The 256,673-nt window shown below is 37.5% G+C and overlaps 13 protein-coding genes and 1 non-coding gene across 28 annotated transcripts; 6 read left to right on the forward strand and 8 right to left on the reverse strand.

The window, feature by feature from the left end:
* Positions 1–21,530: 21,530 nt before the first annotated feature.
* Positions 21,531–23,684, reverse strand: LOC106658505 (luciferin 4-monooxygenase-like). Its single transcript, XM_014380506.1, has 8 exons — positions 23,658–23,684; positions 23,440–23,568; positions 23,159–23,366; positions 22,610–23,088; positions 22,361–22,538; positions 22,055–22,279; positions 21,763–21,992; positions 21,531–21,698 (listed from the first exon to the last, which is right to left on the reverse strand). Exons 1-8 carry the CDS (start codon positions 23,682–23,684, stop codon positions 21,531–21,533), a joined length of 1,644 nt encoding a protein of 547 aa, XP_014235992.1.
* Positions 23,685–48,441: 24,757 nt separating this feature from the next.
* Positions 48,442–49,134, forward strand: LOC106658506 (hemolymph lipopolysaccharide-binding protein-like). The gene is made up of 2 exons (XM_014380507.2): positions 48,442–48,798; positions 48,861–49,134. The coding sequence occupies exons 1-2, from the start codon at positions 48,445–48,447 to the stop codon at positions 49,131–49,133; spliced, it is 627 nt and encodes a 208-aa protein (XP_014235993.1). The 5' UTR covers positions 48,442–48,444; the 3' UTR covers position 49,134.
* Positions 49,135–87,201: 38,067 nt separating this feature from the next.
* LOC106658899 lies at positions 87,202–91,415 on the reverse strand. The gene is made up of 4 exons (XM_014381055.1): positions 91,242–91,415; positions 91,148–91,171; positions 90,909–91,073; positions 87,202–87,275 (listed from the first exon to the last, which is right to left on the reverse strand). Exons 1-4 carry the CDS (start codon positions 91,413–91,415, stop codon positions 87,267–87,269), a joined length of 372 nt encoding a protein of 123 aa, XP_014236541.1. The 3' UTR covers positions 87,202–87,266.
* A 7,163-nt stretch (positions 91,416–98,578) lies between these two features.
* On the forward strand, positions 98,579–100,929 carry LOC106658784 (soluble calcium-activated nucleotidase 1-like). The gene is made up of 5 exons (XM_014380902.2): positions 98,579–98,763; positions 98,994–99,748; positions 99,822–100,025; positions 100,103–100,260; positions 100,340–100,929. The coding sequence occupies exons 1-5, from the start codon at positions 98,753–98,755 to the stop codon at positions 100,550–100,552; spliced, it is 1,341 nt and encodes a 446-aa protein (XP_014236388.1). The 5' UTR covers positions 98,579–98,752; the 3' UTR covers positions 100,553–100,929.
* Positions 100,930–101,600: 671 nt separating this feature from the next.
* On the forward strand, positions 101,601–112,313 carry LOC106658683 (tetratricopeptide repeat protein 39C-like). The gene is made up of 20 exons (XM_023459990.1): positions 101,601–102,484; positions 103,132–103,298; positions 103,846–103,989; positions 105,949–106,150; positions 106,976–107,231; positions 107,983–108,183; positions 108,461–108,629; positions 108,704–108,902; positions 109,052–109,303; positions 109,380–109,588; positions 109,661–109,780; positions 110,620–110,633; positions 110,720–110,844; positions 110,917–111,020; positions 111,083–111,203; positions 111,269–111,388; positions 111,453–111,568; positions 111,644–111,811; positions 111,898–111,990; positions 112,071–112,313. The coding sequence occupies exons 2-20, from the start codon at positions 103,152–103,154 to the stop codon at positions 112,200–112,202; spliced, it is 2,892 nt and encodes a 963-aa protein (XP_023315758.1). The 5' UTR covers positions 101,601–102,484; positions 103,132–103,151; the 3' UTR covers positions 112,203–112,313.
* A 982-nt stretch (positions 112,314–113,295) lies between these two features.
* Positions 113,296–173,681, reverse strand: LOC106658966 (voltage-dependent T-type calcium channel subunit alpha-1G). Of its 12 annotated transcripts, none has more exons than XM_023460054.1 (38): positions 172,921–173,681; positions 153,843–153,954; positions 150,338–150,471; positions 149,928–150,025; positions 149,141–149,312; positions 147,230–147,268; positions 141,479–141,526; positions 138,593–138,696; positions 137,932–138,107; positions 137,544–137,636; positions 136,467–136,645; positions 135,586–135,737; positions 135,159–135,502; positions 134,291–134,509; positions 133,467–133,590; positions 132,849–133,180; positions 132,534–132,685; positions 132,249–132,452; positions 127,069–127,225; positions 125,179–125,334; positions 124,946–125,080; positions 124,467–124,781; positions 124,216–124,346; positions 123,865–124,005; positions 123,377–123,554; positions 122,917–123,293; positions 122,645–122,837; positions 122,078–122,227; positions 121,604–121,984; positions 120,816–121,008; positions 120,485–120,746; positions 120,281–120,411; positions 120,064–120,213; positions 119,516–119,808; positions 118,426–118,714; positions 118,141–118,230; positions 117,017–117,530; positions 113,296–116,936 (listed from the first exon to the last, which is right to left on the reverse strand). In XM_023460054.1, exons 1-38 carry the CDS (start codon positions 173,250–173,252, stop codon positions 116,444–116,446), a joined length of 7,743 nt encoding a protein of 2,580 aa, XP_023315822.1. In that variant the 5' UTR covers positions 173,253–173,681; the 3' UTR covers positions 113,296–116,443. The 12 variants fall into 12 exon arrangements, with proteins under 12 accessions (XP_023315822.1, XP_023315821.1, XP_023315823.1 ...); XM_023460053.1 differs by having other exon boundaries at positions 124,467–124,790; XM_023460055.1 differs by lacking the exon at positions 127,069–127,225 and adding an exon at positions 130,283–130,397 and having other exon boundaries at positions 124,467–124,790.
* Positions 173,682–176,968: 3,287 nt separating this feature from the next.
* LOC106658752 (spermatogenesis-associated protein 20) lies at positions 176,969–180,743 on the reverse strand. Of its 2 annotated transcripts, XM_014380855.2 has the most exons (12): positions 180,701–180,743; positions 180,483–180,634; positions 179,971–180,343; positions 179,753–179,896; positions 179,570–179,659; positions 179,260–179,499; positions 178,997–179,176; positions 178,720–178,929; positions 178,471–178,663; positions 178,036–178,413; positions 177,771–177,970; positions 176,969–177,692 (listed from the first exon to the last, which is right to left on the reverse strand). In XM_014380855.2, the coding sequence occupies exons 2-12, from the start codon at positions 180,584–180,586 to the stop codon at positions 177,417–177,419; spliced, it is 2,388 nt and encodes a 795-aa protein (XP_014236341.1). In that variant the 5' UTR covers positions 180,587–180,634; positions 180,701–180,743; the 3' UTR covers positions 176,969–177,416. The 2 variants fall into 2 exon arrangements, with proteins under 2 accessions (XP_014236341.1, XP_014236342.1); XM_014380856.2 differs by having other exon boundaries at positions 179,971–180,307; positions 180,483–180,718.
* Positions 180,744–180,938: 195 nt separating this feature from the next.
* Positions 180,939–182,590, forward strand: LOC106658785 (delta(3,5)-Delta(2,4)-dienoyl-CoA isomerase, mitochondrial). The gene is made up of 7 exons (XM_014380903.2): positions 180,939–181,063; positions 181,169–181,325; positions 181,391–181,479; positions 181,569–181,696; positions 181,754–182,034; positions 182,111–182,237; positions 182,331–182,590. Exons 1-7 carry the CDS (start codon positions 181,021–181,023, stop codon positions 182,427–182,429), a joined length of 924 nt encoding a protein of 307 aa, XP_014236389.1. The 5' UTR covers positions 180,939–181,020; the 3' UTR covers positions 182,430–182,590.
* Positions 182,432–183,453, reverse strand: LOC106658508 (EF-hand calcium-binding domain-containing protein 2-like). Its single transcript, XM_014380508.2, has 5 exons — positions 183,288–183,453; positions 183,088–183,208; positions 182,798–183,008; positions 182,623–182,720; positions 182,432–182,506 (listed from the first exon to the last, which is right to left on the reverse strand). Exons 1-4 carry the CDS (start codon positions 183,451–183,453, stop codon positions 182,640–182,642), a joined length of 579 nt encoding a protein of 192 aa, XP_014235994.1. The 3' UTR covers positions 182,432–182,506; positions 182,623–182,639.
* Positions 183,454–183,891: 438 nt separating this feature from the next.
* LOC106658635 (cleavage and polyadenylation specificity factor subunit 1) lies at positions 183,892–190,125 on the reverse strand. Of its 2 annotated transcripts, none has more exons than XM_014380657.1 (21): positions 189,504–190,125; positions 189,211–189,425; positions 188,831–189,132; positions 188,506–188,756; positions 188,197–188,378; positions 187,840–188,121; positions 187,577–187,750; positions 187,368–187,505; positions 187,138–187,290; positions 186,908–187,069; positions 186,604–186,833; positions 186,318–186,525; positions 186,079–186,245; positions 185,765–186,008; positions 185,509–185,694; positions 185,193–185,441; positions 184,969–185,121; positions 184,719–184,895; positions 184,372–184,645; positions 184,153–184,282; positions 183,892–184,081 (listed from the first exon to the last, which is right to left on the reverse strand). In XM_014380657.1, the coding sequence occupies exons 1-21, from the start codon at positions 189,673–189,675 to the stop codon at positions 183,892–183,894; spliced, it is 4,239 nt and encodes a 1,412-aa protein (XP_014236143.1). In that variant the 5' UTR covers positions 189,676–190,125. The 2 variants fall into 2 exon arrangements, with proteins under 2 accessions (XP_014236143.1, XP_014236142.1); XM_014380656.1 differs by having other exon boundaries at positions 185,765–186,011.
* A 146-nt stretch (positions 190,126–190,271) lies between these two features.
* Positions 190,272–194,536, forward strand: LOC106658721 (WD repeat and HMG-box DNA-binding protein 1). Its single transcript, XM_014380804.2, has 13 exons — positions 190,272–190,618; positions 190,687–190,801; positions 190,899–191,050; positions 191,122–191,230; positions 191,306–191,548; positions 191,631–191,846; positions 191,922–192,242; positions 192,306–192,534; positions 192,614–192,838; positions 192,913–193,136; positions 193,215–193,457; positions 193,525–193,879; positions 193,954–194,536. Exons 1-13 carry the CDS (start codon positions 190,542–190,544, stop codon positions 194,322–194,324), a joined length of 2,880 nt encoding a protein of 959 aa, XP_014236290.1. The 5' UTR covers positions 190,272–190,541; the 3' UTR covers positions 194,325–194,536.
* Positions 194,537–194,889: 353 nt separating this feature from the next.
* Positions 194,890–200,310, forward strand: LOC106658677 (organic cation transporter protein-like). 2 transcript variants are annotated; one of them, XM_014380737.2, is made up of 9 exons: positions 194,890–195,039; positions 197,153–197,439; positions 197,505–197,608; positions 197,688–197,842; positions 197,914–198,082; positions 198,847–199,169; positions 199,475–199,779; positions 199,870–200,006; positions 200,076–200,310. In XM_014380737.2, exons 1-9 carry the CDS (start codon positions 194,952–194,954, stop codon positions 200,101–200,103), a joined length of 1,596 nt encoding a protein of 531 aa, XP_014236223.1. In that variant the 5' UTR covers positions 194,890–194,951; the 3' UTR covers positions 200,104–200,310. The 2 variants fall into 2 exon arrangements, with proteins under 2 accessions (XP_014236223.1, XP_023315794.1); XM_023460026.1 differs by lacking the exon at positions 194,890–195,039 and adding an exon at positions 196,951–197,053.
* Positions 200,311–200,367: 57 nt separating this feature from the next.
* LOC106658678 (epoxide hydrolase 4-like) lies at positions 200,368–203,851 on the reverse strand. Its single transcript, XM_023460027.1, has 6 exons — positions 203,112–203,851; positions 202,550–202,674; positions 202,204–202,479; positions 201,975–202,138; positions 201,662–201,916; positions 200,368–200,946 (listed from the first exon to the last, which is right to left on the reverse strand). Exons 1-6 carry the CDS (start codon positions 203,310–203,312, stop codon positions 200,774–200,776), a joined length of 1,194 nt encoding a protein of 397 aa, XP_023315795.1. The 5' UTR covers positions 203,313–203,851; the 3' UTR covers positions 200,368–200,773.
* Positions 203,852–204,456: 605 nt separating this feature from the next.
* Trnal-aag lies at positions 204,457–204,538 on the reverse strand. Its single transcript has one exon. It is a non-coding gene; the product is annotated as a tRNA-Leu (tRNA).
* Between the last annotated feature and the right edge of the window lie 52,135 nt (positions 204,539–256,673).

Below are 256,673 nucleotides of genomic sequence, written 5' to 3' on the forward strand. Positions count from 1 at the left end.
GCACGAGCGTGTGGAGCATCAATTTTGCAGCAGGTAAATGCATCGCAGCTCGGGCGGTATCTTTACGCGCCGGCTGCCTCGGCGTGTGCATCGGAGCGCGGCCAAAACGCGAAACTGCCGCGCGACACTTTAATATACTTCTTCCTTCTCGAAAGCTGTGCCGCTTGCTAGCCTGCCTACAACGCTCAAGGACTCCCTGCAAATCCTTCGCATTAATTTTTCACCAAAAGCTGCAGCGCGTTTCCGAGCTCGCGAACCAATGTTTTTACGTAGAATACAGCATAAAGCACGCCTAAACTATCAGAAATAAAAGGGCAAAAGTCCCTAATGAATTTCTATCTTGACGCCTGATGAGAGAGCAGTTACGTAAAGCGAGTAAGTGGCAATGGACCCTATACAGCACTGGCACTAGCATGCGCTATATGCGCTGCGTAGCGACACTCCAGATGATAAACTGAGAGGAGATCGTCGCGGCGGGCATGAAAAGGGACATTTTCATTTGTCATTCGGGGCTGATGGGATAGGGCAGGGAATACCCGCGACAGCATTGAGACTAGCTCTACAGCCCGAGCCACTTGACGTTCGAGTTATAATAAAACGAAAGTGCGTCACTGCTGTCGGACAAAAGATAAGGCGCTAAGGGAAAAAAGCTATTTTATCCAAAACTCCTGTCCGCGTTACTTTTTTCTACATAACTAGCCATCTTTTTTTATTATATACTCGACCAAAGCGTCAAATTGTAAATAATTAAGATTAAACTCGTGATAGGCATCCCAGCGCTGCACGATAGCAGCTTTGTATACAGCGCGAGGGCTTTTGAATTTTTTCATACACTCCGTATTCGCGTTTGCTGGCCCTGCACCTACAGATATTGTGTCTTTGTTTACTTATTTTTCTTATCAAAGAATCTTTCAATGAAATGTTTTTTTTCGCGCAAAAGAAAACTTTCATATCGAGTACAACGATACAGCCATTATACGTGTTTTTTTTCGTGTGTACGCGTACTCTGATATGACGAGAGATTTTCTTGCCGCCTAGAAAAAGAAGAGAGCTTTCAAAACTCTTCTTTGAAATAAAGCTCCAGCAAGAGATTTTTAACGGAGATTAGAGTTGACCCATTTTATCTGCGACACATGGCAGCAAAAGCAGTTGCAGTGTCAAAGTTACATATATCAAGAGCTTTCGCGCGCAGCCTAAGTGATCTAAGTTCTAATCGTCTTCGCTCGCTTGGTATATGTGCATAATAACGCCAGCTTTTGACAACGATTACACGTGCAAGCGAGGAACGCACGAGTGTCCGCTTCATCTATGTACCTATAATAAGTAAGCTCTCGGATCGCTCGACAAGATTACACGTGCAGTCTCTCGTCGCCTTTATCAAGCTTCAAACTGTTTGCTGCAAGTTCTCGGGGGCCGATAGCAAATTGCACGCTTGATATTTTCCTCCTACGATACTCGATGCCGTGAAAGTAGAAATTAAGGTAAAAATTATCTTTACCAATATATAATACTCGAGCAATGCATCAAGAGTATAGTACATCGTCGTAGTGTCTCGAAGCTCGACTTAATTAAAAAGTTTGTCGAGCGCGATTTTTTTCAGTTCTTTTGAAACATTTGAACAAGCAAAAATACGAACACGAAACAAAGCGGAAAAACTAAACATAACGCATCCACGATGAATGTATATCACTTGAAGTTGCGTCGCAAGCAATTTATTAATAAAATGGGAGCTTTGGCACGACAACAATGACGAGGAAAAAAAGTATGCGTCTGAACTCGTTTATTCTTGTACTTTTTGTAAACTCGTTGCGTGTTCTTGTACGCGCCTCGGCACTGGACCATCCGACTATGATAAATACGCATACGCGTACGCGCGCGCGCCTGTACATGAAAGGACTGCTCGAGCTGCGGCTGAAAAAATATATAAAGAGAGCTTCTTTCGCCGCTATGAATATTGCCAGAAGCAGGAGTGCCTTGCCTACTGCATATTCATTCAGCGTATGCGTATAGTAGTTGCCTGCTGCAAATTCGTGCAGATCTTGTCTTCTCGTTATCACGAATGCGCGCGCGCGTTTCGCTACGCCTCGTTATTATTATTACATTCGCGTACATATTCTACGAGACGAGAAATAAATACAAGCTCATATTTTCAACCTTCTCCACTGTGTCCGAGATCGCGGCTACAAAGGTATCGGTTGCTTTCTTTTTTCCCCCCTTTTTTTTTGCTTTCCTTCCATATATACTATAATACGCGTGCTCCCTGGGGGCTTTGATGTTTCGCATTCGCACGCGCTTTTTTACACACACGCATTCGCGTACGAACGCTGTATCATTGCGCATACATGGCAAAAGAGGCCCGTGTGCGGTCCGAAAACTCACTACCGCGAAAAAAGATTGCACTACCCGAATGAGAGGAAAAAATGCCGAGGAGGTAGACAGTTTGTATGTATTCTATATAGATGCGGCTGAGAGTTTCATGCCAACTGCACTGGCGCCTCGCTCTTACTCTCAAAATATACGTTTGAGATATGTAAGTAGGAAAAAGTGTGCTGCTGCTGTTGCTGCTGCTGCTGCTGCTACTACTCGCTGCTTCGTTCTGGAACTCGTCTTGTATTTCAAAAGCTTTCACGCTCTCTTCTTTTGTTCAAACTGCGTACATACAACGTGTATGTAATACCCTTTTTTCCTCGGCCCTTTATATGTCTCGCTGAACAATTTTCGAGAGGAGCTAAAACAGATGCCTAAAAGCTTCGCAAGCCTGATATTTGAAACCGAGACGTTTGATCCAACGGAACTTTCACACTACAACTCCTCCATAATTTACGAGTTTGTTTATAAAGAACTAGCAATTAAAGTTGCAATTTTTCGCAATCAATTATTAGCGCATGGCGCAGCTATTTTTTGAAAAAAGAAAACTTTCTCATTGACATTGTTTAAATTATTATGCTGCATCTTATCAGGTGCTTAAGTAAAGAATCGATTTTTCATAGCTATTTCGAGCGGGGTTTTTCTTATTTATTTTTCAAAAAACACAACGATCTGCATCTCAAATATTTTTCTAGAAAGTCCGTAAAAATAAACCAAAATTGTGGCAATATAAATATTTTTCAATTGTGAAATTAAACTGCAAATAATAAAAATTTGTTTCTCAAAATAATAATAAAAAGAACCTTTTTAAAAATACATTTAAGCCTTTAAGGGCCCATAGGTGCTTGAAAAATCGAAAAAATTTTAATCAATTATTGCAAAGTATTTTTCTTCCTCTATCCATAGTATATCTTTTACAATTTCAAGATATTTATTTTTTACTATTGGATTAGTCATAGATTTTAAATTATCAACCCTTACCTTACCCTTGTATTGATAAATATGGTACCTTTCTGCATCAACAATATTGCTACAGCACCTCGTTCAAAATTAATTACGTATCATTTATTACCAACATGGCCTTTTATTTTAAATAAAGTTGGCTGGAGCTTAATTAACTTTATAAGACTAGAAGTGTGCCTTGTAAAATTAAGTATTCATTTTTAATATTATAGAGAAAAGACAGGAAAGTTAAATTTTTGAAGAAATTTTAACGTAGCATGAATAATTGGAGTATTAATTTAAAAGGCGATTATGTAATTATTTAAAAATTTTCCAAGGTTATAACAAATAACGTTAACTTCATGGAGAAAGTTTTTAACAAACAAAATTAACTTTTTAGCATAATGATAAATTAATAGAACTTGGAAGAGTCTGTGGCTAATACGAGTATTTTTTTACATCAGACAGTTTTACATCGAAGATCAAACTCCCGCTTCACTGTATAAATAAACTCAGTAATTGCTATTATTAAAATGTTACGCATTCTTATTTACCCGTCTTATACGATATGCGGTTCGCTATTTACGCACGAATAAATGCAGTGGCTAGCAAGAGGTATACCCTTTTGCAGTTAACTATATTTAAAAAATTGAAGGAGCACTTTGAATTATGCGAAATAGGGTAAACATGTTTGATTTTTCGTTCTACATTTTGAAAAATATTCAACTTCGAAAAAATCGCTTAACATAACAACATTGTGCGTCTGTTATTTTTCGGTCACTTATACGGCACAAAGGAACACGAAAAAAAGTTGCTGACTGACATGTATTTGTTATTTTTCCAAGGAAAACTTACGTACGTACATACGATGTCACGAAGAAGCAACTGAATCTCTTTATACTTTGCGAACTTTCATCTTTTTTCCATAAGCGTTGCGCAACTCATGCGTTACTTTTCTACATATGAACTGAGCTGCACATATGCAATGTATAAATTCATTTTCCAGAGCTTTCCAAGTTTTCTCTCTCTTATGTCTTTAATTTTTTCTTATATAAAGATGCGATAGCGTTTCAACATTTTAGTTTGATTTATGATTGTGTTTTTCAAAGAAGCAATAGATCTTTAAAGTCTGAAGAATTTTGAGCATACGTTTCAACACAGACACGAAGTTTTAAGTTAAAAACTAGTTAGGAATGTTTTAGCGATTCAAATTTTTTATGTTTACATATAAATTTATCTGCAAACTTGATGTTTTTAATTTTAACTTCCGAATAAAGAAAATAAATTGCTTACCTATAATTCATTGAAATATATTATGAAAACTATGTAATCAGAATATCAACCAAAACTCACCTGAAACAAATAAACAACATTTCAACATTTAATTGTAAAATAAATAACACTTTATATTTTATTTAATTTTGATAATGAAACATTTTATTTGACTTATAGATGAAAACGGAGACATAATTTTTTCGAAAGTTGGTACAATAAGTTGGGACCCTTTACCTTATAATAAGAGGTGAACAAATGCGTGATTTGTCGGAAAACAGGAAGGATGAAAAAGCTCTCAGAAAGAGCTGCTATAAATAAAATAGCAAAATTTTGAAGTTGTTAAAAATGAAATTGAAAGAGGTAGTTAAGTCCTCTCCAAAATTGTAATAGAAATGATTGCATTATCTTAGAATCATTATCTCAAATTCTTATTTTAAATACTTGTATATACAAGCATAATAATATTTTCATAAACATCAAGAGGGATTCACTTATATGCATATCATTCAAAGTGCAGTTGTAGCGCAATATCCGTATCACATCATAAATGCCCATTTCACGAGACAAAACGGCTGTTCCAGTGTGGATAGTGATAAGTAATGCATGACATTTAACCCCGTTACACGCCCACGGTATGCTGATACTGCTGAACTTTTACGAGTCACTTCTTTGCGTTGGTTTTTTTAATGTTCCCTGTTGTTGCTGCCTGCGCAGTCGTTTTTAGAAAAGTATTTGTTACAATTGAAGTGCAGCCGAATGAATAGTGTACCTCGAGAAGCTTCATTATTCATTTGAAACTGGATTTATATCCGGAAAGACAATTTTGGCAAACAAGTCAGAAAAATTCGTTAACGGAAAAGGTTTTCGTAATTTGCATCCGAGTTGAAGATTGATCATTATTGTTTGTGCATCAATTTTATCAGTGTCTGAATTTTACCAGTTATAACTCAATCCCGACTTGAAACCTATCTTTATCCATGACATTGAAGTAGTTAACGGACTCTGGTCATTTTCTTGAAAAAAAAATTTATCAATAAATTATCGAGGAGATTCCTATCAATTTGTAATAAAATTTCATTAAAATTCCTTCATTGAAGGCAGTAACGGGCTGGCAATCGAGCACGCACGATATCCAATCCAGTAATCTAATGAAGCAGCCGCACCACCGCATGGCTTTATATCGCCAACCATAAAAGAGCTATCTAGCGGCAGCTAAAAGTTTATACAAAGTTTGCGCCGCAGCGGCGGCGGTCCACCGCTGCCCGTAAATCGACGCGCGAATGAGTTTGTTTTAAAAGTCCGCGTGCGCGCGGAAAATCATAAAACCTCGAGTTACGGCGACGATATCGTATAGGCTGGTAGGGCAGGTTTGATGCCGTTCAATATGTAGGATCGCGCGATATATGGACCTGAGACTTTTTACATCGGCCGACGAGGTAAATTTTCGAAAAAGACTTTCGGATATTGGTCCGAGCGTAAGCGAATTAACGACGCACTACACGCACACATTCGCGACAAAGTAACGCGTCAACCGAGTGTAGTTTTTGTAGCTATTTTATTGCTATCCGGCAAACTTTATACTCGTGCGTTTTTAAATAAAAACATTTTACAGCTGTATTATTATAAAAATTTCAGCCAGTCGAACGAGCCCGATAATTAAATGGCACGGAGATTTTGAAGAATTTTATCGCGAACGTTGCGCGCACTTGTAATACCATGCCGATACCGTTGGCGATCGCGTAAATAACAAATTTTTTCGTTCCGCGATGAATGACTGCATGGACTAGCAAATTCAAAACCACTATGACGCTGGCCGAATTCACAACGCTTGATCTATTATCGTTTACTTCACTTTTACAAAGAAACCTTCTGAAGCGTATTCTTTTGAAACAGCGCATAGCGCTACACCGTTCGCCCAATTAGACCGAATGCATTCTTGCAAATCAGCATCGTGAAATTGTGAAAAAGCGAAAAAAAGGGGGAAAAAAAAGAACGGTCGCGCTGCAAAAAAGCCTACATCGAGCTCCTCGGAGCAATTTGTGACCCAGTACACAGTCGAGCGAGAGCAAAAAATTTCAAGTCCAAAAGCATTCGGGCGCGAAGACATTCACTGCCGAGTTTAATATACGCGACACTCGCCTGTGTGTGTGTGTGTGTGTGTGCGAGTATACGCGCGCAGCGCAGATCGTTTCCCATTGCCAGGTAAGCTATTGTACAAATGGTTTTAGGGCAACTTTTTGTCCCATTGTCGCGCGTGGGTGGTGGAATCGTACCACCGTTGCAGCTGTCAGTCGTCGCACGCTATATACTGTGGGAAGACTATATACACGAACAATGAATGGATGCTCGACAAATAGAACCACGACTTTTGCTGCAAAAAATCTTCAAGTTATTCTACCTTTGCCTTAATTACTTTCAACAGTGCATTTTAATATCCGCTTATTTAAAACATATACAAATTATGCTCCAACGAATTTGTTTCTCTATAATTTTATTTTGCCACGAGAGTGTAGAGTGTGATTGAACCTCTTTTTTCGATGCATTCTGGATTAAAAAAAGATTATTCGTTATAAGTTTAACAGGTTTTTCGTTGCAAAGCGTCTTCGATCTATTCTGTGCCTTACTCTGTCGTTTTTTCATCTCTATACCAAAAGACTTATAACTAAGTTTGATTGCCAATAATTTCTCACCCAGGTTGAAAAGGTTATTACTAGACTGAGGCACTTATCGAGATAGAAATGTATGGCCTAGCATACAAAAGCAAGGTAACCGCAAAAGCTTTTCATCTCAACTCTCGCTGTGCATGATCGTTCCATCCAACACTTTTCTCATCAGCGGCTGAAAACTTTTGCGATTCCACCTTCTTTTGAAAAGACCTCTCTTTAGTTAAATTGCAGCCATATTTATACACACCTATATCCGAGTGTACATGAAATAAAAATTACATAAGGCTTGTCCCTCTATCCAGCACGTTGTCTATGAAATTTTCTTTTGATCCCTCCATTTTTATAATTTTAAGGTACAAATATTGTCTGTTTCGAAAACAGAAGTATGATAAATAAAAATCAATTTCCAAGCTCTTTTTAAAAAAGCAATTGGCATAATTATAAATTGAAATGTTTCTGGTATGTGGGTATAAACATCTTAAAATGTTGAAAAATGTACATAAAAATTAAAAGACAACATAAGAGTAAAAAGAAAGTTTTAATTTAAAAAAAATTAAAACAAACTGTTGCTAACAGATCGATTTAAAAATTGAACTCTTTCTGAGCCTTCAAATTTTTGATCAAATGACCTGACAATTTTCATCGTATTATATAAAAAAAACTTTCAACATGAAGATTATAGTTTGGATAACATCAAATCGATAAGTCTTGAGAAAGAAAAGAAGAAAAAAGCAAATTATTATAGTTTAAGCACTGCCGCCTCCGTCATTGCTGCAGTTCTCAGGCGAATCGTTAAACCGTATCCTTTGTTTGCTCAAATGGATCGTAATCCGTGGGATAGCTATCCATGGCACTGAATTATTACCAGAGTATTGCATTAATTTTTATCTCGGTCGGAAATTAGGAAGTTAAAAAAAATTGAAATGAGAAAATTGAATTGTTTTGTAAAAACTTCCATATCGAAGGGGGTTGGTATTGTCGAAATGTATATTCATCAATTTTTTCAGATTATATAAGTGCTTTAGACCTTCATAATAAATATAGATAAAAAATAGACCTTTTTTAGGGGGTGGGGTAGGAGGCTTGAGAGCAATGGGGGATCTAAACTTTTGGCTTCAGGACTCTTTCGTACGTGCAATAATATAACGAAAGCCCGCGTCAAAATCAGTGAAATACGGGCACACGATTCTTTAAAAAATTCTGAGCATTTACCACGTAAGATGATATCCACGTTCATATTATAGACTTGATTGTAATATTGTCATTTTTACAAGTTTATAGAAATGTTATTAGTAAAAATTTTAATTTCTTTTCAATGCGTTATTCAATCTCAGTCCAAATACTCGTTCTTAAACTTGGTAATTAATATATAATCCAAATATTTTCAACAATTCACTTTTTTTAACCCTGTTTTATAGTGATCATTAGCGTGATTTTTTCAGCTCGGGTTGTGTCTGTAAACATTAATATCTTAAAGATGTTTGTACGAACTAAGAATTATAGATCATATGATGATATGATTACCTTTGATTATTATGGGAAGTGAAAAAATTCGGGTAAAACCAAAATAACCAAAAATCTAGACGAAGATAAAAATTTTAATTCAAGGTATAAAATTATGTCGAACGAAAATTGTTGTACATTTTTGAAAAATATCAATTTTCGAATTTTAAAAATTGAAAGTTTGAAAGGTAGATGAAATCTTGAAAAAGAATGAACATAAAAAATATAGATTTCAGGAGCATCTGAACCCTTAATTCGTAATTTTGTAAAGCAATAGGCAAAAGTAGCAATCTTTGTGACTTGTTGGGTCTGTGTACGAAATTGATTGTTCCTTAATCATTGTGCTCGAAGTAGATTATACATATATGTGCACAACAGATGTACGCTAGGTTCCTTTCGAAGATATAACAGCTCGAGAATTATTCTACTCCGGCATAAAGGATTAATCGCGTTGAGTGCATCGTACATGCCTGATCTACGTCGACGGTTTAATCCATAATAGCTGTGCCACGTATATTATACTCACAAGCTGTCATAGTCGTAGGCTTTCAGCTAATGCATACACCACCCCGTGTGTGAAGCATGCAGAGTCTACTTTTGTTCTCCAAGTTATTGTAAAAATTATAATCATATGACATTGAAAACTGTAGTTAATTAGAATCGCATTAATTGAACAACATGCAGCACATTCGGACCTTGAGAAATGGGAAAGAACATAAATGAGTTTGTCACTAAACTGTAAGTGGAAACTTTTGTACTTCACGTGGATTCCATAAACTCCATGATATCATTATTAATATTTTGCAATACTAAATTCATTTTGAGGAATATGCAAAATTCTAATACATCCAAATTGTGATATGAGTAACTTCCAGAGGGGATTATTTTGCAAAGGATTATGAAGAAATCTCAAAGGTCATTTTCATATAAAATTGTAATGTTGAAATTATCATTAGAACATGTGACGATGTCATGTAAATGCCACGTTAAGATCATATTTTCTGCCACAATTTGAGCAATTTCCATTTAATGGCAAATAATTGTCTGTTTAAAGCAAATAAGCAAACAAACGACTAAAGACACAAAAATCAAGGACTCATGTGAAAGTATCGAGAGGTAAAAAGCTTAGAATCCATTATATTTCAGTAAAATTTGGCTAGGCAAGAACAAAAGATGCAAAAAAACAGCCAGGCTATGGAAAAAAAGAAGAGAAACGAGTAATGCACAATAAACACGTTATACGAGAGCGATGTAGCAAGTGCTTACCATGGCAAACTAGCTATACACTGTAACATGCAACACACTAATGGTAGCCATTTCCATTAAAACTTACAAGATGCATTTCTCCCAATTAAAATAACCTCGCACTGGTCCAAGGCACACGTGAACAAAAAAGGCCCCAGAAGAGAATAAGCGGTCTATATACATGCATGTATGCCGGGCTGTAATTAAATTCCTTCGCGCTACAGAAGTACCCGGCTTACATACACGCACACACTCTCGCGCGGACACACGTGCGCGCTCATAGATAGAAAAGACCAAAAAGAAAAGTCATTCACGCAGCGAATAAATATATTCCAGGCGTGCGCGAGCGTAGAAGGAGTGCGAAATTTGCTGCTGCGACCAGTGGCGGCCGCAGCATCATCATCATCGTCACCTCTGTGAGCGCTCGTTTTCTCTCATTCTCTCTCACTCCCCCTCTCTCTCTCTGCAGGGTCATTCTAATGCAAATCACACTGGTGCAGATACTTATTTTACTCGCGAATGAGAAAGAGAAGTGGACTTACATTATATTCACCGAATATATACATTCTCGGCCACTTGCATATGGGAGCTTTTGCGCGCCGAGGTTGGAAAAGAAAAGAAGCCAGACGCGTTCACATAATCGCTACGGCTGCCTTTCCATCGTATATCTGTCTCTTGTGCGTATGCCTGCATTTTCTCTCTTTTGCTTGCCAGGCCTTTTAAATGTATTGTATATGTATGTGATATTGTCACACTCATTATTATCACTGCGGGCTTTTGTATAAGCATGAGTAAGAGTATATGTACACCTTGTAGAGCACCTGAGACCAACTACTGAACTCAAACGCTATGATACATTCAATTTTTCTTTTCGTCCGCCTTTTGTGCGCAGCGATATACGTTTTTTCATGCAGAATATTATAATACCTATGATCGTGTCATTTTCCAAGGTATCTAATGATGTTAAAATTTTCACTACTCCAATGTTTCGGTTTGAATTGTTATGTTAATGTTTCATGTTTTTTATTATAATAAATTTTAATTTTCAATCTAGGTTTGCCAATTTTTTCATTCTGCTAAATTTTCTCACCGTTAATAAATTAATCTTCCAGCCTCTTCGAACTACTTATGCCGTGCCCTGCCGGGAAGTCATCATTATTCGTTTTGGTGCATTAGTGCAAGGGCGAGTATGTTGTCGCTTATAAAACTATAGGAGTTTTAAGTGAAAGCTCGCCGCCGCGCTTTGACATTTGCACAATTTGGATGTCTTCGAAAGGGATTAATATTCGCAAACTTCTGCGAAGGTAGAGCGTACGCATTATTTTAGCTTGGCCAACTCGGCAAGTAAAATAATGCAGCCGTATGCATGAAAATAAGTCTAAAAGGGGCATATGGTACGCAGTTGCATCAGGGATAATTTCGGTCAATGATGCGACAAAGAGAGCTCGAAGATTGAATATTTAAATATGTTATGTTCGAATTAATGCAAAAGAAAAGAAGAATCGAGCGACGAAAATCTCCATGGCAACGAGAGGCGAGAGCGGTGCTGGTGACTAGGCCGGGCCAGACTTGATCGGTTGGAGCTTCACGAAAGACGCTTGAATAATAAAATAAAAAATCTCTTCACGAAACTATTGAGTTTTTGGTTTCATTTGATACATCCAATGAGATGCTGGTGATTTTTATTCGCCTTCGGCGCTTAAGGGTGATAAAGCACATGCTATTATTATGAATACTTCAAAGAGCAAAAATATAGAATTTTATCAAGTTTATGATAACTATGTAAAAACGTTAATTTAAATAATGAAATTGGGCAACTTCAAAATAGTAGCTTACCATAATAATCAAGTTTTATATGGTATAGAGTAAATATAAAGTGATACTTTTGTTTAAGAACACTTTATTGAACACGTGAATGTTTAAAGTTATTTGATGAGAAATATTAAAATAGGATCAAGTAAGATACAAGACAAGGCAGATTTGATCTGTGTCTTGGTTAGCACTCTACTACTCACAAGGACTCCTCGCACACGCACATACAGTTCAGAAGGAGCCACGTTTCACACGGACGCATACATACATGTCGCTGTGAGTATTCGATCTACTTCAAAAAAGTTAATCAATGCTATTTATTTTGAATTTTTTATTCAGAGTCAAAGTTGAAAGAAAATATTGAAGTGTATAAAAAAATGTTTTTTGGGTCATAATTTTTTAGACTTCCATACACACCCTCCGATAATTTTCCTGAACAAATGACTACATGATCCACAAAACCATTTAATTCAGCGAAACAAGCGCCCCAGGAAGAGGTAAACATGTAGAGTATGAACAGAATTGCACCACTGCATAATGTTACAGGTTAATATCTAAATATGTATTGATCATAATTTGTCACGAGAACAAGCGCCATAGCCCGAAGCTTAAAACCGCCGAGGGCAAATTGGCTGAAATTCATTTCGGTAAAAATCGATCGGTCTCTTAATGCACATTCGGAGCTTGGACAAATAATGCTTGCGCATGTATGACATCATAAGAAGAAAATTATGCGCTAACGAATCTCGTTTGTTTCCGTTTGCTACCTATTATTTATATTTCCTGATCGGCGAATTCCCCTTTTTATACTGGAAACGGCATCGGAAAGGTGAGACAAAAAACTATCAGATATTGCATTGACATTTTTTCAATGTGCGATTTTACTTAGCCGTTTTCTCCCAGAAACAAATATAATATTCTCGAATTACGCAAAAACGACGTTTTTCGATACAAAATTGCTTATAACATGCTCAATAATGCATTAATCTCAAGTTTGAAGCCTGATTCTGAAAGATAATGAAATTTTGCATTGAAATACGCGTTCTCATAATGTTCAAATATTTTTGAAGTATGTTCAGAAATTTATGTTCAGAAATGTTTGTTTTTCAGCTTCATTTTCTGGCTGGATTGTATGTGATTCGATTTAAATAAATCCGAAAAATTAATCCGTAATTGAAAAATTGAAATTTGTCGAAAGAATTATGCTGTTAAATTGTCATGATTTTAAATTTTTATGATTTTTAAAAACGATTGCCATTGTTTATCACACGACCAACATTATGCGACCCCTTATCATGATCATTTTAATTTTGTCAATTTTTTTTGAATTTTTTTACTCCTTAACAGTGGATCAAGGATTTAATATTTGTCAAAGTAATAAAGCTGATTATTGGAATGAATTGTAAACGAGTATTAGATTTAAAAATTCAATTATTTTGTACATCAGCTTGTGAAAATTCTCATCTCAGTTGGCAATGCATGCAATAATGCACAAGTTTATAATGTACCAGCTGCGCTTGTACGGCTTGCGTATTATGTAGGTATATATTGTTCTGAAACAGGTGCAGCAAAAGATGAAAAGAAAAATGCGCTTATGCTCTTTAGTTGCCTGTACACAATGTTATATGTCCATCATCAAAGTGGTAGGTTAATGATGCACAATTACGGCTGATCGCCGACAGCTATAGCTTACTTGGTATATTATAATGTCATTGGCTTTGGGGAATAGGCTATGTCGATATGTATCGTAAAGCTTCGTTGTACAATGTTAATACAAGTGTGCAGAAAAATAAGCAGTTCATCATCTTCGTCATCACCGCGCCAAAAGACTTCTTCTTGCCAAAAGGCAATTTTAGATTCATCCCAAACAGTAATGGTAGTATCGTGAAGGAACTTGATGACATTTAAAAATGTATTGTTGTTGATGCAATGAAAACAGTTGCCAATACATTAGCAAAAAGCTCCCTCTTAAAAATATAATTTTTACTCGATTTATTTATAAATACTAATTAGACAATTTCATCTTTTAAAATGATACATTTTAGTGCAAAAATGCCCCCCCCCCCCTTTTTTTTACCACAAACACGAGGAATCGGAGAAAAGTTTAAAAGGTAAATCCTGAAAATTAAATATTCGTTTTTTTAAATTTTTAAGTCAGTTAAGAATAAAACAAGACAAAACATTTACTCTAAATTGTATATAGGCTAAGACATGATCAGCGTGGTGGGTAAAAAATTAAAATTGAAACTAATTGTAAGTAAAAATTGTTATAGAGCAGATTGACACGAAAACAGGAAAATCCTCTAAATTCGAGGCAGAAGTACAAAGTTGACATTTTAATATTATATTTGACCACCTATATCTCAAGGCACGTTTTTTTGATTGTGTGATTGAATAAATAAGTGCACGTAGGAATAAAATTAAGTTCTTGACAAAAAAACGATTAGGCACGTATGGTATCATCAAGCTGAGTACAATTGGATATATGTATAGTGCAATATTACATGGTTATTAACTATGATGTGAAACAATAAAAACCGAAGAACATAAAGTAGGTAATGAGCAGTTATTATATTACGTGCTTTCGGCTCGATCAATGAAAAATACATTTTTTTTTGTAAAAAATCTCTTTTACGTTCTTTTTGAACAAGTAAAGTTTCCATCGAGCAATCAATTAACCACTGCTGGTTTCTTCTGCTGAGAGAATAAGTCATGAACTCGTATTAAATTACAATAATCGTACTGTAGGGCTCATTGCGTTAATCTTGGTTGCACGCGCTTGGGTCCAAAACATCGTAAAAATTTAATTTCGTCCTGATCCAACGTAAGCGATGAACGAAATGATTATCCGTATGCTTTAGTCGATGCGCGCACAATAGTATAGTAGCGGCACTGCCCGATGATCGAGCGAAACGATTTATACAGTTAAAAAGCGAACGATCGTCGGGTAATGTAAATTTCGCAAGTTGAACGAGCGGAGTCGAATGGCTGCATTATATACGGGCCGATAGAATTGAGCAAGCGAAAAAAATCAGCTTGAATAAAAAGTTAAGTGGAGCTGTAGCCTGGAGAATCGCTCACGCTAGTAGTAGTACTAGTAGTCGCAGTAGTAGCAGCAGCAGCAGCCATCGTAGAGTGAAAAAAAGCCTAAAAGATAATCCCGTCGATATACAGAAGGTAAGGTTCATAATGTCGACCAACCAATTTTCGGTGTACATTCTATGCGTCGTTGCACCCGCGTGCAGATCCTTCGCGTATATAGAAGGATGAAAAATAAAAATAAAATGATGTCTCGTTCACTGTGGAGTGAATATGAAGGAGAGAAAAAAAGACAACAGCGAGCTCTTATAAATGGATACAACATACGGCTAAATACAGTGGAATTTCTTATTACAAAAAGGCCAATTATGCTATTACGATGCTATAATACAGGTAGTATCGACAGAGAATGATCGCTGCTATCTGACTAGGAGAGGACAAGCTGTAAAAGAAATTCTTGTCTTTTGTTCGAGTACACTTTAGGCAGTGGACTAGGAATTTTGTTACTTATCATGAAATGGGTAATAGGGGATGTGGCATCTGGTGTTTGTATGCATGCTTTTATGCAGTTGACCCTAATTAGATAGTGGCGTCCTACCACTAGATACAAGAATGAGATACTTTAATTAGATAAATACCACTATGAGATAAAATTAAGGATAATTTTACCTTTATCAACTTATTACGATACGGAATACTGGCAGTGCTTGCCAATGGTTATTTTTTGATCGTTGTAGCATTTGCTTAGCTTATTTTCAATGGCACCGCGTACACTTTTTAACTAATATATATAAGATTCAGCCAACAGCTCGATAGTATTTAATAATAACACTTGATACAGCAACCGGCCAAATTTTATTGCTTTTTTTGAGCCTGCCCTCGCGATTTAAAAAAAAAAAGAGTGGAGAAAGAAAGAAGCATCAGCGAAGAAATGGAATATATGCGCAGGCAGCAGAACATAAACAACCAGTGACTTTTAGGCTGCTGCTGCAGGCCAAAAGTTTGCGCGCAGTCAGGTCTCAAAAGAGAGCGGCGATGTAACGCTATATGGATGATAAATTCATCGCAAACGAGACGAAAGTCCGAGGGAGCTATGCACTCCACGTGAGTGTATTATATATATATAAAAATATGTGTGTAAGTGTGCACGCGTATACGTAAGTGTATTTACACACATACACACACACATGTATAAAAGTGTATATTATTTAGTGTAAAGCAGGGCATCGACCATCAGCGCCTTGTACGTATACATACACACGCAGAGCGAGAGAGGCCGAGAGGTAATAAAGTTGCGATCATTGTAACGAGGCCCGGGGTTAAATTGCGTGGCTGTCGCGAAAAAAGAAAAGAGCGGACCGAGTAGTGCTCCTCGAGAGCGCGCAAAGGCTCGTTAAAAAAAACAGAGAGAGAGAGAGAGAAAGAAAAGGAGGGCGAGCGAACGCAAGTTTCGACCACCCGCTTCGCTAACGCCTTCTCCTTGCGCAGCCCGACCATTCCCATACGAATTTACTGTACACACACACACACACACACACACACACACACACACACATAACACATACACACACCGCACACGCTTGTACGCTCATCTCGCGGAGTGCGCGTGTGAACAACTTGTCTCATCGTTATCTTCTCATTTGATCCTCGTTTTCAGTCACTTGCGTAACTTTTGGCCTTTCCTAATAATTGACGTACACGGACTTTAGACTGAAATATTTTGAAATCGTTTCGCGAATCTGCAGCTTTTGCACAGCTCATAAGATTCCATATATACATTGTATAAATACTCGACGAGCTTAAATCAAATAGAGTGAATTACTTGTACTTACCTTAACTTTACGCGTATTGCGTGTCAAGTACGAAAAAAAAGAACAAATATAATGTGTTTTCGGCCGACTCAAAGCACGAGCCGTACATTATGCTATGCATACACAGGCTGATGTAGCTGTATGTGCGGGTGGCGGCTGGCAGTTAGGTAGCAGGTGAAACGGAACGCGAGTGCACGCTTCATACCACCAGGCCTGGCCGTGCTCACTTCGTATTTTCAACGAGGCATCGACGTTAGAATAGTATAGCAATCGCTCCTTGGCGCTTCGAGTCGATGCAGGTCGCTGACGCGCGAGCAGTGCATTAACCTCGCTGCGCAAAATATGTCGTTCCTTGACAATTAGATTTGGGCTAAAATCAAGAGGGCCAAGAGAGAGAGAGAGACGTTGCGTCGACGTCCAAGAGCGTCGAGCGGCTCGGCGGCATTTCCTCTTTGCATACTTGGAGATCCAGCGACGCAGCGAGGATATCCCCCAGTGTGCAGGACTCGCAGTACGCTCCGCAGCGTATAAGGGCCGCACGAGGACGTGCGCGCGTGGCATTATTACAGCCGACGTACCTACTCTCTTGCAGTTGGGACGATGGATGGCGAGCGGCAGGACAGCGTGAATCCGCGTAATTATACGGAGGATTGCATGTGTGCGCGCGTCTGCCCGAGTCTTGCCCCCCCGATGCATAAGCGTGCAGTTCCTACTTCGGAGCAGTTCCAACTCGTGTAAGCTGCGTATGCGTGCTCGGTTAACTTATATATAACTATGTGCAAGCTACAATGACGCATGCAACTATGCACGCGCGCCGCAATATTGCGTGAGCGCGGCTACCGTTTCTACCAATGTTTTCGCAATAATCCGAGAAAGTCGAGCCAAGTTCAACTTTACGATCGAAATACGAAAAATTGATGAAAAATTCCTATTGTAGCTTGTCTCGAGCGACGTTCAAAAATTGACTGAAGGACAATGGACTAGAGCGTAATGGTGGAAAATGCAGCCTCGGAGCTTTGCGACATGATAATTGCTTAACTCCGCTCAGAAATGCTTCCAACTTTTCCTTCTTTCGAAACAATTTTCTACTGTGTATAATGATCATAGCCCAGCATAGACAAGTAACTTTGACTTTCAGGCGTGCATAGTACCGAAAATAGTTGCCGAGAGCTTTATCGAATTATGGTGGGTTATTAAACGTATAATTATCAAGTTTTTTCTACCTTGAAATAGCAATTTTACGTCACTTTACGTCAATTTCATCGATCGACGTCTTCCACTTCTGACGTTGAATCGGAAGATAAAAATCATCGTGTATCGCTCAAGACGAGTGAACGTCAAATTCTTGACTTCGGAATATAGAAGATCGCGTCGCTTGCTCTTGAGCACGCCCCCTAACGAATCCATTGTTCAGTACTGTCATATATGTGCCACGAAGTTACATGGAGCCAGAACCTATTCTCCTGCAGTTCTCCGATTCAAAATCCAATTTCGTATTGCCATAGAGATCAAACTAAAAAACACGCACTTTTGACATTCGCAAAGCAGACTTGGGATAAGAAAGGTTGCATTTTTTATCTCGTATGATATTGAAAATAAATTTGTCGATAGGTTTTGCATAATAAATGATGGATATATTTTTACAATTAAGAGAAGTTGAAAGCAGTTACATTCAATTTATCAAATGGGCTCGTGTGAACATGCATACGTACAAAACGTTTGCTTATGGGTACTTGTGCATACGGTCGTTGCCGCTCTCTGTGCTGGAATAAAACAAGAAAATCCAAAAATTATAAAATCCGTTCGAGCTTTATCGACTCAAGAGCAAATGCAGCGAAGCGTGATTAACTTTATTGAAAATTAATGGTGCCCAAGCATAGTTTTTTTACAAGGACAACTCTACCCCAAGCTTATACAAAAAATATCTGAATTAGGTACTTAACTACTTAGGTATTTAAATCCTCAAGATGATATTACGCCTTACAACGAGAAAATGCTGTCAATTTTCTATGATAAATGACTAGCTCGGATGATACCCCAGTGAGGCATTTTTACGCTTGAATAGAGAAATATAAGTATACCGTAACAGATTTCTTTTAGGAAAAATGGTGGAAGTGCCATTAAAATAAGCATAATGTGAATATATGAGCATGCTTGCTTTATATAAGCAAAAACAACTAAGTTTGGTTAAATTTTACCATTTGAAGTACATTTATATTTTTATACAAAAGTCTGTTGTCTTTGAAGTACCCATCATTATTCAAGTCGAGCTTTTATAAATCTTTTTCAATTGGTGCATTTGAAATTACTGGAAATATAAGGCGAAAAAGAATTAATCAAGAAACAATATGATAAAACACAAAAGGATGGAGTGAAACGTGTCACGAGATTTGAATTTTTGCACAATTTTGACATGCATGAGCCAGATTACATGTGCGCGTGACAATCATATACTTAATTAGCTGCTTGCAAGAGAAAAAATGCGAGCTGAGAGACAAAGAATGCAGACATGGAAAAAGAAAAAAATTACAGTAAAATGTTGAGAACGTAATTAAGAATAGCTCGAGAAGTGTAGTTGTGCAGTAATGGTTTCCATTGCGCGTGCAGCTGCGTGATCGGCACGCAAACCTGAGAGATTTTCATAATTGATAAGAAAACGTTCGCCTTGTCGTTGCATTATATACAACCTATCTGTATATACAGCCTATCTGCAGCTTTAAGTAGACTCTGCATTACACTTGAAAACACATGCAGCCACACATACACTTATCTACGGATCCTATTATATAGTAAAAAAAATTATTCACCCTTCGTATGTTTTTTGCTCTTTCTCTTCAAATAAAGCCGGGCGGTTATGCGTATCTACGCAACATTGGCTGTGTATATTCTACTGCTTATATCATGAAATTAATTCAATTCTTTTTAGAAAATCTTAATAAGCAATGAATACTTTTTGAATTGTTTAAATATTCTAAATATGTTAGAATTTTAGAGGTTGGAAATTTAGTAATTATAATTTTTGAAGTGATTTTGGTTCAAGCTTTACAGTTTCTTCTTGCGCTTTGGTGATTCATGCTTTCAGTCTTTTAACTCCAATGGATAGATCATCAATTGAAAATTTGGGTCATATAGTTTTTAATGCAGTCCTTTTAGTACAACCATGTCACATCTTCCATTTAATCATATATAATTAAGATTTGTTTTTAAACGACGATTATTTAATGTTATTTTCGATTTACTATTTGCATTGTTAGCGCTTGGTAAGATAACAATGATTATTTCGTCGAGAAAATTCATATATTGTCAAATAAGTTACATGCTGGTTGGTATTTTTTTACCTAAATTGCTAAAGAAGTTTGCCCTGTTACAGTTTCCGAACATAGAATCTGTACCATACTGATGTTGATATTACGATTTATCATAAAGACGTTCGTGGTTCTCATAAAAAAGGCAAACAAATTTTAAAAACCAATTATTTGCTTTAAAACTTTGTATTATAGAGCTTCAATAGTTCGATTCTATTCCCTCTTTATTATGTAATAATCAGAAATTTTGGAGGTTGATCCAGATACTTTTTTCAACTTCACTGCTTATGCACAACATTTTATCAGTAAATTTGCTTCACGAGTTCAAAATAACACTCACAAATTTATAATTTTCAATAAATAACAGCTTTTAAACGAAGGAAGAAAAAATATCAGTTGGATTAATGTACATGTATATGGTGGAGTATGTTCAATCCGAAAACCCAGACAAAAATAGTTTCATACAATAGAAAGGGACGCGCAGAACAAAGAGTGGAAGAATTATATAGTGAAGCCACAAAAATTAAAATGACTCAATTCGGGAGGGATGTTTTAATTACGAGTGCGTACACCCAGTGGCTTTAAGCTTACAAGCCTCGTGCGGTTTGTATGTTCATACGTGTAAGTGCTAGCTTACTTCGTGAATGCATTAATTTCATTAGCGTTGAAGGGTTGTATGGAACTCCGATCGTTCTTTTTATCTAGAAATTTCAAATTATACTTGCTTTTTTACTTGATTCATTAAATTATATTTTTCCACACGAACAACCATAATTTGAGAGTCAATTAATTATTATAATAAGTTAAAAATACCTCGTATCGTTTATGCATCGATAGATTATGTACAAAGTAGAAGCGCTCGAGATCGTGTAAAAGCCCTAGTTGGGTGGCATACGTAGGAACATAGAAAATTCGACCCGAAATACTAAATTAATGGGCCATAACTTCAAGTTAGCGTAGGTATCTTATCTAAAACATCGAGCGTGTGTGTGTGTGTGTGTGTGTGTATCGAGCAACAGAAATAAGTGTTCAGATAGTGCACCAGCAGGGTTATGGCTTTTGGTGATAAACAAGTGCGGGTATTGTACATATATATATTGTTTGGGAAAAGTTATTAACTCCCCGTTGTGATAAAACATGCGCTGGAGTATATAGGTTTGTACTATTACTCGACTTTGTAAAATAGCTCAAAAACGCGCCCTCCCACGTGACTCAGGAGCTATTAAGTTTGTACTTTCGAAGTTTATAATAATTTTGTCATTCAATTTAATTTTTTTCTGCAGCAGTAAGTGATTTATTGAAGAAGTAGAGGAAATTTTTTATCATTAATGATTATATTGAACTTTCAACTGTATGAATGATTGTGTGTACGGGAATGGGTTGGAAAAAAAGAGAACCAATTAGTACAAATTTGTTTAATAAGTTAGTACACTAATACAAGCTAAAAAACTAAAATATTCAGTTTCTTTGGCTTCTTTTATTATCTCTTATTATAATATGCTTACTTACAACATTTTCCTTAGTTTTGTTTTGGATTTTCCGTTGGATTAATGACTACTAGATATTCAAATGCTGGTATCACTCATAGCTCTAGCTAGCTCCTTAACAATGTTTCTATGGATTTTTCCCGAGCCAGTGTATGGAAGACTTTTTACAAATTTAACGCCCCCAGAAAGTTTTTTGTGATTGCCTAGTGATTTGGCGCTCATTTCAACAAGCTCTTCTTCTGATATCTATAGAAAGTAAAAAATTAACATACTGATGTATTTCCCCACGTTATTAATAATATAAAATTACCTGAAAACCAGGGGTTCTTTTAACGATAGCTACTGGTCGCTCATTGTCGCTATCGTGTGGGATAGAAACAACTGCTACTTCCATAACTCCAGGGTGTCGCATCAATACATGCTCAATTTCACAAGGCGCAATTTGATGTCCTCGACACTTAATTATTTCTTTTAATCTTTCGACTATCATGACTTCTCCATTTTCTTTGTAATACGCAATATCACCCGAATGCAACCACCCTAGAAATGTCAAAAGCTTGGATGAAAAATCTTTTAGTGTCAATTTAAATCCCGATAGTTACCGTAAGGGTCTATGACTTTTTTAGTAGCTTCTGGATTTCCATAGTATCCGGACATCATTGTCAAGGACTTAATACACAGTTCACCTGGTTGATTTGGTCCCAGTGTTTGACCGTTCCGTCGGTCTATAATTTTAATTTGAACATTTGGTAAAACGAAACCAACGGAATCAATTTCCCTACATTTTGGAGTTTGGAAAGAAGCTCCGCCACCAATTTCTGTTAATCCTAAAATTGTTTCGGAAGAGTTTAGTGCGAAATTTATTGATTTAGAATAAAAAACTAGTATAATATAAAAAAATATATTACCATAAGTTTGATATACTCCAGTATGTGGTAGCATTTTTGAAAATTCACTTAAAGTGTCAAGACTTAATTTTGTTCCACCAGTCATAATGATTTTTAGCGACTCAAGATTATATTTTGCAATAATTTTATTTTTACAAAATTGACTTATCATTGAAGATGACATGAAAAACCAATTTACCTGTAAGTTCAAAAACACGATAAACCGAATGAATTTTTAAAATATAATAAAAAATAAACAAATAAACTCACTTTATATTTTTCTATGAGCTCACAAGTCTCAATTGGGGTGAATTTTCGGTGAACTATTCTAGTATCTTTATTAATTATCGAACTAATCATATAATACAATCCTGTAATCCAATATAAGGAAGAATACCATAGGCAAGTACTTGGTGCCATGGCATTTCTGATGCAGTTATTCAGTATGTGATTCAGAGATCCATATGAAAATGCAACGGCTTTGGGAAATCCCGTTGTACCCGAAGAAAACAAAATAACAGCCTTATTTTGTAGGTTTTTTAATCTTGGGGGTACAAATTGTAGCACAGTTTTGTTATCTTCGGCATTCATTATGTGACTCAATGATTGATAACCTATGATATTTCCAAAAACTACCACTTTTATCTTGTAGTTTTTGGCAGATAAAACTTTCTCTACTACCTGAACCGTCTCCTCACTACAGAACATTATTTTTGGATTTGTCAGCTCAATTAAGTTTTTTACAGATTCTGAAAAAAATTCCACTGATGCAATCACAATTACGACTCGTTACATTAATAATTCAAATATTCTTCAAACCTTCTGTTATGTCATTAGGCCAAGGATTTAGAGTCGCGCCAATAATGAATGTAGCCATGCATGGAACGTACACGTCAAACTGATTATGCGTACAAATAGCAATAACATCGTTAGGAGTTACACATTGTTTTTGTAGCCATTTAGCACATCTGATTATGTTATCTTTCATTTCTTCAAATCGGATGCTTTGTCCAGTTTCAGCGTCAATCTATTTTGAAATTTTCAACTCATTTCTAATTTCTAATTTTAATTTATTCATATAAAAAAATGTTTATCGTTACCTGTGCCACATGATTTGGAGCCGAGTCAAATAGATTAATCATAAAACTTCCAAACTGGTCAATTATATTATTACTATCTCTTTTCACACCCACGAGAACATTATTTTCAATGGTGAAATTTGGTAAAAACTATTTTCAAAAAATAATCATAAAAAATTAAATTTTAGAAGTTTTGAGTGTAAGATGGATGTTAAAAGCAATCGTCGAACTAAACTTACGCTATTGCTTAAATTTCTGGTACCCATGTTTCTTACTCTAAGCACCTTTTGATACTGGTGTTAAACGAAGTGTCACGAATACTTCAAGCTCACTCTTTAAGTACTCAAGATGTACAGTGATATTTTTAAAAAGACGCTCTTATCTCTCTAAATAAATGTTCCTGTGAATGATTTGAATTTATACGCTGGTGTATATGGTCTTATAATGTATTTTTAATCCAATATATTTCGATAGTGATCTATAATACAAGTTATTTTTATTTGCCGATTAAATCATTCATGAACTTCTCAAATAATAATCAACAAGTATTTGCCGACAGTATATTTACATGCTGACAATCGAAGGAATTTTGATAATTAGCGGTGAATTGTTTGTCATTTTGTGGATCTTTTTATTGAACGGTTTGAGAGTATTTAGAAATATGTTAATTTTTTTGCGTACGATGGCCGCGTAACAAAATATTATTATCAGAAATGTGATTTTTTGTCACGAACAAAAATAAGGTTACAAACATCAGTATAATACCATCGCATTTGAACCGAATTCAGATGGAATTCCATGAAAATCTGATCGATTGCCAGGGAATTTCGTATTCCAATAGAAAAAAAGTGTACGCAATACGCATACAATGGATTGATTTTAAAATAATCTCAAATCGGAGGGACAAGATAAAGTACGGAACGAGTTGTTGAAGATTTCATTTGTGGGAGTCTTAATTTTTTCTCGATTCCAAGTAAGAGCAAAAAAATCAAAGAGCAAGGGCTGCGTGCGAGCACAGAATCGGAAATATAAATGCTTGGAGGGTTATTAGATGCTGTACGATGTGACGACAGTTGTGTAGAAATAAAAGAGACAAAAATATAGAGAGAAAAGACTTTCGCGTCGGGTGGCATTACTTTTGATGTAGGTACTTTTTCCGGCGATGCTGAAACTGCATCGAAAGTGTTTTTCTTGGTTCGACACTGGCGCGGAAATATGCAATTGCTCACCAAATATGCTCCTAAATTTTTCATATCTCGCAGAAACTAGGAACTTTATATATATTTTTGATGTTAATATCTTGTTGTTGCAAAGTTGCATTTATAACAAAATTCCACGTGTGAAGCAGAACGTCTGCCGTCGATTGTATACAAAATCAGCCGCGAAAATCGATAAACAAATATGAGAAGGCTCGTCGTGAGAAATCACATACCACGTAATTTTGTCAAGATCGGAATTTGACAGAATCATTGATTTTTTTGATTCGCATTACAGCACGAGGCAGCTAATTCATTAAGTGGTTTGTTTAAAAGAAGATAAAGACATGTACAAGGTATGTGTTCAAAAATGTGCAAGATTATGTAATGTACATTTTATGCCGGCTAGGTGCTACCGCACCTCTTGATATCAGAGCTGCACATTTTTGAAAATGTATGTTTCCTAGAGATGAGATGCTGATTTTTACGTTTCCTCAGTTAGAAAAGACAAAGTCAATAAAAAAAGTCAGTATATGAAAAGTATTGAATGTACCGAGTAAAAAAAGTTCGATTACGAAGAGAGCATAAGGAGGAGCTGTGCTTAGAGAGGAGAAAGAAAGTTTAAGAAAGGGAAAGGCCGAGGTAGTTATACGGAGAGAAAACCGGTGATTTACTCCTGGCATAAAGTCCGACTTTGTTTTTTCTTCTTCTTTTTTTTATCATCCTCAATCAGAAGGCCGCGCGTGCGGACCCGAAAAGAAGGAAACGAGCTGGAACGATCTAATAACTCTCAAAAAAGCCCCCTCAAGAACGAAGAAGCGTACGCGCGCGCGCCCGAGAGAGAGAGAGAGAAAGAAAGAAAGAGAGAAAGAGCGAGTGTGGCTTTAGCTGCTGCCGACCGAGCCAATGTGTGGTCTAACGGGCGCACGCCGCGCGCATGTGACTCTCGAGCTTCTCATCTCCCGCGGAATAAGACCGCCTTTATAAGTACAAAGGGATATTTTTTCGAGAGGGCTAACATCGAACGACTTAATAAGGCCTCCGAACGAGATCGGACCGCTCGATCGCCTCGGGTCCCTCGAAGCCATCCCGGGCCAAATTTGAATATTATACGTAAATGCGCGCACAGTCCCTTACGATCGATGCAACTATACTTTCGCGGACGTGGCTGCACGTCGCATAATTCGCCCGATGAGTTTGCTTTCTTCGGGGCAATTAGCGAGCGGCCCCGGAGGAATTTTCCGATCATCGTTTATCCAATCCAGTGCCTGCGCGTTTCTTCGTGCAATGTGTTTTTTTTTTGGCGTTATAATTTATAAACATTTACTCGGAATTGCGCGAACTCGTGTGTATTTGGCTGGAGCGGCGGCCGAGCTAACGAGCAATTTCACACGCAGGAATTTCTGCTTCACTCATCATTGATTTAAAAAGCTGCAAAATTCAAATTATCTCGGCCTGAGAGGAGCACGCATGAAAACGAAAACAAGGATCTGCAGTCGAGGGCTAGGCTTCGGAATAAAGTAATTAGTTTCCTACCACAGTGGCCGGGCTGCTGCAGTTGAGGATTTTTTGCGCGCTCCTCTAGCCGCATTCCTGCGGTTCTAAATTCGGCAATTAAAGCACGATCACGCCCATTGATCGGGCGAACGGCCGACATTCGTTAGACGTCGCGCTCCGCCCGCGTCGTGAATCATGCAGCCATCAACCTCTTAACCCTTGAATTAATATTCTTCGTAGCTGCTCTCGATGCGCAGTGCGCGCGACTAACTGCACGCGTATCAGTTATATTGTGAATATATCATCGGACTTTTTATGCTACAGACTGTTTCTCTTTCTCTCTCTCTCTCTCTCTCTCTCTCTCTTAATCTCTCTTCTTACCTAATTTAGAATGGAATTTTGGATGGGTGTGCATTATCGGAATACTGTCTCGAACTACAAGCGAGCATGTGTGTATATAATTAAGAAACGGCCCAATCCGAAACTTTATACGAGTATGAGAGAAGCTTGACTAAGAGAAACCTGAACAAATACATTTTATCGTTGCGGCGCGAGTCTTATCGTCGAAGCTTGTCCGAGGCTCGAGATCGGCTGGATCGGTTTCTCTAGCAAGTTATACATTACAAAAGCCACCATGAAAGAAGGCACGATAAGAGGCAACGAACGCGAGCAGCTATTCACACGTGTATACATACATGTTTTTTTATCTGCGGTGGCAAGAAGAGGTAATTTTCCATCACTCTGCTGCTCTTTGTGATCAGCTCGCGGCGATGCCGAGAGATCTAATAACAATTAAACTTTACAACGGTGAGCTCTAGGCCATTATCAGGAAGTTTTTAAGCGACTCTGATATATAGGCGGAGCTTACCCGTGTATACTTAACGCGTAAACCTATCTGCATTGTGTAACGATAAACTTATAATGAAGCTCGCTAAGGACCTCGATGATTATTTTATGGAAGCCGCGATTGGAAGCTAGCACGTGTGTGCGCTGGCATTAGGCCCTATCTCAAACAATAATGTTAAAAACTTTTATTCGCTTATATATTTGTGTATCTTTAACAGAGTAATGGCGGGTCCGATCCACCATTAGAAAAGTTTTAATAGACGAGCTAGCTAAGGCTCGCCTATGCATACATCTGAAATGCAAATGTTAACTCGTTGCGTTTTTGCCTCGAAAAAATACATTCGCAGCTCTTGCGACTAAATGCTCTGTAACTGCACAGGCGCTGCAGTGCACGATGACTCACTCTGGCCGAGTAAAGGAAGAGAGCCTCTTGGCAAGTACGTAGGCATTACCTGTTTACTTACATAGACGCGCGCGCGCGTATAGTATACACGGATGCATACACACACACTCGCATAGATGGGTAATATGCATGAGCAGGCGATGTGTGCTGACTACACGCACGCGAATGACCCGTGGGAGCCACGCGCCAGGCCGCACGCCCTTACCGACTTCTCTCCTCTCTCCGTCTATCCTCTCTTTTACTTTATATGTTTATATCCATACATGTGTATATACCTACCTACCATTTTACCTACCTACCTACCTACCTACCTACCTACCTACCTCGAGATCTCTCTCTCGTTCTGTCGTCCGCCCACGAACGTCGCGCACGTATATAGGTGTAGTCCACACTTTCTTTATCCTACTCTTTTTCTTCTCTCTCTCTCTCTCTCTCTCAGACCTTTCATGCGTGTACCTATTATCTAAATCGAGCATGAGTAAACGCTAAATAAGTTATTTTTTCTTTTACTATTCACTCGTCGTGGAAACGTCTAGCAGTGTTCCGGATGGAGAACGAGTTTAAGATGGAATAGGTGACAGGCAACAAAATTGATATTTAAGCGATGAATCGTCTGTACATCGTGAAACTGCGAAGCAAAAAATAAGAGAAATTAAGCATGTACACACAGATGAAAATTAAGTCGTTCCTAGCTCTTATCGCAAATCCAAACTAAAGCTCTTTTAACGTAACGAGCCTTGTACTTATACATTTAAGAAATCGCCTTTACAAACGTACTTGGTCGATGCAATTTTGTACAAGATTTTCATCGATCCATCGTCTTTTCAGATGAAAGGCACAGAGCGTAATTCAATAAGAAGATTCGATTGCATTGCGTAATCCTAATACCAAAGCGATCGAGTGGCCAGGTGGCTGCATAGCACAACAACATAACTCTTTCAATTTCCTACGAGTCAGCCAGAGACAAGCATGGTTTTTATTATTTTCGACTATGCATGCGTGTATATATGTACCTGCGCTGGTAGAAAATGAAAATGGACAAGGTGTCCGAGAGCGAAAGCGTCGATAGGTCGAATAAATTGGATCCATTTCCGCGCGGCTGCGGATCTTATATTACACATCCAGTCGCGTGCGAGCTATTCCTAAGTCCATTCGATTTTATATCACTCTTTTTCCTTCGTCCTCGCGTGTATTTCGATATCTTGTATAATAGCTACTTCTTCGAAGCAGCTTTGTGTACACGTATATGAGCACACAGTCGATACACATGCGGCAAAGTCGTTGCAACGCCGAGTATAACAAAATAAAGAAATCACATTCAGAATGAAGTTGTATGTAGCATCTCGGGGATATGGAACGATGCACCTGCAAATAGTCTCCAGGTCTGTATAGCGAGGCACACAGAGTAAGAGAGAGAGAGAGAGAGAAAGAGAGATTTGACAGTAACAACAACAAACGAGGAGAAGAGTCATTCGTCCCTTGAGGCAAAGCACAAGCGAGCAAGAGAAAAAGAGAGGGAATATAGAGAAAGAGAGTAAAATCCAGTGCTATTTCAGGGCTGACTGCTCGCGTAAAGTGAAAAACTTTCTGAGCCGCTCGCGCGCGTGCGAGAAAGAGAGAGAGAGAGAGAGCGACGGCATTTATTCCCATTACCGGTTAGAAATGCACCATGGGAATTTCTAACTATCCTATATATAGAGCCGGCGCAGTATACTTCGAAAAGCTCTTTTTTTGTTGCACTCTTAGTTTTTTTCGCTCAGCTGATGCACTCCACGGCAGACTCTATATATTTGGATTTGGACAATTCTCCGATGAGCTGACCCGATTTTTCCCATGAAATTGCTTAACCTGCGTGCCTCTGCTCGATTGCATTTGATTTTTGCCAATTTACTAACGAAAAGAAAAATAATTTTGTTACCTTCGAATGGAAATCTCGTTTTTTCGAAAGCTTTTTCGTCCCTTCGAGATAAACAACGGCCAATCGATATGAATATCAAAGTTGGATGAAGTTCGCCACGCACTCTCAATCATGCTAAAAGCGATCGCAGATAAACGAGTGACGCATGAGTTTGATCTTTCAAAGGCTGCGACGGCAATTTGGAATATCATTTTCAAGCCCTATCAACTATTTATATATCCACTCGAAGCAGCCTGTGCTCGGCCTGCGAGCGAGTTTTATAGCCCAACGCGGTAGCGTTAAATATTATACATGGCCAGGCACGAGCTGCGCTCTATATACACAGGAACAAGCCAGAGCGCAATTTTCCATCGAGGGGGTTAACCTCCGAGTGTCTATGGACTAGCAATCGTTGAAAGCCCAACGCTCCGAAAGCTCCGCTTGTTTCGCTCTGCATCATCTTATCTCGAGCACTCTCATCTTTTTCCTTTTCTTTCGACTCAACGTTGTGTGTTACCCGTTAGAGCGTCGAAGAGCTAGTGAGCCAAGTCATTTAGAAAGGAGGAGCTCGGAGATAAGAGTAATCACTCGCGGAGCTTCTCTGTCTCTCTCTCTCTCTCTCTCTTTTTCGGTCCAGGCGTACGCACTCACAGAAGCTACAAGCCATACACACCAGCTCTTCATCGCCTTTTAAAATTGAAAAAGGAAACCAAGGGCAAGTAGCGTGATAAAAATTGCTTCTCACTGCACCTTAAAAGTTCTTGCTGCAGTAAATGTTGCACTTGTCGCTTTCTCATAGAACCTTCATTCATGACGTGATACTAAATTAATTTGCTCGTGTACTTTGAGACGTATTTTTAACTTCATTACCGATCGTAGAATTATTATACATTTATTTTATCGAAACAATGCCAAGCTTTGGCTGGCAGTATTACATATATGTAGGCATGCGGCACCAAAGCTAAAACAGCATACCCAGAGGCTTGCACGCGCCGCAAGGGTAAGAGTTTAATTTTGGAATTCATTTGCATCGAGTAGGTGAATTACCTGAGCGAAAGAGAAAAGTATGAAGAGAAAGAGGGAGAGAGAGAGAGGGAGGGAGAAAAGGGAGGCAACTGCTACCACAGTGGGCACGATAAAATAAGGTTTGGTTGGCGTCAACTTTGCATTTGTGCTCGCACGCTAGAGAGTTCGCATACACAAACGAGCATGGACGGATTATTAAGTTTTGAAACAACATGTGAGCGTGTGTGCGTGTACGTAGTTGTGCATGTGTGTGTTCTATCACATACACGCGTATACGCAAACACACAGTCGACGTTGCGAATGGCGAAATGAGTGCGTATACAAACCTGCGCATGCATGTGTATTTTTATATGCAAGAGAACAAGGCTCGGAAGTAATTTCATTTGGCGACTATTAGTCTCGGAAAGAGAGAAAGAGAGAGAGAAAGCTGGAAATTGCAGGAGACTCTGGTGTTTATTCCTATAATTACACTTTGAAGAACGGAATCATCACGAGGATACGTGCGACGCGGTTTTTTCGACTGCTTTTTTTGTTAATAAGCAAAAAATGTTTCCAAAGCAACTTTTTTCTCATGTCATTATGATATTAATTCAACGTCGTTCCTTAACTTTTCTGTTTGCTTGTAGTCACTCGAGAGTTTACAACTCGTTGCTCGATACTAGTAAACTCGAGGATTTCACTTTTTCATATATATGTTCAAATTTTCTTTCGGATTCTTGCAAAAGAACAGCGGCAAAAAACAACGGCAAAAACAACAACAAGACTGCAGCAGAAGCAGCGATGGCGGTTGCCGCCGCCGATCGGCAAGTTTTGCGTTCGCGGTAAATAAACGGCTTAAGTAGCCCCAGGGGCTGAATTTATAACCACGTCAGATGCATGTCGTCGTCGTTCGCGGGCCGGTTCGAGAATTGACTTGTTGCATCTTTTTACTTATACGCGCGCGCACACATACACAGGCGCATAGTTGCATTCGAGTATGAGTGTGCTGCGTGTGTGTATCGGTGAAGTCAAGGCTCTTATTTCGCATTTGATTTCACACCGCGTGGCTGGTCTGCGACGACGACTTGGCTTGCGCGCGCCTTGATTCATATTCATTGAAAGCGCGTTTGTTTTGCTCTTTCTAGCCGGTCTTGTTCTGTATATATTTGCTCATATACACTCTGCAAACTCGTCGAAGTCGACCAGTTTCTTCGTCTTCTTCTTCTTCTTCTTCTGCTTCTTCCTTCATTTCTCTCTCTTACTCCTCTTTTTTTTTTATTTCAACTCAACGACGTCATTTTTTATTGTTATTCTCGTCTTGGCCCGGCTTCCCTTCTCTTATCTTTCTACTTTGGCGGCTGCAGCTATTATGCAGGCGAAAATTTTTTTGTTGTTTTTCTTTTTTACGCCTTGCACCGCGACGCAATCGCGTGAGAATCGCATCTATATACACGCGCCTTCTTTTGCGTACGCTATGAATTTCTATGTAAATGCAGACCAAAGTGCATGTGGCTGTGGCTATGAAGAAGTTACCCGTGGAAAATGCGCTCCAGATCTCCAAACGTGTTTATATACTTTCATTATATTCTTGTGAGAACTCGTGTACAAAATACACCATTATACACGAAACAAAAAAAAGTTTCAAATAGAAAGTGATTCTTTAAACGATAACTTTACAAAATTTTAAATTTACCGACTCTAGTAATGAATAAACCAATACGCTAAGCAAGGGTTACTAATTAAAAAACTATGGAAAGCAATGGCAGCATCCACGTAGACAGGCAAATAATTGGCATTTAATTAACCACCCAGTGTAGAATCAGTTAAAAATGCAGACAATCTCTTTAATTCAACGTTTTTCTGTTTTAGTGACAATTTAGGTACGTCAGTGTGACACGGCAGGTAAAAGCATCCGCGAGGAATAAGTAATAGAATGTCAGAAACATGCGACCACTTGTCGCACCGAGTCTCTCCAACTGATCGGTTTTTTCTCCCCATTCGAAGCAAGCAACTACGCTTTACCATGAAAATTGATTCTCAATTAAAACTAGCTTTTTCAATTTTGTCAATGGGAAGTGTAAATAGTGTTTGTTCGAATAATTAAATATAATTATAACAAAATGGTTTATTTACCAATCAAATAAGCGAAAATCTGTCGATCATATTCAAAACTTGAACACCTATTCAAGATAAAAGTATCATTTTCTTATCAACGAATGTAATCTATATCGTGTAGCCAAAGAAAGACGGGTGCATTAACGCTGATCCTTGGTGTCTTAATCAGCAATGTTATCTTTTGTACTGCTTGAAACGCCAAGCATGGGTCTTTGTTTGTCTTTCTAGATGAAAGGTCTCTTTAAAGTTATTTGGGTAACAATTAAATAGTTTGATTTAAATTTGTTTCCATTATATGTGTCTGATTATAAAATCCGTCGTGAAGGCTATTGGCATTGTTATTTAGGAATTTCCAAAAATTTATCAAATCAACTGAACGCTACACAATCGCAAACGCATGTGATGTAGTCGTAAAAAGAATTGTAGCGTATGCGCGTGTTATTATCTTTGTTGTCAGATGAAAAAAATACACACACGCGCCAAGTTCGGAGATGGAGTACTCATACGCGAATACACAGATATTATAATAATACAGGAGAGGAGAGTAGGGGAGGATGAGGAGGAGGGGTGAGGGGGGATAGGGGGATGGGAGGGGGGGGGCGAGAATCGGAGATAGCGACAAAGACATAAGCGCAGAGAGATGAGCGTGGGCGCGGTTTCTCATGCGATCGCAGCTATATGTATTTATACGTGTGTGCGCTATATAGACGGAGAGGACGCGCGAGAGGAGAGCACGAGCACAGCATCTCATGAGCCACGAAAGGGACTTTTTTATCGTCTCCATCGAGATCCTGGGTGGTATCAGAACGATACACTATGTACTTGCGTCGTGGCGCCTTCTCGCTCTCTCCCTCTCTCTTTCTCTTCGATTCCAATGAAGGTGTTACGTGGTTAGCACGCGAGCGCGCGCGCGCCTGCTCAACACGGGCAAACTTGAATCGTGAGAAGAACCAGGCTTAAAAGGCTCTCTCTCTCTCTCTCTCTCCGCGCACGGTATGCGAATGCGTGGGCGGTTGGCTTTCTCTCTCTCTCTCTCTCACTCTTTCTGCTGGCTCTGTTTGCTTTCTCATTTCTGCGTCTGCGGATTCTTCTTTGTCCTTCTTTATTGTTCGCGTGCCCTTTTCTCGCGCGCAACCATATGCATGCATGTTGTATTATGTACGGCCAAGCTATATGTGCGTATGAGTGTATTCGTTATTTCATATTCTTTGCGTTTATCTTGATTATATTTTTCTCGCACTAACACCGAAGCTTAGCTCTGTGACTGCGTGTACAGCACGCATATATGAAACCGAGCTTCTCTCTATGTTTCGTCACGCTTGCCTTTTTCTTCATATTGCAGTTTGAAATCATTTTTGTACCCGCTTCGTTTTTGACTTATGGCGCGTCGCGAGCCACCATTGAAATTATTATTTAACACTCGCGTATCCATCTAATATAGAATGTTGCCTTTTTGTTCACATACTTTTTATGCGCAGACTACATTTTTCATTTAATCATTTAAAAATTTATAGGCTACAGGGAAATAAGATGAAAGGATAATTCGTGAAAATTTAAAAAAATATACTTGTAAACGAGAAACAAGTGCGTATATCTACAGAGGCACAGATGCCGCACACGAGTAATAAGGAACAAATGCTTCTCTGATTCCGAGCGGCGCTTCTCGCATGTATATACCGCGACACGAGCAATATATTCGCAATGTACAAGACAAGCCGGTGTATATTTCGACCCTGGAGCCAGAAATTTTATTTTCTAAAACGTCATCGATACAGCAAAGGCTCTCAAAGGAATTTCTTATTTTTTTAATCAGACACGGCACGCCACACGGGGTCGAATTTTGGCTCTGTTCTGCATACAACTTGACAATTTATGAGTGGCGCTTCTCTCTTTTTTCAACAGCTCCAAGAAGGATTTGCTGCTACTCATAAAGAGCAGAGAGGTGTTATTTCGTTACAACTTGCAGCGCGTATTATGAAAAGCGACCACGCATCGTAATCTTGCACAGGTTGTCGATTTTTTCTTCGCCTTTCTGCAGTGTTTCTCTAGCCTATAAGATTTACGCGGTAAGCCGCGCGAAAAAAAAATACAAAAGAGAATCGAAGAAAAAGAAACTTTGAACAGGATTCGATGCGTGTTTCTTTTTGTTTTTATAAAGCTTGAATAAATTTTTACATTTTAAAATTAAATTTCTTCACCTTTTACAGTAGAAACGTTAAATTGCAATACTTTGGAGCTAAACACTGTTCGTAGGTTGGAAATGGTATCTGGCGCGAGAATTTACGCCAGAGAAGAGCCGTATTTTCAATTCGCGTCACGCGCGCGCGTCAACAATAGTTTTGTTTGCGCCTGCGCGTAAATGTATTGAAATACATTCGCACATGCTTTGATCTTTTATCGCCGGCACTAAAATTAAATCTCAATTAATTTAATTTGAAATGATCAACGTGCGCCTTAGCCTTCCAAATGGCCATGTTATATAGACATTGAATGTAAAATGAGTTAGAGCGCGAAAAATAAAGTATATGGTATATAAGCGCACAGTCGCACACACGTACGCTCATGTGCTCAGCAACGGCTTAATGAATTCGCCTCGTGGTATAATCGCGTCTGGAATACATAAGCAATTTATATATGAAGACTTGGATGTACAATGTAAGAAATAAAATGATTGCAACGTCGTGGCGAGCCGAAAGCGTCATTTGATGTGCTTATATTAGCATATTGATCGTATCGTAATATCTCAAGCAAGTATCGTAATTATGCACATTTCCTGGATGCATTTCGATCGCGAGCTCAAATATGACATCGGAAACAATTTTTGACAAAACAAGATGTCAAAGTTGAGTTTTTTGGCCAGTGTGGCGATCCAGCCGCAGTAGCAATGAGACGAGCAAAACTACCTGCATCACCGCATAACTTTCATTCCAGGGCGAGAAGAAGAGCTTCCCTTCGCAGTTCGATTAATGCGCTGCACTGGTGTATATAGTGGGCCACCGTGCTCGAAAGCATTCTCAAATGGAATGTCTGATGAATCCCAATCCTCCGAAGCTTATAAAAACTAACGTTAGCGCTTCGCCGAGGGAAAGAACGAGGCTGCTCGGCTGGCCGCCAATTTGACGCTTTTACCACAGCCTGATTAAATGACAAAAGCGCGCCTGTCGAGCATTACTTCATTTTTCCAACCCAATGTTATATTTTTAACTTTAAATTGAAAAGAAGCAACATTTTATTAATAGAAAACCATGAAAAAAAAATGCGAGTCCATTTGGAAAGCTCACAAGGATTTTGGTCTTGTAAAAGCGCATCTCTTATTCTTAACAAGCGAAGCGAGTATAAAGTTGCAAAATTGAAGGAAAATTTACTCAAGATCAGCAAGTTGTTCTAGCAGAGCTCTCGACAATTATCTGGCGGAAGCTCTTGCAGGTTTATACACGTACATACATAGACTTGTTCGATGCTGTTTTGCATTCCAACGGTAGCTGCGGCTTGACGTCAACGTCATCCCCTCCCCCACCTCGACGCAGCGAGATACATGACAGATAGGCCCAGGACTGAAAATTCTTGTGCCGTCTCTACTCTCTCTCAGTTCGCGCCTGCAAATACAGCTCTGAATTGAATTTCGGCTGGCACGCCAGGCTCTGGCTTCTTCGCAACGCATCAGGATGAAAGACACTCTGTGCGCTGCAGTGCCAGGATCTCACTGTCATAGCGCTCCGAGACTTTTCTCGAGGATTGCTCAAGATTTGATTTGCCCATTCCGTATACATATATACATGCTATGCGAGAGAGCTCGTTGACGTATACTTTGTATGTGCGAGGAAAGGTGTGCGCGCGAGGCAAAGCTCGACGCGCCATGAATTCCTATTTTATAGACGCAAACGTGAGCCGCGCAAAATCCCCCGACGCTTTGTATACGCGTTTTCGTTGTTTGCCTCCTTTAACTCATTTATTTTCATCGAACTGTACGAATTTGCGGCGAGGCCATATGCCGATCTCTGTCACGTACGGGGGTGCGAACGCAATAACGCAAACGACCTGGAATTAGGGAAAAGAGAGAGAGAGAGAGAGACGAATTCGACGCTCGAAGCTTATGTCGGTTAGCTTAGACGCGGACGACGAATATTTACCGCTAATCCGCTTAAAGCCGCGCACGCTACCGCATGAAAATCGCCCGTGACAGTTGCCGCGCTACACGCGCTTTTACCCGATTTTAACTTTTGCTCCGGCCGAGCTCTCGGATTTGCCTGTCTTTTGACCCATTATGTATTCCTATACGCTCTTCAAAACATCTCCGCTCAACAATCCCCGCGTATTTACTTTTCGGAAAATCCTCCTAATAATATGCCAAAAGAGTAAATGTTACAATGAAGGATAGGATGGATCCCCAGCGATACAAAGTATAAATTGCGAAAATCTCTCTTTCTCTCTTGCAGCTCCCTCGAAGCGGACTGGGCGGCCAAAGGATTTTCGCTATGGGCAACGTAGTTATTGCTCGCAAGGGACTCGCTGCACAGAGAAAAGCGCACACCTCGCCTACACACGGACCTAACGAGGCAACTCGCTCGCTCGCAGTCTATGTAAAATATAAGAATCGAGTTGGGGCGGGCAAGAATCCACAAAACGGACCGTTGGGGCTATGGATCGCATCGAGCCGCGTAGCACATGAATGTACATAAATGCAGCGTACGAGTGTCGATCTTGCATTTTCAAAGATCAAGGATATTCCGGAGGCATCTCGGCGAGGCAGCGAGCGATCGTCGTGAAAGTACAAAACGCAAGTATATCACCTTTGGGAGTCGTTTTCGGGGCATAAAAAAGGATAGATGGATTCGCCAGGGACCTAAGCAAGGCACTTTTCCGTAGCGTCTTACAGGCATCGCTCTTAATGCTTATTCCGCTCCGATGGCCTTTTTCCTTTTCTTTCCGAGCGCTCGAATGCAGATATTCGTTTCATTACCACTATTACTTCTATTTGCACTCGTGAGTTCTCCCCCTTTTTATTTAAGATCGGCATGGCTTCCTATCGCACACGGAGAATATCGGGGAAAAAGATGTAAGGTGTGGCAGCATCGCTGCAAATATCTCGCTTTTATTCATGAACGCGCGAATCGACTCGTTCACCGATACCGATGTAAAGTATAAGTTATGCGATTTGCCGTAATCGTTTGATTTTCCCATTTATAATGTACTTCAACTGGTTACTGTTTTTAATTCAGCAGGAATTCGGTGATGAGCAATTTTCTTTTTAAACTAGCTACTCTCAGTTTTTGTACAATTACACTTGGTATTTATTATATTATTTCGTTAAGCCAATGCGTATGTATAGGTGCAGTGCAGAATGAAGATTCGAGAAGCAATCCGGGACGATGATTTGAAAACACAAATTGAAAACTGTCGAGTGATTTATATAGAACCAGGGTACGATTGTAAATTTACTTGGCGACCGTGTTATTACGGCGAAGAGAGCAGCTCATTTTATAAATTGCCACCCGGCAAGCGTTGCGCCGCGCATAGTCCATCGCCCATTGTCCGTCGATATATAATTGCGCAGAAACGCGTCTTCGGTGCGCTCGCGCGTTTCTTCAATATTAATATCGTTTGCGCTGTTGCGGTCGCGCGGCATTATAGCTGCGGGACTTTTTCTCGCGGTGGCCTTGCCGGCTCCCAACGCGTATCTTATTTTCGTATTGATAAATTATTTCATCGAAAAACTTTGCTTGTTGTTTTATTTGCCCGTGTGCAATCGAGAGTTATAATTAGGAATATTCATTGGACGCCCGTGTTAAAAATGTTTAAAATTCTTCTCGTCTAAATACCTGATTTTTACGCTACTATCAATTCCGAGTTGACTAATAAAGCCGTTTACGAAACGATAAAATTCAACCTTTTTCAGATTTAATGACAAAACTGTGTTAAGATAATCAAGAGCATCAATCAAGTTTTTTATTTGCAGCGGTCCTCGTGAGCCTTTACAAAGAAAGCTATATAGACGCGCGAGCGCGCGCGTACGGTCCCCGAAATGGCATGACAAAAAAAAGAGTTAAAAAGAAAAAAAAGACAATTAATCGTTATACGAGGGAGCTGCGATGGGAATTTCGGTATATAGTAGGCGTAAAAAAAACGATCACGGAGTTGCAGCAGCGAACTGGTTCTCCGATTGGAAAAAGTGTCGGTGACAGTCGTCGTCGTCGTCATCGTCGTCGTCTTCGGTGGCGGTTGTATGAGTGAAAAAAAGAAAAAAAAAAAAAAAGAACCGATATGCTGAATCGTCAAAAAAAGCCGTCGCAGGCTTTCTTTTTTTGACATGCGCGTCAGATTATTCAATCCCCGCGAAATTTGTAGGTGTGTGAGAATTTTTCAACAAACCATATACATAACGCATTAAGATAATACACATCCAGTCGCGAAGTATGCTGAATGAAAGAGAGAGAAAGAGAGAATGTCTTTTTTCTCTTGTCCGGCCTTTTAAAAGTCCGAGACTCCATGATCACTTGTGAAACTGCTAATGTTTATTTCGAAGAATCGGCTACTCCTCGGGGCAATATCTTCTTGTTAGCGAATTAAGATAACGAAAAACTTTGTGTATAGTTTTGAAGAATGTTTCAATAAATTAAGTCTCCTAAGCGCGAGCTGCGGGTATTTATAGAAATGTTTCATTTGCTTTTATTGTTATAGCCAAAGTCGCTGAAATGGTTTTTCGTCGACAAGATAAAATCCTCGGTACGAGCGGATTTTGAAGAAAAACAGTGTATCGACGAGGATGCGCGCGTTTCACACGAGCACAGGCACGAATGAAAAATGGGGCCTTTTGAACATTAGTTCGCACCTGCAAACAGCTGAGTCGAATACCTCGCTCGACACGTCATCCGAGCGCGCAAAGTGCCTGCTAATATACATAAGCTCGAAGCGAGTGTGCCGGGACCATTATCCGCTTACATAAATTCTAATCGGTCGGAAGCCGAGGTAGGTATCCCGTTTCTTCGATTCCGAGCGCGTGTGTACGCTACGCGAGCGCGAACCAATGAATCAATGTTTAAAGACCGACGGCTGCACACGGCGGCGCGCATTAACGATCGAGTGCAGTTTGTGCTCGCGTTTATGCCTGTGCGTGTCTCCTTGCCAAGCCGTGAGAAAATCAAGCATACTCACTTGCATGCGTCGCATGCGTAAATCTATAACGCGAGCTTGTTTTACGCTCGTGCAAAGTAACCGATTGATCGGCTTCTTTCGACCGATTTCTCCTGGTGCCGTGCTCGTGACTCCGTTCTAGTCATCGCAAATTCATGCGTATCGTATAGAAATATATTTTTTCGAGATATTGAACATTGTGCTTTTTTGCCCATATGTGTAAACAGTAAAAATATTGTCAGCATCAGGGCACAAAATTAGTCGCGAGCAGCAGAGTGGCGTAGAGACGATAGCTTTATTAGGGAAAAACATGAGCAACTCGTGCGTACAAAAAGTCGTTGGTCTTACTGCCAATCGTACATGCGCAACTATGCTCGTAGACTACTTACGATAGCTTTATTAGGGAATTGGCCAATCAAACGTTTCGTACAGTTGTATAATAAAGAATGCGTAAATTTTCGCCATTAAATTCTTGATAGGAGACGCTTTTTATCGTCACATCATTTAATCAATTCTTTCGAATTCCACCTTTTGATTCGTTCTTCATTTTATTACGATTCAAATTTTCTTATAACTTGATAACTGGGTCGAACTTGTTCGAGTATGCATAAACCAGATGACATGTATGATTTGGTATTTAGACCTATTTTTCACTGGAATTCGGAAGGTTAAAATGTTGCTCGGACTAGTTAAATATGTGCGTGATGTCGTGCATGTGAGCACGTGACAGGTTTAATAACCGCAATACAGACCTGAGTTCAAAAGCAGTCATCTGTGTAATTCATTGAGAAATTTTCAAAGGTATCGCGTACACATAGCTCTACGACTTTGGTTATATTTTGGTATAAGCGCGCGTGTCTGTTTGTTAACAGCGGATCAATAGGCGTGAATGTGAAGATTTACCAGATTTTAAAAGTAATAATTTTTTGTAATGAATTGTGTGACTGGGTGCTGTCTATCTTTATTGAGTAAATGATTGTATGTGTTATTTAATAAAATCGAATATCTTCGTAAAAAATTGTATTAGTTAATTTTTATTCGACCCTACACGTATTCATTTGCTCTACCAAACTTATTCTTTTCTTAAAACCATTTTAAGCCTTTGCATTAGTATAAATAAATGCACCCTGTCAATCTCACGTGGATGAAGAAATCTCAGCTTGGAAGCTGAGCCTAGGTTTGTGAAAAAAAGCTTTGCAGCTTTCAGATTGAATACCTAGTACATCGATACAATTTAATTGGATTGCGGTTCAGCTGCATCCTTTCTGTGCTCAAAATTTTTTGCCTCTCCATTTATCCTGGTATATATGAAGAGTGAATATTAGAAGGTGAAACGAGAATAATAAAAAAGACCGATTTGTTTCAAAGAAAGTTAGAACAGTTGAAATTTAATTATCTGGCTGAAGTCGGATCAAAAGTTTATACAATCGAAATATTGAACTAGTTATACATGGAAAATACAGGTTTTGGAGAGACACACGTGGGACTCGTCTCTTATAAAAACGAAAGTAATATCTTAGATAATCTTAAATGTGCGTGCCCTTTTTTTCGATGCTCTCATTATGCTAGACTCAACAGATTTTCATAGATGTAATATATGAATAGATAACTGAAATAATGAACATCATAATATGATTGTTTGAACTCAACTTTAATTGAGCACCTCAGTTGCACATGGAGTCAAAAATAATCACAGCAAAAACTTAAATATGAAAAAGCAAGACAACGTTATAAGTAGCCGTTGCAATTGAATATGCGCTATGGATCATCGATCGTTTAGGTATAAGCAAACTTGAAAAATATTTTCTATAAAGCCGCACTTTTTCATTAATGCATGTATAAATAAACGCGTGTATATATTTACTTGAAGATTCTAGATAGAGCACACACCTCGGAGTTGCAAAAATCCATTATCGCCGAGGCTCCAATATAATATGTATCGCGAGAGAGAGAGCTGGGAGCAAACTCTTTAGTGGGCTATCTATATAGGCCATCTGTTAAAGAATAAAATAGACGACCTGACTGCAATCAAAGGCTTTTTTAACTTGCCTTTTTTCTTCATCGTATACTATGCATTAGAAGGGCCGCGTATCTCGAAGGAAATTTAATACTTTTGTTCCGTCGGTAAAAAAGAAGGAGAAGAAAATATTGATGGCACGATTTTTTGTTTAGAAGACGGAATTGTATGAAGGCGTGATCGGTCGCCTATGCCCATGGAAATAAAATTGCTGCGTCAAGGGACTTTGCGGGTACTTGAACTATGCGAAAATCGCTCGACATCTGAAATTGAAATTTTCGTAAGTCACATTACTCGATGTATCGAACACATTATATATAATGCATATACTCCTACGATGTTATGGAAATGTGGCATAAATATAAATCGATGGAGTCCAAACGTATACTCGACCGTGATATACTCGTGTATATACTTTCACATCACGTCGGTTGTAAATCGGATTATAGCTATATGCATATCGGTGCACATGCGACTATTGCGACTGCGCACCTTATATCAAATTCAAATCTGCAATAAAGCTGATTTTTCTCCCGATCTACATGCACATAGGTATATGTATTTATATACTTTACGCCTTATTTATCACGGTAAGTCACATTTGCCGCGCACAGCAGGATGAGTCACAGTACCGCACACGCATGGACGTAGACACACACAGACATAGACACACGTATAGCAGTATAATAAACTTTTCCGGTCCAACCCACGCCACTTTTGCCGAGGCTTGCGCGCGCGCGAGAAGTCGCGACCTACACACAGCTGCTACCTATATCTTCGTAGGTAGCGGAAGTGCCCCGCACACGCCTTTGTGGATGTAAATATAGGTAAATAGATACAGAGAGCTGTGCCAGACACTTGGCTAAGTTGGCCGATAAGCGCGACTCGAGTCGCGACGAGGAACGCGCGCTAAAGCAGTCGAGCCTCGGGCCAGTCTATACTCGATTATTTTGCATTTATCAGCTGCCGCACGTGGGGTGTGATTTCGCTGTTTTTATTACAATATCCAACTCACGAGCTTCCTTTTGTTCTTGCCGGCTTGACGTCATCGCGCTAACACGTCTTTCTCTTTGAATAATAATCGCTCGGAGGATGCAATTTGGACACGAGCATCTTACTGCGTAGTGTACCATATTTTTCGTGCGTTGATAAATCAAGAATAAAGCACGATGGTGATTTTTTTCTCCCGTGTACGGAACATGCTATATAGTCGATCAAATGCTCGACATCGTTTTTCACGGCTCCACGAGTCGAGTCACGATGCATTAATTTCTGCCGCGCGCGCGCCTACAACTGACCAGCAGGCAGCGCAGTTCTGTCATCGTCACGATGCGCGCTTTATCCGATTTTTCAGCTTTTTCGTATATCTATGTTTGAATTTCACTGTTTTCTTGGTGAGAGGAAAAAAAACCACAGTGCGTTAGGTCGCTATTTCGTACGCACATGTATGAATATTTATAATGATTTTTCGGGGGACTGTCATATCGCCATCGACGGCGACACGTCCGTCGAAATAACGCGAATGAACGCGATCGAGTTTCTCTCACGTCGCTGAACGGTGTGGATAATTTAATTCAATCATCCCTCTTGAATATAAATACGCGTATCATTCGTGGCGCGAGTAATCGACCGATTTAATAAATGTGTTATGAATAAGCACATTCTTTTATTGTCGTCATTAACTTACGTACTCGTGTCGTGAGCAATATTTATGAGCTATTTACTCGAAACGATCACGTGAATATGGCAATTGAATTGTCGCCATTTAAACTCGTTAATAAATAAGAAATCGTGTATGACGCAGTGCGCCACCGGCAAAAATACACCAACCCCTAAGTAAATATTATAAAGCTCTGCTGGATTCGCTCGAAAATTATAAAATAAACATACGGCTTAGAGGCTTGAAAGAGTCGGCTGGGCTGAAGCTTCGTGGCTTTTATTTGGAGCAGAGCAGCCAAATTTTTAATCTGCAAAAGTAAGTCTCAATAGTTTTCTCGTGAACCTGGTGTGCTCACAATATTACTCGCGTCCACAGTATAAAATGTGCAAGCATAAAAACAGCACGTACAAAAACTACCTAGATACAACTGACGCACGTATTTTCTCATCAGTAGCAAAAAAAGTGAAGAGAGAGAGTGGAATATAAATAAATGCTATACACCGAGTACTTATGGCAAGTAGAGAAAATTCGTAAATTCATCAGATTAAACTACAAACTCGTGCATAGCAGCACGTATAAACAATATGATATTCTAAGAATGACTGAATGAACAATCGCGTGCTGTATATGCTTGAAAAAGTTCCTGGGCGCGAGCTTTTACAACCCTATGCGACCAGCGAGCTGCAAAAGAGAGTGCTACTATTTGCATGTAGAGATTCAGATTTATAGCCGAGTTATCTGTTGGTGTTGTTTTTTTTAACTCTCAAATGCATCACTTTTAACGGGGTCAGTTTTAGCATGTCACGCACATTAATTACATCTGAGCTTTTAGAGCATGAATTTATAGGGTGGGACAAGAAAAAGTACGCTCAACTGTGGTTTCAAATTTTTGTAATTTTTGCTTCGCTAATTGGCGGCTTGATTAGCAATTGAATTTTGCAGCTTCGTCCTTTGACGCGAGCCGCCTCGATTTTGAATAATTCAAGCAATCGGATAATCCAAGTCTAAAGTCTATAAATTTGATGTAAATTCAACTGCAGCGCTACGTGCGATGTATTACAAATTTTATTACTTACTCAGTACCAACTTTTTTCCACGACAATTCAATGAATCATCGATTCTTTCAGCGAGAGATTTCAGTAATTTACGTCTATCTCGAGCTTCCGAACGACTGTACTCTACTGTCCGGAAATTGCACAGAGCTTCCTACTTACTCTGTACTTGGGTTTACGCTTTTCTTTGAAAGTGTCTATGGACGACCATAACTTTTGCGATTTTTCTGACTTTTTCTTTTGTGTTAAACGATAGAAGAAATCTTCAAGACCAATGTGGACATGAATTAAAGCTGCTCATAATTCACATATATACCCGTACGGATCAAGATTATCGTTTTCCAATCTTTATTCGTCGAAGAATGAAAAATTAATTAATCCATCATTGATTGAAAATAATAAATCAAATTTTTATCTACGCAAAGAATTTTTCATCTCAAATAATCGATTTTCTGCATTGCCGTAATTTTCAACTTGGGCTAAAAGCATGTCTAATACACATCGAAAACTTTTGCTTCCGTGCAGTTCTTCATAATATGTGTATCGACGGTTTCTCCGTCGTACGTCAACGCGACAACTTGGAAAGTTGTTCGCAAAAGGCGCCGATAGTTCATCGTAGGAAATCCAATATTTTCTCGTTACAACTTTTCAACGTGCCATCTTTTAATTGTTCTTTGGTTTTTACGGTGCGAAAACCTACATCTCTATATAAAACCAGCTCTGATGAGGTCTTTCTTAATTTTCTTTGAGAGCAAACTCCTCTCGAGTACTTTGGCCGTGCAACATCAGTCTTTATTTCCTTGCACTTAGATATATATCACAAAATTACCACCACGCACTTCGATCTTTGCTCCAAAATTATGTTCTACCACACAGTATTTTTTAAGAAATTTTGTTCAAACGAAACTAACCAAACTATATTGTTATTAGTAAAAAAAAGTTTCATGAAATAAATAATTATTAAAACTTTGATATATACACTGGACCTTTGTCATCATTTTTATATCTGTTTTGTTATTTTTAACGAGATTTTTTCAAAATAAATAAGTATCAAAGCCAAGAGTAAATAAACCGTCGTATCAGTGGCTCGGACTCGAGCGAATCATCAACACTATGACGATGCGACAGAGCGTAAAGACGAGATAAGCGAGCTGAGGTTTTGTGACCGCGCGTGCAGTTCTATACAATATATATCAAGGAAAAAATCGAGAAAAGAGCGCACAAAGATAGCGAATTGGTGAGGTTGGGCTGCGATAAGAAACTCTGCTTCCCGTACACCAGATCCTGTGGATTTGTCAAATCCAGCAGTATCTTTTACGCTTCATTTCGTTTTTCTGCAACTTTATGCAAAGGCTATGTTTGCATAAAGTATAGAATTCATTTCGATTCAAGTTGAGCTGTCAAAATTGGAAATAAGAGCCTCTTTGATTGTGCTTTATTCAGTTTTAAATGTGTCGTGATATATTATATTAATTTAATCTTAATTAAACATAACCCAAAGAAAATAGAGAGATTATTTTTTTTACTTCTGCTCTTACACGACACTTTTCTCACTTTAGTTACATCCAAGCCGTCTGAATGTATACCCGCACGATAGCTAGCCTCGTAAATACGTTATACGAGATAAAATGTCCTTCCTGAAAGCTTCTTTCGCCTCCATCTCATACGTACCTATCTTATACGCGTTTTATATATATACTTATTTTTCTTTGAAACGGGGTGACGAGATCTCGGACTTGGCTTGAAATGGACGCGGTAAACTTTCATGACCCTTTACGATTTTACAGTCTTGATCTAGAGAAGGAGAAAAAACAAAATCTCGCTGGACCTACAGGAATAGTCGCAAATATTTTCTCTACGCATATTTACTTTGTCGAGACAATAATCGAGGAAACATTTAAAAGTTATTGATTTTTTCATCATACTTTCTCCATTATAATCATACTGAAATGTAATTTTCATGCATACTCGATATTTCACCTAAATTGAAGCTTCTCTTGCGAAGCAAAATTATTTAGTTTGAGGAAAATTTGTTGCGATATACGTGTACAATTACGTACTATACTTATTATACTAGCTCATCGTATCTGCTAGCCATGTTCCAGTGGCTACTAGCGATTAATGTACGAGCAGCTTTTGACACCCCCGTTGTCATTATTACGTTAGTCTTTGTCGACGAAGCACAAATACCGCGGTACTATACGAATGCTCAAGAGGTTAAATTTAATAAATTGATGCCGCGATCTCCGGGGTTAATTATAATTCTAGTTTATAACTGGTATGATACATAAGCTCGAGTTTCATAATTCATTGTGCTTTTGACCCAAGGGAAAATTTCACGTATTTAAAAAAAAGAGAGAAAAGGATAGAAATGAACCCCTACATATAAAAGGTTTCTAAGAAAGTACAGCAGGGTTGCTCGCGTGCGCATCTTCTCATTTCGTCACTTGAGCTTCGTCATGCGGTGGACAAAAGTGAAAAGTACAACGTCTGGTGCGAGCTTCCTGCCCGTGAAGTTCGCATGTAGCATTCAAACGAATGATTAGTCTGGCCTTTCATCGAGCCGCAAGAGCGGATATTATACTTTATCGCGTAAAGCACCTAACTCTAATGAAATGAGCCTTCTTTTAAAATACTTTTATTCATTTCACACTTTTGTTTTCAAGTTAGTGATTTTTAAGCAGTGAAGCCACCGGAATTCTTTAAGAATTTTGATTGAAATATTTCGGTTATATAAGATATAAGATATATATCAATCAAGTTTTTTTTATACAATAACAGTTAGTACCGACACTCAAGAAGTAATCAAATGCACTTGAATGCTCAGCATTAAAAGGGTAAAAACAGGGCAACCATTAAGAAGGTGTTGATAAAATTGTGCCCATCTTCATTCGCATACTCAGACAGCATTTGTTATTCTCATAGTGCCACTTCACCGGATTTCCGGTCTGTTGGACGAGCGAAAATCCTTCGAACACTAAACGTTTATATTTCGCTAGTGTATAAATACTAAGTATAGCACGTCATGGATCATTTTTGATTGTTCACATAATGATTTTATGGTGCATAAAAATTGACGTGATATGAATTTAAATTTTAATGCAACCGAATTTACACTGGAAATCATTGCAAGTTATTTGACGCTTTGAATAAATTTAGTATCGATGTTGTACTGAATATTGAGCTTCGTGCAAGGAAAAGATCTATCAAATGATATATTTGAAATTTAATATTTTACAGAATGTGATCACGTAAAATGAATCAATGAATTATCTTAACACTGATAAAAAATGTCACAGTTTCAAAAAGTCAAGCTTGTAGAATTATTTTTTGAACATATAAATGACACAATATTAGCAACATATTCTCATGAATGGTGTTCCAGATCATCGCCTTTACAGAAAGGTCACTTTTGATAACGAAATGTGAGTTTTTTCTCTATTATAATGTATAAAAAATTTAATTAATGACGTTAAAATCAGATGTACCGCGTCGAAGATTGAAATTAACTATCCAACTTGAAAATAGACATCAAGTGATTGATTATTATGATATTTCATGATTTTAAATTAATACAAATTGCACATGTCTTAGACCTCTCTGAAATTTCAGCTTTATTGCAGGTTCTTAAAAAAATTTGCTGCTTGAAAATTGCCAGTTTAGCGCGCTCTTGCACATCGGGGTATATTCGATGATCAATTTAAAGAAGATGAATGGTTGACTGTATTTGAAGATCCCCTCGCTGAAACGGGGTATAATCGATGGAGCGCGCGCAGGACCACCGAAAATTTCCGTGCCGGGGTGTGTTATACGAGCTGGCGATGGCAAATTACTCGGAATTCCTTGCAAAGTTGAACGGTTCTACTTTTCGCGTAATTCCCGGAATGCCGAAATGCTAGATAATAAATTAAAATCGATAAATTATAAAGAGCGCATTTTGTATAAAAAAAATCCTTAGCGATTACAAGTACTGGATAATCAATTTTTTTACGAATCTGCGTTCAAATGTTTTCGACGCACTGATGAGATAACGAGGCGTATTTGCATCTGTTGAGAAGCACACGGTGACACAGAAGCGCAATATGAAATATCGAGCTGGAAAATACGAGCTGGCTATCAGAGGCTGACTAATTTCAGATAAATTTCATCTTTATATGCTCGTAAGAAGAACGTAGGGGGCAACAAACAGTCAGTCGGTCTCACGAAGATGAACGTAAAAGTACTAAGTTTCGCGCTCGTTACGGCTGCCTCGGTGTTGTTGGTCAGCGCCGACGATGCGCCACAAAAGCCAACGGACCCACTTCTAAGCTCGTTGGACAACATAACAAAGAAAGTTCAAATGATCAAAGCTCGATTGGACAAGACTCTCAACGAGACCAAGAGCTCGGGTTTGTTGGAGAAGGGTCGTCATGACACTCTCATCGAGACGGGCTACCGTCTGACGCCTGGAGCAGGTTACCACAAGCTGTACTTGAACGAGATGAGCTGGCACGACGCCCTGAACTTTTGCCGGCGGAAAAATGCCCATCTCGCCGTCGTCAACTCGACCGCCGAATTAGACGTAAGTGTATTTTCGCTTCTGCCACTCGAAGCGCGAGTAAATTAATTTTCATTCTTCTATAGGTACTGGGTAACGCGGTTAAAGAGAGATTGGCGCCGCTGACCGGAGAAAAGAGCATGGCTTACATTGGTATGCACGACTACAATTCTCCTAACGTTTGGTTGGATGTGTTCTTTCAAATTATTGAAAAACAAAATTATCTGCGTTGGTCGAAGCCGACGCACCCAAGAACGGAGACCGAGGCAGGAAACTGCGTTGCCGTTGACGAGGATGGCGACATGCATGTCGTAGCCTGCAAACGTAAACTACCTTTCATATGCGAGGCCGAAATCTAAACTCGACGTTGTACTTGTAAAAGTTATAATAAAGATCTCGTACGATTCTTGACTCAGCGCGTATTTAATGCTTCGAGCTGTCGAACCTCTTGAATGATTTGAGCCGCTGTCTGCGAATAATTGCTATACATTGTGCACGGCGGAATGGGTCGAGAAAGGGCAAAAAGTCGATAGTCGATAATCCGGCAAATATTCAATCGCGCAGCGCTCACTGTCTATACACGAGTCGCACTCGCTCGTACAGTGTAATGCTTTTATCTATCTCTCGCTCGGGAGAACATTCATCGGTATCGGCTGTTAGGCGAGAGCCACTGCCTGTATACTGTGTAATATATATATTATACATATATCGGTCAGCAGTGCATCAGCCTACGGTGGTTATCGTGGTGGCGCGCGAATATTATTACGGCTCGATTCCAGAGAAAATCGATGTGCTGGCCAACGAAAGTCGGTGTAGCAGTAAACGCGCGCGAGGCTATGGCGATTAAATCAAGGCCGATCGAATGCAAATCGACTCGTATATCATACGCGCACAACACGTATTAGTTCGAATTTCCTAGCGGGACCCAGCATGCTCCAACACCAGTTTACGCGGATCAGCCGATATGCTGTGAAAGCTTGTATAGCCGCGCCTGAATCGCAGCCATCAGGAAATATCCCAAATATTCATGCGCTTGTTGTTCCTTGCTAACGCGACTATAATCTAATATTATCTATGTATTGCTAAATCATATAAACATCTCAGCCGCCTGATTATTTATTTTCCTGTAACATCTCGATGTTTTTTCATTATTTGCTCGAGGCTCCAACTAAACATAATATTTCATGGGTACATACCATGACTGACAATATGTCAGTTATATTTCTTGAATGCAAAACAAAGTTACATGCAAAGTTACATCAAGCAACAGCTTCGGGTATGACGATGATTTGACGGATTCGAAAGCTCGACAATAACCACGCCCTACGTATTTGTACGAAAGTACGCATTAGTTCGAGCCTTGCCTCGGTAGTAATTGTCCTCAGCTTGAAATTTCAGTAAGATAAGTATAATTAAATCGAGTGGAATACTTATGCTGAATTGTAAAATTAAATTTTTGGTCGTATATTCTTGAATTAATTGGTAGGCGAGGTGAGTGCTTTTTTGAAACAGCTACTAAGCTGAGCTTTTATTTACTGTTTTTCACAGCAAACGGAATCATGCCTAAGAAGTTGGCACGAAGCGTAAAGTTATCTGGCATTAGTCGACAGGAATTAGAAATACAATTAGAGGGCTTATGAGTGTATCATCGATGCTTATTCGTTGGCCTGGCATACGAGCGCACGCGATCGAGCAGTATCGTGGCTTCGCGCATGGATGCGATATCATGCACAAGGCAGGCATGTGCGAGTCTAACGAATTGATGAATCATCCGAGGGTTGGCTTTCAACTTGTCGCGCCCATAGAGAGCCCGTGTCATCGAGACGACGATTTGGCATATTCAGGCGCTCGTCTCGATTTTCGGACATTACAAGGCTGCGCTCGAATCATTTGTCTTTTCAAAAGCGGCTACGGCAATTATTCAAAGTGTGCGCTGAGAAAAAAAGCATAAAACAAGGTAAACGTTAACGAGCAAGGTGACACTTTATGACGCAGTAGAAGCCACGCAGAGAGCAGAGCGAGCGAGCTGCTCTATACACAATATAACCACCTAATCAAATAACTGTGGTAACCATTTATCACGGAGCAACAGCAGCGGCACTACACGTCGTCGTGGCTCGCTCGTTTATGCAACGACGCGAGAACGACGACGACAATATACAGCCACCTCTATTTACTATACACAATATACAACGCTGCTGCCGCTGTTGCTGCTGCTGCTGCTGCTGCAGTGAGGTCCTTTACGCGCTTCTACATGTATGCATATGAGTATGTGAGCAAGAGAGAGAGAGAGAGAGAGAGAGAGCATACTCATGTATGTATACGATATATATTAGCGTCGACACTCGTCGGCCGCTTGTATGTGTACGCAACGCGTTTTCAACGTCATCACGCGCTCACAGGTCCAAGTTTCCTCTTTCGCTCTGCCTCTTTCCCATCGACGCTGCTCAACACGTATATACATAGAAGCAGACTCAAAACTAATTGCCAATTAAGCCAAGCTAAACAGCGAAAGGGTATCACGCGTGTGCGTGTACGTGCAGAGATAATACATAAGTGACCTGCAAGGGTGTATATCGCGCGCGTAACTCGCGGCCTCTGCATAGATTATGAGCAGCCAACTTTGTGTTTCGTTCGGTAGCGGCGAACATGCCTCGCGCCAGCGACGCTCGTTTAATGATAGGCTTTTACCGACAACTTTGATCGCTTCGTGAAACGCCTGATCGCAACTCGAGAGCCCGTAGCAGCAGCTCTCGTAAATGGACCCGTCAACGAACAACATTATCTCCATTGTAAGTGATCGGTAGCTAAAAAAATATCATTCACTCTGACAAAATACCTGCAGCTCGCCAAGCGCACGCTGATGCAGCAATTTTTTCCCAACGCGATCAGGCCCTGTCTGAACGAATATCGTATTTGGCCAGCACTTCTCACTTTGCTATTGTGCCGCGTATTAGAATGAGCACCACGAATGAACTTTCAAAAAATGACATTGCCAGTCATTTATATACCACACGTAAAGTATCTGTCCGAGAAGCCTCGATCGATTTCCTTAATTATTACGCACCTTTTAGTTGGACCAAAAAATTCGGCTATTGAATTTTAAAAGAATCTGAGCTTTTTTCTAAAACCAATTATTAAGTGCTTTGAATGCATGTTCGTGTGTCATTTTTTGACAAAAACGAGCCTCTTTTCAACGACATCCTTTGAACTGAAAATCATACTTGAGGTGAGAATACATAATGTATGCACGAGTTCATTCATTGTCAACTTATTGTAAGTTCATTAGAATCGATGATTTTGAATGTATTCATTCGTGTCGATGAAAAAATTATTTTTTTGTGAATAACATGAAAGGCTGTATGAGTCTATGATTCACCAAGCTACGTACTTTCAAAAAACATATTGTAAAACCAAAAATGAAACAATTTTTCATTAATTTTAAATGATGACATTTGTAATAATCATTTAAAATATTTTAAGTTTGCTCTATGAAAATTTTGCTCGTATTTATTTTTCACATAAAAAAGTTGGTGATTTAAAGGACTCGTCATGGAGCTCTAATCTTGGTTCGTACAAATGAAACAAATGTAGGAGAATTGCATCGAACGCTTTTTTACTACTATACATACAACTGAACAAGAAGAAGACCATACCAGAAAAAGCAGCAACATTCATTATCTCGTGGTTTCAATTCTCAATAGAGAATATAGTTGCGGTCTTAAACGATACTCGTTCAAGCGCGAGTCATCGAATCGAATGTGTGAAGATAAAAAGCTAACTTGATCATCAAATATTAGTTTTTGCAGCGAAAATTTCATGGGAACAGGATGACTATTGCATTCACAAATTTAAGTCTCTTGTATTATACATTTCTAGATACAAGTTCATCAATAAATTTTACTTTTGAGTTAGTTAAATAATCCTTACTTCGTTAGTAAAATTTTATTGTAAAGGACTCTCAAATTGAATCATACATATACCAGAAAATAAACAACTTTATATTAATGTTTTTGAATATCAGGTGAAAAAAAAAGTTAACTGGAAATGTTGTGAAACTTAAGTACTATGGAGCAAATTTACCAATCGATGTTTTGGTTATTTGACACCCACAAGATACTGATACTACACCAAATTTATGTTCAATCATATATTTTTTTGACAATTAACGTAGAAGCAATAACAACAAAGCACAATTATTCAATATGAATATATGGAGTGCAATAAGTCTAGATCTAAATAAAGATGCACAAGAAAAATGAATTGTCTCTGCAAATTTTTTGAGCATTAAAGTAGCGTATGCCTTTTTTTCAGGTAAATACTTGCCCGACACTTCTTAACTCTAATCTGTTACTAACGATAGTCATTTCCAAATAATAGCACTTGACAAAGGTAGAAATTTTACCTGAAATGCGATTGAAAGAATAATTCGAGCTATAAAAATGAAGCGTCGAAACGCGCTGCTTCTTTTATGTGCGAGTCGATCAACGATATTTCGTGTCTATCATTGCTGACGCGTGCGCGTCTCTATAGTAGTCTATACGTGACTGGAACATTAAATGAGTGCAATCATCGCCGTACATCCATTGATTTTTCTTGGCGCATTACCTCTCGGTCAAGTCTCATTGTTGGAACGCGAGCGCATTGTTAAGCGCGCTCCACACGCGCTTCAAAATTATAGGGGCTATTGCGCTTTCGTTGCGCTACTCCCGTGTGCATATAATATACTCTCATTCTGTACATTTGGTCTCTCGAAAAAAAGGAATAATCTAATGCAGCCTGAGGCCAGACAGACGCACGCGCGAATCTTTCTTTCGCTTTGGCCTTTCTTGCAGGCCCAATCGATCGAGCTGCAGGCAGGGAGAAAGAGAACTGGCACCTGTGTATTGTAATCTACAAAAAACTGATGAAGGATTCTTCATGTTTTTTATTTTCTCTCTGTTTCGCTCTTTCTCTCTTTCTATGGCTACAAGTAGACTGATGAATAATATTTTTATTCGACACTTTCGTTTGATATGAAAAGCGACAATAGTCGTACAAATGTCCAAACATACGAGTACAATTTTTGTACGCAGTTCATATTCGAATTTATTAAACAAAGCTCTCCGCATTAAAAGTAACAAAGTTATGAGTAGCAATTAGTATCTAATACGTCCTTTCCAAAGCTGCGATTTCGATTATTATTATTATTATTATTTTTATGATAGCCGATCGTGCCAAACTACATCTTTGCACGTGTAATAGGCTAATCCCGAAAGACGAAACTCATTTCAACGTAGCCAAGACTGGCTTGGTATGAAAATAAGAAAATAAAATAAAATAAAATTTGAAACAACCTATCGCAAAAGCCTTTAATATGAATTATCTAGAGCATAAAGGAGCTGCAGCAGCAGCAGCGCATTTCGGCGCCGCATAGCTCGCAGTTATACTTTGCACCTCATGCGAAATGAACTCGACTTTGCGGCAGCGGCGGCGGCTATGTTATACACAGCCGCAGGCTTTCTTTTCGCCAGCAGCAGCAACAGCAGCAGCAGCAGCAGCTTGAGATAAATTAGATCCACCATGAAGAAGGAGCAAGAGAGAAAGAAAGAGAGGGAGAGAGAGGGAGAGAGGAGAATTGGCGTGTCTGGCGCTCGCCACCTGTCGAGAGTCAGCAGCACGCGCCTACGCACCTGGACCTTGTCTCTCTTTCTTTCTTTCAGGTGCATATGTGTATAAGTATATATGCAACAGACTGTCTTTTTTCGCGTTATGTATGCGCGCAAAGGACTGCTGTCGCGTGCGAGTAACACACACGTGCACACACAGACACATACACACGCACGTGTGCGCCCACTGCTAATGAGGCTTCATCGATCTCTCGCTCGGGCGCGAGAGCATTCGGATAATGAGATGACGGATCGAGCGAAAAATAAGACGAGAGAGGACTTTTAATGCCCCGCAGCTTGCTGGATTAATTAGACCTGTGCGCATCTCGTAGCGCCGATTGCTCCGAGTCGATCGTTAAAGTCTCAACGCCCTTGTTGATACGCTGCTGCTGCGCTTTTGTTGATTTTTCTCTCTTTCATCAGTTTGGATCTTTTTCAGATGGTGTCTGTGTCGCTCGATGCATCAGTGTCTAACAAAAACTAGAGCAAACTATTAGCCTTTATTAAACATCAATTGAGCCATTTTTCTGTTAACCCTCGGAGCCGTGTGTGTATTTTAGTGAAAAATACACTCCTATTTTCATGCTCCTTTAGCACTGGCTCATTGAAAAATAACAAAGATTCGTCTTATAACTCGTATAAATACAATCGCAAGTATTTTGTTCCTCGCTATCATAACACACAAAGTGGCAACTCATGCTTAAACAGTAAAAAACGTATATTGTCGAATCAGTTCTTAAATCCCTTAGGTGGAGCTGACGGAAAGTGCAAGTCGATACCAGGAACCTGCAGTTTGTAAACTATCTGTAAGTACACATACACACAGATACATGGATATATAAACTAAAGTATAGTATTTCGCACATCGCGGCTCGAGACAAAAGAAAGTCTTTTTTTTTCTTCCGACTTCGAAAATCTCTCGATTAGGACCACCAACAGTTTCTCTCCAAAGTTTTTTTACCTTCCTAGCTACACAGATTTAATTCATTTTTCATGCGCGCCAAATTGTTTTCTCGCTCCCGTAGAAGTGTTCGAAAAACACCTATGAGCTGTTGTACGCAGCGAACAAATACCGCGACTAGTTTTAGAGGAGAGAAGAGAGAGAGAGAGGAATGATGACGCACAAACATGCATTGATACACGCGTCGCATATGTACCTCCGGCGCCAAGCCATGTATATTGCCGTATCATATTGACGCTACCGAAGTCATTGTAGACGCAAATATAATAGCTCGGCTACAGCCGAGAGAAAGAGAGATGAACTATAATTGCATCCGATAGAATAAATGCGGCCTGTGCGCCGACTGAAGTCTGCTTGTAATGTGCTTCTAAGAAATGCAATGACAATTTTCTATTCTATTCTATTCATTTTGCTCTTATTTTTTTCCTGCCATTATCATGACCATTCACTGAGATGGAATATTTTGATTAAATTATTCTCATATAGCTTCGGCACTAAGACACAGCAGCTAGCACGATTGAGTTATTTATATGTTTACACGATGTACTGTTTTAGAAGATAGATACTCTAAATCAATATAAGTTTAATAATTTATCTAAAATAATTTAATGAAAGCAAAACATTGTCACATTTACAGTTCATTTTTATGGGTTTAATATCAGTATAAGAAGATTTTTATCCATTTTCATTGTTTTAAAAAACGATAGTAAGATGTTTTCTTCACCTACTTGGACAAGTTAATATTTTAGCAAGTGACCTTAACGTAAATAAATAAAACAAGTGTTTCTCTCTTTTAATGTGTCCATGGCGGTAGCATCGAAATAATATGCATATATAGCTAACAACTACTATCTACTATTAAATAAAAAACAGTCATCCCTCATCCATAAGACCAGGATAGACTTGTAAAAGCACAAACGCATAGATTTATATGCAGAAATTTGTCAGAAATTCGACATAGTTTTCAAAAACGTAAAAGAAAATGATCCACGAGACCTGGTTGTAAAATTCACTTTCAAGCCTACCATAGAACTTCCTCTAGGAAGGTGCAAAAATAGAATGTTTGAGATGCACTCTGTTGATGATTATAGCTTTCATACTATCAAAATGTAAATTATTAAATTAACCAGCATGTAGTAAATGTCATAATAAATCATTTTCACAATTCACGTTTCTACAAAATTTATTGATTTTTGCATTAAGCAGCTAAACTTTTGAAATGTTTCAATTAAATGGTACAGCGACATTTCTCTAAAAATAATCTTGCTTAACTTTCAACATTTTTATGATAACTATAAAAGACTGAACTCAACTAAATAGCGTAATTTTTATAAATCGAGAAATAGAAGCTTTACATCTTAACGATAAATTATTATACATAATTTAACAAATGCTTTTGCAAATTGGACTGCAATAATTTATTAACGGTCGGTATCGTAAAGCTCACGTGAGGATTCTATTCGGTGCATATAGAACGTATTTGCATAATCAAGATTTCCATACGCTACAGAGATTCGAATCGATATAATTTAAAATACTGCAAATAAAGTTATGTTGAAAAAAATCTCTTATCTTCATGTGTTAATTAAACGGAATAGTAATTATTCGTTACGTATTTATAGATGCAACACCGTATACTGCAATATTATAGATCAAAAGTAGGAATGGATCATTCAATCTTATCTGAAAATCTACTCGCACGTATGAAGCTAAAAACTCGTGCTTTTGATGCAAAGCCTTTCGTTAAAAAATGATTGACCAAATGAATTTGTCTCTAGAGATTTTGCGCACATGTGTATAGCGCAGACAAATAGACGGGTGTAACTCTGCGAAAATTCCAAGTACAATATTCAGCTCGTGCACCATTACATCGAGCAATGATCGTATCAGTTGACATAAACGATTTCACGAGGAAATCGGAGTCACCATCGTAATTCCAGGACAACTGTCTTTCCCTCTTTCTACACACGTGTGTGCGATCTCCGGCGGCGGCAGCAGCTTCTGCCATCTCATTTTTTTGCTTCTGCACTCTCCTTTTTTTTGCTCTACCTGCGTAATATAGCCTTCTTTTTTTCGTTCGCGCGATATGTTTTATTTCTTATTCGTTCATCGCGATCTTCCATCAGAATCTGCTGCTGCTTCTTCCATTTACTTTTTCTTTGCTCCTCTGCACTGAATTGCCTGAATGCTTATCTGAATTCCTTTGATCGCGCTTTGTTTTTACGCTCGCCTAGATCTTTTTGAAGACTTTATTTTTTTCCATATATAAATTTCTGACACTCCCACCTCGTTTCGGTTTGACTGCATACGTACATTATATATTTCTTTCGCTTCATTCTACTCATATATTTTCTTCTAGTATTTTTTCCTACATCAACCAAATTCATTTTCTCGTATTCATTATAATGATTGTACACAAACAATTATTGATGAAATAATAAATTAAAAAAATATCAAGAATGGATGCCTTATAAGAACATAATTGGCAGCGCTAGCAAAGCTTTAAGATTATATCAAAATGCAATAAAAATAGTACTTTTTTAGAAATCGAAATCCGCAAGTTTGGGGATCCAAGCACTTTTTTTAGCTTCACCGTGTAATAGATACTCAGATTTCTCGCGCTCGTAAAATCCATAAATTTAATTTAAAAATCCGTTATTTTTAATTTAAGACGATTTAAAGGAAAATTTTTTATTTCAGATATGACATTTAGTAATTTCAACTTTGACAATTGAAAAAAATTAAAAATAGAATGAACTATTGAATGTTTATTAATTAAACATAGTAATAGATACAATGTTGACATTTATAAATAATTTTGTTAACTCAAAACCACACTTTGAATTGTCTATGCGTATGTGCATGAGAATCTCTTGCACGAAGAAGAAGCTAGTACGGCCTTTTGCATAGCATTTTGAGAATTTTTCAAACTGCTGCAAGAACTACCTTACAGACGTGGTGTCCCACTACATGGTTCATCTTAATCTTGACACACTTTCGGTGTAATTCAACACACTCGCTACTGCGCTATCACAAAAAATAAGCCACTGTTGCATTCTAATTTGTCGGCAACCACAAAAAGGGCTAAATATGACTATTGATGTTGAAGATTACTTTGTAGTACAGTCGAAAAATTTAACTTTTCCCCGTAAATATTAAAACGAGCGGCTTCATTAAGAATTTACTTGGGTGTTTGTGTTATTTGGGTGGGAGTTACTGCTTTTGTGCTTATGCATGTAGAAACTTTTTGCTAGATAAAAGTGCATAATTTTTCCCAAAAAAATTTACATACGTGTAAACGAATAATTTTTCAAATTTTGCTGCAGCGCTATTTTGTAATTTTTCAAATTGCATGAATCGTAAATAGATTTCATTATCATGATAATTGAAATAAACAATACGTTTTACAATTAATACTTAATTCTTTTAGATTTTCGCAAAAAATGTTTTTATCATTTTGATAATAGCTCGTTTTTCATCGGATTGGCTACGCTACGTAATGAAAAGAATTCTTTGAAAACGCATTGAAAAACATTACGGAAATATAAGCCAATATATACATTTTGAATTCTTTCAAATCAATATTTAATTGTCTGTAATCTCGAAACTAAGGGGATTGTCATATTTAAAAATTTGAAATAAATAGTTGAGCCATATAGAAAATTTGTCCAAGCTCAAATTTGTGCAGGTCGTTAAAAGCCACGTGCGCTTTGGACGGGAGCAAAAGAGACGGATCAACGCAAAGGCGAAAACGTAGTCGCTGACGCGAATATAATGAGGTACGAGAGCAGTGGCAATTTCGAAGTCTTTTCGCGATATATACTGCGATGCCTGCGCGCAACGACGACGATGACGATGTGCCGCAGGGAATACGTGAGCTGCTGCAAGGTCTGCGCAAGCTACCGAAGCATCGGCAGCAACATTGGACCACCACGTCGTCGATTAACTCTCATAAGGATCCTTTCTTTCTCTCTCGTCTTGTCTTTGTTTTGCTTCGTTTTTATGCTCGTTTTGTTTCTCGATTCATTGCTGTCGATTTTTTCACCCTCGCGTGAGCGTGTGCGGCGAGAATATACATTAGAGCCTGGCTAATTTTGATTTATTTGAATAACAACAATAAATAGACTCGTGCACAATTAAGATTTTGATCGAGGTGAGCTTAGATATTCCGATTTTAACGTTCACTATACTCTTAGATTGCGATCGTGGCGTTACATAGAACATTTTCTAAGTATTTTTATTTTTCCATGTCACGTTGCTTAATACCGGTTTGCCCAATTCGGCGTGATAAATCATCGACTCTATCAGGCAATCTGCATCTTAGTAGTAATGCAGCAACACGGAGTAAGGAAAAAAAGAAGTCGAAAGGAGACTCGAAACCTCGAACATTGAGCCATCATCAATGAAGCGCAGTAAATCCGAAGCTTTGTTATATACTTGATATGAGGCCATGATCGCTTCGGTGTAACGGCTGCTGATGCTTCTGCACGCCATGCAACTCGATCTTTCTCGTTGGCTCGCGTATTATCGAGAAATCGCGCGCCCATGAAGCCCAGAGAATGGGGATCAATTTTTCAATCGAATTGCTCGAGCTACATAGGGAAGCGCACTGCCTACCAGCATGATCTTTACAATAATAAGCGGGTGTGCGAGAGCGCTGCACGCAGGTGGTCGTACCTTAACACCTCGCTCGACGCTCGCGTGCCCCCCTGTAGAGTCGTGCGCGCATTACGCATAGATGATCGGACTCGATTACGCCTCCAGATCGCTACTACCCTCGCCCAGTCCTCCGCGAGAGATTCTTTTTGTCAGATACAATTCGTCCTAGCCTGCAGCTACTATGTCCCGGCTATCGTGTGAATATTGGATAGGATCGCGCGTGCTTCTGCGGCCGGACGAGCACCGCAGCGGCACGGGACAGCCAGTCGCTCGTTCCATGTTACCTGTGTCTATGCAGCTCGCTCTGGATACGTCTTGGCTGCGGGCTTGAAACCCATGTGTGGCTGTAAAGAAGGCTCCGCGAGGATTGCGATTTACATAATCGGGACTCAGGGGTGCTAGCGCGCTTGCTTAAGACGTGGATTTTCTTCCCGAAGAAAGAGCTTGACTTGTGCATGCGAGGGAGATTTGCCTTCGTCTCCTAGCGTCAAAATCTCCTTTACATCCCCTCGTACAGCTCCGCTATAAGTAGCAACACTGCAACTTTTTCACGTGTGGTTTACCCTACAGCTCGGCTTCGCTAACTTCCATCTGCGCCGTGGAGCGTATTTTCGATGTATAAGCCGAGCGTAGCGCGCCCGAGACAAAAATATTACAATTGAAAAATACTCTACACTCTACTATTTTTTGACTATTACTTGGTTTGTTTTCACACGCAACATGAAATATCCCGCTTGTATTCGAGTTTATAAATTTATTCATGCCGAATAATCATTTCTCGACGAAATCGAACCGTATCAAAGAAGAAATCTTCAAGCAACTCATACATGATCGCAAAAAAATCATCGGCACCACGTGTACACGGGTAAAATCTTGGAAGACAAAAAATTGTTTAGGTAAAACTCAGTCTACAGTCTGCCACGAAGGTTTTGTATACTTTTATAGATATTTTACTGCGCACATATGGTAATGGGTTAAATGCATCGACTTGGAAAATGCATATACAGTTTTAATATTTTCCAGCATTTTTCTCTTACGATTTAAGCTAAATGTTGAAGCAAAGTAAATAAGTTCCTTGCAAATTTTGATCGTCGAAGAGTGTTAAAAAATAATTGAGAGTGCACTTAAAACATATAACTTACATCGTGAATGAAACAGTCATTTTTTGATGTAGTTGTGCGTGAAGTGAATCCTTGAAAATATACATGAAAAATGATTCTAACGGTAAATTGATAACTCATCAAGTATACGTAGATATATTTGAAAGTTCTATCGGTGAAACTTTCCTATCTTTTTCTTACTTAAAAAGAACGAAACCCTTCATCGTAATGACCGAAACGGGAGCGAATCGGGAAACTACACTTGAGTGTACAACATCGGGCACTCGTCCATCAATAGCCGATTGATACAGTTCCCAAGCAAAACGAAAAATCCGTGATTCGAGTCAATCTATGAACATTACGAGTTCGATCTCGAATTAGGCGATACTCGAGATACAGGTATAGTGCGGAGTTTTAGTCCGACAGAATCAATGAGCCCCCTGCACATCTCTACGTGGAAATTCCGAAATCTAGATGAAAGAGAGGCACACGCATGCGTGTATATGTATGTGGAAAGGCGGTCGACATGCAAATATCAGCTAGAGAACTTGGTTTGTATGCGTGCAGCAAAGGTAACTCGGCGTTGCTGGTAGTCCATCATTATCTGCACGATCGGCACTTGTAGAGCTTGTGTGCTGTTGATCAGACATTTGCAAGCAAAACGAACATGAGAGAGATTCTGAATTGAGGTAGATCTATATATATGTATATGTACATGCATTGAAGCATCATTGTTTTGTTTTACGGTCATCAGTCGACTACAACGTAAGTCGACCAGTAGTTTAGCCTATCAGACGACCGTTCGGTGATTACGTCCTTTGTCCAAGCCAGAGCTCGTTGACTCGTTACGCTTGCCTAGTCTGACTGACTCTCTTCTCCTTCACTCTATACATCTTTATCTGCACTCAATCTTTCGCAATATTCTACTGCTGTTTTGCTGATTTTTTGCATGAAACGCTTTCGATTTGCTTCGATTTTTTGAACGAGCACGATTATTGATCTCTTAAATGTTAAACTTTATGCTATTTGGAAACATGTCAGAATTATTCATTTTATCATAAATTTTCATAATTTATAAAATTATTAAATAAACTCAAATTTAAATAATTATATTAATGTCATCGTCACGGCGAGTCATGACAATCGTACCTTAGAAAAAAAGAGAAAATAATACATTTTTGTAAGTTGGAAGTTCACATTTTATATGAAAATATAATAGATGGACTTAATAAAACTGCATAATATCATTTATACTAAACCCCCTCGTTAATTCTTTAACGAAACTTATTCCAATTGAAGAAGTAACTTTCTAATTAGCGAAATCTTATTATAAATTATTTTTTTTTTTTGTAATCTCGATATTTTTATGTTTTTCATAAAAAAAAGTAAAAATAATCGAGTTAACTTTCCTCGACCCAAAATTATGATTTTGATTATGAAACTAAAAATTATGTCTTTTGAAATTTGCTAAATTAGTATGAATTGTATACTTTATTACAATTCCTATAACGTATACGCAAATGTAAGCTTCCGCCTAAAAAAACGTGGGTGAAATTAAGATGTTCGTTGTTTTTTTCAAGTGCGAAGATTGTCGGAAAGGAAGTGGTACAAGAAATTTTCTTTATTTTAGACTTATCATAAAAGTTTCGTCTAGAATATACCAAAAATTACGGTTACAAATTTGTCAAAATATTTTATAAACCTAATTGTTCATTCGTTTTTTATATCACAGAGATAAGTTTGTCTTGTACTTAGACGTACTTCAGGTTTATACTTTAATTTGAAATTTTCTAAAGTATGAACACCGTCTGCCAGCTTCATAATGATGTAATATCTTATAGATAAAAAAGATTGAGTTAACAATAAGAGACTTTTCAGATTATTAATATTTGCAGAGTTCTAGGCCTGTTATGAAATTAAGTCTGCCGAGGACTACGCAGAAAAAAGTTGCATGAATATAGATGGGAGTATATTTACACGTGTACACAAAAGTAACTCCTCTGCGAAACTGACAGAAACACAATATGAGGCAGTGAAAAAATGTACAGTATATGGTGCACAAAATAGAATTGCACAGGACGCCAACAGCATCTCGTGCACGCAAAGATGCTTCTGTTATTTTCATAATACTTTCTATCCGTACACTTTTCAGCGGGCGAACAAGATATTGATGTAATGTACTTGACATTTCTTTTCTATAATTCGAAAACTTTATTCATTAATTTTTTTATACATTTAAATGGTTTGTTGATGGAACTTTTACATCAAAATGATGAAATATTTTATAATGAAAATAACGAAATGCTCCTTGAAAAAAAGTAAACGAGCATTTTTGATTCATAAAATTATGATAGATTTTTCTTTCTATTTTTGCCACACAAAGTACTCAGATGAATTAATATTTTATTTTTAAATGTGCATACATTATGAAGCATGCGTATTCAACAAAAAAGTAGATGTCTAAACATAATTTATAACCTATACAGAGATGCAGTAGAACGTGAGAAAAGATTTAAGCCACACGCCCCCAAATTATTAGCTTCGTGCATTCATTTGATCTCTGACTTATGCGGTCTTCAGCTCATAAGCGGCGAAGGGGCTGGATGAAATTATCTTTTTTTATTCATTTTTTTTCAAATACTATACGCATTTGCTCAAGTCACTTATGGATGCAAATAGCGTATCAGTTAAAGAGAATGATATTAGCTGTCAAGTAAGCATGAATCATTCAGCGATTGTTGAACAATATTTTCAGAGAGCGACAAATTGATTAAATTATAAAATTTAGCGAAAAACAGAAAGTATTGTACAGAAATATATTAATATACAAAAGCATTACTTTATGGTGAATGTTTTAAAAGAGGAGTAATTGTGGAAATAATGAAAACTGTAAAAATACTCTATTTTTACATAGTAAAGGTGATTCTAAATAATACTCATTTCCATATGAAAATGATGCTTGAAATCCTTCGCAAATTTCCATTGGAAGTTAAACTATGTAACACATGCATGCCATTGATTTCAAAGTTTTAAGAGAGTATTTTCCGTATAGATGGGAAATTCTCGATCCTATAATACATTTGAAATCCATAGTACAATTGGAGATACAGATTTTAGAATAGTTTTGCGCAGCTATTCGAACGAAACCTTCAAATGGAATGTAACTTAGCGTTAAAAATGTTTTAAATGTAATACTTACTAAGAATGAATAATAAAAAGGAAATTGTTAATGTTATCAGAATTATTCATTTAAAAAATATCAATTTGGAAATTATTACAAAACAAATGGTTTGAAATCACTTTTTACTTTATTTATGGGACATGGAACTTTATTTTTGATTAACGTGAAGTGAAACAAATGTTCAAATATCAAATTCACGTATTTTCTTAAAGATTTTAAGCGTTTTTTTTTGCTGCAATGGCATAGAAAAATATAGTATCCTAAAAAACTCTGCACATCTTCTACGATGTCTTCTTCATAGTTGTCAACTAAAAGACAAAAATAGAAGAGAAAACATTGAAGAAGAAAAGTTTACATTTTATTTCTGAGATGAGAAACTAAAAAATCTAATATCCTTCGAGCTTTAATATTGGTTCGACGCATTTTCTAGTGTATGTACAAATAAAGAACAAAAGCGGAAGTAAAAACGAACGAAAATTACATCTAGAAAAACATATTAAGAACAAAAGTATTAGTCACGTATAACTGTGCCAAACAAATATTATCTGAAAAAAATTCAAAGAAAATATAAATAACATTCATTTGTGAGTCTCGATCGAAAAGTAAAATAACAATTGTCAACGTTAATTTAAGGTAAAGGGTGAAAGTTTCATTAAAATGCAAATACCATCAATAACAAATTACGAAATTAACTTGCAATTGAGAGGCCCAGCACTTGATATTATTGCATGTCATCGAATTAACATCGAAGGGAGCAAGTACTTCTCATGCGCGTGACTTTTGGACTTCGCGCCATATTGTTGATGTAAACGTCATCGGGACATATGAGCCCTTATGTTCTTACGACCATTCAATGAACTTAATTGATGGGTTATAGCTGCTACACTTTGTCTGTGTGGTACTATTAATTAATATGCACGTCTGTCTACGGCTGCATTGGACTTATGCCGAAAAAACAAAAATATGGCGCAACATGCATATGATTATTCGATGCATAATGCAACCACCTGTTGTCATTATTTTATTGACTGCTGTTATATGCAGTGTTGTTGAAAAAATGCAAATCGATTTAATATTGACTATTATGAAGTTGGGGTCTCGTAGGTTTTTTTATTGGTTAGGCCATATGTTTCGAATGCTACTTTTCACCTCAACCGTTTTCAAAAATGGGATCTTTACAAAAAATTATATTGTCTGTTCAGGGTAAACTATTTCTTTTCATTTTTTTCGCGCTGATCGCTCTAATTTTCGATTGGTGGGAAATAAAGAAAGAAAACGAGAAATTACTCCTAAATTCACTCGAGCATCAGTGGAGCATGAAAAAATTGTCGGTATACCTACAAACGAAGATGTAATTCGATCCACAATGACCCAATTTACCAAAAGAATTCTTTAGGCAAGTGCATATATGTAAGCATACGACAATAGTTTTGAAAAGAATGAAAAATTGAATGATATATTATAAATAGTAGAAGTATCATAAATGCTTCTGGAATTCATTTAAAAACCAATTGCTATCGCAAAACTATGTATGTGCAATACCTTTTCAACTTTAGAACTTTAGTGTTCTTTTTTCTATAAAGCCGATGATATGGTACGATTAAATTATTATTTTATTTTCGTCAGTTTCAAAGTATAGTAGATTTTCTTACAAGGGTGTTTCATTTTTCACCCGTGTAAGAAATAGTATTTTTTTCCATCCCCGCGCAAAAGTTTTCATAAAATTATCCAAATAAATTCAAAATAAAAAAATAAATTCAAGATTTCAATGCACATAAGGACTTGCATTTGTTTTTTCTAGGGCTGTGCGAGTACTCGAAAAAACTCGACTCGTCGAGTTCGAGTTTTTTCCTCGAGTTCGAGTCGAGTACTCGACTTTTTGAGTACTCGAGTTTTTTCGGGTACTCGCGTTTTTGTCGAGTACTCAAATTTTCTCGAGTAATCGAGTTTTTTCGAATACTCGCAATATATTTAAGTTTTAAGTAAATAAATGATGAATCAACAGTCTCTAGACCCCTCTCTTTGTGTGGACATGCTTATAAGTGTGATGAGGTGTGGTACTATTATAGTACTTTACGATACTAGTGGCATAAGTAACACTTTTTGTCACGGCGTAGTTTAGGGCCCGAGCGCAGCGAGGGTATAACTCTACCCGTATACACTATAACCGTATAAGTATAGCACTGTGCTAAGTTCACATTTATGCCCCCTTTTCCGATGCATAAGTCGCACTTTCTGGTAACGCGAAGTGAGGTTAGCGCACGAGCGTATGCGAGTGTGATGCGAACGTAGCGGTGCCAGAATGTGCGACTTATGCCACCGAAAAGCGTGCCATAAATGTGAACTTATGCCACGCAGTGCTATAATAGTACTTTATGAAACGGGTACGGATATACTTTTTCAGCGAAACGAGGGGTTGCAGCACGAGCCGAAGGCGAGGGCTGTAACGAGTTTCGTTGGAAAAGCATATCCGTATCAGTTGCATACAATATTTTATGGTACAAAAGCCTAAAAGTAGCGGCGAAGTTGCGATTTTTAGGTTAGCGTGCCATAAAGTACTAATTTTGCTACTCGAAATTTCTCATAGAGAGTCTAATAATTCGAATAGTCAATTAGTCAAATCATTTTAATGAATCAGAAAACTTTAGGTACATTTATATAAATTATACATACATTTATACACATAAATAAAATACAACATTTTTATAAGATGAAATATTTATGTACATTGTAAATTATTACACTAAAATTGAAAGACCATTAGAAAATGTTCTTTTCTTAAATGAAAATAAATGTAATTCTTTTTAAAATGTTAGCGTTCATTTACATTAAGAAGAATTTCTTTTTACTACTAATACATTCGAAAATCACATCCTAAAATTCGAAATCAATGAGTAAGTTGGCACGTGTTGTTAAGATCGAAAGTATCCACATTTTTCTTGAACAAATCGTTCATGATCGGTCAAATTAATTTTTATATTGTATATCTTTTCGCACATTCGCATGCAGTGAATTTTTTAAACTGTTTTTTGATATATAATTAGCGGCAAATATAACCGAGATTAACATGTATAAAAGTATAATGTGGCCTCAAACTAGCATCTTGCCGAATAGATTCTGAACTGACATAATGCCGCTCTGCTCTGTAAACTGGAATCTTGATGCTAGAATATTTATATCACTGATTTATACTTTACTCAACTACATCAACCATTTCAACATTTTATTGGAACCGTCATTGAGTATTAGATATTTTACACTATTCTTTATTCTGTAATAAGCTTCTCAATCTTATCAGAGTATCAAATTTCAACAAAAAAAGTAGAAGGTGAAAGTCTCTCCCTGAGTCACATTGTCATTGCCTACTGCATAAAGGTAAAGACGCGAATGAAGTGTGCACAAGGAGGAAACGAAGGACACGTGCCTAGTCAACTAAACACTATTGAAATAAGAGACCGGAAGCATATGGAGAAGCCGCATTGTTTACTAGGGTTTTATGTTCAATTCCTTAAGAGTGACATGCGATCTTTATAATGTATATTTTAGTTTTTTATTTTTTGTTTTACACTTGAGGATTAATCATTTAAAAGAACATAACATGTTTGAGGAGAAATAATAATATTAAAAAATTGACCGTATTTGGCATCGAATATTTTAATGAGTTAAAACTTTGAAACAAAATAAATGATTTGACAATCAAAATATGATAGCCAGCACGTGAGAAATATAGAAAGCAAAATTCAATTTATCACTATGAAAATAATCTAGCGAACGAAGCGATCCAAGCTCGGGATCTTTAAACTCTATACCAGCCACGAATCACTTTGAAAAAATCTGAATATTTGCGCATTATCTTCTCACCAACATGTTTTTAGCTGTGCTCTACTATTAACTGCCATCAGTTTGAGAAATTCGCAGTGAAAAACAGAAATGATGTTTATGATTCTTCATTTTTTTGCACGAGCGTTCATTTTCAACTAAATAAATTTATAAAAGGTATAATGTGCCACAATAGGCTACAGGGCAAAATGCAATGTAATCGATTTTAGACCGTTTCGATAGGCACCGACGCATCGATGTAGCACAGTCTCTTTTGTGCGCTCGCACTTCATGAATATCGACAGCTGCATTTAATACGTGGGCGGTTGCACTGGCACGCGCCTTTGTCAATCTCGCTCCGAAGCGCGTCAGAATGTCCCTATAGTATAGAAAAGATATACGCATGTTTCCTTCAGTTTTATCGATCACTCAAGGCATGATTTTCTCGTTTCATGCTAGAGTAGAAAAAGAAGAATATTATTTGGCTCGCGAGCGCTCAACTTTGGACTTTGTTTTTTTCTGAGCCTCTTCGACACTCGATAAATTGTCAATTCAATATATTGATTCACGAATTTCGTGATACTTTGATCAGTGAAATTAGTTAAAAATACCCTTTACTTTTATGACGCACAAAATCTTTGCTCTGCAGCGTTAAAGGAGTAAAAATATATTTTCATTTCGAAATATTTTGATGTATACAGCATGCGTTTACGCCTCGTCTCTCCCGAAACTTATATTATTGTTAGGTATATGTACGCACACCCGCTCTTACATATCTCGTTTCAGTAACTCTCTTGAGAGTCCCCGTATTATACGTATACGTGGGCAAGTTCACCTGGGCCAGAAGTGCACATCCGCTCTGTTGCGCGCGGGCGTTCAAGCGGGGGGTAAAGAATACCAGCAGCGTCAGAGAAACAAAAATTGAAAGGATACTTGCAGATGAAGCGCCAAATATACTTACGCGTACAGACCATGAGTCTAATGCAAAAGCGATCCGGAAACGACATAATGATCGCTATTTTCTGTGTCGAGACTACGAGCCGATAAATTTGATTCATGCGTTATTGTGCGACTTTCAAAAATAGTTTTCTACCATTTGGCTTTTTCAAAAAATATTGTCGATGGGCCACACGTATAACGACGCGACCTCACGTACGGACAAAGATCAGGGGTAAGTGCACAATTTTCCCCGTCCCGAATACGTATACATAGGCGAAGATTATGTTATTTGTCCGCTCAGGAAAGCCATCAAGAAATAATCGAGTAACCGAAGAGTATGCGTACGTATCGATTGCTTTAACTGCGTCGACTAGTTTTGTCGAGTCGATAATGTTGTCGTTGCCGATGCCACAGAGCTGTTGTCGCAAACTTTGTCGACAAGCTCTCCCTCTCTCCCTCTCTTTCCTTGTTGCAGGTGCATTTGCAGATATATTATTGTTGCTCATGAGATAGAAACGAAGCGCGTCGATCGATGCAAATGGCCGGTTGAAATTGGAAACCATCGGGAAAAACGCCTCTCCTGTTCTCTCTCTCTCGCTTTAGTACGCGCATCATCGCTTTGCGAGGTAGCGGTCATTCGCGCGGTAGCCAACTGGTGCTTGCGCGCGCGAGACTTAATCGTCCGGAAATTCATAAAGGAGATTGATCTTTGTGCGCATTGCATTGCTGCTGGCCACAGAGAGATATAAAGGCAAAGAGAGAGAGGGAGAGGAAACCGGATCTGTTTGCCTTTACCCCATGCATTATTATACAATATAAACGCTCGATACATACACCTATAATATAATATACGTGCATCTCGGCTCGCGCGCACAAAGCTGTGTATGATATAATGTACGGAAGGAACAAAACCATGAGCTTCCGTGTGTGCGCGCGTTTATCGATAAAGAGCGCGCGTCAAATCGCCTGTGCGTATTACAACAGTCGACAACGCTCGAGCCGTATAATAATCGATCGGACTTGCGACGCTTCGAGGGATACATCGATTAGATGAACACACTGGACGCCATAGCCGCCTCCTATATTTCATGCAACATCCCAACTTTTTACATTTGAACCCCATGTATTTTCATATCTTCTTGCAAAGATAGACATTTGTTATGCCAATTTCAAGTAAAAGTAAACCCTGTTAATGGAGGACCAGAGGAAAAAGGAAAATCCAACTATCGGCTGGATGCACCAGATATAGAAGTCATTTCGTTTCTTTGAACGGAAAATAAATTATGTACTTATATATATATACTATATAGAAGTAAGGGAAGAGAAAGGCAATACTTTTTGCATCGGCTCTCTGTGCTTGCGCGTCGAGCTGTTAACACACTTCATTTAATCGAGTTTCGCGAAAAAGAACGCCTCCGGACATTCTTCCATTCGTTTCTCTTTTCTCGCGTTTTCGCGCGCATTCAATTTCAGAGTCTGATAAAGAAAACTTTGTTTCGCCATTCGGGTGCAAAGGGCATTCAGAAGAAAGAGAGAGGCTCTGAAATAGCAAAGATTCTCTCTCTCTCTCTCTCTCTCTCTCTTTCTCTGCGCACTAGCCATCGTATGAATAAGAAAAAAGAGAAGGTTAGGGCGAGAAGGGAGAGTGAGAGAAAAAGTGAAGTTTTAGAGTGGAAAGCACAATATACTCGGCACGATTCTTTTTTTTCGATAGAGTGAAAATTCCTTCTCCGTAGACAAACCCAGCAAGTTTTTCTTCTATTTTGCCTTTTTCCGAAGGAGGGATGCATGCGCATGGGTCAAGTCGCGAAAAGAATAATATCCCTGGGGAAGCTCGTAATTCTGACTTCTGTAGCGTGCACGCGTCAGTCGTGTACAAAGTTTCGGGAGTATGGAACCTTACAGCTTGAAAGACTTTTTCCATCTCGACGCCTATTGCCCCTATTGTATGTGTAAGCGCGTAACGTCTTGCCGTAGTGAACGAGCAAGAGCCCTCGCTATATCGTAAATTATTCTCACCTACGTATAAAGTACAAGTAAAAAACAACGAGAATTATCGTGTTCAACAAATTGCAATTCAATCGAAATTCAATGGCGAATAGCGTTTCAAACTAATTTCGCCTGATATGCAAAGTCAACTTGTGCTTTCGAGCAAAGGTGATTTTTGCTTCCAAGAGTAATTCTCAATAAAAAACTGTCTCCAACGTTGAAAGGTATATAAAAAGGATCCAAGACCCAATATGCCGATCTCACGTAGAGTCGTCGCTGCCATCGCCGTCACAACGTAAGTGGCACTACCACATAGCTTTTCTGGCTTGCAGAAGTACGCCAGATGCGGTAACCTCCCACTTCCTTTTATCTTTTTGTGTTTGACCTCTCGACGACGACAGTGACGGCTGCTCTTGTTGCACACACGTACGAAAGAGCAGACATTTCGCGGTTTTTCTCGAGAGACAGAGGCCAGAACATATTTATGCAAAAAAGTCATTGTGCCAAGTTTTGTCATATGTACTCTTCAGAAAACCAATGTCTGCCAAAAATTGAGCTCGGCTCCTTTATATAAATAAAGTGAATGACTTCCCATTGATACAATACTCCAGTTTAGTATTATGAGTTCCAAATTGTGTCAGGTATTATCCTAGGGTTTTATACGGCTAGAAAGTAATTTCACCGTCCAAGAGCACCTGATCAAAGTGCCTATCCAATAAAGGTGACCATTTTACGACGCCGTTTGATCACTTTTCTTCCTTCGCCTTCAGCTCGAGTGTTTGCTCTACGTATATAGAAAGATATATATACCGAGACTGAACTGGCTCTGAGAATATTAGCAATTTCTAGCACACATTATCGCTCACTATAATAGACATTTATACCAGCTTTATGTAGTACAATAATCCTAAGTACAATAAGTTTATTTTTACTTTCCTCCGATGTTATAGCTAAAGTTTCGTTTTATTTTATTTTTCGTTCACTTCGTGATTCAACCCTTTTCCCAAAACACGAAAACGTAATGAAGTATATTGGACATCAAAATTGTGGATGGGAAGTACAAAATTAACTAGATCATCTCTGTATGAGGCATCGAAGCTGCAACATGGTTATCGACTTTATTGTTTCTATAGCACAAAAGATTATAGCGTTATGTACGCTCCGTAGATGCCATATTAATTAGAAACTGATGAAGCATTAATGGACCTATTTTCTACGCACCTTTGCCAAATTTTATGGTACATATATGGCAACAATTTACCATGAATGAAACTCTAATCCAGCCGGTGTATTACGTTGCTGAAATTTTGCTCGATTCGTAGAGTGCACTCACCAGATCTGGGATCATTTTACGATAACTCTCGATGCTGCAGCTTGTGGAGATAAGACTCGGGCCTCGATAATGAAAGTTTAGCAGAAACTACATGCTTAAATTCCAAAATGCTAGACGTAGGATGTAGTTGAATAAAAAGTTCGAACCATCGTCCGAATGAAACGAAAATATTCAAAAGATTCGAAGCTTCCCTTTTTTTCGAGAACATTTGCGAGGAAAAGAAAAGACTGCGCGTTTACGTATACGCATACATGTACGTGTACGTTCATACACCACTCGCAGATAAAGTAGTCGCTGCATGCGCGCGAGAAATCGCCCCAGCAATCGTCGAGAGAATTGAATTCCATCGCGTATACGCATAGGACGTCGGGGATCAAAGAGCTAGGCAGACGCGTATTTTAGCCGAAAATCCGATCCTCGAGTCATACGTCGTGTTTGGCGTGCACAGCTGTTTTCAGTCTCTACATTCTGCCTTTTTTCTTGGCCACAAAGGGGTTTGAGTACCATTTCAATTTCCTTCCAGAAGCATTTGTGTACACGTATGCAAAAAAAAGCGAAGAAGAGGATGAAAAAAATCCTGTTTTTAAATATGTGTTTATACAAAACATGCCGTTTGTTGCGCCGGCTGCACACGCGCATGCGGGCACGTACGCGCGGACTTACTTTATAGAGTCGCCAAAGCTATTTCCGTGTTACAAATGCATAAAGGCGGCTCATGTTGAAGAAATCGAAATACGTCGGAGCGAAAGATTGCCGTTTGCATTTTGACGATTTTTACCCTTTTATGTTTCAACTTTGACTGTAAAATTATTTTAAAAACGTGAAAATTTTCAATTATACATTCTCATCAACCACTAATGTAGTTGCACGCGAATAGCACATATTTTGTGTTGTGCAATACTAGAGAGAAAAAAGAGTCGTAGGGGGGAGAAAAAGGTAGTATAAAGTGAAAATGCGATTGCGAATGGTACGCGGACTGCATACTGAGAAATCAAATTGCGTCCGAATCTCGTGCTGTTTACATTTTTTTCTTGCAGATGCGGTAACTGGGACTGTTTTCGTTTCACCCCCGTCATGGCTGAATTTTCATGCCCTATACGTGCTTCGGAGTCTATCGGTTTGAGCGTGCACGCAACGGATACATTACTGAGACTATGCATACATTGTAATTTTCAAAAAGACCAACAGTGAAAAGTGAATAGAGAAATGTATATTTTTGAACTATAAAAATGAGGGAAAAAATTAGACAAGTGACTGACGGAAGTAAAGTACTTTGTTTTAATTAAAATTACGTTTTCATATGCATTATTTTTTTATTTTTTGGACGCATCTGTAAATATATATGCGAGCATTTTGCACAAGAAATGCAATTTTTTTAATGAACATTTAAAAATCCATTTCACTGAAAAACCATGCATTACGAAAAACCTTTGATAAAATACTTTAGATATTCAAAAATTCAACAAATAAAATTCTTCTTGCTACAACATCAAAAAAATGCATTGACGCAAAATTCGGATTTTTGAGAGAAGAAGTAGCATTATTAAGACGCTATGCCGGACTGGCTTTTATCAGGAGGTCCTCTGACACATTAAAAACTCACAACTTGCAATTTTTCAACGAATTGGAAGATTTTCTGACAAAAACGGCGTTTTGTAGTCACTGTAATAAGATCAGATCAATCTGTTAAAAGAATCTTCAATTACATATTTATGTTCTAGTCGATGATTAATCAGTGAATCGATATTTTGTAGTAATCGATTCTCAATAATCGATTTTTATGTAAACATAACAAATGAAGCAAGCAAACAATTCAAGATTTATCGTGGTTTTAGAATGTATCAATTAACATCAAAACTAGAGGTTTCCGATGATTTCTTCGAGCAAGATCGCTTGAAAACAAAAAATAGTCAAATTGTTTGTAAAAAAATAACTTGAAATCCATTTATTCATATTTTGATTGCTTCTCACCTTTCATTTTTGTATGCAGAAAAATAAGTTTATAATATGCAAATAATAATCGTTTATGAACAATGCTACACGCTGACTATGTTTATTCAATTAATGTATTTCATTTAATGAATTATTTATTTACATTAAAATTACAGATGCAGAAACTATTGTAACTGGTCGTTGGATTGTATTAGACTTTTTCAAGGACCAGAACATGGAAAAATTCGCATTTTTCATTGCACATCAACAAAGCGAAATTTCGTCATTCTGAGCGGATGTATACCAATAATGATTATAATATGTTAATTCTGTTCAATGAAATGTTATTAGTTAAAAAAATAGAAGGCGTACATTAATTAAAATTCAGAGATAACATTTTTTTTAAATCGGCCTATTTTAAAAATTTTAAATTTTATTTAAAAAAGCTAATAAAAAGATGATCTATGTCTTTGATAAGAAAGTGTCAAATTGACACTTCGCGGCGTAACAAGACACCATTATGAAGCGCGTGCCATCTGTAAATTTATCTCCCCTTAAGTTTACATTGCTTTAATACGATATATAAATCAAGTACAAAGATGTGTTACACGCATACTGCGGGTGTGTTTTTTCTCCTTTAAAGCTGAAGACGCGTTAAAAAACAGCAGATGCCTTCTCTCAAGAGTGTGGGCGGCCAGAGCGCGTGGCACACGACCGGAAAAAGAGTTTATAATAGCTATCCTCTGTACTTGGTCCATCAAAATAATAATACACGCAGCTGTTTTGCCATTCTCTTTTTTCTTTTTGGAGCTCTAAAAGGCTAAAACTTTTTCCATCTAGCCGCAAAAGTCACGAGATTATATTCTCGTGAAGAGAAATCGCAAAAGCAAATACAACCGCCATTTCGTGACGCGTAAAACATTCATGAAATAAATATGATTTTTAATAATATTTTGTAAATACTTGATATTTAAATGACTCCAATGTGTTTTAATCTGAAAAATCAGTAAGCAAGTCATTACTCCAGAGCTTGGTAAGACTGAAAGGAGTGAGGAAAGAGGAATATGCATAAGTCGTAAAAAATAATGAAAATAATTTAACATCCAAATCTATGGAGTGTTATATTTTGTGAAGGAAAAAACACTTTTATCCATGCGATTATTATGATAAATTGAATCAAAATAAGATCTCAAATTGATTATTCAACTCGACTAGAATATGATTGAAAGGTTATTGGTTCGCAGGCGTTCGTTGCTGTATGGATACGATCAATATAAGAGATAGAAAAATCGACCATTATTTAATTAACTTTGCGACACGTCTTTTATTGGCATCTCATTAATCATAGCTTCTTTTGAGAATGTTAATTGACGTATCAATAATTCAATTACGGGCGTTTCAAGAAGATTTCTGCTCAACTTAATTTAGCACTCTCGCTTACTCTACAATTGAGCCTCTCAAGGCAGAAGAAATATTTTCGACAATTTCTCATTGAAAAATAAGTGCATAAAATAAGAAGAAGCCGATATGGCCCTCCAGTAGCATATAACTGCAGATGATGTAAGGAAGCAACCACCTGCTGCAATTTGTTAAGAGAAAACATTTAAGGCTCGTCGGGTATAGCTATTATATGCGGCAGGACGTAACAAACAGTCGGCCTATTGTTTCGCGTTCAGAGACAGCTCGCCGGAACACACCACGTCGGCTTGGAATAAAGTCAACAGAAGACAAGGTGCGCTGAGAGCGTTTTCCGACCTCTGCCGTCAGATAAGCCTTAAAGTTTATAAATGAAATGGCATTTTAATGTTCGAGTATTTTTTTCCCATCTTATTATTTTGTGTTATATGAATAATTTCAAAATTAGCATTTATAGTTATTCAAGTGAAATGCTGTACCCAATTCGGTAAAAAATTCGCCCTTTTTTATTGATTATATTTCTATATCATGTCAGAATTCATTTATCAAAGATAGATCGCCAAACATTTTTTTTCAATATTAACTCGCTCAAACGCACGGATTTATAAGTTTCTTTAAACTCTCATTTTTAAAAAGCGTTGACAGTCGCTGCTAATGTTTTTAAACTAATTATGGTTATTGGTTACAATAAAATTTGGTGAAAATAAATAAAAATTTAAGATTGTATCTGTGACAGATTTACATGACTTAGTTGCTACGATTGCAAGTTGTCGGAGGGCGCATTTAACCATCTTTAAAATCAATGACTGGAACAAAAACAAAGATTGAAAATAAACCTTTAATTCTTGTAATAGTCATAATTAGAGTTTAACAGGTGCAAAAATAAGCAAATGTAGAAGGTAAAAAGATAAAAAAGAAAACGTGAATCTTCTGAAAGAATGTAAGTATAGGTGTTGAAGCTCGCGCACGCTTATGCACTGGGCACTTACACACATTAAACCCGCAGCAGAGCGTAAATTCTATTAAACTTTAAACGCCAGTTCTTTAAAATACGGGCGGGCTTTGTATAGGTGCAAGTTTGCTCATGTCCTTCCAAATGCATTTAAAAATCTCGCATTCATCCGAATTTCGATGGCACATGTACATTAGACCTTTATTAACTAATTTGCATGGAACTTTGCAGTTATACTTGCAAATATTTACTTGAATTTAAAAATGAATAGATATAACTCCCCGCTAGAAATGCTTAACTTTGTCGCGATTAAAGGCTCGTCGCTCGAGCTCACCACCGCGATAAGTGACAATTCGGCGAACGGCACGTGGATGCCTTAAAAACTTTAATCACGCTTAATGTGGAATAGCCCACATTGATTTAAAGAAGAAAACATTTACAAGAAATCAAAAAAATTCGTCTCGATATGGTCGAAATAAACAAAGAGCAGAAGAGGGAAGCATTTGAAAATTGGAAAATTTGGATGAAACGTTTTGTTGCGATAATTTTATTGCACATGAACAAAAAATTTACATTGTAACAAAATTGTAATAGAAAAAATTTTTGCCTGACATTAAAAGCGATCTGAACTTAAACTTATTCCTTATAACTAGGGTTTCTACATGGGCTGAATCTCAATGTAATGTCAGATTTAAGGAAATCATAACGTCTCATTCAAAATGACTTCCGCATTGGGGGTAACATTTTGGTATTTTTACAGTGAGTTAGAAATTGAGCAATTCGACAAAATCTTGTGCTGGTGGCCGCGCTAGAAGTTTTGACATGAAATAACAATAGTATATTATAGCTCTTCAGGGCATAAGTTCACATTTATGAAACGCTTTTCTGTGACGTAAGTCGCACTTTTTGGCACCGTGTCGTTCGCATGGTAGGCATCAGAAAGGGGGTATGAATGTGATCTTAGCTCAGTATAGATACTCGTGCCATTAGGGACACTTTTTGGTCAAGCTATTAGGACTTTCGCTGCGCTCGGGACCTAAACTATGTCGAGCCGAAAAGTATTACTCAAGGCATTTGTATCGTAAATTATTAATTATAACACAACAACCAAAAACTAGAGTCTATAAAGTACTGCAATTATTGTACTGAATGACATAAATTCATATCGTGCCCTTTTTCGTATCATAAGTTGCACGTGTGGACAATACGCTGTAACTATCGCCCTTAATGCATAGCGTTAAATAATATTATTAGAAATTATTAAGTTGAAAAAATCATCAAGTTGTAAAAAAAGTTGACAACTTTGATCTAATCGAAACTTAAATTCTATACAGTTTAAACTAGCACGTTTTAAATAAAATATATACAGCAAAAGATTCAAGTTTCGTAAGCGTGCAACATTCTGCGAGGTACCTCAAGTGCACATTTTCTCAGGACATTTTATATATGGAAAGTCGTAAAAAGCATCGCACTGAAACCTCGCGCAGACACACCCACAATGTGACAAAATTGTCTCTTCTCTCTTTCAGTCGTGCGGGCTGCAGGGTGCGAACCTGCACGTATGTCGGAAGTGTGATAAAAAAAGAAAGACGTGCAATGCAGTGCATACGCGCGCGTGCGAGAATCGAGTTACGAGACCAGAGAATTTTCGTGCGCGACCGAAAAGGAAAATGTGGAAACGGCGCCGCGAAAATAATGACGCCACGAGACTAGCGAACACAAAAAAAGAACTCCGCAAGGAGCGAGAAAGAAATATATATATACGTACGGTGCGCAAAGTTCGCTAGGAAGAAAGGAAGAACAGTAGCGCAGCAGAGAGGTAAAATGTATACGTGAGCGGGAATCCGGATAAAAGGAGAGCCTAGAGGAGAAAATCGGAAAATTTTCGAGAAGTCGTAGAAAAATATCGCTCGAACGTCTTAATTTAGAAACTGAAATTAAAAGTAAGTTAGTGAAATAAGGTGCAAAGCTTTTCGTGGATTGGTAAGGATTTTTTGTCCCCCGGTCATGTTCACAAAAGGCTTTAATAGCAATTAATAATCTCGAAAGTACAAACAATCGCATTTTCCGGCTAGAACACGAGCAAATGCTCGCTGCGTCGTTGCACGGATCTGCACACAGAAGCACGCGTCAGATGAGTTACCTAGAGTAAACAGCAGCGGCAGCAGCGGCTTGCACACACGCGGGTAGTAAGAGCATTACGGACGACATTGATCGAGCGAAAGGAGGGAAAAAAGAAAGAAACACGTTTGCCGTAATGGAGAAGAAAGGAAGCATTCTAAAGACATATATACGTAGTAGTAGGCGTGGGGCCCGCAACAAAGCAGCATCCACAAAAATCGACGGGGGCCTTTTATTCTTATCCTACTGTGCCGCGCTCCAAATTATGTCGCGCGCGCGCGTCCGTTGCGGCATGTCTCAGATGCACGGAACTCTAATGCTCTCTCTCTCTCTTTCTGTACACTATACCATCATGATAATTGGGCTTGGTCAGAAGAGCTGCTGTTTCTTTCTCGCTTGTGCAGTCTATATCGTTTCTGTGTATGTGTGTTTATGGAATTGACGTAGACTCGGAGCAGTAGTCGACACAGCAGATGGCCAATGTTCGTAACTCCGTTGTGTATCAACAACCTCGGCTTAAATCATCTACCCTTCCGATAAATGAGATGGTCGAAAAATTGATTGCAATGTAATGCTTATACGCACCGATACCTTCTTGCTTTCTTTTCTCTCTTCTTGGTACGTAGTTCTATTATTTCTTATTTGTTCAATTTCTCTAATTGCTCGAAATGTCGTTTCAACTCGATTAAAACAGTATAAGTCTAGAAAATACGAATTAATATGGTTTTTAAAAAAAGTACCGACTTAGATACGAAAAGTTTTTTGAAAATTATTTGGAACATTGCTTAAATGTTATATTCAATTTTGTAGAAATGGAAGGAAATCGTGCAAAATAGATGAATTCTATTTTTATAATTTATAAGTATAATTTATTCATCAAATATAAATTATATCGTAGTCTAATATAACTGTTTGAGTGTACGAAAACATGCTTTTGCCTTTTTTTTCATTAAATAATCGTTTGATTCACGATATGTTTGGATTGTAACGATCAAAGAGAGAAATTTTGTTTGAAATTAAAAGATTACCCACAAACGTTCCAAAATATTTACTCACAAAAGACTGCACCGGACAGTTTATTGGAGCACGTAAACTAAACTATAATAGTTAGATCGAAGAAGTAGATAATTCCTGGTCTTTGTATACAAGCATCTCTAATTTTATTGGCTTGTACAAAAAAAAATGCTTTTTGCTTCCAGCTATTGATACATGTATCGCATTAAAGAGGTTTAAAGAAAAAAGTTGAAGAAGGTGTAACAAATCGATCTATACAGAAAAAAACGATGACACACGAGTGGATTTTATAATTCAAGATTCTTTGTCATTAGTTGCGGAAAAAATATACAAATATAAAAAGTGAATCGCCCATAAAGAGATTTTAAATCCTTATTTCTGGTTGAAGATTTTCTTAAATATTCATTGCCCCTGCGAAATGATATTCGTCCACAAATTGGGAAAATATAATCCTACCACGTCGTAAAATACCATTTCACCCCGGTTCTGCGCTATTATGCATTGTAGTCGTATATATAATATACTTGTACACACACTGTATCTCGAGGGTTTAAGCCCAAATAGCTTAATATACCGACTCGCTTACGGTGGCTTTTATACGCTTGGATCATAATAATAGAATATCCTGGGAATCTCTTATTAGCTCTGCGGACACGATACTCTCTTCCAGCGCAGGAAAAAACAAAAATACGAGTCGTAGTCACACAAAATTTTCGTCTATTTTTTGAGTTATACCGGGTTGCAGTATTAAGGTATACTACTATAATGGGTCTAGTATACTTTACTTACAATGGATCTGTCCCCATTTTCGTTTTAGTCTGTACATGTGCTGAATCGATAATAACAACGAATACATAATACTTAAAAATTGAAAAAATTTTGTAATTTAACTAAACATTTTTAACCGAAATATATCTTTTTTAATTATCAATATTACCTTTTGATGTAAGAAATCACATATTAAAATCGAGCTAAAACTGTAACAGATATCTTAACTTTGGGTCAAATTTGAGATCCACACTGACAATTTATGATAGAAATATATATATATGGTGAGTACGTATCTATCTTAGAGCATACATTATAACACAATGCACTTGAGGAAAAAACATTCGTTTTTTATGGTTTTTTCTTGATCGTATATAAAGTTTATACTCTTAATTTCATTTTACACGGTAATAGTATTAGAAAATTGATAGTACGGCAAATAGCTGTACAACTTTTAACTTTATTCTCTTTGAACACAAAATAAGTAGTAAATGATTGCACTTTTGTTTGGACAAAATTGACTGTCAATGAATTTCATACAAGTCACGCATTATACACCTTTTAAATTTGACTTATGTTAACGGATTCATCTTTCATGAAAATATGCCAATTTTCAAGCTTTCCTCTTTTTTTATTCCTCGCGAATAAGAATATTTAATCATCAGTTCCTGAAACAAAAGGTAAACTCTAACGCAGGCGAAATGTACGTAAACGCTATCAGCCGCGTAACATAGCAGGTCAGACTTCAAAGAAAGCAGCAGCGGCATTGCGGAAGATTTATACAGGCGCAGTCGATACACATAAGCGGTCACTACAGCGTGTATGTGTTGTTTGCCGTCGCTGGCGTAAACATCGGTGGTCGATAAACTTCATCGAAACAGCAGCACGTGTCCATAGTGGTAGCTATGCAACCTCAAATCACAGCTCTGTGTGTATAAAGTTCCAAAGTGTCGAATTGCGAAAATTCACACGACTGTACGCAGGAACTACGCGCCACCACCTTCGTATGCGCAATCCGTGAAACTATCACGAGTTCCCTCGAAAGCTTCGATTTTCACTGCGCTCTTTCTTTTTTTGTACACCATCGTTTCATCAAACGTATCATTGTTCGTTCTTTATTTCTGTCTTCCAATGTGGATACACATAAAATGCACCGAAATTGAGAAATCTTTGCTTGGTGTTTTTCAAAGTTCGATGCAATGAAACTAAATATGAAAAAGCGCCGCAAAGAATTTTTCAATCATAAGTGAGGCAGTCACTGCTAAAATTGCAAAAAGGGTCGCTGCCTCGTCAATACACCGCTGCTACTGCTGTTTCTTGAATTAGCGATTCGTCGCTGCAGGTGCACGCGCACCTGCTACGATCATCCACTCGCATATGGGTAACGCGTGCACATAGATTACATACCCGAGTGATTCATGCAATCTTACAACTTACATATATTAATACGCTTACTTATTAATATCAGATGAGTGTACACAGAATCACATTTTTTCAATGTACTATAACTGTTAGTTGCTTTCAGTTATTTAGACGAGTCAACAAAATAATAAAATTGCCGTTCATAGAAGAATTTAAAGATCAGAAAGTATAGCAAAGCCTAATTTAAGTATGATAATCAAATATTTCTACATTTTTATTTTGTTTTTTTCCATATTTTAATAATAAGATTAAAAAACATTAAAAAATGTTTTCATTCGTATGTAATTTTTATATGTTTCTGGAAACTTTATTCAGTTTATAGTTTGCGCTATAACTAATTCAATAGATTCGATTGTCATTTTCAGATACGTAACAAGTTCATCATTGACAGCCAGTAATTTTATGAACCAATCTATATTTGTACACGTAAAATGATGATAGCTACGAATCTAAGATTGTAGAGGGCAGCTGTATGCAGTTACTTTTCGAAAACCTCTGATGGCTCCTGATAAGATCGGCGCCGGTTCGTGCACTTACCGACTTTCCGACGAATGTGGGTAATTCAGGTAGTTTTCAGCGGTGTATACCTTGACGGGTTTATCGATTTTAAACCGAATAGCAAAATTTTCACAGCTATAAGTATAGTATAAATTTTTTGACAAAGAATGAATCCTATTCTGTTTTTATTATCATTAAAAATTTTACCCTCAAAATGTACAAAAAGTCATTGCTTCATAAGAGTGCTTTGAAATAAGATTGAGACACTCTATTGATTGTAATTTAAGTTGTATTTCTTCGGTTAGTTATAATTAAATTTTTTTTAATAAAGAATCTGCTCTAGGCATAAATACGAGTTTAGTTGAATAGGCCCTTATTTGCAAACACTCCTTCTGGATAGTTCATTAAAATTAGTCTAGAGGTGTCCAAAGAAATTAACGATCAATAATAGTACTTTAAAACTGCCTAGGCTAAAAACCTCATGACTTTTGTAAGAGAGGATAGTAGTAGATTATAAAATAACGAACAGGAATTATAATAGTATGCTTGTTAAAAAGGGTTCTTATCTATTTCAGTTATTGATGAATGTTTTGATGTCGTAAAAATTAATTAGAACTTTACAGTACGTTATCCCAAAAACTCCACCTGTAAAATTTCTTACACTGCTACGCAGTCGTTTCGGTTACAGACACAAATGTTTTTCCCGTAGTCCTTTATATTTACATAAATGCCTGAAATGTTAATACGAAGGCTTAGTAGCTTATATCGTATTTTTCATTTTCTTATCTCAAGCAGTCGAAGATTGGTGGGACTACATGATTTTAATTCTATTGTCCCTAATTAAATGCCGTTTAAAAGGCGCACGTGAGCTACTAATGAATCGGCCCTGCTTTGGTAAATAAATTCAAGACCAATTTTACAACAGTAAAAAAACAGAACAAGACTATACGTGACCCGTGCATGAAAAAAATTGAAAGTTTTAAGATAAAACTAAAAAGGGGGCAGAGTTGATTCACTTTGCATAATGAATAGCTAATAATTACTTAAAATTAAAAACTAATTAAATTATTTCAAACTTGTGCATGAAATTAAATTATCGTTGTCAAAGTTAAATAATAACTACCCCAGCATGAGCTTTACATTATTTTTTATTATTCTGTAAGCTTAACTTATATTAATAATCGATTAATGCTTTATCCTCACTCGCTAACGCTCGTTCAGTATTTTAGACTTTTTTTTGAAAAATATTTGATTTCGATTTAAAAAAAATAATAGTACTATAATAGTACTATAGTATTATAGTACTATTACTATACTTACTAGGAATCGAAATTAGAAATTTTGGAAATTCAAGAATTTATTTTATCTTCACCGCGTAATACATAAGATTATTATTATCAATTCATTTTTATTCCATCATTGGCATAATAGAAATAAAAATGCTACACTAATGCGAGAGTCATAATTAATAAATGAAAGAAAAATTTTTCGACAAAAAGGAAGATAATTGCGTTTACAAATAATTGAATTCATTCTTTTTTTCAAGCATATGTCATAGTTCAACGCACATCTAGCACGTAAATTAACTAGGTAAATTTTTCAAGCAGATATAATATGTGTGTTTGAATAATTAATTGAATTCACGCAAAAATTTCAGATCATCACATATGAATTTGTTTTGATATTTATCTTTTGAATAACACATACAGTCAAAAAACACAGTCCGAGTGAAAGTCGCCTCGAGCATCAGGCTACTACAGTGGCGTCTCGTTACGATCGATCGGATATTCGGATAAGAGCTGAAGATATTTAAGAATGCTTTTAGACGAATTCAAAGCCCGTGTGTCCTTTTTTCGATCAGACTAATAGACACTCCGTGTTCGACTTGTTTCTTTTCAATGGTTTTCCCCTTTTTATCGTATGTATCGCCTGCGCTTCTATATTGCTTTAAATGTTTACATTTGCTTTTTTTAATTAGTTATATATGTTGAATGTCGGGCTTATTTTCATAAAAATTAAAAGTATTTGTAAATCTGCAGAGTCTAGATAAAATAAATTAACCTCTTATATTTTATTACAAAGCAGCAATGTCCTTTCTTACAATTTGCGAAAGACGAAAATTTGAATTTATAAGATATCAAAATGAACATTTATCTATAAATTATCATGACTCGCATCGTGTTAAACGAGCGATGGCCAAAATCAAAAACACCACTGTTGCAGTGATAAGAACAAATTCTTTCAGAAGCTCGCTGTGGGAACGTGGTATCAAAAACACGAATGAGAACCTGTGCTTCGAATTGATAAATGAAATTAACCTGCTTGTTTTTCTCACAGATAACGTAAACGATGCATACAATTTATTGTTTTGGGTTAAATAATGGATTTGTGTTTGATATACTATAATACATAATTTTTATATTTAATAAATTATTTCCTGTAATATCTTACATTAGAATCATTTTTCCTAATGGAAAGACCAAAATCAATTTCAGCTCCAAATCAAAAAAGGTTTATCGAATTTTAGAGAAGATTTTTTAATTTTTTTTAATTAAATTTTTTAAATTCCAAATTTTTCCATTTATCCTGCAGATACAATTATTTTCATGAGCTAACCACGTTTTTGTTTATCTGTAATGAACTGTTTAAACTACAGTACCTAGATGGTGTACACTTCTTCAGAGCATAAATGCTTATAGTCGCCACCTCAGGCAAAATCGGTCGGATTTCTCAAGGTTAGGATGGTAACCTTTGATGTTTCTGAGAAGCGCACATTACCTGGGTTGAACCTCAGACTGTTAGTTCTAAATATTACACAAGGATAAGAAAAACTTAATATGCTAGAAAACGCAGGAACGATAAAAAATGTAATACTTAAAGTATATAAGAAGAAGGCTGCTGGAAACGTCACTAACTCGGTGAAAAATTAATATTTTAGAAGTTTAAAAAGTTCAAAAGGAAAAAAAAGAAAAGGGAAGAAAAATCTTTTCCAACAATCTAATAGGATTTTTTTTATAAGCCCTTTATAGGCTCTTAAACGCCAATTAAAATATTTTTTCGAATTGGTGAGCCATAAATTAAAGCCGCAAATAAACTAAGATTCTAAAGAAAGATCGAGACCACTTTAAACATTCTCAACACAGAGCGGCTACGACAGTATAATGTAAGCCAGCGATGGCAAAGAAAGAAGTTGAAACGACAACACAGCGCATCACAGTTGGATCGTCCTCTCGGCGCGGTGTTATTTGAACGTATAAATTCAAGTATATACATATCCACGCGTACTGCGACGAAAAGGACGCGTGTATGGCCTCATATAAGGTAGAATAAGCGAGCGCGTGTCGTGCTTCTCGGCTGCAAGGCGCCACCCTGACGCCCTGCGTGTATACAGGCCACGACGTTTAATGGGCGTCGCAAGCGCGCGCAGAGAAGAGTGAGAATTCGAAATCAGATTTTATCACCGATAAGAAGTCAAGCTGAAAATAAAGGGTGTGAGTTTATACATACGCACATACACTCACTCCCCGTATGTGTGTATTTTTAAGGAAAAAAAAACATTACAGCCCAAATGTAAGATGCTGCTTCTTTTGCTTCTTTAGGTGGATCGGTATTTAGCTTATTCATTGCCAAAAGTTGCCAAAGTAGTTATTGTCGTGCCGCAAATATTTCTGAAGAATTATTTGAAGTTTGTTTTTCATTTTATTATTTTAAGTAACATTGAATTCAATTTTTTAAATATTAACTTATTTTAGAGAATAAAAAATTTAATATATTTTCAAAGTTAGTAAGCGATGCAATAATAATTTTGAAAAACTAAAAATAATAAATTATAAGGGCTCAGGGTGTAGCGGCTAAAAACAAAGGATCATCTGTTTCGCGTATTTCAGTTATTTGTGTTATAATTTCCTCTAGTCTCAAGCATGCTCTGACTTATTTAAACGTGTACAAATTATCGAAAGCCAAAAATGATCAAACTTCCAGCATCTTCGTGTTGTAGTAGAGGCTTCTACTTTTCACTGCCGCAAGTAATGGGGCGCTAGATATAATTAAAGAGAGTAAACAAGCTGAAAACGTGCCGAAATGTTTGTAGACCTTTTTGTCAAGACGGCCACCCGTAAATAAACTGTAACAATGTCCATTCGGGAATCAAAACTTTTGGAGCTGCATGACATTCATTTTAAGATTGGAGGCGGAGTTCTCAAATTTTTTCATTTTTGAGTTAAACGTACTAGAGGATTTTTTCACCGCTGCGTGTGTCATTTGACTTACAACTGCTATTTTTTATTTATTTGCTTCTTGTTGAGAATTTATTAATTAGATCAAGATTAATGTTAAATTATTAAAAAAAGGTACAAGTATTTGATTTAAAATCTGTAAGTGTCGACGAACAATAGAGTATTTCGATCGAATTGAAATTTTCTATAATTTAGCATATCTGCTTAAAATAGAGAAAAATTATTTTACGCATTAGATGATATATTAAGGTCAGCTGACCGATTACTAATCATCAAGCGAGTTCCAACCTTCTTCAATTATATATGACGCCCTTGAGACGACCGACAGTGCTAAATGATATCCTTCGGCTTCATTGATCTTCTTTGATGATTTTTTATACTGCACCATTTCGCTCTCAAGCGCCAGTTTTTACCCTGCAATAATCTTCTTTGCAGCTCGATGACTAGATAATTATTGGTTGCAGAAATTTGACTCAATTCCTGGATCCAATAATACAATGTAAAGTCAACAATACTGAAATGTATTTTATGCTACATCAAGTTCATTTGATAGTAGTACAAAAAAAATGTAGAATAGAATATCAATGTCGTCTTATTACTAGATAAAAGCTTCAGATTTTCATCGAATTATGAGAAATCTTTTATGATGACTGTCATATAAAGGTGTAAATTTATAAAGAGTATTTATTAGTCAGAATTTAAAGAAACTAACAAAGCACTGCTCAAGTATTTTCAACAATCGAGATGTTAACAGTATGAGTTAGTGAAAATTAGTCTGTGAAATTAAAAAAATTAATCCTCTCTTTTACGAACTTTTTCGCGAACTATACGATAAAAATATTAGATCTCAGTGAATGAAAAAGCTAAAATTTAAAAAATATATCTTTACTTAAGAGAGCAATAGCTGGTAGCGAAGCAATGGCTTTAAAGTAAAATCTGAATAAATATTCGACAATGCAAAGAAAATTACAGATACAAAGGTGTCGAAAAATATTATTTGTAAAAATTAATTAAGAAAAAAATTCAATAAATCTAGCTATATAGTAGATAAAAATAATTGGTAGTGATGGTATTTAGTAATTCTTAAAGACATCATATACATTGCTTTCTGTCACTTAACTGTTAATGAATTAGTAGTAAGATAACTAACTGATTATGAATCAGTAATATGTTTATATCCTACACAAAATTAAAGTATTTTTATTTAATTTTACAGAAAAAGTTATTTATAAAATTTTCGAGAAAATCGCTGTTTTTTTAGTTAACTTGCATTATTACAACAATTATTATACTTACACTATAGATGTGTATGAATAAAATAACTCTAAACTTTAATGAGTCATTAATGCAGTAACAATAATGTGATTGAAAAATATTTGGCTGGATTGAAATGTAATCGCTCAATTATTTGTCATAATAAATCAGAATTAATTAAAGTAGTTATCAGATCTTGGCAAGCCTCTCGATTTTCTCATTCACTCAAACTAGAAATCTATTTCTGACCGGTTATTGATTATCCTACTTATGTTAGTCCAGATTTTTGCCTGAATTGCTTTGTTACCAAGTCTCGAAGGCGGACCTTTTGCCATGCTAATTCACGCGATCAAAAATGACTATTTTTTGTCGCACGCTCGCGCCTTATAAGATGTCACCTCGGATTAATAAATCAACGCCTCGGAAGTGGAATGATAACTCGCATTTTATGTATCGGCCACCTAGTCGTGTTATTTTTCGTATTCTTTTTTTTTCGGGTCTTTCATTAGCAAGCAGGTACGATATTTTAATAACGCTGTGGCACTCAATCTTATCCACATACGTGCATTTTTATTAATCCTACTCGAATGAGCTACTAAGAATTTTAGACTTGATTCAATATCGCGCGAATTCGTATAACCTGTCAAAATAGCTGGAAAAAATGAATTTGCGTAGGAGTAATTGAATTAAAACTCAAATATTTTAATTTTTATCTGATACATCTCTTGTTTAAATATTTTGTGGCATAATTCCACTACAAAGTCAAAAATTAGACAACTATGTCGGTTTTCTCTTTCTATCTAAAAGAATAAAGTTTCAAAGTAAATAATCCTCTTTTATCCGTTTCATCTTTTAAAAAGTGCTAATATTTTCAATTATGTTCCGAACAATAGAATATATTTACTGAACTTATTGAAATGTTACTAAATTAATAAAATTGAACATCATTCCTTGCTCGCTAACGCTCACTCGTAAAATTGTATTAGAACTTTCAATGAAATTCTAAATACAAATTATAGAGAATAGGCCATTGGTTTTTAATAAATTTTAATTGTTTAATTAAATACACGTTTCTCTGATAATTCTGTTACGTTTTAAACCAACGTCCACTGGAATTTATCAGATTTTTGTACAATTCTTATAATCGCTACGTTTTTTATTCAAACAATTTTATTGTTTTCACGGTCATAAATATGAAGGTAGTTTGAAAAAATAAAATGAAACGTCAAAACGGTGTCTTTAATGCTCACAAAATAGTCGTCATTTAATCATCTACAATATATCGAGATTAAAAGCAAAGCATCAATTACCATAAAAATAATCATAAACATCTTGAATAATTTACGTATGAAACGAGTCTGGTAAGCAATATCAGCTCCTTTTTCAGAAGGATAGAGTCATCAACATTTACATAATTATAAGAGCTGCGTGTTGTCTGACTTTACGCGCATAATTATAATAACTCCATGGTGCGGCTTATCCCTTTGTCCAGGCTTTCGATATGTGTGGATACGTACGCGTTTATTTTCGCAGGTTTATTCCTTGCATGGTGCGATATTTCGATCAGGGTATTGGAAGAATTTGCAATCGTAAGCAATAAAAAGGTAAAAAAGAGAAAAGACCACCGTGACGAAGCTTGTAAATCAATTTATCGTTTTTCTTTCTCTTACTGATCGAACCACAGCTCAATACTTGCGCCAGGTAGGTAACAAGCCAAAATGGTTGAACTATCCTTCTGCGGTAGGTGCTTATTCCGACACGACTTTTTTCTCTTCCTCGAATTGATTTCACGTGAGATATGCTTTACTTTGCAAGCGCTTGCATGAACTGCTTGGACAGATGCAATATTCCCACAGAAATTATTTAAGGAAGATATAACGACGATTTGTATGTTTTAATCGATTTATCTGGGTACACATTTTTGGGTTTAGTTAATAAATATAATTATTTAACTGTAAAGAGATAATCCATGAATCCTAATTTTCTTTACATATCGGAAAATAATGGCGCGCTAAATAAAAAAAAAGCGAACCTTAAAGTGTTTAATTCTATTGTAAAATGTATACTATTAAGTATTGAAAAACTTTACGATACTAGTATCATTTTTTGAACTGTATGCCAACTTTTTGGAAAAACTAGTTTATTTTGTAGTAAATATTTGACTAACATATTATATTTATGTAAGCTAGCGGAATGTTTTTAATCTATTACACTTTCATAAAATAACAATTTAGCTATAGAGGTAAACTTTTTATAAGATTTGGACACCACTGTATTAAATCAGCCGTGAAAGCCTCTTTAAATTTTTTTCAAAAATCTACCATTATAGCGTCTTTGTCGAACGACAAAAAGAAGAGAACGTACAATGAAACTGGGAGAAGTAATCGTAAACTTGGAAACTCTTTGCTCTCAACGATGTTTCGTATTGTTAAAAATAAATTCAAAATTTGAATCTTTAGAAATATAAGGAGTAAAAATGTAAACAGTAAAATTATGTCGAGTAGAGATCATCGTGTCAAACACATGATAATCTCATTGCCGCCGAATGAATAGTGCTTATATTACTTAAAGCGAGCTTAGCTAGAAAAATGTATTGATGCAAATATTTTTGTCAAATTCGAAGGGATTAAAGCATGTAATACCCTATAATAGCGTCAAAAAACTTTTGAACAAAAATGAAAAGAATCAAGAAACTGCGAAAAAAGTATCTTTCACTCAAAATGTTGTTTTAGAAATCAAGCTATTAAGTTTTCTTATATTATCGAGAACATCTTTTTAAAAATTTTTTTAATTATTACGATTCTAAAATATAAAATTTGTATCAACGTGACTATGGAATAAAAAAACGGACGCAAATAAAATGATACCCAGACGAGCTTAAAAAAGTACTTACCACATTCACGAAGTCCTGAAATGTTACAGCATTGACGTGAAACTCTTTTGCTCTCGCGTACAAAAGGTCCAATTTATTGATAGGTATTTTTTTTTGCCATTCAGAACTTTTCAATGCCACTAGAAAATCTTCGATTGGAATTTCTCCAAAACCCTCAGGATCATACTGAAAATAAAAAATTTTTTGAAGTCATCAATTTATTACTTTAATTAATTGGATTTGAGAAAAACTATTATTACCTTATCGAAAAGTAATCTCCATTTCTGTAGAAAAAAACAATATTAATTTAAATACATTTTAATTTATGTGAGTGAATTAATAAGCAAAGTTTACATCGGTAAGAAGTTCTCGGCGCAGCTCAGACTCATCGATGTCGGACACAAGATCTGTATGGTCGGTAATGTACCCATCGCAGCTCACGCTGTTGGCTTCGCTAAGATCGTACTCAGTGAGCGTATCAATAGTACCACTAATGGTCAATATCGAGTCGCTACTTGCCATCAACATCATTTTTTATGGTCGCATTTAAGCATTCAAAAGAAGTTTCTGAACAAAAAAAATATAATGATAATATATTAATCATGATATGACAATTGTTCAAAGTTAAAAAATAATAAGAGTAAAAATTAAAATTTTCAATTATCAGTATTGGATTTTATTAAGAATACAAACTACGATAGCCCGTGATTTTTCCGTACCAATGTAATGCACCAATTTCACACGATACTTGAAACAAGAACACGTTTGATATCAACAAATACAGTAAGAAGTCAATATGAAATAGCTAAAGAACAAAAACCGTTTCATTTTTTTCCAAGTGCCACAAATGTAATCTTTTTAAGATTTGTTTATCATTAGATATATGTCTAAACACTGAAAATGTTGTAGTTTTATGAGCTTGCTTAACTTTACTAACTTTTCGAAAAGGGAAGAAGTGGAAAAATGATTTAATCAAAATTAAAAATCAATTATCAAAAAAAGTAACTTTCAAAGATAAATCAAAGTAATTTATTAAACTTCTGAAACAAAGCTTGAACATTAAAAGTAGTTGTTTTTGCTAAATTTGTATAATTACACACGCAATTACTAGAAAACAAAGGGGCTAAAGTATCTTCATTGCATGGCTGAGAATTCAAAGATGATATTTATAAATAAGCATGGCATAAAGTTTGAGATCTCAATAATATCGTATTTAAGAGCATGATTGCCAAGACAAAAATGATTTTCTGAAAATAGAGAATAACAAATAGGGAGCAAAGCAGAAATAGAGTCTATACGCCGGCTTATATAAGATGTGTTCGATTTGTGCACGATATAGATTACACGTGTGCATACGTCGTTGCCATAGAAATGACGCTTAGACCTATTCAATTCATGCAATATCATCCTGTATTTCGATTAGTTTTTGTGGAAACTCTTTTTATATGCACAGTTGAAAAAAAAACTTGAACCGTGACGATGGTGCACATAACGAGGAGAAAGGGTGGAAAGCATGTGGAAAGCGAAACGTGAGCATCTATAATGTATGAGCTTGACATTTTTTCAGATTTTTCAGGGTCGTCGACCTTAACGTACACATACCGGCCGGCCGTCAAGACGCGCCGTAAGAAGTAACCGCGTACGCATAAACCGATGCTTTCATGCGCCAAGCTTTTTCCTTTAAATATAGACTACGTCCGCCGTCTTGGGTACAGGTACCTTGGCTAGCTACTCAAGAGTGTTTGCACTGTCGCGCTCTATCTGTCTACGTGAGTACACGTGTACGAGCTTTATTAAAGAGGGTGTGCTCACATGAAAAAAAATCACGAAGCTGAAAAGGAATTGCAGAAGGGTGCAAGACTCTGGGTTACCACTAGCGAGGATACGAGGTTTCTAGTGTTCGTTTCTCCAGTAGGATGTTTATAATTCAGAGTCGAGGATTGGCACTAGTGCTCTAGATTTACACACATGACGAGGAACTTTCTGCTGACACTTGTTTTTCAGGCCAAAAGATAAAGCCCCTACGGATAATAAACACTGCCTGGTGTGAGTGTGAAAATAAATGCGAATCGCCTCGTTAAAAGAGGTCAAAATTCGATTGACTAATGATTATAAGCGCGTGTCAGGTACGCGATGTAGCCTGGCTACTGTTGTGCAGAAATGCAAATGCTTCGATGTAAAAATTGATCAACGCGTGAAATTGACTTGTGGAGAATGAAATATGCATGCTACCGCGCACTAATGCTCGGAGGTTTTCAGTAATTGCTAGCACCTCTAAGCACTAATTATAAAGCTTATATGATTGAGCTTTTTGCTCTTGGATCGATTAGGGATTATAGCTCGCTGCTACGTGTACGTACACGCTGAGATGCTCTTTACTACAAATTTATACTAGTTCGATTGAATTTTGCCATATGGAAAGTATTCGCTCTAGCCTGGGATATGCCAAGACTGGGAATGTCAACGATTCGGCTGTAGGTAGGAAAATTGCTACCGATTTCGTATGCGATTCGATCGAACTTTTACCGGAAATGTATTCTTGATGAATGTTTTGAATGGTCGTTAACTTGGCTCATTCGAATTAATAAATTAGCAGCGGTACCCGAACAATTTTTCTGGTTGATTCGAAAATCGATGCAAGTAGATCGGAAATTATCCACTGTACGACGTTAACATGCGTTGGACAAACTTATTTTTGCCTGGTGTCAAGCAAAAAAGGACCCTCGCATACTCGTGTCAATGTAACAACCTGAATTCAAACGATAGGCCTGTATCGCATAATGACCAACATTCACATATACATGTATAGTCGGCATGCATACACGAAAGTTGGCTCTTTCTCTCGCGCGCGTTTCGCTTCAGTCACGCGAACATGCCGCGGCTAGCCCTTGCTTCTGTTGATAAGCTGGCCTGCGGGTCTCTACCTCTGCGTACCTTGGGCCGAGAGTGTAATATCGACTACATGTTCGGTGCATGCACATGTATATAGAATATATATCTGTAGGTATTGGTTGCTGCATCAACCGAATCGTTTTAGATACTGCGGCACCCCCACAATTTTCCATCATTCTAATAATGGGCAAAAAAGAGCTAGACTAGCGGCTCACTCATAGAAGCGTTCGATATTCGGGGTAAAAATCCACCATCTTAAACGTGAATAATTGATTCATTTTATAGATTAGCCAAATACTATATTATTTGATTTTAATGCAAATGATAGATAGATTAATATTTCGTATTGAGAAATAGCGACAATAACACATTTTTACAAATGAAAAATGAATTCAAAAGGAATAAAATATTATAGATTTTTGAAATGTTGCAAAATATTATAAAGAGAATTAAATATTATAAAGAATATCGTCGCACTTTTCTAAAAATAACGAATAATCGTTGAATTCTCCGAAGTAATATTCTGAACTGAGAATCGATACCGTTAAACGTTATTATTTCTAGCACCTCGGTTCAATAACTTGGCTCCGTGAAAACTTTCAAATAAATTTCAATCAATTTGTGCAGTGCATGCTATTTTGAAACTGATGAAACTAAAAAATGTTCACTCCGGTTTTGTTTTCGAATTTCAAAGAAGTACTTATACATTACGACCTACAAAACATCAAACATACATGCAAGCACTCAAGGACGATAGAAGAGGCATGTGGTCGCATACTGTAGTTAATAGTCAATGCAGAGATATAACTCTACTTACATAGGTACGTGTTTATCTGGTTCTGAGGGGGAAACTATCCGCACGTATGCTGAGCTGTCGCGCATATAATCCTCTTTACGCACTCCGCTGATTCGAAAATTTTCGACGACGATGTTAGCTATTCGCTAGCCAAATGCAATTGAAAGTGAAGTGGTGTTTTTTCTTCAATGAAAATAGACCACCATTTGCAAAAAAAAATTCTTATGGGATGTGATTCACAATGAAAACGATCGTAAAAAAAAGTTTTTACGATCTGTAAAACTATTTGAATTAACGAGTTTGCCGATCAATGAAGTTTATTATTTTAGAGGTATTATACTTGGTCAATGAACTCCATTTAGTTTTCATTTAATTCAACTCACTCGTAAATTATTATAAAATAATAGCACTTTGACATAGTTGCTCAAGTCTTGTTTCGAAATTAGATTATTTTATACTTAAGAAAATTCAATCGAAAGATGCGAAATTGAAGTGAAACTCGATGCTCATAAGGTAAAGAGCTACTTGGAGCATGAAAATTCGTGCATCCAGTGTAGGCTAAAAATTCATCGAAAAAATTCACTCACTCACGTGGACAATCTATACACAAGTTTTAGCTCGCAACAACAACAACGGGTTATCAACGCGCGCGCGTTTCGTAGAGGCAACTGCGATGCCGGCTTTAGTCGCGCGCGCCTCGAGCTTTCCACCCTCGACGTTTTACCACGACTCCCCAACGCTTCTATATGGGTGTACATGTATGCGTGCGTGTGTGTGTAATATGTGCATGCACGAGGAGTCTACCCCCGCCCTTTCCCCCTCGCAGCCGATATGGAGAGTTTGGCCTGCACAGAGAGCGCTTAGATTATACACGTTAGCTGCGATGATGCACGTCCATAAGAATCGAGGGTTATCTCTTGTCTGCTTTTCATTAATCGAATAATCGAATACACTTTTTATCTTAAAAAACATATTCAACTTTAAAGTACAATAATTTTGAAATTATTCGATGTATCAATCACGATAAGTCACATTAAAATGAGTTGACAACCAATTGTAGTTCTCGATGCATTTTATACGAACGAAAAATGTAGTAAATGTTGTTTTGACAGTTTTTTTGATGCGAGTAAATGAACACGCAAGGCACGTGAAACCCCGAGATTTGCATGCCAAGTTAAGGGCTCGTTATGTACTTACAAACTTTCTTACTCCTTTTACTACTCAGAAGTATGGCTTAGATTGGGGTAAATTAATACTCCAAGATTTAATCGGAGATAACAGTACCCATGCCATTAACAACACCTTGAAATTTCGTACGTTAACTTAAACTCAATCTATGGTACAATGACCACATCGATTGCTTATTTTTTCAAATTTCGATATATTTACTTCTGAAACGTCTTAAGGGGAGGTTTTCTTCAAGCTCAACTAAAATATCTTTTTTTTTGTATTTCCAAATTGCTTATGCTTTCAATCCATTACTAAAATTTCGTATGTGAATTCGAATTCTTAGTCAGTCAAAGTCAGGATTGCGAGTAAGCATTTACACGGCGATCAAAGGCAGTTGACAATTCTAAACGTGTTTTTCTCGAAAACATGTTTTCTGAGAAGGGCAGCAAGATATCTGAAAAACTACTTTAGATATCGATAAGAATTTTGTTTTCATTCTAAAGATAATTAAATTTTCTGGATCTTGAGTACTTCATCAACTTCCTTCTATGAGAAAAAAATCACAAAAATCACGTAATTTTAAGGATTCTAGATGAGAACCTCCCTTAAAATAAAATATTTCAAATTGACTCTCGTCATTTGACCCTTACATCAGCCGTATCTCTCAAAATTTTAAGAATGGTAATTAAGCAAGATATTATGCGTAAGCCGAAGAATTTTAACTCATATAGCTCTTGTCTTGTTGTACGCACAAATCGTGCAAACGTTTGCAAAACTTATTGACTTTTTAGTGTAAGATTCTATGCTCAAGATATGGCATGCAGACATTGCATAAAACATCGAGATGATCCTTATCGTATCTTTTACCCAGACGAAGAGTGAAGAGTTGTATAAGGATGTGTACAACTAAGCAAATTGGTATAGACGACGTCAATGTGGTATAATTAGACGTATATTTATTTCATCGTCGACAGCTTCCGATTGCACCAAAATATTTGAAGTAATCAAATAGAAGAGTCAAACTGTGAAAATGAAATGAAGAAAAAAATCAATTAGAAGACTAGAGAAAATATGCGTCAAAATACAGAAGAAAAAGTATAATGCGATTAGAAGAATATTTAACTCAAAGAAATTTGGTTTACTCTCAACGGATTCATCCGATCCCCTTGCGAGCGAGCTTATCAAACACACACTCGCGAATGCTGCATGAAATCCATACGTTGTACATATAGAAGTCCGACGCACTTTCTTCGCGTTCGAATTTCCCCTTCAGGATCGACCGCGTACCCCAGTGAGCTGAATATCATCAAGAAAACGCATAAGCGGTATGCCACCCTCCGTCTTCATATCCCCTCGATGTTACATTCGCACACTCGTGTATGTATGCGCATACGTGTGTTTTTCTTCCCAACTGACCCGCTCGATGAAGCGATCGTATTTTTTTCGATAACCCCAATTGCAAATGTATAGCCCTCCAAGCCAACTTATTATTTTAGGCAGCTGCTATTTTTTGTATTTTATCATAAAGTAACAGCGACCGTCTTAAATAATCAAACAAATTAATTAATAAAGAAAGTTTATTATAAGACTTACTTTGCTTGTTCAAATTGCAAATATTACCGAATTAAAGTTTTAAATTCAATGAAACATTACAGATAGGGCGAGTCCGAATAAAACTCAACAATTCCACCATAAAATACGCTATTAAAAACAAGAACAAAAAAAGTATGTGAAGAAATTGAATTAACATTAAAAATTGATAAATAGCTGTTTAAGAACAGCAGTTAGAAGTCAAACTTTAACAAAATCGCTTAAAAAATTAAAATCCAACCAAGTTAAATATTTAATTCCCAAATTAAAACTCAAATAAATTCAAACAATTTTACGAAGAAATGAAAGTTCAAGAAAGTAAAGCATTCACAAAGAAAATTCAATCAAGGTAAAGATCTGAAGGTTCATTTCTGGTCGTTTGATTGTCTAGAATCCATTGAACATTATATTAAAATATAAGGTACAAAGAAATTTTTCGTAAAATTTCAGCCAATAATATATCAATTAGGAAAAAATGGCAAGATTTTTATTATGATTTATTATGAATCGCACACGAGTGATTTCGGCAGCTAGTCCGTATTAGTTTAACGGTTCAAGTCGGTGAAGTCTACACGCACTTAAAACCCATTTTCTTCCGTTAGTTTAAGCCAAGTCATGTCTCCATTTTTGCCTATCGTAGTTGAGAATGATCATGCGATAGCATCTAAATTTTCGTAAGTGAATTAACATTTTCTTGTTTCAACTTAAGATTGAACTGTACAAGTTGCTGCCGGTTTCTAATCGTCAGCATAAACCTATGATACGTATCTCTTGATTCTTGAATTTAGCGTTAGTTTTTTTTAAAAATTCAATCGCTTTTCACAGGTCCTATCACCCATAGAAAAATGGTATAAAAGTTAAATCATTGATCGATCATAGGCTAAGTGTCGATCAGGGGGTGAGCCCATATACAATTGGCTTTCCGGCCTTTCTAAAGGTTAATATTGAAAAGTCGCTTGACCTTGGTGCGTACTTCATAGTTTATTGTTATTTTTAATATAAAAATTGCGAGTAAAACTTGAAACCGTTGATACGTTCATTCGTAATTTCAAACGCATTATCAGTCACAGATCGTGGACCTATCGAATTGACAACGACGAATTATCGATGCGCTCGATTCGGTATCATCGACTGTCGTCGTTATGTAACTTTCAATACTCGAGTATAAGCAATGTAGATTGGTAACTTATTAGGTAATAAATGAAGTAGCTATTTTGAAAATAGACACTTCGCGCAAGACGTAGATCGCGCCAATCGCCACACTGGGAGGCGGCTACACTGAACGAATGTTAGTAAGCCTGGCAAGGCGGTAACGTGACGAACGAGGCATTCATCTGCTCCCGAGAATTCCAGCCGCAGACGCCAAAGATACGCAGGTGCACATACTTCCAGTGCAATATAGAACCAGCTTATCGCCATGAGACCGAGGTTAGTTCGCTTTGTCCCCCACCCGCGTAGTCTAGCAGAAAACTTACACGTACAAGTTCACATGCCAAGCCGCAACACATCATCATCATGTTTCATTGTTGAACTCAAAGAGGAAACATCCACGACAACAGATCGCTGTCGATATTTTCAATTATAAACATCTTATACTGAGTAGTAAGCCACTCGTGTCTAGATGAAGATCCAGCAGTGTCAATAACAAATCGTTACAGAAAAAAGCAACAGCCAAGTCAACGACGAGATCGCCCTCAACGACTACCTAAAGAACATCTGTTGCAAGCGACAAATACTGCAGAAGAAGATGATGAGATGACAACGGCTAATTACGCTTACACACCATTGCAAAATCAAAATAATAATAGACAAATAGGCAGCATGTTATCCAGAGACTGGCGACAGGCCCTTCGAACTCCTCACGTCTATAGAGTTGGAAACAGTACTCTACGCATACAGAGTCAATTTATCGTTTTCCTTCTATTCATATTTTTTATCGCTTTATATTACTATGGATACTCCTTACTTACTAGTCTTATTTGTACTGCTCCGCAGCCCCATAGTACAATGTCACCTAGTCACTTCTACTTTTATAATAGAACTTATCCTTTAACGCCACCAGTTAAACAATATACTGGTATCTCGTATGCCATTGCCATTGTTAGTGATTTGGATACCAATTCAAAAGTTGAAGGTAAACAGAAGCACGATACATGGCAAAGCTATTTTAAAAAAGGCACTTTGACATGGATGCCATCTAGAAATGTTGTATCCGTTGAATGGGAAGCTAGCATGACTTCATTGAACTCTCAACTAGGTCTTAGTGGCAGAGGAATGGAGCTTTCAGAGCTTATTACATTTGATGGTAGATTGCTAACTTTTGATGATAGAACAGGAATGGTTTATGCTTTTGAAGGAGACAAAGTTTATCCTTGGGTCATACTAATGGATGGCAATGGAAAAAATCTCAAAGGTTCATTTTCATTTTTATTGCCTTGAAGTAATTAAAAACTTTTAGACATAAGATTTGCTTAATTTTTTCACAGGTTTTAAATCTGAATGGGCAGCTGTGAAAGATGATCAATTGTATGTTGGCAGTATGGGCAAAGAATGGACTACACCTACTGGTGAATTTGTAAATAACAATCCCCAATGGATCAAAATCATTTCACCTAGAGGAGAAATACACTCTACTAATTGGGTATCCAATTATAATCGGTTGCGAGAAGTATTAGATATCCACTTTCCTGGTATAATTTATCTTTAATTTTAACTAAAAAATGGTCAAACAAAACATAAAATTGGTCTTCAAACCTTTATTCTGTAGGGTACATGATTCATGAATCTGGAGCATGGAGTAATATACACCGTAAATGGTTCTTTTTACCTCGAAGATGTTCTAAAGAGCAATACAATGAAACAAAAGATGAATCCATGAGCTGTAATGTATTGATAAGTGCAGATGAAACTTTTGTGAATGTTCAGGTCTGAATTGAATTTTCATTACTATTCTATAACATATTTTACAATTGTTTAAATAATCTTAATATATTTCTTGTATTAGGTAACTTACATTGGATCTGTAGTACCAATTAGAGGATATTCAAGTTTCAAATTCCTACCTGGTTCAAAAGATACAATTATAGTTGCTCTGAAGACTGAAGAATACAAAGGAAATACTGCTACTTATATTACAGCATTTACGATCGAAGGTCAAATACTGATGCCTGATGAGAAAATTACAGATAAAAAATTTGAAGGCTTGGAATTTGTATGACATTCCTTGTTGAATTTTATAAAGACTTATCAATATTGTATAAAGTGTAAATAATGCAAGTCAAATAATGTCTGTGAATTACATAGAGTTTTAAATTTCATAAACATTCATTAAGAGATCAATTCAATTGAATTGATACTTCAATCAATGAAATGTGATCAAGAAGTAGACATTTTTAATACTTCTGTTGACCAGAGGGATATATTTTATTTATATTCATTATTGTGAGTACCATTGACGACCTTGTCAAACTTAGGGAAAAATGTTTGAATTATGATAGACTCATATAAATTAAAAGCTAATTTGTTACTGTTAAAATGTTTGTGAAATCAGACAAATGCTTATAAATAATTGTAAATAATAATTTTAGTAAAAAATTATTTTCATGATTTTTGAAAAGTTTTCTATTTTTGTAAGTAGACTAACTGTACGATAATGTAGAAAACTGTCAAAAGGGAAATTCAATTCAAGAACTTTTACAAATTCAGTTGATAAAGTAGAGATTTTGTGATACAACTGCTTATTCATTGGGGCAAAAGTATCTTTAATTATGTTTATTTAAAAGTGATAAAGTAGAGCTTTCCTTAAAAATTTGGCCTCATACTGAAACTCCAGACAACATTTTAATTTTTTTTTTAAACTTAATTTTATATGCAAAAATGAAAGGTATTTTTTGTCCACGTTAGAAGTCATAATTTTTCAGACCCAAATCAAAAATAAATCATTTAGTTTAAGTATCACAATTCTGTACGCTCTAAGAATGAAAATTTTGAGCAGCAAGAAATCGGTCTATCTATGCATATAAGTAGTGTACTATGCGTCGAGTGCATCGCGCCCGCTTTTATATCCACTCGCCTTCGACCAGTGGAGAGTAGAGCAGCCGTACGTCGCGGCGCTGGTGTATCTCAGGGTCACGGGTGGCATTTCCAGGCAAAAATCAATAATATTCGCGAAATATAGAATACTCGCTCATGCACGTAATAAGAGCAAGAGCGCCGGGCTCTCGCGTAGTCTGCGGCGCCTAAAAGGGTTAGTCGACCCTGCGCACTTCGCTCGGTGCGATCTGCTCTTCAGTTTATCTTCATTTTTTATTGCATATTAACCTTTTCTATTCCCTGTTTTTAAACGTGATTAGTGTTTTTTTTTATTACAATGAAAAGTTCAACAAAGTCGTGGTATTTAAATTTAACAATAGGTGAGTAGATCATCTATAAATCGAATAGTGCAGGGCTTCCTTGGTTCTGTTCTTACTTTACTTTTCGCTTAAACTGTTTAATTAAAGACGTGACACGATTTGTGCACTCAAAAAATTTTAAACGCAATTTTAATAGTCCCGCCATTCCTTTGTATTTACCATTCTTTAAAAAATAATATTTATTTTAGTCTTAACTTTAGTCTGCAGAATATAATGATGCATTTAAGTATAATAATTAAAAAATGATTCATTCAAATTTGAGATTTAAACGTTTAAATCACCGTTCAGTGGAAAAAACATCTCAATCGTCATAACAAGAAATAATTGAAAGAGTAATGAAGATTATATCTCTTCAAAAATATGAAAAAAATAACATGAAAAAACTTAATTGAAGAAAAGGAAAGATTTCAAGCTTGCGTATAATTGAGCTTTTTCCTGGCGGGTTCCGTACTTTTTTGTCCTTAACAACTTCGCAATCGCCGGAGCGCGACAGACTTTGCATTCTACTCGACGGTGCAGTATTCGATCGCAGTGCACGTGCAGCTGTCGGCTGGGCAGTACCGTGTTTTAGTGCGTCGTCGCACATCGCATGTCATTTACGATGCTCTTCGACGTTTTCTTCGAAAAACCAACGGGGAAAAGGCGAAGGTGCAAATTGCCATTGTTAAAAACAATATATAGCCGCTCAGAAGGCGATCGCATGTCACCAACTATGCATCGTGATCATCTTCGATCTGGTAAGCATACTTTTAATCTACTTACATACATTATACTCACCTCGTGACGTAGTTGCAGTCTTGAAACGATCAATTGTCCTATACATACTTTTGTACCTACATTGCCCCGGCTAATTTCGCATTAAAAATGAAAATGGTCTTTTTATTAATGAAACAAATGCTTTTTCCTATGAGTTGTATATTGACACTCTCTACGAAAAGTAACACGTTTCCATTTAAATTAACATACAAACGTGTTACGCTTCGTGAGGATCATCGTTATATATTATATAATCAATGGTAATTTTTTAAATAAGTGTTTATATTTGTTTACAAGATGATTCATCAATAAAAATAGACTAAAATGAATTACACATATGAAACAAAACAAAATTATATTGGATGATATGCTGTTAATCGGTTAAGCATAAAAACTAAATTGTTGACTGATAAACAAGTTCCAAAACCCATATCAAGTGTGTTAAAATATGTTTTTCATTACTTTATTTGGATCGTATGTGTTAAAGATCAGTAACTTAAACCACTCAACGAGACGAAAAGTTAATTTTATTTCAATTAATACTCAATCATTATTATCTATAGTTTTTACGGAAGATTTACAAACAATAAAAAGTCTTGATTTATAATACGTATAATATATGGTGTAGAATAAAAGAAAATCAAGGAAATGGTTTCCACGGAAGCTGATTGGGATATTGCCAGAAAAGGAATTGCTCTTCTGTTGAATAATCAAACCGACGAAGCCGAAAGATTGTTCTCTCAACATCCTCGCAGTTTTCAAATAAAAGCTGGGCGATGTTTCGTATTATTCATGGTAATATGCTTAACTCAAGCTGAATTCTTATTTCTTGGCACCATGTGACTTTTAATCTTTATGACTTGTTCGACCCTTGCACAATGTTTTTTTATTGCCATGGTATGCTTGGAAAATTATGATACGCAAATATTTGTGCAATGAAAGTACGAGCAAATAAAACATACTATAAATTTCTATTTGAAATTCGTTGATAGAGTAAATGGCTCAATATTTATATACATGGATAGGCTTCCAGTAGATTGGTTATTTTGATGATTATTACAATTATTCTACAATATTCAATGATATTAAGTATTTTATTTACTCAAGATACTTTATGGATATTTAAAAATATAGCTACAATCATTGAATATTACAAAATAATTATCATAATTATGAAAGTAACGAATCATCTATGCAGCCCATCCATTAATATATTGGTCAAGTCACTCTTACGAGGTTCGTAAAATATCAGACATTGTGTACGAGTTGAATCTTCTTGCACTTTTTCGCAAGTGCACATTGATATGCCACACGTAGCACGTGAGCCTTGTTATCGTTGCAGAACGCCTTGATGACGTTCGAGGAGGACAAGGTGCGCCAGGCAGTCGAGCTTTTACGAGACATGGAACGAGATTGTCAAGCCAACGACGACGGTTGGCTCAGATCCATGAAAAATCGAGTTTTCGGCCCTGCTGACCTAACGGCCGTAAGTTTTCTTTCTCATTGCAATGATTCAATCGAATTTTTTAATTTACAAATAACTTGCCAATGATTGAAGAAAACAATGGCCAAATTTACGTAAAATAAAATAAAAATAAAGAGGGTCAAAAGAGGCAAAAGTACTGGAGGGCACGTAGGAATTAGGTTGCAGCGCTTGGGTGTTTCTGGTGAATTTTACGTGTATATGAGCAATTCTCTAAATGAAACGCATTTTTGGAGGTAGAATCGCGGCAAATTTTTTTTTCAACCTACGCGGATACGGACCCCCGGGAAATGTTTTTGGGGGTCCTAGGAACATGTAACCACGTAGGAACCATTGAAATTTCAATTGTGCTTACTTTTATAGCTACTTTTGTGATTTAGAGGACGAAAAATCATGTTTTCTCGCAAATTCGGCTAATTACTTAATTTCTAAGTCGCTGAAAAAGTATCAAAACTCATTTTAAAAAAGTGACTGACTACTCCATTCAATAGGAAATTTTCTCAGCTTTTCAATGGTGTTATCAGATTTTCCGATAAGTCGCACATTCACCGAGAAAATCGCCATCAAACATGCCAAGCTAAATATCTCGAAAAACTCGGTACGGAAAAAGTGATCTTAGAGGTTTAATTTCGATTTTTCCTCGTGAAAATGAAATTTATCGAAAAATCTGACTGCACCATGAGAAAGCTGAGGAAATTTTCTATCGAAAGCATATCTTCATTTATTTTTTCAGTGGAATTACGAGCTAGTTTTGATTGTAGTGAGCCGAAAACCTCGCGACCGCGCTGAATCAACTCGGAAACAGAAAACAGCGAACAACGTAAAAGAAATTCCCATGTATAACATTGTAATTCCACTGAAAAAATAAATGAAGATATGCTTTCGATAGAAAATTTCCTCAGCTTTCTCATGGTGCAGTCAGATTTTTCGATAAATTTCATTTTCACGAGGAAAAATCGAAATTAAACCTCAAAGATCACTTTTTCTGTACCGAGTTTTTCGAGATATTTAGCTTGGCATGTTTGATGGCGATTTTCTCGGTGAATATGCGATTTGTCGGAAAATCTGATAACACCATTGAAAAGCTGAGAAAATTTCCTATCGAATGGAGTAGTCAGTCACTTTTTTAAAATGAGTTTTGATACTTTTTCAGCGACTTAGAAATTAAGTAATTAGCCGAATTTGCGAGAAAACATGATTTTTCGTCCTCTAAATCACAAAAGTAGCTATAAAAGTAAGCACTATTGAAATTTCAATGGTTCCTACGTGGTTACATGTTCCTAGGACCCCCAAAAACATTTCCCGGGGGTCCGTATCCGCGTAGGTTGAAAAAAAAATTTGCCGCGATTCTACCTCCAAAAATGCGTTTCATTTAGAGAATTGCTCATATATACGACTAACGTGGAGTACTTTTTTTATTTTTTAATTGGTCTTTCGTGAATAAATTCTTTAGTAAAAATGTTGTAAATATTGTTACTGTGATATTTGTTAAGGATTTTTCGATACATTACCGTCTCGAGTCTCGATTAGAATTTGGCGAACGATCGATAGTCTTTATCTTGGAAATCAACCTCTTTTAACTCGCGATCACGTCGATAAATCTACTTCCATTTCGCATGAGTGAAATAGAAGCACGCCGAGCTTCGTAGTAATTTGCGCCAGCTGCACAATCGCTTTATAAACAAACTCTGCGGCCTCAATCGTCGCGCGTCCTTGCAGTCTACACGGCGTCGCATAAGCGCGGCTCCCATGCGATCGTGCCGTGCACTGACATCGTCTTGTGCATCAACACTTGGACGGGCTTTTTACTTTGCTGAAGGGCATGAAATATTTAGGCTAGTTAGCATAGGCTCCGAGACGAGCTCCAGGTAGTCATGGCAAGGGAGCCGAGAATGTGCGAGCACATGTTCTTGCCTAATTGACGAGTGTATGATATTTTTTTCTGTGTAACTTTTCGAGCAGAAGGAGTACGTGCAGAGATTGGAACGACAGGTCGTGTTGGCGGACTCGCAAGTGTGCGCGGCACTTTTGACACTTCTGCAACAGGAGCTGAGCGGCTACGTGCGCGCCGGCTGGATGCTGCGTAAAGCTTGGCGGATCTATCAAAGCACCTATAATCAGATACTGCAGCTGCATAGACGTACTTTTGGCACCTGTCCATCTGGTTCGTACACGTTTCAACTTCCCTACTTTTTTTCACTGCTATTTCATTTCCTACGAATCACCTCATATCGTCCCACCGAAAAATTTACTTTGGTTGAAAATCAATATGCGATGATTCTGACTGTAGGTTTCAATTCGAATCAATCGTAGATGTTTCAGGACTGATTTTTTATAAACATTTTTGGCTACTAATCTGTGGCATGAATTTTAAACACACGAAAAATGTTTTCTACAGTAACACCGACAAAAATGAAATTGTAATTGACATATTAATAAAGAAACATCGTCAATCAACTGTTGGTTTTCAATATTTGATTAATTGCAATTAACAAGGAAACTACCTGACATCTGAGTCATGGATTCGCTCTAAATATTTTGGGGATTTCTTGATTCCTAAGAATGAAGCTCCCTGTATTTAGTTTAATCTCATATGCCTTAAAGACCATTTTTTAAAAGACTTTCCATATTATAAAAAAATTGTTGTTATTTTTCATTTCGAGATAGAAGGACTTAAATGAAAAAATGCACAAAATTTTATCATAATTTTTGAAACTGTCTGTCCCTTATATTGATAGGCCCAAATTTCACGTTTTTCTTAGGGATTTTAGAGACCTCTGAAAAAGGGTAATGAGTAATTTTAAAAATTCTTAAAAAGTTCTGACAGATTCTTTGAAAAATGTTGAGATTTTTTTGTGTACTTCTATTTCGAGAGCTTCTATCTCGAGATAGAAAATAGCAACGATATTTTAATATTATAGGAATTTCTCTCAGGCCTTTAGAGCAAAAGAATTAAAAAATATTTGACTCATGATATCGAAATCGATAGGTTTTGCATCACTGCGAGGTAGTATCAGCGGCAGCGGAAATCCACCGTCGCAGCTGACCAGTCCCTCAAGTCCCAATCAGCCCGACTGGTCACCCGCCTCATCGTACAACGGCAGCGCGAGGAGCTCGTTAAACGATGGTGGACCTGGGCCCTACGTCACGCCCACTTCGCCGTTCGAAACACCGTCGTCAGGTCTGCGCAGCTCACTATCAATGCTCTTCTCGTTCGCCGGCATCTCCTCAGAACAACCGACACCGTAATTCTTTATTTTTAACAACAAAAACGACAAACAAATATAGAATCATAGAGTTTACGTAGTAATTTTTCAACACTTTTACATTAATCTTTGATTAATTAAAAAAAAAAATATGTCGGTAGATTTTTTCTAGTATGGTGCTTGTTGCGTAGAAAGTCACACGAACGAAGAAGTGGTAATTCTCTAATTCACCATTATGAGATATAAAAGTCACATATTTACAAGTTAGCGCTCGCGATAAAGTTTAGTTATTTTAGAAATTAGATAAATTGCTCTTTTTAAAATAATTAAAGCTAGGGAAAACCTACCAATAATTGACCAGCACCCACTTAATAATTGCTTTTAAAAATGTGTTAGATAAAACAACTAGAAATACATTTGCATGGATATTATTCAATTCTTTTCACAAATGGTGCATCTTATTTCCCGTGTCCAATTATTATATAACAAGGAAAGAGTATACTTGCTGTACATTCTAAACGGGACATTTACTGGTTGAAAACCTCCAATCACTGGTTAAAATACCTTATTACACGTAAATTCTTTATTTTTATTTCAATATAATTTATTTCATGGTATTATTAGCTTAAAAGTATTTTTCATCAGAAACCTTTTTTAGAACATACATTTGTTTACTACTTGTTCATAGACTAAAATTATTTTATTATGTGAAATTGTTATTTAAATAATTCATTCATATTAAAAAAAAGCGATGAAGTTGTAGTTATCATAAAGTTGAACGTTCATACAGGTTCGTGGAACCGACAGAAGTCACTCGTTTAATGACGGCCGTTAGCTTCGGTTACGGAGTATTTCAACTATTCGTGAGCTTGATGCCACCCACCATGCTAAAATACATCCACTTGCTGGGTTTTGAAGGTGACAGGCAAGCAGGCCTCACGGCTCTCATGTACTCGAGATCCAGCCAAGACATGCGAGCTCCACTCGCTACGTACGTTACTTTATATATTTGTATGTATGTACTACACATTTCTGACGTGCACTAGGCATACAGACGAGCACTTACGTATTTATATACCTCTTTGGAGTCATACCTTTTGCCCTCCAAAGCTTTTCATGCAAAGAAAGCTCGTTATTTGCCCACGTTTTCTTTCCGACTAAGTGAGATAAGAGCGACCTTTCATCTTTCACCAACTCAAATGAGACAGAATTATATTTTTTCTTTTTTTTTAATACATTTGACGAATAAAGAAATGTTGAAATTACAGGCTAGCCTTGCTTTGGTTCCATACAATCGTCAGACCATTTTTCGGACTGGATGGAGCGAACGTAGAGGCTGGCGTCGAAGCTGCCAAAGAACTTCTCATAGAGAGCCAGCCAGAATTCGGAGACTCGGCTGTTTTTCTTTTTTTCCACGGCAGAATTGAACGTTTGCAGGTAACATTTTTGATTAACGTAAGAACTTGATAAAATTTTCGGGGGCAATAATTATTTTCTTATCGTATTACAAGTCGAACGTCAATGGAGCATTGCGTGCCTACCAGAGAGCTGTGCAATTATCCTCGCAGAGAGAAGTGAAGCTACTATGTTTGCACGAGGTTGCCTGGTGCCATTTGATTCACCTTAATTACGAAGAAGCTCACGGCTCCTTGACCAAATTACAGGAAGACTCTCGTTGGTCTAAGAGCTTTTACGCTTATCTAGCCGCCGGTAAGTGTTCTTAATTTGATCCTTGCATGCTGACGTCGAGAACGTCACATGCTATACCGCGATTAACTCGAGCGATTAAAAGCCAATATTCGAAATTAATTTTTATTACTCAATGAGTAATACTCGTATCGAATTCTTTGGCATTTTAGTGTCTTCTGGATCCGATGGACACTTTGATCGAGTAATTTCAATCAATCGGAAGTTGATATTTCTGTTGACCGGCACCGCAAGAGAATCCCAAATTGGCATTTTCATTGCAAGGCGAGCTCCAAAACTCATAAATCCTGATAATGGCGAAGTTTACACCGTCCCGCACTATAGAATGCTGGTTTACGAGCTGCTGTATTTGTGGAATGCCATGCCCTCGTGCTCCAAAGAATCACTTCGCGTTATTGTATTTGGTGAGACTTACAATTTTATCTAAATCCAAAAATTCTTAACTTTTATAATTTTATCGTTAATAATTCGCTTGCTCAGATTGTAGAAACAGTCGGTCAGAAGAACCCATGACTGGCCTGGCTGACCTTCTCGAAGGTGCAGCTTATGCTTTCCTCGGAGACCAAGATGCTTCAGTGAGGTGCTATCGAAATTGCTTAGCACGCCGTACACCGTCCAAAGATGTCATAGATCAGCATATTAGTGCATTTGCTCTTTATGAGTTGGGCAGTGCATTGTGTGATATGAAAGTATGTTATTGGTCAAACATTTTATTCACGTATTTGAACAAATATTTCAATATTTGTATTTAAATCTTGCAGAATTATGAAGAAGGAAGATTTTGTTTTCACAAAGCGCTAACGATGTACAAAAATTATGATTTCGATGGTCGCCTTAGCGTTCGAATTCATTCTGCGCTCAAGAAAGTTTTGACTATCGACGTTAGATAAAAAAATTTAAATGCTTTCAACGCATTGTATTTTGTATCAGCAAATTTTAAATGATGAAACATAAACATAGAAAAAGATGACTTAATACGATGAATAGCATACCGTGATATTAATTTAGCGCTTTTATGATAAAACATAAAAAATGAAAAAATATTACCATCTATGATGGTCACTCAATAAAACACAGAGTATATTACACATAATAATATTGTGTATATTGCAATAATGTACAAAATAATCAAAAAGTTTAGCGTGTATCATTGCGTTATCGATGTAATAAATTGTTTGAATTAACCTTGCTTAGTCGCGAATTTAGTATTGACCATGTATCTACTTAAAAAATCAAATTGACGCAATGTATTTATGTTATAAAATATATATGTCTAATACTTATTTAAAACGTTGAATTTTTTTTCTGAAATAAACATTTTAACTCGGAAGTTTAATGGAAATTATTAAAAGTGATGGTCCTCGATTTGCTTGATGAGTTAAGTTTTTTAATGCAAATTTTAATTAATAACACGAGGATCTTATGTTAGAGAAATATTTACATTGTAAGTGCGGGTTTAATAAAATTTACATACATGCAAACATTCCGACCACATATGATAATTATGTAATCATATATTACCAGCAAGATGTTTATAAAATTTTTAAATCAAAATAAAATTGTTTATTTCTTTTTGATTCCTGGAATCGATTATATATTTCTCTAAGTAACTTGGATGAATTTATATTTTCTACTTTTTTTATAGTTTAGTGCTTAAAACTATGATAAGAATATTCTGTTTATAATTATACATTAACCATGCAAAATAATCTGAAGATAGTTCACATTAAAAATGTTGGTCATAACCTACAGAAACGCTGTATTGTCAACTCGGAATTATTTTTTCATTACAAATAATACTATGTTAATAATCCAATGAGTTACCAAAATGGTTGCAGTTTTGAACCGGGAAATTGTGTTGTTCAAGATCATTCTTGCAGAAAAGGCTCTTGGTTTTGTAAATTTCTCAAACCATTGTTTTCTTTTGTAGTGTCTGTTGCTCTCGGTGAGGGTTAAGAACTTTTGTAAATCCAGCGCAATATTTCATCTTTAAACTTAAAATTTTTTTTTTTTTTAGTATTATCCATATCTCATGTATGTGAAAAATATTCGTCCAATAACTCTTTTCGAGAAATTAAGGCAGATTTGAGTTCATTAAGGAATAATTTGAACATACTCTCGGTAAGTAAGTAAATATACGTTCATTGTAGTTAAAGAAAAAAAAATTATCGATAACTTTATAGGATGACGTGAAAACTTTGATGGAAGCAAAAGAATTGCATACGAGTAAATGGAAAGATGTAGCATGTAAGGTTCCTAAAATAACTGAGGCCATTTCTAACTTAAGAACGGAATTGACTGAAGGTATATCATCCAACAACTTGATGATTTTTTTATAGTTAAATATCATTCATTACTTGATTTGGTAGAAGCGGAAAGATTACAAGAATTGTCATCTCCGGATAATATTAAAAAAATAACAAATCAACAACTCGAAATATATAATGCAGATAAAACTGGGCAAGCAGATTATGCTTTAGAAACATCAGGTACTACTTTCATTAATTGAATAAAGGGCATTTCATGGCTTGTTTAACTATTTTCGGATGATAGGTGGAGCAATTATTTCTATTAGGAAAACAGAAACATACACAGGTGGCGCAGTGGCTTGGAAATTATTAGGAATGCCTATTTGTAAACAAGATAATAATCCAAGATCTATTATTCAGGTTAAAAAATAATGACACTGATTTTCAATAACAATGTTTTTTGGTAACCAGATTAAAAAAATAAATTTCCATCAGAAAGGGGTATTACCTGGGGAATGTTGGGCTATCAGAGGAAACACTGGAGAAGTAGTAATTCAACTAATGGGTAGCGTTCGTGTGTCTGGTTTTAGTCTTGAACATATATCTCCTGCTATCTCTCCTACCGGTGAAAATAGTTCAGCTCCGAAAGAATTTTCAATTTGGGTTAGATTCGAAATCTTAAAAAAAATTAGTATTCTTAGGGTTTATGAAATTGATAGAATATATTTTACTAAAGTTTTTTAATTTAGGGTCTTGACGATGAGCACGATAAAAATCCATTTATGTTTGGTAAATATACTTATGATATTAAGGGTCCAGCTGTACAGTTTTTCTCCATACAGGTAGTCACTGAGTCATTTGAAATTTAATTTCTAAGTAACAAAGTAATATCTCTTTTCAAGTTATAATTATGATTTTAAAGAAGGATCCAAAGAGGGCATATGAATTTGTTGAATTGAAGATTCATTCCAATGGTGGCAATAGCAAATATACATGTATCTACAGAATCAGAGTGCACGGCATTCTTGAATCGTATCAAGAGATTAGAGTTTAGATTTAACAGATGTGCATACAACTTTTACATGAATAAGTTTGAAACAAGATGTAAGGGAATTTTATGTTTCAAGTAACTGAGAAAATTCTGAACCCCCATTTTCTATATTTGTATAATTTTAATTTTATAGGCAGGTATATTTAGTAAACTATACAACAATGTGTCTAATAAAAATATGATACTATTAAAAAATGTATGGTTTTAAAAATAAGTTGTATTGTTTTAAAATGTTAAGTAAAAGTAATAATTTTTAAAACATTCGAAATAATATAGTTATTTAATATATTTTCTTTGTACAGATCTTAAATTCTATAAATTATTTTTTCCTATGTTTCATTACTTTTGCTAATTTGCTGACATACATATTAATCTCGCTCATACATTTTATTTTGATAATCACTCCTTACAATAGAATATAACTATATCAATTCAACAAGATCCACTCACACTTTGTGTTCTCAATTTGCTCAAGCCAATTACGTTATAGATAGCTCAGCGCAGATTTTCTTTATATCATATATATATATAATTTTTAATGCTGCCAAACCAAAACTACAGCATAAAATTGTTTTTTTTTCACTAAATTTATAAATAAAATAGTTCAAAACTGCACAAGAAAAGCAGTTTTTTGACAAAAAATTTCATTCGCGTATCATGTATCTTTTTATTACACTTCGAAGCTTCTATTCATTATTATTTCTTAATCTTTAAATCAATTTCATTGGTATTTCATACGTTCAAATTAATGCTCTTATATACTTCATAAAATTGAAACCACTCTCTAATCGAAGAATGAAGTGTTATATTTTCTTACATTTCTTTAATAAACATTTTTATTTTTCTTAATGTATATTTCATTAATGTAATGCGATGCATGGCAATTCAACGAAGTTGATTAATTTCGCAGGTTTTTTTCGTATTTTGATAATTATGTTTCGTTACCGTAAAAAATCTGCGAATAATTTAATGCGACACAATAGCTTATATGTTACATTTAAAAAGATGTGTACACCACTCGTTGCTAATTATAAACGTTTTTTTCTCCGCTAATAGTTCTTTAATTTTTTATTGGATTCTTTTAAAAGTTTTTTTTAAACATTTTTGAATAATTTATATCCTTTAGAATCAATGAAATTAAAATGAAATGGTGAAGAAAATTATATACGTGTGAAAAGAGAGGCACGTTTATATTATTCAGTAAACATTTGATAGAAACGTTTATTATTTTGTTCAATTTTTGCAGTGTAATTGATTGGCGATGGGTAAGATTCGCTATAGAATCAGCTAATTGCATTCGAATCACTTGATCAATAATTAGAGATCAGTCGTCTAAATCTAATTTGACTGAACGATTTTACACGGACGTGGTGCCAAGATATAAATTTTAGTCCGATAAATTTCGTTGAAAAATGAAAAAAGTTGAAGATGAAAACTTGAAGGCCAATTTCGTGATTGAAACAATGTTGTTACAAAGTATTAACTACGTAGAGTTAAATTGATTGTCAGAAGAGTTATCGAGCTCTATTCAAACTGTTAGCTAAAAAAGTTTTTCCTCGTTAATTGGTCGTCGAATAACGTTTATACTTAAAAATGATGAAAAAATTATGCGATTATCTTTCGATTTATTAAAAAGTTTTTTCAATAGTATTATTAAATTGTTTTCTTTAATTGAGATCCAGAAATTCTTGTCACTACTCACATATGATTAACTTGAAAAGTTTTTTTCCAAAAAATATATAAGTATGTACACATTATATACATTTTTTCATGAGACATTTAACTACTAGAGCTGCTTGCAGCACACATTTTTAAACATACCCTTAAAGCATATTATAAGAGTATATATAATTTTTCATGTTATATAGCTGGCTGAATACATGTTTGAGCCAGATTAGTTTCTTTATTTTGATGTCACTCAAGAGTTGCCTTTATGTAGTAATTTAATTCAACATTATTTTCATCCAATAATCTCATAAAATTCTTAAAACATATACATATAAAAGTTTCCGGCCCGATAATTCCAACAGATAATGTCGGAAAACGCCCAAGTTGTCTCGAAGAATAAAATTTATTGATTTTGAGGTACTGCAGTGATTGTAATAAAAAAATTTACTATTTTGGATAACATTTCATAGTCATTTACAGTATTTTAGGAATAATTATCTACCATATAAATCCTCCCGAATGAGATGGATGATGGCATCATTATATACGCGAGAATAAGGTTCATCAACGTTTTGTGAAGGCAAATAGTTATCTTTTTCATTAAACTTGACAGTGATTGAGTATACAGTAGCTATAAGTAGTATCAAAATAAATAACATTGAGTGTATAAAGAAGAATATAATAATTATAGTACATTTATGTACAGAACTTTCGATTCAATCGTTAGTTTTTCATGTTAGCTTTTTCACAATTTCATTCACTCAAGTAAATTATGCTAAACCCTCAACAGTTTGATACTGTTATCGTTTTTACTTCGCTTTAATTTTCGCAATAGTGCTTCCCATACATTCAATAATTAAAGTATATCACAGAGGTTAATGAGAAAAATCGCACTATGACGCTGAAGAGCAGAGTATAAGTACGTAAAACATATACGTAGCGAAGAAAAAGGATTTAATTACACTCAAATAACAAATGTGATGAATGAAACGATGATAGAGTTGAGCACATTCACAAAAGCCCTTTCATGCAAAGTTGTAAAATCTCGAAAAGTTTGGAAAATTTTGTAGAAAAGTGAAGATGTGATACAATGATCGAGTTGAGATTATATTATCTCAGTGCATAGAGGATATATTAATATTATAATGTCGATGAAAAAGTTCACTAACTACAATTCACGTTCCTTCAATGTTTTTTCGTACACAATCAAGTTTATTATTGCTTTTAAATAGAATTACTGCGTTGCACGTGCAAATCACTAGCCGTTTCAAAAATAACATATTATTTACTATTCTACTATTTTATATTACAGTAAGAAGAGTTTTTCAAACGAAGTCTTTATAGATTTAATAATTCCATTTGCTTCTGCAACTTGATTGATGATTACATGTACAAAGAAAAACTCGATGACTGCAAGTTTTGCGATGTACAATCTCGATGATACGACGTATGACTTTATTTGTTAGATTTTTGTAATATTTTTAGAAAATATTTATTTTATACTATTTGTATATTTGAGACATTAAAGTGTTTCTCTGGGTAATTGAAGGATTTTTATATATTCAGTTTCATTTGAAATACTTCATCAGCACAAAATCCACGAATTTCCTATAAATACGCTAAATTTGACCTATGAACAACTCGTCACTTTTAGTGCCATTACTTGTTACAAGTTGTAGTATTTTGATTATACGGAGACACCGACAATTTTTTCATTTTTAATTCATTTATGATAATCTAGCAAACACTCATTGATTAATTGTAATCTATGAACACGCGTAACTCATGGAAGTGACTATGAAGTGCATGATTTTGTTGTATAAAAGCTTTTTTAATCAACAACTACTTAAGTTAGCTCATCTCAATGACATGTGAATTGCTTGATTTGTTATTGTAACAGCTAGTTTTGTTCATAAAATGTGTTTCTGCGTAACATCTATTGGAAGGTTCGTTTGTCCATAATACAACTTATGTAACGTAATAACCACTCGCAAAAAGTCTACATTGTGTCACCCGAAAAAACATAACATCAGTTTCAGCGATAACACTACACAGTGTAACATACGTGATGCTCTTCTTTGTAAATGCAAGGAAGTGAGGCGTCCGTTCGTGGCACTGAGTTCGTAACACAATACGCGTACACGCACTTTACATATCGTATAATAGTTTTGTTCTTTATAAAAGGTGTATCGAAGGCAATAGAAGGTATGAGATTTCTATATGTGATTATTCACCTATATTGTCATACACTACAGTCTTTCAGAATAATTCACACGAAAAAAATTATCTTTTTTGTCGTAACGAGTGGCTGCGCGTGCAGCCGTGAATCAAAGAGATTATGTAGCACTCTTCGATCTGATTATAGTATGATAATGATATCGCGTCTTGAATATAAAATCAAGGCTCGAAATGCAACCGAAACGACAAAAGGAATTCGTTACCAATGTCAATACGGAAATGCGACGTAATATCGAAGTATGCACACGCGACGACTCGGCTTTATTATTGCTCGAAGCTGCCGCTCTCAGCATGCTCGGGTTCAGTCAGTCTGCTGCAGTCGAAAAAGATCAGCTCTTCTACGTCGCGCCGTTGTCCTCGCGACTAGGGCTGCGCCTCCTGCTGCTCTTGTCGCTCGAGGCGCTTCGCTCTTCGCCACCGTCGCCGACTTGAGTTTCTTGCTCTCGCTGCTCCGGGCTCGCCGCGCTCCCGTCGACGAAGATGCACAGCTCTACGCCGCTGCCACTGCTGCGACTACTGTTGGTGGGCTGGCCGATCGCGGCGCTTCCTCGAGCCGACTGCTCGTTTTTCTCTTCCTCCTCCTCGTCTTCCTCTTTCACGTACAAACCATAGCCGGCCAAGGGCGAGGCGGCGACGGGCTTGAGGCGAGACGGCCGCCGCTCGTTGATGATGGACTGCACGTCGACGGGTTCCTCGAGCAGCATCGATATGGGTGACGAAGTCGCGTACGGCTCGGTCCTCGAATCGCTTTCTCGGCCGTCTCTTCGGGCATTTGGAACGACGAGCCCTCCACCAGCTCCGTGACTCGACATACTCGACGAACGAGATGCACTGTGAAAATAGTCGATCAAATACACGTCCAGAAAATCGACCAGTTGATTTAAATTACGTATTTAAGTGGGAAAACTCACCCAGTCAAGACGAGGCTCGTGCTCGAAGAGGCAAGTTCCGGCGTCGGTATCCTCGCCTTAGCCAGGCTCACGTCGGCCACGGGACAGAGAAAATGTTTCTGCTTCGAGCTGCCGAGGCTGTCGGACGTCGTTGACTGATTGGAGCCTCGGCGCTGCTGGAAGGACTCGACGGACGAAGGTCTCAGGTAGGAGGATTTATTGTCTACCGCCAGATATTTGGTGCTGCCAACAGCAGCAGGAATGGACGCGTTGCTGCTATTCGTCGAGCCGCCGCCACCGCGCTGAGGTATGATGCGGGGCACGCTGAGGTTGCTGTTGGGCTTGCGTATGAGCTCGGCTACCTCGAAGTGCATGGACGACTGACTGCCGCCGACGCCTCCGCCTCCGCCGGGGGGTTCACGATCCTGAGAATGGAAGGTCTGACGTCGCTTAACTTTGAATTTGGCTGGCTTAGAGCTAGCAGCTCGCTGGTAGATGGAATGCCGGCTATCATCCATTGTTGATACAGCTGCGTCTGTGGGAATGCAAAATAGCCTGGCATTAGGCTACGTCTGGACGGATCGAAAATTCGACACTCATTGAACATAAATCCAACACATATAGAGAGATACGCACACACATATAATAGGCAATGCTGTACTTGAGATTTTAACCGATTAATGTGGTGGGAGGGGACTGTTCGTGGTTGTCGCAGTTTCTCGAGACATTGATTTGTGAACAAGTTTTCAGGGTACTACATTTCAAGTATAAATACTTCATAACTACGGTGATATGCTTGAAACAGATGACCATGCGGTCAACAAATTTTTCATTGTTATGAAACAACATCGATCGATGCACCAATAAGTGAACAGATGACACAACGTAATAGAAGTGATGATGTGGAGATGGACCATTTTATATGTAAAAATGTAAGTGCCTTAATTTTGCATCGATATTGGTGCTCGAGTGAAGTTAAAAAGATCAGTGAAATGTATTTCACGCCTTCTTGAGCTGTGCTTTTCGGAGCACACAGCTTATTTTTTACAATATCCGGTGAGACACGTAACGCAACAGGTACAATAGGTCAGATATCAAAAATAAGGGAATATCCCCACAAAACTACAGACGCTTATTGATTTTACCTTCAATAAGGTCGCTTATAGATAGAAATTTTAAAGCATAAAAGTCTATCATTGAAGTCGACAAGCCATGCGTCGTTAAAACTACGTAGTCTGTAAAGAAAATGTTAGAAAGCGTAAACTTAGGCCTGACTAAACTTTTTAAGACAAAAATAGCAACAACAATAGCAAAATACAAAATTATATTATCAGACCCAGAGTGGATAATAAAGTACATGGGAAAAAGTATAAAGAGTCATCAGAATTAGGCAAGAGAATAAGCGAAGGCTTTAAACTGTCAAGCTATACCATCGGTCGTTTTCTCCCTTTCGGCTGGTGGATTGTAGGTGAAATTCGAGGGCAGCGATCGCACCTTGGATAATCCAGGCCTACCGCTGCCCGAAAATTCGTCGCTGCCATCGGCCTCGTTCAGCTCCATTTCGTCCTTTTCGTCCAACACATCGCTACGATCTTTCTTTTTCATCAATTCGTCGACGTCTTCGGGCTCGTCTTCCTCCTCGACTTCCTCGAGAAGTTCTTCCTGTTCGGCCGCCAGCTCTCGTTCTAGCTGGTTTTCCATGTCGAGCTCATCTTCCATCTTTAAGCAACCGACAGACAGGCACATTTCGTTACTCGAATCTCGCATTTTGGTACGACCGACACAGACATAGTAACGACCGTTTGCCCATTTAATACCAAATTTTTTAGCCAACAACTGTTTTAAATTTTCGACAAGTAAATAAAATATCTTGTAAGACTAAAAGCTATGTGCAGCGTTAAATATTTTAATGATAAAAATCGACGTATATAATGTGGTTTAGCACTATTTGAATGTCAAATAACATAATTAAAGTATTATCGTATAAAATATCTAAAATCCTAGATACAGGATGAGCACAACAGTAAATTGCAGTAAATACCAAATTTTTTACTTGAGCCAATATGAGTGCGATTTTTTTGTTGTCATATAAACACCATAAATCATTTCTTATTTTCTATTGACTGGACACTACTGTTGTTCGCATCCTCTTCTAGTATAAAGATAAACTGAGGCTAATAAATCCCAGTTGAGTCGTATATGTATACGTATATACAAACCCACAATGTACTCTGTGTACATGTATACATCCCAGATATAAATTTTTGAAGCATACATGCCGTGCAGCAAATGGGCTAATTCAATTCGAATGTATATAGATATAAAAAATCTACAGTATTTGATGTAAAAAGTAAAAGCTCTTGTAAATTTTCAATAGAGATAATGAATAGATATTAAATTATTCTATATCAATTGGATATATAAAGAGACGTAAGTTGATATTCGTAGGGCAAATATGAAATCCCGACAAGTCCCCAGTAAATTCGTAAAAAAAAAGGCGAGAGGGAGTTGAGACATTACCTGCTTGTGGCTCTCTTCGAGATGTTTCATAAGTACGGCCACGACGACGTTGACGAGGACGAATTGCGCCATGAGGACAAAAATGACGAAGAATATGGGGGCGATGATGTTGCTGACGCAGCAATTCTTCACGCAGTCAGCGGCATCATCGCAGTTGTCCCGAAGCGTGTCCTTCATGATGCCGTTCCAGTTGTCACCGGTCGCAACCCGGAACAGCGTCAGGAAAGCCATGCCAAAATTGCTGAAGTGAGCGTGCTCGCCGAGACCTTGGCACGGATACTCGTCGCTACATTCTGCAAAAAGGCGTACGGCATCGTTAGGGCTTTCTTTTTTTTGCGCACTTCACCAAGTCTTCATATAGTTTCGTTCGTCGTCCGGAAAATAGCCACACGCGAGATGTATGACCGAGTCGCCGCGTCAAAAAAGCTTGATTAATGACTGAATCGCGTTGAGACAAAAAAGCTTTGCCTGCTTCGAGTGGGCCGAAGTGAAAGTTTGATCGACGATACGATTCGTCTAATTTATCGCGTTTTTATCGAGATATTTACCTAGTCGACCAAAGAGTTCAACTCCCAGTGCAGCGAATATAAAAAATAATAGGAAAAACAATAAGCCGAGATTTCCAACTTGAGGTAATGCCTGCATCACCGTGTCCAGAAGTGCTCTGATACCCTTGGCCATCTTCAGTAGTTTCAAAACTGTTGACATTCAATATGATTGATGTAGGTATAGTTGATTCGGTTTAATCAGTCGCTATATACTTACCTCTGGCAATTCTTAATACTCTCATGACGCGTATAATCGTTGGATTTATGGGAATAATTTTTGACTCGACCTCCTCCAGAACGATACCTACTACTGACAATATAACTATACCAATATCAAGTTGGTTCCATCTGTAAATTAAAATTCCAAATTTAAATTAAAGTCCATAGAAAAAAAAACTTTCAAATTTGCCCAGAAGCGTACTTGTCTTTGAGGTAGAGATGAAGCCCAAGAGCCAACAGCTTCATTGCTGACTCGAGGATAAAAACGGCCGTGAAGAAGTAATTGAATATTTTCAATGCATAAGTCAAAGCTTTTGGCATCATATAAAATTCGAGTGCCATAGTGACGACGTTTAAACCGATCACGGCGGCGATCGCAAGATCAAAGTACTTGGAGGTAACGACGTTGTGGACGAACAGTCGGGACTTGCAGTAATCATTGTAATAAGGCGGTTCGTGCATTTCTGCAAAAGTAAACGGGAGGAAAACCGTGAAAGTAGATTATGAAAAATTTTCTCACTTCTTATACATACTTCTTCTTTTCTTTTCCATTTGTAATGCACGTTTGGCAGCTCTTCGAACTCGTTCCTCTTTCTCCTGCTCCTCGCGGCAGCGATGGAAATTCTCCACGACGACCCCGACGAACATATTTAATACGAAAAAGCCCACGAGTAGTATAAAAGAGATGAAGTACAACAATCGCCACTCTGAATAATTTTCTATTGGCTGAAACAGGAATTTAAACATTGAAACGTGTAATAACTCGTGCCGTGTCGAAAATTCATCAGCGAGTAATTAATTTCGCTTTTTGCGCGTGCTTTACATTTTCAATTTGACGCAAACGGTGTATCGATTTGCCTAAATCCTTGTCTCCGATGACGAAATACATCGTTCGGTCGCGATTCAATTAAATTGAATTAATCCTGCTATTTTTTTTTTCATCCTCGTTACGCGCACTACGAACGAGCAAAGTGGCCGTCCAATTTTCAATAATACAAAAAAATGCCAATATTTCGCTACTACGGATGACGCGGGACGCTGCGCGACATTCCGATGTTAATTTAATTTTCCAGCAACGCTAAAGGGATGCAACGATCGGCTTGTATAATTGATGTACTGTACGCACAGATGTGTACAGCGGAATATGCATTAACAAAGGATCCACTCGTAATTTTCAGTACATAGCCCCAAGTAGATCGAACTAGGTGAACACGGGCGGCTATCGGTGCGTACTTGGACGCTTTGCCTGCTGGCTATATACGTTATACCTGTGGAGTCGAGGGAGTGCGGCGCAGGCAAAGCGGAAAATACTCGTGATTACCTGCTGATCGACTCCGACGGCGTCGAGGCCCGTGTACATGATATTGACCCAGCCGTCGCGCGACGACAGCACGAACAGCGACATCAGTGCCTTGCCCAAATCGTCAAAGTTGTACTTGCGATTGAGCCAGACGTTGCGGCTGTCCGACAAGCAGTCCGTCTTGTTTCGCACGTTCTTGATGTCCGGCCCGTCGCAGTAGTAGAAGGCGCCCTTGAACAGCTGAACGCCGAGGATGCCGAAAATCACGAAGAACGTGCAGCAGATGAGGACGATGTTGCCGATGGGCCGCAGCGACGAGAGCAGAGTCTGCACGACGAGCTTTAAGCCGGGCGCCCGATTGATCACCCGCAGCGGTCGGAGCGATCGTAAAAGACGGAAAACCTGCGCAAAGTAGCGAGCCCCAACGGCAAACGTATTATAAGCCTGAAAAGAAAGTATGCCGAGCGAAAAGAAATATGTCGCAGGTTTACTTACGCGCAGTATGCCGAATATTCGTGGACTGCTCGATGAAAGGAGAGACATGCCTAGGTCGATGATGGAAATAACGACTAGCGAGCCGTCCATTATATTCCAGCCAGATGTGAAGTAAGCATTCGTGCCGTATAACATTCCTGTCGCGACGACCTGTGGAGGCGTAAATCCAGAAAGAAAGAGAGAGAGAGAAGACATATTATTTATTTGAACATACACGTGTGTACTGTAAAAGGGCGAAGAAATGAGCGCACGCGAGCTGCTATTGCAGATTTACGCGCAAACAAATTTAAAAAATTCTCCCACACGGTGTACGCGTGTTTTTCGCTTGACGCTGCTTTTTTTCAACCCCTTTGCCCTGTTAATGCTAGACCATTGTTCGCATTTTTTGTATTTATCGTTCTTCGCTCTTTTTCTTTTTTTCATATTTTTCGTTTAAATTTATGCACCTCCATACTCGTTTGATGATGCATTTTTTGTTTGTGCTTTTTAAAAACTCGTATGATTTGTTATTGCAGAGCTTGAACTGGTCAAGTCAATGAAAATCTATGTCTGAATCGAGTCTCGTACCTTGACAAACATTTCGACGGCAAAAACGGCGGTAAAAACGTAATTAGCACTCGCGAGAAAGATTCGCTCCTTGCTGTCGGGCGGAATATTCGGTCGTTCCATGGCCAGTGTTATGCAGTTTAATCCGATGAACAGCAGCACGACGTTGTCGAACCACTTCTGCTCGACGAACCAGTGGCAGAGCTCGCGAAACCTAAGAAAACAGACAAGTGGCGCGACGTTAGCCCTTCGATTGCCACTGTGAAATGTAGTCGATATTACGACGTGCCAACCTGTTGTTCGGCGGGAAGATGTAAAGCGAATAATCGTCTCGCTCTTTGAGGCATCCTTTCGGTTCGAAAAACATGAAGATCTTTTTGATCTTCTCGACGCTGCCGGTTTGGCTGTCGCCGCCGCCGCCTGTTCCGAGCTCGTTCGAGTGCGTCGACGTCAACTCTCCATTACGGAGATTAAGCTCCGTCTCCTCTTCGGAGTAGCGGGGCTTGACCGAGGGCAACGCGCCAGCAGTCATCTCGTGATGGCTCAAATTATTGATCGTGTGAGCCGGTGAGCTCAATGGCACTTCCTCGACCGGAAGGATTTTTCGCGTGGCGAGGCTCTCAAAGCCGCGTAACGAAGTGCGACGAGATAACTCCTCCGTCCAGTGGTACTGCACAAGAATAAACACGTCGAGTGATAAAAGCCGACATAACGTCAGACGCGTCGGCTTCGTGACATTTTCACTATACTTACTCTCGGGGTATAACGACATTGCACGGATGATCTTCGACTCCTAACTGAATTATTTGGACTAAGGCTATGATTGTTTATCATGGCAGTTGAGCGATTATTTGGAAAATCGCAATGCGTGTCGTTCCTTATGCTTCCTTGCAGATATCCATTATTGTAAGTTGTGTAATCTCCGCAGCTTCTAAAGCGCAAAGGGCAAGAATAAACAAAACGATTAATGCTTTCGCGGATACGAGCGATACCTACATTAAGAGCAAGCCTAAAAGTCTGGGAAATACGAGACGATTAAGTATCTGGTAGGGAGGGTGAAACGTAACAGAGGGGCATTACATGGAGGATGAAAGTACGGAGTTCGGACAAAAGCTTTGAAAGCTTGTTGACCCTGGGTTTTACCTTTCGTAAAATTCGAGGCGAAAATTGAACGGAAACAAAGTTAAAGCGGAACGGGCTGCAGTATATAAAGAAGGAGAAAAAGAAGGGACGCGACTTACAAGGACTTGTGACCGACGCTACTTCTTCCGTTATTGAGTATCACAGGTCGTCCTGGAGCTGCTGCGTCTTCTTCCCACAGGGATCTCTTTCTTCTGGAGGATTGCCTTGACAAACGCCATCCCTTTGGAATTCTCGGTGGACTGAAAAGGTACGGAATAACAAAAAGCTCTTTCAGATATAAACTTACTGGGAAATCGCGATCGACTTTTCAATACAAACTTAAATTGATGAATAAAATTAATGCGTTCTCTTTTAAAATAGTCGTCGCGCATAAATATTAAATAAAAAGTCTCGAATTTTCAAGGACTTTGTTCTATCTGATGGCATAAAGCCTGAGAAAATTTGTCTACCTTGAACTCAAACACTCTTTTTGCGCTGAGGCATTGACGGCTGTGTTGGGACGTTTGACGGGATTGTTGAGTGAATTTTTACTATTGTTTTCCACTGGTTTCAAATAACCAGAATAAACGCTGCACTGACTCTGCAAGAGAAAAAAAAAGAAAGTGTGCAATTTTTGCATCGACTATACGTAAGCATAAACGTTACTGCAGCTGTAGGTGAGCTGCAGATCCAACGAAAGCAACTCGAGAAAATAACTTACGGACGATCGGTCGATAGACTCTATGGATAAAGCTGGTGGGTAGGCGGCTCGAAAGCTTAGATCTCGATAGGCATGTGTGTCCAATGTGGTGTTTGGTGAATCTTGCGGCGTCGCGGCCGTGTGCGTTATGATCGGTGGCTGAGGCCCTCCGACGCTGTTCTTCTTGCCCACGACTATTTCCTTCGTGAGATTGCACTTGGCCACGTCGAAGGGCGGCTGAGCTCGCCAAGCTTGCTGAACCATGGCGTATTTCTCGTGACACTGATGATTATGGCCCTTGTATTTGTGCACGTTTTCGCAGCTTTGCCAGGAGTTCTTTTGATCCTTGCAAAAAGTTTGCGTTAAGGGAAGTCGTTTCGTCAACAGAGAAAATTATATGGGCTGGATGTAGGACATCCGAGGTGAGAGTTGAATAAACTTTCGACGGCTGCTGCTGGAGAAGGAGGAGGAGGAGGCGGGAGCGGAAGGTTTTTTCATACCTGTGTGTACGTGTCGCTATCTGAAACCGAGTGAGATCGCGACACTCTTGAAGATCCCTCTTCACTGCCGTAGCCGGCCTCCTTTGCCGCGATCCTGGCCAATTCACGCTGCTCTCGTTCGCGCCTCTCGTTTCTCTGCAAAATCGCGTTAATATGTTACTTTTGCTCCTTTTTTTGAAATCCGATACGAAAATTTGCTAGAACTATATCGTCATTCGATACTGCATGTTTACCTCGGAAGAAAAACCTTCGACCAAGATAGCGACGAGCAAATTGAAGAGAACGTAGTTCCCAAACGTCATTAGAGCGACGAAATACAGAGCCGCCCAATGCGACGTTTTCTGCATTCCATTGAATAAGACAACGTTCCAATCTTCCTGCGTTAATATCTACACGGAGATGGAAAGTGAAAATGTCTCACAATTAGCATGATGTACTAAAATTTTTTTAACCCATTAATGACTAAATGATTGAATTTTTTATCATTGCTTCAAAGGGAAACATTTTTACACATTATTGAGTCATAAATCTAATTTTAAAAGTTTTTGATCTTCTCTCAGACAGAAAACGCGGCAATATCTGAAGTTTAACCATTAAGAAAAAATCCTGTTACGCTTTTCAAAACTTATAGTTCAGGTTGCAAGAAGCTAATTTTGTTACAGCGATTTGAAAAGTATTGTTCAATATTTTTACAACACAATTAAATTGTTTTGCTACTACGAACATTTTTGGCTACCAAAATAAAAAACTTTTTCTTTGATTTTAGTAGAAATTTAGATTTTTATTTTTTTAAGCCAATAGTTTCGTTGGACCTACAACATTCTTATTTGTGATGAAAAATCGTGATAAAATAAATTCTGAAAAATGTTACCTTTCAAGTAGAAATAAAAAATCAATCGTTTTGGTCGTCAATGAGTTAAAAAAGCTCGATTTATCTTGAACATTTTCGACTCTTTCTCAATTTTGAATTTATATTGTAATTTATATGTTTTTTTTTCAATTGTTAACTTACATGCCTTAAGATAAATTGAACTTTTGCAACTAAGTAAGCGCATATAGTCCTCGAAGAGAATGAGATAGAAAGATAAAAAGTTTCTTTTTTTATTATATATCAATGATGACCGTGGTCCGTAATACTATATTTCTTTGAACTGCATTCTAAGATATTGATTATATTTGGTATAAATGCTACGTTTCAAGCGGTGTATAATATTTATGTATAATACAAAAGGTTATATTCAGTAAAAATCGGTTAGTAAAAATATAAGCACACGATGAAGCGTTTATTTACAAAGCCAAAAAATCATGATAAAATCTGTATATAAAATGGATCTATTCATACTAATAATAAGGGCATAGTTTGTAAATTTATATATGTATGTATACATATATACGCTTATAATCAATAATATCAGCAAGTGGATTTCGTGTTATTTGGATCCAGTGACAAAAAGGAGAATAATACAACAAAAAATGAGCAAAAAACTGTAGATACGTCACATACACGAAAATCCTTTTGTGACGAATCCTAACAGGGGGGAAAAACGACAAAGCCCGCTGTATGAATAAAGTTGTTACAACAGAGCACTGAATTAAAGCGATGTTTTACGCGTCCATGTATAGGTATGCGTACCACCGAATTGTATATATAGCGGACAAAAAACGCGCGTTACAAATAAATATCTGAATTCCTGCGGGAGCCTGTCGAAGTCGAGATATATGTATAGGATTTTTATTGTAAACGAGAATATGGACATTGTTTACTTTTACTTTTGCTATTATAATAACAAAGAACCAAAAGTCATTAATAAATGAGATTTAATTTTTCAACAAATTTCGATTTTTTACAAGTCCATAATCTCAAATTATATAGACTCCATAGATAGGAATTGTCTGAAGGAATAAATAGGACAGTGTGTCCAGAGTTGAGAGTGAAAATAGTATCATAAAGAAACGTAGATGATATTTCATTAGCATATCACGTGCGATAGAATAAGAACAAAAGAAGGAAAAGTTGAGACAGAAAGAAGCAGAGCTTGAAGAATATAGTCAGATAATTGAGTTATAATAGTTTAAGTATTAGTTATTATAAATGAGAGAAACAAAAAAGGGAACGGTGGTACCTGAAAGACGGTTACAAGTGCCCAGACGATGTCGTTGAAATGTTTGCGATCGCAGCGACACAAAGGGTGGCGCGATACCACCTCGGCACAGGTGCAGGGCCGACTCCGGTCTGCCCATACGCAAAACTTACCCCCAAACAGGTACATGCCTAGGATACTGCAACCGAGATACAATAACCCCCAGAACCTAAAGTACACAACTGTTTTCTGGACGCAATGCTTATAATACTTTCACGAATGGGAAATTGTGACTGGCGGAAGTTTTTTGGGTACGTCAAATTTTGTGAATTTCTTTAGGGCCCGTCCATGGATTTTGCTTTGGCGAATCACAGGTAGTACGTAGCTCGAGACTGGTGAGTACGAAACCGAACAAAACATTTTTGCAACTTCCGAACTATACATTTGGAACGAATGAGTAATCCATCATTTATAAACATATAAAAACTTCAAGAAAGTCGTATACATAACTAAAATGTGTGTTTAAATTATAATTATTTTGCTAATGGTAATCTTTATAAAATTAATCATTTTAACAGTGGAAGGGAATAAATAAAATTAGACTTATCACAATAACGAATATTGTATCCGTAAATAAAGCATGTTTTTTGAAACAAAATATTAGGAAAAACAAAAAACTTACTACTTAAGGTACTAATTTCAAATCCACATTGAGAATCCAAAAAGTATTTTCAAATCGAAAAATGGATATGTTTATTCATATGTACAAGACATTCCTGATTGGTTTTTTTTTTTGGTTTTTTAAGGTAAAAACTTCTCTACTCAATCAAGAATGTAATCGTTGCTGAGAATGAGAATTCGATATTATTTCTTGCCTTACATAATAAAGTTATTGTGTAATTCGGACAAAATCGATGGGCGAACCCCGTAAGCAGTAACTCAAGCAATAAGTATCTATGTAAAATAGCGATATTTGACGTTATACATAAGCTCCAATACATTCTGCGTATAAAATGACATATATATTTATAAATATATATACCAATGTGAAGATAATAATATATGAAGTGAACAAAAAGGTGTATTGATGACACATTGAATTTTGGACTAGCGAAGATAATGAGAGAATAATTTACAAGTGGATTTTTGGCGATTTTTAGATTTATGATTGTTGTGTTCATTTCTAATTGTCATTATTTTTGGAAATCTACCTATAATATTTCTGGAAAATTATAATTTACTGAATTCTTCATTTAGAATGATTTATTAAAATTTAATATTCAATTTTAAAAATAAATGTATTAAAAATTTGATCTCTGCATTGGTAAATGAACCATCAATTTTTTTGTTTGAATGCGAAAGAGTAAATAGGTGATGAATCAGAAAAAATGATAAAGTTTATTAAAAAAAAAATAGTATTTGAAATTCATTTTTCTCGAAATGAGGGAATAGAATATTTAAACTACATGTCGACTTTTGACTATAAAATATCAGTTCTTGGATGGTTTAATTTTCTATCATCATGCGACAAAAGTCAATCGTTTCATCATTTTTTAAAACGTCTATGAACAATCTATGAATTTTTCGGGGTCACAAACCAATATATCCTGACGTACTTCGAGTTTATATATCTATTTAACTAAATTAACTATCTTGAATTGGAAAATTTATGCGTGAAAAAGACATGGATTATGATTTTAAACCATGTTAAAGAATAGTAAATCTGCTCATACTTAGTTTCACAAGTATAGAAAGTTTAAGATTTGTTAAATTTACATGTTCAACTTTGATTTAGAAGTCAAATTCATTGTTTTGTTAATTATTGGTTCATTATATAATTGTTAGCTGTTCAGTTGTGTTTTGTTATTGGCGTTTGTTCGTCATAGTTCGCACCACTGAGAAACTAATTAGATACAAGATGATGTACTTGTAAATTTGAAGTTTAAATTAATTTATTAAATTTTTACAATTTAAAAATCTAATTTTACTCAGTGTACAAACTTGTTAATTTTAGTGTTATTATTTTATGAACGAACGTGGTGGTTGCTAAACCTAAGGACTCAAATATGCAGACACACAATAACATGCAAAGCAAAACGTTATGATGACTTTAGGTGATAGTGTCAACTTTGTACTATTCGTCAATTAGCAGATAGTGTCTCATACGAATCAATTTTTTTAGTCTGAAATTCTCAATTCTCCCAATGAACTCCCACTGCACTATTTTTTTGAAGCTAAATTCAGCAAATTTTTTGTTTATTGTTTTGTGTAGTTTTAAAAGTTCAATGTATGCTATTGAAACAGCCGAGGCAATGCCACAGTCAAGTGAAAATAACATTTATTTAAGCAGCGTCATTTTCAAAATAGCAGATAAGCGAGTAGCATAGAAAAGTACCACCTTTCACGCTACCAAAACCAAAAGTCTTTTATTTTTCTATCACAGCGTAAAGGAGATAGCTCATCAAATACTCTTCAGTTATTTTATATAAACTTTGCTACACAAAAACACACATAAACGGCAGCTATGTTTTCTTATGCTATGAAAACTTGTCTAAAATGCAAGACACCGTCGAAAAGCGAACAACAGTATAAGAAAAAATTTGGCAAATGGTCACACTTTATTCAATACAAATGTTTTAACCAAATTGTTTTTTATCTGTTGTTCAATTCTCATAAGAATATGGAATTATCCCAAAAAACCGTCTATAAATTGAGAAGAGATTACATTTTTCAAGTCAATAAATAATGCGTAGCACACGAATCATCTTTTGTACAATAATTATTAACTTCATGCTATTAAAATATTTAATTATAATGCAGCTTCTGGATTGTAATATTGTTCTACTAACATAAGTATAATAGAAAAATAGTCGAAAGTTTAAGCATGGCATGATTATTTTTATTGTTTTTAAAAATTTAACTAGTTTTATTCTCCTTTTTTCTTTCTTTCTCATTCGATTTCTTGTCAGCGAACAAGAATCGACTCAAAGACTTATACGTTACCTTAGCTATGTAGATAGAGGGAAATTAAAAAATACAATTAACAAAAGTTAATCTTTCATCGAAAGTATGAATGAGCTTTGTATGAATTGAATCTTTGTTACGAATTTCTTTGAAAAAAACTCTCATAATTCGATTAATAAAATGCTTAAAAAATGTTCTTTTTCATACAGCCCATATTATACTGTTTCAATTAAAAAACATCATCAATTCGTCATGTTAGTAACTTTTGTTGAAATAATTTGCCTTTAAGTACCTGAAACACCGTCACTATAGCCCAGAGCAATGAGTCAAAGTTTTTTCTATCACACTCTTTGACGCCATTCACCATTTCACAGAATTTGCAACCGAACAGGTTCATTCCGAGTATACTACAACATAATGAAACTTGCAATGTATATTCAATCCAAAAATAAGTCGCGAATTTATTTATCCCACTGTCATCTTAGGATTCTTAAACAATTTTATAATTATCTAATTATTTTATGAATCAAATATTGTCACTTTATCTCTTTAGTCTAGTTATCGTAATATAAATATCAAATTTATTTTAAGTTAGTTGGATTTTATGCCTCGAGAATACTTTTCTCTGCGTTCAAAAGAACTTTATCTTTTGCATTGAAAGAGCTACAAGGTCACAGTATAGTGATTACATTTTATTTGTGCAATGCAGAAAATACTGCGAAAGTTGAATGACAAAGGTGTCATCAAGATGTTTGAATCCAAAGAAAAGAGAAACTATTCTAGGATATTTCAGTTTTAAGTACAATTAAGAGCAGAAGAATTAGAAAAAGCTCTATGTAGGAATTAATAAAAATTATCTTCGATTGAAATGGAAATTGCTGCAACATAATTGATTGAGAGATTAAAATATTAAAAATTCGAAATTCAAGTAGAATGAGATAAATTTTCATTTGAAAATAAACTGCCAAATAATTGTTAAAAAAATTGGGTGCAATATAATTTATACTTTTAACTTTTAAAAAACTCTTAGTTGAAAGTGCAGTTCTAAAGGTTATTATACAATCGAAAATAAAACCCGAAATTTAAGTATCCTTATTTCATTTTCAATAATAAATTTTGACATGTATTTAATCGCGGTGGCATTTAAATAATTTATTTAGTTTTTAATTTTAATTACCATACAATTGCGCACACAAAAAGCCAAAAACGATTTTAATGTACTGTATACTACTGTCCCAATGAACTCAGCCAAAATAAAAAGCTGGCACCAATAATTTTCTGTGCATTTTATAATCGATCTCCGTTGAAGGAAATAATATAAATTACGGAAATTATCTGAGGTAGAGTAATAATTAATAATGATGTTAAATGATGTTAAACAGAATTGTAGCCTTAAAGTTGTATCAACACCAGGTTTTTATAACAGAATAGTCACTAAACAACTTTGGCAGATAAGAGAAGCACCATGCATACACTTACACATATCTAATAGATAATATTATTTTTAGTCGTACAACTTTCAGCCGATATATGCTTCCAATATTCTTAAACACAGAGAAAATGCGTCATTCGATCAAAGACGCACTTTCTCGTTGAACCATTTTTTTACTTCGAACGTGCCAACAACAACTACATAATCCATACTAAAATACGTTTAAGAAGCAAACGCTGCGATATCTTGTTTTTTTTTAAGTAAGAAGAATTATCAACTTATTTTAGTCAAGCTGCAATTTCTCGCAATATTTTTATCGTTTTTTTTTTTCATCATTTTTATCCGTGTAACATAGGTTAAGCCTAAGTGTATAAATACATTTTTTTTCACCAAATACAATAATAGTGAAACATCAGGAGCAGTACTTGAAATAAAAGTTTTATAATATAAATGCGTGATAAAGAAATGACAATGAGATTATAAAAGAAGCTTCATGAGCGATGGAACTTTTAAAAGTATTAAGTTCGGTCAAAGTTTTCCGAACATTAAATCGTGGTACAGTTATTATGAGGCATCGTTACAAAGGCAAAACCATATTTTTTGCTATTGTTTTCATTTTCTTAAGTAATGCCTATAGTATAAAGTTGTCTTTAATCGACATCTTTTCCATGTAACGCAAATCCTATTAAAGTGATTTTAGAGTACGGAGCTGTTATTTTTTTCTCATTTGGAAAACATGAAAAATGTATGCTTATTAAAGACTTGATATCATTATGGCATAGAAATTTATCTGACGCATAAAAAATTCAGAAAAGAAAAGACTTACCTGAATATGAAGATGAATAAGACTAAAAGGGAAAAAAAAACTGCAACGTTATCCATTGTGCGCAGCATGACGAACAGTTGCCTACGAAGATTTGGCATAAAACGCACGAGTTTCAATATCCTTAACAAGCGAAAAGTCCTTAGTACGCTCAGGCCCGAGCTTCCTCCCTTTTCTTCTCCGAAAGATTGGCATAATTCAACGACACTAGTACACACACGCACACGAGAAATCTTGGTTAAATTTTGTTTTTTATCTCCTTGTAAATCGATGAAAAGCTAATATTACCTTAAAACAACAACTACGCCATCGAAGACATTGAATCCATTGCTGATATAACCAAAGGGCCCTTCCGCTATAACCTTCAATAACATTTCGACGGCAAAGATAGCGGAAAAGACGATATTGCTTATCTCGACTATGAACGTCAGCTCATCCGGCTAACAATAGAAAAGGTTCAATACAGCTTTAAAATGGTAGGTACATTGCGCTAACCGTGTCATATTATATACTTGAGCATAAAAATTCTATTCTACTACTTTTTTATTATTTTTCAATTCTCTGCTGGTTTATACTATTTCTCGTAGAGCAAAGATAACATACCTGATTATGATATTCGATTCCCATGCTGAGTGTATTGATGAGTATCGCCAGCAGTATACCCTGCTGGAAGTACTTGTGATTAACCAGTTTCTTCGTCCAGCGACGCAAACAACAACAAGTGCAAACGAAAATATTGCCACTGGCCACCAAGAAGCGACGGAACTTGGACTGCTTCCATCTGAGACATCGCTGACTCGTTTCGGCGGCCGTTTCGTCCTCCTCCGGCCACTGCGGGTCGTTTTGCATGTCGCAACAACACGAGCACGCGTCGGCTTCCGCAGCCGCCGTCCATTGCGATCGCTCCTCTAGGGTAACGTGCCGCTCGCTCATACCTGAATTATTGTCGATAGCGTATTTTTTTTTTTTTTTTTTTTTTATATCAAAACGCGTAAAAGCGCGCTCTGCGGCCAACTTTTGCACGTTCGAATTGCAGCCTCGATTTACGAGCCTAGGCTCATTGTTCAACTTTGATATATCGAATTACGCGTCCATAATGACTAATGAGCATCGAGATTGTGTAGAAATGCGGAGAATCGAGCGAATACGTGACCTATTGAGAGCTTTGCAATGTACAAGCGAGGCTGCAATTCATAAGACGAGCGAATGCCGAAGCTGTACCTTTGGTGAGTGAATTCAAAAAGGTATCCAGGGCCACTTGACCAGTTGGCAAAGCGGCACTCAGGGCTCCGCTGAAAGCTAGTAATTCTTGACACGTCATGGCCTCGCCGCCGCCAATTTCAGCCTGTGAAATGCCAAAGTCCTGGCGATAAATCTCGAGATTTTCACCTCATTAACTCGTGCACGTTAATGGATCAGACGTTTTCATTAGAATAGCTATAATTTGGAAATCAGCGCGACAGTTACGAGCGTGAAGACGAAAAGGAAGAAGTAGGTTGCAGACGTCCACTCAAATTTTTGCGTTTAATTAATCAATTTTACAAGGAATTCTGATGACTTTTTTGTAAGCAGTGCAATAGTTTTTATTATTCGACAAATAAAGCAATGGATTTTCGTATGCGTAAAAAAATCAAATTATTTGCACGTCTTTTACATTTCTCTAAAGGATGTGAAATAAACTTATGACTTACTCTAAAAAAAATAACGTCAGTAAAATTATTTTTCAGAAAATAGAAAAAAATTAATTTAATTAAGAAGCTTTTAAATTTTTCTCGCGGGAAAAAATTAAAATGTCTTAAAAAAACATTAATTGAAATATCAAAAGATAAATCAAACAGCAGCTACTCTTTGATGTAAAACAGTTAATCGAAAAAGTAGAGAAAAAATCGAAAAAGTTCATATGAATGAATGAAGAAAAAAACGACGACAAATACAGTCTGACATGCATGATTATTTACAGAGTATAAAAAAGAAAAAAAAAACACGATCACATAACACATAAAAAATGAATGTGTAAAAAAAGTGTTGATGATATCTTGACATACTTGAATGTTATTCGGTTGTGACGTCATTGCCCAAACATTGCCATCGCCGGTTTGGGTCATTTTCTCGCTGGAGCAAATGTTTCGCTCGCCCGTTACGGTTCCGATCGATCCGGGCAACGTGTTAACGCTGCTTCCATGAAGCAGTATGACTTCGCTGAACATTACGCTACTACGTCGACGCTGCGGTGCGCTTGGCGGACTCAAAAGCGCATTGTTCGTCTGTTCGATACGAGATAAATAAGCTTGCGTTTTCATTGATGCACTTTAAAAAGTTGGCCTTTTTTACAATAGTAATTCTAAGCTCGCTCGTAAATGGATAGATCTAGGGCTTAAGTGAAATGGGCGCTTGGTACGTAACGCATTAATCACGCGAACAACTGCAAAACTAGCCTCGTTATTAAAAGTTAACACGAAAATTTGAGTAGATGAATAACTATTGTGGCTATGTAGAGAGAAAAAATTTATTAGTACACAGAGTCAAGCAAAGAAGAGATTAAAAGTTGAAAGTTTGTTAAAAAAATTAGATTCACTAACGAACGCAATGTATATAGATTACATTTTTCAGTGCACGTGCAGACACTTTTTTTTATTATGCATGCCTTATACTATGTGTATGCCATATAGTAGCGCTTGGAAGCCACATCCGGCATTTTTCGATCAAAATTTTCAACTTCTCAACTAGGGCAAAGTGTCGATCAGCATAAAAAGACTGATACTTACAATAATGCCAAATACTGTAATCGATACTATTAGTCAAACTTTAGCACACACATACTGCACATATACATAGCTGAGAGAGAATTTCGCGCACGCGATCTAAGATAGGGATAAAAGAAAAATCGGGGAAAAAATCGAGTTTCGACGTTACCTCGTTGAGGACGTTAATGTTGTTATCGCTGCCATTCGATAGGGATGTATGCCTGTGCTGCTGCTGCTGATGATGATGATGATGATGGTTATGATTGTTAATGGGGAGCTCGACCTCTGAAACTTCGGGACTAGCCCTGGGGGCGCTGCCCACAGGACTTACAACGATAGTGCCGCTACCCCCGCTCGGATCCGCCAGGTCAGTGGCAGAGGCAGCAGTGCCGTTGTTATTGTTGTTGTTATTGATATTGTTGTTATTGTTGGCCATGCCATTGGACTGGTGAAGCTGCTCTGCCTCTCGAGCGGCCAACAGTCGAGGACAGCGACTGTGGTGGAGCTTACCATCTGAAAAAATCGAGTGACGTCCTCATTCCCAGTGTTCACGACAGTTCCGGCCAAGCCTCTTGTGCCATTCGTCTTATACTTGCCTAGCAGTCTTGTGGACTTGACAATTTTTCTGCGCGACTGGCTAGGATCACGCAGTAAATTTTGATCGCGCTGGTGGCGCCTGCTGATCATAAATAGCCGATATTTCTTCAGCAATCTTCTTTTGCCCCGTCTCCACAGATGAGCTATATATCTGTAGGTACAGACGCGAGAGTGAATTACTAAATTTGCTTTCAAGTATGCCCTCTACATTTCTTTTAATGGTATAATCGAAAAATACTTTTTTTTGGTCTTTATTCTCGTCTCATTTTAGAATAAATGCAATTTATTTTGAAAAATCACTTTTTTGAAATGATGCTATCCTTACACATGTACAGATATTTTTTAGGGACTCAATCTAGTTTAAAAATATGTAAACAAAATTATTCTTCGACATCTAGTTGGGAAACTGGTTTTGAGTCTACAACAGAGGCCCTCTCTAGGATGAAGCAATTCTCATTTCTCGTTTAATCTTTTAATGGCATTTTGAGTCAGAAGCGCTAGATTTATTTTGACAATAATCTTGCCTAAATTGCATCAATTATTAAGCAATTAATTTAAATAGCAGCATTCGGAAGCAGCCTCAGAAAGTTGTGTTAAGCTCTGGAGCAACCTTGAACAAGTGGGGTAGCGGAGGGTCGAGGAATTTTACGGAAATGACCCAAAGTCGTAAAAAAGCCTGAAATGTTTCCATCTTTTTCATTTACAACGCTCGTTGGAACGTATTTTACAAAACTTCAAAGTTTTACTTTATGAGCTTGCAAAAAAAGAGCTTCAAACTAAGCTCTCGGTACGTGTCATGTATAGCTATAGTATAATATAGGTTTTACGTGTTGGGCGAAAAAAAATGCGAGATAGATTTTGATATTGCGATATCACTTACTTGACTATTTCAGCGTAACAAGAGGTTGGCTCCGACGTATTTGTCGAGGAAGCGAGAGTACTGGTTGAATGAAATCGAGCCCGCTCTAATCGCATTCTCTCCATTTCTCGCTTCTTCGTCTCTGAGAATTGAGTCGCTATTACAACTAGGCAAAGGTTAATCATGAAAAAGGAACCGATCTGAAAAGAAACAGAATAAAGGTAAAAGATGTTTTCTCATTTTCATCTGTCTGATATTTTTTCAAGCTTTTTTCTTTTTATTTCCTTTCTTTGCGGTTCAAGAGAGAGAACGGCAACTCTTTTTTTCTCTCTCTACCGTTTGAACGGCTTATAAAACTTTCTCTCTAAGTGCTTTTATTGAATGTTCTATGTAAAAAATTTAAAAGCTCTGCTTATTTTTTTCGTGCAAATAACTTGTCCTTTGTATTATTCTCTACCTTCCACATGTATAATTAGAAAATTTTATAATTGTACCAAGTTAAAATGTCGCGATGTTTAACGTGCATGACACATACATTTTGGAAGAAAATCGTGTATTGCCTTCAAGATTTCGTTTAACTTGTCTTATGAAGTTTTGCTACATAAAAGAGGCACTACACATAATGTCGCGTACATATGGTTATTGTAACTGCAAGTAACGTTGAGTCCTTGTCACAAAACTCGAGTAACTCGTCGTTAAAATGTCCCAGTTTTAGCTAACACGATTTTTTTAGTTTTATTGTTCACCAGTTGATGTGAAGGAATATTTTTTTACGTTTTAAATAATACCTAAGTAGGTTATAATTTAATAAATCATTCCAAATGAATTCAGCTGTAGTTATACTATCATATTACTTGGATTATTCGAAATATTAATTATCACAATATATTCAGTTGCAAACGATAAATATTCATGGTCCAAAATCTATTAACTGAGAATATTCGACATCGAGATATACGCGCACATATGGATAAAGTCAAATGGACAAGAGATATTCTGAGTGCATCTCTTTGATAAAGAAAATATGATCCGTGCAAATTCACGAACAAAATAACGTATGATTAACATAGGCTCTGTTTTAACATTGGCTATACTCACAACAATCAGAAGAACAAAATAAATCCAGTCCCAAAACGAGTGCGCGTCCTGCACGTAGTACATGATATCCGTCCAGCCCTCCAAGCTTATTACCTGTCGAAAGGAAAAGAACATACATTCTTTTTCAGACATGAACGTTGAAAAAATTTTTTCATTCAATAAGCAAAAATAAAAACACGATGCATGAAGCAGAAGGGCGGAAATAATTATTCTTAACCTTGGGCATGTACATGTGTGCAGGTTCTCGTCACATTTGCACAAAAGTGACAAAGTGCCTAGTCAGCTAAAGCCTCTTAAAGGCTGACTTCGTACATTAAGTCTACCCACGATAGTAGTGGCTTTCGGCTAAAATAGCAACATCGATATTTTTGCGTCTGTATATACTTACAAGAAAAATAGCTACCCAGGCCAGGCCGATATTGTCAAATGATATGGTGCCCTGGAATGGATTGTTGCCTTGCCCCTTGCACTCGGTATAGTAAGCGTTCCAATTGACGCACGAGGTGGCGTTGAGAAACGTCAAGTTACTGTTCGGCAGTGCTGTTTCATTGCACTCGATGTTACCTGAGAAAAAAAGCCCGATAAAAAATGTTCAAAACAAATAATTTTGCCTCGCATGATGAAAGAAACTGCGCATAAGCTTCAACTTATATACTGAATTCCACCTCGCTTACGGCATATTTTATTATTACAAGATTCAAAGTACGCGTGGGAGTGCTCAAATTCTAACGTTTGTAATTACTTAGTTTGAAACCAACTTCACTACGTGCTGATTATTTTTTCTATCTAACGTAGAGCAGTTCAAATCATCCATTAAATATTAGTTTTGAATCGGTTTAGCATTTTCTATCGCAAGCAAAAAGTTACATTTTCCTTTGGTTTAAACAAGCGCAACGATTAGTTTGTTATTTAAAAAAATGTAATTTACTCTTTGAAATCAATAAAAAAAACTGGAACTTTGAGAATTCAAAATAAAATCGATACACAAATGGGTTGGGCAATATTGAAAAAAACGAACTGAGAATATGCTAGTGTAAATAAAAACTTGCCAATCTTGAGCCGTGGTAAATTACTGCAGCTATGCATCCCATTATCGTCCATCCTCGAGCAGATATAATCTTGGCCCTGGTACTCGAAGAATTTTTCCAGGTCACTGTAAATTTGCAAATTCGCGTTGTTCACGTTAATTGTACACAACTTTATGCGCGCAACATTGATTCTTTAATGTATATGGAAGTACAAGTGAAACTAAAGGGAAAACGACACAAGGCAACACTGCGAATATATATATGATATTTGTATAATATATATTGGTGATATTGTGATAAAAGCAATTATATTTCTTTTTTTTATTTGCATGCTGTGATGTATCGTATATGTGTTTTTTTATTTTATCGTATTAATATTATTTTGATACATCAATGCGCTGGTGAAAAGAGGTAATCAATATAAAACATCATATATTTTTGGTAGACGAACATTGCGATCTATGTTATGAACAAATATATAAATAAGAGACACTGAAAAAGATCATACATTTATGTATACTATTTATAAATTGAGAAAGAAAAGTGAATCTTTGGGATAGGACTTGTGATAACTAGTGGTGAGTCATAGCTATGGAGAGGCAAGATTCAGTATTTGCAATCACGATATACAGTAACGCATATTCGTTTGGTAATCATTTTGGGTACTTGGTGAATCGTACTTATATGCTATTATAGTGTTTGGTGCGTATTCTAGGCATACATTATCGATATCGCATACCCTAGTTCTCATCATAGCTCAACGTACTTTACGAAACAGTATATGGATATCAGTGATAGGGTTAAATTTATCGATGACTTTCCAAAGTCGTCAGTGCAGTTACGAGCTTATAAGCACCTGTGAATCGAACATTTTTTATTCGATTTTTGGAAAGAATTTTTCTTTCCTTTTCCATGGCATTTTTCGAAGCTTTGAAAAGTTGAGTTTTCACTAAGACACAGCACTTTCCGTGAGCCTTTCTCGTATACTTGGCGTGTTTTCATTTTTTCTTCTTTTGCGTTTACAAGCGAGTCGTGTTTTTGATCACTTGCGTACACTTCTTCAGAACATCAATGGTCACAAACGCAATCTCAGGCGAGATAATCCGACGACCCATAAGTCACCCTGCACAGACACTCGGGCGTCATTTATTTTTCATTTTACGTTATTTTTTGTAACGTTCACCATGAAAATACTGATCGAGAGCAACCTATGCGTCGGATCGTCTCGCCCAATCTTGTGTTTGTGACCATTGATCTTCTAAAGAAGTATACGCGATCCTCGTGCTGTAGCTCAAAGGGATCGCTCTGAATCTTGCACAAAGTGATAAAAAACACGACTCGTCAGTAAACGCAAAAGAAGAAAAAAATTAAAACCCGCAAAGGGCTGTATCTTAGTGAATATTCACCTTTTCAGAGTTTTAAAAATGCAATGTAAAGTGAAAGAAAAATCCTTTCTAAAAATCGAATAAAAAAATGTTCGATTTAAAGGTGCCTATAAGCTCTTAAGGTGTTGACACAATACTTTGCGGAGACGCGCGCGACAGAGAGAAAGAAAAAGAGCTGTGAAAGAAAGAGATGCTTTAATCCGTCGCGCCGACGATTTATGCGACTTTAAAAGCTGTTGAGAATCTCGAGTGTAGCGTCGCTCAATCAAGCGTTCACGCGTGCGAAACAAGCCAGGCGTGCAGCTCATAGTACGGATTCGCTTGGATGCCAATATATGTATGTGTGTTTGTGTGTACGAGTTACGTTTACTTATATCTATAGGGCGTCGCTTTTGAATGCGGCATACCGCAAGAAATTCGGATTGACTTTTCCACGGCGAGGGATTAAGTCAGAGTTGACTACGCGTGTAATGGCAACTCAAGCCAGCCGCTTATGCACGAGTTTTCGGAAACTTTGGCCGTTATTTTGTCTATATAGACAGAACGCGCGTGTGTATGGATTTGTGAGTGTATACGTGCGTGTCAACGTATATAAGCCACGCGTGCCGAAGAAAATGAGGTTTTGCTACAGCTTATACCCAGCGGACGAAACTTTGCTGCGTTGCTGTTGATGCTGCTGTGGCAGCAGCTGCGTGCGACAGATTATCGCGCTCGGCTATTAAAATGCATACGCCCGGCTTGCGCAGCTCCGACATTTTTTTGGATAAAAGTTCACTTTGCATTTCTTTCGTTTTACTTCAAGTCTCTCTCGCGCATACGTTCGCCTCTGCATGAAACTCATCTCTTTCTCTCGTGCATCAATTCTTATGATGATCTATCGATTATTTCGGTTTCTGCAAACACAGCTGTATTAGCGAGTCCTCGTGCTTGGACATTTTCTTTATTGCAGGGGACCGCTATCAGCTCGTTTCAATTTCGAAGGACTCCATTGACTTGATGTTTAAGCAGTCCGACTGAACATTATGCTTCGACAATGGAAAATCCCTAAAATGCGAGACGAGTCCGATAACGCAGCACTAATGAAGGGGGTGTAAGTACTCTATATATTTAATGGAAAGATCGCTTGACTCTCTAGATTAACCCATAAGCACTCGACGATCGTGGCTCGTTTGCTCGCTCGTTTCGCACGATCGCCTCATCATTACTTCTTATTTATGATTCTGTCTATAGTTAATTTTTCTCTTTCGGTTAAGAGATTTATCGCTGCTTCGATCGAGCTCGTACAGTTTTCGACCTTGTTCGGAAGCTATATGCAGCGCCCAAGAGAGCCTGTCAAAAGTTTGTCAAAATTTCCAACGAGTTAATAAGTTGGACGCGTTTTCTGCCTAATTTACTCTGCGATGGTTATACTTCATCGGTAATGACGCTAGCCTATTATGAAACTTCAATTGTGAATTATTTTAGTATATAATAGAGAAAATCAAGCCGTTTAGTAAAATTCAATCTGTTAACTGATGCGTACGCAAATCTGTAGTAGTGATACGGTTTCCTCTGGAATAATTTGCCGCTGCTATAAAGTACAAAAGTTATTCTTTTTAATCATAAGCCAAAAATTAAAGCGTTAAATATTCATCGAGCACTAGAGCCTAAATGTTTACCAGTGGCTGCAATTCAACTACACAAATTTCGATTCAAAGCGCCGCTTTCGGCTCGTGTTCTCAGAGTCAATCAATAATATACCACTGTTATCCTGAGTTTGCGAATGTAAATAATCGATCGTGTAATTTGTAAAACAAGTGCTCTAATTTCACATAAATCCTGTTGGGATTTACATAGAGGCAGTTTTGCGAATACAGGTGCAAATCGATACGTCCATAACACTAGTTGATATTTTTTCTATTGTGACAACAGGCGTACAACACACAACACATAGTCTCACGCACAGCCAGGTATCCGTACTTAATGTCAGTAGACCTAATCCAATATCCCAAATTGCACATGGTAAACATTACTTGTATGCATGATTAATTTGTGCTTTGGCATTCCAAAAGTCAGGCTTGTGCTCGGTGTATGCTATATCGTGCGACCTTTTACCGCCTTGATCGTCGCTAATGGTCGCACATTGATATTTTAACTTTATCATAAATTATACTTCTTGAATCGCACACATGAAATTAATGCTAATTATACTATATGCGGATGTATTTACATTTTCTCTTTCACTATTCTATAAGATCAATATCCCATATTTTTCGTGATAATCCAACATGGGAGTGTGCTTACATATATACATATCACGGGTATGTCGATTTGAACGTCTGATACGGAATTTTCTGCCTTTCGTTGTATACATGAAATATCTAATACAGTAATACCGTGTAATTAATTTTTTTTTTAAATAAGCTAGATACTCTGACACTATTACTGTAAAAATATTTTTGGAAAATATGAATGCAGCAATGACGAAAACGTTGTCATGAAAAATCACCATATTCAATGACCAAGAACAATTCTACTGGTGAATCGTGGCCGTATCAGAGGAAAATATGTGCTCCATTGGCAAAGTGTTTATTCACGATAACTCGCGTCGATTGATGGTGATTTCGCCCGTCAGCCGGAGGCGCCTAGTACACGCCAAGTGCACTCGCATGGCAAATATAATTCCGAGGGGGTGGCGGACAAAAAAAGGAAAACCCGAGCCTGCAGCGCACTCGTAAAAATGTCAAGAGTCAGAAGCATATCGAGGAGGGGGACAGCGGGGAGAGAAAATATTAATCCGATTTTGTGCGACTGCAGAGACGACAATGGAGAAAATTTCGCCCCGATATGTACCTTGGATTTCTGGAAATACTGAAAAATTCATCTTGTGTACTTTCGCGTAGAGCTCGCGCTGGCGCGTGCGTGTACAACGCGGAACAAAATGTCGACGTATGCGTCATCGGTGCGTTTGTATACACATATACACAAGCCGCAGAGATGTTCGATGTAGGTAAATATATAGTGATAACTGCGCAAGTTCTAGTTTTCCGCAGCGCTGGCGATACATATATGTGTAAAGTATTTTCCACCAAACCAAGCGAGAGAGCTGCGAGTATCGAATGATTGAAAATTCTGTAGAGTACCGATCCGATAGAAACCGCCAGAGGATTACGGTTTTATACGTAGCGCGTGTACGTATATCGACGCGCACATTGCTGTATTAGTTGCTTATATATACATTATATACACAACTCGTGTACGCAGTGATTCCGTGCATGAAAAATAAGCACAATGGACCTTCGATCTTATTTCATTTTATTGATTTCTTTCTTCCTTTTCATACGCTTGATCTAGTTTTTACAGACATTTTGAGACTGCAATAAAAAATTACGCTCGATTGAGCTGAAGACGTTTTTTTGTTGTCACTCGACGTTATTCAATATATTAATCGTCTTCGTAATATTCGATGTGCATTAATCTTTCGATTTAATGTGATCTTTTGTCAATGAAACACAATGGTAACTGAATGCGCACTCTTTTTTCGATTCTATTTGAACACTTTTACCGTCGTCTCGTGCGTAGCTCGTATCGTAAAAAAATGAAAATAAAAAAAAAGGATTCGTCAGAAGTGCGGACATGAGAAAAAAAATCCTTAAGTGCTTTCATTCAGTGAAGTGAAAGAAACGACGAAATATACGTGTATATAGAGAAATAGAGAACGAAGGGGAAAGATTCGTACAGAGAGAAGAAAAGTAGTGTGATGAAGTAATACTCGTTACAATATATATCAATGTACATACTCGACTCTAACAAGTATATATCAACGTACATGGAGCATGACGTACATTCGTTTAATTACATATTGTCATTTTTATCGCAAACATTGATTCATGCATTGAAGTACATACGTACAAAGAGTGTGTACGTAGGTGATAAAGAAGAAGTTCAGGATTGGAAATTCAAATTGAAAATTTTAAGAGTTTAAATCAATTTTCATTTTATGATAGAAATTGTCATAGTGAGAAGAATCAGTTCATCGTAATAGTGCTAAAAAATAAGTTGCTCATCGCATTGAAACGCGATGTGGATTGTAACTATGTTTAACACTTAAAATAGTGAGATTTTATTGTGGTTTAATATTACATTATAATTGTGATATAGTAGTACATCTAAAGATTGAAAGACAAAAATTGCCGCATAGATCAGAGTTCAGAGCACGACATAACATGACGTATACACATGTACACAATAAACAGGTCAGATATTGCATGCTCTACTATTATACGTATTATAATATTTATTTTTGCAAGTATAAATCCGGTCTAAAACAGTGTTGGGTTTCAAGATACGCTTTGTTTAGAAATTATTGCGAAGCGAAGGCTTGTTCGATATGCATATATCCAAGTAAAATTCGCAGCTTATCCTCGATCTCTTCATTGCAGCCTCGTCATTGATATTGCTCATTTAATCAGTAATTAGTTTACACTGGAACATCTGCTACTGTTTCTGTCATTCACTTTGATTCTTGTGGTTGTTATCTATTACATTATCCAGGCTGGGGATGGAGATTGTTCGCGTGGGGGGGATAGAGGTCAACCGTTTCAGTAGTACGAGTCAACGTTAGACCGACCACGTGATCATTATTTTCGGATTGTCAGTGACCGAAGTGTTATTAGCAGTTATAAAGATAAACAATTACCACATCGGACAATTTTTAATTTACTTAAGATAAAAGTTATTTCAGAACTAGCGAATGCAATGCTATAAAATCTCGCTAGAGTTTGCGAGAAGAAGTTATTACTGACAGGAAGAAGATGGAAAGCATAAAATTGAAAATTGATGAAAGTTTAGTTGTGAAGGAAGCGAATCGGAGCATGGAAGCGAGCGTCAAAGGATAAAGTTAATACCACGAGGATTTGACAAGGCGAATCATCGTCAAAAGGTTTTGCGCAAAAGCGAAAGACAAGCTAAGGTATTTAAAAAATTAAGATGTACCGATGACGATGATGGCAAGACGTTTGGTTGTATAATTCAAGTCACGCGAAAAGCCAAGAGCTAATTTTACACTAAAGCAACCGTCCGCGTTTCATATGATACACGTACACTCCATGAGCATATGCGCACACATAATAACATGTTCAGCATGTATACTATACTCCACAATAGATGTGTAATACACTTGTATACAAGCTGAACTTGGTCTAGTGATAATGCACACAAGACAGGGTAGCGCATACATATATTGCAAACGTTTACCTCGCTTATTATATACGTGCATACGTGTGCGAAAGTGTGCACATACACACATGGGTCAAGTATGCACACGTGCACACATTTGTCAAAAGCAAAAGTAAGTACTTTGGCATAGCACAGCCCCAGTAAGCACAGAAAATATGGAAATCATTTACGAGTATGTAAATGTGTCTTGTTGAATACTAGAATGCCCTCTTACAGATATTTATATGTATATTATACGTACTAATAGTGAATGTTATACAAAAGCAAGAAGCAAAGTGGATGCAGTATTTGTTTTTTGTTTATTTTTTTGCGATATTTTTCAATCGCTTATTTACAATGAATAGCAGTAGCAGCATCCGAAGCGAATGAGAGGTAAGCTTTTTTTACTTGTTAGGCAATTGCCAATTGCAAACGAGATACGAAACATGGGCAGAAAAATGATTTTGATCATTTGCAGAACAGATTGTCAAGCGTTGAAAATAAAGTTATTTGAGTGATTAAAAACTTTCTCTTGTCAATGGAAAAAAAAGTTTGTTTCAAAGTAACAAGCTGATTAAATATGTAATATGATAGATGTTAACATGATATAAGTCAAGAGTAAGATCAACAGATTACAAGTGATCGAAAGTAAAACATGATGGTAATGCAGAATGAACCATACTAACATTAGTTTCTTGTAAAATTTGTTACGTCTACCTCCGTAAATATAAACTACTACGTTATAAAATTTTTGACGATTTTCATTTCGTACACTTCGCTGTAGCGTAAATTTGAAAGGAAAAGAAACCATCCAACGACCTCATCAAAATCATTTTTCATCAATGCACATTTAGTACATTTCTGCACATTAAATACCAATATCGAAATGCTCATTGTTTCGTTTCACAAGCTCAAGCGAAGTAGCTCAACGCCTCGACAACTTTTCTTTTTTACCTCTAGGTATCTCGAAAAGTATCAATATCTGCATGTTGAATTAAAAAAAAAGTCATTGTACGTTGCTCGAGCACAAATTGCCCAGTGCGTATAATACCGATTTTTTTCACTCAGCGAAAAGAACACATGGTCCAATTACTATATTTGTAAAAGCAACAGACTGCATATACGGAGCTTTTTTGTGCTTTGATACGTATACTATTGTACAATTCCGAAAGTGCATAATGTACATTTTGAAATTTCTCAAGTTTAGCTTGTAGGGCATGTAAACTTGTAATGCGCCGTTTGCATTAGCCACAGACTCATATATTTCGTCTGATAGCTTAAGCACACATTACATATAACGTCACAGAGATGATTATTATTGTTATTATCATATGCATATACATAGACGCACACATACGAATGGGGTATTAGGGCCGTCGCATACATGTACACACGTATTATGTAAGCCTCTGGTGGTCATTTTCCTCCTCGTCTCGAGTACGCGCGCATAAAGTTGAAAGAACAAAGAGCCGCTACGTACTCGAGAGATAAAACTATATAGAAGAGACCTTTCGCTCGCGCACAAATATATGCTGCTTGTTATACTGCGAGTATAGGTGCAGGCTAATACTCTATTTTAACCTATGCGAGAGATAATGTGCACAACGAATAATACTTGCAGGGGAAGATGACCGCCGCGGCTATTGTGTACGACACATGTCGGCGCTAGTAACTCATCCGTGATAGTACGTGTATATATTTTTTCGTCGCCATTTTATTCTTTTCTATGCTTTTTTTAGTCAGTCTTTTTTATTTATAAAGCTGCAATGCACCACGCGGAAATGCAAACAAATATGTTGAAAAATTCAAACGATGAATAAATGACTATACACTCGCTCAAGAGAATAATCTGATTATGCTTGCATTTCGTGGATGCATCGACAGCAATATGCAGATATTATTCCCAACACTGCGCGCTAACACATCGTCATAAATTAATAATAATAATAGTAATAGTTACGTGTATTTATAGTATGTATATACATGAATATTTAATATATATGTAAAAAAGATATATAAATTGATATAGAGATTATGTACAGATGTACAGCACATTTTTCTCTACCAAAGAGCTTACTAAATACGTGATCGAACGGAGTACTCGTCCGAGAGTAACCTGCAACAACGAAACAACAACCATCTGTCACTGCCCCCCTCTTCCATAATCAACACATACTTAAAGCTACATTTTTTATTCTTACGCTTGCACTCGTTTAATCGTCGCTTTATGCAATTATTAAGTTCGGCAATTAAAAAATTTATGTTATTTTTTAAAATCAGAACTGATTAGATTTAAAAAAACAAATTCGCTAAAAACTTATCAAGTAGAAATTTCACTTTCTAAAGCATTAATGAAACTTTTTTTAACTCATTTAATGGCCCTTAAATAACTACAATGTCGAATCGAACAAATAGTAGTCGAAAAAAGGTTTCATAAATGCTAAAAAATGTTTGATTTTTAGAAGCGATTTTTATTGCTGATATTCAATAAACATTTTTTAAATTGTTTTTTTATTCGTCGTTTAACGGTAGAGCAATTATTTTAGATAAGCATTGATAAATCACAAAGAAAAAATTACAAATAAATTGATGTAGCGGTTTTTTAAATAAATTCAAATAATAATCATTGTAGGCATAATAATTTTTTTTTTACGAATTTGTTGGGAATTTCATTATATTCACAATAATAACTATGGAAATTTTCTCAATTTCAATAATTTACTCGTTCAACACGAGATGCATACCATATAGCCTCGGCGCACACAAATTGTTCGCATTTGCGTGTAGTACTTTTCAAGCTGCTCTGCAATGCATACAGATGCAAAATGTATACGCACCCACGATACCTCGATGGTATTGTATCTCGGGCAGGTACAACAATCGAATTCGGTGCCAGCTCACGAGCTTGACAAATGAAAAAAAAAGACTACTGCTGCTATGTTACTGCTATTTTATATTCGAAAATTCCAATGAACCTATTTCGGTAAATTTCATGAATTCGTATACCATAAATTAAAATTTAAGTGAAGGTTTCTAATAATCCCAATTTAAGAAATAATTTTATTGAGAGATTTTTTGTATCGGTGGGTTCCATAAATAAGCAATCAATGTTATTGTTTGTATGGGAAAAAAACTCGGACATTGATTCATTCAATTTGCTTCTACGTTGAAATTAAAATCAATTCATGTTGGAGACAAGTTGGTGAAAAAGGGAGTTATTTGAAAGTGATGAACGTCAAGATAACGACTCTTGTATGTATGAGTAAATATGAGTAGAACACATCATACGTAACACATACACAGGAGAAGGGGTGAAAGAGGAGTAGGAGGAGTCTGGGCTGATTGAGTTAAAAGAAAATTAAAATCAAAGCACGCGGTCACGCGACGTTGATGCGAGGACCCGAGAAATTGAGTTAGCTAGTTGCCGACGAGCTTCCTATAGTGTATCCAATCCACGAAAGTCAGCACTGTCGAGGGGCACGATTTTCTCGTTAATCAACAATAACTCGATTTTTTTCTCTCGCTCTTCCCATTCGTGTTGATTGTAGAGCAAACTGCCTGTACTGGATCTTGGATTCAGTGTATTTCGCTTACTGTGCCAATTTTTCGTTAAAATTTTTAATTTACATCATGTAAAAACTTTTTAACGACCACGATGAAAAATATTTCTAGATTTTTTCAATTTGAAGCGTTTAACGATGGGATTGAATAATCGAGTATTGAAAAATAAAAAGAGACATATAATATGTATCGCGTGATCACTAATATGATTTGATTGTTAAAATTCTATTATGGGTCCTCGCTTTTATTTATTACATAACCGTTTTTACAACTTACACGACAATATACCTATAATGCTAACGATCTACGTAAAAAATAGCAAAGACACAAAAATATTCCATGTACCATGTATATATGTTATATGTTATATACGAGGAAAAAATCTCTCACGATACGTTGTTATGATTAGAGGTTTGCCTTGACTTACTCGGGATACTTGACGTTTGGGTGAGGCTTGAGAAAACAGCGCTGCCTCAGAATACCCTCCCAGAGCTGAACCCCGACGATGCCGAAGATGAAGAAGACAAAGAAGCAAAGCAGCAACACGTTGCCCAACATTGGCAAAGTGTCAAGCAGCAGCATCACGAGTATCCTCATGCCTTTATGGAACATAACAAGAATCGATGTTATAGAAATCTTATCGGAGCGTCGCACGTGGCAGCAAAGGTGTGTATCGATGGATGTCACGCGCCACCCTCGAAATATATAGCTCTCCACAGTCACTCTCACAATGCTGTCGATCAAAGCTCCGAAAAAGAAGCGCCGCGTACGAGCGCGAGTAATTGAGAGAGAATACGATAGGCCAAGTGTCAGGGTCGTGTCTCGTGCACAGAGCAGCGCAGCTCGCCAGCGACCCATCCCTTAAGTTCCGATGCCGCGAGCCTCCGTCGCCCCTTCCGTCGTCGTTACTTCTTCCGCGTCTTTTTTTATTTACTCGTTAAAAAATCCCAATCGCATGCAAATGCATTTTTTCGTCGTCGCAGAAAAGGAGAAAACGCTTTGAATCCTTGAAAAACAGTCACGCGCTCGGGCGCGTGAACATGATTTAATGACGCCGGAATTTAAATTTTAACGAGTAGAATTGTGCGAAGCTCCCAGTACAATCGACACTAAATCTTTGAGCGATCATTCTTTTTATACATGCGCCGCACGCGTTCGTGTGTATTTGTTAGTGGCGAATCGGCGGAAAATAAAAATCAATGATTTTGACTCACTTGGTATCCTGTTGATTGCTCGCAGAGGCCTCAGCACTCGTATCGTCCGTATCGCCGATAAATTCATATTTTCCACATTCAGGCAGTACTCCAATGCACTGTAAAAAGAGCATTGACGAATATTAAAACGCTTACTTTAAAGCGTTTTTATTAATACATTATTCCGAGCACGTACTTTCTCGGCTTCTCGAGCTTATTAATATTCATGTGATAAGTATTGCTTAATGCAACGACAATTTCATATAAATGTACAAAAATTTAATTCGTTCCAAGAACTATTAGTTCGTAACTTACTAATCATATTATTATTTCGGATTGCCGATGAAAAGCGTCAATTTTATATGCTTCCGCAAACACTCTTCAAAAGTTGACAAGAAATCGCACGGTTGAATAATAAAAGATGTACTCACCCTGCAATTACTATAAAGAAGTCTAGTCTATTCCAAGAATCAGCGAGATATGTGCCTTTGCCATAAATACCCATGGCTACCATTTTGATCGTCATTTCTAACGCAAAAAAGGCGAATATGATGTCGTCAAACATCTAAAAATAAAAGCTTAACATTAGTTCATTGTTTAGAGGTTCCTGAACGCATAAATATCAGACTTCGAAAGGTGACAGCTTTGAAATTTATCGATAGAAATAAGCATCAGCATTTAGCCTATATTTTAATGCATTGGTAAGCACTGCAATATATAATGAAGCAGACGCTCGTGCATTGGCACACTCGTGTACAGGTTACAATTGAATAACAGCTTGTTTACATGTTTGTATACATGATATTTCTGTTTGTGTTCTGTTTTCTCAATCTTCAGCTAACGAATTATTTGCTACAGTGAAGTGAAGTAGGCTAATATACAAAAGGAGGCTCTAAATTGAATTTTTCAAGCAACTGCACGCATTCATTCAATATTTGAAAGTGTCAATTTTATTTTTGGCGATAAAATTCTAATAATCATAAAATACATCTGTTACCTTTAATTAACAAAGTTTGCTCGCTTTTTGGGCCAGTTGTGTATAATTTTTAGCTTAGCGATATGAATCAGGATTCAAAGCAACCGAAAATTCCACTTTGATTATCGGCGTCGAAAAATATCTTAGTTAGCCAAAAATAATTTAATCTTAAAGCGCGATCGATTCGTGCTCATCATCGTCATCGTCTGGCCTTTTATGCACACTAGCTTGATTTTCTTTCACGTTTTTTGTAAGTTTCTCCACACTATGTGACTATATTTTACCAAGCTGGTAATTAAAAGGAGTACTTGGCCTTCAGCTTCACTAGCTCTTAACCAGACTATTCCGCACGGAAGATCTTGTTATTTTTCAATTACAACTCTACATTTCTATGTATATGAGGACTTTCGTGCAGATTTCTTATTTTAGGTTTTTTTTTTAAATATTCTCATTGTTTTTATTTTGTTCGATTACTCATTACAATTATTAATATAGATGATTGTTTTAAGGACAAAAAAAATCATAATTCATTGAAGTCATTTCATTCATTGAATTTACATTATTTGTGCAAAGTTTGGCCATGAGTTGGTCCAAAATGTAACTGAAATGAGTAAAATATTGAGGCTTCTTTTAATGATCGTTAATAAAATATTCAAATAAATCAGGATTATTAAATTTGATTTATGGGATTTATTGCAGTGATAAATAAGTGTTACAGCATCTCTTATACTTAAAACCAATAGATATTACTTCAAGGTGAAGTTTATATGTATCTTAATTTTATGTTGGAAGGATTTTTTTGAAAAATCGTGAATAATTATACAGGCCTATCTCGTTATACGCGGGGGTTACGTTACCGAAAAGTTCCGCGAAATCCGCGTATAACGAAGCAAAAAGCGAATCTTTAATAAAGACTTTTTATTTTATATAAATATATCCATATAAAAATCTACAGAGGTCTCGTAAAAAAAAACGGTAACTTTGCAATAGCAGCAATACACTCCCGTTCTCTGATTAAATTTAGAATTTTCAATTTTTCAGCCAAATTAATGACTTTTCTTTTTTTTATTGGAGTTTTAGAAATTTTCGGAGTATTTGGAGCCATTGTCAAATTTTTCAAAAGGTTATAAAAAAAATTTTTGACCGTCTTGAACCGCGTATAACGTGAACTTATCCGCGTATAACGAGAAATCGTCGCATTTGGCAATCCGTGTATAAGGGTAAAGCGCGTATACAGAATCCGCGTATAAGGAGGTATGCCTGTAATTACTTTTATTGATAGAACGAACAGGAAATACATTGTCAATATCACGACAGCGATTTAAAGTCTATTACAATTTATTTATCTGTTAAAACTATAGAAGGTTTAATAATTCATAGTGATATTTTTAAGTCAGAGTAAACTTAAAATTGTAGCTAATAAAGTGCAATCGCGAACAAAGTCCAATGTAATTTATATTTTATTTTACCCGAGCTCTTACAATATTTTCAATGTCCATTACTCACTCGATTAAATTTTAGTGGGTAAATGCTTCGTAAGTAAACTTGTAATGTAACCATGAACTGTGAAGAAGATTGTGGTAGATTATCAAGTTTGTTTAAGAGTTCCTTTTGACCCAAAAGTAAACAGAATTTGGAATTTATCATAGAACTAGATCGATAAATAAGAAAATGAAATAAGAGAATGAGGTAAATTTTTAATGTCAAACGAATAAGCAAACGAGTCACAAAAAATAATTGAAAAATCAATTCTTTTGAAAGGTTTGAAATGCTATATTCGTATTGCTGGTAAGTGAAGTGCCAAAAAATAAACACAAATTTCAGTCAAAAGAAAAACTCGTAGAATTATTTATTCTATCGATATATAGAATATATATACGGTATACCAGCATCGCACCACTCACACATTCGCCGCGACCGATATGGATTGAAGCGCGTCGAGTCGTTGTTTTTTTAAGCGGGGAAGTCTGGGAAAATTTACCCAAGTCAGCTATACTTCCGGACGATATTTACTTTTTCTTTGGTGCATATATAGACTTCCTTTATCTATTCACTCTTGGATATGTATATAAGCTTCGAGGCTTTTTTGTCACAGGCGCGGAGACTTTTTCGCATCGAGCGTAACTCAGTGTCAACGCTACGCTTAACGCTGTTGTTGCTTCTGTTGCTGTTGTGCTTCGAGTTAAAATTCGGAATAAAACTTAGGTTGATGCGAATGTGGCTCATGGCCACAAGTCTCTCTGTGCGTCGTATTTTTTAACGCACATACATATTCTGACGAAAAATTGTTTGATATTTTGCATACATACATGAAGGATAATTCAAATCCTATTGCAAAATTGTCCAGAGACATATGTATTCATGGTTCGATAAATTCCAGCAAATCTGAGAAAAATGCGCTAGTGCGAAAAATTCAACTGAGTTACAGAAAAATTCAACACCAGTAAAAATTTTATTTTTTCGTGCGCTGATGCGGAGAAAAACATCTCGGTACATGTATACTTGCAACTCTGTCAAGGATATGAGTAAAACTTTGCATGCATCAAGTCGACAAAAAACTCGTGTGTATACATGCATTTGCTTTGACTCGCATATAATATTATCGATCTTATGTGTATTCAATAAATAAAACGAAGATACAGATCGGAACGAGAAATAGGATTTTTCGTACCAAAGCGTTCACAAGTAAAAATATTATTTCCAGCAGACGAAAAAGTATAGTAGCAAAGCTTTCTCATGCATTTTCTAATAGAGTCTCGCAGGGCACTTTATTCATTTGCTTTTAAAAATAACACAATTATAGATGTGTTGATGGTACCATGCAGTCTTGTGCTACATTATATTTTCAAGAATTTGATAATTATATGATGTGAGAGAAAAGCAAAAAAGTAAATATAGCTTTGAATGAAAAAACAATAAACGCAAGTAATCGGTACAAAATAGATGAAAAAATACGTTACCTGTAATATTTTGCAGCGATTCGTTTCACATTGGTCGTCGACACACGGCTGATACATGCCCAATGTGATACAGTTCAGCAGAATCACCATCATGCTCACTCTCTCGAACCACGTGTTATAAAAATATCTTGTTAAGGAAAATCATATTTTTTTTGTATTTTGTCAATTTTGAAATAAAAAACCATCCTTGAATCGCAAAAGAAGGAAAATAAAAATTGAAGCAGCGTAAATTTGACGTTTCACAGTACGCTTCAGCGGAACTATTATGATACTTATATATCGATCGATTGTTGCACGAGTCCAAAGCAGATGAATACACATAAAGCTGCAGTGGCAGACGGACACAATAAAGACAGTAACGCCCGCCGTCGGTTGCGCACGCGACAATGATCAATACATCACGATAGTAAAAATCCATTCCTCTTCGGCATAAGTGACAGTGACCCAGTTGAATAGACTTTAAAAATTGCACGGCGGAAGCTAATACGTGCGCAGATATTATGAAACAACAGGCTGAGAATTACGTGCTCGTTTTTGTGTGGCGCACATTGGAATAATGTAAACCAGTATACGCGAGAACATAATGCACCGCGAGAGCCGGGATACGGTGCTTTGTGAATACCGCAATGATTCAAATTTATATAGTTGGCGCCCAGCGCCATAAAATCAATTTACGATATGATACGCTCGTTTGTAAATACACATAAAGGAGATAAAGTCGTTTGCGTGAACCCGAGCGCTCGGGTATAATTTTTGTTTACATTTCTTGCTGCGCGAGTCCACGTAAGCTTTTACGTGGCGTCCCGAGGATTCATGCGCACGCAACCAAAACTAATCCCGCGCGTTTCCCAAAGCAAACATTCGATATCGATGCGAATTAACTTATTTCGTTGTTGATGATATTTGTTGAATTTGTCAAGCTATATATGCTTCTGCACTCGATACGGAGTGCAAAGTGCAGCCGGATGCACCGAATAGAATGAACATTTTTCGTAGCAAAATTTCGCTTGTATCGCTTTGAGAAAAGCACGACTATGAAAAAATGTGTGTACAGATACCCTTATAAACTCTTACAAAAGACGTCGCAGGTATAATAGAAAGAATAGTATTGTGTATCATATGCGTGTATAGTATATATATATAGAGAGAGAAAGCCAGAGAGGAATAGCTGGGGAGAGTTGGGGAGAAATATGAAATGAATAGAAGAGAATGTGAAGCTCGAGCGAAGTGAATTCAAGCTCTATATACATGAGTCTGAATTCACACTTATTTCCGAGTCGAACAAAGCGTTTTTGCGAATCGAATTCATGTTTCATCATAATCTGCGCCATTTTTGTTTCGCTATTCATTACTAGCTTCTTAATAGTGGAAACATGTCTTTGTAGGGTCGAAAAAGTCTGCAGAGGCGATATCGAATCGAGTGCTTGAAATTACTGAAAGCTTTCGATTCAGGTAAACTCGAATAGCCCGAGCGCGCGAGAAAATATTTTCAATGGTATTTTCAAACGTGTATTACCGTTACAGACTGCTACATATAAGCTTCAACAAAACAATCGTGCAGTTCTGGCGCGCGCAAAGAAACACTCTCATGAAATAGTCAATAGCTCCGCAGAGTATAATACAGTTAGCCTGCGCTTCTAAGCGAATTGGGACTTGGTTAGCTGTATATCCTGTGCACGCGGCCAGGCCAGATGCGAATGAAAAAATTGAATATTTCATGGTCCAGTGTTTTTCTGCCCCAAGAGCTCACCCGCGTTTTATAAATTATTCGCATCATGAAATTGTTGACAGTTCGGATCTCGATGACGTCGAATAAATTAGTCGATTAAATGTGCTAATGCGCGCCGCGCAAACGGGCACGCTCGTAAAGCCTACATAATAATATATGCAGCGAGTGAAATTAATTGGCGCGTACTCGAATTCCATTTATTAATTTATATATTATATATTTATTTATTGGTACGGAAAAATTCTCATCGTGCACGATAAACTCTTGCGGATTCAGGCAAGTTACTTAATTTGATGGAGGAAAAATTGTCGCGACTCTAATCAGCGAAACATCGGCACGATTTTCGGTGTATTATCGGCGCAACAATCAATTTTGTAAGACACAATAATGTGGGTCAATGAGACTCAAAAAGCTCGTATATAGAGTAGAGTAGTGCAGAGAGTAGCGCGCACAGAGGCACATAATGCACAAGCCCCCTTAGGAGAGCCTACAGTATAAACCGAAACGGGCGCGCACAGGAAGCTGTTAAACCCAATTCGCACTGAATGTGTGTGTGAGTGTGTCGTTGTACGTGTAGGCACTAGGCATGCGTGCGCCCCGTCGTGGTCGTCGTCGTCGGCGTCTACGTGCAGTGGCGTTGTTGTACGCGTGAAAAGGCTAATGCCGTTATATACGTGACTGGAGCGTTATTGCGGCACTGGCAGCGGCTCTCCACGAGTGTCCATCCAATCTAGCCTATATTTACTCTTTAGCTGGACTCTATATAACTGCACACATAAAGGCCAGCGAGACAGACGTGGCAGGGCGTGTGTTCGAACCTCGTTACAGGCTTTATCATTTAAGCATACAGCGCCAGTGGCGAGAGCCGCGATAATGAATAAAAACGACGGATTAATTGACGTTCGACAAAAACCTAAACGACTTTATCTCGATTATTTTTTTCATTTCCAAAGCTTAAGCTCGAAATTGCTTAGGCACGCGGGTGCAAAGCCACTTGAGTTAACTAGCTTTTTCGAAAAAAAACGCATTCAAAATGCAGCGAGAGATCTTTGACCAGCTACCGGCTTGCGAGCTCTCATTCACTCCAACAGTCTGCTACTTATACATCCATGCAGCTATTCAAACCCTTACATATAACCTACATTTAGCGAAGTAACTAGCGCGAATATGTGTATGTGAGTGTGTGTGTGTGTGTGTGTATTGGTGCGTGTACGTATTATTAGCGACCTGACCCGAGCGAGAGCACGAGCCGCCCTCCCAGGAGGCTCTCTCAGCGTTTGCTTACCGTATTTATTATGCGAATCAAGAAAGTCTATATGCTCTAGCCTATATACATGCAACATTGCACGTGTACAACACAGCGAAACGTTTCGCAGTTGTCTCTCAAGATATGTATTTTGGAGCTTGCATTGCATCATGTAATATTCATTAATGTGAGAGTAAACTCGCTGGACTCGATGTCAAGGTGTGCAGGACGTATTTCACAATTTAATTATTTCAATTACGTCATCTTCGTACAATGTTTGACAATAAAAATTCGTAGTTTGCCCCGACACCCCAAATGCACTGAACAAGAGCAGGAAATCCTCGCTGTGCATGGCACTAAATTTTGTTAAATCTGCCTGTGTAGGCGAATTTTTGGGGATTCTCGTGTACGACTGGTGCGCGCCAGGCTCGCACACGCGTGCTGCACTTGGTAAATTTCGCATTTTTCGACGCGCTCTGTGTGTTTCCGTGAAACAAATCCGCTTATATTTTTCTCTTCTCAAGTTGCATGCAGGCGTCCGCGTGTGAATGTGTATACAAGCGCGCATTACCAAAGTCCGCCTGCATTGCGGACGCGTATAATTGCAGCGCGAGCGCACGCCCGGCTCGTGAAATTATATATTTTCCGCGAGTTATTAAAATTCCAAGAGTAAAAATTATTCGCTTTTGACTGCGGGTCTCGAGTAATTTTAGTAAGTTCCGAGCATCGATTCGAGTGCGTATACAGCAACGATTGAGTGGGGCTAATTTTCACGTGTAAGCAAAAGCGAGCGTTAGCAGCCGCGCACTGCCTCGTATTTATAGCTTTAAAGATCCGCAGCGAGAGATTCGCGCTGCCGTGCGAAGACCTTGCGCTTCATTTTAAAAAGCACGTGCTACATACATAAAGAGATACGTATCGGTTTTCGCCGAGATTCTTTTCAAACAGACCGACCTTTGATACACGCAAGATAAGGTATATACCGCGATGAAATTCAAGTAACACAATCTCCTATTAAGAGCTGCACTTTTTGTCCAATTCGCCTCTATTTGCCCGACTAGTCACAATATTTTTCATTTATTTCATCAAAACAAAAAAGCCTCGCTCAAACGCTGCCTGAAAAAGTGGCGAAAAAAATACATTTCTTTTATTTTTTCGAGAAATGCTTAACATTTTGTCACACTACACTGGTACGCGCGACACTCACGCTCACACAGACGCGCACGAAAACACACACAGAGGGCAAGTTTTGCGAGAGTTAAAAAAAAGGAACGAAAGAGGGAGAGAGAGAATGAAAAAAGCTTGAGAGAGAGTAGCGCAATTAGAGTGTGGGCGCGGGGCTTTCATCTCCTGTCGGCTTGGCGCGCGCGAGAGAGAGAGAGAGAGAGAGAGAATCGATCCAGCGAGTCGGAAAGGGACATAGCGAGAGCCGCACGCGAGATGCAGGTCGTGAGTTGCTGACTGCTGCTGCTGCTACTGCAGCAGGTGGCTCTGGGAGGGAGGCCATGCACGAGAGGAGGCAGCAGCTCTGGCAAAAGGGGCTCGCGAAAAGTCGGGCAACAGTGTGCACGTCTATACGTGTATATGCATCGCGTATAGATATACAGGCTGCAGCCGCCCCCGAGACCCAATGCGCGCGCGATAGCAAAAAGCGAGCGCGCGGATTGAAGATGAAAGCTCGCAAGCTCGAGCAGGCCTCGATGCTGCGATGTATTTACGTTTTGCTTTTCTCCCGCTACTGCTGCAGCCTACTGACTTATTAAAAATTCATCCCTTTCTTGCTTATGCTCCAATCATTTTCTTAATTTTATTCGAAATTTTCTACTCTCGACTCAGCTGCATGCACGTGCATTATTGATGACGCTAAAATAATCGCTCATGCTCGACTAGAGAATTCAAACGGCCCTCTTAATCGCAAGCTCAAACGATTCCAACTTAAAATCCGCAAGCTCGGGCGGAGAAAATATACTCGGACTCTGCGAGTGCTAAGGAAGCATAATGCGTAAGTCGTAAGATAATTCATGCTAAACGCAGCGGCTGCTCTGCTGGTGGCTAGCTTCAGTGTATAATAACGGGACTGTATACCCTCAAACTCGCTGTAAATCTGGCTCGCTGCAGTCTGTAATACAGCTTGGCAAAAGTGTACGTGTGTATAGATGTATGTGCTACACGTACAAGAGCTTGCAACTAGTATAGCAGCAGAGTTAGCAGTAGCGTGTATACCGCCGCGGCGAGAGAGAGAGAGAGAGAGAGAGACCTGAGCCGATCAATATACAAGCTTGCACGGCCACCTATCCTCGCTCCTATGCTCTCTTGAACTCCTACTGCTACATTTTTTTTGCATCTCGTGCTGGCTTATTGTTATTTACGTTTTCTTTTATTTTCGTCGAGCAGCTGTAATTGCTGAGCTAATCGCTGATCGCGCGACAGTCGATATCCGCTCGAGTCTGTGCGAGCGAGTATAGGGTATATACCATCGGCTGCCGCACGCGACGCGATGAAAAAAACGCCTGCGTTAAGTTCGTTTGCTATATATCACCCTTAATTGATACGTGTGCTTGTACAAATGGACAAAGACATGTGTGTGTACTTGATATTTTCCAACTCGAGCGATGGAAACACTACTGGCTATTTTTACAATGACTTTGCGACTCAGCTACTGCAGGGTTAAAACAATTTTTCTGCTTCTCGTAAAAGGATAGAATTCGAGATTGACTCGAGATTACATCGGCACGGAGCGTCTAGCGAAAAATCGTTCGTCTGACTTGCTGCAAAAACATGCTCGACTCGACGGCAAGCTAAGTTGCTCGAACGTCGAGCTTGCGGAATAGAAATGTCACATTTTCGTCGATTTTCGTGCTTAGAATTTCAAATTTTTAATTCGATGCCAACACAAGTGCTCGCACGTGCACGAATAGCGAGAAAAACCTGTCGTAATTTAATTAGAAAATTTGTGCTTCTCGTGCCCATTAAGGAAAAAGACATTTAATTTCCTTTGAAAGCTGCGCGCGAGAGCGTCGTTCCTTTTGCGCGTTACACATGTAGAAAAAGAAGCGCGGTGCAATGAGAAAAAGCTTAAAAGCTCGACGTCTCCTTGCATGTACGTTTGCCGCGCGAAAATATTTAATCGAATCAACAGTTCGTTTTAATCACTCAGAACAATGGAAACGAGCTCGTCGGTTTGCGCACTCGGTGTATTATCCATTGTACACATTACAAATTCTACAGGTACGTACATATCCTTGCTGATTTCACACTAGAGCGAGTCCAACATGTTGCACGCGGCGTGCCTATACGCCAGTGAAATTACTCGCTTAATGACACGACCAATGTATATAGCTAACGTACATTTGTGCAGCGACGTAAACGCGCTTATGTAGATGTAAACGTAACGATTCACTCGCATGCGCGCTGCCTTTATTTTTTGCGTTAGCATTGAAGCGTGTAGCGAGGCTCGCGCTAGATGCCCGCTGCCGAGTGTAAAAATAACCATTTATATGAGCTAGCGATTATAATCCGCGGCTTTTTAACACCGGCGCGTTCAACTCGCATTTATACTGAACTCTGCGACAGCTTACCTTTACTTTACAGATAAATAATTCAGTGGAATCTTTTTGCTTAATTTCTCAAAACGACGATTCAATGCACTGCGAACGAACATCTTGCTTGGAAGGTCGAAGCGCGATGAAAAAAAAAAATTATACAGAGACTTTACCTATTTTTGCATTCATCGCGCTCGACGCAAATAAGAGTAAAAAGCGATCCGACGCAGCTTACAAATAAAAAGCAAGAGCTTCTCGTCTTTTTTACCCTTTCGTGGTTGATAGAGGCGTAACACGCCGAGTATAAAGCTGGGAAACTGTTGGCGAATAGTTTGAATTCGTGAAACGTTTTTTTGGTGCGGCTTTGAAGGCTGTCTTATGCTTCGCCGCCTCGGGAATTGAATTTTTATCATATCTTTGTAGCGCACGTTGCGTCGATACGTATTGCAAAAAAAGTTCGTCACTGCCGATAGAAAATTATTTAGCTAATAAATTATTTATGCTGGCGAAGTACTGAGCAAAAAAGTTGTTTAATGTAAAACTAGTCGCGCAAACTGCAAAATATGAAACGAAGCAGGGCAGGAATATGGTAGTTGTAACGATAGCCGAGATCGAAATCGAGTAATATCAGCTCGTTCGTCCTCAGCGGCGTACACAAGTTACAAGAATTATCCGGCAAAACAGGCGGCAGCGAGAAATCGATTTCACGGGGCAAAGCGAGCCCGGGTATCTTCGTTACAGTCGACTCTAGGCTAGGTATATATGCGCAGTGCCGCAGTGCCCGCATAGAATATTATTCACGCGTTTCTTGCGATGTAAAATACATGCAGGAGGAGCAGCTATAGGCTACTACGGAGGTGCAGTAGGTGCAGCGCGCCAAATACACGTGTTGCAAGCTGTCGTCGCGCAGCTATATAGGTAGGTACGCTTATCGCGTGTGCCGCACCGTCCGATCGCCGCAGCACCGCACGTGCCTCTCTCTCTCTCTCTGCCAGTAGCAAGCCTCGTGCGGTGATCGTCGCAGCCGCGCCAGTAAGCGACGCGTTCACTCGCACATGTGCTACGGAAATCGCGCGCTATGACCGTAATCGACGTATCATCGCTCGCAACATAATTTCGGTATCATCGCGCAGTTTGCATTTACAATTATCTGCAATCGATGCGATTATTTCTTTGTTGAACCGATCGCTTGTGGCTACGACTACGAATCGCCTGGCCGCACAAATGCCAACTTCATATTTATGACTTGGCTTGAGTCTCGATTTTTACCTACCTACTTCCATGAATAATCAGCCTAACTCTTAAACATGGTGTTTATCTCGGGTTTATAAGTCATGTTATACGCTACTTTGCGCATGTCTCTATAAGTTTAACAATCAACTGTGTAACTATGCAGCGAAATCATAAGGCGCTATAATATCAATAGCAATTTACGTACAGTACGATTCATATTTCACCGCAAGCTCGTGTCTCAATGATGCGATGATTGCACACTATCCGGCGCTTGACCTACAGATACTTAATTCCCCTGATATTAAAACTATAGCACTATAACAAATCAAACAATATCGTGATCGCTCTTGGCTTGGAAAATCAAGCGAGACGTTCTTCGGTATCAAAAAATAAACTACTCGCGGGGCCCTCATTTCCTGATAATCAACGCTGTAGTCACGATCGCGAAAGCTCCTTCAAATTTCCTCGTGCCTCGTATAGCTATGTACTTGCTTGCTGCCCTGAAATGTCTAATATCCCGATAAGCGCCGATGTCCGATCGAAATTGACAGTCAAGCCTGTACTCTCGGCCGGCAGTCGAGGCATACACGAAATTGGGCGCACACTTTTGAGCGAGGCTCAATTCTTCGCTCGGGAATAACTTGTCCGGCGGCCAATCAACTTCGAATAGAAGAAACGATTTCGGTTGAATCGATTTTCTCGCTCTATTACTATAGCTCATTCCTCCTATTACTATTAATTGCTTTAATCATAGCGATCCATTCGAATGTCATTGATTGCAGTTTTCGATCCTCCGAGTCTTTTTGCATGTAATTGAATACCTATAAATGAACAGTTGCACGTATCGGGTTATGACGGCCGAGGCAGCAACAGGCCATCTACTTTACGTGTGAGCAACTCGTTGCGGTGACTTTTTCATGTATACATATTGCGGCCTGTCTGATGACAAGAAGAGGTGAGCATTACAGTACGTCAAAATAAAGAAACGAAAAATGCAGCAAAGCCAGCCTGCTGTAGCTTGCGCTTGGCTGCATACATTTTCCAAGACAATTACTACTGTTCCAGGCGCATACATTCAAAAAGCTGCATGAATACATACTGTAAGAATAGGTAGCGAGTCTTGCGAAACTTTATGCTGTGCACATTTCGCCTAGCCAAAAATGGCATTCATTTACTTTTTCACTGTTCTAGCAATAAATTAAAATTATAACACCGACTTTACATTGCACTCCACTCCAAGCAATCGAGTATAGCTATAATCAGTCAAAAGGTATAAAATCTATACATTAGACTACGCAGCCTGATGAAAGGTATACACTTGAAAATGGTAGTAGGCACGCGACATCAAAACGACGTTTTGGCCGACTTTTGTGTTGTAGCAACAGTTTGTTTAAAGAGCGAAAATTGCTCTATACGCGACCAACTAATCGATCCGACAATAATTGATCCGTCGCGGTGGCCGCCTTTTTCCACGTCTATTCGCAAATTTTCGTCACACAGTTGCTCTTAATGACTACGAAAACACGAGCAAAGCCAAATAAAAGGTCGATCGAAGCTGGCAGAAGATAATTATTAGCTCTCGATTGTCAGGTGAGATGAAAAACCAGAAAAAGATTGCCGAAAGAGCGAAGCCAGGGCGCTGTTTTTGCGGCGCGTATGCATCAAGCGAGTCATCATCGTTTCCCAGAGGGCCTGCAGTAGCGAGTAATTTCCAGCTTGATTGACAATCAAGAGTCGAACAAATTGTTTCGATCGACTTGTAGCTACATCCGTCGCCAAGGTCCAGTTTGTCCTTCTGCCAGTCCGAGTATGCCATTCGATTAGCCATTCTTATTGCCGTTCGGGATAGAACTTAAATATGTCACCGGCGCGCGTGACGTAAATGCCGATCCTTTGGCTATGCAGAATTGAAAGACGCGGCAAATCATTACGTTTCCTCCCATCGCCGTAGTCGTTCCATTCTTCGATTATTTCGAGAACGACTCGCTTGTGTGATCGCCGCCACTCGAGCTTGCATACAGATTGTTTCATCGGGGCAAATTTGATTTTTGCCCCAAGCTTTCTAATCGACATATGCAGATCCGAGTTATTTACTTGCGCGAGTGTTATTGTAATTCAAATGAGTGCAACAGATATTATGAGATTATTCCAAAGTATAACATGTACAGAGTGAATTTTCCAAAGTTTTTGATGCAGAACTTCATCTCGACTTTTAGCACGAAATTTCGCGTAATTCGTTGAATCTCGAAACGGTTTACAATTTTAAACTAGCGTTAAATTTCTTAGTACTTACTAATGTTATTCAGAGTCATTATTCAATTTTAAATGAGCACACTATGAACAAATGATTGCACTATCATATTTAAATATATGATGAGCTGTTTTTCTTAATAACAATCGCATAAGATGTCGCATTATTAAATAAAAATAAAAATCAAATTTAAATTATCGATTGAGCGTTTGTCGTGACGTCAAGAAGACTGTAGTATAGCTTCGAACAATGTAACATTAGTATTTTTACCTATCTATATTTTACGTGTACGATACACTTTTCATCCACACGAAACTTCAATACGAGGCGCGTAATTTTTCATTAAAAAAACACGCCAGGTATCCAACGTCAGAATAAAATATGGCCTAGTATATATAGGCGGTCGCGTACCTTGAAAGTACAAGTTGCGTTAGCTCTAACAAAATGTCACTGCCAAAACCACCTGCTCGTATCAAAGTACATCAATATGAAGCTAAAAAATAACCCTCGTTCAGCTGTTAAAATGTCTTTTCTATTTTGACGAAACGCGAAAAACGCACGTGTTTCTGAATCGAAAGAGTCGAATTTTTGCGCTTTATTGCGCGGAGAGCGATTAAAATCACGAAAAACACATCCGTCAAACAGCAGAGAGCAACGCGTGTGGGGTACAATACGCCAGAGTTGAGTTATAGGGTAAAGAAAGACGAATCCAGTGAGTCGCGCTTCGATTTAGAATCTTACGGTACTGTTAGCACTGCTGCTCGACAAACAGAAAAAGCCAAAAATATCGCATTCGCAGCAACTACGATTTGACGTCCAATAGCCGTAGCGGCGATAAATCGTCTGCAGTTACACAGCCACACATACGTACACATACGCGAAACTATTCTCTTGAGATATAGGTATTGCTCCTACGTACGCCAGAGGCCATTTTGCAAAGAAAAAAAAAGAGAGAAAGAGATAGCCGGGGTAAGGTTTAAATTGACTCTAATAAAAGTTTGCCATACGTGATATGCCTTTCCTATATGCGATTCGATCCAGCTTATTTTCCTCAATGAGATTAGATACGAAATAGAAATGTCGGACTGGCGCATACTGCGATTTACTACCGTTAAAGATGCTTGCAAACGCGCACCGTAAATATCCAATTTACGTGTAAGTTACTCCAAGTTGCTAGCAGTCGCCTTACATCATTACAAGGCAATGATGTGTATCGATCGGTTGCGTATTGTTTATTAATATCTTTCAGAAAAATTGAGGTAAAATTAATTTTATTTACAAAGTAATTACCATGAGCAGAGTCTGCGAGCTTTTTTCTACTGCGTAAAGCGAAACTTTTATGGTCTGGTAAAGTTTTTTAATCAATAGAGCGTAATGGAATGTGAAACTTTCCATAATTTTTTTCTCACATTAAAAGACCCGTAGCAATATTCATGAGAATCATATTATCTAGCTCGACACTTGTTTTAAAAATATGAGTGCTTATTTTAAAGAAATACGGCGACCCTCGTTATTAAATCGAAAAGTAAATAATCTCTCGCAAGATTTGCTAATTGGTAAATATCGTTCCCCACCCTAAAATTTCCTTTTTCCTCGAGCACATTGTCACATTGTCAGCTTGTTGCTGGTATTATTATAATCACCCTCCACTTCCGGCACGCTAATAGAAAATCGTCACCACGGCAGCTTCTGCAGAACAATTTCGAAATTCTCCGTACATAAACATTGGCAGGTCGCGTGCGGCACGTCATTCCGCCGTTGCCGACGGTTGTTGAGCATGCCATGCATCTTCGTTCGAGAAGAGCCTCGAAATAGAAAGCCCGCGAGTGAAATTTGCATTTTCAGCCACTGCAGCGTGCAAATTAGGAAGGAAAACAGAAAGCCAACGATAATATACACGAGATCATCTCAAAGTGTCCGTATATACGTATATATAGTCTGATGTATATATCTATATTTGTGCCTGCAAGTGAGACTTAGACAATACATGTATATTCATGAAAATTTTACCAACACTTGACTAGCTCTCTCTCTCTCTCTCCCTTTCGCTGGAGTAGCAGGCGAGATTCGAAACCACCTGAATAACTCTTCAAACTAATTGATTAACTATGCATGAGAGAAGCATCTTTGAGATCGTAAGCAATGAGCGTAGGGATACACACATCAAGCGATACACGTTTAAAGCCCCGCCGCCTATGTTCAAGCGCCAGTTCGTGAAAACTTTTTTGTTCTGAGCTGGACCACGGCATGGATCGAGCCTTTTGTCTCGCTCGCCTACTGCGCCAGTTCGAAGGGCCACTTATATGCACCACCGATACTCTCGAGCTTTTTGTTCGAGTGCCGGATACACGCGTCCGTAAACTTTTCCCAAATGTCGGAGCATTAATAATTTTTCGAAAATTCAAAAAGCACAACTTAGAGGCTTGTAGTTTATTTTTTACATTTTACTAGTATTATGACTAACACATCCACCCATTGTTTCTATCTTTTTTTACGGCGAAAATAGTTACGATAATTCCAGGTCAAGATAATACCAAAGTATCGCATTTAATTGAAAAAAAAATTTGAAAAATGATTGTCATACGAAATAAAAATTAAATTGAAATTTGAATCAGTTTCTGTGAAAAATTCTTATTGAATTACACAGTTGTTTTATCAGCGTCAAATCGAATCAGTGAAAATCAAACCTATAATCAAAAGCCTTCAAATATTTCGACTGAAAATTCTGCTAGTTGGATACAATGAAACTATCCATTTTATATACGGTCTATCTCATGTGTGCACTAAAGCGTAGCTATCGGTAGCACTAATGCACACGCACTTAAATACGATGGCGACCAGAGCAAGAGGGAACATATTCCATTACACGCTCAGTTGTTATCACTTTTAGCTTAGGTCAATCAATATCCTATTTCGCTCAATGAACCGCCGTTGAACCGCTTCTGACAATCTACTTTATAATTAATCGTTATTATTGCTATTTTCAAGCAGTAAAATAATGAAAAAATTGTTAAAACTACATAAGATGATGATTGCGTGACGAGCCTTTTAGTACGGGTAGCTCATTACAATTAATAAATGTCCGTGCTACAGGTTTAAGATATGATATATACGTTATGTGCCTTGCTTTGCGTGCACGATTCGAGGCAGTGCAAGCTCGCGCACGGGTGTTGCGATCGTGTTCAGTGATTTTGCACCCTTTAACTACTGAATCGCGTGATAAGATTTTCAACTTATTGTTAACGTTCGTTTTCTTTTCAGCTAACGTGACGCTTTTATTTATAGCAGCATGGATTCATGAAGACGTTAAACGAATATGACTCAATGCGGAAAATCTCTTTTACAGTATGAAATCGTAATAATTCAACCCAGTTTCAGATTCATTCGCGACACCCAGAAGATTTATATTTTTTCGGGCCATACTGAAAAACTGTTTAGTGAATTTTGTGATAGATATGTATACGCGAAGTAAGTGATATATAAATAAGTAATGATGTCGCAATGCATCATCGTCAGTGGAAGGCTTAATACTGCAAGCTCATAAAACATCCTTAATTTTCTACATCATAAAATTTTATTACCCTGAGCTTATCTGTATGCTTACGAAGGAAGAGAGCTTCGAGCTTCGTTTTTTCTCTTTTTCGCGGCTTTCCACCAGTCGCGCCGCTGCCGTACGTACGAACATTTCACTGATTTCCCTTGCGATACCTGCCGAGCTTTTGTATAAACTACTTCTGAGGCTTGTTAAAACAAAGCGAAGGTTGCGATGACCTAAAATTATTATTCGATGAATATACTTTTCCGCATTAACGAGGCAACATTGGCGCGAAATACTTGCAACGCATAAAACTAGCTTATATAGCTAGAACTAACGCATCTTTAAGTATTTCACTTGATTAATAACCTATAAGTATTCAGTTTTTTCATTAGTTCTCTTTTAGATGAGTTTTTGATCTCCTTTAGAGATTAAACAGCATCCTTTAGCGCAATACTTTTACGAATTTATTGGGAAAACGTCGTGAAAAGTACATCCTATTTCAGTAATACAATTCACGAGAACATTTGAAAAGTCTATACATCGTGCATAAGTCATACTCTTTCGTGTATAATATAAAATTTAATTTAAAATAAATATTAATTGACCGTGTATGTAATTGTAATTTCATGTATATTGAAAGAGCTCCAACAGATCCAAGTAGAAAAATTACATAAAATCTTACTGCATCCTTGATCACAATATATAAAACAATTATTTCATCGACCTAACCAAATCAACGATCACACGTTCTATTTTTCAAATTTCACGATAATTTAAACACCATTTTCATTTTAGTTAAAATTAGAAATTTTTTAAAATGTGCAAGTTAAAATAAGCTTTAATTGATTATTTGATTGCAAACTGTCTTCATTAACTTGTTACTTTTACCTCTATTCAAGTATTTTTAACTTTAACCACTGCATTATACTTATACGTACGGTGGCAAGCGAAAGTATTAAAGTTTATTAATTTTTCTAACTAACCACACTCGTTACTGTTACTAACAAATCATGTTATTTCTTTTTTTTTCGTTAATCAGTCTAATTCATGAACCAAGCTTTTTCAAAAGTTTTGGTACCGCAAAAACTTTTGTAGAGCTTTGATTTCATTAAAATTCTACACATATTTTATTGTTTTCTTACTCGAAGCTCTATGCAATATGTATTTTTGCCTTATTCTCTCTCTCTCTAGTTCTCTCCAAATGCGAGCGCATGTAGAAACTTATAAGTTTTTTTCCTCTCGCGCTGGAGGCGCGACAAGGATTCGCTCGTTGCGATCGCGGAAGCTTTCGGCTTTTTTCGCCCGCTCGAACGCGAAACTTTTCTTTCTCTTTAGCCTAGGTACTTATAGTTAGTTGACCCAGAAAACTTTTTTTATCTAATGCTTCTGATATACACCAATGATATGTAGAAGCTTACTTTTTCTTCAGAGCTGTAGCACGAGAGGTTAATTAAGGCTTGCTGCTCTACGATCAATGAAGTTCATCAAAGACGTTACATGTGCGCATAATATGAACTCGTATTAAGATTTGTTGGGTCCGAAAAGACAATATATCGAGGATAACAATTTTTGTACTTTGTCAAACGAGCAAAAGAAAACAATTATATCCGTGCAACATTGGTCTGTAAAACTTTTTTAATCATGCGCCTTCCCTTGACAATGACAAACTTTCGATGAAATATAAATAAAGTTGGAGAAGAAAAAAGTAAGAAGCGAGCTTATGCTCGTTGGCGATGCGCGCACTTGTGCTACTGCGTGTTATTTATTTGGTTGTTTGCCGTCACTGCTGGTGAACAGTGCCCGAGAGAGCCCAAGGGCAATCCAATAATAAAAGCTCGATGGATGCAACTCTCGATCTCTGGTATAGATGCGGTAATCTTTGCATAATACGCGATTTATTATCAACGATATACCGAATTCGGGATCATACGACTGTACGTCGACAAAGCTCACTGAGAGCTGATGCATGCTTTTTTGGACACAATCTAAACGTGGGCGCGCACTCGCGCACTTGACAGTTGCCGCTATCCGAATGCACACCCGAATGAACTTACAAGACATGCACGTGTCTATTCAACACTTGTAAATGTATTCGCAACTGACTAATTAAAAGTCACTGCTTGAAAATTCGAAATACAAGTCGCGAGGTTACCAAGTACAGCTGGATGATGATGAACAATGAGACGTTAATGCAGTACAGCTCTGTGACTTAGTTTTGAAGGTACGATTCTTATCGTCGACACGAAAACCGACAAGTAAAAGTGGGGGGAGAGACAGGCTGGAAAAAGGCATCGGCGTGAGGTTCGCACCAACAATATAATTCTCGTAGATGTGAATAATTTTAAGCGGATAACGTATACTCAGGCAATGATAAATTATGAAAAAATCGCGAACTCGCTTCAGAAAAAAAGAAGACAAAAGAGTGATATTATATCAAAAGTACCGAGACCTTGGATTGAGACAATCTAGTAAGAGCAAGTGAGCGAGAGAGCGTGAAGCAAAAGCATGACCTACTTTCTCTACAAGTTGAAAATGTCACGATGAGTTGGCCCTTTCTTATATTGCTAACTTCGTTGTTCATCTGTATCTGAGTATATGCGAATGTGTGGCTATGTCTGACTGACAATTGTCCGATCATTCAATTAATTTTAATGAGTCTATCTAAAGATTTGCGAATTTGAAAAATGAATAATACAGATTTTGAAAATTCGTATCAGAAATCGACGCTGACAAGTAAATGTGAATCATAATTTCAAACATTTATGCTATAACAGGCCGAGCTGTGCATCGATGTCATATCGAACGCGAGATGCAGGCGCAGTTTGCCTCAACGTTTTCACTCGCAGTTTTACGTGCATCCACAGATTTACGCTGACACGCAAATCACAAATCACACATGCGATATTTGCAAAAAATTATCTGTAACTGCTCGATCCGTCGCAAACATTCAATGAAAAAATTGAATGGATCGATTTAGTGATAAATTTTCTCGATCAACTTGAAACAATATTTTTTTTCCAAAGCTGCTTGTGAATTTTGAAACTTCAGCACAAAATAGTCTAAAAATATGGCAATGTAAATACGAATCCAGTGACGCTTTCGCCTTGCTCCCAACGTATTTGCTGTATACGGCACGTGTAATAATGCTTCTTATTATTTTTATTATTATAGAAAAGTCCGCACGTGACAAAAATGAGCCAGGACATTCGGACGGCCGTCACGGTGTGCACGGAGCTACGTACCACATGGAAAAGTATTTAGCTTTACAGTGAGAAAAAGAGAATAAATAACGAGCTGCTTGAGGAAAAAAGTGTTTTTACCAGGCTCTGGAACATCATGAAGTTACAAGCTGACCTATATAAAAATAATGAATGCATGTATATATAATCTACAACGAAAGAGAGAAAAAGAGGGAGAAAGCCAAGCTGATTGGAGTTTTTTGCACGTGAGGTTCTTTTTTTTCACGAACGTGTGTGCGTACGTATGCGCAAGTGAGTATTCGTTGAAAAGGGTTGCAACGGCGCGATCACGGCGCTTCAGGTGCGCCTCGCCTATGCATTATGTATGTATTAGCAGCTCTGTGTGAACTCTAGATCATTAAATGTACAAGTCGCGACGCGCACTCGCTTTTATTTCGTTGCTGCCTCGCGACTTTACACGTTGACTCTTTTTTTTTTGTCGTATCAAGTGTCTTGTAGAGCTCGGGTCCAAAATAGTGTATTTTACACAGGTCGATTTCAAATATTAACGTTACGGGTTCAATGAGTTCTCACGTATTTTTTATTAAAATATATTGAAAATGTTTAATAATATTTAAAAATATTCTCTCTGTGAGTATGCCGAAAAAAGTAGGCGTATATGACAGGAATTACAGTACTTGTCCCCCCATGCAATCGCGCGACAGCTTTAAACGGGCGCGTAGATGGAGAAAAATCAATTCCTGAGTAGTTGCAAAGCCACGAGGCGCCTGTCATTTTCTATCTATATGTATGTGTGTACTGCACACCTATCTCACGCGCATCTTCTCTCTCGAGCTGTCTCTTATATTCATGCAACACACACTCGAGGATAACCTAGACAGACGCAGCGCAGAGCTTACATGCACGTCTCTGTTTTGCGCGCGAGAAAAAAAGTCGAGAGCTTGCAAGCCGCCAGTTGATGCGATGCACGCTAGACTTTTTTTTCGCGCTTGAGAAAATGCGTTCGTCGTTCATCCGGACTCGCTTCGCTCGATGCAGATATTTGGGGGAAAAAAATAATTCCGCCTCGTGCGGAGCGAGAATTGTAAAAACGTCGAGTAAGCCCTGGCTCGCTGCAAGTCCAAAGAGGCATTATGGCCGCATACGAGAAAGTATGTGGGCCGTGCTTACTTTTCTGATGATTGACGTATGAAGGTCTGTTAATACGAGAGCACGCATATTCTGTCTGTACTATAAACGCGTGCGTTATTTTTCATTTTTCAAAAACAAATGATAAAAGCGAGCCATATGCAGCTCTGCCTCTCTCTATCTCCCTCTCGGAGAGAGAAAGAGGGGAATTATTTTAGAAATTTGCGATTGGTATCCTGCGCGCATCGGAATTCGGCTCATGTATATCATAACTAATATTTGTGTAGCTTTCAATGAACGTTCGGGTGAGTGCATGAAATTCCTCGAGCAAAACAAGATACGCGTAACGGGGTTAAGTTTGGAAAATCGCGCTATTTCCCGTTCAATAAACTGTGTCAAATGATCGAATAACATTTATGCTGACTTACGATGGGTGGGATTGTGTTTGCAGCATCTGAAAAGCTACATCTGTACTTCGTGTGCTCGTAATCGAGTACCCGAAAGTTTACGCACATGAGTCAGTAATAACAGCTCTCAGAAGCTTGAGCTTTTTTATCGAGTCGTTTCTTATTTATGATATTGATGGTATTTGATGATTATTTAACCGCTTAATTAAGCTTTTATCGAGAATGGACGCTTTTTAGGCGAGCTTTAAACTTATAATTTCGTGCTTTCGGGACAATTCAGTTAACCGAAATAAAACTTATCGAATTTATTGAAATAGATCGCTTAAAAAGTGGTTTTGCTACTCGTGTTGTTTTTATCCTAAGTTACATGCATAAAATACGAACGCAAGATTGATTCCTATTATTAAAAAGTATGAATAATGTAGCTAAGCTCAGCTTCGATAATGTAACTAATTAGAATGCGTTCAAGTCAGCGAGTAAGCAGAGGCATTTCGCAAAATTGACTTGGAAGCGACAAAACATCTCCTCCAAGTTTCGCACTGTGTGGACACAGATTAATGATGTATGCACAACGTACTGCTACTCGTGTCCTATCGTCGACTGTATCATAAAGTTAGGGCAGCCAAAGCACACACGAGGGGGCATTATTTTCTCTATCTAGATCGTTGATAAAAAAATTCGATAAGTTTTTAGGAGAAAAAGTTGGCTCTCGTTATCGATATTGTTTTAAAGTGAAAAGAAAAGTAAAATACTGTGGCTAATAATAATAAATGGCGACATATAAATTGCATTGAAAAAGGATATGGATTTGTAATGAGACATAGACACCAGTTGCGCGGGCGTGTGGTCTGATGTAGATATTTCAAGGCAACGGGAACGAAACCCTCGTAGGGCAAGTCCGGATCGTCGTCGAGTTCGCCGTCCTCGTCCTCGTCGTCCTCCTCGTCCTCATCCTCCTCCTCGTCGCCGTTGTCGGCCTCCTCTTCGTCGCCGTTGTCGTACTCGCTGTAATCGTTGCCGTCGCTGTCCGAGCCGTATTGCTGCTGTTGGTGCAGCTGTTCCCGATGCAGGTGCTGCTGTTGCTGCGCCGCCGAGCGATATCGGTACGTGGCTTGCGGGTAGTAGTGCAACGACATCCTGGCCGACTGATTTGTGCACTAGTCGTTAAACGCGTTCTTCCCTCTGTCAATTTTTCTTCTTCTACTTCTTTGTACTACACAATTGATTAATCGATCATGTCAAGATCGAGGCACTGGGTGTGGGTTGTGTTATACTTTATGTGATTATTTTTATCGCGTTGTATTTATAATGATGCAGCAGGATGCGAGGCACGTCGTAACCGCCGGGGCAGCATCACTGTACACGTGCCGAAGCCTCGTTTAAAAACAACGAAACGAGATGCGTACGCCGACAAATTCGGAACTCGGAGATGAGCTTCGAGCAGGGAGCTTTGAGCGCTAAGTAAAAAGAAAAAATAAAAGCACAGCAGAACTGTCCGGATCGCGCATTTAAGCACACCGTTTAGCTGCAGCCGCTTCGGAAGCCAACGCACTGCACACCTTAGTCGAGCGTCGACCGGTAACTGCCTACGAGCGTGACCAGAAAAGTAGCAGTAGCAGCAGCGCTGGAGTCACACAGTCGCACGAGCACACCAACACACACACACACTAAGCCGTAGAAGGACGCCCACGCATGCGCACCGGAGGGGATAACCAGAGATATTATACTTTTCCGTAGCCGAGCTTACTTTGCAAGTGCTAGAGCGCGCGAGCCGAGCTTTATCTATATAACGAGAGGGTGGAGGGGCTGCTGTGGATCCACGCTCGAGATGTGCTACGCTATACGTATATACGTGCATAATGGAAGCTGCGCCGAGCTAGGCAGGAGCTGTGTTTTTCGTGCGCGGCTCCATAGCAGGCCAAAGCGGCGCTGGCCCGACGCACACGACTGTTATACGTGTATATAGCGCGCGGGGCACCTGTTTGGCCGAAAGCTCTACATCTACGTGTTTATGTTTCACAATCTGCTGGACCGATGCGGTTTCGCGACTGCTAGATTATTCGACTGAGCGCATCGATATATGCTTCCAACGTCCAATACACATCACGAATCACCCCGTGGACGGGCCAACATTTTTCCAGCTCGCTTTCGTGCTTTTGCTCTTTGTCTCTGCTTCTTTTTTTTTAAGTAGGTGAGACCTGCGAGCGCTCATGTGCTCCGGAGTAAATAACTATCTGATTGAGCTCGCTCGTCGTTCGAACCTTCCAACTCGTGAGCATCAAAATTCGTCATGTGCATTTTATAGATGAAATTCCGTATACGATACGTTCGGGCTTATTCATTCAAGCGCGTCGAAATAAATTTAGCTTTTCTACTCTGCGCGACTCTACGCTAAACACATGGCAGCAACTTATATTACACAAGCATTAGCTGCTATTTTTAGAATAAATTTTAGGATTTACGCGTCTGCAGTGACCTTCTCGACCCTATTGTTTTCTTTTTCTTTCTGACCACACCTTACTCGTGTATACAAGGGGCTGCTTTACCATGCTTCCGCGACTACTCTCTTTTTTGTCTTTCAAATGATTGATGTGATTATTTTCGGGCGTACACGTGCAAAGATAGTCAATTATCTGATTGTGAAAAATTTTTTTCAATTCGCATATTTCTCATCATTATTTATGATCAATTATTTCTAAAACAAATAATTTTTTTTACATACGCGCCAATGGATGAGCTTATAATATTTCATTATACCTGTAAAATCACATCAAGAAAAGTAAATGTGCGTAACCTGACTTGAAAAAATAAAATACGCAAATACAATATCGTGAAAAGTCAGAGTCATCTCTTGTTTTATAAAAGAAAAAAAAATGAGTCGATGGGTGGCTCAGCGCGAAATGTCAAACAAAATCGGAAATGAAAAAAAAAACGAGCACAATGTCACGACATGTCATACACAGTACATTCACATCGACATGTCTTTTACTTTACTGACATATTGGGTCACTTCCCCATACACCCTGTGAGCTAAACATCGTTGAATATACGTCTTGAAACCAGTTTTATTTGGTTATGGAAATCATCAAAAGCAAGAGAGACAGATTTTTTTTAGATCCAAAATTACAGTAAAACTCCATAAAAAATATGTAGCAAAACGCAAGTTTTGTTGAAATAATGTGCCCAAGCAATTTTTGTTAGCTCTGACAATTTAATTTTAATATTTTAATTTTACAGTTATATATTTATAGCAGTTATATATTTGTAGCATGCCGAAATGCATTCCGTCTCAGAAATAAAAAAAATTATAATCGAATTTCAAGAAAAGCAGTAAATAAAATCGAATGAACTTGAAAACCGGTTAACAACCGTTTGACCTTACCACTGTACGTACGACATGTACGTGTAAACGCACGCGAGTGTTTGTGAGCTTAAACACGATACCACAGAACGAATGTGCAAAGCCTACGAAGAAATGTACCCACTTGTGCATATGGACCAACCTTGAGTTTGCGCGAGTTTATTGTTTTAAACTCTGGGAAATGGGTTCTCGGAGCTTGCGAATGTATACATATGCCTAGCGCTGTTGCTCTTCGGCTCCTCGTTTCTCTCCGTCGGTGCGTTAATTTACTTTTTGACCTCAACGGGGGTAGGTAAATTTAAACCACCGATAAGTTTGTATGAACGAGATAGTTCCAAATTGTTTATTCGATCCACCAATGCTGCACAGTGTCAATGCCGTGTAAAGAATTATTATTATAATTGTTATTAAATAATATTAATAATTAATATAACATTGAAACTCAGTTCGATGCACATAAGCCTTCAAATTTACAAGGCTCATCATTATTATTAATAAGAAAAATCAATAATTCGCGTGTTATTTATTAAAAGAGGAAAATAACTATTTTTCTTCTATGCTGCAATGTATTTTCACGCTGAAAGTTTTTTCAAAAATTTTGACGTAGTCGTTGATCGATTCAATTATGCGTTTTTTTTTATAAAAAAAGGTGTATCTTTTATTTATTTTTTTTTCAAAATCAAATTACTATAATCGCTCATTAAAGCAAAAATAGAAAATAGAAACGCATCTTGTCAATGAATAACAAAAGCTCCATAAATTTCCAAGACTCTTTCCGCATGCCTGAAATTCCATGAAAAACAGAACGATTCGAATGCCTATCTGCATCGACTAGGTAGTATATATATGCACGCGAGAGTACTTATAACTATTTTCGCCGACGACGACACAGCGCGTATATAATTAAGCGTGTAACGCACACTCGCACACAATTTGCTATGCGCCAGTGCAGCACATGCGCGAAAGCTCAATATTATCCCATTTCTGCACTGCCTTTATATCTATACGTATTATGATAGCTTTTGTCTATGTTTATTTTACTTTCAAGGATCGATTCGTCGGGAAACATCATAACTATTGCCTGAGCTTATCAGTACGATTGTTTTTCAACTTTCGTCATTTCTAACTTTCAAATAAATCATCATTTATGTTTTTATTAATTATTTATTTAATTTTAAATTATTTCTGTCCAATTGAAAAATTAGGTTGCATTTTTGGACAAGCATTAAAATTCAGTTGTAGGTGAACAGGTTTTTTAAAAAAATTAATAAATTATTCAAATTTACCAACGTACAATCAATTTTTTTTATATTTATTTTTAAAAAAATATAAATATACATTTGAAATATTACAACAACAACAATAATGAAAAAAGAACTAAATAGCTGAATTAAAAAAAACATTTCCCAATAAAACTTAATTATTTTTAAGATTCATTCTTTTATTCTATCAATGTATAGATTTTCTATAATTCATATATTTTTATTGCTATCTTGTAAAAGACGATGTATATCCCTACATAATGTCCCATAGTTTAATAATAAGTATTAAAGTAATCTGATTTTTATCAAAACTACTTTTTTATACTGTCGAATATAATTATTCAACGTTATATTATCGTTATCCATTGCACGCGTCATAAGTAAGCATCCATGATAATGTTTTTTTATTGCATTACACAAAAAAATTGTAATTATTTTACAAACATAATTTTAATATAAACGCGCTAAAATTTATAACTTCCTATGATTTTCACGTTATTTCAAACCGGGTGAATCCGAAAAATTCAACTTAATTAGAAAATTAAAAAAATTTTTCTGTTTATTGAGTATTTATATAATTCATTGCTTTTTACTATTTCGACCGAAAAAATCACAACCATCTTTTCAATGTCCTGCAAAAATATTAACACAAATTTTAAAATTTAAAAATTTTTAAATTATGCACCGGACTCTTCTTTTCTTTTATCGAACTGCGTTAATAAATCGGCTGCATTAGAGATAGGTAACGAACACATTCGATGCTGACAAATGTACACCGTTGCACGACCGTTGACAGATTTCATCTTGCTTATAACTTCATTTTTTTTGTGTAAAATATTATCCACGTCGTCCCCTTCGACTAACATAATAATTTTTCCTGGTAGAAGTTGACTTCTCACTATTTTTATCATTTCTTTAGTATCACTAGAATTTTTATTTCCAGCAATATAAATCTAAAATCAAAACAACAATCGCATGAATTATCAGATTTTAAAAATTATGATGAAAAATGAGAAATGTTCATAGCTCACCTGAGTTGGTGAATCATTGTAGTTAATTAAAGCACAAACTAATTCTGGGTTGACCACTGGCATCGCTGTGAGAATATCGTGCTTCGAACGTAAAATTTCTTTAGCTTTATGCATGTAATCTGAACAAGATAAATATGACGATAGACGAATTAAATTTCCACAGGCGACAGAATTTCCCGATGGCTCAGCACCATCTTGTTCTAAAATACAAGTTGTATCAATAAAGTTTTAAATTTAATGAATTACTTAATAGAATTCTACAAACCATCTGTATGTCTCACAATAACAGTTTCATCTGAAGCAGTAGTCGAGTAGTAAAGACCCTTTTCTTCACTCCAAAATAAACTATCTTGAATATCCTGTAACTGTTCAGCAAATTGAAGCCATTCAGTATTGAAAGTAGATTCGTAGAGATCCAATAAACCTCGTATCACAAAAGCATAATCCACTTGAAAGCCTTCAATTGGATTGCTTGGCTGGGTTATTTTGTTTGATGAATCTCTGTAGCAACTTCGCAATAATTTCTTAGCGTTTTTATCAAATAAGTAATTTTTGATAAAATTAGCTGCTGCTTCAGCGTGAGCTGCATATTCAGGTTTATCTAGAGCTGCAGCTGCTCGAGATAATCCACTTATTGCAAGCCCTGAAATATTACATGAGTTCATATACGTTTTTTCAGTCTTTTAGATCAATAAGTTACCATTCCAAGCAGTAATAATTTTATCATCCAAATGCGGTCTCGGTCTCTTACTGCGTTCAACAAATAGTATTTTTAAAGCCTCTTGAAGATGTGTTTTCACTTCATCTGTAGTCAGATTAAAATTTTCAGCGGTTTCTTCAAAACTTCCGTAATTTATCAAAACATTTTGAGACAATAACTCTCCATGAGGGTCCTGTTCACAAACATATAATTAATGACATGACAAAATTGTTGAATTTTTTTTCTTACTTGTCGAGGTGAAACATTTCCGTCTGGTTTCACATCGAAGTGATAGCAAAAAATGTCGCTCAATTTTAAATTGTCATGATTTTGTATGGTTGCATTTAGGAGTGATGTAATTTCATCATGTTTCCATACATAAAAAGCTCCCTCTTTTTTTTCAGTGTCATTGTGAGACGGCTTAGAATCGGCATCTTCTGCACTATAAAAACCTCCCTCCTAAAATAAGTTCAAACCACATTATACATTGATTATTACAATAAAATATATTTGTACGAGGTTTTACCTTATGCTGCATATCACGAGTTAAATAAGTAACGATATCATCAGCAATTTCGGCATAAAATAAATCTTTTGTTGACAAATAAGCATCTACATATGAAACAAGAAGCTGGCTTTGATCATACAACATTTTTTCAAAATGTGGTACATGCCACTTGGCATCAACAGAATATCTAGCAAAACCCTATATAAAAGAAAACAGATTAGGGTTAATAATTGTTTTCCATATTTTGCACTTCAAACTTTTTAGTCAATGTATTGTACTACCTGTCCAACATGATCATGAATACCTCCTTTAGCCATTTTTGTTAAAGTATGTAAACACATTTCTAGACATTTTTTTCCAGTTTCACTTTTTGGATCTTTTGCATAAATTAAGAATAAAATATTAAAATTTACTGGTTGAGGAAACTTAGGAGCATCTGAGAATCCCCCAAATTTTGGTTCATATGATCTTATTAATTGTTTTACACAGGTTTCAGCACTTTTTGAAGATGGGACATCATCCTGCAAAAATATATCTCAGTATTATTTCAGGAAAAATACATTGATAGTAAAATATATGTCAATTTGTTACAGCATCTTCACGTGTTGGTTCACTTGCTTCTTTGAGTGCTTTTAAATAAGCCGCTCCAGAAGTGACAAGATGGTCTTTTCGTTCATGCCACTGTCAAGAGATTCCATAAATCAACAATTAATTTTTAATTTAATAAAATTACACCTTGAATTTTAACAATTTATAATTTTCATATTTAATGACCTGATTGGCTAATGCTTCCAAGACCCTTTTGAAACCTGGTTGACCATATTTGTCAGTTGGTGGAAAATAAGTTCCTCCATAGATTGGTGCAAGATTTGGAGATAGAAAAACACTCATGGGCCAGCCCCCATGCCCTGTTAATGACTGAAATAGTTTTGAGTTGGTAACCACAGAGCTTGCATATCATGTTTTATTATATGATAATTTGTATTGCTTACCTGAATAAAAGTCATATAGACTTTATCAATGTCCGGTCGCTCTTCTCTATCAACTTTTATATTAATGAAATGCTTGTTCATTATAGCTGCAATTTCAGGCTTCTCAAAAGATTCTTTTTCCATTACATGACACCAATGACAAGTAGAATAACCAACCGACAAGAATATCAATTTATCTTCTCTTTTTGCTTTTTCTATTGCCTCATTACCCCATGGGTACCATTCAACTGGGTTTGTTGCATGTTGAAGAAGATATGGCGATTTTTCAAAAGCTAATTTATTTTGGTATTTTTGTGGTGTATTTTCTGCATCACTAGATGTTGAAGCCATGTTATGACTAAAAATTTGTAGAGCCAAATGAGCTTTTTTCGACCTTATAAAAAGTTATTATAATTTTAAAACATTGTTATTTTTCAAAAAATTGAAAAAAATAAAATTATTCAAATTTAGAAATGTGTCACAATAAATTATCAAGTAAAATTGTATAAATGTATCATAATTATTAAACATACCTTGCTTCAATGAATCTAATACCAGTTTTTTTTTCAGAATAATTTGTGTGTTTTGACAGATTAGAAACCAATCGAATAACTTGCGGACATCGTCTCCAAATCATAACATGTGTTTTAAACTCAACTGTTGAGATTTTTATTTTTATTTTGATCTAAATAATAGCTGACATTATTAGCTCATATGATGTTATCGTGAATATCAGAGCATGTATAAATACCTGGCAAATTTAGCAGGCCAAATACTTGATGCACTTGTGTCTGCGAGTTCAGTGCATTAAAAACAATCCGTACTGCCAACTTAGGCATCCTATGATTCAAGCCGCTATAGTGTATAGGTCAGTAAATACTAATTGGTATAAAGGTACGTCTTCAATCTTGCATAGTACTTGATATTTTAGTTGGTAGCGCGAATTTTTTCGCACTATGCTCGCTCATTCTCCGATTGGACAATATAGACAAATACTGTTCGACTGACATACCTCTTTTTCGATTAAGAAAAAACATCTTGAAGCATTTGTTTAATACTTTGTTATTTATCATGCATAGTGTATTATCAAAGATTCGACTTGCGAATGTAAAAGGTAAGATTCTTATAACTTGGCATAAAATTAAATCTTATCGTTTAATCATGACTAAGCAAATTTAAATGTACTTCTTAATTACATATAACATTTTTTTTCATACAGGCTTAAATAATTTTTCATCTAAGTTTAATAAAAAATTGCCAGAAATGCCTTTAAAAAATTATAATTCACTCGCTGTGACTGAACCATCATCTTCTGTCTTTCATGTTCAATTGAATAGACCAGAAAAATTAAATGCTCTGTCCAATTCCATGTGGTTGTATGTAAAGACTTTTCTAATAATTTTATCAATGGTATAAATAACTAAATAAATGATTTTTATAGAGAAATTGGTGAATGCTTTAATGAATTATCAAACAATCCAGATTGCAGAGTGGTAGTTCTTTCAGGGGCTGGAAAGATATTTTGTGCAGGTACTCCATCTTTTGAAGAACTTCATTAATATCTTATTTTTAATATCTTTGATTGTTTCCTTTTTTTTTATATGAAATAAAATTAACAGGTATAGATTTGATGGATGCTATGGGATTATTTCAAAAATTAGCTGATGTTGAAGATGTAGCAAGAAAGTGTAAAATTTTAGAGAAAACAATCAAACAATATCAAGATTCCTTCACAGCTATTGACAATGTAAGCTATTAGTTTTTTTTAACATGATTAAAATAATTTAATATTTGACTCTTTCAGTGTTCAAAACCAGTTATTGCAGCAGTACATGGAGCATGTATTGGAGGTGGCATTAATATGATATGTTCTGCTGATATTAGATTTTGTTCTTCTGATGCATGGTTTCAAATTAAAGAAGTCGAGTTAGGAATGACTGCTGATGTAGGAGCTCTTCAGAGGCTTCCAAAAATCATTGGTTCTGAAAGCCTGGTCAAAGAATTAACATACACTGCAAGAAAAATGTTAGCAACTGAGGCACTACAATATGGTTTTGTTAGTCAAGTTATGAATGACCATAAAAGGTATGGGAACTATCAAAGTATAATTTAAACGTTTTTTAAAAGATATGACTGACATTCATTTTATTTCACTAAATAGCTTAATGGATAAGGCCATGAGTGTAGCAAAACAGATTGCATCCAAAAGTCCAGTTGCAGTTCAGGGTTCAAAACTCAATTTGAACTATGCAAGAGATCACTCTGTTGAAGACAGTTTGAATCATATTGTAAGTATTATTTTAATGCAGATATGATTTATTCAACCTGAAAAAAAAAGTTTTCTTAGAATGAATTCTAATGTATTCAAATTTATTTTTTAGTTAATGAGAAATCAAGTGATGTTACAAAGTGAAGATTTTGTAAACGCTGCCACAGCATTAGCTACTAAGGGAGATCCACCCATTTTTTCAAAATTGTAATGTAACTGAATGTAGTTACATAAATTGTTGAAAAATTATCATAGCAAACTTTTATCTGTGAGATATTTCAAATAATTCTAGAAGTGAAACACAAGTATATTTTGTTACATAATAGTTTTTATATTTTTATTGTGGTTTTTATTAAAAAAATGGTATATATATTTATATTTTATTCAAAAACAATTAATCTCACTTTTCCCTATTTAAATTTTATTTTCCTGGTGGACGACCTCGAATCATTGGAATATTATGCTCCAATAAGTAGATATTTTTTTCTTTTGGTATATTTGGCTGATCATTTACATTAAACAACGTGAATTAGGAAAAATAATATAAATTTCTAATTACAACAAAAAAAAAATACTTACGATCAATAAACTAATATAATCTTCATAATAGATTTTATTTGTTTGGGGGTCACAAGCAACTGACATCATTTCGCTCACTTCTTGAGCTGTAAAAGGCTCTCCCATTTCAGTTATTGTTTTTTCCAAGTCTGCTTTAAAAATATATCCTCTACTATCAGGATCTAGTACTTGAAAAGCTTTTAATAAATCTTCAGGATCTGCAGGTCGATATCTACCAATTTTTTAAAATGATTAACATTTACAATATTAAATTATTTAAAATTCATTTACTTATATTGAAAAGAGTTTACTTTTGTTCAGTTATGGCTCTTGTCATATAATCGACAAAACGCTCTTGAGGAACACAATTGTTTTCAACGTCTTCAACTTCAACCTGTATTTCTTGTAATTCAGCTTCTGTTATTACACATCCTGTGATTAATATTACTCTTTAAAGCATCGATATATCGATTAAACTATAACACTATCTATAGTTGTGCTAGGTACTAACCTACCGATCTGATAATAGTTCCAAGTTCTCGGACATCTACTTGCTGACTCCTTGCATTATCAAAAACTTCAAAAGCTTCGATTAATCTCTTTTGGAGTTGAGATGGTTCCACTGCAATGATAAAAGTTTTTAAAATATTTCTAAAATGAATATAATTTACACTCATGGATATACTTTTGCATAGAATTTACAGATTGGTTTCAATTATAAAAGATGGTTCAATATTACCATGGAAATGGACTGAATTTCAAAATGATTATACCCTACCTCACAACTATTTACTCACCTTCTGATAATATAGATGTCTTATTTTTTTGCATTTTATAATTTTTTTAATAAAATTAAAATAAGTAACTCCTGAATTTAATAGATCAATGTTATATTGGTTACAAAAAGTTCAAAACAAAAACACATTGATAAATTAACATAAACAGTAAAGTTCAAAGAGTACCTTCATAACTCTTGAAAGTAAAAAGATAAAAATGACATTTATTTAAAAATCACATGATTTATTCGCTATAATACTATATTATTATACACTTTTAATATATATATACAAATTATTTAATTGCAAACATATACATTGTTCATGCAAAAATTTTTTTTAAAAATGCAATGTTTGTTTATAAATTTCATGAATTTCATCTATAATTTCTTTTACTCGTGCAACACCAATTTTTTTGGCAATTTCAGTCCTTTCATTAATAGGCAGACAAAGGAATTTTTTCACAAGATCTCCATCTATGATGTTCCTTGCTGGATTTCCTTGAGATCTTAGATAACTTTTGTATGTCCTTGATAATAAAACATAATATTAATTTAGATTCCATATTATTTTGAATAATTTTGCGTTTTGAATTCTCACCTGAATGCCTTAGGATTTAAACCAGCTATATGATAAAGGTGGCTAATCAAAGCGTTTTGTAAGAGAAGAAATCGCCTATATGTTTTTTCAGGTATCGGAAGAATGTATCCAAGACTTCCATCCAAAGTTGCTGAAGATCAAAAATAATTTGTTACGCTTTGTGTTTTTGAGTTTATATACAAAATTACAAACCTAAAATCGGTTAAGAACTTCACTTACCGTACATAGTTACATGACGAGATTCGCTACCAGAAAATTTTACAAGAGAATAAGCTGGATCAGAGGTTCTACATTTTATTCTAAAAAATGTATTAATTTTTTGACCTAAATGAATATCAGCTTTTCTTATTAATTTTTGACCACCAAGACTCTGAGATGACTCAGGTTGATATGAGAATATAGAAATATTACTTTCTGCATCTGCTACTATAAATCCCAACTCATTGCTTTGTATAAAATATTCAATCGAATATATTTCAGTAGTTCTAAAATCCTGCAAAAAAAATTGAAAAATAATAAAACACTTTGAATATTATGTTTTTGTAATCCTTTAGTACTTTACTTACACGACTGACAAGAGAAAGCGTTTTATATTCTTGTTGAAATCTTAATAAACTCACAGATTTGTAAACATCAGCAACAAGAATCAGACTCTTGATACTTATCATTTGACATACATAAATTTGAGTATCTATAAAAGCCACACCTACTAAATCATTATCTTTTAATTGCCAAATATAAATCTGAAAAAAGAGATTTTTTATGAGTTTGAAAATTATCTTAATTTAGTTTTGGTATTACAAATTTACTCTTTACTTTTTGACCAATGGCAGAAACTAGGAATCCACAAACTTGCGTTATAGCTGTAACAGGTCCCTTTTGTTCTTTAGCATAAATTTGTTTAAATCTATTTTTTGTAAGTGGTTGACCAGGTTCTGGTACAACTTCAATGATGTCAAAAATAAAAATCTAAGAAAAAGAATTAAAAAATTCTTAGTATTACAAATTTTTTTGTTATAGAGATGATGAAATTTACGTACCCGTCCTCTACTTGTGATATCTTCACCATAATTGTAGTTAGTGCCTACAACTATGTATCCTTTTAAACCTGATCTTGTACCTTCGTATGCCAACGAAACGTTTTTCAAGCAGGTTACATGTTCCCATGGGTCTAAATCAATTTTTGTATTTGGAATAGCATCCCAGGAGACGGGGGAAAATAAAACTATACTAAATTGTTCTTGTACTGGATAAACAAACCTTTCATCTCTTTCTTCTTCAGTGAATTCCTTTAAAATACAAAGTGAATTAATAAAGGAGGATCCCTTTTTTGTAAATATTTAAATATTTGCTCACCTTATCTTCACCATTGAATTTATAGTAGCTATTTAGAGGTTCAGCCACGCTCGTAACAACACAATAAGTTTTGCTTTCAAGATGGTATGTTACAAAATGAGGAGTACATCGCAGTGGAACTTTCCTGACAGGCCATGGAGCGTCATATGATAAATGAGTTGGCAATACACAGAACCTTAGTTCTGACTATTAAGATAATAATTTATTAGAAAAATTTCAAAAAAAAGTTTAAAATTGGTTTTTAAAAAATATTTACTTTTTTGTTAAAATATAAGAAACCTTGAGGACAATTTACGTTGTTGAAAGGAGCAAAAGACTTTACAGGTCCATCTATATTCATTGGATGAGCTCTAAGTTCTCCTCTTCCGGTTAAGAATAACCAGTGAGGATAATCACCACCAATAAATATTCCATTGTATCCGGCTATATTACTGAAATACCTTATCATACATAATTTTGTCTCATTCATCTGTGACATGTGTTCGGATTGTGGTCTAAATCTGCTAAATAAACCCAATTAAAATTAACATCATCTAAATCAGATTCATAATATGATAATCAATATCTTACTTTGAAAATCCAACTAAAAAGTGACAATCCATTTTCTTAAACCTCAACTTCAGGTATCCTTTTGAATATCGATATACTTGATAAATTTGTACTTCAGTATTGTTGCGAATGATCAACATTGGTCTGCTTCCATGATGGCCCAAAGCTACCATCGCCATTTCTTGAACCTTATAGGTCAAAATAATTTTTTTAAATAATTAGAAATATAGTTTACAGATCAAAAAATTTTCTTAAATTACCTGCATTTCAAGACTGACTGGTTCATTTGGTTGAGAATTAAGAGTTGTAAATTCCATACTATCATGTAGAATAGATTGACCAAATCCAAAATTTTTTATTAAATATGATAATCGCAATTCCGGTAACGAATAAACTTCTAAGATGCCATTATCTCTGTATAAAAATAACCAAAATGTACGTTTCACTTCTTGCAAATGTTGCTGCCACCTGTTAAGTAATAACAAACGGTCATTTAATGCGCATTTATGTGAACTCCTTAACAATCAATGAAAAAACAATCTGTACCATGGGGCTTTTTTCGTGGGTTCTTGAGGTTTTGCCGCCGGTAATGCGGGCATTTGAAAAACAGTTGTATCACCGTATAATAAATCTTCTTCATTGTCAACATTGTCAAAAACTTGCGGTTCATCAAGTTTTTCATTCTCTTGGACCTCTTCATCTATTTCTTCAGGTAAATTTGTTGTGAAAAGACCACTTGCGTCCCTGTAGACACACAGAGTCTCTATTTGCGGGCGCTAAAAATTTTATTAATTAATTATTTTTACTATTGCATACAAGGTTATTGGTTTATGATAAAAATGAAACTTACAAACATTAAATTTACAGTTTGAGCGTGTAATTTTCCCAACCCTTTGATTTCTTTAAAAGTTATTAGTACAACTTGCCCATCTTCAGATAATAGAACAATGTAAGGATCGGAACAACTAGCGTGTACAATAGGACATCCCAAATCCATTGGTAAAAGTTGAATCTAAAAATTAAAAATGTTTAGTTTTATAAACCAATTTTATTCTGGCTCAAAAATTAAATAAAACTCACTAGTTCCAATCCTTGTAAAAGACGCACACCTGCTGTGGTAACTTGAACTATGTATTTATTACTACCAACATTTCCAGCAAATATAGTAGTACCTTGAATGCTGAATCCACTTTGTACTGTAACTTCATTAATTTCTTGTCCTGTTTGTAGAATCTAGAAAAATTATGTATGAGAATCAGAATTGGGAAATGAGAAGAGACGTGAAATAATTTTAATAAAATATTATGTACCATTGTGGAGTCTTCTTGTGTCAAAAGTAAAAACCCATGCGATCCTTCTGTTTCACTTTTTGATCTACCATCATTAACTGATGAGTCAACTACTGACCAAATATTTTCATACCCACACAAAACAAATGTAGTTATGATCTAAAAAATTACATCAAAATGAGTATTTTTTAAAATACATTGAATATCTAATGCATACAAAATGAACGTACTTGTGGTCGAACAGTTCTTTGAAGAACACATAATGCTCCATTTTTACCATGACCAGACGTGGTTACTAATTCAATATCTGGTTCTTGACTATTCGCAAACTCTTCAGATAGAAATGCTGGTTCTCCCATAGAAATATTACCGCATGGTCCAATATTTAGTAAACTGTCACAGACCTAAAATGAAAAAGAAAAAATGATAATATCATCTAGTTTAAATTAAAAATTTTTATTTTGTTATATAATATATAAATGAAAAAAATTACCTCAAAAGTATAAGATGTAATATGTATAGATGCTTGTGTTTCATTACCATAAACTTCCAATTCTTCTGGATCCTTAATTTCTAAGACATCAGATGCCATCCAATCTTCAAGAAAATCTTGTTTGATTTTTTTACAGGGGGTTTCTCCATTATTACTATTTAGAGATTTTTCAAGTATCGCGATTTCATTGATATTATCAGTTTCTTTTTCAGTAAATCTTAATAGTAAAGAATTTCCTAATCTTGAACCTAGGAATAAATAATTCTCTTCTATCTTGCATACCTAAAAACAATGAATTATATAAAATGTAAAACTTTGCATTAATCCAAAATAATATTTGAGTCATTATAAACTTACACATGATGTTAACACACTAGCAGCAGCTTTATCAAAATGGAAACCTCGAACAGATCTCATGCTATCGGCAAAAAGAGATAAAACATATAATTCTCCAGTTTTTAAGGATATCACTAAACGATCAGAAGAGACAAATGCAACCTGAGAACTTTCTAAGCTAATTCTTACACCTTCTTGTGGTTCTGGAAATTTGATAAATTAATATAACAAACTAATAAATCTAATTCATAATGAAAATATAGAGTGCTTATAAAAAAAAAATTATGACACAGGACCATTAAATGCAACGAAACTTTTTTTAACACTTACTTAGAGGAAAATTTGTACTATTATCAGCAAGACTGTTTAAAGATACACCATAAGGAGGAATACTTTGATTTAAGTATATAAGTGAATTGTTGGCCATTATAAGAGTACCTCCCAAAGGTTTTTTTATTGGTACAGCCTGATAGCAGTCGTATGGTAGATTTGAAACGGACCATATTATTGGATGTACTTTTTGTTGAATATTCAATGATATTGCCACCATTGCACAAGTGTCCTGCCTGACAGCTATTCGCCTAAATATTGAATCTAATTAATTTATATTACAATTTACTGTAAATAAAAATAAAAAATTCTCAAAGTTATTTACCCAGGAAAAGTTTTTACTGGCTCATATAAAATCAATAATGTTGGCTCATAATATCCATGAAGGAATTGCAAATCAATAATATTATCCATTTTTTCTTCTAATGTTTTTAGTACAATCATATAAGAAGCTAGGATTGGTGTTCTGTTTGATTTAGAAGTTTCAATTACATCTCCGTCGTCCAAAATAGGATCTTTGCGAAAGGGTAAAACCACTAGTTTTCGACCATAAATCAACATCACAGCACATCTTGCTTCAGGATCAACTCTAACTATAGGAACATGATGATGATTGGTCCAGCCATCCTGTTTTATCAAACCAATCAATTAAATCATGGCTATTAAATGAATTAATGCTATGTTAATATAAGTAGAATAACTTACCTTAATTTCTTCTTCTTCAAAATAATGCAATGATACTGTTCTAAGACTATGAACTTCTGGATCATATTCTACAACAGACAGTTTAGCTTCTCTGAAACTTAATAGTAGCGAATCTCTTGATGAGCCTATTAATTGAACTGCTTGCATCGACATAACATTTCCATGCAATGTGTATTGAGCTAGACATTCAAGCCTCATCTTTGGAGGACGAGATTCTATACAAGAATAGTTTTGATTATAAAGTAATTCAAAGATTAATAATAGAGAGAAAGAGAAAGAGATATTGAACAAACCGGAATATTTTTCTTTTTTCTGCAAGTCGGCAACATCAGGAATTAATCGAAAAACACGAAGAACATTAGCACCAGCCACAACAAGACTTTTTTCAACTCGATTGAAAAAATGGCAGGTAATTGCATGCTCTACCCCAGTAGCAGGGTGAATTGTTTCACTGTAGGCGAACATTTTTACTATGTCTGGTTTTGTTTACGACAACAAAACTGGAGTTGACGGGTGAAACTCTAACCTTCTTCTAATTTGGTTGTCTATAAACTACAAGCACATTTATAATGTGCGTACTTATAAAATTGGTCCACCAGAATAATTTTAATTGATTCCGTAAACTTATTAAATCTTTATCAATTTATCAATATCTAATATCTATTTGTGAAATGAAATTAATCAAGTAATACTCCATAACACTTCGGATTGAACAAAATTAATTATTTCACTGAATGACACAAAACAAGATTGGCTTTTAAAAATATGTATCATTACATACTTATATCGTGTATAATCATTAAAAAGTTATAATTTACTAATTTATGATGCACATGCATGAAAATTCACGTGCTTGGAACAATATAAAGCAGCAATAAAACTCCTAAATTTTAGACATAAAACTAGACCGGTGAAATCTTAATTCTTATGCTGCAGCTGGCTGGTTGGTTAAGTACTCGCGTTCACCGGCTGTTTATAGAGGTCACTTATTTCCATCATACTGCACACGAAGAAATAGCGGGAAATTTTATAACCAAACGCAGTCAATAAAAATTCTGCTAACAGGATTCAGATTATTTGGAGTCAGGCTGAAAAACAGAAATAAAAATTGAATACCCAAGAGAGCACTGTCAATTTTTCAAGTAGCTAGTGCTGCAAGTGTCTAAAAAATAAATACAGTTTGATAATTGTTCAATTTACTTGTTGTGAAACAACGATAGCACTTAGCTACAGTATAGACTTCGACTGTGCAGTCTTTTTTATAAACATTTTATGCCTAGAATACTTTGATTTTAAACTTAAAGTATATTTAAAATAAACAATAAATTAACATGCCGCTTGTTAAGAAACCAACTCGATACGCCCATCCAGAGGGTCATACAGATGTGTGTTATTTCGATGGTGAAAAGTAAAGTTTATTTTTCCATTACATGTATGATTAAAAAACTTTTCTTTGACTAAATAATTACTTTATAGGGGTGGACTCATTACCTGTGGTACAGACGGAGATGTTAGGGCTTGGGTAAATTTGATGGATGATGACCCATCCGCGACTTGTATTTCTGAGCAAGCCACTGCAGTGATTTCAAAAGTATGTAAAAATATTAATATTGACTTAAAATTTTTCTATTTTTTTTTAGTTTATTATAATAATAATATATAATATCAAATGTAATTTTTGCAAAAAGAATGAAAAACTGTACGTGGGTAATGATAATAATACCGTTCAAATTCTTAATCATCCGGATCTTGATAAAGTGGGAGTAGTAACAAGATTTTCAGCTACTGTTACGGCTTTAGCAACAAATAAGAAAAGTAATTTAATAGCATCAGGTGCAAGGTAGGTAAATAATAACAACTAATTTCTGATTACATATATCATATTTACTTTATTGACTTTATTGATTTTAGTGACATGAGGATTCATATTTCAAACATTGTAACTATGGAAAATATTGAACTAAATGGTCACGAAGCCCCTGTACTGGGATTATCCTTAGATCCCAAAGATGAATTTGTTGTGAGTATTATAAATTTTTAAATATATTTAAAATAAATACTATTCAGTAAAATGTATCATAATTTTTTTTCAAAGGCTTCATCAAGTGGTGATACTTCAATACGAGTTTGGAGTATTAAAGAAAAAAAAGTTGTTCAAACATGGAACAATGTTGTTCCAAAATGTAACTCATTTTATAATGCAAAAACTTATTCAGTACCATCATTTTGTCCTAAAAGTGGGGCATATCTTGCATATCCTCAAGGAAAAGAAGTTATTGTAACAGAAAGATCATCTTGGCAAGAAGTCTTCAGATTAAAATCAGATGAAATTAAAAATGTATTAAAAAATTTACAATATTGCAATGTGATGTGGCAAAAAAAAAAAAATTGAAAATCATTTTATACTTCAACTTTTACAGGACCTCAACATTTGCAAATTCTCTGAATGTGGAAAGTATTTAGCTGCAAGTTCTGTGTATGGGGAATTGATTGTTTGGGATATTTCAAGCAAAGATGCAGTAGGCTTTGTAGAATATCATCAGAATGCAAAAATTACAGCACTTGTTTGGAATCCTAGTGAATCTAATGAAATTGCTTTCTGTGATTCTCTTGGTCAACTTGGCTGTGTTGAAGTTGTAAGTCTTTTTTTTTTTATTATTATTATTAAATTCGCAGATATTAAATTAAAATAATTAAAAATCTTCTTTTAGATTATTTCAAATAAAACAAACTCTACCAATTATCATTCTGAAACAAAACAAAATAAAATTACAGAAGATGATAATGGTGACAGTAATGATGATAATTTGGATGATATTTATAATAATCATGACAAATATTCTGATGATGACGATGACGACATGTCTTCGATTAATAAAATAAAGGCATCTGTTCTGGACCATGACCAGAAGTCAGCATCTGATGTTGCATCTATAAAAAAAGATGATGAAAAACCTTTTGTGCCAGAATTTAATTTACAAGAACCGTTTCAACCTGGATCTTCTCCAAGCCATTTACTAAATCGTTACATGGTACAATATTTTTTTAGAAATTATACAAATTATAAATTTAAAAAAAAATTGATGTTTCTGTAGGCTTACAACGATGTGGGTATTGTAATGTGTTTTTCTCAAGAAGATCAAGAAACTTCTGAAATACAAGTTGATTTTCATGATGTTAATATTCATCATAATATGCATAAGATGAATTATTTCAATCATACGATGGCAGCATTATCTACAGCTGCTCTTGTACTTGCTGCACCAGCTTCAGAAATTGACACTCAGTTGACTCCTAGTAAACTTGTTGTTGTGCCTCTGCAAGGTACGAAGATTATAAATTTTATATTATATTCAATTTTTGATAAATGTACTTTAATGTTCCTATTTTTTATTCATTGAAGCATGGGGTCCAGGAAATAAAGAATGGATGATAGATTTACCAGAAGGGGAAGATGCTTTAGCGGTTGCAGCTGGATCAAATTTCGTTGCAGTTGCTACAACTTCTAGGATGTTACGACTTTTCATGCCATGTGGTACACAGAGGGAAATCATTGCATTACCAGGAGAAATTGTGGCTATGAATGGATTGGGACAAAATTTAGCTGTTGTTTACCATTCAAGTATAGGTAAACAATTTATTTCTTAACATTAAAACATTCAAAACACTTTGTAATTATAAAAATGTTTTATAAATCTTCAGGAATTAGTGCAAATGATCAGAATATGGGCTTGCTATGGATAAATGTGCTGGGTCCAAATTTGAAAAGTAAAACACTACCTATTCCACTTTCCACCGAAGCAACTTTAATGTGGGTAGGATTTTCCGACCTTTACTCTCCTGTGGTAATGGACTCAAAGGGTATCATTAATATTTACGATAAAAAAGCAATGTTATGGAGAGTAGCATGTGATACTAGCAGAATGGTAAAGTTTTTCTCTTTACTGAAATTCATACTTATATTATTATTTGATTTATTCCTATAATTTTAAATTTTATTGAAGAATAAAGGCAAATTTGACCACTACTTTATTATTGGAATCAATGAATCGGATCGAACCGCAAGATGTATCCTTTGTAAGGGAAGTCATTATCCACCAACATCGCCGCGACCGATTGTTAGCGAAATATCTTTGACAGTACCACTTTGTGATCCTGATACCGAGAGATCACAAAAAGAAGCCAAAGTGTGGCAGTTCGGAAGCAATCCAATGGATGAAGAAGATGATCTTCTAATGCTAATCGCTGTAAATTTTATTTTTATAAATCATAATGTTTCTTGACGTATCTTTATTTACGTAAATATTTTTGCAGCTTGCTATTAAATATAATGCCGATTTCCGTGCCGTAGAATTATGTCAATATATTGCGTCTGAGAGAGTTTTGAGATTGGCAATTAAATTTGCTGACAGAAGCCAAAAATTGTCTTTGGCAAATAAATTAAAAGATATTGCTGATAGCAAGGAGCCCGATGAAGTTATGAAAGGAGTAGATTCTCAAGAAGACATGTTTAATGATGAAATTAATATGGTAGAAGATCAAGAAGATCTGTTACTAACACCTGTTGTTAAAACACCTGAAATACAGATTAAACCTTTAACACCTAGTCAGCCATTTAGAAGAAGTAATCCTTTTTTGAGTAAAAAAAGTACAACACCGGTTTCAAAAGGTTTGTTAAATTTTAGGTCGAACAATTTTTTGGCCTTGGAGAAGTTTTATTAACAAATTAATTTTTTACCGCAGGCTTATCGGGACTAGATAAAGTTGAAGTGTCAACAAAGCCTGAATCTAATTCACCGGTACTTGCAGTACCTAATAATAGTAAGGTGAATAAATCAAATGGCAAACCTGAAGCAAAAGAATTATTTACAAAGTGGTATCCAAAAAATAAGAGTGCTATCGAGAAAGAGTTTAAGGGAGATAGCAAAGAGCGAATTAAATACGCTTACCAGAAATACCAGGCCGAATTGAATAACCAGATTGATGGTAATAGTAGTATGACAGAAGAGGATACGAGTAAAAAGAGAAAATTAGACGACGAAAACAGTAACAGTGACAATCAACCTAAGCGAACTGCAAGTGAAAAGCTATCTATGTTTGCGCGAAACTCGTAATGTAACTGTTTTGATACTTTCAATTTTAAGTACATTTAAGTATGACTTGTTGTTTTATCCGTAATCGTATTTTGCTTTGTTAAACGAGATGTATTGTCAAAAATGTACATATTTGATATGCATATATTTTTACAATATGTATAAAAACTTTATTAATGAGGAGGCATCGGTTCGCTTGAATTTTCTATTAAAAAGAAATTTATCTTACTTGAGATCTGTGTTTAGTATTTAATCACCTTTATTACTACCCAATTATTGAATTACTCGTTAATTGATTCGATTAAAGAATGATGACTTATTCGAGATGATTGTTTATAAATCAAACTTATGTGGCACAAAAAATTTTTAGTGTTATTTTTATTTTATAATAATAATCGTGAATTATATAAACATGAATATAAAAATCACTTATCGTTCTTTCAAGGAGTTAAAATTAAAAATAAACGAAAACGAATAATTTAATTTTACTCTTGTACTCGGTACAGCCGTCATTTGGATGAAAACGATCGAGCGCGTATAAGTACAAGCGTGAGCTGAGCTACTTCAGTCGGACAGTTGACCGGCGAGTGTGCATTGCTCTAGTCGACTGTACATTAGATAGTGACTATACGGTGTCTCAGTATTTATATGAACTCTTCAATATACCCAGTGATGATGAACGAAATGAAAGGAGATTCAGCGGATGACGAAGTCAAAAATAAATTAGAAAAACAAGGTAAGTTTGTAATTCTTTTTATTCGCGCTATTTTATTTTTTATCACGGATGAAGTCTAATCTAACCGATGTAACAAAAAATGTGTGTGCAAGTCTCGCTTCTGCTGTGACTAAAAATAAGTCGTCGCCAGAGAATTGCATCACTCCTATGTACATTCTATAGAAACTATTAGGCACTTTTGTGCTCCCTAATTTAAGGGACCGATTTAAGGGAACTTAAATACTTAGCTAGAGAAGAAAATTTTCCAGTGCATATGCACTACTGTCTATTTAATATTTTTTCTCAAGTTTAGTCGTTTACATTGAAGTTAAAAGCGTTAATTTTTGAAAAAATACTTTCATTTATTCATGAAAAAAAGTTAAGCGTTTGAATTTCAGAACGGTTATTAATTATTTTTTTGTCGCAGGAAATAATGATAAATGTATTAACTCAAAAAATCCAAATACCACGAAGTGCAACAAAATTTTTATAAACTTTTTCGCAAAAATTGGAGTATTTTTAGAATTCCAATCTTTTCATCATTGAAAATAATTTTGATCTATAATTTTAATATTTTATTTTTTTTATTAGTTCAAAGAATAATTGCTTTTACCTAATCAAAAACTTTACTAGTTGAGTTTACTAGTTGATTGAGGTCTTGACAATGAATTTTTCTTCCAAAAGATTACAGGACATTGTATTTCATTACTGTGCACAAGTTTCTTATGAAATACGCAAAAGTGCAAAGTTTTCAGATTCATGAAATAAAGTACTCCAATATTTCGTGTTTTTTAGTGTCAAACAATTTTATAATAAAATTTTTTACTTCATTTTTTAGTTTATAATTGAATTCAATTTTCAATCAATATTTTCAAACATTTAACGAAAAAAATCCTAAAGTTTTTATTGGATACCATATTGCTATTTACTATTTTTCTCTGACTACCCAATAATAATCAATTTTAGAGTAAAAATTTTGGCGATAGAAATTTATTTTTTGCGGTCTCGATTGGCTTTAATATGACTCTTATCCGAATGTACCGAAAGCATAAAATTGGCATACATTTTATCAAAAATAGGATTTACACAACATGGAAGTAAATGCTAAGATTTAAATACGAATCATTCCAAGTTTCCGTTACCTCATGACCCATTTAAGTGTCAACAAACGGCAATCTCGAAAGTTCGTAAAAATATATTTTTGAAATTCAATGCTGATATTAGAAGAATTTATTAAAAATTCTCTGAAATAAAATTTGATTTTTTAATGTAGTTTTTAGATAAGTAATGTTACGATTACTCTTTACTTGAGTCGAAATTAAGAATTCCGATCCATTATTTTTTATTTAATTTAACGATGTGCAACATTAAAGAATTATATCTGGTTAGGTCAAGATCAAAAATATTTATAGACTTTTTCAAGCACTAGGTTTTATAAGGCATTGTCGATTGCGATGCTTAATAAGTAGATATTAATTGTAAATGAAGGCGAAACCATGAAATAATTACGTATTGTCAAGAAGTGATGCAACCTAATACTCGAAACACGTGCTTAGTGATAACTGAAGATCGGCATCAATCGAAAAATATGACTATTTTAAGTTCATCGCAAAATATGAATTACAAAAGAGATAAGGTTTCTGATGATATCGGATTGAATTCATTCAAAATGCATTGAAGCAAGAAATCGAGACTTTTTAATTTTTAAGCTTTGCCATTGGATTTGATAAATTTGACATCAAGGTTTGCAAACGAACACGCATCAAATTCGTTTGCTGCTCCTGTAGTTTTGTGAAAATCGCGAATGCAACAAGGTCGTACAAACTACCAAAGACTACGAAATGTCATTGTGAATGGCCGTGCTTACATTTTTAATCAATTTCCCAACTGATAGATAATTCATCGATTGACGCATGCAAGTGAGCTCGAAAAAGCTAATTTTCTCATTCTCGTTTGTGCAGTGGTTCGATTATTTAGTTAGAAATTAGTGATTCCAACATGAGTACGGAAAATACATTATTACTAGGCGTAAAAAGTTGAGTTTTTTAGGCTCAATCGTGCACGTGCGATTTTGATAGATTAAAAATTCCTAAATTATATTCTTAACCAAAAAAAAAAAAATTCATCTTTGCAGAAAAACATGAGGTTGACCTCGTCCAGGAAGCCATGGGCACGCTGGGCCCATGGCACATTGTCATCGCTGTGGCTCTGTCGCTCGTGAAGTTTCCCGTAGCTTGGCATCAGTTGGGTATTGTTTTCCTGGCTCCACCAGGTAATTTTACGTGTGCATCGCCTACACCAGCCGACAACACGTCCAGCAGATTAAATCAATGCCTCGTCGACGTTGGAGGCGGCCACATGGAAAAGTGTTCACAGTTCAATTACGATCGATCAATTTTCGATAAGACCATCATAAGCGAGGTACCCGTTGATGAAAATCAAAGTCGTAAATTATGAAGCTTGCTCTAATTAGTTTAATTTCACAGTGGGATTTAGTTTGCGACAGAGCACAGCTGGCTAATCTAGCTCAAACTTTAACGATGTTTGGCATACTTATGGGAAATATGATTTTCAGTGCAATGTCTGATAGGTAAAAACTTTGCTCAGATTTTCAGTGATACCCTCACAGATAAACTGTAGAACTATGTACACATAATTTCTGTTTCCAGGATTGGTCGTAAAAGACCACTGATGATTGCGATACTTTTGCAATCGGTAACCGGATTTCTCACTGTATACTCTCATTGGTACGAACTTTTTCTGGTATTCAAGTTTATTTCGGCGGTTGCCACTGGTGGTACTATGCTCATCAGTTTTGTTCTACGTAAGTCAAGTTATAAATGAAAAGATAATATCTTTACTCTTTTTATCTGAAAAAATGTATTAATTTTTCAGTAATGGAAATTGTTGGCCCTAAATGGCGTTCTTCGCTCTCAGTTCTCTTTCATCTGCCATTCCTGCTAGGTTTTCTCATGAATCCATTAGTAGCTTATCTAACCCGGACTTGGACAGGATTCCAGATGGCTGTTTCCATTCCACCAATATTCTTACTCTCTTATTATTGGTAAGAAATGTAATTCAAATGAGATACATTATTGATTTCTTACGGCTTATTCGGAACAAATTCATTTTCAAAGTCAAATTCATTATTCGAATACAAATAAGTACAAGACGAGAAACGAATGGAGATGTTATAAAATACGCAACGCATGCCCTGAAAGAGATCAATTATAAAATTTAGCATCGGAATGAGAAAAAAAAGAAGAAAAAAAGTCATAGTCGAGCTAAGAGGCGATTCGAAGGAAACGATTATTGCATTAAAGACATGCGAGGCTTGTAAAAGATCGTTCGAAGCGATGGGTTATCAAGCTCGTCTCATATAGGCTCTTTAGTTGATTTTTTACTCAAGAACCTTAGAGTAAGCCGACATCAAGTTTTAAATTTCTTTTAATGGGATAATCGCGATACGTAAAAACGATAAGATGCGCGCACATTGCTTGTTGTTTTTTTTCTGCGAAATTTCCCATTCCCCATGAATTAGCTGGAAATGTTACAATGTGAATATTTTTACGCAATTTTTGCTGGTTTACCACTGCGTAATGCTTTGAAGTAAAATCGCGAGGCCGTGCACCGCGAACGTGTCAAATGAAGCATGAAAATGATAATTATAATTGTTTTACCGATTTTCTTTTTTTATTCAACTGTTACAAGGTTGCAAATAAGTTCCTTAAGTGGACATGAATCTGTAACCAACTAGAACGATGCTTGATTAAGATTCATTAGCCGAACTGTAATGAAGAGATGATCGACTGTCTATTTAAATTTCAGGATCGTGCCAGAATCACCGCGTTGGCTGTTGGCCGTGGGTCGTCGCGAAGAAGCCACAACTATTCTGACCAAAGCCGCGGAGAAGAATCGAATACCCCTGAGCAAAGTCACGGCCGCCATCGAGTCGCACAAAAGCCAGGAGAAATTGATCGACGAGCCGGAGAAGAAGTACAATTTTACGCACCTTTTCCTTACGCCAAATATGCGCCTGAAGACCATTTGCGTATGCGTCAATTGGTTCGTTTGCGGATTGTGCTTCTTCGGCTTGGCTCAATACATCGGCCGATTGAACGGAAATATTTTCGTCAATACAGCCATTTCAGGTAGGTAAATTTCGACAATATTTGCACGATCATCCAAGTAATCTAGTGAAACTCTGACTAAGGCTAACAATTGTGCGAATAAGAAGAATCGACACATTCAAGTACGCACGCGAGTCCCAATTTCACGCTCGTGCGCGCGCTCGATACGCCCTTGACTCGGTCAGACTGCATGCACGAGTCTAATACACGTAGAGTATGAAATTTCATCAGCCGATCACTACGCGATTATTGAAACGATATGCAGCGGCTAACATAACGTAAGGAAATACATTACGTACAATATTAATTTTTGATATTTTTTTCAGCTGCCGTTGAATTTCCTGGTACATTGATTATTCTGTTCCTCATATCTCGAGTCTCCAGACTCAAAATTCTCATTGGCGGTAATCTCGTCTCCGGCATCACGCTAATACTTATTATGATCTTCGAAGATCCCAAAGTGCAGGTGGGCCTGGCTTGCATCGGGATCGCTGCCATGTCCATTTCCTTCCCGACGGTCTATCTCTACAGCAGCGAAGTATTTCCTACTGTTGTCAGGAACGTCGGTGTAGGTGCTGGAAGCATAGCAGCGAGAATAGGTAGCATGATAGCCCCGTTCATAGCTACTATGGTACGTTTTAGCCAATCATTATCGATAAAATTAACAATGATAATAATTAGATTTGGATTGAGTAAAATAAACAAATTTTATTGTTCATAGAATATCGTTTATCCTTGGCTTCCACCGTTGATCTTTGGCATTGGTCCGATAGTCGGTGCTGGGCTTTGTTTCTTGTTACCTGAAACGATGAATTTTGAACTACCCGAAACGATAGAAGACGGCGAAAATTTTGGAAAGTGAGTACATTAATAATTACTTTCTTAACATTTCTGTTACAGTTAAAAATATTTTCATTTAATTTTCAGGAAAAAGAGGAGACAAGTCTCAGCTTAAAAAGACTCGAGAATTTCAAATCAACATCTCTAAAAGACTGAAAAAACGGAGTACATCTTTCGAATGTTCATGAAAATCATGATCGCACAATTATCATTTCATAATTATAATGTTATTTTCAATGCATGCAAGTTTTATTAGAGTGCTAAAAACCTTAATAGAATTTAATTGTTTAATTGACACAACTATTAGGATTCAAAAAAGTATGTAGAGTATTATTTTGTATTAAATTTTTATACTGTACCGAAAAAATATTTTATTAAATTTTAGTCTTTCAGTAACTATAACTAGTAAGTTAATTATTATTATTATATAACTCATTATAATTTTAATAACGAAAAACTTAAAGCATATTATAACTTTTCACGTACTAAAATGGGTAATAATAAAATCTAAAAAATATTTATACATCAGTGTCGAACAAGTAACAGATTTACACCTTCTCAAAAAATTAAAAACTATAACGAACAAATTCTCTATTTACACAAACATCACTCACAAGTAAACAAACATTAATTACGTCTTATAAAAAATATATAAGAACATGTAATTGACAATCAAAAAATTTTCAAAAAATTTTTACAAATATTTTAAAGTTATTTAAAAAGTCTTTACAATGTCCAAACGTTTTTATAATGAATATCGTGAAATAAATTTTTACTATCGATAATCACGTGTTCAACTGACCAATATTGAGCATCATTTTTCCAGGTAAACCATTTACGACTTCGTTTGTTCGTTTGTGCACAGCTTCGAACATTTGATTTCCATATTTAACTGTTGATCCTAACAGTGAAGATACAATGCCTTTGGATGCTGGTTTTTCCTTGACTGGTTCTTCCGCTGGAAAAAACAAAAGTCGATTATGCTCTTTATTGGGGTTGACCGCACTCGATACTACTCAATACAGTGAATAAATTAAGCAATTACTAAAGTGACCAAATCTATGCGAATTTTTTTTCTTGAATTTCGATTTAACACAATTTTTCGAAGATAACAAAATTAAATAAGATAGTTTTCCACAAAAATTTCAATTTATATACGATTCATGATTTGGTTGTCAAAAGCTAAACTATTAAACTTATTTTTCATTGCCACGTTAAAAAAATTATTTTAAATTGAAGACAATTATGCATTTTATTTGAATCTGATTATTCAGGGGAAATTCGTATACATATAATTTTAAAATTTCTAAACGAAACTTCGAATAACCCTAGATAACCCTATTTTTCCCCATACAGTTGTCATTTTCGTAAACGAAAATCAAAAATTTGGTGTACGACTTTCCCCTGAATAGCCACTTCGATTTGAGTTTTTCAATTCCAGTAAGATAAAAATTTTGAATATAAAGAGTACGTATTTGTATTTTTATACCAACTGACACAGGAATTTTTTTCAAAATTTAAAAAAAAAACAAATCGAAAAATCGTCCTACGATGCCTGGTTTAAAAACTTATTTTTAAGCCCATCGCAAAGCTTACTCATGGAGGAAGCTAAATGTCACAATATCGTTTTAAAAGTTATCCATATGTAAGGGTGACTTTAGACTACTACTTACACTGAAGAAACTCATTGATAAAACTTATAACTTCTTCGGGATTTTCTTGGTGAGGGAAATGCCCCGCTTTGTCAACCACATTAATGGAGAACTTTTCTAAATATTTTGTACTTTGAACAATGTGCTCCAATGAGATGGATTTATCTGCATTTCCGATGATCAGTAAGGTTGGAGTTTTAATTTTTTCACGTCCTTCCGAATATAAACGAGTAAATGGTAAATTTCTAAAATAATTTATTGGGCCAGTCCAGTCCTCTGAAATAAGATGATTAAATTATTGAAAAATTCAACAGTTTCGATTATACTTTACTACCTTTTCTACTAAAAACATATTTGTAAGCCTCTATGTAATTCTGCTCTGCTTGTTGCGATGGTTTTTTACTGTAGAGATGTTTATATGTTGCAGTTATCACAGCTAAGTCTTCTGTTCGAACATCGATTTCCGGTAAAATCGGCAATCGACTGAAATGTAACCATCTGAAAACATTCAAAGAATAAAAATTTTGATCTAGACATGATGTTGGAAAATTATTTTCACTTACGTTTGATTGAAAACACTCTCTCCTCCTACCCCTTTCCAGTAAAAGTTTGGATGTGGACTAGAAATAGCAATAAAATTTTTTATCACAGATTTGTGCGTAGCAGCTAGATACCATCCTAACAAACCCCCAAGATCGTGGCCTATTAGAATACATTCCTGTACTCCCATAGCATGTATAAATTCCTTCAATTCTTCAATTAAAATTTCAATACTATATTGACTCGAGTTTGCAGGCTTATCACTGTCACCGAAACCTTTCAAGTCTAAAGATATGATTCTATAAATGAGAATCAAAAATTATTTTCATTGTCGAGAAAAATATGTTGTACTAAAATATTGTTATCTACCTGTAGAATTCAGCTAAAGTTGACATCTGTTTTCTCCAGGAAATCCAGCAATCTGGAAATCCATGTAAAAGTAATACAAGAGGATTCTCTCTTTTACCTGCTTCGACATAGTGAAATTTTATTCCCTGTTCAAGAAAAAGAGAGATTTAAAAAAGTTAATTTCTCAATTGGCACATTTATTTAATTTTATAATCTAGGATCAGAAATTTGTTAAATATTGCTGCATCTGGTCCCACGACCATAATGAAGAATCATTATCTTTGCTGTTATATTAATTGCATATTATTTGAATAAATATTGCTATGGAAAAGGGAACGCTTTGATAATAGTGAATCAGCTGATATTAAAATTGATCGAACGTCATTGAATCGTTCGATATACGATAAATCTCCGAAGCCGAAATTTTTCTGTCAGTTTTTAAATGCAGTGAAAGTCTTTATCAATAAAGGTCAAGAGTAATAATTAATATTTCAAATTTCGTGGCTTTCCTATAGCATCGAAATGAATTTTTTGCCGTAATAGTGTTTCAGCGCTATTGCATCATGTTTTAAAAAAAAATTACCTTGATCTTGACGTAAGAATGTTTTCCAAGGGTACTGTCAACTAGGCATGCTGGCGGCGTATCACGTTCGTGTAGTTGAAAAAATGCCGCTCCGTTCCAAGCCCATTTGAGCATTCGACGCGCTATCAGATAAAATCCGTATATCAAGGCCAGTGCGTACATCTGAGCTCGCTCCCATAATGTCACTCTCACTATTCTCATCTTACTAAGCGTGTATAGACTTTTCTAAACGAACCGCGTGAGTTACTTTTCGATTTCCGTATTATTTGCTCAGTTATTGTTATTGTCGTTAACCTGACCATCACTCGAATGCGTGGCAATGAAGTTCGATCGCGACTTATCCATTCATAATAAGTATCTTCAAGAATAAAGTCTGCTCGTCATGATTATGCCACTTTTTCCGTTTCTCAGATTTGAACGATAAACGTCTCTGTGCAGCGACGACAGAGAGAGACACAAACGCTTTCGGGAGTTATTTCAACTTTTTCCTTCGGACTCACAACAGCTTCTGCTCTAGCTGATATTAAAGGCCTTATGTTTTTGTCATGTGCTACACGATTTAAATTAGAAACTCGTAAATGTTGTACAGATATTAATGGCAATGAACGGCTTTAAAAAGTTTACCAGCACTGTACAATGATCGACTGAATACGCTGCGAAATTCGAGTCATACTTCGTATTATTTAGAGAAAGATATGTAATCTTATTTAAGATAGTATTGATGTGTCGTTATGGTACTGATCAAAAGCTGAGAGTGAGGGAATATATACAAGAGATGAGCTTATATTGGGAGAGAGGGAATAAGTGCAAAAAAAAAATCTCAGACGATGGAAATATTTACTCTTTTTTATGCAACATCCACTTGTAAACAAGATATTGCTTCGATCAATAATTTGAGAGGTGCTTTATTTAATTCAAATGTATTATTTCATTTTAAAAAAAATCGAAATGTTAAATTAGTGAAAATTTGCCATTTACCATCAATAAAGTGAGTAGGAAATTTTTATTTGATAAAGAAACTATGTGATTTAAAATTTATGAATTCTTAATTATAAAATTTTCTATTTCGAAATAATGATTTGAAATTTGAAATGACTTATTTTTTTTATTATACTTAAAAATAATCAAATATGTAATATTGTACTTACAGAAGATATATTGATCACTCGCTAGATCAGTCAAATCCTACATCTCGAAACATAAGTCGATAATGTAGAAACTAGCTGTAATAATTATTCGTTACAATCCAGAGTTTTAATATAAAAAAATCATTGCACTTTAAATCTAATTAAAAATATTTATAGAAATATTTTTAAACTATATTTTATGATTTAATGCAAAAAATTGGCAGCGGTGGGATTCGAACCCACGCCTCCGAAGAGACTGGTGCCTTAAACCAGCGCCTTAGACCGCTCGGCCACGCTACCGATATTAGGAGTTGTGAAATATCGTTTTATACGGTATTTACAACTTACAACGAACCAACATAGCTTTAATTTTGAAATTATATAGCTAAGGTACCAAGTTTATTCATATTTGCTCTTGAAAATGCAGAATAAATTGCATTGGATCTGTGGCTACATAGAAAACTTTGATTTCTATAAATTTCAATTTTAAGTGTTAACAATAGAATTTTTTGATGAAAGTATAAGAAAGCGAGTCGAAATAGGAATAAAGATTGAAGTATTTTTAATAATTTATGATTTGTCCATTCATAATTGTATAGATTTTTAATGTAATAATTGAAAATAAAAATCTTGTTATACTAATGTAAGAAAGTATCTAGTAATCGGATTTTCAGAACTAGAAAACGGGCAAACGTAAAATATATATTATAAACAATAAAACACCTGTCATTCGTAAAGTTAAAATTTGAATATTTTACATTGATACAACAGAATGAATTTAAATGATCCATCTGTCGTTGGTATGATCTTGTGACACATGTTGGGGGCGTATTATAGTGAATTCACTGTTGGAATAATTTAAACCAAGAAAAAGTCATGATTGGGTGGAACTTGAGAGTTAGATGTCAGTATAAGAGATATAAATATGGTATACTTTTTCTTATAGTTGTTACATATTTATTGGACAAAAAATAGATGTATTATTGTTAATTTTGGTTTGTTTCGCATTTTTGTTAAATTAAAAAATAAAAAAAGTTTAAAACTATATCTGAGTTTTGATTATTTTAGATAGTTTATATTACGCAGCCATTTTGTAAGCAAAGCGAGACTTTGTGCACATTATCCACCCTTTGGGTTGATATAGAGTTACTGCATAGTCTATGGCATATTACATATAGGAGCTTGTCAGACTGGCGAATAGCGCGTGGATATACGTGCTCATAGAGGCTATGAATGCACGCGCGACTTGGCTCCGAGCAATATCCCTAAGCCCTGATTCGTCATCTCTCTCCCTCTCGCTTTGTTCTCAACGGCAGCCTGCAGCAGACTGTAATTCTACGCCTCGACGCCTCGTATACATACGTGTAAGCTTTTATATACGTATTGCGAGTACGATATACAAGCGATGCTTTATTAATGCTGCTGAGAGGCGTGCGTCTCTCTGTGCGCAGTATTCAAGCACATAATCTATTGGAAATAATTAGGTGGCTTTGGCTGCGTTGCAATGGGAATGGAGACGCGAGAGCGAGCTGCAGAGTCGATGATTTGCATTCTGTGCACTTCTCGCCACTCGGACTTTTATTTATTCATTTTTGTTTGTCAAGTTTTTGCGTTGCACGCTTAGCTGGACGATGCGTCGCTCTCGTTTCTCGAAAAAAAGCCCTTAATGACGCTCAAACGACGTACTCGGAACGAGAACGCGTCAACGCCGCATGATTACGACACTCTTTTTTAATCGGTCAAGTTAAGCGACGAGAAAAGATCGTCACTCGGCCTGGCCCGACGACGACGACGTTTGCGGATCGCCGCAGTGATATATATATTTATCAAATAGTTTCAAGAATCAATAGGCGCTATAGAGAGCTGTGACTCATCGGCTTGTTGGCGCGCAACAAATTCGATCTCAAAGATCGCAGCGCTACTAATTATGTTCTTTTCAAGCCGGCAGTGCCAAGTATCCGCCTTGGACTGATAGAGACAACCTAACCGACGCTAAATTATCTCAAGTTGAGCGAGTTAAAGCTGCTGCATATACATATAAAGCGGGTTACAATTACGCAGAATCTAAAACGACCACTTGCTTATGTTTCTGACGGCAACTCTGACCTGATGCAGTTTTTGATCGGGTGTGAGCTCGTACAATTAACTTGTTTTCCGATGTGGACAGCGAGCATTTGCGGTCGCATTGCAGATACACTGCTAAGAAAAAAAAAGCATGTTACTGAGAATTGACTCGGTTCCTCTCTTAGAATTGCATAACCTTTTAACGTAAATCTGATCGTCGACCTTTACTCGCTTTATTAAGAAATGTTTGCCGCAAACCCTTGCTAATTCGTGGTAACGTGCTCTTCTTTTCCATCACTGTCGAATATCTGTATGCTGATTTGTTTTTAAATATTTGTCTTTGTACGAATGTGGATAGGTGAGTAGAAGATCGCGAGGAGAGAATCTTGGAGAGATGGGAAGAGAGATCGGATACCACACCCAGAATTAATCATTGAAGCGTGGGTGCGAGGAGGTCGACTGCTGCAGTTGTCGCGTTGGCATTAGCAAAGCGCGAAGCTCCGAGTAATAATACGCGGAGCGGATATAAGACAAATGAGGCTCCCGTGGCGTGCAGCGAGCTTGTTAGCGGCGCGTATGCCTCGCGTCTCCCGACTCCTCCGCCGACGCCGCCGCCGCTACACTTAATCCGGGCCGCAAGCTCCGCAGCAGCCTGTACGTATTGCGCGGGTGTCGCTCATCTTTTAGCCTCTCCTCGCAGCCCTTGGCTCTCTCGCTCTATCCGGGATTTAAACAGGTATGTATATAGGCGGCTTTTGGCGCGGGCGTGTATAGGATGACAAGCTGCGAGCCGCAGACGCGACAGAGCGGAGCCACTCGCTCGATTAGATTGCTCGAGCCCGAGCGCGCGGCACCTGCCATGTAGAATGGGTATACGCGTAGAGGCGTTTCAAGCTCTGCGGATCTTTCGCCGACGGATCCCGCCGACCGAATGACGAAGCTCCTTTTTCCAGGTTATATAATCCGCAGACATTTTAATTAACTATCGATTCGCGCGCTCGCGAAAACTCATCGGGCGGAAATAACGCGACGATCGGGTGGCAGGCTGAAAAGCTGCAGGACAAAGTCCCGAATGATTAATCCTCGGCAAAGTGGCGCGGCCAACACAACGGCACAAGAGCGCGCGCGTCGAATGACTCTGAAACCCTCGAAACAAGGCGGCAGCTCGGAAAAAAGGCAAAATAATCACGCCGAGCGCTCTAGGGCTGTCCCATGCTCCACACAACACAACCACACAATGCCTCCGAGCTCTTTGCCTCGTATATTCATCAGCGTTATTACTCGCGAGTAGCGTCAGCCCTCCTCTATTCTCTCTCCTAATCTATATATCTATGCATAATAAGGTCCAGAAAGAAAAAGTTGGCACATTATGCTCGACACGTAGCACGATAATGATATATACATATATTCAAGGCGAAGAGATAGCTGTTGTATCGCATATATAGATATATCGGTTCGGCGGTAGCAGTTCTCGAGAGGGAGGCTGCTGATGCTCTCTCTCTCTCTCTCTCTCTTTTGTGCTTGCAACGCGTCTCTCCATTTTGTCGAGCACATATATACAGGGACTGCGTGACACGAAGCTCTGCAAGGGGGATGAGAGAGAACACAGCAGCCGAATAAGAGTTTCAATGTTGTAACCATGGAGACGTCGCGTTTCCGCGTCGGGTGCGAGGGGATTGCGCATCAAGGAGTAGTGTGACACGACGACGACGACGCCCAACACTCCACCCATACTTGTGTACACGCTCCAGCTATACGTATACTCATCTCTTTCAGCTTCATGTGTCCGGATTATGTTTCCAGTACCTAAGCCTCTGAACTTTTGCCATCCGATGTGTGTGTGTGCGTGTAGCCCTGGCTAGCTGCTTCACTCGGATTCTCCCTCTCTCTCTCTCTCTCTCTTTCATTTTCCCGATGTATTATAATATACGTACGTGGTGACTCTCGTTGGTTAATTAAAACTTTGGTGTAATATTTTACGTGGCGTGTACGCGTATGCACTAACCCCAGCGACGAGCCGACGTTTTCATCTCTTTCAAATTAAGTTTGCCTCAAACAACTGTATACGTTGAACGATTTGATGCTACTAAATAATTTTTCCTTTGATTATTGTTTCGCCGTAACGTTTGACTTTTGACGGCCCATAGAACTTGATTAATTGATTTTCGATTGAATCGAATCGCGAAAAAGGGTGCGTTATGTAGCAAACATCCTAGGACTTGTCGAGAGCCTCCGAGTGAAAATTCGGTACTTGAAGCTGTCAATCTTAGTTGAAAACTCTTTACTTAATGACCAATGAGACCTCTAACAACTGCCGGACTGTGTAACGAGATTCTTCAGAGGCGCCCGAGTCGGACTGGAATACGCGCTACGATTATCCTCCTATTGGCTCCATCGATGACTCCTTCATCGACAGCCTCCGAAGATTCCAAATTAATTTATCTACTGTATACCTTGTTGCTCGGTATAGTTGTCGGCACATCTCTTAAATCAAGCTTTTAATTTCTCAAAGTTGTTGCTGCAGCGGATTATTTCGAAGCCGCTCCTACGTATATACGTGCACAATTTTCTCCTTCTCCCTCGTTCTGCTTCTATAAATTACTCGAATAAACGTCGATCGTGTATGTCGAAGTAAAATAAAGTCCGAGTGCAGATATTTCGTGCAGCATGTATATCGATCGAGTATTATATAAAAGTAAAGCGAGTTGCGCGCTTCGTCGCTGGAAAACGAGAGGCATCGTTATTTGTTGCAGCCGCGCGCCGTCGATTGTAAAAGTTCTACATTACATTGTGCCATGTGCATGTCGTTGGCTCGTCGTCGACGACGAATGGCAAGGAGCCGTGTCACGAAGGCGCAATTAGTGCGCGAGCGAATCGTTACGTACGCCGAGCACGCGAAGTAGTAGAAGGTCCTTCAGCGTATATTCCAAGAGCCCTCTACACCTCGAGTCCTTTTGCTCTCGAGTGTTCTCTCTCTCTCACTCCGTCGTGCACGCTGAAAACGATTGCATTTTGATTTCTGCACCCGAGATGACTTTTCTTCCAGTTCGAACAAAGTGATCATCGAGCGCACGAGCGACACAAAAGGCGCAGTTTTACCCGAGCTCGACATTTTTCACGTTGTAGCGTCGTTTCAATGATTAGCCTGATACGTCCATCTCTAGCTTAGCTTCTTCCAGCTTTATTTTTTCTTGCGCATCGAAATTCCATCGAAATATTTGCCAGTATAGAGTGTCAATATTAAATCCCATTACGCGCGTTATGCTTTTCGATCTATTTGTTCGCGTCAAAGATTTTGAGACTAGATCACATTAGGACGATAAATATCAGGAAGCCGGATATACGAGTAAGTCGCGTGTATGCGGAAAACGAAATTTCTTCAAGTTCTTCTAACTACGCGATGTGCCGCTTATTATATTGAGCGAAAAAAGCAAATTCGCAGCACAATGAGGCGCAAACACCAAAATACTCGACGTTTTCACGCTTATAGTGAGAGAGAGAGAGATTCTTGAAATCGAGGGCTACACAATGTGCGCGAGAAAATCATTGTAAAAATGTAAAACGACTCCCATTAAAGCAAGACATTCATAGCGGAGAGTTGGGCGTAGCTTTGCGTTCATTGTCGCGTCATTATACTTGGCCGTGGCGAGCACCTGGCAGAGGTGTTGCGTTGCCGCCATTTTCCATTATGAAAATAATTTGATACGTATCGTGGCGTTTTTGTGGGGCCCGAGAAACGAGTTGCGCGTTCGTCGCCCCTCGTAAATTTCAAAGCCGAGCCCAAAGGAAGATGCGCTGCAGTGGCCCAAGTTGCGGTTGCAGCTTATGATTATTTACGGTCGGGGAGGCTGAATTTCGAGACTCGCCGCTACTCCTTGCCACACTCGTGCAACAGTATTTAGTCTCGTTTCGCGACGTAGACGCGTCGAGCGATTATCTCGAAAACTGCCAGTGACAAAAAAGGGAAAATAGAGAAAAGCTTCGCGGCTTGCTGTATATATACACACGTATTGAAAAAGTATACACGCGGTAGTAGAGTACGGCGCGAGTTATATTCGCTCTCGAGTGCTCGAGTAATATTATCAAGGCAAAGTGCGAAGAGTAGGTGGGCGGCGGCGTATCTGCCACGTATACAGATGCTCTCGCGGTGTATGGAGCATTTCGATCACGTAAAATCATAGTAACGACGTTAGGCGATAGACTACTCGCAATACGCGCGGAAGAAGCTCGAGAGCGGAATACGCGCAACTACCATCGCCTGGATGTGGATGTGTGTACGGCCAAATAGGAATACGAGACCCTCTTTTGCCTCGGCAACGGCATCACGTCGAGAGCCTATATAGACGCGCGCACGCAGACAAGAGCCAAACTCAATATGGCGAAGTCAATTGGGTGCGAGTACTTTACAGCATACACGTATGTAATGGGGTGCCTAGTCTCTCTGACTCTCTCTCTCTCTCTCTCTCTCTCTCTCTTTCGATACTAGTCGAACATCCCCTCGGTTGAGCCATACTCCCTTTTATGTATGTGTGGCGCGTTATCTCTCTCTCTCTCTCTCGGTATAGCTTTGCTGGCTGCGCGAACGCACCGAGGCGTCCAAGGCCTTTTGTGCGCTACGCTAACGCGTCTCACTAACGGCTTCGCTCAACTATAATTTCATTATCCTCGATGCACGACGAATATAGCGGGTACTTATTTCATCGATTCGCGCGTGTATCTCAATTTGGGTACTCGACTGAGCGCCTCTGCTATCGCAGCCCTGCGCTAACGAGTGCCATCCAGCGCGATCGATGCCTCCAGCTTAATTCTCTATATGCGTGCTCCTACTGCCAGTCAATTTTTCAATTACTTCGCATTGTTGTGTTAACGTCCACTTCATTATTGTATTTTATTTTATCAGTATTTATCCTATTCTAATTTTTAAAAATTTGCTGAAAACGTTTGACAAAAGCTTTCGTAAGTTTGACTAATTTACTCCGTTAATTATTTCTTAAAGTCGGATTTTTTTGTAAAAAGAACATAGTATACCTTGGTGATCGATGGACGAGACACTTGATTGCAGACATTTTTGACTTCCTAGCGATCCAATTCGGCAATGAAAAATAATCGTTGAGCCACTGTCAGCTCAGAATTGGGAAAAAAAATCCAATCGTCAACTGTAGATCCATCCGTAGCTGTTGTCTTGCGGAAACTGCGAGGAAAATTGAAGCCTAGCTAGTGCCTACTTTTTACGTGATTGTTTGGCGCATTGTACACAAGAGTATACATGCCGAAGCGTAGCGCACCGCAAGAGTCAGGAGAGCAGTGCAGCAGCGTCGTCCCATCGGAATAGGTCCGTTGCGTTTTTCCTCTTTTTCATCTCGCTCGTTTTATGGCTGATTTCTTTTGTTTCGCTATCAAAGGAAATGACAAACAAATGAGAGTTTCGGGCCGATGCTGCTTTTGCATCGTCCTGCGAGCGCAGCCGTCTCTTTATTCTCGCTTCGCGTTGTCATGGCAATATACTTATAGATGGAGCAGCAGCCACCGTCGCTGCTGCTGCTGCTGTTTTATTTACTATATCGACGTTCGGTTTTGTATCAAGAAACACTCCGATGCCGCGCTCTCTTTTGCTATAACCAGTTCTCTATAGCTATACGAACTGTATGCGAACAGAAGCTGAGAAGAGCCCGAGAGCCGATCATATAGTATTGCAGGAGATGCTGCAGTGTGCCGCCGACGCCACCGAACGCAAACTCTTAGAGATTGGAGAGAAAGAGAAAAATACAAGCTTCCTTTTCATCGCACAATGGCTTCGCCGTTCAATTTTGCGCTTTTTTAATACCCGTGCCTGGCTCTCTCTCTCTCTCTCTCACCCTTGCACGCGTAAGCTTTCCTCGCTTGTCCGCTCGCTATCACCGCTGATGCCATTTTTTTTTCTTCTCTGTATTCGAGGCATCGAGTTCTTGCACTTTGTTTTTCACTTTGCTGACGTAGAGCTGAATTAAAATTGTTTTTCTCCTCGCTTGAGCTTCTATTGATTATCTCCTCGATACACGAATATTTTCTATTTTTCGTATCACCGAGCAATTGTTTCATTTTACTATGCTCGGATATATACTAAACGAGCAGTTTTTTTTTTAAATTAAGAGATTCATCATTTTAAAATTGGATTTAATAAAAGTTACAGTAAAATTACTTGTTGCTTTGTCAATTATTTTATTCTTTACAATAAATCATTGTACAATTCCATATGGAATTATTTGAAAATCAAAATTTGTCGAAAATGTATCGAGTTTCAGCATCATATTCGTAAGATTTTGATCGCATAAGGTGATGCGGAGACCAGTTGCATATTACAAGGGAGCTAAAGCCAAAGATATCTAAACATCTACCTAGGATACACTGCGAGATCATAATAATAAGAAGAGAGTCGTCAGTAATTGTCGACAATGGGACGAGGCAAGATGCACCTTGTTAGCAAGCGTGACTCGCTCATATTGTTGAATTATTTGCCTGCTCCTGAAGAGGTTGTCGGTCCACGCGCGGTAGCAAAGTGTCCGTTACAAGATTAAACGGAAGGCCAGAACCGGCGCCGTCGTTATTAGCCGTTGCTAAATGTCATTCGTTGTTCCATTCGAATTATAATAACAAATAAAAAGAACTTGTGCAAACGATTTAAAAGGCGAAAGTCAGTCGTGAAAATGTGCACGCCTGTTGGCAGTTTGAATCGCTAGTCGAGCTTATTTTACTCAGGGCCAAGTGGACCAAACTATTATATTATTTTTTCATGGGGTATTTGGTCCATGTGTCACGGGGTGGAATGATCAAAGTTGGTAAAAGTCGAAATTCCGAATTCTCGTTTACGGTGCTGGAGCAGCTCGATCGGTTGGAAGGTGCGTCGACGAGTGTGGTACACATGCAATATGCACAGAGGCGCACAAAGAGTCTCGGTAAGAAAAAATGTATCTCGCACGGGGCGCGTATCGGGGCACATGCGATCGGCACAATGGAGCAGTGGATGCGTGCGCAACAGTGGATTGGGTAACGAAAGGACAACCCATTGACTTTAGCCGAGGCGCATTGATTTTACGTCAATCTGTCGGAGACTCGAGGCCAGGGCCCTTGTGCGTAAATACACATAATACCGTGCGTCGGCTGTTTCAGTCGAACGATAAGAGCCGGGCTGCATACGCCTCGTTTACGGGAGTAGGGTGCGACTTTCTCGCTCACTCACTTGCTCGCTCAGCGAGCTTACCGAGCTCACCGACGCTCAGCGACGCTCTCCGAGGTGGGGAGTATTAGACTCTACGCGCACAAAGCCAAAGTATATGGGGTGGAAAGAAAATTGAATAGAGAAATGAGCCCCCCGCAAAGGGGGTCGCTCATGCTTCGTGTACACGTTAGCATAACACATGGCCGCCTCGGACGCGCCGAGCCTTTGAGCTCGTCCGAGTATACGATTACATAACTGCTGCGTTGGAGCTTAGGGTTTCCCGCACACCCCCTACCCTCTCTCGCTGACTCTCTCCTTCCACCTCTTTTCACGAGCATCCTATATGGTGATTTGCGCCATTTTCTTCCGATCGTTTGAAAGAAGCGATTTAGCGATGGAGATTGTTTCTCCCCATAACCGAGTCTCCTGCAGAAGTTCGAATGAAAGCTCCATGTGCCGAGGCACTGCCGATACCATGTGTTATTCGTAAAACGCGTTGAATTACTAAAAAGCTTTTATTAACGATCGTTGCCTATCTGTTTATTTTTAGATGTACGAACGGTAATTAATTTCTTTTTTTTTCATACACCTATGAGATTCTGGCCAAAAATAAATGCGAGTCGTTTTCTAAATAAAAGCAAATAAACGATGATCGAGTATCGAGATAAATCGAGGTAAATGTTGTTAACTTCATGATCGCTAAACTAAAACTGAAAATTGTATTTGATAAAAGTTCCACTCCACGTATAAAGTATAAATATATGACTCATCGCGAATCCAGCGACACAATGTAAATCTCGCTCATAAGGTATACGATTCTTTATGCACCTGAAGAGGTTCAAACTCGTTATATGACTGAAATATTCAAACAAGCAAGCGTATAAGGTTTCAAAAATACATCGCGAACTCAAAAAGCTCTCGAGCGTCGTAAGACCTATCTTTTAAACGCTTCGATGTTAAGATTTTTTCCGTCGTGCGCGTCGATTCAGGCTACGCGCGTGCCTTGTCAGCTCTTTATTATTCCTCGGGTTGAGCTATATAGTCTCTTACGTTTAAACGCATTCGAGGGGGAGGCAGCCGAGTCAGCAGAGACACACATTAAGTGCGTCCTAAATGGCATATCGGGCGTTGCGTGTATAAGACGACAAGTATCATCCTTCGCAGCTTTGCATAATGCGCTGGACTCGCGCGCGCGCCTATTCGACGTGCCAGTCGGGGTCCCTCACGGGCGAGCCTCGAAGACGTCGATACGTGTCTCCGTCCGTGGACCAAAACACCTGTTGACGAGGATCGTCTCGAGGCCTCGTCGTGTCTGCGCAACATTGCCTGTATCTGCCCTCTGGACTGGTCTTGTCCGGCTTCGATAACGCGACTATGCTCCGCTGAGGAAAGAGACGGAGAGAAAGAAAAAGTGGCTAATTTGGATAGCGCGACACATACGTAAACACCGAGTACAGATGCGAGGATTTGTGTCGAGAGATTAACGCGCGAGCTTGTTACTACAGGGATTATATCGAACGGACGTGTGGATTAATAGGACGTGACAATTTTTTTTGTTTTCATCTCCGTCTCTCTCTCTCTCTCTCTCTTTCTGCTCATCTCGTCTCTCTCTCTCTCTCTTCTCTTCCTCTCGTGTATCGCTCGATTTTTCGGTGACAGCGCAGTTTACAATAATAATGAGTTTTGCGCTTCGGGATATACATATTCAGCGTACGCAGCCTGCAGCAAAAGTTTTAATGAAGTCAACCTCTTGCCACGAGCTCGTTACGACACACGCGAGATATGTCATTCACTGGATAATATTATATATACTGGTGGCTGCGCGTATACAATATATTTATTCCGTCGAGAAAACATTTATGTTTTGCCTTGTCGTTCGGACACGATGTAAACTTGCTCCGCCACTCGAACATGATCGCTCCATATCTTTCTCGGCTCACTGTGTTGTCTTATGAATTACGAGTTGTACGAAAAAAATACATATCTCAGCCGTCGAGTGATCCATTAAAAACGGAAGTTCTGCCGGATCGAAAAGTAATTAAAATGATTCGTCGAGCCGAGTGAGTGACATGTTTACCATATTCTGAATCAATCGAATTTATAATAAATTTTCTCTTAAATTGACGTAGCAAATTGGCGTATTGAAAAAGAAGGCACGTACAAACAATGAAAGTTGTTGCTGTTCATGGGAAAAATTTGCTGAAAAAATGTTAAAGTAATATAAATGCAGGGAAAGTAGAATAATTCATCGATCGGGGACACGCGAGGACAAGAGAGATACTGGACAATGTAGCAATGGTGAGGTGGCAGACACACGAGCAATATAATACGCGAAGTTAAATGCGAAGCACATCCCCGAGCGCGCACACGATGCGATGACGAGCCGGAGTCGAGACTGCGCCGGCTGGCAAGTGAGAAACGATGGATTTTCGCTCACTCGCTGGCTCGGCCGTTTACAGTTGGATACAAAAGCGTGTCCGTAGGTAGTAGGGCCATTATCAGCTTGAATGAGCCCTCGTATTATAATTGCGGCGACGCGCCGTACGTGACGCGAGCGTCCGATCGACGGCTCCGATAACGCGACCAACGCGAACCTAGATTATGCCGCCGCCGCCGCTCATGACGATGATGTCTCTGACCCTTTGCGTACGTGACACCTATACATTGCTCCATCTCGATTATTATCCCGGCGAGCACGTGAAACGTGTAGTTGAACGACGTTGCGCGTACACATGTAAACGCTCTCGATAATAATAACGACGATCGTTTAGTTAGATATTGTGTCGACGCGCTCGTTTGACGATTCAATAAGCACAGCTACTCGAATCGCTTGGAATCAGCCGTGCGCTCGATACTGTTCACGTACGTACGCGTAAGCTTCGCTTCGTATTATTACGTCCAACTGGCCTCGCTTGTACTTCAAGTTTCTTTAATCGTATACGTGTTAATCCGTCATGATAGAAATCATCACTTTTTTTACTCAAGTTTGCCGACAATTTTCGGCTTATTTAGAATAACACTCACTAATTTTAGAGGAAACGTACTATTTCTATATCAATAGCACTATTTACATTATTATTCAAGTTCAATAATAATTTCTCAAGCTTTTGTCTAATTAAAAATAATTATCGAATTAATCATTGTAATATACTGATTATGTATGTGGGATGTTATAAATTATAGAACAATTACAAGAATTTAATGAGCTGTTTAGTCGTTAATGTTGAGATTTCATTTCACTTTACTTTTTTGCCAATTCACTCCTACTCAAATCCTTGCAAAAAACTTGTCCTTCTAAATCGAACATAGTATTCATCAAAATGAATAGTTTGCTTTACACTTACAGTTGCTCAGTCAAGAACTACTGGATGGTTTTCCAGAGTTCACGCTCTCGGACTCACACCAATGAGCCAAAAAACTTTGATCAATGTGGCAAAGTAAGTAAAGAAACGTTTAAATGAGAAAGTAGCATAGATTTTTTACGTCAGCTAAAAAAGTAAGAACATCATATTTTTCAAGTTTTCTAGTATCGTCGTAAAAAAGTTCAGTGCCTATGTATCACCGAATCCATCTATACGATTGTCTACAGGTTAGTCAGTCACGAGTCCGCTGCCCGCAAGGATACTCTGGAAAATAAGTGCTCGAGTGCTTTTTTACTTTATCTTCCATCTAGCATCTTTGTATATACTTTTTTCCTCTTCCTGTATGCAGTAGCGATCTTGCAAGCCATGGCTTGGGCGTCAAATTACTAAAAACGAATCTTCTCTCTTGTGTCTAGGCGGATCATTCAGCTTTCCGTCAAGATAGATTTTTTCTTTTGCTTTCACGTCCTAAATAAAAAGCCACTGCCTTAGGCGTATTTCGCACTACTGAAATTTTGCTCGTACTTGATCATATATATTCGTGTAGAGATTGGCGACACCATTGCCCAGCGTCGTCCTCGTCGCACTCGACTTATAAATAATACGTGTGTGCACGAGCTTGTTATTGGTTTAGACCGATCGGTCTAAAGAGTCGAACATGTCAAAATGATCCTTCACCTTTAAGTACCATTTGCATAAGCAAATATCAAACTGACAAAACGGTCTGCGCCTAGTTATCGGCATCTTCGATAAGTAAACGTCCCGCATCTGAAAATATTCCACCACCGGTGCAATCGTTTGGTATTTTTACATCTAACTAACATGACATCTTTTACTCTGAAATAATTTAGAAAATCTTGCTGGGTATCGTACTTCTGTAATGGATACCGTGGAGGATTATATATAAGTTCAAAAAAAAAGTAATAAATCGATACGTATGATACACATCGATCTAAATTGAAGTACCTTGCATCAATCTATAATCCGATTTGCTACGTTACGTTTATTCAAATGCGTATACTCAAATGTAAGATATCAATTCGAAAAACCTGATTCTTAGCACTTTAAGTATACATGATTAAAAGAACGAGAAGAAGAAAAAAATCGTTGCGTGCCTGTATGCCTTATCGACATAATATTATAGGATGTGTCGAGGTCTTCCATTGGAATTGCTCTTCGGATTACGCTCTTTTTGAGTAGCATTAAATAGCATGGACAAATAACTTTCAGAATATAATACGACTATATAAGTATATGTTATGTATCGGACGGCACATGCAGTTGTGAGTATCATTCGTGAATAAAAAGAGTGATAATTTTAACGTGCTTGAATGAGCGACCGAATGTGCAAAATTTTATAATTTTCATTTATCGCATTGCATCTTCTCGTGGGCCAGTGGATTAAAGAAATTTTTGAAACAAAATTACTGAAATGAAGCAACTTTAAAAATTTTGCATATCGCAGGGTAAAATATAAATGTACGACGTATGAATTTCTCGTACAGAAGCAGCATGTACAGAAATAAGTCAAAAAAATTCTTTCACTCGTGCCCACACGAAATTGCTCTGCCTCGCTCTCAACGTGGGACGTCACAGTGCGGACTGTCCATTTTCCTTATATACTCTAGGTGGAATTTTTGGGGCACGCATTTTGGCTCCGGGATTCGCAGAGGCGTTAGAAAAAAAATTGAAATCACTCGTTAGAGCACTGCAGCCGACGCTCGAGATGGCTGATGCGTGATGCGCGTATATATCGGCCTCCTGCACGCACATACGCGCGCATGGGTGAAAATCAATTTGATCGAGGCGAAATACGTGTATATATATAAACGCGTAGGATTGGGTATGCGCGTGCCGAATTACCTCTACGTGACGTCCGTACGATTCGACATTTTCCTATTATTAACGACTCGACTGCGACCCGGCCTTCTCTGCACCAGAGCGAGACGCACAAAATGGAGCTCCTGAATCCTAAATATTTTCTATTGTTATATTTCGTATACATGAAATGCGCAAGGCACGTAAATCACCGATAGCCTCTTTCTTCCTCACTGCTATGACATTTCTCCTTTGTATTATTGTCGATTTCGCAAATGTGAAATGATGTAACGATGCGATCGTATCGAGCCATTTGTTGCAATTATTGTACATACTGCTGCGCGATATGAATATAAATATATTAAGCTTTTGTACAGGTTGAGTTATGTTGAAATTTCAATTCTCTTTTATCTACATATTTTTAGATTGATGCATTTTTGAATACTACTTGAAAAGAATATCTTTTATAATTATTAATAATACTATTATTGACTTTCTTCAAAGGAATTAAAGCATTTTTAAAAGCATCAACTGAATCATTAGTTTTTCATGTTACAAAGTTAAAAGTTGATTAGATGCATTTTTAAAATTCTCATAATATTTTATTTTCGGAGTTTTTCGAAACAGTGCGGAACCATGGTTTAACCATGGAATAATGGTTTAAAGTTAACCTCGAAGCGGCATTATTGTGTTAAAAAAGTACAAAAAAACAACATACGATGTCTAATTTAAATTATACATCTCATTCATTCATTACCAAGGGTTTTCCATCAATTTATTTTTAAATAAATAATTCTCTCCTTTTTTCGCAAAAATCATCCATTTTTCAAACCATTACAGATGACCAGTGTCTTTGAGTTTAATTACAATTTACAATCTTTGTTTAATCCTCATGAAGAATTGAAAATTGGTTGTAATTTTAAATCGTAAAAATGTAGGACCTGTTTTTATTTCTATAATGAATTTGAGAAAACGATTATTGAATTATGGAGCTTATCAAACTATCGAATATCGAATGACGAGGCACCCGAAGTACGCTTAATATCTTAATATGTTGATATCCAATCGAAATTGAAATAAATAATCAGGTCAGATCAGTTTGAAAGGTTGTTAATAAATAATTCGTCAACCTGATCAATCTAAGTAAAAAATTGAACAGTACATCGCAGCCTTAAGCCGAGGCGAAATCGAAGCTGGCAAACACGTGCAATTGGTTTTATTTTTTTTTGCGGTTTAGGACCGCATATGATCTTTCATATTCGCAGTAGTACGAAAATAGCATTTTCCATTTTGCATAAGTAGAAGAAAATAGTAACTTTCGGGAAGCTGGTATCAAAAATTATTCATAAATAAAATATATTGATGCCTCCTAGCAACATGATGCTATTGCAGAGCTCGATTCTGCAAGATGTTACTTCGGCCATCTGTAACATGAATATTAAAAAAAATGGAATCTCAGATAAGGATTTCATTCAACACAGACAATTTAACATTGTGGAAGTTTTAAACTCCAAGCGAGAAAATTTTGCTAGAAATTCTTTCCGAAGCAGTGCTAGGATTTAAAAGAGTAATTCGTAAACACTACTCTTAAATGTGTTGCGATCGAAGATTATTCTATTTTGAAATTGACAAGTGAGATAGAGAATAATTTATAATTTGGATTGCTCTTTTCAAAAAAGAGTAATCTGCGTTCTCAACATTATCGGAACGAATTTTTTGCCAACATTACTCTTTAGGGATGCAAATTTAATACATTGAGGTTTAAGAGCTTGTATCATAAAGTACTATTATTACAGCGTAAAGAAAATGATGCTCCCCCTCCATCTGTTACACTCGTATTTCAAACTTGATACTCGAGCAAAATAGAAAAAATCATGCCTCTGCTTGGTGTTTTAATATTTTATCTTTTAATAAAAACTGAATGAATCGATTTCATATCTCAATTTTAACATCAAAAAGAAAGATACATCTAAAAGCTGCAAGTTATAGGTACACATGACTATTAACATCCAAGTGTCTCCATAGTTTAGTGAACATACATCAACGAAATTAAAATGTAATTATATTAGCTGCGTTACAATCTTTTTTAAAACCAAGATATCACTTTTTACTATTACACGAACAATAATAAAAAATTCAAAACTTGCTAGAACTCAATAGTTAATTTGAAAAAAGGCAGTCATTATAATTCTGGTTAATTTTGACGCTTTTCATTCAATTTCTTCTTTTCAAATTAATTTTTTAAAAAAACTGAAAAACATAACTTTCATGAACATTTAAATTTCTTCATTTGGAAATAGATTCATAGAATTAGAGAAATAATTTTTTTTGTATTTCTTCGGTGGGATATGTAACTAATAGCAACTTTCCATTATCAACTTTGTTTTTTAAAAATGAATCCAATTAAACTACTCGAATCATGATATAAGTTTTATAAAAATAATATCAAAGAAATATGAGTGATGAAAGAAATATGAGTATATCAGTGATTATCTTGAAAATATTTTTTTATTAGTACTTGCAGTGAAAAAGTATTGGAGGTAGATCCAGCAAAAGTGGATAGCTTGGGCAGCAAATTTGTTTTTGCTACCTTACCAAAATTATTGGGGTATATCTTGTGTCTATGTTATGCAAAATTATATTGCTGATCCAACTGTCTACTTTTGCTAGATCTATCAATAAAAAATTGTTTTTAGTGTGATGTTGATGAAAGAATTTTTGATGTGAAGAAAGGAGTAGTTTATTTTCTAATCACTAACATATTGAATGGACGACAAAAATTATTTGAGTTTAAACGCTCTCATAAAATATTAATTTTTTCTAATAATCAAACGCGTAATTATTTTTAATTTATTTTTAATATGCTTGTGACACTTCCTATATTAAGGATTTGACCTTACACATGTTAGTTTCTAGCGTATTAACTACTAGTGCAATATTTATATGCACTATTATGTTGGTTTATAAGCTCTATACATAATATACTTAGATAATGAAAGTTTATTTTAACTTTTACTTTTGCATTGTACTTATATGGTCAGTTTTATTATGCGTATTAATTCTAATTATAAATCAGGTATGTTCTAATTTAATTGAGATCTGTGTTGTATTCAATTAGACTAATTTTCCATACCTAATGATCATTATATAAACAAGAATCGGTTATACATAGCAAGATAGGCTCAAAGAGATCAGACTCATAGAAATAGATAGTCGGTGATATCATGTTGTCCTTTTGTTTTACTGGTATATACGTATACAGATATAGCTCAAAAGACTGAATAGTGCTAAGTATGTTTAGGAGTCGTTTTCCGATTGGCGCGTTCACGGTCATGGCGTACGCACGCCTATCTGGCCAATAGCCATGACTCGAGGGCGTGACGCCGATTTCTTTCTCTTTCTCACACAAGTAGGCGGGATGTAGCTTTTATAGCTCTTTCTTTCCCTTCTTTTTTTCTCCTTCCCTTTGCCTTTCTCATAACGCAAATAAAATTGATACGTTTTACACGTGCTATCGTACAAACACCAATGTCCATTTTTGTAAATGTGTTCAAAAAGTTAGATAAACAGACTATAATTGTGCATGCATGGGTATAAATTTTTATTTTTCCATATTAAGATTAATGTATGTTAGGGATTAAAATTATTATCTTCAAGGTAATTTTTATTTCGTGTACAACTAATTCTACAGAACGTTTGAGTTTTTCTTGAAAAGTGATTGATGTTAAAATGTAGCTTTTGACCAAACATTGGAATTAAAAGTACTATGAAAAACACTAGATATTACAGCTAACTACTCGGTTGAAAGCACGATGAGCGATCATCTGCAGTAGGTACTGCAGACATCGTTCCTTATCCTATGCTTGAGTTCAGTTTTTCCTAAATTACGAACAGAGGGCGCCACTGTTTGCTACAATCTGAATTATACCTTGAGGCCGCGGTGGCTGTGGGGCTTGAGCTCTTGCTTCTCAACCGAGAAGTCGGGGGTTCAAATCCCGGCGGTGGGCTGGTTTTTTCCCGAGGATTTTTTCTGCGGGGTTTGCACCGTTGGGTGTAATCCGTGGAAATTTTCCTTGGAAAAAAGCCGGTGCAGTACAACTGCGGTCTCTGGTGTTGGGGGTCACACCATTATCAAAGCGTAACCTCAGTGGTATGGGAGGCGCAACCATATCGACTATAGGTACACGCTAATACACTAACACACACACTTACATATACACGCAAGACCCACCGTTAGGTAGAATGGTGAGGTTGGCCAATTAGCCTAGTAGCAGAAAGGGCCGTAATCAACTAAAAAAAAAAAAGAATTATACCTTTAGGTTGTTACGTATCTTACTAAAGTCAATAAACTTATTTAAAAAGAATAATTACATCTTCATGGCTGTTCTTTTACTTTTATTGTGTTTAAAATCTTTATTATCAATTTAAACCTTATTATAATTTCAAAGAAGTCTGAATCGAATTCATAATGCTGAAAATGTATTCATTGATATTAAAAAAAAATTATATGCATATGTACAGAAATATGTGAGAAAATTATTTATGTTTATGAAAATAAAAAAGTAATTTTTTTAAATGACAATTTATTAATATCAAGGTCAAATTCTAAATTTCTCGGAGGAAAGATTCCAATTCGATTTCGACATTTGCTTTCGTCAAAAGTCACTGTCTAAATTGTTGAAATCAGTGACGGTTGGTGGATTTGAAAAAAAGTTGAGCGATTAATTTGGTCGCCAAGGAAACAGACTTCATTGGAATTTATTTCATTATTAAGATGTTATTCTAAACTATTGAAGCCTTCGCGTGTCAAAGACTTTATTCTCGAAATACTAATCACTTCGAGTATTGACTGATTTCAATGAAACGTTAATTGAGCAGATCCGCACAAGGCGTTTGATTGTCTTAAATGCCGTTGTATAGCGCGATAACACATGGTATTTTCTAATTGCGACGACACTATAACGATTTGACATTGCCATGAAAACTGCTTTTCATCTGCTTGAGTTTTGAGCGAAAATATCGATACAGAGTTGTGAATATTTACGCGTATACTCGGATGCTTTTGAACATGACACAATAAAAATACATGGCTCGGAGTCAACAATCATTTTATGGCCAGCAGCATAAACGAGGTGTCGCATTTGTAGGCGCGCAGATAGCGATCTGTTTTTGAGCGAGACTCATCCGGCAAAAATAAAAAAGCTCGTGATGTAGTCCGTCTCTGTCAGCTCGGCTCTCTAAATAACGGACTCGCTGCATACACTGCCTCGATCCAAATATCCCTTAGCTCGTAGGCACGCACGGGCGAATGTGTCGCGCGCACACAGTCCCATATATCCACATGCAGACGAATGGAAATTAAAAACGTATTAGGAGAGCAGTGTGTCAGCCCTTGTTACAAGCCTGCATAGGAAGCATCGGCGGTGGTCGTTACGTAAAGTCAGTCGGTCTCGTTGGAGAAAATAGCTCGCGGCACACGTGAAATGCAAATGGAAGTGTGCGCGAGGCGCGCGATACAGTATTAGGTACATGCGGAGAGGCAGTTCGAAAATTGGTCGGGTCCGTTTCGACGAAATACAAGCCAAGGTGCTCTCTTCTCCGCGCTGACACCTATTCTGCACTCGCCAACTTCATTTGTTCGCGCAGCGCATGAGCCGTAAAGTTGCCTTGCTCGCCTCGACCGCACAATGTATAATATACTTACGCGCAGCGCACGAGTCGACTCGCGAACTGCACATGCACACGAATGTATAACTTTCCGAGGAATTCAAAGACTGGAGGGGAGCTGGGGTTGAATTATGCAAATGAGATGCGAGCGAGCTTCGAGGTCATCGAAAAGAATAAAAAAAAGGCGAGATAGAGGGCGAGCAGCAGCCTCGATGTCAAATAAACATGCCAAAAAGTGCATAATTCGAGAGATATTATGGTGGACGAAGTGCACAGTGTCAGGGTCGGGTATGAGCTATGCTGATGACTGTTGACCGCAGCCTCCATACGCTCTCGCGCAGCTTGTCGCGCATGTTTATGCTGAAAAAAGGCCCCGACGCGCGCGCTCCCAGTCTATGGCGATTTTTTAGCGCGCGCGACTCCGACTGTCAACCGCAAGAGATGATGAGATGCGTCGCTCGCTCCAGCCTACTTGGCAAAATTTCATCTATATATCTTACGACTACGCGCTGATTTTCGTTCCATTAGCCGGAACGAGCCTGTCGCTCGCGATATTTTATTCTCCCCTGCATTTCCTCCACTCAGAATCTCTGATTGATACTGCCTCTCGACCAAGCAAAACCTTTATAGCATATCCAAACTGCTGTTGCATTTTAGTTGTTTATATGTAAGAGACGATCGAGCTAAGCCAAAGAAAAATATTTAAAACTCGACTCATCCAGAAATTCAGCAACTTCCGTGCAGCATTGTCAACCACCTTTATAATGCTTGCAGAATCTAGTCTCATTCGTGTGGATTGTATAAATATCATGGTTAATTGAACGCGTTCATTGATACCCATGATTGTAAGCTTTAATCTTACAGTGCACAAGCAGTAATATCATTGTCATAGTTGCTGTTGTCGTCAAGCAAAACATAACTCATGTCTTCAATTCATTAAGTGCAATTAATATCCTCGAGTTTAACATCGGTCATTACGTGGGTGTATCGCAACATCTAATGCACGAGACAATTATGCGCGCACATCCGCATCTCGACTCTTACGACGTATAATATGTACATTTCGTCGAGCTATCTCGTAATGCGACTTTTCATTGCAGCTCAATAACAGTAGTGCCAAGAAATACCTAAATTGCGAATGTTATTGTGCCATACATAGGGTCTACGAGGCATTGAATTGCAGCTCAGTCTACAATCTTTGACACGTGAACCCAATGAAATGATACATTTACAATCACTCTTTTTATCTCATATACATGCCATCTCAAATTTAACATATTTCTTGTGGAAAATGATGATCAAGTATTTAGTGACAATTGTTTATTACAAAATGACGATGGAATGATAAGATAATGAACTTGAATCATGCCCAAGTCTTGGAGTAATACTCGTAAATTATGCCTTCCTTTCGTCTCTTTCAAAGGCTCGTTTAAGAGGAACGTCTAGGCCTAATGTGCCTTCGAAGAACTGTCATCGCGGATATCGATATATACATTCACAGGGGACACAATCGCTTGGGCGGCTCGAGCTATTTCAAAAGGCTATTTGACCGTGTTATTTATTTGATGAGCCTGGCATATTTATTTTTACCCAACAAATCGGACTCGTGCATACGTTTAATCTGTCGTAAATAAAGAGACGTCTATGTGCATGTGTGCAAACGGATGGGACACGTAAGTAACTTTCGTAGAAATGCATTTTGATGTCTTACAAAACATAAGTATGGATTTGCTATAATATACTTGAAAAATTCTGTCATCATTTTCCTATTCGATGATTAGTTTTGTGATTTTTGGTATGTATTTTTTAATTTTGAATATTTTTTAATTTTTTACAATATAAAAACAATACAATACAATAACAAAAAAATTTGTCATCCTGCAATTTTAACATGATATTTTCTGGAGATATTACTACTCAGAATGAACTGGAATGGAAAAACGACATAATATCTTTGGATATATTATAACAATTTAAAAAAAAATTGCCCTTTCGTTATTTTATTATCAATGTTTTTTATTCTAATTTATAATGCGTGAAAATCGTTGTCTTGAAATTGCAGGACTATAAAATGGTTTTTCACACCGGTTTTTTAAAATATTTTTAATGTAACACTGAGTTACAATAGTTGAAATAAAATTTTTTTTCATGTTGTACAATGTCAATAAAGCAAGTGCGAAAATTTTCATTGAGCTATGTTTCATTTTCTTCTATTAAATAAAAGCTTTTCGAAAAAACTTTTTTTTCTACTTTGAAGATGTAAGATCGCTTTGAGATAAGGTAAGATAACATAAAATTTTGTATCTAACAAGTGCCCAGCTTTTTGCTCACAGTGTGTACAAAAACACCTTTTGGGCACTTGTTGTATAAATAACTATTATTTATCAATGTTTGCTTATTGATTCAATATTCCGATCAAATTGTTTTGTTACATTCAAAATTGAACCGGAAAAAATAATTGAAAGATTTTCACAATTTGTATCGCAGCTGATCAGTTGCAGCTTTATTTATTTTTTACAAACAATAAGTCATGCAATAGATCTTGTTGAATTTTTGTATAAGTAGTCAATCAAGTTAATTTATGCGCTACTGCTTATTTAGCGACTTCGTTTATTTTTCATTTTCATGTATATTGTCCAAGATAATCATCATTTTTTATACAATTGTGTTACTATAAAATATTAATTTTTAACAAAGATTTCATGCGAAAGCCTTTGTCAATATATTCAATATATTGTCAACATATTCAATGTATTCACTCAAATATACGGGTGTATTCTATATCTAAAAATAATATTATATATTTTTGAAAAGTTTCATTAAATTTGTGCATCATTCCAAAGCTGATAACTATTACCTACAAATGCATGATTTAGAAAGTTGTATTATTTAACTATAATTTTTTCATCATAATTATATCCATATATAAAAAAGTATATTACAATTGTTACTTCAAAAACCTGCCAATCAAACACACAGAAAAAAATGTCATCACTCCGTTTTTAAACATAGAGCTCTAATGCATATTGTATGAACCGTCAAATTAGGCTTATTTCCGACTTACATTATGCAGCAAGCTTATAAATTCCAGGATGCCATGATATAAAAATTCAATAACAACAACTATATCTTATAAAGTAAGTCGCTAGAACAGATATTAGCTCTATATTGTACTGCTACCAAACTAGTATCTTTTTATCTCCATCATCATTTTGTTTGAATGCACGTAAACAGTAAACGATCCTTGGCGAATTTCTTACTCTCTGTGAAGTATATTATATTCATTATAAAACTCGCAAAGGGGAAAGAAAAACTCGTGCATCCTCTGGTGACGAGTGTGATTTTGTTCAGAGAGCGAAGAGAGAGGAACGTCTATATCATCTCGGCATACGTATAAATATATACACGCCGCGTGTCTGATCGATCTAACACGCGCCACGCAGAGAGATGAGTCTTTCTCCCGCTGAGCCAAGGTAAAAGACTTCCATTCCTGAGATTGAGCTGTATATCTATTCGTGTTAAGATGCTCACGCATGTGTCCTATTTCCCTTTTCAAGCTGCAAAACTTTTGCAACCTAATGCATCAGTAATCTCCCTCTATTCCTCTCCTTCTGATTTTTTTTTAGTTAAAAAAAAATCTGGCAACTTCAAGTAATTTTATCAAATGAAACAATTTATGAAACTAATCTTCATCCAATGTCTTCAAGTGTGGTAAAAAACGGATACTTTTGCATCATACATAAATATATGAAATTTTTTGCAAAAAGAACCTATTGAAATTTAGATAACTCATGAGAAATGTAAAATGCCGCAATAGTTTATTTGTTCTGGAGTCAATTCAGCTGAGACGTTATTTTAAACGCCTATTTATGATTAAAATGCACTCGTGCAAATGAAATTTAGTATTTTTATGGTTTTTCTTTTGTAAAACAATATGTGAACATTCATTTTTGAAATTTAAAAAAAAAGGAAAAACTCAAAGTCTGAAAAACTGTGGGGTTCGTGTTCCGAGAAAGTCCCGAAAAATGTTTATTGCAATAATTTTGATCGATAGAAATTACATAATCAGATATGAGTCATTGAATAAAATATCTATACTTGTAAAATGATGATATTTTTTTGTCGAGTCATAATTCTCCCTTCGTTCATCAAACTAACAAGTTGCATGAACAGACTCCTTATATTTTAGCAGAAACAATATCGAAAATTCTCAGAGATGCTTGTGGATGAGGTCTCAGTATGTGGATCAGTGATCGATCACAGAGAGTACATAATAACTGTACCTATCGCGTACAGTGGCGCCTGTTTTACAAATAGATCTTTGTACTTTATCTAAAAGATCTGTGAACAATTCTTCGTTAAGCAGAACAATATCCCGCTCAGAATATTTTATCGGTCGTCAAAAGACGCGCATAAAATCTATCTTGGAGTATATGAATGAAGTGTCGCTAAAGGAAAAGTGCGGAGCATCATTATTAGCCCTTGGCTACTTGGCACAATATTGCAACATGTATAAATGTACTCGCGACGTTAATACGCACTCGAGGCATTTCGCAATTTCCGGTTTTAACGCAGTCCTGCGCGCCTCATGCGCTCGAGGCGCTTTACTATAGTATACTCGTCCCGCACACACACACACACACACACGCACCCTTGCGCGCACACTCGGAGCTTTGCGAGTATCGTAAGTACAGTATCGCGTGTTTCAATTATATCGCGAGCTTCGTGGCTGAAATGACCCTCACACCCTCGCATATGCGTTCCTAGCTCATCGAGGCCTCACAACGACTTCATCGTAATCGCTCGAGCCACGTAGCAAAAGACGATGACAGCAATTCGATAGAATTATGACTCTGGCGCCAATGTGCATGTAGGTACATAATGCCTACTCGCGGCTAAATACAGACGTTCATCGCTCGCTGCGACTTGTTGTACACGTTGTTCGATCACGATGACGATGGCGACGACTTGGACGACTTGGACGATGACGCTGGGAATCGTTCGAGCTCGAGATGGACGATAATCATGATAATGTACGCTTGCCTGGCACGATCGCGAGCTTTCACATTGGCCTTTCTCATTTGTTTGCGGCTATTGTAGTAAACCGAATGTACACAAGCACAACAACATACAATAAAAAAGATATCGCCTCGGCCGCAAGGAAGATTTTAATTATTGATCCAACGAGTCGCGCTCTCTACTTTAGCCACATTTTTCGATTCTCTGCAATCTTTCAAAGGATTTTCTATGCCCAATGCTTAGAGGCTGCGTCAAGGCGAAATACTCTGCACAGTCGTACACGAGTTCTTTTTTTCCTTTTCTCCGAGTAGGTGTTACGATAATTCGCGCGCTGTATTCGCCCTCTTTCGTAGTCGCGCCGACTTTCTTTCCCTATTTGCACATCGAATCCCAGCTCTACACTCGACTCTTCTCTCGAGCAAAAAAAGCTCCGAGCGAACGACTGAGTGAACGAGCGAGTGAGAGAAAGGGAGTCGGCGCTACTGTGCGAAGAAAAAGTTCTTTCGGGTCCGCAGAGGTGAGCTATATTTATATAGAGCGAGCTATGGCCTCATTACCAAAGCAAATATTTTATAGTCAACTGCACGAAACTGCTGATGCTCTTGCTTTCTCTGCCATGTGCTCCTTTTCTTTCTTTCTTTCTTTCTTTCTCTACCTTCTCTCTTTTTACTCCCTTGCAAAGAATCTGCCCCTACGCGTCTTCTCTCCTTTCTCTTCCTTTTTTCATCCCTTGCCTCTACTCTTTTTTTCTTCCTCATTGCTCATAAAGAGACAGAGAGGGCTGATTCACTTCTTCCTCGACTGCAGATGCAGTGTATGCTTTTTTTCGACGCAAAGTCTTTTATACTTTTGATTTACCTATCTGCTTCATATACTCACGCCCACAACTTTTTTGTTCATCTTTTGAAGTAATACCTGTCGTTGTGTTTACATTCGGTGCAGATAGATGATGGCTGCTCGCTTAAAGTTTATCAGGATAGCGTTTATTGACAAACGCCGCAATAAACGAATGAAATCGAAGATTTCGATGCTTTCGAGAAATGGAAATTTTCCGGGGCAATTCAATTGATTCTACAAAATTATACGCGTCTTCAATTCGTGATCTAGGCCAAATTATGTATTAGTAACGATGATTCTGGCTTGCTTATATGGAGATACATGAAGGGAGCTTACATTATCTGTAACTGTGAGTCGCTTGAATCGTCAATTTGTCTACAGTATAATCCCTTAGAAAGACCATTACATACATCCGTACACATACAAAGAAAGAGAAAGAGAGAGGGAAAGCATGTGGGAGACTATCTAACTTGTATATATTCGTATGCTAAAGCCAAAGAGGCAGCAACGTTCCAAAGGATTTTCGTACATTTAGGATAACAAGCTGCTGTCGCACTCCATACCTCCGGAGCTCCATACATTTCGTATGCACAACTCCCGACTTGGCAAGGCGTCTTTGGCGGCTTCTTTTGTATTGACATATCGTCGTGAACGTGATCCAAATACTCGTCGTCATTATACCAAACGGTCGAACAAAGACCGTCGTAAAGGAGACAAGATCGAGCCCTTTCAAAATTATCAGGTTCATTGCATATTTTAGACTAATCGATATTATTTTCGTTGAATTTTTTTATCAAATTGACAAGTAAAATTGGGACTAAACCAATATCTGATAGCCATTTCTACCTGTACTTGGTGAACATTCAATAAAAAAATGTTTATGAAAAAAAAAGTATTGGCAATATGGTCATCTCGATCAAAGCCGCAAATTGAACAACTGTTATTATATAAAGCAATAAAAAATGTCATTCCAGTGTTAACGTTTTGCTGGAATATTTTAAAAACATTCAATTTTGTCATCAATCAAATCGATACATCTCTAAATCATTTGTAAAAGTGACATAATGAATTCGGAAAGTATTTAAATTATATGCTTTCTTCATATACCGCAGTGAAAAATAAATCCTTGGAGAGAGGGAGTGGGAGAAAGAAACGAAACCGATGGTTATCTGTAGCGAGAAAACACCTGGTTAAAAAGGTTCGATTCCATTATATGCAGTGTTGGTGCGATGCAGCTCGAAGCGTCGATAGTAATTCCAATTTCGAATAAACTTGCCACTATTTAAATGAAAATTGAACTTTAATTTGGTTTTTGTTGAAAAACTGGTGAATTTCAGCGATTTGACTGGTCAGTCGCAGTTCTGGATGCAGCGCACGACATAAGCATGGGCTTGTTTCGTACATTCGTACGAGCCGGCTACACACAGGCTCGCGAGCCTCTCGCGAAATAACAGTGCGAGTGAACGAACGCGTTCGCAAGAAGATAGATATCCGTTTCAAATATTCACGCCCTTTTTGCGCACCGCCGCTGCCGTGCGTATATTAAATGGATGCGTTTAGGAACCCCTTTTAGCCAGCTGAGAGGCGGACAGTTACAGAGCATAAATATATCGAACCTTGACAGAAATCCCTGCTGCCGCGCTGTTTCTCGCGTTCGAGCTTCTGCGCACACACACTGACCACATGTCGTTTGCTTGCGTATTTTTTGCCACTTCTTTTTCGACCAATACTTTTTCGAGCCCGATATGCACTCGGCTATGCCACTTCTGCCAACGTAATTACCCTATTAAAAGCGTAATGCTAATAAAAATGCACAGTTGACACGTGCATTTAGACAAGCCGCTCAAATATAGTTTTTTAAATACCTTCAATAAGCCTCTCTTCTTTCATTTTCAGTGCGGCACGAGTCTTTTTTCATTTTTTTTCCTCGTCGCTTTCGAGAGTGCCAGTTGATTGGTTATATTTTTTCTTTCAAGTTTTACGGCATCGTAGATATTCGTAATAGAATACTTGTCCTGAATTATTAGCGCTCGCGTGTAATGCTTACAATGCTGTGACGTTGAAACTTTTCCTCGCTCTTGTTGTATCTTTTATTCAAATCGCTTTTTTAACACCATAAATAATCTACGAGCTTGTAATTAAGAATTAAAGTGTCTCATTGCTTGAAAATAGTGACTCAGTCTGCAGCATATCTTAACTATGTAATAAAAGTATTATTTTTGAAGCTTATATTGAAAATTTAAATTTGGTTAAAAATTTTACTTATACCTCTACAGCGAAATTTCTCATACCAACATTATACCAACATTTCAGTAAAGTAAGAAATTAGAGCAAAAATGGGACTTTTTATCAATTCGCGAGATCAAAAAAGAATTACGCGAGTACATAAACGCAATAGCATAAGGTAATCGATATAAGTTGATAAATGCAAATGCATATCGATGCAGCGTCGCAATAACACGCGAAGGGGGCAATTTTTTTCTTTCTCTCTCTCTCTCTCTCTCGCCTTCGAATGTATATTCCAAGCGCGCGAGCTGCCGTGCAAATGCCTCGGAGCCTGGAGCGCGAGTACGGCAATATAATAAGGCGGACTGGTGTAATGCATTGCATTGCGTATATATTTAGGCGCCGGCAGCGATAGATACCGCTAATTATTGATCGTAAATAAATGCCAAGAGAGCGCGTGAATGACATATGTACATTTAGTCCGATGGTATCTTGGCGGTGCTACGGTTACGTCTCCACCTCTGCGATTCTTTAGACGAAGGCGCAAAAAGGAGAGAGAGAAAGAGGAAAAGAAGACTTGCCTGCAGTAGCTTATACACCTACGGAATGTGATACACCGCATAGATATCTCGCGACTCTTACGGCAAGTGCGCAACGGTCTGTATCGAGTCGATAAAACAACGGCTCCAATATAAAAATATGTTCCTGAGATTCACATTTTTTAACCATACTTGTACTTGAACTTGAAATATTTACCTGATTTTATTGAACTTTATATTCAAATCTTCTTGCAGTGTTAAGTATAATAAAATGTTCAACTCGTTAGTTATTTTTTCGCAACAGTTTGAGCTCGTATTACTGAGAATATCAAGTGCGTTGCATCGAACACGTTAATCTTTCAAGAGACACGGAGAAACTCGTGTACTGGTCGATGTGGCCCGAATACAATAGAATACGAAGTATGATCGGGATCAAGGTATCGTCGATGCGGGTTTACGCAAAAATGCGCCACGAGATCGCCGGGCAACCGACGTCGCTCGGGGTGGCATGCCGCCTACAACTCGCAACGTCGGCTACACATTATAATACAAGTACGTATTATACGAATGTATAATGGTCGCGCGTCAGGCGTAGGTATGCATCGCTCATACGGGTGCAATGTGTGCGAGATTCGCGAGGCTCGATATCGCCACCTCGCATTGCTACGGGCGCACTAAATGCAGCACGTATATACACCCGACGCGCATTATACTTGTACATATAAGGCGGGCAACGCAGCCACTGCAATTGAGTATTGTATTTTCCCAAGACCGCTGAATTATCGATGGCTGTATCTTTTTTTTCCAATCGCGTTGAATCGCTAAAGTTTTTTTCGGCTAAATTAATTTTTCTCGCATGGTGCATGATCAACGTCCTCAAAACTCATTATTGAAATAGCTCGGCAATTTCTTTGTATTTCGTGTTGTCGAGATCACGATGAAATAAAGCTCGAAGCGCGTCGAAGTTAGCGCGCTCCTGAGCTAATTTCACGGTGACAAAAGCGCGCAAGAAAAGCGACTCCTTCGGCGCCTGTGTTTGACACTTGCCCAAGCAATATTTCCTCTTAAGATCTCTGCCTTGGCGCTCGCATGCCGTACATTATATATAGGTAAGGAAAATCGCATTCTCTTGACTAGTTTCGACACACGCACAGACTCGGGAGCGATGCTCTGCGACGCGCAGTGACGCGAGCTCACGTACGCAGGCGGCAGCCGGCCTTGTGTCGGGTAAACGGTGGCATTTGCAGGGCGATATCGCGTTACCGTGCCGTGCCTTTGATCTCGCGACACTCACAATTTTCCCAGCTCGACTCGCTAGCGAGCTCCGAGCTACTCGCATCCGCGCGTTACACCCTTATTTTGCTCGCTCGCGCGACAGCCTTCCTCTCTCTCTCTGCTGCGAGCTGGCGATAATGAGAGACTACTGCTTTGCTACATATACCTATACAAATGCTCCTTGTGTAACTCGGCTGTGTGCCTATGCCTGCACACATGTATCGCAGCTACTGTACGTGTGCAGCTCTGCGTACACATGTAGCCTGCGCCTGTGTGCGTGTGGCCGTCTCGTTGCCGCGGTCCGTTTTGTAATCACAAGGCACTGATGATGCTCTCTGCGCGTTCGAGCTCGCTTCTATCGTATCGGCGTGTATCTATTAGTGCGCTTGACGAGACACACTGCAGCAGCCGAAGCACTTGTCAAACGAGTATACCGAACCTTACCAAACTCTCGCGAGTCCATGGCAACGATTAATAAGCAACATTAAAACATAATTTTTTTCTAATTCAAGCTTCCACTCGATCTATGTTTGAAAAATAAAATATAAAATTGAAAAAACATTTCTTATTGAAGTAGGGGCTACAGTTGAGTAGAATTAAAATATTTGCTTCGTTTAGCTTTAAAAAATACATTTTTATTCGACTCATAGAGAAGGACACCATTTCTTATTGCATAACTTTTTAACTATCTGTACCGCAAACAGGAGTCACAGAAAGCAAAACAAAAGAAAAGAAGTAGAATATCGAGTTTCCCAATTCCATGTGTTGGTTATCGACACGCTCATTACTCTCTAGCTTCAAATCTATGAAAGCTGGGAGTTGAGTCTCTGTTTCATGCGAGATGATTAAAAAGCAGCAACTCGACGGGTATCGACCGATCCGATAATAGCTTTCCATAATAAAGGCTTCGCTCAAGCCATTTGTCTTTTCGCCTCTTTTTTGAATCCTGCGTACACGTGTGAAAACTATGCTATGAATCTACAAAGTCGAACATTACTGTAAATGCTAGTGCGACCTTCTACCCAGAAGTCTCTTCTGTTCATCCGTCAGTTAATTACATCGTTTTATAAATTAAAATATTTGCATGTATTGCAAAATTTTTTGTATTTCATTTTGACAAAAATGTACTTTTTCGATGTAAATTGCCGATACTCATCATACATAATATTGATTATTAATTGGTACACACTTGAGCTTAATTTCAGAAACTTGTTTATCAACTTGTTGACATATAATTGCGCATGAAATTAAATTTTTACAATTCAGTTTTAAAAATACTGATCCTTGTGATTCGTGATGAAATTTGTTTCACTTTTATTACAGCTTCTTAGTTCAGACTTCTAATCAACAAAGATTTAAAAAATTCACATTTCAATAAATCCGTCAATGTAAATAAAAGGAAAATAATGTAGCAGAAACATTGTCGAATATATGAATGACCATATCGATGGTTGTCTTGTAATGGTAAGTCTGTATACCCCTACTTGCACGGGGCATTCTTATAAAGATAGACCACAATTTCTATCTAGATTGACAAGATCGGCTTAGCATCCGATTTTTATCCAAGTGTGCAAGATGAGAAAAGCTCTGGAGCAAATACAATAACCCTTTATTTGTTTCCTTGGCTCTTTTCTTTTTCTCTCTTTTCTCCGCACATATATGTGGCGCAGGGCACAGGCCGTGATTTCAACTTTTTTTCTCGTTCCTATCGAGGTGTAAACAACGTTGCCTGGAGCGACTTTGCCGCTCGTAGGAAATTCTTTCTGCCACAGCATAATCTCAACTCCCTGAGAGAATGAATCTTGGAAAATATTATTAGCTTGTCTTTACGAACACAAATGTGCACACTATACAGCATTATGAGCTGAGAGCTAAGTTTTTCTCCTTGTACGAATATTCGACAATTAAAAGAGTAAACTTCATCCGGTTGCGCAAGTTTTTAATGAAATTGCGCCGAGTTAAATCAAATAGAAAAAAAATTCGGAAGAAACGCTTCTATTCGTAAACCAGAATTTTCTCACTTTTCTGTACAGGTTTTACCTCAGAGTGGAGTTTCTTTCAATTGAGTTTTGTTACAGACGAGATGGCCTGTTGTACTTCGTAGTTTTGAATGACTTTTGCCAGTGCTATGTATTGGGAGAAGTTAATCTCAGACACCCTTTAGCGAGATTACATGAGTTTTCCGTACATGAAAAACGATTTTCTATCGAGTATTATGTACAAGGAAGTTGGTGAATGAAATAGACCAAGAATAAAAAGAATTTGTAATCATTTGAAGTGTCTGCTAAATGTCGTCGAACCAATGCCTATAGTTAATATAAGTTTATATTACTTTGGTATATCCACACTATTTTTATAAAATGTTTAATTAGATTACTTAAAGTATAAGATTTAAAATTATTTTCATGTTTAAAAATCGATATGATGATATGATTAATATGCTATATTAACTGTATCAATTCCCAAACAATATATTTTGATTCAAATATTGTAAATAGAATGACCATAAATGTAAGTTTTAACTGATCTAAAAGGCGTGATTTTTTAATTTTGATATCATTAATGAGTAATACCTAAGGGCGCAGACTTCAAAATATACACATTAAAATTTATTGACAATGACAAATTACTCTAGGTCATGAATTTACTTTAACTCAAAAAATAGTTGTATTTCCGTGCAACTTTCTTGCTGATCATGCTTTTGATATTCAGTGAGTTTCTCACATTCATCCCATTTGAAAGCGAAGTCGCTAAAAAAATTTTCAATAAATCCTAACGGACTTCAATATAGTTGCAAGCGAGAGATTTAATGTGCGATTCCATCGAGGAAACGTTTGGCAGGTCATGTGCATTTGTCTACGACAATAATTCTCGTGTGAGGTGTGCAATATAATGAGAGCGTCAACTCATTACCTAGCGGTTCCTGGCCTGAGTGTGTAGGTGCGAATTATACTAGCTACATACATTGCGCTAAGTGATTTGATCATCATCATCATCATTTTCAAGAGATAAAACAACTTGTCATCGCGGGGTAATAGAAGATATATTTACGTGCCAAGAAATTTCATTTTTCCATCTAGAATTCTCGTTAATTTCATTAAGGAGATTTCGAAACCAGACCAAAAAAAAATTTTTAAACATTTTTTCGAAGATTTTACCTGAATATTGTTTTTTAAAACTACGTGAATGTCTAGAAGCAAACGAAATGAAGATATTGACATACATTTTTTCGAAAAATGTTCTGTGAAAATCTCAAAAAATGTGTTTTATAATCATTTTAGTCTGGCTTTAGTATTTAATTCGAAGTGAACACTTTGCTCATTAATGATGTTATATTGTTTTTTCATCGACGTATTTTTTTTAGATTAACAAAATATCAAATCTGCGCATTTCATTATTATACCTTTTGAAATATCAACTCATCAGCCGGTAAAAAACGACTATTATGATCAAGCAACGAACCCTTGTTGTTTTTTTATATGTGTTTTTGAGCCTTCCCGGACCAGTACAATGTTTTCTGACTGCATTGGTCATTTACACTTGGAGCATAACTGGTTCGTTATAAAGAGTGTTTATTCATCCATCGAATTCATACTATGAAAAATGTCTCATAGAATATAATGTCATGCCATTATTCAGAGTGTTTTTTTATAAGAGAAAAAGCATTATTTACTTAAAATATTTTTACTTAAATTAAATTTACTTAAATTATTTAATTAAAATTATTATTTACTTGAAATATAATAAAAAGGTTTACTGTGAGCGCGGATGATTTTCCAGTCAAACACCAGCGCATCAGTCGAGCACCCGAAAGTACACGACTCAAACCCTGTGAGAAAAGTACCTTAAGATTCGGCCAAATGCAGTTCGTCGCAACACGCATGATCGCATTATCCGTCTACACAAATATTTTCAGTATCAATAAATGTGGATCAAGTGTTATATACCTCTCTTGTGAATTTTAACGATCAATATGGCTAGTTTTGACCATATGGACAGCCTGTTTCTCGAGTGAGTCCATTAAGCTGATGAAAGTTGGTGTCGGTTCCTCGCGCGTATCGTTAAAATAACACTGAGACTTTGGCGCATATCGCTTCACTCACTTGAATTGTATGCACACCCTTAAGAAAAATATATGAGCTTATTATTGAAGAATTATTCTTGGCTTTTTAACGTTTTTTTTGGATTGACGATTATTTTAAATTGTAAATTAATTGGTCTTATTCCAAGCAAGCGTTATGAGACGCTCATTTTATTGAAAATCAAAAATATTCAGAAACATACAGAAGCGTTAGAAAAGCCGAAAGGCATGCGCTTGAGTCGATTGACTCTGAATGGGCGTGAAATGCGCAGCGTGCTCCAACTTCAACAATATATATCATTACCAAAGGATTGGCGAACACAATTGGCGATCGCCGAACGCACGACGCGCATACCTGTGCATATTTATAATAAAAGAAGAACGTCAGCGAATGAATATAAAGCGCTCTGTCATCGTTACGGTAGTCGAGCTACGGGTATCGCGTTCGGCTTCTTATTTATAGAAATGACCAGCGAATATCCCTTCGGGGGGAGAGGAATCGCAAATACCAGGTTTTTCGCGTGCGGAGTGTAACCTTCGTTTACTTGATGAATAGTATCCTAACCGGGTGACTACTGCTTGTCTGGAATTCAACGGCAATTTCGGTGGCCGTACTCAGTGCATCATGGCCAAGATGACGAACGATTGCGTTAACCACACAAAATAATCCAAGCAATATGTAACAGTGGATATACAAAAATACCAGATTTTGAAACTATTATGATTTATAGCGGTTTTGATTCATTGATTTGTCCGTCAAAACGACAAACATGTACAATTGAAGCTGACTTTCCATCCCAAAGAATGATTTATTCAGCTTATATCAGAATCACATTTAAGTCATGGTAATTCGTCCGATGGCAATAGAAAAATAGGCAGCATCGCCGTCCTCTTGAAGCGTTTATCGAGCGTGCTAAGCAAAATATAAAAGCAAACGAACTCGTGCGAGGGTCAGGTTTGTCATGGTTTGCGGTGGCGCAGTATCAAAGGGGATCAAATCGAGCGCACGAGCATTACACACGCATGCTTTATATTTATAAAGGACTAGCAGCGCCCAGTTTACGCTCTACTCTCTCATCGCAATTTTGTTCCATCCTCTGGAGCAACCAATGAATATTAACCAGCAAAGAGGCGCTCGAAAATTACCGTGACTGGAAAAGCCTCTGTATTGCCGAGTCCGAGCTCCTTTTTGACCTGCAGCTTTTTCAAGCTCGAGCTGAGCGAGCTTTTCTGTAGCTTAGAAGTTTTTAATGTGCTTTTCTGCGGTCGAAAATGCCGTAAAAGTCGACTTTTCGAAGCGCAAAGCGCTTCCATCAATAGGACGTCCGAACTTTTACGTATTCAGCGAATTTGTTAGCGCGTGTATCATTCGATTTCGCCCAATGCTGCTTGAGCTTACATTTAGTTTCGAAGCGCAACTTTGGCATTTATTTATTTTTACAAAGTTGTGTCCACAAACTTGATAAAACATGGGCGATATTGCTCGCTACATAAATTAAATGTGCTAGCCGATAGTTGGTCAGTGGAGTTTAACGCGATTCGCGCTAGCAACGAAAGCCAAGCAACCAGAGGGATGAAAAATCTGGCTGCTTTTTCAACGGCTCAGAGGAAAAGTGCGGCGCTGACGCGAGGCAGGATATACGCCGTTGCAGGCTTTGAGCGCATACACGTACATGTTTAATGTAATGGTCGAGGAAGAGTTTCAGCTGCACACATAGGCAAGCACAGCCGCGCGCGGGGGAGGCAGGCGTAAGCTCTCTTTGCCGGCTCGGGTACGTGGCGCGTATGTACAGAGCTTGCAGGAACAGTGGCGGCAGCGGTGATGGCAGTGGCTTGCGAGGGTACATATTCATGATGTTAACGAGCCACCGAACGGGCGAACGTTTAATTCCGCCAGTAGCGAGCAGCAGCAGCTTCGTGCTTACCGAGAGTTGACGGGGTTAGGGTAACTTGCTCGACAAACATTCTGGCGTTGCCGCTGATAGCGGACGAGCGAACGGCAACGAGCCCCTAACTAACCGTACTCTCTCTCTCCCTCCGGCTGACTCTATCTTTCTCTCGCGTTGGCTTGATGCTCGAGCAACAGCTATCCCTCGTTGTGCACCTCTTCGCTGTTGCCTCGGCTATATGCCGCTGACTAGCGGCTGCTGTGTACATACGATGTGGCTAGCTACGTGTGTGCGCCGAGGCTATATAGCTTTGGCTACGTAACCGCTGCCTCTTCTATTCGACGCGCTACGTTCGTGGCCCAGGCTCTCCTCCTCTTTCCTCCTCTCTGTCGACTGTCGTTCTGCGGACTGTGACTCCCTTCCCGCAGCTCCACCTATACAGCACGTAATACGCCGTGCACACGGTCAACTTGTTTGTACTCCTCACGCTCCTCTTATGTACAGCCGGCCCGATGTGTGCACTGGTAAAGATTGAGCCAACACCTGCATCTACTAGCCTGCAATCCCAAGTTTTTGCATATCCTATTGTCACGATTATATGAATATTTATGAATCAAGTCAGCTACAAAAATTATTCGCTCATTCGAATCTGCGCTTTTACTAATTATGCTTACGTGATTGTCGAGAGCTTTATTTGTCTATCGAGGCTTTCTTTTCGCTTTTATTTGATCTTTAATGGGCAAAATGATCTGCACAGCTGCAGTGAGTGTATTTCAAAAGTATATGTGTAGCGTTTTCCGACCGAGCAAAGGCGCGCTAACTTCCCACGCGTTTCGTACATTATTACTAAATCCGTCTATTTATCCACAGTAATTGAGCGATGTAATTATATCCGTTTGGGATAAAGAAGCTAATGAAAAAATAATCGTGGGTTTATTTAACTTTTCTTAATAGATCTTGGTTGATTTTTCGAGACACTATAATGAGTTCGGGTGATCGCTTCGAGTGTAATTTTAATTACTTCGAACCCACACGCGAAGGTTACTTATGAGGGATTATAAAATTTTTAATTCGTCATCCCGCGGCAAAGAAAAAAAGCACCTAAACAAATATCGATAATAGTTTTATATGATCATACGTCGCACAAATTGTATGACAACGTAAAAAGATTAGGTAGAAAATATGAATACATAATTCGGCAAGCAGAACCAAATTCGATTGTTCATCAGTACCCCGAGCACAGTGCGAAAAACATGGAACAAGAGAGAGGGAGAAAGTTAAAAAAGAAATTGGTTATGCTCGCGCTCGTCCATATAGCATGCATTTGTGAGTGTAAGCTTTGTATATAGCTACACATACATATATGAATATATATGTAATTCCGCTCGACCATGGCCATGTGTGTACCGACTCGTTCTGCAAATATACACGATGCCTCGTGTGTATGCGTTTACTCGGCACAGCGTTCCAACGCTCTGAGCTGCAATTAAAAAAGACTCCGGCTACTGCCATGTACTATGTGCGTGAGAGTTGGCTTGTGTCCTGTCGACGCGCACATACGCCTTGTAAATACATTTATTTATTTTTGTATTTTTAAAATCATTTCGATGATTCTTTGAAACTTATATAATTCCCATATCGCATATGAAATTGAAAAATTTCCATGTTAAATCTCCGCTTTCACATAATGAAAATATAAACAGAAGCTGAGCCAAATCCTGTGCGCACGTGATCGCATCTCATAATTATAGGTGTGATGATACGAGTGTCGCAGGAGAGACAAAGACAAAAAATGCCACAGCTGCCGTAAATTCATTGGCTTGTATAATAACAATATAGCAGCGCGCAACGACATCATAATGTCGCATGTGCGTGTGCACATTGCTCGGGACAATGAGCCGCCTTTGGTGTGTAGCTATACACGTTGAAGGGCTCGTCTTTCAGAGTCACGCGCGCATTCGTTTTTAATCCGGATACATGACGACGAAGGAGGAAAACGAGCTCGAGGTAAAAGTCGCTATCCGTATTAAGCTCGTGCACCGATCGTCTTCCGGAAGGCTAACGATCTTCTTTGCGTGAAATGCGCCGCGCGCGAGCAAAGTCGCGAAAGCGACATCTGATCTGCTCGATATGCATGCAAAAAATACGCATATTATACGGAGAGGAAGCTGCATATTAGCAAACACCGATCCGCCTGAGAGACTCAAAAGAGAGAGAAAGGAGAAGGATAGGTTTATATGCACTCGCTTACTGACACGATACGCAAACTTTTTACTTTCGAGCGCGAGTAAGATACACGTAACTTTGAACATTTCATAAAGATCGAGTATCACTAATTAAATTTCACTGATTCGATGAAATAAAGTACTTTTAGTACTCGCACAATTGTCGTCAAGTGCCATTTTCGATGTAAATGTCATTATTCAAAATTGTAATTCCACTCATTGAGTCCTTCAGAAAAATGACTTCTACGATTATTTTTACTATTGCGAGGAACTGTATATTTATTTTGGTATTTGTCGTTGCTCTTAAAGAGATTATTAAAGACGACATATAATTTTTCAGTACGATTTACAGTAATTTTCTAATTTGATCTACATATACCTACCACACGATAATATTATTTTCTTAATTTTACTTCAATTAAAAATCTATTGCAAACGATTAGAGCTGATTGCTGACTAGTGATTCTCACGCGTTTGGTGGGACTATCTGAGCGTAAGTCTGTTTGTCGCGTAAACCGGAATTAATTTACTGGCGCCTCGTACCTCATACGACTCTTCAAACGATTGACTAACAAAGTTTGTGGGTGGTGGAGCGAAGATGAGTTCATTGGTTTAAAAAAAGACGCATGATCTCTAAAAGGTACCTCAATATGAAACGATGAGTCTTTGTATTTTTCGAGGACTTGCAAGCGATGATGATGCTCTCATCTCGCGTATTCCACTTCAACACCGTTTTGATAAACTCGTAGAAATTTGCTTTGTAATATATATTAGTCACGCTGCAAATTGAAAGCAACTACTGGAATTTTTTTGGATCATGCGAAACGAACACTTACGCGAGTAGCATAATTTAATTAGATACCAAAGTCAAGATAAAAATCCTATTTATTCAAAAGATCCTTCGGTTTCCGAAAGAAAAGCAGAGAGCTATTTAAAAAATATTCTGAACAATTCTCATGCATTGAATGGTTTTGAATATTTTCTTTTTCATCCTGGCTTCTTCATTTACCGTAAAAAAAAGAGAAGAAACAATATTCATAAACTACATTCGAATGTGGAAAATGATTATGATCCATTAAACAAATGTGAAAATAGTGGAATATTTAAGTATCGTCAGATTTGAAAATTAATACTCCTCTCGCGATCCATGTATTACTTGTACGAGGGTGTGTTTTCTGATGCTCGCGCGAAAAGCACCCCACGTTGTGGATGGCGCCCGCAAAGATAATCCACACGCGATATATATACGAAGCAGAGTTGCCCTTCTTTTATATACACCACGTCAATCAGGATTGAATTCGCTTTTATTCACCGAGTTGCTAGTATTATACAGGCAGGCAGCTAAACTTCGATTGGAGAGAGAGGAGAGAGAGAGAGAATCAAGCTGGCGTATTTTCGTTTTTTACGCAGTATATTTGAATGTATCAAATGCTGAGCCAAAGTTACCTCTCGTTGCGCTCAGTTATCATATTTTTAGTACAACTTTGATTTTCTATCTCTGCGTGCAGGAATAAATCTTTGAAACATCAACGGAGAGAACGTAAAAATATGAAAATTATTACATGTACACATTTTCTACGAGTTTTTTCAAGAGTTTTAACATGATTATTCTAAAAGCTGAGCTCCAAAAACGAAGCTTAAAATTTGTTTAGAAAACGAAAAGGTGGCGCATTCGGTTATAAAAAGCGTACGCGCTCTAGTGACTCCAAGCTAAGATGTATGCTTAAGCACTTCTTTGATAAGTGTAGACAAAGTCATAAGCCGACGCATCCCGCAGCAAGGCACAAGTATCCTTGTTGGTGGTTTTCAACATTGAATTCGAGCCGAGGTCGGGCTGCGAGCATTTGGCACATATTTAAGTCAACATTCTGGCAAGGGTGGCGGCGAACCAAGTGGCTGCGAACACAGGAGGTGCTATTTTTGCGGCACGAGATAATCCGAGCGGCAAAAACAGAAACGAGCGCGGCATGCTTGCAAGCTCTAATCCTCGGGGCTGACTCTGCCGAGGTGCGGAAGATTCATGAGGCTCCTGTGTCGTCGTTTATACATATTACCGTGCAGAGAACGCGCGCCAAAGTTGCCTTGCTCGCAAGCATTAGCGATGCCGTAAAGCCCTTTGCTTGTGCTACTGTTGCGAGCTTCGTGCATGCAAGAGCTTTTCAGTCCTCGAGTCTTACATAGCTGATTCTCTCTCGCAGCGCTGACGAATCATCGCTACCGTTGCTTTTCAATCTGTGTGTTTATCTTTGACTTTATCATACGCTTGTGGTTTATACATGCGCTCGAGCCAGTTTTACCAAGCTTTCGGGCTCTTGGATGTATTATACATGTATTATAAGTAAGGTTGTAGTGTAGCCGCGCCTGATGTTTCAGTTAGCTGAAAAAAGTTTGAAATCATTTCTACAAGCTCGCAAACTCACCAAATCTTAATCCATTTGACTTTTATTATTACAAAAAGCATCCTTACACCGCACAATTCAGATAAAATTGTCTTTCATCATTGTTTAGAAAAATCGAAAAATAACAATATGTAACTAAAACAGTAAAATTTTTAATTTCGCTCGAGTGACGATTTTTCTTTTCGATCAACCTTTACTAGAAGAGGACTCGGATAAGCATTACTCATCATCAAGCTTGGAGTGCACGCGAGGAAGCTGGAAGGCATATGAGGAAATGATTGTGGCTGTTGTAGTGACTCGAAAAATCTCTCGGTACACAAAAGTGCCAGTCAAGAGTCTGTAACACTTTATTAATTAAGTGCAACGTAGACACGATGGACCAGCAGCATGCACAAGTCATTAAAGACCTGCCTCTCGAGCCCAAGCCTGATCGTTTTATTCTCTCTGTCCAAGAATCCATGTGCTATGTCCATGAAATATCACTGATATCCATCAAAAGAGTACCACCAGCCGCGCAAGCTTCATAAATATATACATTTTGTGCTTTGACCCTTGATGGAGTTGTACATTTCAACAAGTGTTAAAATACTTCGTTAATTTTCTGTCAGTCCTGCTTGATTTTAGAATCCTTCAAGTTCTCCCATATTTAAATACATAACGTGAGACGATCGGAGACTTTATTCGATTAAACCAACAAAAATATTTTCCTTATTTAATCAATCATTAAGAATATTTTGGAGCTACTATACTATTTAAATCAGTTGGGGAACAAAAAAGTAATGAGATTTAATCGTGTATGATGTACTTTGATGAAATAGGCCCAATTTTTTTAAACTTATAAGATACAATGCCACTCAATCGGTTCCGAAAGCTCCTATATACGCCAGGTGTTTTACATAAAAAGTAATAATCTTCAAACATTTGAGCTCCTGAATTCATGGGTACTTCATTTTCATGTCCAAATCGGTCACATTATTAAAAAAAAGTGGGTTTAATGATGGAGATGAAAAATTATTGATATATTCTCGAAAACGAATATCATACAACTTGTAGCTTGCGTTCTCTTCTTAATGTGATTGTATTTCAAAATTAGCTAATTTATGTTTGATAAATTCTAACGAGTGTAATCACGAATACCTTAGCCTACTTCTACAAATTTGAGAATTATTTTGAGTGCTTTGTATCGCCAAAAATATCTATTCGCAAGTAATGAAAGAAAAATCACGTAAGGTAGGGTCGGTTAGCGATAGAAAAAAAATCTTTTGATGCCGAAACACTTGGCTATAAAGATGAAGCTACGCAAGAGTCCCTCGGCGATGACATATTATGATGATGGCATGTATCAACAGCACATATAGAATAGGCCGAGCGTCGAGCAGCGAGTGAGACATTTTAGCGTAACGACCGGCAATACGTCATATCGCGTGTACTTGTGGCTGCTTCTGCTTCTGCACGCTCGTCTTTATTCTTCAGCCGCTCCGGACGCACTGACAATGGGCCGCTTGCATATAACTCGCTCCTTGATGATGAGCAGCAACACCTGAGAGCTGATTGATCGGCCTCGTACACGTATAAACGCGCGCCAAGCGATTTTTCCTTCTCGCTAATACGTTCGAGATAGGGCTCGCTCTCGCGAGCTCTCAGGGGCCTTTTGCGAATGCCGCGCGTGCTTCTACCGCCTGCAACTGCCGCAAAAGATAAAAGGAGCAGCTCCTCCGATCATTGGGGGCTCGTCATTAAAAACTTATACACGTGAATACGCTCGCTCGAACGAAACGCATCGAGCACCCATATTATATTCAAAGCCATATCGTATAATGTGTAGCGAGGTGTTGAACGACCGAGCGAGAATACCTTGACGCGGAAAATTTGGGTGATTGATGGCGCCTTCAGAGGCAAGCCTGGAAGTCAGATTACGAGGCTCGTTCTTGATTTTTTTTCTTTGTTTCTGCAAATTTGATCTTTGCAACCTACCTTTTTTGCATTGGTTTCGATGCTATGAGAATGAAATAGTGCGTTTAATTCGAAACTCTATACTCACCTCGTAGAATTTCAGAGTAGCTATACAGTCATGTAGCTTGAATAATCGTGCATTCTATTTTCGTTTAAAAAAACAACAGTAATGAAACATTGTTTATTTATATAATTTCAATATCTTATGTATAGAAAAAGAAACGTTGTCTAATTACGAAAAATTTTTTATTTTCAGCTTAAAAGAGATGAAATCAGTGCCTCGATAGAGAGAAGATACGCATAAAAAAGGATGAAGTGCTTATACACGATAAAAAGGAACTAATCGCTGATTCGAGAATAATTCGAGTACGCTAACGTAGCGTGACTCAAATTGAATCTCGAGAAACTATTTACACCCGTCGAGCAGACAACCTACATCTTCTTTTTCACATAGCATGGCAGTACGTTTCCGCTCGTGCAATCGCGTCAACTAGTCGATGTCTTAGGCCAAGGGACGATCGGCAAAACGAGCGGAGATCGGGTTACTCGCCTTCGACACACATCCCATCGTATATATGTATACCCCGGGCGATAAATTGCTCGCCGCATTGCCGCCGCAGTAACTCTCTCTATCGTACGTGCGTGGCCAATCAAGTGTTCAGAATTTGCAGAATTGATCGTCATTGCTGCCGTTGCTGCCACCGCCGCCGCCGCTGCTGCTGCTGCTGCTGCTGCTTGCGCCAATGAAGTGACAAATTACCCGCAGAGCAGCTTCAAGAGTGCTCGCATTGTCCTCTGCACTACGCGGCATTTATCGTGTTTGTTCGGCAATTCCGATTGGTCGAAATAAAATCTGTACGAATAAATGAAATAAAATTACCTTTAATATTTTTAATCTTTGTTGTTTGGTTAATAAATACCGTTTTGTCGACGCAATCAGCACATTATTGAGCAAAAATCGCGCTGAATTATGCTGTAAAAACAAGATCTGCAAACAGTTGAGAATTAGGTAATGCCAGAGAAAATTATGAATCCATCGACGAGGGTGTAAAAAGGGACGCAAGCAATGTAGCGATCGAGTTTGCCGCGGGAAGGAACTGAGCGATTAACTCATTTGTCTACGTATGTGGCTGCTTGTACAGTTTCAGGGGAGTCGCCGCGATGCAAGGCTATTGTTGGAGCGTTATGGACTCGATCGAGCCCTGCAGCTCGTAGGATTGTGGCTTGTATCGCGTTTTGTAATATGCATATAATGCCCGACTGCTGACCCGACCCCAATGTTATAGCCATCTTCCGGGACGATGCGGCTGTAGCCGAGCGAGGGTCAGCTTGTTACGATGGCGACGTTGTTTGTTCTGCCGAGCGAGCCATGAATTAATAATTTTCATTCATTTGTATACTCTGCCACTTCATTAGCGTTATAATTTCGTGAAAATTTCAATCGTCCGGACGCGCTCGAACGACGTGCCTGCATAAAACCAGTCGAATCAAGTGCAACTTTGGAAAATCCGATTAACAGAAAGACGATTATTTCAAAAAACAGCTCTTTATTGTAAATTGTCATTTGAATCTTTATTACGTTTACTCAATAAAAAGTAGGTATACATAGGCAATGAAATTTCTTGACGAAAAATTCGAGTATAAAAATGAAGATATTTTTATGGATAAAATGTATATCGAAGTATAATCAAGTATTCCAGCCACGAATGAGTCTTACAGGACATAAGGTAGTAATAGCACATGGTACTGGAAGTTGAAAAATAATCACTCGGCTCGGCTCTCATCGAGTCAGTCTCGAAGTCAAAGATAATCTTTGCAAACGTCATTATGAAATCGGAATATCTGCAAGATCCAGCTTGGTGTATATGTAGGGCTACACCTTCTCGAGGGGACGAGATACATTCGTATCTACACGTATGTATACGAAAGCTGCCTCTCTCTCTCTCTCTCCCTCGTGCGGTAGAAAGAAGTGGAAATGTGCGAATCTACATATAATAGCTCGTGCGAGCGTACAGTATCGCACTCGTACGCACACGCACACGTACACGAACGTATGTAAAGCTGCGAAGGATGGTCGGGTATACGCGCGTGTATATCGACCGTAGCGGCGGCAACCAATCCTCGGCTCGCGCCCATAACCACGCCCTTCTAGCACCCAAGAATTGTGTGCCGCACGTGCTTGCCTTCCTTTTCTCTCCTCTCCTCTCCTCTCCTCTCCTCTCTCTTTCTCTCTTTTTCTCTCTTGTGCTCGGATAAAATATATGTACATGAATCCCACTACTACGACTCGCGCATACGCTACGCTTCCACGCATACACCCAAGACTCGCACTTGGTACGATTGTGTGCGTCAGCTCGTACGTATATAACCCGAGTAAAGTATTGCCATTCGAAAGTACACACATATGCACGTACAATCGTGCGAGCGGGTAGAGATCGCGGATCAACTCGCTACAAAAGAAGTGGAATGTATAAATATGATTTCGCGCGACGAGTCCAGAGCTGCGACTGAAAAATATTTCAGCTTCTATACGTACGTGTGCAGTGCACCTCTACAAATGCCCTCGTAAAAATCTGGGTCACCCAACGCTTCATAAAATTTTATCAAATTTTACAGTTTCATCTTTGCTCTGTGCTTATACAGCTTACAATTTTTTTAATCTAAAAAAATTACACGTCGCGAAAATCCTTGATAGTAAAGACTGGGATAAATTAATTGGAAAAGTGGGTATCGCGATACGTATGCAGTTGTGGTAGAATTCATAAGAAACAGTATTGGAAAAATGAAGCTTTGATAAAGCCGAGCTTGTTTAAGCCTTCAACTAATATAATGATGATGAGAAGAAGTAAAAGATGGAGGTGAAGAATAAGAACAAGCTGGCAAAGAGGAGGAGGAGAGGAGTTGCATATAAACGTACACGCGGTGTATATATAGTACATCATCGCGATGATGGCATTAAACACAATAGTCGGTGGGGTGAATTGACGACTCTAGTAATCACGATAATAAAAGGGAGTCGTTGCTGCTCATTTCGCCGAAGCCCCTATTCTCGTGTTACATCGTGGCATGCAGTGCGCACACGCACGAGGATGATGCTTCAATTATTCACGATCCGCGCGTATAGCAGCAGCAACAGAGCTCGTGCTTCTGCTCCTGTAAAAGACTATTCATCGAGATATGCGAGAGAGAGAAAGAGAGGGAAAGAATATATAATCGAGCGCATTGGGAAAAAAAGATTAAGTATCTGCTTTTACATCGCACCGTGCCGAGCTGAGATACGAAGAAGATACGGAGCCTCTGCACTTTGATGAAGAACCGAGAAGGAGAAAAAAAGCTCGATACCAACTGGCTGACCGTAGATCCATAACACGAACTTTTAAGCGAGCCGCTGCAGCACTACGAGAGACAAGTTGAAATAGACATCATGAGGGAGGAGAAAGAGAGAGAGAAAGAGAGGGCAAAGTAATCCCGAAAACGAGTAAAGTGTCCGAAGCTTCTGATAATGAGCTTCCTCGCGCGCGACTTTGGACCATTTTCGATTAAAAGTCAGCTCGTAGTGAGTCTTAGCTACGGCTCTACATAGGAAATTATACGTCTGCGCAAATTCCTGTTGCTACAATTTCTCGACTGCGCGCGTAATGTCGCCAAATCAGCCGCACATTGCAGACTCCGAGTCGGTGAGTTGGGTGAGATTCTAATGGCACTGGGGTATTTTAATCTTAGCTCTGGAAACGCCGAGTCCACTTCCCGAGTCTTATAGCGCGACCCCTGACTTTCCAACCTACGTATACTTTCTTTCCGTCTTTTTCCCATTCAAGGCCTCGTGGGCTTTTCAACTTTTCCATTGATATGCAAACCTAATATGGACGAAATGGTTTTTTTCATTGGCGTACTACGTATAACCAAAAATATATATATCGCGGCTGCTCTTTTGTTACGGAATTGATATAGATACAATTTTTTGCCGGGCATATTAGAATTTTTTTTACACCAATTTTGCAAAGAGCAAATATTTTTAGAATAAAAGGATAATTATTATTACGTAGCTAAAATCAATTTTAATTAATCACATTCAAGATGATGTTTATCATGTGCAAGTAGCAGCTGATAAAGCTTTTTGTCTCAAAGCCATACTAATAGCAACGGAACTTGTTGGAAACAATCGCGCGTATATAGTTGCATTGGTATAAGACACACATGCAGCGAGAGGCATGGGCGAGGATGTACGGAGAAGGCAGCTATATAGTTTGCTCGGTGGAAGTTGCGTCGGCCGCCTTTGGCAGGCTGTTGGTTTAAACAACATACTTAGCCGAGCTACTTAGGGTAAGGAGCGAGGGACGTGTGGCTGGCTTTCGGCCTCGCGCATACCCCTTGCAACAATAACATTTCACCCCTTGATCAACTAGCACTCGCCTATATAGACCGAAGCGCGCGCACACATACAAATATACACCCGTAGACCATTGCAGTAGGTATACGGCCGAGCTCGCTTAAGCTATAAGTATCCCAAAGCAAAACAGCCTCGGCTATATAGCTGCTGTTGCTCTATACGCTCGAGCTTGCTACACGATGAAGGTTTTACGTAACTTTGCGCCGACGCGACGCTTGGCTAACTCGTTTCGCGCGAGCTCTAAGTACCTGCTGCTACTATTGCTGCTACTTTCTCGCCCAGTCTCTCCATGGCGTCTCTCTGTATGTGCAGCAGCGACTTGCAACTGTTAAGTAAGCTGGACGATGAACTTCGCCCTGACTTTCAGTGCTCTACGCCGAGCAAAGTTTTCATTTTCCAAATGCATATCATTACTGATGCCGCTCTTACATGCATATATATCTACGCGTTCCCTTCCTTTCCTTCACTCGAAACTTACAAGTTGTGAAAAGATCACAATTTTACTCGTCAAAACAGTATACCGATAAATTTTTAATGGGCTTTTTTAATGCCTCGCAAGAATTCGCAATCAAACAAAAATTTGGATTCGCTCTCTCAATTTGAGGGAATTTAAAAAAGGCACTCGAACTTTTCATTGCACCGTACGACGAGCGTGATAATATTATTATCACTCGGGGCCACATTTAGTAATATTGGTCGAATTCAGCAGGACCGAGAATGCGCAATAATAAAGCATCGCTGCAGTCAGCTAAAAATCACGCGTATTTCTGCACGCATACACACACATTATACACACGTAAGTTCAACTGGTATGTGCAAATCTATCGCGCAAGCAGACATCACGAAGGCAGTACTTGATGAAGTAGACGCTATAATGAAATATTCGCGGGAAAGCGTGTGAGCGCGTTGAGCTTTATTGCCTTCCACGCTCGCGCTTACCCACACATACGCGCCTGAGTCAACCGTAGCTATATGTATACAACACCGCAAAGGGGATTAAATAATGCATGCCATGAACTGTATGCATGTGTATGTATATGGAGTATGGAGCGAAATATAGAAGAAGGGAACGTGGCTCGCTAGCTATATACTCAGCCGCAACTTTGACGAATACAGCGCGTATGTATACACAAATACGCGTAGACTCGCGCACTTACACGGAAACAGCTAGAGAAGATATCACTTGGATGCATAATCTCCGGGTGTATATGGGCGAGGGCGAGCTAAGCCGCTTATAGCGCGCCATAAGTAGTGCCTAGCCGTAGTTGGCCGACGCGCACCACATTGCCCGAGCCTAATGGGGTGTATCTAACTCGCGAGTCTTACCTTTTACATATATTATATCTCGCTGCGCACCTATATGAAATTAATATGAACGAGAGCCGACTGCGAATGAGAAAAGCCTTTCTTCGAGGCTAAATCTCGATGTACTTTGTGCGCGCAATCAGTCCGCGAATCAATATTTCATCTTTTGGCCCAGCTTTGAAGTTTTTGAATCATTCGCACACTGAAAGAAATCGATCTATCTCATTCCTTAAACTTGTCACGGAAACAAATAATTCATTCGACGTGAAATAAAATCTGTTTTTTCTTTTGAAAAAAGTAAAGAAAAATGTATGACATGTGAAACGAATTTTTCGTGATGAAGTAGATGGAATTTTGTCCGTGCAGCCCATAGTTGGATTTTGCAACACAATCGACGGCAGCAAAAATGTTTACTTCAATTACAACGCGTCGAGTATAGAGAGTCTCGGTGCGATAATAATCGAAACTGCCTTGCATTACAATAGCCAGGCCTCGGCTCGCTCGGTGTCGTGAACTAGGCCTAATGACAGAGTACGATTGGACGGACTAGATTAAATCCATCCGATACCATTTATATAAGAGCGCCGGTGTCGCCCGAGTCGTGCACTGCAGCCAAGATTATTATTTGTACGGATCGCGAGCTGGTTGCGATCGCTCGGCGTTCCCATGCGAGCCACTGGTGTAATCGTCGACGCAGCTACCCTCGAGTTTTCACTTTCGCTGCTGGCTACAGCGAGCTGCCTCGAGTCCGTAGCGAGGGTATGGCATGTATGTGCGAGCTGCTGCACACGCCGTCGAGGCTCGGGGAGAGAAATCAAAAAGCGAGCCACACCCCCGTCGAAAGTTCTGAGCGGATGCTAGTAGCTACCTATGCTCTGTGTATACATGCAGTATGGTAGACTAGGAGCGCGCACGAGTTCAAATTAAATGGGCTTTGCGTATGCCGCGCATTATACCGTCGGAGTTATATCTAACCTCTCATTAGCGCGCGCATGTGCATGTGCGCGAGTCTGCCATTTATGTGTTCGATGCTCGGGCGTATTACGTAAGCGCGTGCGACTGAATGAGCCACGATATAACATAATACGGCCGAGCCGCGCGCTGAAAGACGAGACTTTGATTTCTAAATTCTAAATTATAGTCCATAGACGCCGGCTCTTTGTTGCGATCCGTAAACTTATACGCGTCGCAATGCACGCGCCGATACGAGTACAACAACGAGATTTGTGCGCGAAAAATTGCAGTTCGACCCGCGCCCCTCCCGACTAATGGGATCATCGCGAGCATTGAAAATTACTCGGCGCGCGATTTTATCATAATTTCTTCGATCCGTTGATTTCATTGGCGATAAAATAAAAAATTGAACCCACGCGTCGAATTCGAATCCAGCTCGAAGCAATTGAGATTACATCGAAGAGCAAACATCGCGCACAATGCCGCGCATCGAGCATTAACTTTAACGCTCGGGAGGAAAAAATCGAGAAAAAAAGGAAAAAGAAAGAAGCAAAAAAGTGACAAAGTACTCGGTGGAATTATCTCACGAGTCCGCGTGACACCTACTTGTCTCGGCGCGTCGTCGTACAAAAAAGCGAGTCGGAAAAAAGCCTCCGCTCGCAGTAGTCCCTTTCTGCGGGAAAAATGTACGTCTCCCTCTCTCATTTCGAGGCATATACAATTAAGTACGTAGGTTGCGGGCAATAAGCGCTTGGCTATATCGCAGCTCCAGTCCAATATAACGACCTGACGTTCACACATTGTTGCGGTAAAAGAAGATTTACTCCTCTGTGCGCTACGCTTACGCTGCTTCGAGCAATGACGAGAAACGATTCACACCTCCTCGCTCGGTCCCTAATAATAACAGTCGCGACTGTATACTTGGGTACTCGTGTGCGACGGTACCTGAGCGTATGTGTGTGCGCGCGTACCTGTGCTAGTGGCAGCGCTGCGAGATAATCTTACTACGAAGTGAGCGAGAGAACGAGAGCGAGAAGCCCATTATACGACTCGTCGAGCACGATCAACAGTCGAGGAAAGACTCGGCATTGTCGAGGTGTCGAACGCCGCGTCCGTAGCTCCAGCTATACTCTCCTATAGCCGATGAAGCGTGTACGGGCGCGCGAGCCCATATTGTGTCGCTCGGCTGCGAGGCTCTCTTATATACATTACAGCACCTCGATTATTATCCTAAACATCTTAATCCTCCTAGCGCAGCTGATGATGTGTACGGTAAACAGGCAACGCGCACACGCACGTACAGCGCGCACCTCTTTGTCGGATTTTCTCTCGCTCTCTTTGCTCTTGGCAACTTTTATATGCGCCCAAAGTAGGATATAATAACATCGGGAACGATTTGCGCCCATGATCATAAGTATGTATACATACGGACACGATGGAATCGATCGCGCCTAAATCTGCTTGTGGCTCTGGGTATTATGCTGCGTATTATGTACCTATATACTATCCTACTGCTTCTTGAACGGATTTCACATAATAACTTTTTTAGCTGGAAACTTTCACACCCGCATATCGATAATTGCGCTTAAGCTTTATACTTTTATCGCGCTGGAATATCAGCTTTCCGACCTAATGAGGCGAGTCGACCCAATGAAGCAATGTGTCGCTTGTACTGCTCGATACCGGACAAACGGGTTTGAGGAAAATCCAGAATCGAACGCGACGAAGCGTGCGAAAAAACAAAACAAAAGGGACTCGACGTAAACTCGATGAACTCGAGTGCAGAAGCGATTATGAGTTACGTTTTTAGCGTGAAGGAGCTCTGCCCTCGTGCCGATGCACGTTACGTGTCGGACGCGCGGCCCATCTGTCAAAACATCGCGCGCGCCGACCAAAAAAAACTCCATTCAATGCGGAGATGCCATTAGGAGTCGACACAATGAGAGCTGTTGGCTACTATTTGTCGAGGGTTCGTCTTTTTCGACCAGCCGATAACCGAGCACGTTTCCATTCTGATGATGCATTTGATAAATATAATATAGTGACTTGGATCTGAATTTAGCACGGATCCTATGATCTTGCAAATTGAACAGTTACTTTTTCGTTGTTGTTTATTGTTTATGATTCGGAATCATTCGCTGCACTACACATTTTTCTAATTTCTCGAAACTTGTGAGCACGAGGCACTTGATATTTCAAATTAAACTTTGACAGCTGCTGATCAATGTTTTCTTCACTCGACATATTTTCCCGCTTCAACTACATTCAAGGCTCAAAGTACACGTTTGGCAGGGAATGTAGAGAAAAATGTATTGACGCCTGCTTGAGAACATTAAGAAAGAGGCATAACAAGCTGCATACGCCTCTTCCGTCTATCTCAAAGTTCAATCGTTTTATAATGTACGCGCGTGGACGCTAGCCAAATTCGCCGTACTGCATTGTCCCCTTCCGTCCGAATGTTGGTCAGATGTCGATCGGACGGAGGAGAAAAATTCTGCTTCTCAACCAGCCGCTCTGGCTCTGTCGGTCGAGCTCCGCTGCTGGGAAAAATAAATGAAACAAGTAAGGCTTGTGCCAAGTAAACGATATTTAAATATATATGTACGAGAGAAGTTAAATACCCCGTCGCTCCTCCCGTCTACGGAGCAAACGCGCATACATTATTCAAGTAAGAGTCGATCGATTTCCAAGGCGCCGAGAAGCGAGAAGATGTTGAGCAGCCGATAGCTTTATTTGGCTCGCGCCTAAGCACCCTCTCTGTTCGCTACACTGAGCTTTTATGTAAGTGCTGCTGTGCATTTGTTCTTCGCACGAGCGTGTATACATGTATAATAAAGCTCGCGACGCGCTCCGGACAAATGCTTTTGTAATGCGCTTAGCGCTCCATTAAGTCGATGACCTGACCTCGCGAAAGCAAAGCCGAGCACGAGCCTATATATCTATACTCCGCGGCGTAAAGCTTCTCGTTATTTTTCGCGCGAGCAAAACTCGCGCTGCCTATTTAATTTGGCTCTGATCGAAAGCAGCCGCGCTGTAGATATATTCTGAATCAGCTGATATCGATATATTTTCGAGCAATCAATCCCTTCGTACACTTGACTTTGGAAATGGAACGTCGCGTTCGCGCCGATACTCGTGCGATGGATTTCATTGGAAGCCAAGGCCGGAAATCGATGGCACGGAGTATCTCGCGATCGATTCGTTTGCCCCACTCGCACGCGTATATATAGCTGATCG

This window comes from Trichogramma pretiosum, unplaced genomic scaffold (genome assembly GCF_000599845.2).
Source record: "Trichogramma pretiosum strain Unisexual culture from Peru unplaced genomic scaffold, Tpre_2.0 scaffold10, whole genome shotgun sequence".
Lineage (NCBI taxonomy): Eukaryota > Metazoa > Arthropoda > Insecta > Hymenoptera > Trichogrammatidae > Trichogramma > Trichogramma pretiosum.

Bases quoted from the DNA above. Each gene is read 5' to 3' on its own strand.
- LOC106658677 (XM_014380737.2), top strand. From the start codon at position 194,952: ATGAACTCTTCAATATACCCAGTGATGATGAACGAAATGAAAGGAGAT. The intron at 197,609-197,687 runs GTAAAAACTTTG...TTCTGTTTCCAG, and splicing joins TTCAGTGCAATGTCTGATAG to GATTGGTCGTAAAAGACCAC. The intron at 199,780-199,869 runs GTACGTTTTAGC...TATTGTTCATAG, and splicing joins CCCCGTTCATAGCTACTATG to AATATCGTTTATCCTTGGCT.
- LOC106658785 (XM_014380903.2), top strand. From the start codon at position 181,021: ATGCATAGTGTATTATCAAAGATTCGACTTGCGAATGTAAAAG. The intron at 181,064-181,168 runs GTAAGATTCTTA...TTTTTCATACAG, and splicing joins TCGACTTGCGAATGTAAAAG to GCTTAAATAATTTTTCATCT. The intron at 181,697-181,753 runs GTAAGCTATTAG...TGACTCTTTCAG, and splicing joins CCTTCACAGCTATTGACAAT to TGTTCAAAACCAGTTATTGC.
- LOC106658899 (XM_014381055.1), bottom strand. From the start codon at position 91,415: ATGTTGATGGCAAGTAGCGACTCGATATTGACCATTAGTGGTACTATT. The intron at 91,172-91,241 runs GTAAACTTTGCT...TTTTTTCTACAG, and splicing joins GCCGAGAACTTCTTACCGAT to AAATGGAGATTACTTTTCGA. The intron at 91,074-91,147 runs GTAATAATAGTT...TTTTATTTTCAG, and splicing joins GGAGATTACTTTTCGATAAG to TATGATCCTGAGGGTTTTGG.
- LOC106658678 (XM_023460027.1), bottom strand. From the start codon at position 203,312: ATGAGAATAGTGAGAGTGACATTATGGGAGCGAGCTCAGATGTACGCA. The intron at 202,675-203,111 runs GTAATTTTTTTT...TTTCTTGAACAG, and splicing joins ATTCTTACGTCAAGATCAAG to GGAATAAAATTTCACTATGT. The intron at 201,917-201,974 runs GTAGTAAAGTAT...ATCTTATTTCAG, and splicing joins ATATGTTTTTAGTAGAAAAG to AGGACTGGACTGGCCCAATA.
- LOC106658752 (XM_014380855.2), bottom strand. From the start codon at position 180,586: ATGATTTGGAGACGATGTCCGCAAGTTATTCGATTGGTTTCTAATCTG. The intron at 180,344-180,482 runs GTATGTTTAATA...ACTTTTTATAAG, and splicing joins ATTAGATTCATTGAAGCAAG to GTCGAAAAAAGCTCATTTGG. The intron at 179,897-179,970 runs GTAAGCAATACA...AAACTATTTCAG, and splicing joins TCTATATGACTTTTATTCAG to TCATTAACAGGGCATGGGGG.
- LOC106658784 (XM_014380902.2), top strand. The intron at 99,749-99,821 runs GTTCATTTTCAT...ATTTTTTCACAG, and splicing joins CAATGGAAAAAATCTCAAAG to GTTTTAAATCTGAATGGGCA. The intron at 100,261-100,339 runs GTCTGAATTGAA...TTCTTGTATTAG, and splicing joins AAACTTTTGTGAATGTTCAG to GTAACTTACATTGGATCTGT.
- LOC106658506 (XM_014380507.2), top strand. From the start codon at position 48,445: ATGAACGTAAAAGTACTAAGTTTCGCGCTCGTTACGGCTGCCTCGGTG. The intron at 48,799-48,860 runs GTAAGTGTATTT...ATTCTTCTATAG, and splicing joins ACTCGACCGCCGAATTAGAC to GTACTGGGTAACGCGGTTAA.
- LOC106658505 (XM_014380506.1), bottom strand. From the start codon at position 23,684: ATGGGTACCAGAAATTTAAGCAATAGC. The intron at 23,569-23,657 runs GTAAGTTTAGTT...TTTTGAAAATAG, and splicing joins CCAGAAATTTAAGCAATAGC to TTTTTACCAAATTTCACCAT. The intron at 21,699-21,762 runs GTAATTTTATAT...TACTTTCTATAG, and splicing joins AAAGAACCCCTGGTTTTCAG to ATATCAGAAGAAGAGCTTGT.
- LOC106658721 (XM_014380804.2), top strand. From the start codon at position 190,542: ATGCCGCTTGTTAAGAAACCAACTCGATACGCCCATCCAGAGGGTCAT. The intron at 191,549-191,630 runs GTATTAAAAAAT...CAACTTTTACAG, and splicing joins AATCAGATGAAATTAAAAAT to GACCTCAACATTTGCAAATT. The intron at 192,535-192,613 runs GTACGAAGATTA...TATTCATTGAAG, and splicing joins TGTTGTTGTGCCTCTGCAAG to CATGGGGTCCAGGAAATAAA.
- LOC106658635 (XM_014380656.1), bottom strand. From the start codon at position 189,675: ATGTTCGCCTACAGTGAAACAATTCACCCTGCTACTGGGGTAGAGCAT. The intron at 186,526-186,603 runs GTACAGATTGTT...ATTACTTAACAG, and splicing joins CCCACGAAAAAAGCCCCATG to GTGGCAGCAACATTTGCAAG. The intron at 186,246-186,317 runs GTAATTTAAGAA...TTGACCTATAAG, and splicing joins CAGTCAGTCTTGAAATGCAG to GTTCAAGAAATGGCGATGGT.
- LOC106658683 (XM_023459990.1), top strand. From the start codon at position 103,152: ATGGTTTCCACGGAAGCTGATTGGGATATTGCCAGAAAAGGAATTGCT. The intron at 103,299-103,845 runs GTAATATGCTTA...TTATCGTTGCAG, and splicing joins GATGTTTCGTATTATTCATG to AACGCCTTGATGACGTTCGA. The intron at 111,204-111,268 runs GTATATCATCCA...TTGATTTGGTAG, and splicing joins AAGAACGGAATTGACTGAAG to AAGCGGAAAGATTACAAGAA.
- LOC106658966 (XM_023460053.1), bottom strand. From the start codon at position 173,252: ATGTCGTTGCACTACTACCCGCAAGCCACGTACCGATATCGCTCGGCG. The intron at 150,026-150,337 runs GTGAGTACATCT...CTCTTTTTACAG, and splicing joins TTCTTTATAGTAATTGCAGG to TGCATTGGAGTACTGCCTGA. The intron at 147,269-149,140 runs GTAAGTCAAGGC...TCGTTGTTGCAG, and splicing joins CCAAACGTCAAGTATCCCGA to GTTACTCTCGGACGAGTACT.
- LOC106658508 (XM_014380508.2), bottom strand. From the start codon at position 183,453: ATGAGTGTAAATTATATTCATTTTAGAAATATTTTAAAAACTTTTATC. The intron at 183,209-183,287 runs GTTAGTACCTAG...TATTAATCACAG, and splicing joins AACTATTATCAGATCGGTAG to GATGTGTAATAACAGAAGCT. The intron at 182,721-182,797 runs GTAAGTATTTTT...GTAAATGATCAG, and splicing joins ATTATATTAGTTTATTGATC to CCAAATATACCAAAAGAAAA.